The 244,982-nt window shown below is 55.5% G+C and overlaps 6 protein-coding genes and 1 pseudogene across 7 annotated transcripts; 2 read left to right on the top strand and 5 right to left on the bottom strand.

The window, feature by feature from the left end:
- Positions 1–3,633: 3,633 nt before the first annotated feature.
- PEX6 (peroxisomal biogenesis factor 6) lies at positions 3,634–18,626 on the top strand. The gene is made up of 17 exons (XM_062573455.1): positions 3,634–4,443; positions 4,524–4,693; positions 5,306–5,389; positions 6,375–6,477; positions 6,648–6,784; positions 6,869–6,980; positions 9,783–9,991; positions 10,574–10,766; positions 11,204–11,280; positions 11,392–11,524; positions 13,938–14,143; positions 14,235–14,296; positions 14,756–14,864; positions 16,057–16,173; positions 16,513–16,590; positions 17,538–17,677; positions 18,003–18,626. The coding sequence occupies exons 1-17, from the start codon at positions 3,658–3,660 to the stop codon at positions 18,137–18,139; spliced, it is 2,853 nt and encodes a 950-aa protein (XP_062429439.1). The 5' UTR covers positions 3,634–3,657; the 3' UTR covers positions 18,140–18,626.
- A 1,366-nt stretch (positions 18,627–19,992) lies between these two features.
- Positions 19,993–21,693, bottom strand: GNMT (glycine N-methyltransferase). Its single transcript, XM_062571357.1, has 6 exons — positions 21,437–21,693; positions 21,219–21,346; positions 20,999–21,112; positions 20,690–20,832; positions 20,415–20,536; positions 19,993–20,280 (listed from the first exon to the last, which is right to left on the bottom strand). The coding sequence occupies exons 1-6, from the start codon at positions 21,640–21,642 to the stop codon at positions 20,109–20,111; spliced, it is 885 nt and encodes a 294-aa protein (XP_062427341.1). The 5' UTR covers positions 21,643–21,693; the 3' UTR covers positions 19,993–20,108.
- Positions 21,694–22,137: 444 nt separating this feature from the next.
- Positions 22,138–27,369, bottom strand: CNPY3 (canopy FGF signaling regulator 3). The gene is made up of 9 exons (XM_062571194.1): positions 27,300–27,369; positions 26,945–27,205; positions 26,645–26,703; positions 26,029–26,152; positions 24,028–24,151; positions 23,632–23,728; positions 23,075–23,197; positions 22,779–22,896; positions 22,138–22,681 (listed from the first exon to the last, which is right to left on the bottom strand). Exons 1-9 carry the CDS (start codon positions 27,367–27,369, stop codon positions 22,473–22,475), a joined length of 1,185 nt encoding a protein of 394 aa, XP_062427178.1. The 3' UTR covers positions 22,138–22,472.
- An 885-nt stretch (positions 27,370–28,254) lies between these two features.
- On the bottom strand, positions 28,255–45,765 carry POLR1B (RNA polymerase I subunit B). The gene is made up of 15 exons (XM_062571355.1): positions 45,646–45,765; positions 45,026–45,193; positions 42,864–43,010; positions 41,696–41,828; positions 40,540–40,676; positions 38,919–39,142; positions 37,347–37,518; positions 35,996–36,167; positions 34,870–35,151; positions 34,104–34,237; positions 33,442–33,612; positions 32,725–32,881; positions 31,355–31,551; positions 30,698–30,951; positions 28,255–30,108 (listed from the first exon to the last, which is right to left on the bottom strand). The coding sequence occupies exons 2-15, from the start codon at positions 45,113–45,115 to the stop codon at positions 29,226–29,228; spliced, it is 3,153 nt and encodes a 1,050-aa protein (XP_062427339.1). The 5' UTR covers positions 45,116–45,193; positions 45,646–45,765; the 3' UTR covers positions 28,255–29,225.
- A 731-nt stretch (positions 45,766–46,496) lies between these two features.
- On the bottom strand, positions 46,497–59,323 carry TTL (tubulin tyrosine ligase). The gene is made up of 7 exons (XM_062571356.1): positions 59,044–59,323; positions 56,988–57,066; positions 55,003–55,235; positions 52,039–52,174; positions 51,671–51,940; positions 50,257–50,400; positions 46,497–48,081 (listed from the first exon to the last, which is right to left on the bottom strand). Exons 1-7 carry the CDS (start codon positions 59,198–59,200, stop codon positions 47,967–47,969), a joined length of 1,134 nt encoding a protein of 377 aa, XP_062427340.1. The 5' UTR covers positions 59,201–59,323; the 3' UTR covers positions 46,497–47,966.
- Positions 59,324–66,259: 6,936 nt separating this feature from the next.
- SLC22A7 (solute carrier family 22 member 7) lies at positions 66,260–82,033 on the bottom strand. 2 transcript variants are annotated; one of them, XM_062573453.1, is made up of 10 exons: positions 81,656–82,033; positions 79,271–79,374; positions 73,134–73,288; positions 71,819–71,987; positions 70,364–70,481; positions 68,942–69,051; positions 68,640–68,854; positions 68,022–68,130; positions 66,500–66,707; positions 66,260–66,337 (listed from the first exon to the last, which is right to left on the bottom strand). In XM_062573453.1, the coding sequence occupies exons 1-10, from the start codon at positions 82,031–82,033 to the stop codon at positions 66,260–66,262; spliced, it is 1,644 nt and encodes a 547-aa protein (XP_062429437.1). The 2 variants fall into 2 exon arrangements, with proteins under 2 accessions (XP_062429437.1, XP_062429438.1); XM_062573454.1 differs by having other exon boundaries at positions 66,260–66,323; positions 66,501–66,707.
- Positions 82,034–86,817: 4,784 nt separating this feature from the next.
- LOC134138003 (DNA polymerase epsilon catalytic subunit A-like) lies at positions 86,818–104,112 on the top strand (annotated as a pseudogene).
- The last annotated feature ends 140,870 nt before the right edge of the window (positions 104,113–244,982 follow it).

Below are 244,982 nucleotides of genomic sequence, written 5' to 3'. Positions count from 1 at the left end.
CAGAAGCGCGAAGAGCAGCAGCAGGGCGACGGGAGCTGCTCCCGCCCCAAGCACCCAGGCGCAAAAGGGTGCGCGAGCTTCCAGGCGCCTCTTCTGGGGTACTCCCGCCCCCTGCGCAGCACCCAGCCGGCCGCTCCCTCCGCTTTGAATGGGCAACTCCTCCACCTCAAGGAGCAGCAGGGTTTTCCGACCACGGCAGAGCCCGTCCTCCAGCTGGTGCAAGCCTACAGGCATGTCGGCTCCTACCTGCTGGGGGGTTGGCCTGCCAGTGCAGCCTTATCACTGGATTTACACTGTGCAGCTTCCTTAACTCGTGTTTGGGGGAAGGGGTGAAGACACTTTTATTTATGCAATGATTTTGTACGCGCTTGAATGTTACCTGCCATACTATGCATAACAGAACAGACCTTCTCGAAAACCAAGCCATAGTACCCTGGAACAATTAAATAATTTTGCTAACTGACATAGGAGAGTATTTTGTAAGTGTCTGTAAAAGTGTAATGTCAGAGCCGTTTCTTGGTGGTCTTTATTTATGTCATTTATGTCTAAAAGCACTTTAGTGATTTTTTCCCCCCGAATGTGGCTCTTCCTGGTTTGTCCATCACTTATTTATTACACATCCATAAATAAAATTGTGGTGTATCTTTGGTTTTCATGCTCTGCGTTGATCCCTTCCTCCACCAGCCCCCATTTTTTCGGCACACGTCACAGGCATCGCTAGTTTTGGGCAGATCCTGCACAGACTCATACCTGCCTTGGACTCAAGTGCTGCTCTGGGGCAGGGGGCGAAGCAGAGCCCTCACACATCTCCCCAGGGCTGAGATCTAGCCTGGTGGCTTCCACGTGCCAGGAGGCGATGGGCTGCTTTGAGCCGCTTCAGAAGTCTGAGCTACTGCCAATGAGTTAGGAACTGGCCCCAAGCAGAGCAGTTGGCCAACTCGCTCCTAGGGGAAGCCATGGGGGGGGGGAGGTTGTTCCCCTCTCCCAAGGGCTGTCGAAAAACCTCCTTTATATAATTTAAGGGCGAGTTTACAGCTGCTCCCTTGGGTTAGGCGAAGGCAGCGTGGGAGACGTTGCTGGGGGCACCTCTGTCCCCATGGTGGGACAGCCACCCGCAGCAGGCCCGACCGCGTGAGCATCCTCGGGAGGGAGGGGGGGGTCCAAGCCGTGCGAGGGCGCCGGGGCCAGTCTCGTCCTCACCGCCGTGCCAGGCTGGCACGCGGGCGCACTGTGACAGCCAGCCTGGAACACCTCCAGTGCTATCCGCTGGCCAAAACGTAACGGGAAATGATCAAAAAGGTTTTATGAACAGCTGAGTAATTCCAGTTTGGAGAGCTTCCTAATACAGCTTGGTGCGTGCATGGCCATGCAGCAATGCTGCTACCTGTCCCTGCCTTTGCTGCCAGGCCTGAGGCAGCAACCCGCACCCATGCGGATGCACCTTGTGCTCTGCGGGGGGAGAAGAACAGCTGGGAGGTCAGCAGGGAGCGGTGGAGCAAATGAAGCGGCACCTGCAGATTTCCTGCCTTTCTCTGCCTTTCCGCTGGGCAGAGCAACACGCACGCGGCAAATACAAGCTTTGTGGCAGAGAACTGTATGAGCGGGGAGCACGGTTCAGGAAAGGACGAGCCAGGGCTTACTGCAGCAGCAATTATGCTCTGCGAGAGCCGAGACTTAGCACACTGGAGGCCTAATCCTGCCTGAGCAGCATTTGCAAACCATTTATTCGGGCTGCGCCGTGCTGGCACTGGATGGCTGGTATCTTATTTATTTATTTATTTATTTTGCTCTGCCCGCGTGCAGCTGGCCTGGCTCTGCGCTTCACTCCAGATGCAGTGATGTGAGAGCGAACATGTCACTGTCATGTGCGCGTTACTGCAGCTGTGGGAAATGCCACAGCCCCCTGCTCCAGGGATGGCGCGGAGAACTGTCCCGGTACGGAGTGAGCCCAGCCTGGAGGGCTCCCCACTCTTACCTCCTGCTGTGAGTGGGGACACACAGCAGGGGCACCGGCCTGCTGCACGCTTCATGTGGTGGGAAGTCTCTATGGGGTCAAGCCACGTGCGCTGGGGCTAAGAAATGTCCTTACCCCTCCGGTGAACGGGTGAGGATGAGGGCTCAGAGGAGGCCAAAGGAAGGGAGGTGCTGGCAGATGACAGTGACTGCAGGGACCTGCCCAAGATTAAGCTCCTGCTGGCCACGAGAGCCAGATCTGCAGGCAGGGTGGAGTAGGGGCTGTTGGGGGCAATTAGGGCCTCCTTGAGGCAGGCACGCTGCCTGTCAGCTGCCTGCACTCAGCCTACCAGGAAAGCGCCCGCTGTCCTCCACACGTTGCCGTGGTTGGAGCGGCAATAGGAGCAGGGCAAAACATCGCTCTCATCTTCACTTCAGATTTGATCCGTCCCGAGATGAGAGGTAGCCAAACGCAACCACGGCTCCTGCCAGCGCAGTCTCAGGCTGGGGCTGGTCACAACAGCACCACAGAAGCTTGCTCAGCTCTCTGCTGGTGCGCTGAGGCTGCTCACCGAGCCCTGGCACGTGCAGTAAGTACTTCCACAACCTTGCTTTAATTTTTCTAGGCTGCAACCCTCCCCGGCACGTTTGCATCTTCTCACAGAGCTGTACGTATGGCACTAGGCAGGGACTTAGGCAATCTGCTAAGGTCATGAATGAAGGGATGAGGAAAGGGGAAAAGGAATAGGAAGCGATTATTTTGGCTTCTTTCTTGGCTTTTTCAGGATCGGAAGCCGGCTGCCAGGCATGTGTTCGTGGGGGTTGCAAAGAGGGTGCCGCAGGGTGTCCTTGGAGGGGCCTCGGTCAGGCTGCAGGACTGCAGGTGCAGAAGCATCTGCCTTGTGCCATTTCCGAGCAGCTTAGCATAACATTCCTTTGCATCTAGCATTTTTCCTCGACGATCTCCCGGAGCTGCTGGCCAGGTTTGCAGACTGCAAGGTTACGAGGCAAGTTTGAAGGCTTTGCAAATACTCCCTCCTGTGGGCCTCGGCGACAACACATGATGAGCGGCCGGGGAAAACGGAAGCTTGCCCGGAGTAACCAGCGGGAACCAGAAGCCTGATGCCTGCTTGTGCGCCCAGCAGACCCCAGCCCCGCTGCAGGCCAACGGGCCGGGGTGCCTGGCACGCACGACAGAAGGATCCTGCGGGGTTTCGCCCTTTATTCATCACCAGCAGCTACTCAGTGCAAAGAGCAGCAGCCCCTGGGACAAGCCGGGCGCCCCACAGGCTCCGCCAGCACCCGGCCTGCGCGGGCGAGCTGCCGCTCGCTGCGCTCCGGGGCAGCGCGGGGGCCGCCGGCGGCTCCTCACCCGGCCAGCGAGGCCTAACGGGCCGCGGGGCTGTGAAGGGGAGGGGAGGCGAGGCGAGGCGATCTCCGCCCGGAAGCAAGGGGCAGCTCTGGCGCTGCTCCTGCGCGGGGGCCGCAGGAGAGGCAGGGAGGAGCCGCTGTCCCCGCTCCTGGCCCCACATGTCCCCGGCGGGGGCACCCGCCCCCACCACCCTCTCTATGGTTCCCGGCGGCGCGAGGCCGCTCCGCACCAGCACTCTATGGTTGGGCGGGAGTCGCGCCGCGCCTGCGCGCGGCGGCCGCTCTAGCCGGCGGCGCCTCGATGGTAGCGCGGCGGTGGCAGGGGGCGGCTACATGGCGGTGGCGGTCTTGCGGCCGCTGGACGCGCTGCCGGGAGAGCTGGCGCCGGTGACGGCGCTGCTGGAGGCGCCGGGGCCGCTGTGCGCGGCGCTGCGCGGCGGCGGCGGCGGCGGCGGGCTGGTGCTGGCCGTGCGGCCGGCGGGGCGCGGCGGGGCGCAGGCGGTGCTGCTGCGCGCCGCGCTGCTGGAGGAGGAAGGCGGCGGCGGGGCCGCGCTGTGGCTGCGGGGGCCGCTGCTGCGGCGGCTGGGGCTGGCGGCGGGGCGGCGGGTGGCCGTGTGGCCGGTGCGCCGCCCGCCGCCGCTCTCCTGGGTGCTGCTGGCGGGGGAGGCGGCGGCGGGCGGGGGGCCGCGCGTGCTGGCGGCGCACCCGGCGCTCCAGGGGTTGCTGGGCAACGGCACGCGGCTGGCGCGCGCCCCCGCCCCGCCGCCGCACGACGGCGCCCCCTGGCGGCGCCCCCCGCCGCCGCCGCTGGTGTCGCGCTTCGCGGCGGCGCCGGGCCGCGCGGCGCGGCTGCGGGCGGCCCGCGGCTGCGGCGGCGGGGCCGAGGTGTGGGTGAGCCGGCGGGGGCTGCTGGCGCTCGGGCTCTTCCAGGGCGAGTGGGTGCGGGTGCGCGCCGCGGCGGGCGGCCGCGAGCACCTGGCGGCGCTGCGGGCCCGCCCGCCGCCCTGGCGCTGCGCCGCTGCCGCCGCCCTGCTGCCCCCGGACGGCGCCCTGCTGGCGCCCGCGCTGGCCTTCAACCTGGGCTGCGAGCCGGCCGCCGGCGGCCACGTCTACCTGCGGGTGAGCGGCGGCGGCGCGGGGGGCGGCGCGGGGGGCGGCGCGGGGGCCGGCGCTGACGCCGCCCGCGTGCCGCGCCGCAGAGGTACGAGGCGGCGGCCGGCGGCCTCGCCGACGCGCAGGGCAGCCGGACCCCACTGGCTGCGCCGCCCTGGGCCAAGGAGCTGCGCCTCGAGGTTGTCCGCTCACCTCCCGCCTCCAGCGCCGCGGGCGCCTACGACCGCCTGCTCTACAGGCACTTCGAGACCCCTCGGTAAGGCGGCTGGCTCCGTCGGGTGTCCGCGTGCCCACACCATCCGCTCCGTGCGCTTCGAAGCGCCCGCCCGGGGCCCAAGTGCAGCCCGCGCGCGGCCCGCCTCGGCCGGGGCTCCGCACGCCGCCCTCCGGCCGCCGCGGGCCGCACAGCGCTGAGCGTTCCCGGGCGCTGCCCGTCCTGCGCGGGGCTCCCGCACCTGGCGGGCAGCTCGCTCTGCAGCCGAGCGATGGCCCAGCCGCAGGCAGAGGAATCTTCCCTTGCGCCTGGGCTGCTTCAGAGTTACGCTACGCGTGAGGAGATGACACCCTTCCAGAGCAATAGTCTCGGTCTTCTGTATCGTTGGCAACTTCTTCCCAGGAAGTAGTAATATTCCGCTTAATATGCTCCCCACGCGTGCCAGCTGTCACCTGGGACCTGCAAAATCTTTGTGTAGCTATTTATAATTGTGGGATACAGGAAAGGAGCAAAGCACTGCGGATAGCTATGTTCTTCTTTGTGAAAACATGCTAAGCGTGGTGGGTGGAAAGATTTACTGTTTCTTGTTGGTGAAACTCTCTCTCTCTCTCTCTCTTTCCTTTTTTTTTTTTTTTTTTTTTTTTTTTTTGGTAGGCTTGTCCAGGAAGGAGATATCCTGTGTGTTCCAACGTTTGGATGTGCTGAGTTTTTAGAAGCAAATTCAGACAAATTCATTAGGTGAGTGGCAACAAACTGTGGCTTTATCACATGGGTATTAAAAAAGAAAATGTATTTTTCCAGTATTGACCCTCTTGAAATGAGGCAATGAATTCTCTTCTCGCCTGTCCCTGGAGTTCAGAGTTTATTTGCCTCTTCCTTTATGTTGGTGGGAAAAGGGAAGAGTTTTTGTTGGACTGTGGAAGGTTCAGCTCAATTTTGTCAAGGAGGAAACTGTCACAGGTAACTGAGGAGCACGATGTGAATATTTGCCTTGAATTGTTCGTGCAGGGTATGCCAGCCACGTGTTTTAACACTGTTCAGCTTCACTGCGTATTCTAAACTTTAAGGATTTTGGAATGCTACTGTGACAAGTATTCTCCAGGCTGTGTTTCTGAAGGAGGCAGAATCACAGGAGGCAGAAGTCTTCTGTCTGTGCACATATATATTTGCCATATGGCAGGCCAAAGAAGCTAGCAGAGTTAAGGGGGACTAGAGAGCTTCAAACTATTTTAGCATTCAAGTAGGACACTTAGAGGATGGAGAAAACCTCTGCAGGTCCTTTAACAGTCTGTCCTGTGGGATATTGATGGAGGAAGAAGTGTTTTCCCAGGGCAGGATAGTATTAGGTCAGTCATGATACTTGGCAAGTTCTATTCTGCAGCTCATAGGACTCTGCGGTCCGAGGTTTTATATGCTGCAGGCCAACTTCTGTGCGGCCGTAGTGAAGGAGTCGATGGCAGAAGAGGGACTGCACAGGACAAAATGGGAGGGTCAGGACATCAGTACTTGTGAGCTAAAGCCACCAGCAGAAGCTGTAACTGTTGACAGTTGTGTTGGTATCCAGACGGTGCTACAGGATCTGTAAAGGATCTGTGAGGGTCTTGACAGAGAGCAGCAGTGTCTGTACTTACCTGTGCCTTTCAGCTGGCTCCTGGTGGTGGAAGGATTGTTCCTGCTGTCCAGATCTTGAGTCAATGATTTAGACTGCTTACTCTTCCTTTAGATGGCCAGAGCTTCACTTCAAAGTGAGGAAGATTTTAGGCATGGTGGAAAGCGAACAGTCTGAGGGTTACCTGGTGGACACCCAGAACACCTCTCTGTATCTGGTAAGATGTCAGTGGAGAGCAGGATGGGTATACAGGAGGTCTGAGGCTGAGGTTGCACTGTAGTGATGGCAAAGGTGCCTGTGGAGGCTTGTGCCTTCTGCAGCTCAAAAAGGGCGTTTGGGGACACACTTTGTCACTTAGTGTCTTTTCTCCCTTGGTGTTCCTTGCAGGTGGGTTCAACCAACAGTGCTGTCCCATCTTCCCCAGCTTATGGCAGCCATGAGTTCTGGAGCAGTTTATCTCCTGCTGGACTTTCCAGTGTCGTGAAGCAGCTCTGTGGTGCTCTTCGGCCTCACCTGAGCAGTCAGTGAGTTGAAATTCTTTCCAGCAAGCCTCAGGAGAGCTGGGATTCTGCTCTGCAGTCACTGAGAGAATGGCCTCTCTGTTGCAGGGCAAGCACGCTAAATGGAGCAGGCAGCATTCTCCTCTCGGGACCAAGTGGCAGTGGGAAGCTGATGGCTGTCAGAGTTGTGTGTAGCTGCCTTAACCTTCACCTCTTCAAGGTAATTCCTCTTAGAGTCAAGTGATCAACCTCAGTTACAGAAATAAAACCCAAAACCCTGCAACCATAATGTGAGCCTCCCCAGAAGCCATTCCCGTGCAGATGTGCGAATAAAAGGAGTCCAGATCTCCTTTTCTGGGAATCCTCTTGCCTGGGACAGGGACAGATGCTTAGGAAGCAATTATAAGAACGGGGAGCACGGAGAGAGGCTTTCCCTGGACTGTTCCCTCCAATGCTCAGGAGTCAGTAATTTAGAGATTTCTTGGCCTAGAGATTGCATTTGTGTTGTATTAACTCTTGCTATTATTGCTGTCAGTCTGATGTACTTTGCAGATACTGCTATACACAGTCCTGTTTCAGGGACTAACTTCATATTGTTTGATAAGATACTGAGCCCGTGCTACACCCCAGAGAGTGACAGTAAAATACGTTGAGAGAAATCAGAGAGAGAATTAGAGCGGGAATTGCTGTGGCACTAGCTGTGTTCCGTTGTCCCTTGTGTGAGCTGAGCAAATGCCATGTTGGCAAGTGAAGCAGAGATGACGTTGAGATCCTCTCTAGCTGGGTAGGGAGCCTGCAAGAGAATCGCAGTCCTTGGCTTGATAACGACGTGCGTGCCAGATCTGGTTCAAAGTGATGATGTAGAAGAGCAGCCCTGTAACTGTGCTTATGCTCAGCATCCCCACCAGAGCAACAAGGACTGAAAATCTGCCATAGCTGTGCTTTGCTTTGGAAAGCAGAACATCGTCAGAATGAGGTTGCTTAAAAAGAAAGAGTCAGCCAAGAGAAGGAAAAGGCTCTTCTGGAAACTGCGTGGCTGTGGGATGTGAGTGAAGGTCTTGGCACGGATATAGTGTTGACTACCAGGTGGGAACAGGGCAGGGATAATTGGCTGGTCCTCACAATAGACCAGCAGCGGCGTTCTGTAGGTATCTATGCAGGGGCTTGTGCTGGTGAGCATAGTCAGGACCAACCTGGGATAAGGGATGAGCAGTGATGGGATGGTTTGCTGATAATACAAAGTTATTAGAGGTAGGAAAAGTCAGGACAGACTGTCCTTGAACTGGAGGAGATCTTTATGAGACTGAGTGACTGGAAATTAAATTAGGAGATAAAATTCACTGTAGGTAAACAAAACAAAACAATCTGTCCTTTTTTACATAGAAAATGATTTTTTTTTTTAGCTGACTGTCACCAGTCAGGATCAAGAATTCAGTTTTATGTCAATCACTCCATGAAAACTTCACCTCTGTGTTTCATATATGTCCAAAATCAAATCATACGGTAGAAAACAAACTAGAGAGGAGATCATACTGCTGTGCAGATCCATGCTTTGCCACAGTTTGAATCCTGTGTACAGTTCTGGTCTCCCTATCTCAGAAGCATAAAGCTGAACTAGAAAAAACTCAGAGGGCACTGAAGAAGATCAGGGGTCTAGAACAATTTCTGTGCGATGAGCAGCTGATTAAATTCTTAAGCTTCAAAAAGAAACAATTTAGGGAGAATTTGATAGAGATTTTCAAAATCCTGAGTGGCCAGCAGAGAGTGGAGAGCGTTTGACTTTTCCTTGTCTGCACTAGCACAAAGCCTGGGACACAGGTGAAGCTAGTGGGAGCCAGGGGTTGCAGGCAAGCTAAAGGAGGTTGTTCTTTGTGCAGATACAGGTATTTAGAGGAAAAAAAAATCTACTGAATGTTATTAAATAGTGAAACCACATCTGACAGTGGGAATTCTCTTCTGTGAGAATGATAGGTGAGAATGATGTGGCTAAGGTTTTACCTTGTTTTGTAAACTTTGTGGCCAAAATGAGGTCTAGTCTATGCCTCTGTCCAACATTGGAAGTTCTGAGCACCAAAGATGCCTTTAATCAACTTGTTAAAAATGCTGTTTTCCTTCTGTGCGCTCCTTTTCCTCACTCTGAGAGTGCTCAGGATTTTCTCTGAGGCTTCGTGACCCAGTCCGTACCCTTTAGATTAGCTCTTGAGGCTGTGGGGTTCTCCACTTGTGCTTGGCATTCACAAACTGTATGAAAGATAGTCAGTGAGCTCATCAGCTTCGCTCACTGCTAGCTGCCTTTTCTGGGGATGAGGCCCCAGGGAATCCCAGAGAAGCACCTGCCTCTCTCTGCCCTCTGGGATGAGGCTGCAGGGACTCCCAGGGATGGCGTCGCTCTCCCTATGCAACCTCTTGGCACCAGGAGGCAGCACTGCAAGTTGCCAGCAGTACTGCAGCTGCTGTTCAAGGCTCACCAGCTGCCTCTCCCTTCTGAACGGCTCCATCCAGTGTTTGCCTTGTAAACAGTGTCTGGGCCTCTAGCCCTTCTTTTTTTTTTTTTTTTTTTTTTAACCACCTACCTTCCTCCTGCACTCTGAGCCTGCGTGACACAGGATTGAGCAGCTTCCTGAGCCTTCTCCTCTGCTCTTTGCTCTGTTCCTTCAAGACGTCTTGTTCTCGCTGTCTTGGCCTCTTGCGCGGCTCTCCCATCCCTTCTGGCTCGTGTTGCTTGAGCAATTGCATCCACTGTATCAACTACTCCAGTCCCTTGGTCTCACCTCTTTGAGACAAGACCACCCTCACCCCTCATAGGGAAGTAGTCATTTTTCTATGCCAGGTAATCCTGAATCCTTTCATGCCTGTTTTGTGTCTCATCGGCTGTTTCTGACATTACCCGAGTGCCTCTGGGGAATATCCACCTTAGCTCCCCTTTCAGGTGTGCATTACTGATGGAAAACTCTGCCCTCAGCCCCACGGCTGTCCTTGTTGCCAGCCCTGCAGATTATGTGTTATGTGGCCTCTCTTGCAGGTCGATTGCGTTAGTTTGTGTGGTGACACCAGTGGAGCCACGGAGGAGAAAGTACAGATGGCCTTCTCCCGGGCTCAGCAGTATCATCCCTGTGTGCTTCTGCTGAAGGACATAGAGGTGCTTGGTAGAGACCGTGATGGTCTAGGAGAGGACTCCAGGGTCATTGCTACTCTGAGGCAGCTTCTCCTGCACAGAGACCCCACACTGAGGTATGGACGCTGCACATTTGCTGTATGCACCTGAGATGATTGCTTCTGCTGCTCTTGCTGTCGCATGAAAGCTTTCATTGTGCCATGTCCAGTTTTATTTTTAAACCAGAAAAGTCTCTCCCAGACTTGTTTGGCTTATTTCGCAGGGCCCTCGCTCGTGCAGCTTAGGGGCTGCGGGAATCGAGAGGTCTTATCCTCCAAAGTGGGGCTGGTTTCTGACTTTGCTCAGATGAGCACACCTGACATGTTTGCAGTGGGGCATGCCAAGGGCCGTAGGGTGCGTAAGGCCATTCTGCTGGGATTGTGAGGCTAAACCCCAGGAGAGTCCTGAGGCTCATGGCAAACACCAGAGAGGGAGACATCAAGTGAGGAGATGAGATGTCACCTGAGGCAGCAGCACTTGCAAAGCAGTTCAAGAGTAAGCTGGAAGAGAGCGGCTGTATGAGAGAGCTTAACTAGTGTGTGCTTGCCTCTCAGAGGAAAGGCTACGCTTTGGAGAGCAAAGCGGTGAGGGGGATGGCAATGAGGAGAGGGAGGTTTCTGTAGAGCTCTGACCATGCCTGATCTATCCTTTCTCAACAGCCACTCTGTCTTGGTGATTGCCACAACGTGCAAGCCCCGGGATGTTCCTACAGATGTGCAGACTGCTTTCCTTCACGAGGTGAAAATTGAAGCCCCTTCAGAAGAGCATAGGAGGCTTATGCTGAGCGCCCTGACCGCCAACCTTCCTCTGGGCAAAGAAGTGAGCCTAGCCAAGCTGGCCCGCAAGACTGCGGTGAGTGAAGCCATGTGGGCGTGTGCAGATGGGCAGCTCCATGGTTTGGCAGGCCAGGAGTATTTGTCAACCTCCTCTGCCAGGCTGTGGAGAAAGGGAGGAATTCCCACAGCTTGAGCAGCTTCTTTAGTGGTTAACTCCGGTCTTCAGACATCAGGGGTGCTATGCATCAGCTTTAGCTGCGGATTTCCAGTGCCAGAGGACTGGATGTCCTTTGCAGAGATGTTGGTTGATGCTTGTCCCTGTTAGAAGGATACTCATCGTCCTGCAAACAGAGCCAGAGTTTAAATAAATAAATAAATGACACTAAAGACTTGAACAAGGGCACAGAAGATCAAAAATGATTCTACAAGAGGTCTCCCCACATATGCCTTTTATGGCTTAGCTGGAGCAGTGGTCAGGGGCTGAACTGATGCTGTTTGTTTCCTCATTCCCAGGGGTTTGTGCTGGGAGATTTCTGTGCCTTGCTGTCCCATAGCAGCCGTGCTGCCTGTTCCCGCATCCAAGCTCTGAGGTAGCATACGGAGCACGGCAGCAGAGGGAGGGAGCTTGGCTGCAGCAAGTCTGATAATGCTGGGGGTGGGGGGGACAGTGCCTCAGTTTTCCCCTTCTTTTCCCTTGCCAGTTTTCCAGGTGGACTGAGTGAGGAAGTGGAGAGAGATTTTTGCACTGCTGGGTTCCCCATGCTGGAGGAGGATTTCAGCGTGGCACTGGACCAGCTGCATGATGCCCATTCCCAGGCAGTAGGAGCCCCGAAGGTATGCTGCTGGGGCAGGAGGGGGATTTGAGTCTCTAGAGCTGTGTGGTTCCTGATTTCTCCTCTTCACAGGCCTTGCCAGACCTGGGCTGTGCTCTAACATGTTGCCTTCTGCTGTGTCCTCTCACATAACACCCCCAGCCTTGGAAAATAATCCTGCTGTGGTCTTCCCCCAGTAGTGCTTTTTATGCTGTTGGCCTTGAATTTGTGCAGGGAAGCCCTCACTGCTCTAATTGGAGACTGTTTAATTAGCTACTGTGGTAGCAGTGCCAAGCTAGGTGGTGTCTCCCAGTGGGTGGAGGCAACTGGTGGGCTGGCTGCCTTGTACAGGTCAGATCCAGCCGCAGTATAGGAACGGAGAGGCTGGGAGACAAGCTGATGAAGGAGTTTCCCCACATACGTGAGAAACCTTAAATTTGAACCATGGCCTTGGCTGCTGCTAGGGCTGAAGCAGGCTCATCTGACAGCTGGGCAGTTTGAAGAGCTAGGAATTCCTCAGGGAAACGGAAGAAGGGTATGAGAGAGAGCCGGGACGGTCCGCTCCTCAGGAGGGGCATGATCCTCCTCTGGCAGCTGGGCCAGTGAAACAGCATTTGGGCGGGCGGGTTAGTAATTTCTGGTGGGTAACATGGTGCAAGACCAAGCGAGGTGATCAGAACCTCTTCTGCACACCCCCAAGTCCAATCAGCTGAGCTTGGCGCCGGACAGGAAAATGCTGGCCTCGGAGCAGTTATCCTGGCGTCTCCTCAAAAAAAACATTTGCAGTCCTTCCCTGGGAAGGTGTCACCTTCATGGTGCCATCGCCTGGGTGCCTCTCCAGGAACGTTAATTGAATCATTAACTTTTTAGAGACTGAAATGAGCTGTGCTTTGAGGTGTGCGCGCTAAGTTCACGATAATGAAAATAACCGTAGAGCATGCTCTGCAGTGAGCTGGGTGAATGGGAGCTAATTTTGCTTGTATCTCACAATCATTTATCCATTTCTGAGTAATTGGCTGCAGTTCAGAAAGTCCATTAGCAGGTTCCTGGATACTCTCTCATACATAGCTTTGAAATCCCCACTTGCGTTTTCTTGTTAGTCCCACGTTTGTTTGCCATTAAAGGGATGTCAGCTTGAGCGTCCTAGAAAGAAATAATTTCAAACCTCCAGTTGCTAGCAGTATTTCTGATGTAAACTGGACTTCTGATATGCTCTTTTGAAAACAGCTCTTTTGCAATTTTTCCAGCTCCCCTGCTGATGTTTTTAGAGCTTTTTCCGGAGAGGAAGCGTAGCAAGAGTGTGGGGAAGAGAGCATTTATTAGCACTGAGGAAGGAGGGCCTATGGCCTTTTGCTTTAAAAGATACCTTTCTGGAAACGCTTGTCTTGTCTGGCCTGATTTTCCTGGGGAACTTGTTGGACAGCTGAGAAACAGCACTGTAACATCATCTCAAGTAGCAAAGGAATGAGAACCAAATTGGCTGAGGGGGAAGGAATTCTGCTTTGGCCTCTTTTTAAAGTCCTTGGTCATGCTGGCACCTGTTCTCCTCCCGGCCGACAGCTGGGGGGAAGTGGTTTTGGCCTTTGCTTTCTGTGCGTGCTCCCAGGAGAGCTGCTCTTGCTCTCTGGAGAGATGCATCATGCAGACTCTGGTATTCCTGCTATTTCTAAAGCTTTGAGCCAGACGCCAGCATCCTCCAAGAGTGTTTTATTCAGCAGAAAGTAACAAAAGTGGCGTGGCTCCCCCTTTGCAGCTTTGCTGTCTTTCCTTCCTTTGCCATGGCCCCTCACATGTTTGCAGTTGGCCCCATCCCTGTAGGCTTCTTGCTAACATCCTTGGCTTTTGATCCTGCATTGCCTTTTTCAAAAGCAGACAGTTTTCCATCCATGCAGGATGTCTGTCTTCCACGTCCTCTTTCACACGACAGAGGTCCTAGTAGCTCAGGTTTTGTCACTGCAGCATGAATGCCCTTGTGCAGTCTCTCCGCCTGCAGGGACGAGACACCCTGAGCATGAGTAGCTGCTACGTCCAGGTTTCCTTTTTTCCTCCTTCTCGCATGCGCCCCACACTTAGGACTGTGCCCGCCGAAGGGCGCTCTCCCCACAGGGTTGCCGGCAACCTGGGCAGATGTTTTCCCTGGTGTGTGTTTTTCCTGTTTGCTTCGTTGTTCTTGTTTTGGCTGGCAGTCGGTCTGAGAACCCCAGAGAATCCCAGAGAAGCACTGTGAAGTGTGGGAGAAGTTGAATATGGATGCTGTGGGGGGCCCATGATGGGGACGGTTGGGCAGTGCAGTGCAGGGATGACTTGCTGCATGGCTGGATGCAGCTGACAGCCCCTAGGAGCACTGAGACGCTGATGCCCTAATGGAGCAAGAGCTGAACAGGCCTACGCAGGGCTCAGGAAGAAGTGCTGAGGGGGACTCTCTCTTGTGGCAGATCCCCTCTGTATCCTGGCAGGATGTTGGTGGGCTCCAAGAGGTGAAGAAGGAGATCCTGGACACTATCCAGTTGCCACTGGAGCACCCAGAGCTGCTGTCGCTGGGTCTGTGTCGCTCTGGCCTGCTGCTTTATGGCCCTCCGGGGACAGGGAAGACCTTACTGGCAAAAGCTGTGGCGACCACCTGCACCATGACATTCCTCAGGTGAAAAGTAGGGTAGCACACGGCTGGACTGACTTTCTCCTGGCAACTCACAGTTCTGCTCTAACTCTCTTCTTTTCTCCCTGCCCTGTAGTGTGAAAGGGCCAGAGCTCATCAACATGTATGTTGGGCAAAGTGAGGAGAACGTGCGCAACGGTGAGCAGAAGTGGCCTGGTCCTGCATGTGGGGAGATGGGGGCTTTTCCATGGTGCTGGAGGGAAGGAGGTAGCAGCTAATCTCCTCTTCCAAACTCTTACTTGTAGCTGCCAATGAGGGTGCAAACCCAACCGTCTCCCACTCCCAGTCTGTTCTGTGCCTCGCTGCAGCCAGCCCTCCTGCTCTCCCTGCTCCCGCTGCTCTTGTCCTTGCATTGCTGACAAGGCAGCAGCCCCTCTGAGACACAGCCAGGTCTCGGGGCCCGGCACGCTGGGTACTGCCCACGTGGAGGTTCCTGCTTTGGCTGAGCCTCTCAGGCAGAGGCAGTGATTATTGGTAAAGTGCAGTGCAGCTGCTTCCCCTTCACAGCTCCTCTGTGCTGGTGGCCTAGTGGGTCTTGGTGTTCTCAACTGCTGCTGCAGTGCTTTCTCACCTCCTGTGTGCTCTCTCTCCTCTCAGTGTTTGCCAGAGCCAGGGCAGCTGCTCCCTGCATCATTTTCTTTGATGAACTGGATTCCCTGGCCCCAAATCGTGGGCGGAGTGGAGATTCAGGAGGTGTCATGGACAGGTAAGTGAGCACAGTGAATCCTTAAGAGAGCAGGAGTACCTACCTGAGCTGGAGGTGCACCGGATGGCCCAGCAAGGCAGAGTCCATCCGAGCTCTCCTGCTGTCCACCTTCCTTCCCTGCTCCCTTCAGCTCCTCTGCACAGCCTGTCTGCTCTCTGAGGCCATCAGTGCTGCTGTTTGCATTGCTGCACATCCCTGATTGCCCAAGCTTGTTGTACAAACATTTGATTTCTTAATCAAATTTAATCAATTGGCCTCCTCCAATAGCTTCTGTGGCTGTTAACTGCTCCCTTTGGCCTCTGCAAGGTCATCCTTTGCACTCCTGCCTTGCTCTCCTCCCATTAGCTGCTGTTTCCCTGTGGTGGGAAACCTTTCAGCTGCCTCCTGTGGGAGCAAAGTATGTGCAGCTTGGATACACCCAGAAACAGAGCAGAAAACATCTGGAAGAAACTGCCGAGCTGATAGTCCATGTCCCGTTTTTATCTCCATCCAAAAGGAGTTCTGCAGAATGTAGGGTAATTGGAGCAATGCCACATGCCCCCAGTGTCCCTCTTCACACACAAACCAGCATGTTAGGCACATGCCAGCAGGCTCAAAGTGGTCCCAGAGCCTAGCAGAGACATTCCCCTACCAGGAGGTCTGTGTGACACTCTGAAGTGCTGAGTGGTTGGACTAGATCGAGTCCTGCAGCAGCCAGACTGGATCTGCAGTGTGTGCCGGTCGCTGCCCTGAGGACCGGCTGGCAGCATCGCTGGCCTGCCAGCGCGTGCCCAGCGTTGGCTGACAGAGCAGTGCCGCACAGGGAGGAGAGTTAGCGTTAGCCAGCACATCTGCGTGGGGAGTCTGAGCCACGGCCGTACGTGCCTGCCTATGTTTGGTCCATGTTGCAGGTGTCTGTGATAGCAATTGGAAGCATGTGCAGCCACCTTGGAAGGGGTTAGGGCCAAGGAGAGGCCTTTAGGAATATCTTGGCAGTAGGGGTTTGCACACTTTGCAATGAGCCTGCAAGATCACTGACTCCACTCAGAGATGTGAGTGACTGTAGCAGGGTAGTTCAGAGAAGAAAGGTAAGACTTGGAAGTCCAAGGCCTGTGAGTGGCCTTGCTTTTGCCTCCTTCCATTTGGCAGCTGAGTACAATAGCAGGCAATTTGCTGAAGCCTAGTGGTGAGTGTCTTGTCTCATTCCTTGCAGAGTTGTCTCACAGCTCCTGGCTGAGCTTGACGGCCTTCATTCCACCAGAGAGGTGTTCGTCATCGGAGCTACAAACAGGCCCGACCTCCTGGACCCATCGCTGCTCCGGCCGGGGAGGTATGTCACGTGCTACTCTTCTCCCCTCAGGGCAGCTCCGTAGAGCTCTTCAGGCAGCTTTGATGCCTGCAGTTAGTCTGTCCTGAGGCAGTACTTGGTATTTGCCCTTGTTGGACCTCATGAGGTTCCTGTGGGCCCATTTCTCCAGCCTGCTGAGGTGCCTCTGAAGAGCAGCCCTGCCCTCCAGTACATCAACTGCTTCACCCTCGTCTAGTAATCATCCACGAACTTGACAGCAAAAGGAACTGCCCCAGGTCTACCCTTTGGTTTCTAGTGCACAGGGTTGGAGACAAGTTTCTCTTGGGCTTTTTTGACTCTCTCTCTTCTCTTTGCTGACAGATTTGACAAGTTGGTCTATGTGGGCATAAATGAAGACCGGGAGTCACAGCTGCAGGTCCTGACTGCCATCACCAGGAAGTGAGTGACCCTGTCTTGCAGCTGCCTTCCTGGTCCTGCGGTGGGCAGCAGCCTTTCTGGGGCTGACATGTGGGGTGCTCTAGCTTGGCCTCGTGTCTGGGCTCCAGAGGCCTCGTGTCTTGTGGCCAGCAGGAAGGGGAGGACGGGGTAGTTTTTCTGGAAGCAGATAGGGGCTGGCTCCTTGCACAGTGGGAGCAGCTCAGCCCACTGTCCGAGTGGAGGGTGGAGGAGCTGGTAGGGTTCTCCGGTCACCGTGCCCCTGTCTCTTACTTGAGGAGCTCAATCAGATCCTTTCAGTGTGGGGAGGCTGCAGGGCACCAGCACAGCAGGACGTCCCCCATTTGGGGCCCGCAGGGTGTCCGTTAGCACATTTCCTACTGCTTCCAGGACCTAAGGCACAGGTGGTTGTATTCATCTCGCCTCTTCTTCCACAGCAGTGCTGAGGGGAATCTGGTAGGAGATGGCTGCGAGCATCTTTTTGCATCATATGGCTTGGCGGCGTTGCCGTGCAGCACAGTGCTGCTGTTTGTGCTCCAGGAGGCTTACTGTCTGCAGAGTGGCTCTGACGGAATGGTTTGGTGTCAAGGCGGTTTGTACCGTCAGTAATTAAACATGTTCTTGTTCAGCCCTGGCTGCAGGCTGTTCCCAGGTGTGGAGAGCACTTAATTTCCTTGAGTGAGAGTTCAGAGTTGCTTTGATCCTGCTTAGCAGGAGAGGGGACCTTGCTGCGGGGATGTCTCGAACAGAAATGACCATGTTAAAAGAAAAGAAAAACACAGAAAAGAAACAACCCCCCCCAAACGACTCAAGAAAGCCTTTGATTTTTGGAGCATGCAGAGCAACAGCCCAGCATAGGGCATGACCCTGTGGCTCCAATGCCTGCTGTCCAGTCTTTTTTTCTTTTCTTTTTTTTTTTTCCTCTCACCTGTGGTTTTCTTTCTTGGCAGGTTTAAATTGGATCCTTCTGTGAATCTCCCCAGCATCCTAGAAAAATGCCCTGCTCGGCTGACAGGAGCAGACATCTATGCGCTGTGCTCAGATGCCATGATGTGCGCTGTCAAGCGCAAGGTGGAATGGATTGAGGAAGGTGGGAGCCTGACCCCTACCCATCGCACATGCCGAGGCTGCCCCACAGAGGGCACAGTTATCACTGCCAGCAGGAACTAGGCTTGGAAGGAAGAGCCTCAGTGGCTTTGGGACCCGTCTAAATGCCGGGTCGTGTGTTACTGGCAGGCAGTCGCTGCAACCGGGGTCATCTTGCTCGCTGGTGCTTGGCCCCAGGGGAGTGGAGAGAGGGAGAGTCCTGATTCCAGCCCATTAGCAAATAAGAGCAGGCTGGAGGGAGCACTGTCTGGACATGCCAGCTGGCCCTGCTCTTTGCTCTTAGCCTTTTCCTCCTCTCTCTCATGCAGGGCTGGATACAGAGAGCTCTGCGCTGGTCCTGACCATGGAGGACTTCCTGCAGGCTGCTGTGAGGTTACAGCCATCAGTCTCTGAGCAGGAGCTGCTCAGGTACAGACTCATCCAGCAGAAGTTTGCTGCCTGCTAACCCCCAGCGGAGCTAAGAGTGGCAGAGTGAAGGGGATGGTAGGGTAAAGGGCGCAAGGGAACTGAGGCAGAAGCAGTCACCCTCCTGCTTTCCTCCCATCACTCCTAGACCCTTTTCTTTTGCACCCAGATGAGCAAGGGGCCATGCCTTACGATGGTGCTCGGTCTGGTGACCGCTCCTCTATCACTCCCTCACATCCAGGGGAGCACCTTGTGGGTTCCCAGGGTGACCTCCCAGCAGATGGGAAGCTGGGAGTCTCATGGTTGTAGGGAATGTGGGAATATCTCTGGGTGACAGGGAATTTTTGGGAGAGCAAGGCCCAAACTGTACCCAGTTTGGCAGCAGGAAGGGTTTTGGAGGCCGTCCACGTTTGGCCATCAGCCCTCAGTGAGGGAGCGCTGGCCAGAGTGCGGAGGGGCAGCGGGTGAGGCTGCTGTGGCTGGCCTGGGCTTCACAGGGACTTAAATAAATGCAGGTTTCTACTCCAGCTCTTGCCTCTAGATGCTCAGCGTGTAGCTTTGGCCCTCTGCTTACTGCGGGTGTCGGTGACTCAGGAAGGGCTATCTGAACCCTGGAAAGGGCTGGGTTTTGCAGAGAAACCGGTGTCCTGCAGCGAGTGGGGGAATTGAGGATTGTGACCGGAGCAAAGGCTGCCACCATGGTTGGGATAAAGGGATGAGAGCATGATGGTGGATGAGGAGGGAGCAGGGTTTGAGAGCTGGGAGAAGAGAAAGTAAAGGAGAATGTTACTGCTGCCTACAGCTACCTGCTGGGAGGGTACTGATTCTTCCTGGCGGTGCTCAGTGACAGGGCAAGAAGCAAGGGGGACGATTTCCCTCTTAGAAAAAAATTGTTGTAGTGAGAGTAGCTGAGAGCTGCTGTGGGGGCTGCAGCCTTGGAAGTACACAACCCATGGCTGGAACAGCCTGGACTCGACCTTATCTAAGCTGGCATGGAATGAGTGTGAGTTGGACCAGGGACCCACCTCACCAAGGCCTCATCCACCCTCCCCTCAGTCCTCGCTCTGGAAAAACGGCTGCAGGTTCCCGGCAGCCGCTGGCGCCTGCGCCCTGCTGCTTGGCCTTTGCTGAGGAAGCCGAAGCAGGGCCCCTGTTTGAGTGGCGTGCGAGCCTCTGCCTCTGCTTGCAGGGCTTGTGGGCAGCCTGGGGTGAAGCCCCAGCCCCATCGCGTTTTGCTGCGCTGTGAGGTTTTGCGCCGGTGTGACCGGCCCCTAAGAACCGCAGCCACAGCGCGGGGGGGGCATTAAGGACCAAGTCCTCGGCGTGCTCCTCGGCGGAGGGCCGCTCTGCCGGAGCTGCAGGCGGTTACAGGCTGAAGGGCCGGCTCCGCCATCCAAGCGTGTTCAGACGGAGCCGCCCGTGTCCGCGTCTGCATCTGCGGCGCTTGGCTGTCACCTCGCTCCGGGGCGGCGAGAAGCCTCCGTGCCCTGGGAGCACCCATACGGCCGGGGGCAAGCGGGTCCGCGGGGTGCTGGACACCCTGATTCCTGCCCTCCAGAAAGGGACGGGATGGCACTTGGGCTGGGAGACGGCCGTCTGCTGGCGTCCCGCTGCAGTGGGCTCGGCTCGGTGTGCAGCCACCGCCACGCTTGGGCCTCGAAGGGCGCCTGAAAACTGCACCGGCCCGTTTCCCACCCCCCAAACAGCACAGGGTGGTGGTGGTGATGTGGGGGGGGGGCAGTGGGCTGGCTCTGTGCCCATACGGCTGTGGGGCTCCCCACGGGCCTGCCCCCCCCCCAACCTCCAGCATCGCTGTGCCCTGGGCTCCTCTGTCCGCTGCCGCCCCCCAACCCTGCGCGCACACGGACACACGGACCACGGGCTGAGGGGGGCTCACACGTGTGCTCTTAATTAACGAGAAAAGGGGCTCCCGGGGTGGGGGGGACACCCGTGATGCCCCCCCCCCGCCCCAGCGCTGAGCTCTCCACACATCCCCCCCCCGGCTCCCCTCAAGGCGTCTTCTTCACGACGTGGATGAAGTAGCAGGGGATGTGGGCCTGCCCCGGCGTGTAGGGCTGGAAGTCGCCCAGGACGCTGTGCTGGCACTTCCCCTGGAAGGCACCTTTCAGCAGGGCCGAGAAGGTCTCCAGCTGGTGGGGGTAGTATGAGAGCCGAAACTTGCTGCAAGGAGGCACCCGGGTGAGGCTGGGGGCCAGTGGCCGGGCCCCAGCCCCCCTCCCCCCCCCCAAGTAAAAACCTCCCCCTGGTGTTTTTTTTGGGGGGGAGAGTGTCACTGGCCACCGGCACCTGCTCACCTCAGCTCTGGGGACGCCCCGGCCTCGGTGGCAGGGACCTGCACGGTGTAGTCCAGGGTCACCATGTGAGCCTTGTTGTTCACCAGCAGCACCGATGTGGTGATGTCCTTGGTCAAGTCACTCTGGGGAACCGCAGGAGGCCATTTGGGTCCTGTGGGAATGCAACATTCCCCCCTCCCCCCCCCCCAAAAAAAAAAACCCACCCCACATGCCAGGGGACTGGGAAAGGAGCTGGACTAAAGTGGGGCAAGATCCACCTCCCGCTGGCCACCTACCTTGTAGTAGATGTTCTTGCCTGTTGGCGCACAGCCCGTGGCCAGGATGTGGTCATAGTTGCGGTGGTCGATCACTAGGACGCCGCCAGGCCGCACCATGCTGGCGATGTTCCTCAGGGCCAGCTTGTGGTCGCTCTGGTCCCCTGGGGGAGGAAAGTGTGGTGTCCCCAGACCACCACTCCCCCCCCCCCAAAAAAAAAAAAAACAAAACAACCTGCAAGCAGTGGCCCCAGGACCAGCCATGCACCACTCCAGCTTCACCACTTGTGACCCAACTTGTGCATGCCCCCCCCCCAGGGCCCAGCCCACCTTTGAAGTCGGGCAGGTGGGCGAAGGAGTTTCCCAGGCAGATGACAGCGTCGAAGCCGTCTCCAGGCTTCTCCAGGTCCTTCTCCAGCGTCAGCCAGTTGGCCTCCTCGATGACTGCGGTGCGGGAGGGTGGGTGAGAGCGGCACCCTCCTCTCCCCCCGACCCCCGGTGGGTGCTCGGGTGCCCCCCCCACCCCGGCCGCCGACCCCCCCCCCCGCACCCCATCGGTCGAAGGGCTCCTCCTTGCGCCGCTCCCAGCGCTCCTTCAGCGCGTACTTGAGCATCTTGTCGCTGGCGTCCACGCTGGTCACCAGGAAGCCCTCCTCCAGCAGCATGACCGAGTCCACCCTGGGGAGAGCGCCGTGAGACGGGCCGGGCGGTGCCGCCCCGGGCCGGGCCGAGGCCGGGGGCAGCCCCGGTGCGCCGCCGCCGCCTCACCCGGTGCCGCAGGCCACGTCGAGCACGGAACGGCAGCGGTGCTGGCGGAGCAGCGCCACCAGCCAGCTGCGGTACTCGGCCGTGCGGCTCCGCCTGTCGCCGATGTAGAGCTGCCACACGCGCGCCGCCCGCCCGTCCGCGTACTGATCCGGCAGCCCCTCAGCCGCCACCCCCAGCGACCGCGTCCGGTACACGCTGTCCACCATGCTGCTGCCGCTGCCGCCGCCGCCGCTGCTGCTGCTCTCGCCCCGGCGCCAATCCCCGCCGCCGCGCAGCGCACACCCCCGCGCCCCGCCCCCTCACCCGCGCCCCGCCCCTCCACCTCCCTGAGCCCCGCCTCCCTCATCCGAGCCCCGCCCCTCCTCCTCCTCTGCCCCGCCCACGCCCCTCTGCCCTCTCTGCCTCCACGCGCCCCGCCCCTCCGCCCTCGCCCCCTCCACCTCCCTGAGCCCCGCCCCCTCCTCCAAGCCCCGCCCCTCCACCGCCTCCACCTCCTCCGCGCCCCGCCCCTCCTCCGAGCCCCTCCCCTCCTCCACCTCTCCGCCCCTCCGCCCCACCCCGAGCCCCGCCCCCTCCTCCTCTGCCCCTCCACCTCCCCGCGCCCCGCCCCTCCTCCAAGCTCCGCCCCCTCCACCTTCCGCCGCGCCCCCCCCCGCCCCCTCGGTCCGCGGCCCAAAGCAAGGCGCACGGGCCCCTCCTGCCCCGGGGGCGCGGGGAGCCGTCGCCGCCCCCCCCGCGCCAAGATGTCTTTATTTACAGTCCTTGCAGCGGGTGCGGGGAAGAGGAGCAGAAGGGGGAGGAAGGGAAGGCGGGGGGGGGGGTGCAGCGAGGGTCCTCACCCGCCCCCCCCCACGAGCAGGACAGGAACCAGGTCCTGCTGCTCCTCCACCGGGCAGCACCCACGGCGTGAGGGGCCCCAGCCCGGGCCCCCCCGGGGCAGTCACAGCGCAGCCAGCCAGCAGCACCATCCCTCGCGGACCCGGCTGCGCCTCCAGTTGCATCCAGGCCCTTCTCCTCCGGTGCGCGCAAGGAGCGCTCACAGCTCGTCCGCGGGGCTGTGAGCGAGGGGAGCCTCCTCCTGGATCCCGCTCTCCTCTGGTGTCTCCTCAGCACTTGGGAGGCTGCCGGCTCCCTCGCTCCGCTCCTTCCCGGCTTTCTTCTTCTTCCCGCTCTTTTTCTTGTTCTGTTTCTCCCCCACACTCGCCAGGTCACCCTTCTTGCCGGTCCACTTCTCTGCCAAGCAGCCTGGGGAAGACACGGGCAGAGGTGGGGGGCCCTGAGGGAGAGGCCGGGCTCCCCCCGCCCTCGCCCGTAAGCATGCACAGCCCCTGGTGACACTTACTCGCATCCTTCCCTTTTAGCACACGGTCAGCGCAGAGAAACTGGGAGAGGTCTTCCTGCTGGTGGTGCCTGTACCAGTCCTCTATCACATCTTCATACTCCTCCACCAGCACATCGCACTGGTGGAGAAAGGAGAGCCCAGCTCCAGGCAAGCAGGGCCAGGGCAGCAGGCCGTGCCCCAGCGCCCGATCCCCGGGATGCAGCTCAGATCCTCCCCCAAACCCCAGGCTAGCGGCCCCTGCTCGGGCCTGCGAGCCCATGCCACCCATCAAAGGCCAACTGCCCTGGGAACGGTACCTGCTTTTTGAGGTCGGCCACCTCCGCGGAGGTCTCGTTCCACAGCTCGTAAGGGATGTCCATCACCACTTTGACACCCTTGTGCACCAGGTTGTGCAGAGTTTCAAACGTCTCCGACATGCCCTGGGAAAGAAGAGCAGCCCCCATGAAGCAACACCCTGCCCCCCACCCAGCTCCTGCTCTTCTCTCCCAGAATGGGGCCACCCAACGCTGCCCAGGGACTCGAACCCGCACAGGACAGCTGCGGTCAGGGGCCCCACGCTATCCGTGTCATCAGGACAGAGTTTAACTGGCAGCGAGTCGCTCTCCACACTGATCCCCTGATCACAAAGCTCGAAAACACAGGCCAGGCAACACGGCCTCCCCTTGAGGATCCTGAGCGAGTGAGGATTTGGGCCTGCTCCATCACTCCTCAAACAGATCTCAGAGCCACCATGCTGCTTTCAGGGGACACAGATGAGGGGAAGAAACACGGACCCAAGGTTCAGCGTCCTGACAGCGCAGGGACAGGGCTGAGGGACACCCTTGGAAGCACGTAACTGCAGGACAACCCTCACTTTTGCAAATCTGTTACTGCCGCTCCTTTCCTTGTGCAGGTTGTAGTCCAGAAGCCTCTTACAGATGTTCTCCGTCACCTCAATTAACCGGATATCCCTGCACAGAGAAAACGGGAGGGAAAGGGCTCGGCGCTGCTCTGCAGGAACAACTGCAGCACCATGGCAGGCCTCGGAGCAGGCAGCACATGACCGGGGAGCTCTCGCTGACGCTCCCAGGCTCTCCCAAGCAGGAGGAAACACCTCAGGCAGCTCTGCCCACCAGACAGGGCTGGGGCATTCCGGCACTCAGATGCTTAGGGAAGCGGTGTGCAGCTGATCCTGGATGCTCCCCGCTCCAGGGGCCACGTGCAGGGGCGGTGACCTTCCCTTTCGCTGTCCCACAGCCAAGGCACTTACGATTGCGTGTACTTGACAGCTGAGCCCTTCCCATCCAGGAAGCCATACTTCGTGTCGATCACTTCCTTCGTCTTGCCAGTCTCCTCAAAGGCGGATTTCAGCTCCAGCGCCACATACTTGCACACTGCAGGACAGAAGGCACGGGTGGGTCAGCAGGTTTTACCGCTCACGGGCAGAGAGCCCGTGCGATGCAGCTCCCGGGGAACAGAACCACTTTAGAAGCGAGCAGCAGGAGTCACTAGAGCTGCCACCTGCAAAAAAGAGACACCTTTGCTACTGTAAGGAGAAAGAATCAAGCAGGAACACCTCCAACAATTCCAGGGAGAGATCCCGTGAAGCAGGAAGGCCTGAATCAATGCTTCTATACACACCCACCCAAACAGCCAGCTGCTATGTGTGGCAGGGAAGGAAGACCGCAGCTCCTCATAGTTTCACCTGCAGACACCCCTAGACAGCTCCCCTTCCCGGCCACGAAGGGCCTTATCCCTTCGTCCCAGCAGAGGAGGAGCCTTTCCGCAGTGCCAGCCTCACAGAGACTCGCTCGCTGTGCTCTCTACACCAATACATCGCGCCCCATGGCAGCTCCCCCAGCTGCCAGGGCAGGTGGAGATGCAGGGACCGAGGGCAGCGTGCCCTGCCCCAGGGGAGCATGCATGCAGCCCGCATCGGGGATCAGAGCGGCTCGCAGGGCCAGCGGGCAGGGCTGCAAGACAAGGCAGCGGCTGCAGATCGCATTGACGTATATGGGCCTGTCAGCCCCAGCAGCGCCAGGCCAGGCACTACATGCAGCGCTGCAGCACCACTAACTTTGTAACAGTTTGTATTTTCCTTTAAAAAAGAAAGAAAAAGAAAAAAAGCTTTATTTCCTCTGTAATAAACAGTCCAACAGAGTCGTAGAAACTGACAGAAGAGAGAAGCATCTCTGGGCTTTACAAGTTTAGGGGTGGGGATATGGAAGCTGGGTGCTCAGTGGCCCCTCCTCCCCTGAGAGGCCAGGGTCCTGGGAGGCTCCGGAAGGCCTCATCCCCCGCCGCATGCTCTTGTTCCCACAGTCTGCCTTCTTCTTCAGCGCAGCGCCTCCAGCCAACAGCGACAAGCTTGTTCTCCCAGGCGCGTGGACGGAGGCAGAGGTGCTGCAGGCAGGACAGCAGTGAGGCGGTTGCTCCAGCGCTGCGGCACACAGATCTGCCTGTGAGCATTGCCCATGCCGAGGGCTGAGCGCTCCTTCCCGCGGCCCCCTCATGGGCCTCCCTTCTGCGCAACATCTGCTGCTGTGGTCTCCGCGTCTGCCAGGAGCGCTCTCTGCCTGGTCCAGTTATCTAGATACTGCCCACTGCTATTGCTGCTGGCTCATACAGGTCCCAAACCTGGACAGGAAGAGGAGCAACAGAGTCAACGCTCACCACGATGCTTTGCTGAGGTCGTGCAGGTGCCACAGCTCAGCCATCAAAGAGCTTCTTCCCCAGTAGCGAGAGCTTTGCCAAGAGCTCCAGAGTTGCTTGTCTTCCTTTTCTCTTAACCGCAAAGCTTCGCGTGTGCCTACAGCTGTGCTCTAAGAGTCCAAGAACACAACAAAGCCAGAGGAAGCTACAGCAGACAGCGAAGGTCTGTCACGACCTACCCTGAACCATCCACTCTGCCAGGGCAGCTGGTGAATCACGGGAGGAAGCACCGCTGCGGGCAGAGGACACCACCAGTCCCAGCCGCAGGCTGTCAGGCGGCAAAGGAGAGCTAGGAGCAGCGCTGACGGCTGGCACAGCCTTAGCTCCCCCCGCCCAGCGGAGGCCGTCGGGGCTGGGGCGTGGGCAGGCGCAGCGGCTGCCGCAGGGCACCTTCGCGCCTGCCCCGTACCAGCCTGCTGGGAGGGCAAGCGTCTCCAGCCGGGCCAGGCGGAACATGGCAGGCGCGACGGCTCCGCAGCCGCCCCCGCAGCGCCGTCGGGGCTGGGGGGGAGGGTGCACCCCAGACGCCGGCCCGCACCCCCGCCCCGGCCCCGCTCACCCTCGCACTTGCTGGGCAGCCGAACCCAGTCCGCGTCGTCGCCGCTGCCCGCGCCGAGCAGCGCCGCTGCCGTCGCCGCCGCCAGCACCGCCGCCGCCGCCATAGCTCCGCTTCCGGGGCCGTACTTCCGGGAGCGGCCCGACCCGCCGGGTAACCGTGGCAACCGGGCCGCGCCGGCCAATCGGAACGCCGCGCGCGCCACTCCCTCCCCGCCCGCCGCCAGCCAATACGGCCGCTCCAAGCGCCCCCGCGCGCGCCGCTACCGCCCAATCGCTCCCAGGGCGCGCGCGCGGCCCACGTGGCTTCGCGGCGAGAGGGGCACGTCCCCTCCCCCTCCTCCCCGCACGGACCGGGGTCCACCCGCCCCACCCCCCCCGCAGCAGCTCGGGGCCCTCCCTGCCCCCCTCACACCACCCCCAAAATGTGGGGGCGACCCCTGTCCCTCGAGCAGATTGGGGCCCCTCCCCCAACGCGTGGGGGCCCTTCCTCGTGTCCCCCCCCCACCACCACCACCAATACCTTCGGGGCCTCCTGCGGGCTCCGGGCCCGCCCTCGCCCTCGGGCCTCAGGGCGCGGCGAGGAGCGCGGCGGTGAGCAGGGCGTCGAGCAGCAGCACCTTCAGCAGCAGCAGCCGCGCGGCCGCGAGCAGGGCGGCGGCGGCGCGGGCCCGCGCGCCTGCGGCGGACGGAGCCTCAGCGCGGGCCGGGCGGCCTCACAGCCCCCCTCCTCCCCGCCACCGCGGACGCCGACTCACCGGCGGGGCCTGCCGGGCACGGCTCCGCCGCGGCGTCGCCTGCGGGGCGTGGAGAGCAGCTGGCACACGGAGGGGCCGGGCGCCGGGCCCGCCGCGGCCCCCTTCCCGCGGCGTTTCCCCCCGGCCCCGCCGTCCCGGGGGGCGGCGGAGCCGGGGCCGTACCGGCGCGGCGCAGCGGCTCGGAGCTGTGCGCTGGCGTGGCCCGGTCAGGCCCGACGTGGCAGGCGAGCGCGGCCTCGTCGGCGGCAGGGAGGATGGAGACGGCGCTGGCGGCGCCGCGGGACGGCCCGTAGGCGAGGGCAGCGTGGCGGGAGCCCAGCGGCGGGTCGCTCCTTGCGCCGGCCGCCGCCGGCCGCCGCGGCCCGTTCGCCACTGCGGTCAGCGGCGGGGCCAGCGCGGCCAAGGGGCCTGCCGCTGCAATGCCTGGAGGGAGCGGGCCGTCAGGGGGCCCCCGGCTGCCCTCGCCCGCGGCCTCGAAGGGCACCGCGGCCTCGTGCCCCCCGGCCAGGGTACTCACGGGGCGGGGGCGGGAGCAGGGCGCCCGGCAGCAGCAGCAGCGGCAGCAGCAGCAGCCCGGCCGCCCCCATGGCGGCCGCGTAGCGCTGCCGGGGCCGCACCGCAACCGTCGCTCGCACCTGTGTGTCGGCGGGGGCGGGGGCGGCCGCGCTGCGCGGGGGGCCGGGCCCCGGCTTCGCCTGGCGGCCGCGCTGCTCTTCTACAGCGGCCGCGGTACCGACCCCCAACAAAGGCAGGGGCACCCGCCCTCCCCCAACACCAGTGGTACCGCCCTGCCCCCCAAAAGCAGGGGTACCCGCCCTCCCCCAAACACCAGTGGTACCGTCCTGTCTCCCCCAAACACCAGTGGTACTGTCCTGCCCCCCAAACACCAGTGGTACCACCCCTCCCCCAACACCAGTGGTACCGTCCTGTCTCTCACAAACACCAGTGGCACCACCCCTCCCCCATTTTAGTGGTACCATCCTGTCTCCCCCAAACACCAGTGGTACCGTCCCCCCCCAAATACCAGTGGTAGCGCCCTGTCCCCACCCCCCCAAATACCAATGGTACCGCCCGTTCACCTCAACCAGTGGTACGGCCCTGCCTCCCCCGCCCCAGTGGTACCGCCCCGCCCCGCCCCAGCGGCACGACCGCGCCGCCATGGAGCCGGAGTCCCCGGCCGCAGCCTCCGGCCCGGCGCCGCCGCCCGCCGCCTCCCTGGCGGAGGTGCTGCGGCTGGTGCAGAGCGGGCGGGCGCCGCCGGGCGTGCGGCGGCCCCAGGCGGCGCCCACGCGGGCCGCCCCCACCGCCTCCCGCCTGCCGCGGCCGGCCAAGCCCTGGGAGCGTGGCGGCGGCGCCGCGCCAGGCCGCCCCGGAGCCGCGCCTGGCTCCGCTTCCCCCGGCTGAGTCCTGCGCTCGGCCCCCTTCCCCGGGGCACCTTGCCCCTCTCTTTCGGGCGCAGCTCCGACCGCAGCTTTTGGGTTATTTTTTTTTAAGAAACATATAAAACGTCTCTGAACAAGAGGTACAAAACGTCCCTTCCGCGCGCTTGCACCAAGCCCGCAGGCACGGGGCAGCAGCCAGGAGTGCTGCCGGGGAGAGCGGAACAAGGCTGCCAGCCCCGGCCGGCAGCCCCCACGGCCCGCTCGCGCGCCGAGCATTAAGGCAAAGCTTCCGCTGGATGCGATTTCCTGTCCTGGGGCATGGACGCCGGTGCGCGAGCGGCGCCCAAGAGCTGCTGAGAAGGCACCTGCTTTCCTCTTCAGCCCGACATGACGACGACCGCAAAGCAGTGCAACGCTAAGCTTGATGGTGTCAAAATGCGCCTGGGACAGCCTTGGCTCAATGATCTTGGTTTGTCTTACCCTCGATGCTGCAACTTTCGGCACTGCAGCTGAGCACCCTTCTTCTTGAGTTTCAAGGCATATGCAATGAAATAAAAAAAACCACCAACAACAAAAAAAGAAAAACAGGTCCAATCACTTTAGCATGCAACCATCATTAAGGCATACGTTTTGCAAAGTTTTTTTTCCCCCTCTATTTAAAAAGCAACAAAAATATCTTCTTTGGTTCCTTTCCAGCATTCACTTCATGCTGTTTTACGACCTGTTCATCTTCACAGCTGCAGCCAGTGAATGGAGAACCCCCACTGCTTTCAACCCAGCAGCCTCGTGGGAGCAGCGGTACCACTTGGTTTCCATACTCCACATCCCAGTAACCAGTGATCCTTTACCAAGTGCAAACGAACTTCCACAGCGCTGCAGTTCTTTGCAACGCAGCTTAGCAGATTGCCCCATCCCAATACAAATATTAAACTAATCTCACAACTGTCTGAAGAACCTGAGAACCAACTTAACACTTGAAACCCTTAAGGAGAAAACGCAGGATGTGTGTAGCGGGCGCTCCCTCTCTGCCAGCAGTGGAATCACTGTGCCTGACAACGGAGCTACTCCACGTTGAGCGTTGTTTTTATGTTCATGGCTGCCAACTCGGCCACAAAGTAGCGGAAGACGTGCGGCACAGGGACGACCTCGATGGCATCAGCCTCGCTGCAGACAGAACACGAGTATCTTCTGTTGCTTGCCACAGAGGACGAAGGCGGAGGCTGCTCCAGCAGAGGGGATGTCATACTTCCACAGCTTGTGCAGACATAGGCTACGGAGCCATCGGAGCAGTTGAACAGGCGGTCTTGCAGCAAGAAAGATGTGCCGTGAGCTAACAAAGCGTCACGCTCCATCTCACCAAAGCGAATGCCACCTTCCACATTCCTCCCCTTCACAGGCTGGTTGGTGACGCTGTCTCGGGGCCCTGTAGTCCTCACCTGGAATTTATCTGAGACCATGTGGCGCAGGCGTTGGTAGTACACGACTCCCACAAAGATCTCTGCCTCCAGCTCCAGGCCGCTGACTCCGCTGTACATCTTCTCAGTCCCAAAGAAGTTATAACCTGCAGCCAGTAATGTCTCACCGAAGTATTTCAGAGCGGAGTTCTTCTCTGTGAAGGTGAAGGGAGTGGCGTCATAGCAGACCCCATGCAGCGCTGCGGACTTCCCTGCCATGCTCTCGATTAACATCCCAATGGTCATACGGGAGGGAAACCCGTGAGGGTTGAAGAGGATGTCTGGAACCATCCCGTTCTCCGTGAACGGCATGTCCTCAACTGGCCAGAGCTGGCTTAGGATGCCTTTCTGTCCATGGCGGCTGGCAAACTTGTCTCCCACAGTTGGATTTCGGGGAACTCTGACAGTGATGCAAGCCTTCTTGAATTTGCCAGTGCCACGGTCATTACTGCACAGCCTGATGTTGTCTACAATGCCGATTTCTTTATTCCTGTGCGGGTGGGGAAAGAATCACAGCAAAAGCGTCAGGTGAGCTAACAATTTTTAGATAGGAAAAGGAATCGAAGGAAACCAAAACTGCTTTGTAAGTCGCATAAAATGGCTTGGGACTGCTGGGGATCAATGCAGTGCTTGAAAAATACCATTAAGTAGTGAGGGAAATCAGATTGCTAAAAGAATCAGAGCCAGAAAGCAAAACACAGGCATCATGCAAGTACCTTGGTTTGCTGTTTCTAATACTAGAAGCAGAGCTATAAAGCAGAGCTATAACTTTCAGGGGATCAAATAACACGTCATCCACAATCAAAAAAAAAAACTTAAAACCTAGTATATCTGTACAGTACCTGATCCGACAAGCTGAATCTTGATGCCCATTTATTTCAAGGAAGGCTCCCCGTTCTGCCCCAATGTGTTAGACATTGCAACACTAATAAAAATGCTTTGACCCCCAAATCCTGTAACAACTCTGCTTACAATGTTTCTTAGCAAATCTCTGGGGACAGAGAAGCTCATCAGGGCCAACTACTACCAGACTGTTCACAATCACCTGTTTGGAGCCAGGCAGAGCAAGCTAAACTTACTGATAGTACACGGTGAAGGTCTCCCCTGTGCTGAGGTTCATGAAGCTGTAGAACGGATCCCCTGGCTGCAGGATGGAGCCGACAAAAGGTAGTCCATCAGCATCTAACTTCTCTGTAAGGTTCGCGTCACCAGGCTTGATACCAAATACTAAGGTGTCGCCTCCCCTGTTGGCTCTAAGGGAAAGGTCAATGCTCTCCACTTTGATAACGCTTCCATAGGCAAACCCTCTCTCCCAAGAAGATTTGTTCACAATCTAAAAAGCAGAGAGACAAAAAGGTGTGTTAAAGACTTGCTAATAACTTCAGCAAAGAAGTGATTTCCCTTCTGATCTGACACTTTTGTAACATCATCTTCCTAAACTAAACCTCCCAGCAAGTCAGCATTCCTTACAGACCCATACAATTTCCTGAAACTCCTATTTTTTCTCCAATTCTGGAAACCTACTGCCATGCATGAAGGAGCTCTGCTCTGCTCTTAGTACCTGAAAGCACTGCCTGCGGCAGACAATTAATAGTTACATTCATTTATCTGCCTTAATGGAGTGTGTGGACTAGCGGAAATAGGCTCTCAAGCTAGATACTGCCCTTCTTCATAGTCTCCCACACCTAATTGCTCTACATAACAGCACGACTCGGTTTCTCCTGTGGGTGCCTTACCATAGCATCCTCCATGTCGTAGCCACTGTAGGAGATGACAGCCACAATTGAATTGGTACCAATCGGATAGCTGTCCATATCATAGTAATCATACATGCTGGGCCTCACCAGGGGGCTCTGGGGGGTATGAAGGTGGTACAGCTTGTTATCTGAGCGGTCCTTGTAGTTATAAACTGGAAACCCCATGGTTTGCTTTCCTATAAAGCAAGCAAGCAAGCTGGACTTACTCAGGATTCACTCAAAGTTAATCAATGATTCATCCTCCAGGTATCCTGTTAAGAACAAAACTGGAAGTACTAATAGTTTAAGAGGGATTATCAACCCTTAAAATCCTTGGAATTTAACAATTGCCCTATGTCCTGCTACAAAACTGTTTCTGTGAACAACAATATTCAGTTTCCTTCACAGTATTAAATACAGAATACTTGCAGTTCTGTGCTCTTTACTGAAAATTTCTAAATCCCCCAAATCCCTAAATGAGGTTTGTTTAAAGTTTCACATAGTGAAACATACTTCATGTGTTCTCAGTCCAAAGAGCATTTGTTACTGCCAGTATAAATACACTGGCAGGGAAAACAAATTTTGAACATATTCACGTTGCTACTTACAGGAAAAAAGAGGAAAGTGGTAGTGTTTCAAGGCCACTTTTCTGATAATGTTCTGCCAGAAATGCAGTATGTTAGCAACACCATGGAGACAGCAAGAGCTGCTCTCCCACAGTTCAACCTACACTCTTCTCGTAGCCTACCTTTTTTTTTTAAAATAAATATCTTGCACATCACATGCAACTTAGCTGACTGAAACTCCATCTAGGCACTCTACCCAGCTTCCTTCAGACAATCAAATAAGCTGATTTAAGTACTTATCAGATAGCAGAGAAAGTATCTGTTGTCAGACTGTTGTATTAGTATCTGCAACAGATGTTTAAAAATTGTCCTCTCAAAAGCTGCAGTTGAGATAGCACAGTCATTCGCTGAAAATGGACAGTAAAGAAGTCCCACACTACCACAGAGCATCAACTCCAGCAACCAGTCAGAAACAGGTCAACCTGTCTCACTCATGGGGATAACAGGACTGTTGGCAGTACAGTTACCAGATACTAACACCACCGGTCTGTACAGGGTGGTGGTGCCCCCTCCTTGTCTGTGTGGTCAACCACCTTGAACCAACTCCCCCTCCCCCCCAACATCAGTGCAACAGCTTAGAATTGCCCATCAGAAGACTGCTAGGATGATAAACTTGATTTAATTTACTTTGAGACGACTGCTGGGAAGGGCTGTTATTTAGGAGTGTAGGGAGACGCACTGAAACAGACACAGGAGAGATTCCTTCCCTCACTGCTTGCCTGCATTAGCTATTACAGAACTTACCCATCTGGCACTGGTACATGTTTCGCGGACTTTGGTTGTGATCGGAGAAGGGGATGAGGTTGGCCACCACACTCAGGATGCTGTGAGGGAAGAGCTCCTGGTGAGTAGTCACTCCAGGCACAACCTCTGACTCCAGGGTGGCAATGTTCATGGAGATCTGCAAGAATTAAAACAGACACTGCCCCATTTGCTTTGCTCTTTTAAAGGGAAGAAAGCAAAATAAAGCTGCCCCTCACGTCATGCTTGGTTTTAGCTGGGGTGGTTGTCTGCACCTTAGCGTATTAGCAGGCAAGAGAAATATCAGGCACTGTCAAACTACCCATCATATCACAGACTGAGTACAGGAAAGTAATTCTGAAATAGGAAACTTCTAGAACACATTGCCCTTCCTGTCTAACCATTCTGAATTATGAAACCCACAGGCAAGCAACTGCTAGGCTGGCTATGGGGAATCTGGAGAACAAGATGTAACGCAAGATGAGATGCTACACACTTGACACCAATCCAAAAGACACCTACAGTTCACGCATACCAAATGTACAAAAAACGAATCAGCAAGGTATCAGAAAACCCTTTTGCCACCTATTCTAGCTCTTCGACTCAGTTTTGCATGTCCTGTTCCCAGCTCCTTTCACAAGTATTTTGGAAAATTCTACTTTTGATGTAGGATACTTCTGTAATAGACTGCACTTCGTAAAGGAAACACTCACAACCTACCTGTTCCAGGGTACCAATCCATTCTTTCCTTCCATAGAACAGATTTCTGACAGGCCGCACCATCCGGCAAGGAGTAGTAAAAATGAACAACCCAGGGTATAGACTAGGTTTTCCTGTCATGGGGATAAGGACCACTTCTGCCCGTGCAGGAAATCTCTTCTCTTGTGTTATCTGTTCACACAAAGAAATACCCATTTAGAAACGCAGATCTACACTGTTTTAGTTAATCTCCATTCAACAGCCTAGTTTACTCCCACGGTGAAAATACCAATTACAAATGCCGCTACTCATATAAAATGGAGAATAGATTTAAAAAAATATTTCTAGAAAGATTTCTACCAAAAAGATGACAGAATATTTCTTTCTTTTCTTTTTTTTCTTTCTTTCTTTTTTTTTTTTTTTTAAGAAGTCAGGTACTTCTAATAGCAACTGCTTCACAAACTGAGACCAAACATATGGATATAAAAAACTGAAAAGCCCAATCCAATAATACCATCCAACCAAGCATAACTTATAGGGTCAGGTGAAAAAATAAATCATGAACGGAACTTAAAAAATAAAAAGTGGGAAAAAAAAGGAATCAAGAAAAGTTCTAAACGTGAATATTTGTGACCAGTATATATTAAGACTGTTCAGCTACATCACATTTTAAACAAGTCTACCTTGAAACGCCGGAGAGTTTCTGCAATCTGCGGAGCCAGCTCCTGCTCCACCCAGCCCACCACAGAACCGTCCAACACAACTCTGTAACACTCTGCATAAGGCCTGCTTGGAGTCCCATCAATGGGAGTGACACCTGTGAGATAAGGGGAATGGCAGAAGGAACAGCCAAAAAGCAAATGAAACATGGAAGTAATTTCTGCAGGAAGCCTCAATTCACATCAAAAAGCATTTCAAGACATTAAAAACAATTTAGACCACTGTTAAGAAAAAAAAAAAATCAGCAAAGCTGAGGATTACTTAATGGAAAACATCAGACATACAAATAATTTGTAATTCCCATTGTTGTGTAGTCAGACTATTTCTTTCAAAAAAGTAAGGGGCAGGGGGAGTGCCATCCTAAGTTTTGTGATTTAATTTAGTAGTCACCAGCAACATTAAAAAAGTCACTGCTTCATCCATTTTCTTAGAGCTTATACTGTGCCCTTCCTGGGGTTTCTGTGAACATTTCACTCTGCAGGATACAGCTTAGAGGCATGTTTACTATGAACATCACATTCTCTAAAAGGTTTTAACACTTATATAAGCAATATGCTACTTGCCATTAAACAGAAGCACAACAAAAGCAGGTTTACCTTGATTTCACTTTCTGATTTTACTAATTTACAGTGATGGTTCCTGTAGAACATTTCCCAGAAAACAAGTTTATAGGACAGAAAGTTAAAAAGGAAGATTGCTTCATGAAATGATCAAGTCAGTAAAATGTACCTAGGGAACATATCAAAGGTGGAAGGTCTGTCACAGACACCATCTCTGTCACTATTTCGCACACAGCCGTCATGTGGTTCATCAGACCACAGGGCTCTCCATCTGGGGTGTCCACAGGGCACAGGAACCCCCAGGATTCAGGCAGAAGTTTGCGTACAGTCGTAGTTCTCATCTGGGAAAACGCTGACCCCCTGTGTATACAGCGGAAGTGGGAAAGGTAGCGAACAAAATTCAGCTTGTCTCCCACCACACACAGACCGGTGTCCTGCAGCATGCCTAGGCCTTAAGAAAAAAAAAAAAACGAGACTTATGTCAGCATATCATCCAGCTTTGACATGGTAAGTATATTATTACAAGTCATTTTAACATTTTTCACTAAGAAGACCTAAAGATGCTCACACAGGAGCCCACTGTAAGGCACACATGTATTGAAGCAACTCAGTGAACTACAGTGACCAAGACTTTAAATTCCAAGCTGTTGCTTAAAATCCATTTCCTTTTAGAAACAATCAAGTCACTCCCATTTGTTCAATGAAACAACCTGAGGACTTGTACCTGGTATCAAAGACATTTTCGTGAACTTTGAGAGTCAAACGAGTGTTTCTAGTGAACACTCGATTTCATCATCATCATCACTCTAGATAGCTCAGGGAAGCACCATGTAGTCTGAAATACACAGTTTAAATGAAGCAGTTTCTCTCCGTTCAAGCTCACATGGCTGACAGTGCAGTCCTGAGAAACAAAGGCCACCTCTGTCTTAAGCTGCATCTTCTAAGAAGAAGAAATAATCTTTGGGAGAACAAATGAAAACACAGCTGCTGCTTTGGCTGTTGATAAATTTAGGTTCAGTTATTTATCTGGGTAGAGTCACAATTTTAATATGAAATATTACATTGTACCATGCATGAAATCTATGTTTGTGGAAAAATCTCACCTTTTTCCCTCAACTATCCCCTTCCCCAAACCATTGTCTTCATAAATTCATTTACAGAATACAATGCCTGCACATAAGTAGTTATTTTCAGTTAAGAGTTCAGTTTTCTGTACTTTTCTCATTCTACTTTGTAACCAAAAAAAGAAAGAAAGAAAAAAAAAAAAAGCAGGCTTCCTGAGCTTAAAGATTTACCGGTTTTAGATCGCAGGTTACCAGTCGCAAGCAGATATTCAAATGGCTTGGTAAAGTCTGTTGCCAGTCCGAATGCCTTCATTAAGCTGTCTGAGTTTATACTGATGTCTGCCTTTTCTGTTCTCTTCTCCAAAACAAATTTAACAGAATGCAACCAGCCTTCAAGCCTCTCCTACAGTTTAGGGATGAGAGATTTACATTTAAAATAGGAAAATAAAGGATCAAATTTGAACTTCACATTCGTCATGTGCAAGGTTAAGTTTACTGTAGAACAGAAATCCTTTGAAATCAACAGGATGGACAGTTTCTAGTGATTTAGTAGTTTTTGCAGACTTATTTCCTACACGGCCTTCATCCTACCAGAACATTCATGGTATCATGCTAACATAGATCCACCAGCAAAATGCCCACCCGACCTTTCCTGTCTTCTGGTGGCAGTTCCATATAGCACTAAAATGCTTCACAGAACACAGATTTCATTTTATTTCTAAGCGACAGACAAACCTCATGTAGTAGAGAAGTTTTATTAGTCTTTCAACGAAACAATGCTAGAGAAGATTTTAGCTAAAAGGGTGAAAAATATAGTTAAGAATGAGTTAGCTGGCAATTCAGGGAAATATCTTTACTTGGGGATGATTACTACTTCACAATGATTTTCATGGTTTACTCAAGCTTTTCCTGAACAGGAATTCTTTCCAACTGGCATCCTAAAATGAACCCTCCTCATCCCCCAAATAAACTGAATATTGAACTGGAATAGATTGAGAAGCTGCATTTTTACATAGTCAATAATACAACAGAATTTTCTTGAATAAAAAATTGTTAAAGTCAAAAGCATGCTAGGAGGAGGGGGAGAGGAGGAGAAAATGAATCACCATTTTGGAGAGAAAGGGGCAGAGTACTGTCTCGCACATTTACCATGTGAAACAGCAGCCCCACAATGAGGCATATCTGATTGCTTTACCACTAACATATCACTTGATGCAACAGAAGTATGCTGTTCCCAAACCCTCTTCAAAGCTCAGAGGTGCAGGTATTCCTCCTCTCCTAGACTCCCACTCTGTATAGGGCACTTTCATTTGCTCCAGAAGGCTCTGAAGCTTTTTTTTCCAGGATTTGCATGGGCTTTTCTTCAGCAAATTTAGCATGCTATTGCATTATCGCAACAGGCAAGCTTGTCCTTGGCTACACTGCTTCATCGCACTTGATCCAGTGTGCTTGCAGTGTTTTTGGCATACCAGGCTCCCAGCTCTCCTTTCTGGCTCCTGCACTTCTCCTATCCCCACAGTCAGAGTTTAGGCTGGACTGGATGACCACTGGGTTGTCTGGTTTGAATCCCTCAAGATTTTACCTTTAAGAACATAAGGAAAAGCTGTCCTGGGGTAAGCACTTCTTGATTCATCAGACTGTCTGGATTATCTTCCATACACTTCCCTTTGGCAAAGGCATACAGCTTCCGAGTCATCATACAAAGCAGGTAGAACTTTTCAGTTCTGTTTGTCAAGTGTATGCAGATACACTTGCTGGAGGAAGAGAGAGAGAGAGAGGAAAAAAAGGAAAATTAACACCATTTTTTCACATCAGCTGTTTTTCAAGCTTGCCCTAAATAATCTCACGCCAAATTCTTTAGCTAAAAAACAAAACAAGACACAAGCTTTCCCAGTTATCCTTAATACTATGTGAAAATTTCAAGAGAAAACAGAGTTTGATTTGAGAAATGGCCATCTTGTTGTTACATGAGGCTAGTTTTATCAAGAATACACCTGACTGATTACGTGAACTTCAGGGAAGGCTAATTTTAGACATCAGACGCCTTCACATGTACACAGTTTATGCAGGCAGATATGTGAATCAGGCCCACTCAAGAGGTGAGTTTTGTACTTAATTTGACAGCGTGTGTGACACCATTCGTATATGTCCGCATGTCCACGTACATATTTTCCCTCCCTACCCCTCAAAACAAAACAAAAAAAACCCACCAACCATGAGCTGGAAACTAAACAAATCACAAAAATTTCTGCTATCACTATCAGTGTCCTGCAACAAGTTGTTCAAACCTCCATCACTATTAACGCATGCATGGAAAGCTACGGACTGAGTAACATTCTAGTGCAAGCAAAATGTAGGTCATTCCTAATAGCCACTAAAGTAGATCAACTCCAGACTTGCTTTCCAAGACATAATAATATTTAAGTGTCCTTCTGAAGCAGCTGCAGGCTGCCTTGGTATTTCCAGCCATCTGACCACTCTCTATTTACAAATACTCAAAGACTTCTGAATCACAAATGATCCTTTTTAAAAGCTTACTAACCTGTCAAAGAGCAAACACATACTTCACCTGAAAAAAAATATGATTTTGCTGAACACTTGTCACACTAACAGCTTCAAAGTTAGCCTTTCCATTCCTACCTAGATCATTCTATGAAAGAAATGAGATTTTAAAACATCATCTTATTTCTACTATTTTAAAAAATAAACGTAATTCTCCTAATAGTGGCCAATGACTGCACAAAACAGCTGACATGAAGTGCCACAAACTCCGGTATCTCCTTTCAACACTGAGCCTTGAGCAGTCACAGACACAGTTCTGACTACTCTTCTGTTCCTTAATCTGAAATATTTATGGTTTTCATTAAAGACACCATAAAATTGTGTAAATAAGAAAGGGTATGGTCTCCTGAAACCAGGTAGATCCATTTTGTGGATGCTTGTCTCAATCTGTAGAAATTCATACTTCTGAATATCACAAATACAGATTATCATTAATATCACGAAGCCTTAAAAAAAACTGGCCACTGCCTGTCATTTTATAAGCGCATGTGAAAACCGTAACAAATACAGTGTCACACTATATGGCAGTTTTCTTGAAGTTGTCTACAGTCTTAATAAAACTGAAATCACACGCTCCTAAATGCATACACACTTCAAAATGAAATCGGCAGCCTCTTTGTTGCTGTACCACTCAGGAAGGTTAAGTTTTACTCTGAAGCTCTTTCCCAGGTATTCAAGGACATTCTGCTGTGTAAAGCAGCCCGCATCCACTACTGCTCTCATCATTTCAGCAATGCAGTTCACATAAAAGGTGTCACCTTCATTCTCCTTGACCAGCTCCTCAAATATCTGGTAGTCTGAGAAATTAACTAGTGCCTGAAAGACAGAAATGTATCAGATCAGGAAACAGAACAGTTGCAGCAATATCTGGCCCTAAAATAAAGAAACTGAACCAGGCCACCTCATTGATTTAGGTGTTCACTCCTCTAGAAATACCCTTCTACCATGCAAACTGTGGGGCTGAACTGCTTAAAGAGAAACACAGGGATACACATACCCTGATGATGATCGTATGTGCTTCCAACCTATTGAAAGCCCAGAGAGAAACATTTTCCTCAATTAATTTCCTAACTGTTTCTTTAAATCAGGGGCAAGCAACTACATTAACCACTAATGACTTCTGTATCTACTGACAAGATTTACTCATCTTTAAGTAAACTATTTCTCTGTCAGATTTAATTAAGAGTCAAGATTTGGAATGAAAAATTGTAGGCCATATGAAAAGAGACCTGCAGGCGGGTTCCTTTATCACAATCAAAGGCAGCAAAGTAAGCTCAGTACTTATTGGTTCTGCTGCTTGATAATCATCATATGCACAACTTGAGAACCAGTCACAGCACATGCTGCCTTCTGTCATGGGAAAGCACTAGAATAATTACACAGCAGGGAGAAATGAGTTAGAGCCACAGTAAAAGCACAGCAGGTGCCTCAGAGAAGAACCAGGTTGCTGCACTGGGAGCTGGACAGGCCACAGGAAACCAGAACAGAACTGAGACTGAAGCAGGGGGGGGGTGGGGGGGGAAATCTTATAAGGATGCAAATCTACAGAAACTGCTGCAGGTAAAATTTATAGCTTGAGTATCCTGTCACTGCTACTAGAGAAAACATGCTTTTGAAAGACAGAAATTTGAAGACTTGGCTGGGGTCAATAGATCCTTTTGGTTTTTTTTGTCTCCCAATTCTTAATTGCTTACAGTTCCAACATGATTTTTTTATTATTATTTTTTTCCTCAAAAGAGGAGCCAGTTCACCAATTCACATTTAGATGGGACAACCTGACTGAACTGATTAACGCTGTTCATTCACTGAACACTTCAGCCACAACAGTGATCAACTGAACTGTTCCTTATTCTGCATAAGACATTCTTTTTAAGGAGGAAAAAAAGGGGGGAGGGGGATTTTGAAGTCTTTTACATCACGTGGAAAATCCTAAGCTCTTCTAAGAGCTACTCTTATAGAGCATTTAGTAGCCAGAAACCATGAAACCTTTACATAACTCATCCCTCTTTACACTCTACACATTTCCTCTGCTGCAACTGTGTGTTAAATCATATGTGTAGGCTTGGTTTGGACTCTAGTTCTTCAGCCAAGATAGGAAGGATGACTGAAAATACCTCATGTAGAAATTAGTTCAAGTAACTACTCAGAAAATAGATCTTTAGTAAAACTTCTATCTTTGTTCAACGTAGAAAGCACAAGCATAATCTGTTTACCTTCAGAGCAAACCCCAACGGAAGGAAGAACAACTCTTTCTGAAAAATGAAGTTCACCATCACACAACCGTTTTCCAAATAGTGAAGGTTCATATTTATTGCAGTGTGCTCATCCTTAACACAGTGCAGCACTACTCCTGTAAAAGTTAACACAAGCAAAGACCAATATGAGCTGTACAGAACCGACTATGTTCCTGGGACATGTCCAAACACGTATGAGTTACAAAATTCTTTACAAAAATCTAGGCATTTCATAGTTTAGAAGACAAGGCAGATCACTACCTAGAGCATCAGTCTCTCATCTCAAATAAATGTGCCAATTCAAATCAATTTTTAATGGACAAATGCCTACAGGATAGTTGGCACGCTTACTGAGAGGCTCAAAAGATGCATAAAGATTTTAAGAAAGGAAAAGCTCCAAGTCTCAACTGTCCTACCTATAATTTTAGTTTGTAAGATACAACAACAGCAAGCACTTGTCCTAATTTCACTCTGGCTCAAGTTTCATATCTCTGTGGTAGAGTGGTACCTTTGAAGCAGTGTCTCTTGGTTCTACTATGTGCTGTCCACTGCAGGGCTGTGGGAACTGTTTAAACTGGCACTGCCTCTAAACTAAATCCTGTGGAACTACAACATGTTCTGAAGCACCACGGTTCGGTCAAATCAGCAGACGGCAACACCTGAGTGCAAAATTACAACTTTCGTGATTCAGTCGAATTTTAAGCTTGTTTTACTGAGTATATGTGACAAGGTTGTGGGACAGCCAAGAATCTACCTAATCTATTTTATGTAAATAAAACCTGCCAACTTGAAATGCAGAAACCCAAATTCAGTTAAATTACTTCAGTTTACACTGATTTCTACTAAAAATATGGCTTTAGTTGTACCTTCTGCACAAAGGTTTAATTTACTGCAAGGTCCAGAAAACAATTTCCTTGCTCAGTATGGATGGTTCAGACAACTTCCAGAAGGCAAAAAAAACCTGCCTCATGCTTGCACCATCCTTTATTTTTCTGCATAGTAAAATTCACCTCGAAATATATGCATTATGCAAGAGCTGCACCAAAACAAACTATCAAATTATCAGCTATAGTTGGTCACTCCTACATGTACTCAAACAGTTACTTGAAGGTTGCTGCCAGATTGTTCAGCTTACCATACTCTGTGAAACCAGGGCCTCTGTTTTTCCACTTGTGTCTTGTCATTGCAAGAGGGAAATTTCGCCTGGGCATGATCAACATTCTAATAACTTTTTCTAAGCCATTAATTATAAAGTAGCCTCCCATTTCCTGGCAGAAAAAGGAAAATTGCTCGTAACGCATTTAGAAATTCATAACCAGTATTTTATGAAAAAAATCAGCTTGCATTGGACAGTGAGAATAGATTATTTTTAAACTAAGACAGACATAGCTTGATGTATATTTGAACACTGTATTTGGAAAGGCTGCACTCATTACCATTGACTATTAAGTCTAAGTTTAGCATACAGTGCAAGAAAAGTTTGTATGTTCCACAATTTAACGGGAAAAAAAAAAAAAAAAAAATGTGTGACCACCTGAACAACTTCAAAGAGCTGACATAACTTTTTTTTTAATAAATACTCTCAAGTTCTCATTTCAAAATATCAGATCAAGAGGGATCTTCAGCACAGAAAACTTCATTTTAGTTCGAAATAAGCTTATCGCTGATAAGTTTTTGGGGGCTCTAAACATGTAGCACAGGAAAAAAAAAAAAAAAAAAAAAAAAAAAAGAGTTCCAGTATGAAGCTATAGTATGGCTAAAGGCACAAGAGGCATACTAGGGAGCCAGCAATAGTGCACCACTGTAGATTCTTTCATAGTTTGCTTGCTCTTGAATATTTATCTGATCTCCAAACAATCAAAACACTTAAAACAATTACAGTAATAAATAATTTTGTATTCAATTGCCCATACTTGACATGTTATTGAGAGACCTAGAAAAAGTCACAAAAGGGAACCTAGAATAAAAATCTCTTTCTCGGTGCCTGTTTGCCAAATCTTTGCCTCTACAGATGCCCACTATCAGCTACACGACCCCAGTTGGCCTACTGGTAGTAGCAAAGAAATCATATAATGGAACCGCAGGTATTAGTACCAAACAGATCCCTGCATTCAAAATCTTCTGAGATTTTTTAGTTTTTCAAGACGTTGTATGGAACCTCTATAAATGGGGTATATTCAGAGAACTTAAGTCAAATTTGAAGGAGGGGGGAGGGGGAAAGCTAAAGTCCTTTTAAGAAAAGCAGGCTTTACACATTACTCATACAAAGCACAAAATTCCCTGACTCACAAAAATCCAGTTACCTCCTCTTCCTCATGGTGTTGGATGAGCTCTTGTGGAGAAAGATTATAGAGGTTGCACAATTTAGACTTCACCATGATTGGAATATACCCCAGGGGCTGTTTAATGGTCCCTTGTGGAATGCCATTCACCGACCAGCTGATGTCAGCCTAAAATGACACAACATAACACAAAGGGTTAAGCAAATTAAGTTGCCTGTTTTCCTTTCTGCTATATCAACATAGTGAACTTTTTTTTTTTTTTAAACACAATAAGCAAACTTTTTCACTGTAGAAGAAGCATGATAGTAATCATAAAAAGCAGAATTAAGAGATTCAGAGATAAATATTACACTCTGGAAAACAGTTAACATAGGTTTGCAGAGGGAAATCAGATAAATCTAGAATTATGTGAAGAAACTGCTAGTGAGGTGAACAAAGCCGAAACAGCCTACCTAACCTTTCAGATACTACAATAACGCAGCCTGAACAAATAAAGAAGCCACAAGATAGGAAAGGAGACCAACAAAGTTAGCACATCGTTAAAGGAAAAAGTGCAAGAAAACTGTAAATGTTCAGTGGAAGGAGATCAACAGTAGAGGTCTACAGAGATGTGTCTTAAGACTTGTCGATTTAACATACTCATAAGTGATTTGAAAAGTGAGAAGGAAAAGACAGTTTTCTTAGGAAAATAATTTACTTACAATAGTACGATCTGACAAAGGGTTTACAGAAGGATCCCTTGACTGCAAGAAATGAGATGAAAAAGTGCACAGTAGAAAAAAAAAACAATCTTAATTTTATATCAGAATGATGGGCTCTAAAGGAGCTACTGCCACTTAGGAAAGATATCTTGGTGTTACAGTATGAAAATAACAACTCAAAAGAATAAATCAAGTCTTAGGAATTAATAGGAAAGAGAACAGAAATGTTACTGTGCCTCTCTAAATCCATGGTGCACCCTACACCAAATCCTCAGCACAGGTCTAGTCTCAAGCCTAAAGAATGACCAAAATTAGGGCTTCCAATGGTTTCCGTGCGAGGAGCCTCTAAAAAGACTAAGACTCCTTAAGAAAAGTGAGAACATCAAGGAAGGAAGGACATGGAAGGACATGCAATTAAGAGCGGCTCAGAGAAAACAAATAGGGAATGATTATACACTTACACCAACTGCACAAGAGTGCAGAATGGGACAACTAGGTCAAGCACTAGGCAATACTTTCCCACACAAGGCACAGCAAAACTATTGTGCTGTGACTGTAAAACACTTACACAGATTGGAAAAGCAAATAAACAAATAAACTTAGGAAAGAAAGAGTGAAACAATTAAGGCATGAACAATGAAACAAAGAGCAAGAGCCACCGGGAAAATGTTTGCAAAGAATCTTTGTGACTGCCCCGCTTTTAAATTTAGACAAGATACTGCACTTACTGCTGCTTTTACCATAGTAAGTTATAATGCTTCAGAGAAAGAAAGAAAAAAAAAACAGAAACTGCACACAATCATTCTCTTACAAGAGACTCTTGCAAATCTACACTTTGGACAAAGTTACACAATTTTAGTGGCAAACAGCAATGGTCTGCTGCTGCTTTCACAATGCATGGGAAAGTATTTGCTAGGGATGTTCATCAGTTTTCTGTACTGTTCTGAAATTTTAATAGAGAAACATGATATGAACAAGAGAGATTTACAATTCTGGGCTTTTACACTAGAGCAAAACTGATTTTGAAATCGGATTCCTAGAGAAACAAGACGTAGATTATCATGTTTTCTGAGATTAAACAGGTCTCCTTCCAAGATCTTCTGAGGTGGCTAGCTAATTTCTACATAAATTTGACAACAGAATAAAGGAAGATGATTAAGGTCCTATGAAAGAGAAGGACAGAGGGGAAGAGATCTTTTCAGGTTCAAGCTGAAGAAAAGTTTTTGCTGTGAGCTCATACTTCATACTCAAGACTCCATACAGGATACAGTTCTTCAAAATATCTCCAAAGCAGCTAAAAATCATTTTCAGGTTCCAGCTATGTGTAGCTAAAGTACACATAAACTTGTGGAGAAACTAGCTTCAGTTAGTTTTGCTACTGTGGAACTAGTGATGTTACACTACTGTATGTAATACCTATTAGACCCTAGAGAAGGACGGTAGGCTCTCTACGAGCCCTAATGCTTACACCCCAGCACTTACAGTTATTTTCCCCCGATATGTGCTTCGGAGGCCCCTGCACTCTGCTGGGTAAATCTTCATATCCTGACAGATGGTCCCTTTTGGCACCATTGGAGGAGAGATGGAAATTCCAACAATAGCTAGCAAGATGCGATCGCTTTTGAGAGCAAACTCCAGTGGGTAGAGGTCCTGAAACAGAAACACAAGGGTGGTCCTGCTTAAAAAGCAGGTCAGAAGCAGAACTGAGAGGGCTGCCAGAGCGAGATGGGCCGTGAGAAAGGGCACTGGGAGGGCTGCGCTGCAGAAGGAACCCAAGCGCATCCCCATCACAACCGCCTGGTCCCCCCCACCCCCACGCTCCCGTCTTCCGCGGGCCACCCCCGGCTGTCCCTTACGCTGCGTCCGGCCTCGCCCCCGCTCTCCCAAACCGCCTCCCCGGCCTTGCCCCCTCCTCAAGCACCCTCGAAGTCCCCCCCTCCTTGTCCCCGCAACCGCCACACGCCACCCCGCGCACTCCTCAGCCCCCAATTGCTCTCCGCAACTGCCCCTCAACGGCCGCCGCCCAACGGCCGCCCGCAACTGCCCCTCAACGGTTCCCCTCAACCGCCGCCGCCCAACGGCCCCCCTCAGCCGCCCGCCACCTGCACGGCGCGGTAGACGCCCTCGCTGATGGCGTAGTTGAAGGAGTCGAGGTGGGCGCCGGGCAGGTCGCGCCGGGCCTCGCCGCGCGGCCGGTAGCGGGGCCACGGGCGCAGCCGGTGGGGGTCGCCGCCGTCGCCGCCCTGCGCCATGCCCGCCGCCACGCCACGCCGCACCGCGCCGCCACCGCTGCGCAGCCTGCTGGGATACGGCCGGGGGCGGGGCCGGCGCGCGGCCGCCAGGAGGAGTTGCGCGTGCGGGAGGGGGGCGCCGTCGCGCATGCGCCGTGCTGCCGGACCCTGAGTGCTCCCCCCCTCCCCCCCGGCGGAGCGGGGGCTTCGCGCGCAGCGGCCCCGCCCTGAGGGAGCGGCGCCGTGTAACGGCGCTTCGGGGCGGGGTTGGGCGCCAGGGTTGCGCGCCAAGGGCGGCCGGGCGGGGCGGCTGCGGTCCGTGCAGCACCTCGGGGCGCTCGGGCGCTGCTGTTAAACACAGGCAGCCAGCACCTCGTACCCTCCCCGATCTCCTCGTGTTCGTTTGCTTTGGATAACGTGAACCAGGTCTCTCCTAGTTCGTTGCCAACCACCTCTCCTTGCCAGAGGCAGCAGAACATGGCCCTGACCTTGGCAGCGCAGCGTGCTCTCCTGCTGCAATCCATTAAACCCCCCAAAGCTTCAATTTTCCATGATGCTTTCCTATGCAGTGTCGGAGGGAATCGCAGTCAAACAACCCATCTCCTTCCTACCACGTTGGGCAGTAGTTCTGTGTTGCTTGCACGGGCACTTAACCACGTTTAAAAACACGTAACCTCGCATCACATGCAATGTGTGTAAAGAAACTCCAAACTCAGTAGCACTGATGCACAACCCAAATTTTAATGGGGAGCCTGCAAGCACTCGGTTCTTTGCAGACATTGCTGCAGCCTCCTGAGACTTAATCGTTAAACTTTGCACCTCTGTTCGGAAAATTTGGGACACAGCACTGGCCACGCACCACCCAGCAAATCCAGTTGCTGTTAGGAATGCCACTGCGCTCTGCAAAGAGCCCTGGCTTAGGAGGGGCGTGCTCCCTGGGCTTAGGCTAAAAATTCAGGTAAACAGAATATGTCAGGAATTTAGGTTACACTCAAAACAGATGTTAGTTCTGAAATTTAGGGACTGCAAGGAATTTTATCTGCTTCCCCCCAAAAATGCCCATCTGTCCCAGCTGTGTGGCAAACCTACACAGAAGGAGTCTCTTGGTTTACAAAACCCTATACCCCCAGCTGAGACAGAGCACTAGACTCTGTTTGGGGGTAGAAAAGTGCAATATTTGTTGAACAGAGGAGAATAAAATTGGCTGAATCAGAAATAAAAATGGTTGGGTTGAAAGGTTTTACATTTGAGTCTCACATGTATAAAGGTGGAAGCTGAGAGAAAAGTCTATATTCACTGCAGTGCCTCTAAAGAAGTTTTCCGAGGAGACTGGGTTTCTGTCATCTGAAACACTCCCAGCAAGACACTGATGCTGGAAATCCTACAGCTGGCAGGTCAGCATTGAGGGGGTCTCTCTACCTTTTTTAAATGGGATCCAACTGCATTAGACTAGGATGGAACCTGATTCAAATCTCATTAGGAAGAGGGATAACTATAAATAAACAAGATTGCCTTCATTGCTTGGGTTAATTCACCACCTGCAGTTCAGTACCCTTTCATCCAGTCGTTGCCCGGGTGTTCAGCCAGCCAGCTTGGAAAATGACCTAAGGAGACCAAATTCTCAATGTTCCTGTTTTTTATGCATCCCGTGACGCAGGAGAGCTTGTTCCTTTCTACATAATAGAGCAGGAACAAAGGAAAGGAGTCACCTATTTGCAGCTGAGCTAAGGCACTAAGGATATAGTAGGTGAAGAAAGGAGAAATACAGTGGGAGGAGGACAGCTTCCCAGCCATACATCCCAGATGATCATTGTACTCTTTGCTCAATTACCTTAAAAAAACCCAAATTTTTTCTGTATAGAAAAGGATGACCTACTACAGTATTGTCATATCCCTGTTGGGGTTTCATTTTAAGGTAATTTTGCTGTTCTCCCAGAGAGATTTGTTTCAGATATTGAAGTCACATGAGCTGTTTCTAATGCGAATTTTGGTGAATGCAGAGTTGTCTGAGCAGTTTTGGCTCATCCCAGCTCTGCATGGGAACTGTTTTGTTGGTTTTCCCCATGATTTTTTTTTTTAAAAAAAGCCTGTCTCTATCACTTTTTGGCATGATACTGAAATAAGCCATTGAACTGCTCTGACCCTATGGGTGCAGTCTCTCTCTGTACTCAGCAGAGATGTTCCTGTCGTCATCACAGCTTGATAAAGATTGATGGCTGATTCATCTTCTGCCCAGTGTCACTGAGGGGGAAAACGCTAGAGATGGCTACATCCACAATTCCTTGGCAGAGCTCTGCATACAGCTTCCTAAGAGACAAGAGAGAAAGAGAATAAGACGGTAAATCGGCAGAACCCCCATCTCTTTTTTTTTTTTACCCAGATAGGCATTTTTCCAGCAGGAGCTGCAGAGTGACATACAGGAGGTAGCTGGCATCTCCTCAGTATCCTCTCCTCCCACCCCAGGAACTACTGTCTTTTTCAACTAGCCCCCATTTCCAGCATTGCTCCCTGCCAGACAGGATCACAGAAACTAAGTTTACTGTCAGACCAAGCTCCTAAGCAGAGTATCTACCCTCTCCGGCCCCAACCTTGAATCACTATAGGATGCATGGGCATGAGCTGAGTACCCCCTTCACCAGTCTCCCAGCTCAGGGACTCACAAGCATCACACCAGATGCTGTACAGGTGGGGACACCCCCCAGATGGACTGCTCTGAGGCAAGCACAGTCTGAAGAAACACTGCACTGGCTGCACACAATAGCTTGTGGGCCAGGCACAGAGATTCTGCTGGACCCCTCTGGAAGAGCTGGATGTGTTTCTCCATGGCAAGGTTGATGAAAAGGGAGAGGAAAGACAAGGTGTTTGAGAAATGAGTTAATAACAGCTCCATTTTCTGCTGAAGAAAATACATGTGTAATCTCACTGAACACGCTAGCAGCTGGTATTTTTTAAGTACCAAAGCTGTCTGTACTAGGATTAACAGTGTTCTTCACCTTGTGCGGCTGGGGCTACATGACAGCTTTTTTTTTGCTCCTGGGAACGTTACTGATTTCAACAGCCAATTTTTTCTCTTAAATGGGAACTGTGTGATATAGGTGCTATAAATCAGAACAGCTGCGAGAGGTGGAGCTGCAAATAGCCCAAACCTGGAGTAGCTGCTTTCAATTACTTCCAAGTGCCCATGTAGGCACAAAGCAAACAGCACATTGCTGCAACCAAAATCCACATAGCAACTGCCCCTGCAACAATCCTTAAAAAAATTCAAGAAGTATTTCAAAGTCTGTAAGAAAATGGCATAGCAGGGTGAGTCTCCCCATCTTTTTTTGATCCAGGCCGTGTTAAGCTGCAGACTGTTGATGCTAACTAGACCTTGACAGATTTCTGAGGAGTGCTCATGTTATCAAACCACCAGCAATTGCTTTTTCATGTTCTTCGAACCTGAACACTAAGAAAACCATTCAAGGATTTGGACAAATTTCTCTTTAGCCTCAGTTTTCAAAAATTACTTTAACTGGGTGCTGATGCTAACATTATCTATCTGCATATGGAAGTCAAAGAGAATGAACACACAGGTAACAGTGCTAACATTATATAAGGTTATCCTCAAGAAAAAGGAGAGAGAGAGAGAGAGAGGGAGTAGAGGGGGATGGAGCGAGTGAGAGGGTGAGGGAAAAGGAGGAAGGGAAGAGGGACAGAGAGTAAGGAAAGGAGGGAGAGAACGGAATCATCTGTCAAGATCCAGTATCTGCCACCAGAGAGACCAACACCTGGTCAGCAGCTTTGGTAAGTCTGTGTGCAGGATTATTAATTATCAGGGAGACATATCAGACCATGCACAGCCTGTTCTATTTTGCTGGGCTTGTATACAGTATAGATGCTGATTTAGCAAAGATTTCTAGTCTCTGTATCTTCTGCAGTTGCCTCCATCACATAACACAGCAACTCCTGCTGTGCCAGTGCAAGTAAGTTCATGGCCTCTCTGTTGCTGGTGGAGGCTTTGACCCAACATCTGCAGCATCCACAGTATGCTTGGGTCCTGCTCCCTGCAAACTCAGTCATTTGCTTCCAACAACTGTGATTTATGCTATTGATTGTGTTCAGTGAAGCCCACCCACCATTGGCTCCATGAGTGAGATTAAGAAATGACCTGAGCCCCCGGCTGTTAAGTCTGCAACTTACCTTCAGCTCAATAGTGCCAATAAAAAGGACCACAGTTACATTCAAATCCATCTGTCCAGAAACTGAGGATAGGGCTCATCTCATATTGCAAAGAAGCCAGATTCCAAGCAGAGATATAAGAGCAACAAACCTATATTGACCAGCACTTAGAGCAATTTCTGGAATGGGTTAGCCTGGAAAACTCCTCTGCCATTCACTTTTTCCACCTTTTTCACTTGGAGTTGGAACCCACCCACGTTTTTGGTGAGCTGGGTGGCACAGTATTGTTATACTGCGAGTATATTACAGAAGCTAACTACTCACTGGGCACAAGCTGGGGCCCCGTTGACCTCGATCAGCCAGACTTTCAGCTCCTCATCAACCATGAAGTCAAAGCCAAAGAGCTGGAAGCTCTGGTAGTGAAGATGCTTTGTGCTGATTGCAGGCTCTATACACATAAGGCAGCTTCTGCAAAGGGAGAAACAGAAACCCAGGATTAAAAATCCTCCAGCTGTATCAGTCGCACTGCAGCTTCCAACGGCTATGCACAGTGCCCTTAAGTGGAGGGGACCTCTCTTGCCTTGGGACTGGCCGCAACATCAAGTGGAGGGAGCAACGCTCTCTGCAACGGACACATAAACAAGCAGGCAGTGCCCCTCTGCAGCCTCATTAGACTTGGCTTGTGCTGTGAGTCCTCAGCATCTTGGAGAACCTAAGGGACTTTTTCGTTGTAAGCCTTTGTAATAAAGGCATATTTGGAGGACTGATAGTTGCATGTCATTTACTAGCCCCTGAACTACAAGATACATCCAACACATGTCATGATAACCAGGTCCCTGTAAGTGAGATGATGCAACCATCAAAACACGTCGACAGTCCATAAACCCTTAGATACCCCGAGTGAATTTCCAAAGAGCTGGGAAGCAGCATCCACCCTCAATACTGGTTTAGGCAGGTGGAAAAATAGGATGTGCCACTACAACCTGGAGCAGAAGGCAAAGTTGCAAAGGGCTGTACAAGGTCCTGCAGGAAGCTACTGTTCAGAACTCATTTGCCTCTGAGTCCCTCAAAGATTGTCATGTCTTTTCAGTGTAAATGACAGCAGTGGAGCTTTTGCAGAGCAAATTCTGCTATGGAGGATCACACTATCATGACCTGGTTTCTCTGTGGCAGCATGATCTCTAAGAGATCTCTCTCTGGGCTTTCCATTTGTGCTCAGGAAGCAGCTGGTAGTGCTAGCCAGCTCTGTGGACTGAACAGGACAAGAGAACCTGAACCAACCTGTTTCACTGCTGTCTGCTGACAATAGGGGAACAGTGAGATCCTGCAGACTTGGTCCTCTTTCATTTCCCCTATTAAGCCTTATGTCTTTCACCTCAACCTCTGTTTGTCCTGTCTTTCTACTCACTGTCTTCCCCAGCTTCTTGTCCCAGCTGATAAGTCCCATCTCCCTCACAAAGTCATCTGACTGCTGGCAAAACAGAGGCACACTGACATACATGCTTCAGAGCACAGCACCTCTAGAGTCCCTCTTTCTCTGTTTTCATTGAGCAATGATAAATAAAAAAATAAAGCCAGTTGTTTCTGGCTTTATCTTAAATTTATCTCTGGCTCACAATCCATGACACATGCAACTGAAACACTTCCCTTGTCTGTCTGCCTGTTAACCCAGCTGTTTCCATACACATTGCTTACTACCTAAGGCTTATGTTCCCATACACAAAAGGCAGCTAGTTACCTTATTATGTGTTTGATTTGCAGTAAGATGCTATTCTCAAGTGTCGTGTTCAGGGCATCCATCAGGTACTGGTTGAACTCCTCGAAGAACATTTCGTTCCCTTCCTCATACCGCCCGTAGTTTTTGGAATATTCCTTTTGAATGCAGTGATTGGTCAAGTGGCAGGTTTTGTCCTGGAAATTAGCACTGTTATATGGTTCGGAAGAGGTCCGCAGGACACCCTCTTTATAGAGGTAGATATTATATTGATGATCCACAAGAACCCAGCTCCTAGGGGGACAGAAGAACAAGACCAAGTCTCAGTGGCTTAAAAAGAAACTAAACAGAAATGCTAACTCACATTACAAAAGCCATGCAGAAAAGCTCACCTGATGTCGAACTTACGATGCCCTGGCTCCAAAAGTAGAGGCTTCTCTAGATATTTCTGAATCACATGCACTTGTCCCTGCTCATCGATGAAGTCCAGGAGCTCTGCAGCTTCTGAAGAAATCAGGATCCCTTCCCCTGGCACAGAAAGGCAAAGAAAAAATGAGGCAGAGGATCCTCCTGCCTTTGTTGGAGCTTTTCCACAGCCCAAACCAACCACGGCTCTTTCTCCAAAAAAGCCAAGAGACGTGCAAGAACTCACTGCACCAGGGTTGGTCAGTGCAAGAGCGATGCTATGTCTGCATCAGGCAGTATTTCTGCTGAGGGATCTCCCTTTCCCATGCTGCCAGGAGTTTGGCTCCCCAGTGACTGCAGCTAAAGCAGGCAGGAACTGCAGGAATGGCCTGCACAGGCTCCACCTGCAGGGGGGTGGCTATTTCGGTGTGAGCGGGTGCACAAGAGGCAGGGATCTTGACAGGCAGTGAAGCAGCTGCTTAGTTTGGGGGGATTCTTTTTCCCTTTATGCCATGTCTTCTTGCATCAAGGCTTTGTGGGGGGTGGTTTCTTCAGCACTTTTTGAATTGTTTTGTTTTTCCCAGTTTTTCAGCAGTTTGGGGGGCAGGGTTTTTGGAAGTTTGACTGTGGTGTATTTCTTTATTTTGTTTATTTGCGGAAGGGGATTTGATCCTTTATTCAGATTTTCTCCACCTCTCAGCTGCCTGGCTGCTTTCTCTGTCACACACTCACACGTATATAAGTGTGCAAACAATGTTCCCCTGCTAAGGCCATTTAAGTTACTGTTAAAATGATCACTGAATTAGGCAAAGAACTTTTTCAAAATGCTTATCTATATTATCTGTGTTTTTCCGTGCTGTGAAAAACCCTTCAATAAAGAAGTTAGACCCATTTTTCAGATACTGACAGCTTTTGGCTGAAGCTGTCACTGTTCATTTCTTGCAAGTCCAAATAGGAAACCACTATTGCAAAGCAATGAAAACAGAGTATATCCCTTCTGGGAGCTGATAAAGGGATGGCACAGTGATGCAGTAGGGATGAACCAGCTTTGGTAAAATTATCTAACATCTCTCTGGTACTACATCTAGTCTTCAGGCCTTTAGCTGACCTTCTGGGCTAAAACTGATGATTTAATCTTCATTTTGTGCTTACTTTCTGTAGGAAATGCTAAGTGACAAGAGACAAATGCTCTTCAAGGAGGCACCAGTGAGAGACCACTGTTTTGGAGCACACATAGGTTTTGACAGGAGCATCCCATGAGAGTCACAGCTCCTAGCTGGGACTTCTGAAGGTCACGGCTGAGACAGTCCGGCAGGCACTTTCTACACTTGCTGCTCTGTGCTTTGCATACCTGCTAGTATGTACTCCACTGAGCCTCTTTCCTCCTCAGCATCTTCCACCAAAAGGAGGTACTTTCATCGAAGTACTCTTCTCCTCCTCCATTTTTTTATTTTTTGGAAAGATGTTTTTAGTCCCCCGATCACAGCAGAGCCAAGCAAATGCTTGCATTGGTACAACCACAAGGCTATGCGCTGGGAAAAGGAGGGAAGCAACATATTTTTAAACCAGTAGGGCCCACAAAATTTATGGTGGGAAAATCAGCAGGCATCAGTTCTGCCCTGGAAAGATGGTGAATTGAGGAAGGAGGTTAGCTTAACTGTGCACCAACCCAGCGAGGCAGCAAAGTAGCTTATGTGGGGCCACTGCCCTCTTCTCAAAAACCTCTAGCCCCAGTTGAAAATTTCCCAACTTTTAAGTCAGAACATCCAAAACCTATAATTTCCCTTTTACTGATGGACAACTAAGTTTCACTAGAACTGTCCAGCGCCAGAGGCTGTCTGAGCCAAATCTGCCTGAGAAATTAACAGCAACAAGCTTTCTTCTTTGTTGGAAGTAATCCCCAGATGTTTAAAAGTGCCATCTGGAAGATTAGCATGAGGCTCTGCTTTCCAGTTTAATTTCCAATTTGGGTTCTGCGGCACACTGATGAATACAAAGAGTTACTTTGGTTTAATTACAAAAAAGAAGGTGGGATCACACTTTGATTAAAGCCTGTGGAAAGTTTAAACCTCTCCCTGCTGCAACAAACAACAGCAATGGCCTTTTCAATTCTGCAGACTGGTTCTTTGCCAAACAGCTAAACCACACAGACAGATTCTCCGTCAAAGGAGTGATGAGCAGACGCATCTCCTCTTCCTCCTTGATGACACTTCTCAGTAACAGAGCCAGGAGAGCAGAGCAATGGAAGAAGCCTGCACGAAGGCTATATCATGCAGTCTCCTCACAGCCACCCCTGGCTTTCACATTCCCTGTTGATTTCTTTTAAGATTTCATCAAAAATGACTACAAATATGCTTAACATTGCTTGTGTTTGCTCTGGTACCTGTCCCTGAGGCTGGGGTGTAATATGGATGCATTGAGTTCATGTCCGCCCAGTCAGTGACCATAGTAGGTTACTAGGTGCCAGATATTTGGGTTCAGTTGAAAGACGAGCAGTGGTATTCTGCCCAGCAGAAATCAGCCTCAGCTACAGTACAGAGAACTGGGCTCCTCACCCTCGCTGCTGTCTGTGCTGCCCTCCTCCCCGTAGGCTGTTCTGCTCCCCTCTTCTCCTGCTCTCCACATTCCCCTTGCCTATTCCCTGCTCCCTGCTGCCTTCTCCCTGCAGCAAACCTTCCTTTGCGTTGAGATACATCAGGGGAAAAGGGGGTCCTGTCATTGCCATCCACATCCTGGAGAGCACACACATACCACAATGCATGTCAGGGCCCCACGCCACCAAGCAGAGAAAGCTGAGCCCTGTGCTGGCCTGACTGGTATGCAGCTGGTTGGAAAGGCCTTTCGAGACAAGCTAGAGATAAGCTGGACTCAGCCAAACCCCTTGGGACTCTACAGACCAAGAAAAAAGTAAAGAGTAACAAGAAGGGGGCTTGTTTTGCTGCAGAATGAACCTTTGGCACCAGCTGAGGACTTGGCGATCCACACATTGCCTTCTCTGCCTTCCCGCCGCCTGTTGTAAGCTGCCAGGAACACTTCCCGCTCATCTGTCCGTGTGTTGTTTATGAGATGACGAATTCCATTCTGTGCTGGAGCCACAGGAGTCTTCAGGTTTGTTGGGTAAATCACATATGACTCAGGGAACCACGTGCAGGACTCTGATAGTTCAGGGCTCGTCTTGATTAGCCTGGGTAAAAAGAGACAGACCGTTAATCTTCAGTGCATCCCCACCTGCGAGGACAAAATTTACCAAGTATAAATTCCTCATTAACTGGGCCCTTTTTCTTTGTGATGAATAGCAGTTAGCACGGAGTCTGTGATAACTATTGTATTTTTCTTTGCCCCTTGAAATTAGGGTTTTCCTAGAGAGACCATGGCACCCCCAAGCTGCAGCCAAGCCCCGCTCTTTGAACCAGACCTGCACTTTTTCGTTAAACATTTTGTGGGTATTACGGATATCAGGAAACAATCAGGAAAGAAGCTTACATGGAACTAGAGCTTGTGATGGACTCGCCTGAATTGTCTCTGCACAAGGTCACTGGAGATGCTCCGCACTGCTAATGCAGTGTGAAGGTAAGGTATGCTGCAAACTCTAATAGGTCAGGAAGGAAGCTGTAATCACAGCGGGGAGAAGGGAAGCCAGAGCAGTAATGTTCTCTATTCTGGTGCTCAGCTGTTGATGCCATCCCTATTGAAATCAAAACAGGTTTCCCAACTGTGGATCAAGACCACTGAGAACCTACTGAAGGCAAGGACACAGCCACGCATTTCATGCTCTGAGGTCTCTGGGATCCCTCTTGCATCATGCCCTGTTCCCTCTGGCAGATACGCTCTTTTACAGCTCTGTCTAGAGATGCCAGTGAACTCTCATCATTGGAGGCCAGGTCTGTTTTCTCTCAGAGCCAAGGGAGCTCCCTGTCTCTCTGAACGTTCACTCTGTTTCACTTAAGGTCAGAGCAGAACTATCGACTTGCTGACGCTGTCTGTACACTTGTGTCTCTCTGTTGAAACAGCAGTCAGTCAGTGACACCCTGGGATGCCTGTGTCAGAGGAATGCCATTTGTGGTCCTTTGGGGTTCGTAAGAAGCTTGATGTGCTGTTGTGCTCCAGATCACGGGCTGCAGAGAAATACAGGTGGGGAGCTCAGTGAATGTTTGTTTCAAAACACACTGTTAGTTCCTGACAAACACCATCACCACTACGGGAAAAGCACGTGAGGACAGATTCTTTGTAGGGGAAAGAGAGGCCTCGGACCAGCATATGTTGTTTCCAGAAGTCTATCAGCAAGAGGCAGGACAGATGCTAACATGGAATCAAATGCTTGGAGAAGATCAACAGCTCTGACAGGAGGATGGCCTAACAGTCGCAGAACTAGCACATGGGCTGTGGCCATCTATAGTGACAATTCACCTCCATTTTTCCGATGAGACCCTGGCATAGCGGGTCATGCAGAAAAAAATCCCCAAGCCAGCTCTTCCTGGAGATTCTCTGAGCATTCATTTGGCCAATAAATCTGATTAGCTAAAGGCACATTAGTGCCTCATCTCTGTTTGATATAGAGAATAAAAGGAGCAGGTTTTAATTAAGGTTTTAATCTATTTGTAAGGAAAAAGACCAGATACTGTTGTTTTTTTTTTTTTTTTTTTTTTGATTTGGCTCTTTTCTTTTACTCCTCTCTGCCTGATTCAATACACTCTATTTCAAGCAGATGTAATGCAGGGGAAATAGCATTTCCCCTGAAGTTATCCAGAGCTCTTTGTGCATACAGATAGCAGTGGAGACCAGCAGAGGAGTCTGAAGACAGCACAAGCTACCATAATCCCAGGGCAGATTTTGCCAGCTGTTCTCTGCGAATACCCTCAGAATAGATTCAACACTTGACAACGGTTAGAAGAAAAATTCCTGCCAATCCCACCTAACATTTCAGTAACTTTCTTACTTCACCAGAGACGCTTTGCGGCACAGCTTGTCTGCTCCCCTGTAGTAATTCACCAGCTGCACAAGTCCGGGTTCATGGCCTACAAAGGGAGACAGAGTTGAGACAAATTCTCAATTAATGAAGGAAAAACATCAGCTTGGTGCAAACAACCTATGTAGTTGAGAAGTGAGGCCATTTCCTTGCCCAGTGTCACAGACATGAGCTCTAAGCTAATACTGGCTCCTGTATTTTCTTCTTTTTTTTTTTTTTTTTTTTTTTTTAGTTAAGAAAAATCATGCTTTTATTCAAGTCTGTTTTGAACATAAACTCCCATTTTCCATAGGAGAATGACTTATTAATTCACACTGGAAACTGACAGAATCACCCTGCAAATGTTCCCCAATTGCTAGTGGCAGATTTAAAGGTCAGAATTTCAGTTACTCTAAGTGCAGTACAAAGATGCAGGGAAGTGCACGGTGACACAAAGATCACAGCTTAGGAAATGCCCTTGTTTGTCATTTACTGTCAAATCCCCTTCAGGATCAGGTATCATGAAACCTTGGGAAATGTTAAAAGAATCTGAGTCTTGCTTCCCTATGGTAGCACACAGCAAGTCCCCTCCTGAATAGCTGGGGTGGGAGGGGACCTCTGGGGAATCTCTGTTGCTCCAACCTCTGCTTGAAGGTCTTCAGCAGAAGGCCAAGCAGGTCCAAGAATGAAGACCCCACTGTTTTTTTGGGTCTCTGCCTCTGTGTTGGACTGCCATCCTTTGTCCCCCAGACTCTCCTGATGGCCTCTGCTAAAAGTCACTTGATGGCAGCAGTCATCAAAAGAGTAGTGCAAATCTGGGTGACAGTTGTGCAGTCTCTATCACACCACTATGAAGCTGAGCATATATGTGTGGGGGATGAGTGACACAGCAGGCAACACCTAGGTCCCTGGTGACAACATCTGACAAGAGCATCCATAAAGGAAACATGATACAAAAGTGTTCTGGTATAAAATGATACCTGGGACCAGCAGGATCCCCCAAGCACAACAGCATGTGCTGCTTCTTCACCTTCTCTTTTCAAACAAATGCTTGTGGGGGTGATTTAGACCCTGAAATAGTTTTAGTTACCCTCCTTGGTGTCTGCCGGGCAGAAAAGGCCTGGAGGAAACGTTATCTTAAAGTCCAGGAAGCTGCAAGATCACAGATACTGACTATGCATTTCAACCCCTAAATCATGGGCCTGTAGTGAGTCGCTATTTTATTCTCTGATCTTTAAATGCAAGATAGCTGAAAAACCCCTTCTAGCCAAAGATCTGTAACTTCAGGTATTTCTGTGTCCAGTACTGCCAAGCACTAATTTCCTGAAAGAGATTAGTATAAACTGTCAAATTTCTTTCTGTTTCCAGTTTATTGAATTTGGTTGGTTCCCAGGAGAACAGAGGTCCAAGAGGGGAGCCCACTGCTCTGAGTGGCCCATGCCCCACAGTAACCAGCCCCTGTTGTTACCAGTGATGGAGGAACTGGGCCGGTGAAGAAAGGAGGATGGGAGAGGCTGGAGCCTGCTTGGAAACCCCTGCTGTTGGATAAATCCGAGCGGCTTGCAGGCCCACCCCGGGGGTTTGCTGAGCACCTCTGCGGGGTCTGGGTCTGGCACGGCGGGGGCGTCACAGCCGAGAGGGTCCTGCCGGCTGGCAGACGCCTTCTCCCGAACCGCAGGGGCTGCAGTGGGCCCGCTAGGCGCGGGGCGGCGGGAGAGACCTGCCAGGCTCGCGGCGGCGATGACAGCGCGTCCCCGCGCCCCGCCGGGGCCCGCTCGGACCCCTCAGCAGCAGGCTCTCTTCCCTGTGTCCACCCTCAGCGGGGGCAGAAGGGCCTGCGGGGACAGAGCCGCCCAGCGCCGGCCCCGAAGCCTCCCACATCGCCCGGAGCCGACGGCAGGCGGACGCACGGACTGGACAGACGGACACCGGCCTCTGCGGAACCCTCCCCCCCCCCCCCAAAAAAAAAAAAAAAAAAAAAACGGGGAAAGCCGGGGGACAGCAGCTGTCCCCGCCGAGGGCGGGGGCTCCCCGCGCAGCTCCTTACCGAGCCGGCCGAAGGGGAGCCGGTTCCTCTCGCCCAGCATGAGGTTGAAGCGGGGGTTGTCCCTCCTGAGGCGCCGCCAGCGCCCCGTGGCCAGCAGGAGCCGCGACACCTCGGCGTAGACGCTGCTGTTCTCGTCCCGCACCACGAAGGTGTACATGGCGCCGGGGGTCGTGGTAGTGGTGGGGGGGGACACGCGAGACCCGGCCCGGCCTCAGCCCCGCGGCCCCACGGGCTCCTGGCGCCGGCCCGTGGGGCCCCGCCGCGGCCTAGGCAGGGCCCTGCGCCGCCACCGCCCTCGCCCGGGCCCGGCCGGGCTCCGCATGGCCGCGGAGGACCCCCCGCCCTTGCGCGCCGCGCCGCAGCGCTGAGCTCATCGGGGGCGGGACCGGGCGGCGGCGGCAGGCGGGGTGCGGCGGGGCCGTCCTGCCCCCCCGGGCGGGCAGGGGGTGGGGGGAGTCTGCCCCGGAGTGTGTGTGGGGGGGGTGATCCGGCCCCGGGGAGTGTGTGTGGGGCTGCACCTGCACCGCGTGGGGGCTGCACCTGCCCCGTGTGTGGGGCTGTTTCTGCCCCACGTGTGGGGCTGCTCCCGCCTCGTGTGGGGTGATCCTGCCCCACGTGTGGGGCTGCTCCTGCCCCGCGTGTGGGGTGCTCCTGCCCCGTGTATGGGGCTGCTCCTGCCCTGCGCGTGGGGCGCTCCTACCCCCGGGGGTGTGTGTGGGGGGCTGATCTGGCCCCGCCTGTGGGGCGCTCCTACCCCCGTGTGGGTGGTGGGGGGGGAGGGGGCTGCTCCCGCACCGCGTAGGGGGAGGGGGGGGGGGGCTCCTCTCCCGGGGTGCGCGTGCGGAGCCTCCTCCTCCCGCCCCCGAGCCCAGCACTGCCTCGCCCCGGAAGCAGAGCTAATCTCGTCCTCTAGGAAAAGGAAGTGACAAAGCGGAAGCGTCCGGGGGGTGGGGTTCCCTCGCCGTCTCCAGGCGACGCGGCGGTGGCCGCCGCCATTCCCCCCCCCCCCCACACACGCCCCCGGCGAGCCGAGTCTCCGCGCGGGGCGGCCCCGACTCCCCTTTTCAGTGCCCGTCCCGGGCCCCGTGTCCCCATTAGTCCTTGAGCCGCGGCCATCCCTGCCCCTGTGCCACCCGCAGGCGGGGGGGCGGGGGCTGGCCTGGCGACTGCAGTGCGCGTAGCGCTTCGCGGGGGGGAGCATGGCCTCGCTGCAGCCGGCGGCAGCGTCCGCGGGCTCCTGTGCCGCCCCCCTGCTAGCTTGCTTTTGCCCTTAATCTATTAGACTCTCCAAACTCTGTTTCGTTTTTTTTTGTTTTTTTTTGTTTGTTTGTTTGTTTGTTTTTTCCCCTTGGCGTCTTCTGGTGTGTGTTTTTCATCTCTTTCCATGCATTATTATCTAAACTTTTTTCTGCTCATGAATGTTTCTTTTTAACGGTTCCTCCTGTCCTCTTAAACAAGCTTGCACCAAACCAGAGGCATCTTATTTTTGCAAATTCAGGATCTGGAGGGTTTAGACATTTTAATAAACCTTTCAGTAATGAAAACTTGATTACTATCCAGATTTTCCTTGCAGACACTATATGAGAAATATCATCAGCATAGCACTCTATGCTGGTTGCTATAAATCATGACGTATTTCCAAGAAATACGTTTTCCAAGAACATCTTTCTGAAGGAACCACAAAGATGTGGTAGGTTGCTCATGACCTGCCCCCTTAGGTTAACTGCCTTTTCTTCTTTAACAGTAGAAGGTGTGATATGTGCTTCAAAGACAGGAAAAATCTCATTTTAGAAAATATCTGGGATAAATATAAATAATCTGCAAAACCTATTTTCTTTTTTTATATGTTTGGGACAAATGCTTAGCCTTGTCCCATTCAGTGAGATTTCTGCATGTACTTTTTACCAACTTTGAGTGTCAATCTGGAAAAATCTCCAAGCTATCTCCAAACAAAAAATAGCTGTAGCTGCACTTTGTGATTTATCTAGCATCCAGTTAGATTTGAGGTAATTTGTTTTTATCAGATTCACACATGATATTTTTTATGAGTGTATTATGTTCCTGGTAGTTTATAACCCATAGAAGTCCATGCAGTCATCAAAAGGTGCTGCTAGTCCAGCAAGGCCAAAGATTGGAAGAGCTAAGTGCAGGGCCCCTTACCTGTCCAGACTCTTGCATTCTTGCTCCTGGTCATACTCCAAAGTGGGATGAGCTCTCATGATTTCATGTCCACCTGCTTCCCCAGAAGCACAGATCATAGCAGTGACTATCTTTGCAATGTACAGGGCAAACGCAGACCTTGAGCCTTCCAGTGTGCCTGCCAAATAGCCAGGCAGATGTTGTCCTGCAGCAGAAAGATGTGATGCTGTGATGCAAAGGGGTGGAGGGGAAAGCAGAAGTGACTCTGCTCCTTGACTTTTCCCCTCAAACTTCATTCTACTAAACGATCACTGTTCTAGTTTGCACTTCTGGCCAATAGCAACGATGCCTCGGATGCCGCGTAGACAGCAGCAGGCAGTAGCCAGGCTGTAATACAGGCTGGCTGACCCACCTCTCCTCTGAGGACCCTGCTGCATCTCTACATCCTGAGAAAGTGCTGCCTGCAACATTGATAAGACAAACCAAGCAATACCTAGCCAACGTAGGAATCCATCCCATTATCTCTCCCATCCTACACCAACTCCATGTTTGTGTTCTACCATACAGCCAAGGTTGCCTTTCCCCTCGGCATCAGACGTAGGTCTCCTTTCACATGCCTGGGGGCAGCACACTTCCAGGCAGTCACCTGCAACACCAGCTGCATGCACCAGCTGAGATGAGGGTGGCCAGGGCCCACACAGCTGAAAACAAAAGAAAATTGGGTAAGAACAGATCCAGTCCTGCTCACTCCCGTGGCAGAACATCACCTGACACGGAAAATGTCTCTCCTTCCCTGCACCTCTGCACAGGGACAGAAATGTGCATCATTGTCACAAGAAATCCAGCTGCCTGGCAACTGAAAGGGGCTTGTGCACACAATTGATGTGCCCAGGGCCATTAGTGCCCTTAGCCAGAGAAAAGCAGAAACTAGCCCAAAGTTTCCATGTCCGGGTGTCCCCACTAAGCTGTTCCAGCTGTAGCTTTCGACTAGACTAGGGGACAGGCATGTATTACACTTGTGGCCACTACTGCAGAGTCTTACTTTTAATGCCAGGCCCTTGTTCCCCTCTGTGAAGCACCCCTAAAACCAAGCACTGCTGTGATCACCAGACTTCCCCAAAGTCCCAAATGGTTCCAGTCCCAAACTGGAGTGCTGCAGTAATGTTGACCTAGGCAAATGTGGAAAGAGGTGCCTACAGCTGTGATTTCTCTGGGGAAACCCGTTCCACAGGCTTTGTCTGATGGTGAAGGAAGGAGACCTCCCCATGGTGATGCCAACATGCTAGTTTGCAATTTACTCACAGAAGCTTTCAGCCCAGGTGTGGCAATTGCTCCCTGCAGCAGATGGAGGCACTGGTGACAGTTTCACGGACAACGTGAACCACCCAAGAGACTCTCAGATCCCCACAGGACCTTGAACAACCAAACCTTGGTACTAGCTCTGGAGATGCCAGTTCTGTCCCCAGAGACCTGGGCAACAGCACTGCAGATGCTGAGACCAGTCCTGGAAATCCCTGGATACGCATGAGCACTGTGAGAAGGGCTGCAACCACCCCAGAAAAGCTGAGAATGGCCACAGGATCCTAAAAGAGCCCCATAGATCCTGGAGACAGCCCCTCCAGAAGACCACTGGACACCCTTGTCAGAGTCCAGCACTCTGACCAGATTCTTTTAGATATTCCACACATATGGAGAGTGCAGAGTTTAATATAAATCTTTACTTTGAAGATACCTGATGTTACACAGGAGTTTTGATTTGGCAGAGTCATACAGCAATATACTGAAATCACAACTTAAGTGTACGCTTACACAGTTCAATCACAATACCAGTGTGACTGCCATTACCAGTCTCTATAATATGCTCACGGTCATGATGCTGGGTGTCCGAATCACTGAGTTGAAGCTAGCTCAAGCCTGTTGCTCTCTTTGAAATCCCTTTGTTAGTTGTTGAGGTTTTATACTCTGTGTTAAGCTGAGCCACATATTCGCTTTCCCCGTGCTGGTCTGGCTGTCGCAGAGAGACATTCATATTCTTTGGATCAGCTCAGGAAGAAACATTTACACCTGGTCTATGGCTACTTATCTAAAACAAAGTTTGTCCTCCGGCCCCCTTTATGTTGAGATAAAGCCAGTTCTCTGTGCCTGCACCATTCCCAAGCTTCATGGGCACCTTGCCCTGCCCATCTCCTCTGAGCCTTCTTCCATTGTAGGGATTATTGGGTGGTCACAACCCTGAAACTGCTTTGGCGTTGATGGGTGAGTTGTCCTCCCCAGAAGAGAGAAGATCTCTGAAGACCCCTGAAACACTTTCAAGGTGTTTAGGGAAAATCCTAGAGAAATCCCAGAGAAAAGCCTCAGAGATTACAGGAATAGTACTGCAAATGCCAAAGGATGTCCATGGACCCTCAAATGGCCCAAGAGAGCTTGAGAGCAGCCCAATATGACCCTGAATAGTCCCAGAGCGATTGTGTAATCTTCACTCCGGGTCGCTTTGTTCGGACAACTTCTACTGTGTGCAGGGACACTGCAGATGGCACATACATAACAAGCAGTTATTTCTTGGTTAGTACCCACAATAATAAGTGGGATTGAATGAACTCATAGGTTAAACTCTAGTATGTTCAAACTCCTCCTGCCCCCTCCCCACTTAATACAAATCCTAAATAAGGATGAGCAGATTATTTTTTAGGAGTTACAGTTTATAGTTTATTTTTAATCTGTATGTTGTAAACCTTTAAACAACAACCCATTAAACCCTAATCCCTAAACAAGAAACCACAGACCCTGTATAAACTTTGAGCCCTTGGTAATAAACTATATGATAAACCGTCACTGAGAAACCCTCAGCAATAAGCCCTGAGTGACAAACCGTAAGCCCTCAACCTTCAGCAATAGCTTATAAATTGTAAAACTCTCAGCAACAGACTGCACACTGTAAATGATAAACCCACAATCCCATGATATTCCCACAATCCCATGATATTCATCAGACCAATAACTCTCAAGCCTCAACAATAATCTGGACATTGTAAGCCCTAGACTCCAAAACATCAGTGAAAAACCCTGATCTCTCAACGCTAAGCGGTTAAAAAAGCGGGTAAGACCAGGTAAACAATAAATACAAGTTCGATTTTTTTTTACCTAGGACCAGAAAAGTTTCACCTGGAGATTAAACAGAAGTAAAGACAAACATGAGACTACAGAAATGCATCATTGCTCCTGTTCATACATTTAGTTTTATCACCACTCAAACATGACTGTATTTAAGCTTTTAGCCGTAGGATTGTTCTCAATTGTACTTCCACTGGAACAACCTGTTTGATAAGCTGTGCACTACTGCACCTGTAATGTGGACAAAAATATTATATTTACTCTCCTTTGCTTTATAGGCATATGGAGCCAATAACAGCTATTGCTCCAAACCTCCTTTCCTTAAGGAAAATGATACCTGCTGAGAGAAAAAGAAATGTTTGAGTTAACCAGTAGTGCCTCCTGAGCAATAACAGCCTAAACCCCAAAGATGTGGCAGTCATTGATACCAACTAAAAAAAAATCTTCTCCCAAGACCAGTAAATTCCATCATGAAGGCTTGATAAAGAAAAATGCTTTGTAGTAGCCAGGATGAGGGGAAAACCTGCTAGCTGGGGGATTTTATCATTTTGCTATGCTGTAAAATAGACACACACAAGAAGACTATTAACCATATAGTGAACATTCATCATCAAAGCTGCCAAATCGTCTAGACATCGCTGTGGTTCACAGCATTTTACCCTCCAAATGCCCACAGCCAGCGTCAGAGAGACAACCTCTACCTTCTCCACCCCATTAGCTTCCAGACCTCCCCACAGTCACCCTCACCTCCAGCTAAGTCTTGGCTGAGCTTCTACATCTCCAAGCTCACAACTCACTACCTCAACCCTTAACGCACACGCACATGCTGTGCCCCACTGTTTGCTCTCAGCACCCAGCAAGGTAAAGCGCGTGGAGCCTCCTACGTCTGCCATGGACACCAGCTATATATGCACATGTGCAATCTGCATGCATGCCTAAACATCCTCCATGACTTCAGGGGCCCTCTCAAGGCTCAGGTGCACTGATAAGGCTTAGTCTGCCATGCCCCAAATGCCCTTCTCCACCGAAGGAGCTATGTCTGGGTATCTCTGACGAGGAATGTTTTTTTGTATTAACCATGTCCAAAACACCTTCTTGTGCTCCAGGAGTCCACCTCTAGGTCCTCCTAGTACAGTACAGGTTCAGATCTACTAGGCTCTGAACACTGTTTCCCATCCCTAGGTACCAGCTTCATGCTCACTGTGAGGGAAAGCCATGCAAGAGAAGGAAAGCAGAAATACAGACAGAAGTGACGTGTACAGAAGGTTACGCTCAGTAGCATAAGGAGTCAAGAGCAAAAATAATGCCATGAAAATGTGTAAAATGCTCAGAAAAAAACCAGAGAATATGAAGATAGCAACTCAGTAATGTGAGAATCAGCCTATTCCAGGGAGACAGAGAGACCAACACTTCTTCTCCCAGCTGCCAGCTGCAAAGATTTGCTGGGTGCCTGTGTGGAAGCAGTGAGGAAGGGGAGCATGTTAGTCTGAGCTATTGACTGAATGTGTTAGCCCAAGAAGATTGGCTGCTCACTCATAAACTGTGTCTAAACCTGCTGGCAGAGTCTCTGCAGGCAGCAGTAGATGCCAAGGTGAAAGTAACCCAGTGGTTACTGGGTAACCCAGTGCAGAAGCAGTGGGGAATTCAGACAGCCGAGGTCCTTTGGGTGGATATCTGGCTACTGTTGAAGGAGGACAGCAGGAACTGAAGGAGATTCTGACTTGGGCAGACAATTGTGTATGCCATTAGTAGATTGAGCACTACATAGACTTTTGCTGGACTAAAGATCACAACCCAAATAGATGCACCACCACAACCTTGAAAGATGAAGGAACTTGGTGTTATGCATGTTCTCAGCCCCGCTTCTCTGCAGAAAGAGACTACAGGACAGCAAGGACTCTTTTATTGAAAGGTCGGAACATGGCTCAGTTTTGCAGTTGTATCCGTGGCTGTCCCACGCAGGCACTCACTTCAGATGAGACTGTAACGGCTTGCCCTCAGGAGCACTGATTTGTAGTGGCCCTCTCACTCTGGAAGAAGAGAAAGCATGTTGGACCAACGGACGTAAACCCAGGAAGCCTGACAGTCCCCATCCCCGTTGGGCTGCTCCTTAATCTGTTGCCACCCAGGGGCAGAGAACCAGAGTGGGCCATCTCCCTTCCTCACTCAGCAGACACCCCACACGGGGCGGGATGGAGCTGACTCACTGTGTCTTCTCGACATCCTCGATGCCCTCGGGCAGGCGCACGTTCAGTGTCTCTGGCAGCAGGAAGGCCACGGAGCCGCAGCACACCGCCACACCACAGTACGTCACCTCTGGCAGAGACCGCCACACGCTGTCCAGCAAAAACACAAGTGGGGCCAGAGCCCCTCCAAGGCGTGCCACAAAGGAGGTGTATCCCATCCCGTTCTGCCTGGAAAGGGAGGGCACCATGGTGGTGTAGGCCACCACAAGAAAGAAACGGCTGCTTTCTTCATATTAGATCTTGGGGAACTAAGTACAGGCCCTCTGCTCCTTCCCCCTATATTTCTGTATGTGCTAAGACTTCCTCCCACCAGGCTTTTTCCTCGACTAGATTTTTTCTAGGCTTTTTTTTCCTCTTCATATCTTCATACAGTCATGATGCTTCCGAAAGAGCGAGAATAGCTGCTGTGAGAAACAGATTTATTTCGATTATGAGACAGAAGCTCAAATTCTGCACCATAAAATCTGCTGCAAAGTTGTTTCCACTTTAAATGTCTAAAACTCTGTCAGTATTTTCTACTTGTCCCCCTAGCACATCCTCTTGTCTGCTGAGAGCAAACTTATGTCCCTCTATCTCCTAGGTACTTCCAGACAGGCGGCCACCATACAGATTCCTTTGGGCACCCTTGGTCCTGCAGTAGCTATAACCTAGGAGAACTTGGAGAAATGCCCAAAAATAGAACCTGGGACTGATTCCACTCATTAATTTGCAGTGAAAGGATGGCATTTTGCACTTTAAACAAGGATTGCAGGACCTGCTTGTGCATATGCAGAGAAAGTATGGCAGAGAGATAGAGAGAGGGGGAGGAGTTTTGCCTTTACCTGTCAACACATTTCAGTGCATAAAAATACAGACCTATCTGAGAAGAAAAGTAGCAGGACGATGTGCCCAGTCTGGTTTAAATATGCATCATTCCCCACACACAACAGACCAGTGAAGGTTAATTCCCTCCACCATCCTCAGCAGTATCTCAAACCACGCTTCTGCTAAATCTTATGTCACCATTACCTGAAGATCTTTTAAATAACTATTTTCATCCTGAAAGGCTAGAAAATCCCTGCTTTTGTATCATCTATAGGCCAGAAGACTGTCAAACTTGTAGTACATGGCCCTTATAAAACTCAATATTTCAAATGATTTTTCTCTTGCTCTTATAACAGTTTTTGGTGGATTCTCCCAGAGAATTAAGGCTTTGCTAAGCATAGATTCCTTACTGAGTTCAAAAATCTTCCTGCACAAAATACCCATCATCTTTCAATACATCTCCCTTTAGGCATAACCTACCTGACATAACTGAGACCAACAAAGAGTAGCTCTCTTTTTCATGACTATGTGTAGTCCTTAGACCTTGCTACTTCTAGAGGTAAGGTGCCAGCTCTGCAGTCTAGCTAACAGCCTGTCCTGCTGTGCTGATGTCAAAGACCTGAGGGTGACACTCTGCAGAAGGTCTGGTTGTGCGCTCAGGTGAGCGTCATCTCTTACCTCAGTATGGTGGGGTAGAGCTCAGAGGTGTACAAGAAGACAGTAGTGAACGCAGATTCTGAGAAACCTTTGCCCATAATGGCTACTACAGAGCGCACAGAGGTGAAAGCTAGGAGGAAAGAACACACACTTATGCCAGTGGTCAAAAAGTCAAAAAGCTTCTAGAAAGAAGGTTGTTGTGGCCTCAGGTAAAGTAGGGGAGAAGATTCAGAGGTTCTACAGACAAAGTAGAAAGCTATATAGGCCTGGAGCTGCTGCCTCTAAAGGCTGGATGAGTAAATTTGGTGACAAATTATTAGCCCAAGTGGGAGTTGAACTGGTGAAAGGATGGGTCCCAGCATTTTTCATTGGACAGTGTCTGTAATAAGATGGACACTTAATTTGGCCATCTCTGGACCCTGACTAGCTGCCTCACAGTGACTGGAGACCATCTGTTGCCACCAGATGTTCAGACTGGCCCACATTAGCAACCTTGTCCCAGTATTACCCTTGTAGGTAGAAGGCATCTCTGTACAGAGTTGCCTGTGGAGAAGATCTCCCATTCTCCTTCTCTAGCAGTGCACTGAATGGAGGTCTCCATTTTTAGCAAGTACCGCATACAGCAGAGGAGTATCTCACACTTGGGAATGATGATGTTGGCTCCTATGCACAGTCCGGTTAGTATGAGTGTCCACGCCTGACTCTGTTGTCGTCCAAATTGATTCACCAGCACATACATCATCAGCTTAGCTGGAATCTCAATGATGCCAAAAACAAACTGGGAGAGATACATATTGAGTCCAAAACCAGTTAGGTTCATGCTCATGCCATAATAAGAGAAGGCAACGCCAAACCTGCAAGGAGTGTGTGGAGATGGGAATTAGAGAAATCCAGACAGGGAATTGCAGGACAAATCCCCTGTGCAGAGTGTCACTGCTTACCACACAGCACCAGAGCAGAGAGAGATCTTCCTCAGGACTGGCGTCCTGAACAGGCTGATGTAGGAGTAACTCTCTCCTGACTTCTTCTCTGTTGTCATCCTTCTGAGGGCCTGAGAGAGGTGGAAAGAAGGAAATAGCTCAACTGCTGAACTTCTGGGATCCAAACATGGAGCCCTAGATGGGCTGGGGCTCATGCCCATCCCTGCTGCAACACCAGCTGGGGTTTTCTACACGTTCTCATTTCAGAACAATTCTCTGGACATATGTTTTCAGAGGCAAGTCTTCCTATGTGTTTTTATAGATTTTCTCTATATATTTTTAGATCTCTTCCTGTTCTCCTGGCCCCATCTCTTTTCCTACCCAAATATCCCAGATGGCAAAAAGGATCTCAGCAAAATGGTGATCATGGTGTCAGCAAAGTCAATGTCGGTCAGTTCCACCCTCTTACCCACATGGCTGTCTGCCGTTTTGTCAGGTTGTAGTCAGCAGCTAACCATGAACAGCATGCACTGTTCTTTTAAGTATATTTATATAAAGTATGATTGTTAATATGTATGTTTATATAAATACAGTATATAAAAAAGGCAGGCACTGAGAAGTGAAGCTGCCTACAGGGAAGAAGACAGTGTCTATTCATAAAGTCTTTCAGCAATTCTTTTTAAAGTAAGTAACAGGAGAATTTCTACAATTCTGTTGAATGACCAAGACACTCGAGATCCATGCAACCAAAGGTCTGTGATACTGGCAACTATATGTAAGCTAGTAGCCCTAGGCTTACTGTAGAGTTAATGGAGATCTCATTAAAGAAGTCCGTGAGTCATTTTTATCCTAGACAACTACATTTGGTCAGAAGAATCGCATGCTAACCTCCATTGACCCTATTCAATTAGCCTCTGAAAGACTCTACAGACAGCTACACTGTGGACACCCATCCCTGGGAGAGATGAATGCCACTGTGGACAGCATTGCCTCAGCATGTCCAAGAGTCATCAGCAAATGCAGGGTAGGACAGTTAAAACTGACCTTCTGATCAGGTTACAAATCACAGGACAAAAGCTGCATAAGTTGCTCGTGAGCCTTCGCATTCTGCTCTCTGTTAGAGGAGTGATGCCTCTACTTATTTTTCCATGCTGTGCTTTTCTCTCACTGGATATTTAGACCAGCATCCAGTACAGTGAGGCTTCTTGTCATGGCAATAATAAATGGAGAGATCCTTCTACTGAAGGAAGCCTCAATGAGATAAGCTGATGCTTTCTTTTTAGGGATAGTTGTAACTGCTTTCCAGCATGGATCCAGCATGTGGATCACAGCACCCCACAGATCACACAGCAGGCTGAGAGTTGCTTCAGGTATCAAATAGAAATAAAATAGAAAGGGAAAAAGAGAAAAGAAGAACGTGCATCTGAATCTTCAGGTTCTCACCTCTGGTGAGACAGTGAAGTCTTTCATTCCATTCATTCTTGCACATCTAAGCAGATGCCTGTGAGCTTGTTTCACTTTGCCGTTGGCTATGAGCCACCGAGCAGACTCTGGGACCCACCTGGTGTGAGGAGAGAAGACAGCATTCCCATTGGCACTCCGTGTTTTCCAGCCCACATACATGACCCTGGCCAAAGAGAGAGGGTCTTTTCTGTGAGACTTCGACTGGAAATAACTACATTTATATTATCTATATAAATATTTATTATACATATACACACACATATATATAATATGATCCTTGATCAAAGCTTGGATTTTCTGAACTGGTAAGAATTTCCAGTTGTAATAAATTAAAATTGGCTCCAAAGAATTTATATTTTGAGATGCATGCTTTTTGCGACTCTTTAATCTTTAAAATTGTAGGATATAAAAAATGACTGCATAAAAAGGACTTTGTGAGCTCTTTGTGGTTATGTTTCATATTCGTTTTGTTGATTAATAAGATTGTTTGTTTCTTACCATAATGAAAACTTTTTGCACAAGATAGTCAGCTGGCTAGGACCACTAAAGAAGTAGCCGTGCTAATTAGCGAAGGACACGGAGTGCTGTGTTGTTGCAGAGCTAGTTTGCACATCTGAGAGGTCTCCTTAGCAGACCTATGCTAGATGTGGGCCTGTGTCTCTTAATTTTCCATCTGTTCCAGTAAAAGATCAAGCCATCACCATAAATCAGCATTTGCAGCTCCTTAATTTTGGACTTGAGTCCACCCAAGTCTGTCCCCTGAGAGAAAGGGAAAAAGAAGTACTACCACTGTTCCCACGGAGCCTTGCAGTTGAGCAGCCTGCAGAGTTGGTGGGAAGACTGTACCTCTTCTCACTCTGCCTCTCCTGTCACTTCATTTTTGTGGCTCTACATCTAGGCCCTTTGGTTCTGTCAAGACATGACAAGTGCTTATCCTTTCCTGACACGTGGAGATCTTTGATAAGGTGAACCATTAATTGCTTGCAGCAGAGACATCCAACTTCTGCTGCTTTTTGGGGTAGAGTAGGAGTGTGAAGGCAATATGTGTTCCCTAAGCTGCTGCTTGCTCCCCTGGTTGTTGCTTTGCACTTTCCAGGTGAAAACAAATGGATATCTTTTAACATAGAACTTAAAACCTTGAATGAATATACGGTAAGAGTTCTACTGAAGCCATACGTTCGTCAAAATGTTCCATTTGCTTTCAGTACCAAATCTTGTCCCTTCATGGAGCATCCCACTGTCCCCTGAATGCCTGGCCTCAGCCCCACTCCTGCCTCTCCTCATTTGAAAAGCCATGGTGTGTGGTGTGGTGTGGCTCCTTTTCAGGAGGGACGAAACCTGGGCCACTCAGGTTTTCAAGAGCAGCTATGCCTGGAAAATCACAACCTGCTCCCATCCCCACCAGTCCAGCAGGCCACACCTTGATGCACTCACCACAAGCAGACGATGCTCAGGAGGCAAGGTGAAGTCACGGCCACTAACAGCCAGCGCCAGTCCCGCACCAAGTATGCTATCAGGGCCAGCAGCATGTTCCCGATGCTCCAGAAGATGCTAGTCAGGATCCCTGAGAGGGTGCGATGCTGCACGTCCACCCATTCCATCCCTGCAATAGGAAGGCAACATTCAGCCGGGACACAGGACTTCTCCAGGAAAAGGTGTGCAGGGCCTTGTAACAAGGGCAAAGCGACACAAGTTCCCTGGTACCTTTTTCTCCGGGAAAGTTCCACCACTTGGTTGATGTTTGCCACATTTAAAAAGTTCATCCAAAAAGGTTAGCCTCTGGCAAAGTTGTAAGCAACTAAAGTATACCCTTGAAAGAAGAAATACTGGACAAAATAATAAGAATCACAGTGCTCCACTTTGCCTCGTAGCCCTGTGGCCCACTGTGCCACCTGCTAGAAATAGACTTCAACCTTTACAATAATAATCAGCCATAGCAGGCATTGGGATTTGTCGGGCCTGGCGTGGACTTGTTCAGTCTTGAGCCCCTTTTACCTTGATTCTGACTATATCTGCAAAAATTCTGGAAATTTTTGCCGCACCTGTAAGTCGTTCTAGGATCTGATGATTCTTGCCTAGTGTGTCCTAACTGTATCAGCAAAATCATCCAATGTTCCAGTGTGTGTTGGGTACCCTGAGCTTTGGAACTTCTTTTAGTTATATTATTAATTAGTTTTTTTAGCTTTGGTTTTCCTTAGCTTTGCATGATTTTTGTGGTGCTGACCCCCCCCCCTTTGAAAAATACAGATTTGGAGCATATAAAAACAACTCCAAGCAAAGCCAAGACGGAGAAGGAAAAAACACCCCAGAAGTGACACACCATCCTCCTTCTGCTGAAGACCTGGGCATCCTGATGAACAGCCTCAACAATGTGCTTGAACGGTGAGAACTCGATATTAGAGGAAAGAGGTAAATACTTTCGTCTATGTTTTTATTTTAATACTAACGATCCTTAAGTGAAATTGGGTAATATGGTTCATAAGTGTTAATGTTGCAGCAGAACTAATAAAAACCAGTTGATTATATGTTGCTTAGACTGTGAAGCATTAATGAGACTAACAGTAAATGCCCATTTTGGGATCCTTGTATAAGGGCTTCTTATTCTCTTGGTTGCCCATAGTGAAATAGCCTACGTAACAATTTCCAAACTCCTGTTCCTACTTGTTTTGCCCCAACTGGTACAGATGTCCCCACCTAAGCTTTCACTGCCTGCCGAACATCTCCCTGTGCAACCCTCACACTTACTTACCCAAAGGCAATATGATAAGGGAGATGCCGCTCAGGGCCACGCCGGTGAGGGTCCGTGTGACAGCCAGCATGCTGTAGGAGGTGGAGGCGGCACTCAGCATCCCGAATATGACCGAGCACACCAGTGACACCAGGAGCATAGTTTTCCGGCCATACCTGCCACAAGCACAGGCTGCGTTGCAGCAGCTGGAAACCTGTCCCAGGAGCAGGGTTTGAAATGGGGCAAAGCAGAGACCTGAGGAGGCCAATAAAAATATCACCTGCTTTGTGAAAAGCAAAAGATGCAGTGCAATGGCCTAGAGAGGAGGAAACGGCTCTGGATGCAGCCTGTGCCACAGTGGCACAACCTCATTCAGAGGGGCAACCTGCACCGTGAGCATCAGCCATGAGACTCTCCAGAGGAAGCAGCAGTATTGATCAAAAAGCTGACACACTGGGCTGTCCCATCAATGCCACAATCAAATGCATGATGTCAGCTTGAAAACTCATGCTGCTGTTATACCCTAATCCCTCCAACAGCTTCTCAGCTCAACATCTTTTCCTCTTGTGGCTCCCTCGGGACCAGTCACCATCTCTGCTCCCAAGGAAGAAGAGGAGAAAAACACATGACACTTGCGCTAGACCCCAAAACAAAAACAATGATCCTGAAGGAAAAGAGAAGGAAACGATTTGTCAGCCCCCATGTGCAAATAGCCCCTATCTCCAAAGGAACCAATGAGAAACCCTCCAGGAGGTCCTTTACTAAGGGTTTTGGAAGTGATACGACCACTTGGCCCCTGATGTCCCTTTCAGATGTAGTGTGGAGAAATACAGAAAATCAAATACACACTATAAATACATATTTTTATACACATGCACAGAAATGTGTGTATGTGCTTCTACCCAACCCATGAAAATCTAAAACTAAAATGGAGCATAGTATTGAGGTTTCAGTGAAGATATTAACAAAAACAAAACCATCAGGGTCTTTGTGGAAGGGCAGTCAGAGGAATGCCATTATACCCAGAAATCATCCAAGAATAGAGAGGGTCTGCTGATGAGCATAAGCACTGCATATGAAGAAAGTTTATGTTCAAAGCGGACTAGTAAATCAATCCAGTCAGTAGGTAATGTTCAGTCTTTGGGAACTGCAATTGTGACCCAGTTCTGGCTTTAGAGCTCTTTTCATAAGTATCACAGTCTGTAAATTTGCCAGAGAGTTGTACGGCCAACAAACAAGCTGCGAAAGGCCTGTTTGGAAAAGAGCAGGCAATAGCAAAAAAAAAAAAAAAAAAAAAGTATATATATATTTTTCAGAGATACATGTTCACAGTGAAGACTCTTGGAGAGGTTACGAGGGTAAAATTTGTTGGAAGATCTGTTCTCTAATCCACACATTTGTAGAAGAAGTTTAGAACAAATAACAAGATGAACTGTAACAAAATGCCATGATCGGATGGTTTTCACTCCAGGGCACTAGAGAATTAAAGGATGAAGTATTTGAATTACTACCGTCTCAGTGAAGTGGGACCTCTGAGTGCTTCTCTATGAGAGAAAAGGAAGGTTGCTAATGGGACATGAACTTATAGGAAGTCTTAGGGGAGATGTGAGGCACATTTGAGATTTAATTTTAACCTTTTTTTTGTCTGGCATTGATTCTGATAAAACGGGTAAAAAGCATGTTAAGAATTAGAATTCATACATACATGAATAAACAGATAGTGGAGGAATCAGCTTCTGTAGGAATTACCCATATCCTTGGGTAAACCTAGGACTTGAGGGGGCCAACACAGGTAAAACCAAAGGCAGATGAGTGAAGACTATGAAGAGCAAGCATAGAGAGGAAAGAATAAACATGGGATCTGCGTGGGTGCTGGAGGTCGTGGGTGGCAGTGGCAGTTGACTGCCTCTGGAGTGTTGTGGCAAACTAACACAACATGCTTGACCTGCTTGTTATGGTTTACCTGCTGTAACTCAACTTGCTTTCTGAAGACTTTCCCATTCCTACCACACATCTTCTCTGCCACCGTTGAAGCAAATGCTGCACTTACCCTTCCACCCCATGTCCCTAGCAAAGCATCTTAGGAGAGAGGGGAAATCAAGCACAAACATACATAAATGTGGGGCTTGTAGGAGTTCTGGCTTAAATCCCAAATCACGAGTCCACAGAGGAAACAGATGAAAATATAAACAAAAGAAAAACCCTTCCTGCTTAATACAGGAAAAAGAATTTGCCAAATTTATCCTCTGTGCATTGCTCCTGCTGCTGTTAGGAGGCTGCAAGTCTCTCCTCGTGTGATCTGCTCTCCCTTGGGCACTGCGACTAAGTAGCTTGCCTGGTCAGTGCCCAGTCAGCTCTGCTCCGGGTTGCTCCCGAGGGCACAGATGGCTATCAAACCGTTTTTAGCAGACCGAAGGGTCCTGGTCTATCTAATTGGTAGATTGAGAACGATCAGTGAGGTGGATTGAAAATTGGCTGAAAGGCAGAGCTCAGAGGGTTGTCATCAGTGGTGTGGAGTCTAGTTGGAGGCCTGTGGCTAGTGGCGTCCCCCAGGGCTCAGGACTGGGTCCCATCCTGTTCAACTTTTTCATCAATGACCTGGATGAGGGGATGGAGTGCCTCCTCAGCACATTTGCTGATGATACACAACTGGGAGGAGTGGCTGAGACACCTGAGGGCTGTGCTGCCATTCAGAGAGACCTGGACAGGCTGGAGTGTTGGGCGGAGAGGAACCTCCTGAGGTCCAACAAGGGCAAGTGCAGTCCTACACCTAGGGAAAAATAACGCTAGGCACTAGCACAGGCTGGGGGCTGACCTTGTGGAGAGCAGCTCTGCAGAGAAGGACCTGGCAGTGCTGGTGGATGACAGATTGCCCATGAGGCAGCAATGTGCCCTTGTGGCCAAGAAGGCCAATGGTGTCCTAGACTGCATTAGGAAGACTGTTGCCAGCAGGTCGAGGGAGGTGATCCTGCCCCTCTACTCAGCCCTGGGGAGGCCTCATCTCGAGTACTGCGTCCAGATCTGGGCTCCCCAGTACATGGAGCTACTGCAGAGAGTCCAGCGTAGGGCTACAAAGACGATGAGAGGGCTGGAGCACCTGCCCTCTGAGGCTGCGAGAGCTGGGCCTCTTCAGCCTGGGGAAGAGAAGACTGAGGGGGGATCTTATCAATGTGTATAAATACCTGAAGGGAGGGTGTCAAGGGGATGGGGACAAACTCTTTTCAGCTGTCCCGTGTGTCAGGACAAGAGGCAACGGGCACAAACTGAAGCACAGGAAGTTCCACCTGACCGTGAGGGGGAATTTCTTCCCTGTGAGAGTGACGGAGCACTGGAAGAGGTTGCCCAGAGAGGTTGTGGAGTCTCCTTCTCTGGAGATCTTCAAGGCCCGTCTGGATGCAACCCTGTCTACCATGCTCTAGGTGACCCTGCTGAGCAGGGAGGTTGGACTAAATGATCTCCAGAGGTCCCTTCCAACCTTACTGATTTTGTGATTTTATGATTCTAAGCCATGGCATAATCTGGTCGTCTTTATTAGCTTCTCCAAATTTTCTCCAGTTCTACTATATGCTTTTGAGATCAGGAGGAGGAAGAAGGGGAACCAAAACTGCACACCATATTTGCGATGTGGGGCCACCATGGATTTACATACTGTGACTCAGGGATGCTCCCTTCAATTTTCTCTTCCTTTCCTAGCAATTCTTGGGGTTTTTTTATTTGCTTGCCCAGTCACTACTCATTTCTGAGCTGATAGTTGCCTGGAACTGTATGTCATAATCCCAAATCCTGAGCAGTTACAGTCAGTTCAGAAATCTTTATTTTAAACATGAAGTTGTTTGTTTACATTCATCTACCCTGAAATTTTGTCTTCTATTTCCCACCTAGTCACAGAACCTGATAAGGTCTTTCTGCAGCTCTCCACACTCAGACCTCATCTTCACAAGTCTAGATAACTCTAAACATCTCCAAACAACATCAGCTCCTCATTCACTCCTTCTCCAGATCAGGTAAGAATATGCTGAACAGCACACATACTCAAGCAGATTCCCACAAACTCTCCACTAGTGACTTCTTCTGTTGTAACAACTTATACCTCCCACTTTTTTCTCTGATTTTTAATCAATTATTTAGCCATGCGGTGACCTTCCTTCTTATCTTAGGGCAGCTTAGCTTCTTTAAGAGGCTTTGGTAAGAAAAATTCTTGAAATCCAAGTAGATGTGCCTCCTCTGTTCACATGCCTGTTAGCACCTTCAAATCCAAAGTATTTTTAAGGCATTGGTCTTTTACCAGCATATCATATCTGTCCATATGCCCACTGATTCTGTTTTTCAGAACAGTTTCTACTGATTTGCCCAGTACAGATAGATTTCACGGTGCCTGGCTGATAGTTCCCTAGATCTCTCTTGGAACCAATTTAAAAAAAGATTGGATGTGTGATACCTTCCCAGTCCTCTGCCACCAGTATTCCAGCTCTTTCTTCCTGAAGTCTCTGTAGGATTCCATGACAACTACTTCCTGACCTTGGAAGTTTACTGTTAGTCACTCTATTTTCTCCAAGCCTTCTTCAACCAGCACATTTCAAGATGGATCTTCTAATGAGAAGGTTCCAACTCAAACACCCACCCCGACACATTTCCCCACTGTGAAATTGTGTGAGCACAAATGCAGGAAATTTGTGTCCTCCTCTATAGCCTTATTATTTCCCTGGTGCTCCTTTTAAGCTGTGATCATTTACTCTCCATCATATAGACTTTGAAAAGCAATTTATTCTTCATTTCTATACCTTTTGCTCTAGCAGAGACATTCTCTTCTGCCTTATTTTATCCTGCTGCTTTTCCTGACTCTGAATTTCTTTCCTTCTAACTGTGCTGTAAAACCTTTATAGATACATAGCCGAGGCTCATAGTTCAAAAACCAGCCAGGTGTCTGAGGTGCTTGTACAAGAATACCGATACGTGCAGAGACATGGATATAACAGCTTCCATCTTCAGGACTAAGTTGCTGGGGTGCACATATCGTGAGGCTGGTTCGCTTCTGTGACGTGGTGGTTTTGCAGTCTGCTCTACACAAATGTTCTTCTGAGGAACCAAGTAGTTGCCTTTGCAGGAAACTCAGATACTGAGTAAGGAACAGGGCAGAGTGAACAGCACATCCTGACCGTATGTTTGCATTACGTATTTTCTAGTACCTTTCCTAGTTCTGCTGTTGGGAGGAAAAATAAGAAAAAAACCCAAACCTAAAACCCAAAACAACAACCAATTTCTTAATTTGTACCCTTTCTGAGTTGTTTGACTCTTTTCTGGCTTATCCTATAACATTTTAACGTTCAACCACAGAATCATGGAATGATTGAGGTTGGAAGGGACCTCTGGAGATCATCTAGTCCAACCCCCTGCTCAAGCAGGGTCACCTAAAGCATGTTAGACAGGATCACATCCAGATGCGTTTTGAATATCTCCAGAGAAGGAGACTCCAGACCAGTAGGATTTATTCCTGTTTTCCTCAGGAATACCTGAGGAAATTACCTGAGCTCTTCCTAGAGGAATGCCACCTTGCTTATAACTTCCTTGACTCTGCTTCTCTAGGAACTACAGTCAGTTTTTGCTTTCTTGAGACTCTCTTTTCAGACATGGCTTGCATTTGCTCCAAGCCCCTTATTTGAGTGTCCTAAACTGATTTCCATGTATCTTTCAAAGACTTAACTCTTTCAGCAGTTTGTTTTGGCTTTGCTTTAAAGAACTTTCTCCATTTTAGAGATTTTAGGAGAAAAGGAGATTTCAGGTCTCCTTTTCTGAATTCTGTCTCAAAGACAGTGGATTTTTTTGCTTTTACTACAGTGCTGACAACAACAATGTTGTCGCTGCTGCAGTGCATCTTACTACAAACTGAGGCCAGAATTACTTCTCTGGTGGGCTCCCAATGGGCTGCTCTACAAAGCAGGTAGGGCCTGCACCTACTGTTCAGTCTCTATGTTGCTTCTCAATATGACTTTAATCAGTTTTCACTGGAGGGTCTGAATTCTCCCTTCACAACTGTGTTTTCTGCTTTCTCTGCCTCTCTAATTGTCTTCTGCAGGTCACCAGTTTGTGAAGGTTTTGTCACGAAACCGAAGCCCGGGGCTGGAGAGAGAGGAAGGGGAAGAGTCTGAAAAGGGTCAAACCTGTCTGAAAGGTATCCAAAGATCACAGCCCCCACTGTAACACCGATGAAGAAGAATGTTGCAGTCGCTTGGTTCAGTCCGCGCTGCTCACACACCAGGTCCCACTAAAACACAAGGCCAAAATGACTATTAGTGCCCAGTTCAGCCTCTGTCACCTTCTCATTCCCCTTCCCACCAGCAATCTGTCATGGGGTCTTGCAGCTTATATCAGTGAAACTTGACTGAGTGAAAAGTAGGACGCTATACTAAACTTCACATAGGACATTGCCAGAGCCTCATAAAACTCAGAGGCCTCCCAGATACTTAGCCCCACCATGACAGTCTCTCTGTGGACACTTGCTGGGTATCAGAAAACTTTCTTGGGGACCACTCATCATGAAGAGGTCCCTTTTCCCTCTGCTGACCCCCATGGCATCTGCTCTCAGCTTGCCCTGCCTCACTTCACTGGTTTTTTCTTGTGCTCTAGATGCTCCAGGGCTTGGCCTGGTGAGATGGGCTTTTGTGGGGTGCCATGTTGCAGTGAGCTGTGTCACAGCCTTTGGTAGGGGACACCTTGTTGATAGCCAGTTACTGTTCTTTTACCAATTTCCTTTGAAGCTGTCTGTGTCGAGAGGGAGGAGGACAGAGGAAGAGTTGGGCCAAATAGTTGTCCTGACATGCACTTACTGATTTTTTTCTGAGACGGTAGTCTAGACATTTTTCTTCAATAAATTAATGATCATCATCTTACTTTCTTGGAGATGCAAATGTCGTTAATCATTGTAGTGCTCCCTGGTCAAGTTGCAGTGTTAATTTTCTATATCTGCGTAACTTGGCAAAACTTAAGCTAATCATCCACCCAGTGTCATAATCTCTGTGAAAATGAGCCAGTATTTGAGCTTTTTTTTTGCTGCACAAGCAAAAGTCTCCAGAGAAAGGAGAAAGTCCCTTTGTCTGACTAAATTGTCCTTTTCCCCAAGATCCCCTCTGCGCTGGGCCATCTTCCAAGGAAGGAAAGTTACAGCCTGTCAGTAAAGTATTAACATCCAGAGGTATCACTGTCAGACAGCCCTAGCTTGGTGGTTAATGTTTGACAGGCGGGCACCTGGGGTAGGCTCAAGGTTATGACTAGCCAGTACGCCGGGTCTCAGAGAGGAGCCCCTGGACAGTGCGTTTTTTGGCTGATGGCAGGAACCTCTTGTAACTGGATTGACAGTCTCCTAAATCGGGGAAACATCTTTCAGGAGGATGAGGGAACCATGATTTGGGGCTTTGCACAAATGGTCCTGATGCAGCAAAACTCTCATTCTGCTCTGGCTCGCTAGACAGCACCTAATGGGCTTGATAAGCACCTGCTGCTAGGCTTCACTGTCTCTGCTTATTCACGCCAGCTCCATACAGACTCTTGCCATGGGACCTGCCGCATGGCTGCTGAACACTCCTCTGCTGGCTGGCATAATGCATGAGGATGGAGCTGGCACTTGTCAGGGTGATGCCCACAGTGTCTCCAGGGTGCTTGTCCCCATTCTGGAGGGTAGCCTTCAGCAGCCGCTTCTTCCCCACCTCCTTGGAAGCATCGTCTTCACCTTGCCATTATCAGTGGCCTAAGCCTACTTCTTTTAGTCTGTGGTCCAGGAGCCTTGTTTTTGACCTCTTGCATCCTACTTTCTGTGTCCACCCTCCTTGATGTCCCCCTCCCACCTCTCTGCAGTCAGTGCCATTCTTCCCTTTCCATTTTGCCTCCCTGCTGGTCCAGTGCCCACTGGCTGCCTCATCCCCAGGGCTCCCCTACAAGCACCAGTGTTTTCTAAGCAGCAATGGGATAGCGCTGTGAGCAAATGCTGTTCCCTGTCACAGGGGAACCCACTTACCCCTCTGCCTTGCTTGTCGTCCTAGCCATGGACATAACCAGACAAACGGGAAACATTGAAACTATGCCAAGGGAACAGAGAAAAAGCAAAGTGGAAGATAGGCATGGCAATCCTAGGAAGAAGAGGGGAAATCCAGGACCAGATGTGGCCAAGGGAATAGGAGTTATAAAAGTCTTTGGAAAATCAGAAAAGTCATGAGTCATGGGCTCAGATGAAATCCTTACAAGGTACAACCACATGCAAATGCCATGTGGTCCAAGACAGAAAATCCCATGGCACCCTCTGTCTCACTATCTCTCCATCTCCATCTCACTGGAAAAACTGAGATGCTCATAATGATAAATGTTGAGTTCTAATTCTCAGCTTCAGAGAGTTTTCCCATCCCAGGTCATCTTCTCTAAACAGATCATTTCAAATGATGATTAAAATAAAACGTTTCCCTTCTGATTCTGTACACCTAGGAGATAGTTCTCCATCTGCTCCTCAACACACTGAGCTAATTTCATTTTCATCTAGATCAAATGCAAGGGATTACCTGAGTGGCTATGGTGGAGGTAAACTGTGAGTGGTCATAGACCCATCCGTGCTTGCAGTCCTCAATAATCGAGTCATTTTCTGGCTGCAGTGAGGAATTGAGCAGCAGGTAGAACTGAGGCTGCGAGAACATCTCACAGGACCTGAAGGTGCCATCAGGTTCCCGGGGGATGCTGATGAGTAGAAGCTCCTCTGTGGTGAGGTTCTCAAATGCCTTCTGATGTGGAATAGCACAGTGATGAGAGGGAGTACCAGCAAGAAAATTGTGCAGCAGGAAATGCATGGGAAGGTTGATTCTTGGGAAGCAGAGGAGAAACAAAATCAAGATTTGGAATCGGCTAAAGCCACCAGTTTCTAGCAAGAGATCCTCAAATTTCATCTTTTCTATGGAGTTTGCCATTCAAAGCAGCTAAGTACCAAGGAGCAGCGACATGAGCTTGAAGAATGGTCTCCGTTCCTGGAGCTCAACTTCATGTGGCTTTTCATGCAGCCACTTCCTTGGACTTTGAGACCTCGCTGAAAGGTTGATATCCCGATAGTGACACTCTCCTTTTGGGGTAGAGCCAAAGAAATCATCCTGCATGCACAAAGCATATCCATTTCAAGTGGACTCAGCACAAGACACCTTCTCCTTTTAGAGACCTTTTTAGAGCCCTCCTGTTTTGTTTTTTTGAGAGGGAAACTCACATTAGGAAAGAAAGCTGTGGGAAGGGCACTGTCCAAGCACTATCATTTCTGGTGTGGGGTTGCCATACATCACTCACAGCTCAGGTGCTGTGACGAACTTTGTATCAGATGAGCTGATCACCAGCTGCCTGAGATGGACCATGAAATGAGCCCACAGGAGAGTGACAGAGACCCATTGCGTAAGGATGCCCAGGGGGACCAAAACATGGTTGCTATGCTTTAACTGTGTGTTTCTTGAGGTTTTAGGATGGGCTGTGTCAAATCATGACCTGGGAACAGGGAGTCTGGAGAAGGTGAGAGAGTGCCCAGAAGAGGTAGATGGGAGAGATGAGTTTCTGGAAGCAGATGTGCTCTGTGGACTAATAGGACAGCCCAAGGAGTGAGGGATCTGCAGTCCTGGCTGAACCAAAGTGCTGCTACCACCACTGCCACACAGGCCTTGCATCCTGGTTCTTCCACTGCCTGTTTCAGGAAATGAGTTCCAGGAGGAGATGGGCCTTTAATTCGAGCTTCCACTTGTCTTGTGTTATTAACCAAGGAAATGGGCTCTTTATTCAGCCAAGACCACTGCAGAACAGGATTGGGTTGTGTGTCTGAGAGACTGACAGGTAGTTGGAGAAGGCTGTCACCTAAGGAGGAGGCTGATGAACAGTATCTGCCACATGTGACAGTTTTATTTACATCAGACAACCACAGGGCAAAAAATTTTAATACTAGTGGAGCAAGGAGCAGGAAAAATGTCGGATTTTTTAACAGGAATTGCAGAAAGAATGCCTGAAAAATGGCAGCAGCTGGGGAGATAGGGCATCAGAGCTTACATAGGCATGAACAACACACTTCAGGGAAGAAAAATCTCCAGTCCATGTGCCTGGAACAAAAATCAGTGAAGTGGCAGCTCCAGATACCCCAGGCCTGTTAAAATTGCTGGGAGCTGCACAACCTCTTTCATACCCAGCAGAGACCTTGCTGAGGGATCATAAACACTTCAGGACAAGACAGACGACTCCCTACCCCACACCGGGCAAGCTTACAAAGAGGAATGAGATCAGGGCAGGCTAAACTGGGAGCGGTGGGATAGAAGGCTCTACCCTGACTCTGTCGGGAGCCTGCAGGACTTGAGGTCCCTTTCTGAACACATACACCACATCCAGATGCAAGACATGGGTAAACTTCTCCTACAGCAAGTGCTCTAGATAGGCTGAACCCATTGGACAGCCCCTGGGAATAACACTCCCGAGACCATCGCATCCCGTCTTTGTCTGGGGAGCAGAACAACATGCAGCAAGCAGGGGCAGCACGTTGTTGTCCACCTACAGGCTATATAAGCTCTTTGCAGGGTGCATGCAAAGTAGCACAATAGAGACGAAGATGACCAAGAAAGGCTTTCTAAGGACCTCTTGCTGCAGCAGAATGGCTAGGATGAGCATCACTTAGATATCAAATGCTGTGAGGGTGGAAAGTAGCATTTGCTTTCTCTCTGAGCAGGAGGCCACCATACGCTTGTGCTTACAAGCAGTGGAAGCCACACTGTGACCTTAGGAGATCTTTGCTCTTTTCAGCTGTCTGTGTTTAACTAACATGTTGCCTCAGTCTTTGCTATGAATATTTGCCAGTGCTCATCTTATGATGAGTGGAGGTGAAGGAAATAGGACTTTGAGGGGGCATCAGACAACACAGTGCTTCCAGTGTTATAATTTAAGCTGAAGTTGAACGAAAGGGCAAATTGTTTTTTTCACCACTACTCTTCTAGGAGCAAGGAATAAAAATGCTCATTGATTCTCCTTCGCATATTTAAGCTGCAAAGTAGTTCTAGCCTACTTGTCAAAAATGTGGTTGTATTTCACTGCCCGGCAACTCCTGGGGCTGCAATTCATACTGCAACTGCTCAAAAATATATGTTAGCTGATTGCAATATTTCTCCAAGCCAGATGTATTCATTTAACTAGTTTAACAAATTTAGATTGGTTTAACACATTCATTTAACTAGTTAACAGATTTAGTTAATGACCAACGTGTGCAGTGTGACTCTCTGTGCCCTAGCACTTGGCTAATCGGGCTCAGGACCTGACTCAAACTGCTTTGACTTGCCTGGCTATGGCAACAGCGGGCTGACTCCCTGGCTGCTATTTTCACATACAAAACCATAAAGAATTGACTTTTTACTTCACATACGTAGAATTTTCTCCTGCAGTCTTTCTTTCTTCCCCTTTTCAGAATACCAGCTGTTGTTAAGGAAGGAGATTACTAAATGACTCAATCATTAATGTGTTGTTTCTGGCTGTAGTTTTATAACATCTTGTTCACAGAGCTGTCCTAGCTTGGATAACTGAAGTAGTTGATTTACTCTTGTAGCAGGTAGAGCCGCACCACGTGCACCTTGCATGATCCTCACTAGCTTTTCTAGTTGACATCGGTAACCTGCCTGGGAAGAGTTCTGTTCCTCTTCCAGACTTTTAATTGCTAATTGATCCTTAATTCTCCATAGCTTCTCGAGAAACCTATTTATTGTCTTTGGCACACTTCCTTCAGTTACTTGGTGTAGACTATCTATACAGCGTCTGCAGAAGCTGCAGAGATTATTTCATCTATATTCCCCACACATTTTAGCCCTTTTGCCAGTAACAGAGGGTGATTTTACAGAAAAAAAAGTTTTAACTCTAATTTTCCTAGACATCTTAGAAGAGCATCACTAAATAAAAATCCTGACTGTCCTATGTCACACAAAGGTCACACAGGGGATGTGAGAGACAAAGATAATCCTAATCTGACCGGTGCGATTCCAGGCTGAGGAGAGAAATTGGGATTCTCAGAGGTTATGGAGAGGAAGAATATTGAACATTATATATCTAGAGCTGGAACAGGAACCACTCGTATCAGCTAGAGAGCTGTCACTGCAGAATATCTGCAGGTCAGACTAGTGTGTTGCAGGTTGGCGCATAAACTTCATTTTTCTCCTATGGAAAAGCAGCATATTCTGAAATTCTTTCTCCTTTCAGTTTTGCCTGAGTGCCATGAAAATACATTCCCTTGCTCTCAGAGGGCAGATATGTCCCCTTCTAATTCCAGCTCATTGCAGGCTGATTTGTGCTATGAGAAGTCGAATGCATCCTGTGCTGAGAGTTTCCTTTTTTTTCTCTCTCTCACTCTTATTTGCTGTTTGAACAGTGAGATCCTACTAAGTTGGCCAAAGTCAAATGAGAGGAACTCTCCTCAGCATGCCCACAGGATCAGTTTAGGGTGCGCCATAGAGCAGCGGTGTGTCCAAACACTCTCAGCAAGATGCATACATGCAAAGATTTCTAGCTCAGCTGGAGGAAGCCCAGGAGGGGCCAGCAGAGAACTTCAGGGACTCAGTAACTTCATTCTCCTGAAGATCTTTGTCTGGGGTTAGAAGAAAGAGACTTGGCACCATTCTTCCTACTCTATTTATTTTAGTTCTCCTGTGTGCAGATGTTTTGATTGATCAGGCAAACGATTAACAACTAGTTTGCAAGTAATCTGCTTTTTTTGCCAAAGCGTCTTTTCTCAGCTATCAGCAATACTAACATTCTTCCTGCTTTAACAGGAAGCTATGTGAGCAAGCCACTTTCGCATCTTCTGCCATGTTTGACCGTGGGTCTGCAGCCAGGGCTCCCATCTCCTCCCTAGACAGACCCAGCAGATCCCTTTCATTACCCTTTCTACAGTCATTTATGGAAGCGTTTTCCTCTCTTTTCATCTCAGTGATGCTATTGGGAAGGGCTGCTCTATCAAGGCAATGGTTCAGCCCAGACTATTGTACACAAGGAGAAATCTATTTCCCTGGGGTTTATTAGAGAAGGGCAAACTCAAACTTCTCCTTTACTCAGGGAAAGGAAGATATAACAGGAAAGGGGAGTTCAGGCAAGAGCAAATGTTCTCAGGGATGGGAAACTCCACAACTAGATCACTGGCATTTGAAGAGGTTAATCCTGTGTGAAGCAAAATTTTGCTGCAGTTTAAAACACTCAGCCCATGAGGTCAGGGAGCAGATGAGCAGGGCAGCTCCATGGTGTGAGGGGATGAGCCGGGAGCCAAAGTGGACGCCACAGTACTCACATCCTCACCAACAGACATAGTCTCATAGGGTCCAAACACAGTTGGCAGAACCAGGTGCTGGCAACAGGGTCCATTGACAGCCCCCCAAAGCCATGTCATACCGCTTGGGGAGCTTGGAGCAGGTCAAGGGGGCTTTAGTACTGCCCAGAACACTATTTTTGGAAAGCATACACAGATAGCAGAGGTGTGGATGTGAAAGTAGGTACACCCACACGCTTTCTTCCCCTGAAGTAGGGGATAGAAGTGACTGGTTGCTGAGGGTGATTTGTCACCCTGAGGGTTACTGTCATGGAGCAACTCTTCAACAGGACCAGGTCATGCAAACTGCTCAGGGATTGGTCTGCTTCTTCCAACAGGGTACTTTTATTTTCACCAGTTCAGTGGTGTCCTGCTCACAAGATGTCCCCCTTCAGCAGTCACCAGTGCTTGGGCAGGGAAGACAGCGAGCGGCCTGTACCATGTGTGGCCTACCCATCTGCAGATGTGCTCACTGACAACACCCCTACCTATAACCAGCCTTTATCTGAACTGACAGTTGGTGCTTTAGTCTGCACCTCATCCAGCTGACCTTTTTCATCATTTGCTGTTGAAACTAGAACTTGGTAGCCTTTCCTCGCTCGGACAGACTCACCTGGGCCTTGCCAGTCCACACATCCACAGCACTTGTGGTGCCGAGTCCCATGGTGATGGCTCTGCTTTGGCCAGTGTCCTCACTGCCAGCAGTGGGACAGTCCTTGGAAGGGTTGCTTGGTTGGTTTCTTTCCAGCGTAGCATGAACTCCTCAGCCACTATCGTGCCCTGCACTTTTATAGAATCATAAAATCATGGAATCACAGAATCAGTAAGGTTGGAAGGGACCTGTGGAGATCATCTAGTCCAACCTCCCTATCTTCAAGCACTGTTTGCATTGCATATCATAAATAGGCTAATTATTGCTTATTGATAGTAATTGCTTATTATAGTAATAGTAAATAAAATATATATTCTGCTCCAGCACATAGCCTTTTTCACAGGATGCTCAAGAAATTTCCTGAGCTAGCAATGGTTGGAGATTAAGAGTGTTGTGGCAGAGGGAAATATTATACATTTACTCTTTCTTGGGTGTGTACTGATGATTGCACTTGGAAACAGACAACAGGTCAAGATGGCCCTTGATGTGAACCGGCATAGCTTTTATGTTCTTCGCTGGCTTACATGCTTGCTAGCATCTCTTCTCACTCCTTGTCTTTCCATCCAATTACTACCTCTTCTTTGGCCGGTTCTTCCATGTGTGTCAGTATAATTTGCCTTCCCAACGCTTTGTTACTGTTAGCAGTCTTCCCCTTTCCCTCATTACTCTTTTCCACTCTTAGCTGGCACTGTCTTGTTGCTTTGTAGACAAATCACTTGGTGGGTCTTAAGCGGAACTACATTAAGTTATCCTTCCACACAGTGGATGACTTGGTGAAGGTGCAGAAAGAGATCTCTCCCACTGTGAGGAAGAACAGAGAGCGAGACCAAGCGAGCAATGTCTATACATCTATGCTGTCAAGGTAAGAGGTCTCCTTAGGAAGGTTGGTGCATGGGCTTGCTAGGATTCCCCTAGTCACACAGACTAAAAAGTACAAATGAGAATTCCAATCTTCTCTTTGGTTTCCTACACCTGATGTCTGATTTCAGTTGAACCATTTCAAAGGAAGAGGAATCTAGTGAAGTGAGCACTCCCTGCCCAACTGAGAGGTGTACATTTTTTGTTCCAGGTGATTCCTGGGGCGCCCAACTATTCTTAAACTCGTTGTTATGCTTTATAAATCCAATGCCATAAGAAACCTTTATTATAAAGGCATAGAGGTAATAAGTGTTTTTTGCCTGCGCAACATTTCTTCACGTGCTGTCAATCCTGATGACTCTCTTTCTCGAAGGGGGTTGTTGCATTAAAGAGAAGCTTTTGTTATTCTGTTCTCTCCTGTTAATGAATTTTGCTGTTTGGTTATCAATGGGTACCACTGTTGCTACATTGTCTCCTACAGTCAAGCCTGCTAGGTCTGAGATGTGTATAAACATATTTACGTAAATTGGTTGGTTTCCTCTGCTCCCCGTAGTGCTCTTGCTGAAGGCAGCCTGACCACAGATGATGAAGGACCCTCAAAAAGGGTTGCCAACCAAATGGACAACATTGTGGATATGCGGGAGTATGATGTACCCTACCATATTCGCCTGTCTGTTGACCTGAAGATCCATGTGGTAAGTAAGGAATATGGAAGCTAGGAGGAGCTTAAGGCGTTCATTTTGTGCTACTGTATTCTTGAAGTGCAGGCATACTGGCAATTTTCTTTCCAGCACCTGCGTAAAGGCGTCCATGACAACGAGTTAATGTGTGAAATCTAGTCCGTTACTGGTGGGCTTTCTTTTTTTTTTCTTTTTTTCTTTTTTTTTTCAGTTACTGACACACAGGAAAGTTAAATAGTCTACTGCATAACTACAGTCTTTCCTCCTCAAGAATTCATTGTAATTCAGTTCTGTCCCCAGCATGTGAACAAAAGTATCACCAGGAGCAGGTCTCCCATTACGCGCTTCCTGCAGTTCTCCCTTGCTGTGATAGGCTCATTGGTACAACGTGCGATACCGGGGCAGCACTTACCCTCCTGAAATCACCCGCCGAGATGACCTTGTAGAGCGACCGGTGAGCATTTGTCAGGCAGGAGTCAGTCTGTGCCTCTTCATGGCTCGTTTGTTTTCTGCTAGCAGCTCACTTTGAGCAGTGCAATGGCATTACTTTCCAGTGCATACCTGGAATTATATCACAGTGTTCATGGAGCAAATTTTGCTTGTGGGCTTGGGTGGTGATTTTGCTTTGGATTAATAAGGCACATTGTAAAATGATTACCAAGGAAGGTATGACTGACTGACTGTGCTAGCATTGAGCCTAGTAAATCTAATGAGAAATGCTCGTTAAATCATATTCTAACGCTGATTTGAGTTTAATGTATTTGGTCATATTCAGGATCCGGTTGTTCTCGCCTTTGACATTGAAACTACCAAACTCCCTCTGAAGTTTCCTGATGCAAAGACAGGCCAGATCATGATGATCTCCTACATGATTGATGGGCAGGTAATGGAACAACAGTTCTTTTCTTCCTGCTTCGGAGCAAAATGCTAGACAGCAAACGAGCATGTCACCTTTGGCCATCTCATTCCTGGCTTACTTTGTTACTAGTTGCTTGGTCTATATGTAATGGCTGTGGAAATAAAATTGAAGTCTGAATGATACATAAGGATTTCCTCGTTTTGTATGTTGGAGAACCCAGCTAAGGCTACTGGTGCCCCTTTTGAGGGGCAGTAGTAATTCGGAGAGTGTAGTCCTCAAGTTGTCTCCCTTTTGGCATCCTTACTTGATTGTAAGCAATTGTTCAGAAGTTGACCTCCAAAGAGTCGCTCCCGCTTGACGAAAGCTCTACCTATCAAGCTGTGCAAGGATTATCGCATCAATGGAAGACTATTTCATCCTTTGGGCAGTATGTTCTGGTTGTTCAGGAACGTGTCCCTGGTGTAGCAGGGATCTGAGTCCTCAGTAACTCTTCCTTTGTCAACTTTCTAGGGCTATCTGATCACAAACAGGGAAATTGTCTCCGAGGATATTGAAGACTTTGGATTTGCTCCCAAGCCGGAGTATGAGGGTTCATTCTGTGTCTTTAATGAACCAGATGAAGTAAGTAGGTTCTGTTTGGGAAATAAGGCTGCTTTTTATCTGCTTTGGTCTCTTGTAGGCCAAAGAGAGCTTATCACCCAATAGACTGTATCTTTGGGGAGCACAGCAGACAGTCGCAGTGCTGGTGATGCTTTCATTTCATGGTGTAATGATGAAACAGGCTAGGTCAAGAGCAGAGCGGAAGGACTGCATCGATTGTATTATGTCCAGTGCCTGCCTGCAGGAGGTGAAGTTGCTGAGTGTATGTGTTTGTGGGGGAGATGTTTTTTGTTTTGGTTTTTTTTTAATTCTCTGTTGCATACTAGGCTCATTTAATCCAGAGGTGGTTTGAACATGTCCAGGAGACCAAACCTACTATCATTGTCACATACAATGGAGACTTCTTTGACTGGTAAGATCGGGAATGAAAACTGACCTGGTTTCTAAAAGGAAATGTTGTCTAGGCCATGGGGTGAGACTGGATATCAGCCTGTATGTCCTTTGTCTGGAGGTCACATAGTGGCCACATGCGTTCTTATCTATGCAGACTATCCAACCAATTTGGGAACCTGTTTGCATCCTGATTATGTGCTCTTTATCCAGAGTGCTGGGCTGAGTCTTGGGTCCCCAGCCTGCAGAGGACTGTCGAAGAGGGGGAGGTGGAATTCAGAACTTTTTTTTTTTTTCCTGAGCAGAGCTGTGTTTATTGGCTTTGAAATATGAACTTCTATAGAGTCCCATCAGTTGGTCCTGGGATTGCTGAGCTACTTCTAGATTGTTGTTGATTTGGCAATGTTTGTACACTGATGACCTCAGTAACTGGAGAACAGGCAAAGTGTCAAAAGAGAGCTGCAGAATAATAGGGAGACGAGAGCAGCCAAGCCTTCGGGGAGCAAGGGAAACTCGATCATAATGTTCTGCCTCCTGGTATAGGATGTAAGCAAGCAGTTTCCTTCATGCAGTAGCTCTGCCCTACAGGAAGTTTTCACTGTGGCCAGCTCTCACGGGTAAGGTCTGGAGCACAGGAGACTTCATAAGAAAAATTCCTCATTAAGTAGCTTATAAGAAAGCAATTCTGAAACCATTGGGGAGGGGATGAGGTGGAGGAAAGGGACTGCTTTGTTTCTTCTCTCCTGCATTGTCTTTCTCCTCAGGCCTTTTGTGGAAGCAGGAGCAGCAGCTCATGGAATTAATATGTATCAGGAGATTGGGTTTCTGAAGGACAGCCAGGTAGAGTACAAAGCACCAAATGCATCCACATGGATTATCTGAGGTACCGAGTGCTGCCTCTGTACTGTATAACTGCATCTTTATCTGTTAAATTTGTATAAAATGCCTACAGTTGATGTTTTTGAATACTGTCCTTTTTCCATCTCTGTGCACTGTTATCATGTGTTTCATCTTATTAGGAAAGGACTAGCACCCCCATCTTTGGCTGTGCTGCTTCTACTTGGTACTCCGTTGTGTGCCATTAGCTACAGAAGTTACGTCTTGCCCACACTAGCCTGAATGACTAACTCTGTTTATACAATCTGCTGGTGGCTGTTATTGGGGGTTTGAGAACAGTCCTGGATAGCAGTTAAAAGGACAGGATAAGACCAAACCGTTGTAGTGGGCACATGGCCATATTCTAACCCAACAGCCTGCCTAGCACAGAGAGGAAAAGAAAGGATGCATGTGTGCGTGTGTGCAGGAGAGGGCTGTCTGTCTTGGCAGTTGTGACTTTAATGCTTTGTCACATTGGACCAGCATCCAGACTCTGGAAAACAACTCTCTTTGCAGTCCTGCTGATACCTCCTCCTGTGTTTAAATGTTTATCTTTGAAGTCTCTGAAGTATGAGGGTTGAGAAAAATCTGAGCAATAGAAATGGTTTGAATAGCTGAATTTGTACAAGTCAGGATTTAAGAACATGGGTAGATATGCAGACTGTCTAAAGCTGTGCAGCTTCTTATTCCACTGCACTTGGATGTTCTGCTCTCACCTTTCCCTGTTATAGTAATCCAGATCTTTTTTGTATGTACCAGCCCTTTCTGAAGTGCAGGGCTGTCTCTTCATAGACTGGCATTTTCATTATTCTGTCTAGGTGGGTGAAGAGAGAGAGTTACCTGCCAGTGGGAAGTCACAACCTGAAAGCAGCAGCAAAAGCAAAACTGGGTTATGATGCGGTGGAGCTAGACCCTGAAGAGATGTGCCGGACGGCTACAGAGGAGCCTCAGGTATTCCCACCCTGTGCTGTATCTCTGGGCGTCTGCAATATTAGTGAACCTTTGAGTCAGAGCTTTATGAAATACTTTAAGTTAATGCAGTGTCTTTGAGAAGTTGCCAGTGTATCTTGCTGAATTTCAGACACCTGAAAGAACTTAAGCTTAGGGAAGAATATAATTTCTTTGATGTGTTTCTGGCATTGGCATTGCACCGTATATTTGTGTTATTTACACTCCTGCAAAACAGTAGTACTCGGGGCATTGCAACGGAGCAGTACTTTAAGGTGTCTCATGGACACTAGCAATGAGGTTTCTGCTGAAGCCCTGGAGATCTCTGTAGGCCAAGAGTGGCCTCCTGACCACTCAGGAGTGGCATCTGTGCAGATATGTGGCAGTGAGCTCATCTTCCCCATTTCTGCTAATTCGGAGCTGGCTTAGGTAATTCGAGTTAAAGCAGAATGTAGTCTTAAGCCAACTGATAACTCTTTACATGCTGGGATGTTTGTATGCAGAAATATACCTTTTGCATCTTCCTACTGATTTTAACCTTTCATTGTTTCCCGTTGTACGTGTTAACTGCTGTATTAAATATGACTGGGATTGATTTGTCTTTCTCCTCAACAGACTCTGGCCACCTATTCAGTGTCTGATGCAGTTGCTACCTATTGCTTCATATACATGTATGTGCACCCTTTCATTTTCGCGTTGTGCACCATCATTCCCATGGAGCCTGATGAGGTGAGTGCATGCCTGAAACAACTTCTTTTCTGGACAAAAAGGGCTGCATCCTTCATGCAACAGTGACACAATGGCAATAGAACTAATTTCTACTGTTTGGATAGTTTTTCACAAGGAAAGGAGGGAAAGTAGTCTCCAAATGCACTTTCTTTCTGCAGTATAGCAGTCATAGCTGTTTTCCCATAGACCAGTTATGGGTAGCCTAAGTGAAGGAGTTGGTTTTGTTTCCTTACTGTGCTCCTTCTTGCCTTGGGCTTCAGTGCTGCCTGAATAAACACATCATGTTGGACACCAAATCAAACATTTAAGTTCAATGATGCGGTGATAAGGCCAGCCTAATTCCAGCAGCACCCTTTACAGCGCTTCTTTCTAAGTCCAGTTTTTGATGTCTGTCTTTTACAGGTGTTAAGAAAAGGTTCTGGGACACTGTGTGAGGCATTGCTGAAGGTTTAGGCCTATCACAGCAACATCATCTTCCGCAACAAGCAGGAGCAGGAGTTCAACAAACTTACAGATGATGGCCATGTGCTGGACTCGGAGACGTATGTAGGAGGCCACGTGGAAGCTCTGGAATCTGAGGTTTTTTGCAGTGACATCCCTTGCCGCTTTAAAATGGTAAGGACACAACAAAGGTTTTGCAACAGAGGCTTTAAAATGGTAATGCAATGATGCTCTTTCTCTTCTTTCTGGAGAACATGGCAGTAGGGAATAACCCTCCAACTGGAATTACCATCCTCTGTTCTTTTGGGGGATAACCAATAGCAATACCTATTATAAAACTTTGATACCTAATTTATGGCTTGAGTGCATGAACCTGCTTAGAGTTTAGGTGGGAAGGGTTGGAGAAGTTGCTCCTCATGACCTCAGACTGGCTATTGGGTAAAGACAGTGTTACAGCAAGGAGAGTGGTTCATTGCTTTTGTATGGGTTTGTTTATTGGTTGGTTGAGGGGTTTTGGGGGGGAGGTTTTGGTTTTCTTTGAGCTGGTGGTTGTTGGCAGAGATGGCTCTGTTTTTGTCTCATCAGGATTATATCTTTGACCTTCTCCCACTCAAGCCAAGCTTCTTTTGGCCTCTTCATTTGGCCTCTTTTACCTGTTTCTGGTTAGTGCTACTGTCTAGATTGTAAGTTTTTAGAGGCAACTCCTCTCTTTGCTGTGTGATACACCACACCTCAGTGCTGTTTATTTTAGTGGCCTTAATCTAGTAAATGATCTTAAGGGAACATGCACTGTGAATTTAGAAGGATCTTAAATCTAAATCCTTGGCCCCTTAGAGCAGTGAGATGTGTGAGCAGCTGACTGCTAGGTCAGCCCTGCCTGATAAGTGTTGCGCTATGGAACATACATGCAATCTTCTCTTCTTGTTAGCTGCCCTATATAGCCTCCTTTGCAGGAGAACTCCAAGGGCAGGGGAGCAGCCACCATCTCTTCTCTGCTTTGTGTTTGGCCCTAGTGCCAGTGGTGTAGACTTTTGTGAGTTGTAGGATTCTTAGCAGAAAGCCACCCTCCTTCAGTTCTAGAGAGCTCAAGTTGGATATGGAGGTCAGGCCAGCTAATTGACCAATGTTTTCTGCCTACTCACATCGGAGCTGATCAGTGAACGAAGGGGCATTTCAAGATGCCATTCAGCTGACCTGTTTCAGACATCTACCCTTCAGATGAGATGAACTGCTCTCTACCCATACTGAGACATGCTCTGCTAAGTAGCGAGTCCATTTTCAAAGATCCCCGAAGCTATGCTGGAGCATGGATGATCTTGAAGAAGCTGTCACACACACACACACACACCCTTCCTTGGGCAGAGTGTGAGGATGAGTGTCAGGGCTAGCAGAGGTCTCAGTATCATTCCTGTATCCTTGCAGAATCCTGCTGCCTTTGACTTCCTGGTGCAGCATGTGGAGAAGATGCTCCGGCATGCTGTTGAAGAGGAAGAAGGTTTGCCATTGGATCAAGTCACCAACTTCCAGGAGGTATGTTGTCCTGCCTCAGCCTGTAGGGTCAGAGGCATGACTGGGCTTTCCAGGGAGAGCAGAACTGTGAGGATGGAGTTGTGGCACATTTCTTTAAGCAAGCCTGGGTCCTGTGCACATATGTCGGTATTGTATAACAACTTTTTTCAACTTTGAGTTCTGCTGCATGTACATCTGTGCCTTATTTCCCATATTAATAAAGAACTGGCATAGGATGCAGGCAAGGCTGATTTTTCTCATCTAGAATATGTCTGGTGAGACAACACAGGTTAAAGATGCCTGTTTAGACTCATTTTATACTCCATGGAGAGAGACAGGAAAAACTTATCTGTAGACATTTTCAGTGTAGATGAAACCTACCTTGGAGGTCCAAAAGAAAACCTTAAACAGTGGTGGCTAAAGAAGACTCACAGCTGCCACTCTTCTTAATCCTATTCCTTTAGTTCTTCATACTCTTCCTGTGTTCCCCAGAATCAGTGGCAGGTGTCTCTGTGCATGTTGGAAGTAAAGGACCAAATATAGTGCATATGTGACTGCATCATTAATTCCTTCTTGTTTGAATTTTACTTCTTTACATCTCCCCGCAGGCTTGTGATGAAATCAAAATGAAGCTGAATTCCTTGAAGGATGTTCCTAACGGAATTGAATGCCCCCCTTATCTACCATTTAGATGTCGGGGCCATGTACCCCAACATCATTCTGACAAACAGGTTGCAGCTGGGTAACCTCAGGCCAGTCAGGAAGGAGTCTTCTGTTTTATCTTGCAGATGGTCTAGGTAGTCCCTCCGATTTGTTCCCCTTAATGGCAAACAATAAACTTTCTGCTCTGGACAGGGGGATAAAATAAGGCTCGGTTTGAAATCCAGTCATGCTGTTATAGTTGCCAGGTGTACAGAGCCGAAAGGTCTGTGCAAGGTAGAGCAATAGCTTTAGCTGGCTTTCTTCCAAAGAATAGTCATTGTTTTTGCTGTAACTTGTGTTCTAAAAAGCTTCTAGAAAGGAGAACTCTGTGATGTTCACATTTGTGTTCTTCTGCTACCCAACATCTGTTCATTCTGGCATATGTCACTGGAGACAGGTCTGTTTTCTCTAACATCAGTGTGTCTGACCTGTGTCCAGCCCTCAGCAATGGTGGATGAGGCCACGTGTGCTGCCTGTGACTTCAACAAGCCAGGTGCTAATTGTTGGTGCCGGATGACTTGGCAGTGGAGAGGAGAATTCAGTAAGTGTAAATCTGCTGTCTGCTTTTGCAAGTTCCCTGTTGCATGGCAGCATGGATAGAGCTTGCAGTGTGATCTGAAGACACAGAGACCACTTCCTGTTCCTCCCCTGGAAAGCTCCTAGTTGCTGTTCCTTTGCAGTGCCCGCAAGCTGCAGCGAGTTTCACCGCATCCAGCAACGACTGGAGTCTGCGAAGTTTCCTCCTCTGTATCCAGATGGAGCGCCCTGTGCATTCCACGAGCTTTCCCGTGAAGAACAGGCCAAGTATGAGAAGAAGCGACTGGCAGGTGAAGATAAATGCCATTCTCTGGAGCAGGTTTTTGCTGCCTAGACTATAAACACATCATTAATTACTTCTCTCTCAGGTCTGAAGCTACTTAGTTCATGCTGACTCAGACTGAATTTGTTCTCAGTTTTGTGCTGCAACAGTTTTTCCCTAGGATCCCAACCAATTCCTGTATGTTTTTTGAGGAGGAGGCAAGTGCTGGTTTTTGTCTCAGTGTTTCTCTTTTCTCACTGAGAGCCATGTATTTGAGCTGAGACACATGAAAGGTGGTTTTTGTTTGTTTGCTTTTGTTGTTGTTCTTTAATGAGCGCTAATTAAAGCATGTCAGTGAAACACATGCATCAATAACCTTTCACTTTTTGCTCCTAAAGTGATACTGCTCAGCAGAAGCATCTAGCTAGTGGGGGCTCTGAGCAGAGCCTGAATTTGAGGATAAGCCATCATGGCCAATTTATTTCCCACACACACCTTTGCATCCCTTTAGGGAGGTGCTGTTTCTCCCCTTATTAGTATCTTCCTCCCCTTGCCTGTGTAGCAAGTCTGCTTCCTTGCTTTCCTAGGTATGGTGTTTATTTGCATTGATGGAATTTTTCTCAGACTTGAAAGCTTCAGATCTGTGGATCTGTGTGGTTTGCCCTGATGCCATTGTGTTCATCCTTCCCATCCATAGTGTGGCGCTGATCTCTGAGAAAGCTTTCTCTATTTATTCCCTTTACTAGATGATTGCTGCAAGGCTTATGAGAAGATCCATGTCACCAAGGTGGAGGAGTGTGTCACCACCATCTGCCAGCGAGAGAACTCTTTCTATGTAGACACTGTTCGAGCTTTCAGAGACCGTTGCTGTGAGTTCAAGGGGCTGCATAAGGTGCTGGGCTTGAATTTCTGTTTTATTTGTGCTGCCAAAGCTAGAAGGTCCTCACCTCTCACTGAAAACTTGAACCCTAAAGGATCATTTTGCTCAATCTATATGGTCAATAAGAAATATTAGCTTTCCTGACAGCTCTGGTGCAAGTGCAGGTTTTTCCCCTGCTGAATCCTAAACAGCTGCTGCCACAGTGGTTCCTAGCTCTCTGATGCAATCACTTTCAGTACTAGGAAACAAAACAGCTGGGGGTTTTTTGGCTTTTACTGGATTTAGAAAATCCTCAGCTCAACTATTTTGTGATCTGGTTTGTGTTCAGTGTAGGGTACTTTTCAAACAGAAGGATGAGACAAGCAGAGAAACAATCTTGATCTTAGGTTAAAAAATGATTGATTCTAGGAGAAAGAAGCAGCATGTTCTAGTTCTCAAATGTTTGGAGTCTTGTGGCAGAGGGAGGAGACTGAAATGTAATTCCTAATATATTGAAAGAAATGACAAGACCCTGGGACTCTGTCTCTGGAAGAGTTTAATAAAGAGCCATTTGCTTTGCAGTTATTGCTAGTTCTGTCATGAATCACGGAGGTGGCTGGGAGGCCTTTTCTGCTGAAACGGTTCTGCCGTTAGTCTCGATATAATCTCTTGCTGCAAGCATTTAGTTCTTGCCAGCACAATACATGGTGTGACAGAGTTGATGTAGGATGGCAGTTCTGCTGGGATTAGGTAATTCTAACTATGGCTGTGAGTTACAGTTGATGCTGCAAGACTCTTTCTTAATATAGCATAATGCCTATGCCCAATGCTTCCCCCTCAAATGCAGAAGGAAGAGCAGAAAGAAAGAAGAATTATCTTAATAACTGATACTGTTCTAGGATCACAATGTCATATTAGGATTGAGGTGGGGGGAATATCTGTATATTGATGCTGCCTGTAGTGGAACGTAGGGTTGTCCTGACTCTGCCTCTTGCCATCAGGTGTGAAAGAAAAAGCTGTCTGCGGCTGTGGAGACAGGCGATGCCTCTGAAGTGAAGCACTGTAAGAATATGGAAATCCTCTATGACTCCCTGCAGCTGGCACACAAGTGTATCCTTGATTCTTTCTATGGCTATGTCATGCGTAAAGGGTGAGTCTCACCTGCGGTCATTGATGGAGTCCTCCAGCAAGGAGCCTTGTAAACCAGAGCTGTTCTAGGGAGGCTCTCACCTTCTTAACTTGCTTCCGAAGTACAAGGGGGATGATAGGTGATCCCTGTAACACTTTTTTTTTTGTTCCTACTAATGACTTCTTATTTATTAGTCCCCTTAGCAGGGACTTTTGCTAAACAAGGCCCTGTAGCATTGGCAATGAATGGCAGGGTTTGCATATAGGTGATTCTTCAGGGTGTGCGGTTTCCTGAAGTATCACAGGGAAGGAAAGGAAAAAGATCTCTCCTGAGGGCTGTTGTGATTGTCTTTTTTGCCCTGAGACTTTATTTTCTGTACGACCTGATGCCCTTCCCCGCAGCTGTACTTAAGAGGTAGCACTGCATACTTTTGACTGTCCCTCCTCCATTCACAGAGCTCGCTGGTACTCCATGGAAATGGCTGGGATTGTGTGCTTCACTGGAGCAAATATTATCACACAGGCTAGGGAGCTGATTGAGCAGATTGGGTGAGTATGTGCTGAGCTGAGGAAGAAAGGTTTTCCTGTATGTCGTGTGAGCAAATGGGTAAGGGCAGAATTTGACTGGCAGAGAAGAGGAGCAGTGGGACAGATGTGGGATTAATCACTGGAAGCTCTGTTGTTCTGGAGATTCAGATTTCTGACATTGCCATGGCTTATTAATGCAACTGCTGTTGTATGACTAGGACTTCCTTTGCAGAAAGGACACTGCCTCTGCCTGAATTGTGGACAGAGAACAGTTCTTTGGCATATTTTCCAATCTCTTCCTGATGGTGACTTTTTTTCTTCCATTTTTAGGAGACCTCTAGAACTGGATGCAGATGGGATTTGGTGTGTCCTTCCCAACAGGTTCCCGGAAAACTTTGTCATCAAGTCAACCAATGCAAAGAAACCCAAGGTGACAATCTCCTACCCAGGTGCCATGCTGAGCATCCTCGTGAAGGTGAGCCTGGCATCTGTACCAACCAGCTCTACAGTCTGGTAAAAACAGTGAAAGGGAAGAAAATGTTTTAGCCTTCCGTAGGCGTGCAAGCCAATCAGGCAGTTCTTGCGAATGGAGTAGCTCTACTGGCAGTGGAGTATGCATCTTTGTTCTCGGAGTTGGCTTCAGCCCAGAGGACAGCCTCTCTTTTGTCTCTGGTCCCCTGTGTAATGAGCAGGATGTTGGGGCTGACAGCTTTGCTTGCTACACAGCTACTCTCTGCCCTCTACAGCCCATACCTCAAACTGGCATTTGAGTGGAAGGAGAGACTCTGGTATAGCGGAGAGGGTATAGTGTAAGAGACCAGGGTTGGTGTGTGCTTCTGTACATAGACTGCCAGAAGCAGCAGGAGTCAAGAGAAGAGCAGGTCCCATGCTCTGCTTGCTCAGACATTTATGGCTATAAGCCAAAAGAAGCGACTTTAGAGTCTCCTGCACTTTTCTTCAGGTCCCATGTTTGAGTCCTACCTGCTAAATTGTTCTGTAGCTTTCCAAAGAGTTGCTTGGTCAGAAGGAATCAGACTAACTTACCCTATCTTAGCAGAGAATAAAGTCTGTTCCCTCAGGAGAGCAGGGATTGATCTTTCCCATCATCCGGAAGGAACAAAGGCCGTCAGTGATCCCTTCAGACAGGATGATGTATCTGGGGGCTATCTGCTCGTATAATCAGCCGAGCTGTTGAGTGAGGCTATTCTGTTGGGGCTGTGCCTGCCGGAAGGCTTCACAAATGATGAGTACCAGGAGCTGGAGGGCCCAGCCTCTCTCACCTATGTCACATGCTCAGAGAACAGCATCTTCTTTGAAGTGGATGGGCCATACTTGGCCATGATCCTCCCAGCATCCAAGGAGGAGGGCAAGAAGCTGAAGAAAAGGTAAGAGTTCAAAGCCTGAAAAATCACCACTTCCCCAAGGTAAGGGATTGACGGTCCTTTTCCTTGACTACATTTGAGGTGTGTTAGTCCTTACCCCATGTTACCAGTCCTCTGGAGCTGGCAGCATGTTTGGTTTGCTTGTTGCTGCATACCACTGAGATCATGCTGTCTTTAAATGGCAAGTTCCTTGCATGAGATCAGTCTTTGAATCCAGCTGTGCCCTGGTCTTAATTGACACACTCTGACAGTAAATTTCTGAAGATAACAGTAAAACAGTACTTCTCAAACTTTCTGACTAGTCACGGTCTCCCTGTTTGGTTCTGAGATGCACAGGCAAACTTTGATTTTTCTTTCTATCTTTTCTCTTTAAATTCGCTAATCTGTCTGTCCCTCTCTCAAGTTTACAGACCTCTAGTAACACTTTTCCCAGAGGTTTCCGCTTTAATCCCCATCTAGGGGAAGGAATGGATCTTGCCATTGCCATCATGTTAAAGAAAAGCAATTGCACTTGACTTCACTGATTTTCTCATGCAGCCTTAAATACGAGCACGAGCAATCATGAGAGGACTGCCCACAGACCTGGGTCTGGGTGCAGAAAATACTGTCACTGTCCTCCAGCACTCTCTGTTCTTACAGGACTATGTTTGTTTCTGCTTGAATGTCTCTGTTGGATGAACTGCAGCATCCACTGTGAGTGCCTTTGCATGCCAAGGAGTCTGTCGCTGAAGTCAAGATGATGTCAAGCACTGAATGAACTCTGCTCATAGGAGTCTTATCTCCGGGGCCCTTGATTTTTTCTGTGATTTCTGGGGTGTCAGCAAGTGCACTTATTTCTTGCTCACTCTCAAAGTGGAAAGAGCAGTAGTGTGGAGCTGGCTGGCAGGTACCACTGCCAGCTGAGGAGAAAAGGCTGCCTGGAGGAGGGGTGACAAAGCAATGTACGCTTGAGTCTCACCTCTATTCCACTGAAGCTTCCTGTGATGGTTGTATTGAGCCATACAAATAATTGGCAGGCATATGAAGTCCAAGAAACACGACAGAAAAAAAGAGGACAGTGTGTTGTTATAGTTGTTTGAATAGCTATGTCCAGTTTCCTCTGAATCCATTTTGCCAGCATCCCCTCCTATTTTCCAAACAAAACTTCATTCTCCTGTATAAGGCTTTTCCTAGTATTTCGCTCCATTTCTATACTCCTCTAACCCTGACTCTCACTTTTTGCCCTTTATTTGTGTGCATTTAAGAACATTTTGACAGTTAGTATTAGCAAGTTGGGGGCAGAGCCTGATGTGCTTTTGCAGCTGGAGTTGAAGTAGTTCATAATGTTATTGTCTCTAGCTGTGTAAATATGCCTAGATCATGCTAGTACAGAGCCCCACAGCTTGGATTAACTTACCTGGTGGCTGCCTGGTTTGGCAGTACTAGAAGTACTTTGGCAGGAGGGTAGTAAGCAGCATCCTGGGAGATATGTTCCTTGGCATAGACCAGGTTTTGCACGAGCTCTATGTCCTAGGTATGCAGTATTCAATGAAGATGGATCCTTGGCTGAACTGAAAGGGTTTGAGGTGAGGCGACGGGGAGAGCTGCAGTTGGTGAAGGTATTCCAGTCTTCTGTATTTGAGGCCTTTCTGAAAGGCACCACACTGGAGGAGGTCTCTGCCTCTGTAGCCAAGGTGGCTGATTACTGGTTGGATATACTGTAGAGCAAGGTGAGTGTAGGGTTTGCAGGATATGCATCCCCTGCATGTTTGTCTTCCCAGGCTGGGGCCAGAAAAGAGATGTCAAAGCTACCCTGACACTGTAGGGAGGATGGACTTTGTCTGAAGAGAATGGTTGGTCCGTTGTGCCTCTGATGGCTGTTTGTGTGTAATTTCTGCCTCTTTGATTCTCTAGGGCTGCTCTTTAGGGTCTTTTAGCACCAGGCCTGTTATTACAGCACTTTTGTCAGCTGTTACTGCTTAATTGTGGATAAGCGTTGTCCTCCAGTCACCTCTTTCACAGAGGTAGCCTGGTGGCCCTCTTCCACCAAGGACTTTCTCTAGAGCCACTCATTGAGACAGAGGATGGCAGAGCCATTTGCCTGCAGAATGTTTTCTGAGGAGCCCAGAAGAGATTAACTTTAAAATAACCAGCAAGAGCAAGAGCAGAGACAATGCCAGAAAACAGAGCCTCAAACCGGGGAGCAGGAGAGATGAGAAGCCGAAGCGACTGCTCTACTTGGGAGTTTATTGGGAGCACTTCCCCTTTTGTATTTTGCATCTGGCACTACAGAGCTGGGCCCACTGAGAGTTTGCCATACAACATCACTTCAAAGCATTGCATTCACAGCACAAGTTCTGATGCAGACCTCATGTCCATGATCTCTGTATTCCATAGGTCGTGTTGGCAACTGGAGCAGAGATTGTTCACAAACTCCTCATAAAGACAGCCATATCAATCAGTTTAAATGTTCTATGTATATAATAGCAACGAGATTTGATCATTAGGTTCCTGATAGTGGTTTTTTTTCCTTGCTTCTTTTTTCAGGCTGCCAACATACCTGATTGAGAGCTGTTTGAGCTGATCTCAGAGAACCGTTCCATGTCTCACAAGCTAGAAGACTCCGGGGAGCAGAAATCCATTTGCATCAGCACTGCCAAGCATCTGGCAGAATTCTTGGGAGTCCAGATGGTGAAGGATGCAGGGCTAAGCTGCCAGTTTATCATTTCTAAGAAAGCAGAAGGGTCTCCGGTCACAGAGAGGTAAACCTGTCTTGAGGGGCCAGGACTTTTGGGAGGATGTGAAGGGAATGGCAGGGTGAATTGATGTGGCATGACCAAGTGATTGCTGGTGTACTGGCTTAGACCATAAAAGAGACCGTAGTGGTGAGTAATGTTGTGCGATTGCCTGCTGTTTGGTGGCATAGCAGAGGGGTGAGAGGAGAAGCCCAGAGAGGTGTGTGCAGGCTGGGAAGATGGGGTGCTGTGCTGCCAGTGAGCTTGCTCCTGGTTGGTGCTTCCCTGTCTTCTCCAGGGCCATCTCACTTGCCATCTTCCAAGCAGAGCCCAGTGTATGGAAGCACTACCTCCAGAAATGGCTGAAGAGCCCCTCACTGCAGGACTTCAGCATCCGGGCGGTGAGTTGAACACCCCTATGGAGCAGCACAGATTCTCCAGCACTAGCCTGCAGCTCCTCCCTCGGGAGGCACTATGTGGGCAGCAGTTACTTGTTCTCACAAAGTGAAGTGCTGTGGAGAGTGCTGCAAGCAAGGACAAATGCTGGTCCGTGCATCACCCAGCAGAACCCAAAGCAACACTGTTGGAGGCGGGCTTGTGGAATCATAAGACGACTCAATATGAGCTAGCAATATGATCCGTTTATTTCAGCAACTTAGCCTGCTTATATACTGTCATAGCTGTTCACACGCTCAAGCATCCTGCTGGCTATATCTAATTGGCTTACTACTATAGTTCACGCCGCAAAGCTCTCTGTTATTGGCTATTCACATATTTGCTGTCCCGTCTTGCTAATCTCGTCATCCTGTTTTTACATAGCATTCATACTTTCTCCCCCATTACTTGCCCATCAAGGTGTCTCCAAGGTTACTCCACATCAACAAGTCAGGGTTGCTCATTTGCACGGTCTGATATTCATGCTCGTCCAGCCAATTCTCTACACAACACCTTTCTACTCCATCTCCTTCACTGTCTACTATTGTGTGTCTTGCCCAGATTCTGAACTGGGACTACTATATTGAGAGACTAGGCAGCACCATCCAGAAAATCATCACTCTTGCTGCAGCACTGCAGCAGGTATGGAGGTGGGAAAGGGCAGGAGGGCTGCAGGTCTGTGGTGATGGGAAGAAAGGCAGAGGGCATTGGCTCTGGGGACTGTTTATGTGTGATTTGACAATATTCCTCGGGTAAAGAACCCTGTCCCACGGGTCCAGCATCCCGACTGGCTGCACAAGAAACTCCTAGAGAAGAATGATGTGTACAAACAAAAGAAAATTAATGAGCTCTTCACTTCTGAAGGCAAGAGACAGGTAATAAGAGTGAGAGAAAGGAGCTGGCTGCGCTGATGGGCATCTCTTGCTGATACTGTGGCCTCAGCACCCAAATCTTCCTGCTGTCATTTCTCTCAGGTCCTTGCTAACCAGCACCAGGGGGGGAACACCCAGCTCCCAGATTGGAGATGTAGAGGATTTGGGGGCTGCTAAGCCCCTTCAGCCATTGGTTCCACTCACAAATAAACGGAAGCGGGTCCCTATGGCAGAGGAAAGCCAGCAGATGTCCCAGTATCTGGCCAGTCCTGGCGACAGATCCTGAGCACACCTCCTGCCATGGGCACTACTAAGGTAAGTGAAGTAGGCTGGGCAGGAGGAATCCAGGAAACATCCTAGGAGTATGATCATCTGCCTAGCCAACTAGGGAACAGGGCGTAGCAAGCTGCATGTTTATTGAAACCCTCTGTGCTTCTATGACTCAAAACTGCAAAGGGAAATGTTACCGGGAGAGTCCCACTAGCAGAGAAAGTCAGGCCAATGGCAACTTCACAGCTATGCCAGTGACATGATCAGGATCTGAAGGTGGAAGGGCTTGGCTTTATGGTGCTTGATCCTCGTGTATAGGAGATGTGTGCTAATTTCTATGGTTCCTGTTCATGTGTACTCCCTCTGATTAGGAAGAACAACTGGTCTGGCTGCACTACCACAAGAAGAAATGGGAGCTGCAGGCTTGGCAGCACCAGGAGCGTCAGAAGAAGCGGTGCCTGGAGGATGGTGGAGTGATGACAGGCGGAGGCATAATCCGTGATACCCTCTCCAAAGGACTGAGCAGCTACCTGTGCAGGACAACATGCAGCATCCTGGACTCGCCCTGGCAGATTGTGCAGGTACCAGGCAGCAAGGCAGGCCCACTCTTAAGCCCTCACAGAGGCAAATTCAGCGCCCTGTGCCTCATGTTTGCAATACCTGCAGTCGAACCTTGAACTTCAGGGACAGCTAACCTCAATCCTACTTTAGTTTTACCTCCTTGAAGATCATGTGGGACTGCATAACCTCAGGCTCAGAGGGGCTTTATAAGGAAATGAGGTCCTCAAATGATCGTACATGATTGAAAATCTGGGACTTCTTTGTAGACCCTGTGTGGGGCAAGCTCAGCTGAGGACCTGGGCAACTGTGCCTTGAATCCCAGATTTAGTCAATGCGAGCATGAAGAAGTTGATGGTACAATCCAAGCATTTTCTTAAATTCTTGTTACGCTTGGTTGCCTCTGCTATCTGAGACCCAGCCTCTTGTTGTGACACTTCTCATCTTCCAGAAAAGTCTTGTTTGGTTTAAGGTCACGTGCAGCCTTTGACTCTGTGTGTAACCATGAGCTGGAGATAGGACACCTAATCCAGCATGTGCTCATGCTTTGGCCAGAGTCAGACAATGGCATGAATTTGTTGGCTAATGCTAGCCCAAAGCTAAGAGATGTGTTTGAACCTTTACCAGGTATCCTCTTCCCTTCAGAAGCCACAATGCAATGTGCTGCCTGCAGATCAGTCAGAGCTGTCTTTGTTCATGCTCTTTCCTCTGACAGGACAATTTTTTTCACCATACCTGTAGGACAATAGCAGGATGAGAAGATGCCGGAGCTGAGAGCAATGAATCTTTGGGTCCACTGCTGTCTTTGTGGTCACCAATTGCTCCTTATTAGGAGAACAAAGACAAAGGTAGTACAGCCTTTGAAGATCCTAGAAGTGCTCCATGGCCTGTATGTAAGAGCTAAGAATGGGTTGCATCTCTCCAGCAAAGCTAACTTAAATCACCCTGTCCTGCAGATTGCTGAGAGCAGCCAGCCTGGCTTGTTCAGGCTGTGGGCAGTGATCGGAAGTGACCTGCATTGTATCAAGCTGAGCATCCCAAGAGTGTTCTATGTCAATCAGCGCGTTGCAAAACCTGAGGAGGGAGCTGTCTACAGGAAGGTGGGGGTCATGTTTTTGACCCTGCTGCTTCTACAAGGGAAAACAGCTGGTTGAATTCATATAAGTTGTTCTAGCCACTGCGGGCAGATATTACGGACAGTTTACCTCACAAGACCTCCCTGTCCAGCCCTGCTAATGCACCTTAATGCAGTCCCTTTTGCCTGCTGCTAACCTCAGCCTGACCAGAAAGCAGGTTGACAGTTACTGCAATGTGGACAAAGCATAAATCCCGCTAACTGCCTTAGGAATGACCAGCACCAGCAGCTGCATTGCTTCCTGAGTCAGCATGTTTCTGGAAACATAAGGCTGGCTCAAACTACAACTCCTTACTGCCCTTTAAGATTCCCCTGCTGTTGGGAGGAGCACGGCCTGAAGCAAGGTGCCCTGCTAAGTGTGTCTGTTTTCCTGGCAGGTGAACTGAATCTTGCTCAAACTTAGTTTACAATCTCTACGACTACTCAGTCCCTGAAGACATGTACCAAGAGCACGTCAATGAAATCAGTGCAGATTTGTCTGCTCCAGACGTTGAGGGTGTGTATGAGACTCAGGTAACCCTTCCAGGTGCTCGTTTTCCTTCCTCATCCTTTAAGGAGTGCTGAGTGGTAGCTGACTGGTCTGTGTACCAATCCCACAGGTAGAGGCATGGGAGCTCAAAATGAAACAAGTTAGTAAGATGCTAAAATGAAAGACCCTCTCGAGTAGCATTCTCAGAAATATGCCCAGTTTTATATGAGCAAAGATACTTGTTTGGTTTACAACGCCTTAGGGGAAGAAGGTTTAGATTTATTTGCAATTAGAAGACTCTGGAAAAGACAACACTTGAACAAGAAGAGTGAGTTTCCTCTAAACAAAACCAAAACCGTCTTGCTAGCAGTTGAACTGCAAAGGTATGGGAGTTCTTTAGAGTAAAGATGGGGAAAACCCCAGCATGTGGCAGGTTCATAGGCCAGGGTGCAGTTCTAAAACCTCTGTATTCCAGAAAGAAGGATAGGATAACACTTTTTAGAGTTCAGAAAGAGCAAAGAAGAACCTAAACTGTATTCAGTAGCAGACATATGAAAGCAGAGAGAGACTTTGCTTAAGAGGCAGGGAAGAGGCTCTGTGTATTCCCTCGGCAGGCAGATTCACTCCTGGGGTGCCCAGAGCGCTCGCCTTAGCGCCCTCCTTTCTTTGGAGGCTGGTTGCGTGCAGCAGCACACACAGCGGGAAGCTGCGCGCTGGCCAGCTCCAAGTCTCGGCAGACAGAAGCGCAAGTGAGGCACCTGCTCTCGGTTTGCCCTGGGCATGCGAGCAAGCACGCTGCGTGCCCAGAACACATCCCGCACTATCCTGCCTGCCTTGGGGCTGCTTCTGAGCATGCAGGCACACCTAAAAGCAATCTGAGAGGAGACTTTGCCTAAGAGGCAGGGAAGAGGCTGTGTGTATTCCCTCGGCAGGCAGAATCACTCCTGGGGTGCCCAGGGTGCTCGCCTTAGCGCCCTGCTTTCTTTGGAGGCTGGTTGCGTACAGCAGCACGCACGGCGGGAAGCTTCCTGCTTGTCCGCCTCTAAGTCTCGGCAGACAGAAGCGCGAGTGAGGCACCTGCTCTCGGTTTGCCCCGGGCATGGGAAGCAGCACTCCGCGTGCCCAGAATGCTTCCCGCTGTATCCTGCCTCATGCCGGGTGGCTTCTTAGCACGGACGGGTGTCCAACAACAAACTGAGAGGAGACTTTGCCTAAGAGGCAGGGAAGTGGCTGCGTGTCTTTCCTCGGCAGGCAGAATTACTCCCGGGGTGCCCAGAGCGCTCGCCTTAGCGCCCTGCTTTCTTTGGAGGCTGGTTGCGTACAGCAGCACACACAGCAGGAAGCTGCGCGCGGGCCAGCTCTAAGTCTCGGCAGACAGAAGCGCAAGTGAGGCACCTGCTCTCGGTTTGCCCTGGGCATGCAAGCAAGCACGCTGCGTGCCCAGAATGTATCCCGCACTATCCTGCCTGCCTTGGGGCTGCTTCTGAGCACGGAGGCACGCCTAGAAGCAAGCTGGGACGGGCTTTGCCTAAGAGTCAGGGAAGTGGAGGGCGGACCGAGGGATGTGCTGCCCGTCCTCCCTCGGCAGGCAGATCCACTCCTGGTGCAGCCGGGATGGTTGCCTAAGTGCCCTGCTTAGGAGGCTCTTTGAGCACAGCAGCACACACAGCGGGAAGCTGCGCGATGGTCGCCTCTAAGCATCGGCAGCTAGAAGCGCAAGTGAGGCGCTTGCTCTCGGTTTTGCCCTGGCCCTGGAAAGAAGCACTCTGTGTGCCCAGAATACACCCCGCCGTATCCTGCCTGATGCGGGGTGGCTTCTGAGCATGGAGGCACGCCTAAAAGCAAACTGAGAGGAGCCTTTGCCCAAGAGTCAGGGAAGCGGCGAGAGGAGCAAGGGATGGGCTGCATGTGCTCCCTCGGCAGGCAGATTCACTCCTGGGGTGCCCAGAGCGCTCGCCTTAGCGCCCTGCTTTCTTTGGAGGCTTGTTGCGTACAGCAGCATGCACGGCGGGAAGCTTCCTGCTTGTCCGCCTCTAAGTCTCGGCAGACAGAAGCGCGAGTGAGGCACCTGCTCTCGGTTTGCCCCGGGCATGGGAAGCAGCACTCCGCGTGCCCAGAATGCTTCCCGCTGTATCCTGCCTCATGCCGGGTGGCTACTTAGCACGGACGGGTGTCCAACGACAAACTGAGAGGAGACTTTGCCTAAGAGGCAGGGAAGAGGCTGCGTGTCTTTCCTCGGCAGGCAGAATCACTCCTGGGGTGCCCAGAGCGCTTGCCTTAGCGCCCTCCTTTCTTTGGAGGCTGGTTGCGTACAGCAGCACACACAGCAGGAAGCTGCGCGCGGGCCAGCTCTAAGTCTCGGCAGACAGAAGCGCAAGTGAGGCACCTGCTCTCGGTTTGCCCTGGGCATGCAAGCAAGCACGCTGCGTGCCCAGATTGTATCCCGCACTATCCTGCCTGCCTTGGGGCTGCTTCTGAGCACGGAGGCACGCCTAGAAGAAAGCTGGGACGGGCTTTGCCTAAGAGGCAGGGAAGAGGCTGCGTGTCTTTCTTCGGCAGGCAGAATCACTCCTGGGGTGCCCAGAGCGCTCGCCTTAGCGCCCTGCTTTCTTTGGAGGCTGGTTGCGTGCAGCAGCATGCACGGCGGGAAGCTTCCTGCTTGTCCTCCTCTAAGTCTCGGCAGACAGAAGCGCGAGTGAGGCACCTGCTCTCGGTTTGCCTCGAGCATGCGAAGCAGCACGCTGCGTGCCCAGAATGCATCGCGCTGTGTCCTGCCTGCCGTGGGGCGGCTTCTGAGCACGGAGGCACGCCTAGAAGCAAGCTGGGACGGGCTTTGCCTAAGAGGCAGGGAAGTGGAGCGCGGACCGAGGGATGTGCTGCCCGTCCTCCCTCGGCAGGCAGATCCACTCCTGGTGCAGCCGGGATGGTTGCCTAAGTGCCCTGCTTAGGAGGCTCTTTGAGCACAGCAGCACACACAGCGGGAAGCTGCGCGATGGTCGCCTCTAAGCATCGGCAGCTAGAAGCGCAAGTGAGGCGCTTGCTCTCGGTTTTGCCCTGGCCCTGGAAAGAAGCACTCTGTGTGCCCAGAATACACCCCGCCGTATCCTGCCTGATGCGGGGTGGCTTCTGAGCATGGAGGCACGCCTAAAAGCAAACTGAGAGGAGCCTTTGCCCAAGAGTCAGGGAAGCGGCGAGAGGAACAAGGGATGGGCTGCATGTGCTCCCTCGGCAGGCAGATTCACTCCTGGGGTGCCCAGAGCGCTCGCCTTAGCGCCCTGCTTTCTTTGGAGGCTTGTTGCGTACAGCAGCATGCACGGCGGGAAGCTTCCTGCTTGTCCGCCTCTAAGTCTCGGCAGACAGAAGCGCGAGTGAGGCACCTGCTCTCGGTTTGCCCCGGGCATGGGAAGCAGCACTCCGCGTGCCCAGAATGCTTCCCGCTGTATCCTGCCTCATGCCGGGTGGCTACTTAGCACGGACGGGTGTCCAACGACAAACTGAGAGGAGACTTTGCCTAAGAGGCAGGGAAGAGGCTGCGTGTCTTTCCTCGGCAGGCAGAATCACTCCTGGGGTGCCCAGAGCGCTTGCCTTAGCGCCCTCCTTTCTTTGGAGGCTGGTTGCGTACAGCAGCACACACAGCAGGAAGCTGCGCGCTGGCCAGCTCTAAGTCTCGGCAGACAGAAGCGCAAGTGAGGCACCTGCTCTCGGTTTGCCCTGGGCATGCGAGCAAGCACGCTGCGTGCCCAGATTGTATCCCGCACTATCCTGCCTGCCTTGGGGCTGCTTCTGAGCACGGAGGCACGCCTAGAAGAAAGCTGGGACGGGCTTTGCCTAAGAGGCAGGGAAGAGGCTGCGTGTCTTTCTTCGGCAGGCAGAATCACTCCTGGGGTGCCCAGAGCGCTCGCCTTAGCGCCCTGCTTTCTTTGGAGGCTGGTTGCGTGCAGCAGCATGCACGGCGGGAAGCTTCCTGCTTGTCCTCCTCTAAGTCTCGGCAGACAGAAGCGCGAGTGAGGCACCTGCTCTCGGTTTGCCTCGAGCATGCGAAGCAGCACGCTGCGTGCCCAGAATGCATCGCGCTGTGTCCTGCCTGCCGTGGGGCGGCTTCTGAGCACGGAGGCACGCCTAGAAGCAAGCTGGGACGGGCTTTGCCTAAGAGGCAGGGAAGTGGAGCGCGGACCGAGGGATGTGCTGCCCGTCCTCCCTCGGCAGGCAGATCCACTCCTGGTGCAGCCGGGATGGTTGCCTAAGTGCCCTGCTTAGGAGGCTCTTTGAGCACAGCAGCACACACAGCGGGAAGCTGCGCGATGGTCGCCTCTAAGCATCGGCAGCTAGAAGCGCAAGTGAGGCGCTTGCTCTCGGTTTTGCCCTGGCCCTGGAAAGAAGCACTCTGTGTGCCCAGAATACACCCCGCCGTATCCTGCCTGATGCGGGGTGGCTTCTGAGCATGGAGGCACGCCTAAAAGCAAACTAAGAGGAGCCTTTGCCCAAAAGTCAGGGAAGCGGCGAGAGGAACAAGGGATGGGCTGCATGTGCTCCCTCGGCAGGCAGATTCACTCCTGGGGTGCCCAGAGCGCTCGCCTTAGCGCCCTGCTTTCTTTGGAGGCTTGTTGCGTACAGCAGCATGCACGGCGGGAAGCTTCCTGCTTGTCCGCCTCTAAGTCTCGGCAGACAGAAGCGCGAGTGAGGCACCTGCTCTCGGTTTGCCCCGGGCATGGGAAGCTGCACTCCGCGTGCCCAGAATGCTTCCCGCTGTATCCTGCCTCATGCCGGGTGGCTACTTAGCACGGACGGGTGTCCAACGACAAACTGAGAGGAGACTTTGCCTAAGAGGCAGGGAAGAGGCTGCGTGTCTTTCCTCGGCAGGCAGAATCACTCCTGGGGTGCCCAGAGCGCTTGCCTTAGCGCCCTCCTTTCTTTGGAGGCTGGTTGCGTACAGCAGCACACACAGCGGGAAGCTGCTCCCGGGCCAGCTCTAAGTCTCGGCAGACAGACGCGCAAGTGAGGCACCTGCTCCCGGTTTGCCCTGGGCATGCAAGCAAGCACGCTGCGTGCCCAGATTGTATCCCGCACTATCCTGCCTGCCTTGGGGCTGCTTCTGAGCACGGAGGCACGCCTAGAAGAAAGCTGGGACGGGCTTTGCCTAAGAGGCAGGGAAGAGGCTGCGTGTCTTTCCTCGGCAGGCAGAATCACTCCTGGGGTGCCCAGAGCGCTTGCCTTAGCGCCCTCCTTTCTTTGGAGGCTGGTTGCGTACAGCAGCACACACAGCGGGAAGCTGCTCCCGGGCCAGCTCTAAGTCTCGGCAGACAGACGCGCAAGTGAGGCACCTGCTCTCGGTTTGCCCTGGGCATGCAAGCAAGCACGCTGCGTGCCCAGATTGTATCCCGCACTATCCTGCCTGCCTTGGGGCTGCTTCTGAGCACGGAGGCACGCCTAGAAGAAAGCTGGGACGGGCTTTGCCTAAGAGGCAGGGAAGAGGCTGCGTGTCTTTCTTCGGCAGGCAGAATCACTCCTGGGGTGCCCAGAGCGCTCGCCTTAGCGCCCTGCTTTCTTTGGAGGCTGGTTGCGTGCAGCAGCATGCACGGCGGGAAGCTTCCTGCTTGTCCTCCTCTAAGTCTCGGCAGACAGAAGCGCGAGTGAGGCACCTGCTCTCGGTTTGCCTCGAGCATGCGAAGCAGCACGCTGCGTGCCCAGAATGCATCGCGCTGTGTCCTGCCTGCCGTGGGGCGGCTTCTGAGCACGGAGGCACGCCTAGAAGCAAGCTGGGACGGGCTTTGCCTAAGAGGCAGGGAAGTGGAGCGCGGACCGAGGGATGTGCTGCCCGTCCTCCCTCGGCAGGCAGATCCACTCCTGGTGCAGCCGGGATGGTTGCCTAAGTGCCCTGCTTAGGAGGCTCTTTGAGCACAGCAGCACACACAGCGGGAAGCTGCGCGATGGTCGCCTCTAAGCATCGGCAGCTAGAAGCGCAAGTGAGGCGCTTGCTCTCGGTTTTGCCCTGGCCCTGGAAAGAAGCACTCTGTGTGCCCAGAATACACCCCGCCGTATCCTGCCTGATGCGGGGTGGCTTCTGAGCATGGAGGCACGCCTAAAAGCAAACTGAGAGGAGCCTTTGCCCAAGAGTCAGGGAAGCGGCGAGAGGAACAAGGGATGGGCTGCATGTGCTCCCTCGGCAGGCAGATTCACTCCTGGGGTGCCCAGAGCGCTCGCCTTAGCGCCCTGCTTTCTTTGGAGGCTTGTTGCGTACAGCAGCATGCACGGCGGGAAGCTTCCTGCTTGTCCGCCTCTAAGTCTCGGCAGACAGAAGCGCGAGTGAGGCACCTGCTCTCGGTTTGCCCCGGGCATGGGAAGCTGCACTCCGCGTGCCCAGAATGCTTCCCGCTGTATCCTGCCTCATGCCGGGTGGCTACTTAGCACGGACGGGTGTCCAACGACAAACTGAGAGGAGACTTTGCCTAAGAGGCAGGGAAGAGGCTGCGTGTCTTTCCTCGGCAGGCAGAATCACTCCTGGGGTGCCCAGAGCGCTTGCCTTAGCGCCCTCCTTTCTTTGGAGGCTGGTTGCGTACAGCAGCACACACAGCGGGAAGCTGCTCCCGGGCCAGCTCTAAGTCTCGGCAGACAGACGCGCAAGTGAGGCACCTGCTCCCGGTTTGCCCTGGGCATGCAAGCAAGCACGCTGCGTGCCCAGATTGTATCCCGCACTATCCTGCCTGCCTTGGGGCTGCTTCTGAGCACGGAGGCACGCCTAGAAGAAAGCTGGGACGGGCTTTGCCTAAGAGGCAGGGAAGAGGCTGCGTGTCTTTCCTCGGCAGGCAGAATCACTCCTGGGGTGCCCAGAGCGCTTGCCTTAGCGCCCTCCTTTCTTTGGAGGCTGGTTGCGTACAGCAGCACACACAGCGGGAAGCTGCTCCCGGGCCAGCTCTAAGTCTCGGCAGACAGACGCGCAAGTGAGGCACCTGCTCTCGGTTTGCCCTGGGCATGCAAGCAAGCACGCTGCGTGCCCAGATTGTATCCCGCACTATCCTGCCTGCCTTGGGGCTGCTTCTGAGCACGGAGGCACGCCTAGAAGAAAGCTGGGACGGGCTTTGCCTAAGAGGCAGGGAAGAGGCTGCGTGTCTTTCTTCGGCAGGCAGAATCACTCCTGGGGTGCCCAGAGCGCTCGCCTTAGCGCCCTGCTTTCTTTGGAGGCTGGTTGCGTGCAGCAGCATGCACGGCGGGAAGCTTCCTGCTTGTCCTCCTCTAAGTCTCGGCAGACAGAAGCGCGAGTGAGGCACCTGCTCTCGGTTTGCCTCGAGCATGCGAAGCAGCACGCTGCGTGCCCAGAATGCATCGCGCTGTGTCCTGCCTGCCGTGGGGCGGCTTCTGAGCACGGAGGCACGCCTAGAAGCAAGCTGGGACGGGCTTTGCCTAAGAGGCAGGGAAGTGGAGCGCGGACCGAGGGATGTGCTGCCCGTCCTCCCTCGGCAGGCAGATCCACTCCTGGTGCAGCCGGGATGGTTGCCTAAGTGCCCTGCTTAGGAGGCTCTTTGAGCACAGCAGCACACACAGCGGGAAGCTGCGCGATGGTCGCCTCTAAGCATCGGCAGCTAGAAGCGCAAGTGAGGCGCTTGCTCTCGGTTTTGCCCTGGCCCTGGAAAGAAGCACTCTGTGTGCCCAGAATACACCCCGCCGTATCCTGCCTGATGCGGGGTGGCTTCTGAGCATGGAGGCACGCCTAAAAGCAAACTGAGAGGAGCCTTTGCCCAAGAGTCAGGGAAGCGGCGAGAGGAACAAGGGATGGGCTGCATGTGCTCCCTCGGCAGGCAGATTCACTCCTGGGGTGCCCAGAGCGCTCGCCTTAGCGCCCTGCTTTCTTTGGAGGCTTGTTGCGTACAGCAGCATGCACGGCGGGAAGCTTCCTGCTTGTCCGCCTCTAAGTCTCGGCAGACAGAAGCGCGAGTGAGGCACCTGCTCTCGGTTTGCCCCGGGCATGGGAAGCAGCACTCCGCGTGCCCAGAATGCTTCCCGCTGTATCCTGCCTCATGCCGGGTGGCTACTTAGCACGGACGGGTGTCCAACGACAAACTGAGAGGAGACTTTGCCTAAGAGGCAGGGAAGAGGCTGCGTGTCTTTCCTCGGCAGGCAGAATCACTCCTGGGGTGCCCAGAGCGCTTGCCTTAGCGCCCTCCTTTCTTTGGAGGCTGGTTGCGTACAGCAGCACACACAGCAGGAAGCTGCGCGCTGGCCAGCTCTAAGTCTCGGCAGACAGAAGCGCAAGTGAGGCACCTGCTCTCGGTTTGCCCTGGGCATGCGAGCAAGCACGCTGCGTGCCCAGAACACATCCCGCACTATCCTGCCTGCCTTGGGGCTGCTTCTGGGCACGGAGGCACGCCTAGAAGAAAGCTGGGACGGGCTTTGCCTAAGAGGCAGGGAAGAGGCTGCGTGTCTTTCTTCGGCAGGCAGAATCACTCCTGGGGTGCCCAGAGCGCTCGCCTTAGCGCCCTGCTTTCTTTGGAGGCTGGTTGCGTGCAGCAGCATGCACGGCGGGAAGCTTCCTGCTTGTCCTCCTCTAAGTCTCGGCAGACAGAAGCGCCAGCGAGGCACCTGCTCTCGGTTTGCCTCGAGCATGCGAAGCAGCACGCTGCGTGCCCAGAATGCATCGCGCTGTGTCCTGCCTGCCGTGGGGCGGCTTCTGAGCACGGAGGCATGCCTAGAAGCAAGCTGGGACGGGCTTTGCCTAAGAGGCAGGGAAGTGGAGCGCGGACCGAGGGATGTGCTGCCCGTCCTCCCTCGGCAGGCAGATCCACTCCTGGTGCAGCCGGGATGGTTGCCTAAGTGCCCTGCTTAGGAGGCTCTTTGAGCACAGCAGCACACACAGCGGGAAGCTGCGCGATGGTCGCCTCTAAGCATCGGCAGCTAGAAGCGCAAGTGAGGCGCTTGCTCTCGGTTTTGCCCTGGCCCTGGAAAGAAGCACTCTGTGTGCCCAGAATACACCCCGCCGTATCCTGCCTGATGCGGGGTGGCTTCTGAGCATGGAGGCACGCCTAAAAGCAAACTGAGAGGAGCCTTTGCCCAAGAGTCAGGGAAGCGGCGAGAGGAACAAGGGATGGGCTGCATGTGCTCCCTCGGCAGGCAGATTCACTCCTGGGGTGCCCAGAGCGCTCGCCTTAGCGCCCTGCTTTCTTTGGAGGCTTGTTGCGTACAGCAGCATGCACGGCGGGAAGCTTCCTGCTTGTCCGCCTCTAAGTCTCGGCAGACAGAAGCGCGAGTGAGGCACCTGCTCTCGGTTTGCCCCGGGCATGGGAAGCAGCACTCCGCGTGCCCAGAATGCTTCCCGCTGTATCCTGCCTCATGCCGGGTGGCTACTTAGCACGGACGGGTGTCCAACGACAAACTGAGAGGAGACTTTGCCTAAGAGGCAGGGAAGAGGCTGCGTGTCTTTCCTCGGCAGGCAGAATCACTCCTGGGGTGCCCAGAGCGCTTGCCTTAGCGCCCTCCTTTCTTTGGAGGCTGGTTGCGTACAGCAGCACACACAGCAGGAAGCTGCGCGCTGGCCAGCTCTAAGTCTCGGCAGACAGAAGCGCAAGTGAGGCACCTGCTCTCGGTTTGCCCTGGGCATGCGAGCAAGCACGCTGCGTGCCCAGATTGTATCCCGCACTATCCTGCCTGCCTTGGGGCTGCTTCTGAGCACGGAGGCACGCCTAGAAGAAAGCTGGGACGGGCTTTGCCTAAGAGGCAGGGAAGAGGCTGCGTGTCTTTCTTCGGCAGGCAGAATCACTCCTGGGGTGCCCAGAGCGCTCGCCTTAGCGCCCTGCTTTCTTTGGAGGCTGGTTGCGTGCAGCAGCATGCACGGCGGGAAGCTTCCTGCTTGTCCTCCTCTAAGTCTCGGCAGACAGAAGCGCGAGTGAGGCACCTGCTCTCGGTTTGCCTCGAGCATGCGAAGCAGCACGCTGCGTGCCCAGAATGCATCGCGCTGTGTCCTGCCTGCCGTGGGGCGGCTTCTGAGCACGGAGGCACGCCTAGAAGCAAGCTGGGACGGGCTTTGCCTAAGAGGCAGGGAAGTGGAGCGCGGACCGAGGGATGTGCTGCCCGTCCTCCCTCGGCAGGCAGATCCACTCCTGGTGCAGCCGGGATGGTTGCCTAAGTGCCCTGCTTAGGAGGCTCTTTGAGCACAGCAGCACACACAGCGGGAAGCTGCGCGATGGTCGCCTCTAAGCATCGGCAGCTAGAAGCGCAAGTGAGGCGCTTGCTCTCGGTTTTGCCCTGGCCCTGGAAAGAAGCACTCTGTGTGCCCAGAATACACCCCGCCGTATCCTGCCTGATGCGGGGTGGCTTCTGAGCATGGAGGCACGCCTAAAAGCAAACTGAGAGGAGCCTTTGCCCAAAAGTCAGGGAAGCGGCGAGAGGAACAAGGGATGGGCTGCATGTGCTCCCTCGGCAGGCAGATTCACTCCTGGGGTGCCCAGAGCGCTCGCCTTAGCGCCCTGCTTTCTTTGGAGGCTTGTTGCGTACAGCAGCATGCACGGCGGGAAGCTTCCTGCTTGTCCGCCTCTAAGTCTCGGCAGACAGAAGCGCGAGTGAGGCACCTGCTCTCGGTTTGCCCCGGGCATGGGAAGCAGCACTCCGCGTGCCCAGAATGCTTCCCGCTGTATCCTGCCTCATGCCGGGTGGCTACTTAGCACGGACGGGTGTCCAACGACAAACTGAGAGGAGACTTTGCCTAAGAGGCAGGGAAGAGGCTGCGTGTCTTTCCTCGGCAGGCAGAATCACTCCTGGGGTGCCCAGAGCGCTTGCCTTAGCGCCCTCCTTTCTTTGGAGGCTGGTTGCGTACAGCAGCACACACAGCGGGAAGCTGCTCCCGGGCCAGCTCTAAGTCTCGGCAGACAGACGCGCAAGTGAGGCACCTGCTCTCGGTTTGCCCTGGGCATGCAAGCAAGCACGCTGCGTGCCCAGATTGTATCCCGCACTATCCTGCCTGCCTTGGGGCTGCTTCTGAGCACGGAGGCACGCCTAGAAGAAAGCTGGGACGGGCTTTGCCTAAGAGGCAGGGAAGAGGCTGCGTGTCTTTCTTCGGCAGGCAGAATCACTCCTGGGGTGCCCAGAGCGCTCGCCTTAGCGCCCTGCTTTCTTTGGAGGCTGGTTGCGTGCAGCAGCATGCACGGCGGGAAGCTTCCTGCTTGTCCGCCTCTAAGTCTCGGCAGACAGAAGCGCGAGTGAGGCACCTGCTCTCGTTTTGCCTCGAGCATGCGAAGCAGCACGCTGCGTGCCCAGAATGCATCGCGCTGTGTCCTGCCTGCCGTGGGGCGGCTTCTGAGCACGGAGGCACGCCTAGAAGCAAGCTGGGACGGGCTTTGCCTAAGAGGCAGGGAAGTGGAGCGCGGACCGAGGGATGTGCTGCCCGTCCTCCCTCGGCAGGCAGATCCACTCCTGGTGCAGCCGGGATGGTTGCCTAAGTGCCCTGCTTAGGAGGCTCTTTGAGCACAGCAGCACACACAGCGGGAAGCTGCGCGATGGTCGCCTCTAAGCATCGGCAGCTAGAAGCGCAAGTGAGGCGCTTGCTCTCGGTTTTGCCCTGGCCCTGGAAAGAAGCACTCTGTGTGCCCAGAATACACCCCGCCGTATCCTGCCTGATGCGGGGTGGCTTCTGAGCATGGAGGCACGCCTAAAAGCAAACTGAGAGGAGCCTTTGCCCAAGAGTCAGGGAAGCGGCGAGAGGAACAAGGGATGGGCTGCATGTGCTCCCTCGGCAGGCAGATTCACTCCTGGGGTGCCCAGAGCGCTCGCCTTAGCGCCCTGCTTTCTTTGGAGGCTTGTTGCGTACAGCAGCATGCACGGCGGGAAGCTTCCTGCTTGTCCGCCTCTAAGTCTCGGCAGACAGAAGCGCGAGTGAGGCACCTGCTCTCGGTTTGCCCCGGGCATGGGAAGCAGCACTCCGCGTGCCCAGAATGCTTCCCGCTGTATCCTGCCTCATGCCGGGTGGCTACTTAGCACGGACGGGTGTCCAACGACAAACTGAGAGGAGACTTTGCCTAAGAGGCAGGGAAGAGGCTGCGTGTCTTTCCTCGGCAGGCAGAATCACTCCTGGGGTGCCCAGAGCGCTTGCCTTAGCGCCCTCCTTTCTTTGGAGGCTGGTTGCGTACAGCAGCACACACAGCAGGAAGCTGCGCGCTGGCCAGCTCTAAGTCTCGGCAGACAGAAGCGCAAGTGAGGCACCTGCTCTCGGTTTGCCCTGGGCATGCGAGCAAGCACGCTGCGTGCCCAGAACACATCCCGCACTATCCTGCCTGCCTTGGGGCTGCTTCTGGGCACGGAGGCACGCCTAGAAGAAAGCTGGGACGGGCTTTGCCTAAGAGGCAGGGAAGAGGCTGCGTGTCTTTCTTCGGCAGGCAGAATCACTCCTGGGGTGCCCAGAGCGCTCGCCTTAGCGCCCTGCTTTCTTTGGAGGCTGGTTGCGTGCAGCAGCATGCACGGCGGGAAGCTTCCTGCTTGTCCTCCTCTAAGTCTCGGCAGACAGAAGCGCCAGCGAGGCACCTGCTCTCGGTTTGCCTCGAGCATGCGAAGCAGCACGCTGCGTGCCCAGAATGCATCGCGCTGTGTCCTGCCTGCCGTGGGGCGGCTTCTGAGCACGGAGGCATGCCTAGAAGCAAGCTGGGACGGGCTTTGCCTAAGAGGCAGGGAAGTGGAGCGCGGACCGAGGGATGTGCTGCCCGTCCTCCCTCGGCAGGCAGATCCACTCCTGGTGCAGCCGGGATGGTTGCCTAAGTGCCCTGCTTAGGAGGCTCTTTGAGCACAGCAGCACACACAGCGGGAAGCTGCGCGATGGTCGCCTCTAAGCATCGGCAGCTAGAAGCGCAAGTGAGGCGCTTGCTCTCGGTTTTGCCCTGGCCCTGGAAAGAAGCACTCTGTGTGCCCAGAATACACCCCGCCGTATCCTGCCTGATGCGGGGTGGCTTCTGAGCATGGAGGCACGCCTAAAAGCAAACTGAGAGGAGCCTTTGCCCAAGAGTCAGGGAAGCGGCGAGAGGAACAAGGGATGGGCTGCATGTGCTCCCTCGGCAGGCAGATTCACTCCTGGGGTGCCCAGAGCGCTCGCCTTAGCGCCCTGCTTTCTTTGGAGGCTTGTTGCGTACAGCAGCATGCACGGCGGGAAGCTTCCTGCTTGTCCGCCTCTAAGTCTCGGCAGACAGAAGCGCGAGTGAGGCACCTGCTCTCGGTTTGCCCCGGGCATGGGAAGCAGCACTCCGCGTGCCCAGAATGCTTCCCGCTGTATCCTGCCTCATGCCGGGTGGCTACTTAGCACGGACGGGTGTCCAACGACAAACTGAGAGGAGACTTTGCCTAAGAGGCAGGGAAGAGGCTGCGTGTCTTTCCTCGGCAGGCAGAATCACTCCTGGGGTGCCCAGAGCGCTTGCCTTAGCGCCCTCCTTTCTTTGGAGGCTGGTTGCGTACAGCAGCACACACAGCAGGAAGCTGCGCGCTGGCCAGCTCTAAGTCTCGGCAGACAGAAGCGCAAGTGAGGCACCTGCTCTCGGTTTGCCCTGGGCATGCGAGCAAGCACGCTGCGTGCCCAGATTGTATCCCGCACTATCCTGCCTGCCTTGGGGCTGCTTCTGAGCACGGAGGCACGCCTAGAAGAAAGCTGGGACGGGCTTTGCCTAAGAGGCAGGGAAGAGGCTGCGTGTCTTTCTTCGGCAGGCAGAATCACTCCTGGGGTGCCCAGAGCGCTCGCCTTAGCGCCCTGCTTTCTTTGGAGGCTGGTTGCGTGCAGCAGCATGCACGGCGGGAAGCTTCCTGCTTGTCCTCCTCTAAGTCTCGGCAGACAGAAGCGCGAGTGAGGCACCTGCTCTCGGTTTGCCTCGAGCATGCGAAGCAGCACGCTGCGTGCCCAGAATGCATCGCGCTGTGTCCTGCCTGCCGTGGGGCGGCTTCTGAGCACGGAGGCACGCCTAGAAGCAAGCTGGGACGGGCTTTGCCTAAGAGGCAGGGAAGTGGAGCGCGGACCGAGGGATGTGCTGCCCGTCCTCCCTCGGCAGGCAGATCCACTCCTGGTGCAGCCGGGATGGTTGCCTAAGTGCCCTGCTTAGGAGGCTCTTTGAGCACAGCAGCACACACAGCGGGAAGCTGCGCGATGGTCGCCTCTAAGCATCGGCAGCTAGAAGCGCAAGTGAGGCGCTTGCTCTCGGTTTTGCCCTGGCCCTGGAAAGAAGCACTCTGTGTGCCCAGAATACACCCCGCCGTATCCTGCCTGATGCGGGGTGGCTTCTGAGCATGGAGGCACGCCTAAAAGCAAACTGAGAGGAGCCTTTGCCCAAAAGTCAGGGAAGCGGCGAGAGGAACAAGGGATGGGCTGCATGTGCTCCCTCGGCAGGCAGATTCACTCCTGGGGTGCCCAGAGCGCTCGCCTTAGCGCCCTGCTTTCTTTGGAGGCTTGTTGCGTACAGCAGCATGCACGGCGGGAAGCTTCCTGCTTGTCCGCCTCTAAGTCTCGGCAGACAGAAGCGCGAGTGAGGCACCTGCTCTCGGTTTGCCCCGGGCATGGGAAGCAGCACTCCGCGTGCCCAGAATGCTTCCCGCTGTATCCTGCCTCATGCCGGGTGGCTACTTAGCACGGACGGGTGTCCAACGACAAACTGAGAGGAGACTTTGCCTAAGAGGCAGGGAAGAGGCTGCGTGTCTTTCCTCGGCAGGCAGAATCACTCCTGGGGTGCCCAGAGCGCTTGCCTTAGCGCCCTCCTTTCTTTGGAGGCTGGTTGCGTACAGCAGCACACACAGCGGGAAGCTGCTCCCGGGCGAGCTCTAAGTCTCGGCAGACAGAAGCGCAAGTGAGGCACCTGCTCTCGGTTTGCCCTGGGCATGCGAGCAAGCACGCTGCGTGCCCAGATTGTATCCCGCACTATCCTGCCTGCCTTGGGGCTGCTTCTGAGCACGGAGGCACGCCTAGAAGAAAGCTGGGACGGGCTTTGCCTAAGAGGCAGGGAAGAGGCTGCGTGTCTTTCTTCGGCAGGCAGAATCACTCCTGGGGTGCCCAGAGCGCTCGCCTTAGCGCCCTGCTTTCTTTGGAGGCTGGTTGCGTGCAGCAGCATGCACGACGGGAAGCTTCCTGCTTGTCCTCCTCTAAGTCTCGGCAGACAGAAGCGCGAGTGAGGCACCTGCTCTCGTTTTGCCTCGAGCATGCGAAGCAGCACGCTGCGTGCCCAGAATGCATCGCGCTGTGTCCTGCCTGCCGTGGGGCGGCTTCTGAGCACGGAGGCACGCCTAGAAGCAAGCTGGGACGGGCTTTGCCTAAGAGGCAGGGAAGTGGAGCGCGGACCGAGGGATGTGCTGCCCGTCCTCCCTCGGCAGGCAGATCCACTCCTGGTGCAGCCGGGATGGTTGCCTAAGTGCCCTGCTTAGGAGGCTCTTTGAGCACAGCAGCACACACAGCGGGAAGCTGCGCGATGGTCGCCTCTAAGCATCGGCAGCTAGAAGCGCAAGTGAGGCGCTTGCTCTCGGTTTTGCCCTGGCCCTGGAAAGAAGCACTCTGTGTGCCCAGAATACACCCCGCCGTATCCTGCCTGATGCGGGGTGGCTTCTGAGCATGGAGGCACGCCTAAAAGCAAACTGAGAGGAGCCTTTGCCCAAGAGTCAGGGAAGCGGCGAGAGGAACAAGGGATGGGCTGCATGTGCTCCCTCGGCAGGCAGATTCACTCCTGGGGTGCCCAGAGCGCTCGCCTTAGCGCCCTGCTTTCTTTGGAGGCTTGTTGCGTACAGCAGCATGCACGGCGGGAAGCTTCCTGCTTGTCCTCCTCTAAGTCTCGGCAGACAGAAGCGCAAGTGAGGCACCTGCTCTCGGTTTTGCCCTGGCCCTGGAAAGAAGCACTCTGTGTGCCCAGAATACATCCCTCCGTATCCTACCTGATGCGGGGTGGCTTCTGAGCATGGAGGCACGCCTAAAAGCAAACTGAGAGGAGCCTTTGCCCAAGAGTCAGGGAAGCGGCGAGAGGAACAAGGGATGAGCTGCATGTGCTCCCTCGGCAGGCAGATTCACTCCTGGTGCACTTCGTACTCTTGCCTTAGCGCCCTGCTTTGTTTGGGGCTGTTTGAGTACAGAGGCACGCACAGTGGGAATTTGTTCGCTGGCCAGCGAGTCTCTAAGTCTCGGCAGACAGAAGCGCAAGTGAGGCACCTGCTCTCGGTGTGCCCTGGGCATGCAAGCAAGCACGCTGCGTGCCCAGAACACATCCCGCACTAACCTGCCTGCCTTGGGGCCGCTTCTGAGCATGCAGGCACACCTAAAATCAAACAGAGGAGACTTTGCCTAAGAGGCAGGGAAGAGGCTGCGTGTCTTTCTTCGGCAGGCAGAATCACACCTGGGGTGCCCAGAGCGCTCGCCTTAGCGCCCTGCTTTCTTTGGAGGCTGGTTGCGTGCAGCAGCACACACGGCGGGAAGCTTCCTGCTTGTCCGCCTCTAAGTCTCGGCAGACAGAAGCGCAAGTGAGGCACCTGCTCTCGGTTTTGCCCTGGCCCTGGAAAGAAGCACTCTGTGTGCCCAGAATACACCCCGCCGTATCCTGCCTGATGCGGGGTGGCTTCTGAGCATGGAGGCACGCCTAAAAGCAAACTGAGAGGAGCCTTTGCCCAAGAGTCAGGGAAGCGGCGAGAGGAACAAGGGATGAGCTGCATGTGCTCCCTCGGCAGGCAGATTCACTCCTGGGGTGCCCAGAGCGCTCGCCTTAGCGCCCTGCTTTCTTTGGAGGCTGGTTGCGTGCAGCAGCACACACGGCGGGAAGCTGCGCGCAGGCCAGCTCTAAGTCTCGGCAGACAGAAGCGCAAGTGAGGCACCTGCTCTCGGTTTGCCCTGGGCATGCAAGCAAGCACGCTGCGTGCCCAGAATGTATCCCGCACTATCCTGCCTGCCTTGGGGCTGCTTCTGAGCACGGAGGCACGCCTAGAAGCAAGCTGGGACGGGCTTTGCCTAAGAGGCAGGGAAGAGGCTGCGTGTCTTTCTTCGGCAGGCAGAATCACTCCTGGGGTGCCCAGAGCGCTCGCCTTAGCGCCCTGCTTTCTTTGGAGGCTGGTTGCGTGCAGCAGCACACACGGCGGGAAGCTTCCTGCTTGTCCGCCTCTAAGTCTCGGCAGACAGAAGCGCAAGTGAGGCACCTGCTCTCGGTTTTGCCCTGGCCCTGGAAAGAAGCACTCTGTGTGCCCAGAATACACCCCGCCGTATCCTGCCTGATGCGGGGTGGCTTCTGAGCATGGAGGCACGCCTAAAAGCAAACTGAGAGGAGCCTTTGCCCAAGACTCAGGGAAGCGGCGAGAGGAACAAGGGATGAGCTGCATGTGCTCCCTCGGCAGGCAGATTCACTCCTGGTGCACTTCGTACTCTTGCCTTAGCGCCCTGCTTTGTTTGGGGCTGTTTGAGCACAGAGGCACGCACAGTGGGAATCTGTTCGCTGGCCAGCGAGTCTCTAAGTCTCGGCAGACAGAAGCGCAAGTGAGGCACCTGCTCTCGGTTTGCCCTGGGCATGCAAGCAAGCACGCTGCGTGCCCAGAACACATCCCGCACTAACCTGCCTGCCTTGGGGCCGCTTCTGAGCATGCAGGCACACCTAAAATCAAACAGAGGAGACTTTGCCTAAGAGGCAGGGAAGAGGCTGCGTGTCTTTCTTCGGCAGGCAGAATCACACCTGGGGTGCCCAGAGCGCTCGCCTTAGCGCCCTCCTTTCTTTGGAGGCTAGTTGCGTGCAGCAGCATGCACGGCGGGAAGCTTCCTGCTTGTCCTCCTCTAAGTCTCGGCAGACAGAAGCGCGAGTGAGGCACCTGCTCTCGGTTTGCCCCGGGCATGGGAAGCAGCACTCCGCGTGCCCAGAATGCTTCCCGCTGTATCCTGCCTCATGCCGGGTGGCTTCTTAGCACGGACGGGTGTCCAACAACAAACTGAGAGGAGACTTAGCCTAAGAGGCAGGGAAGAGGCTGCGTGTCTTTCTTCGGCGGGCAGAATCACTCCTGGGGTGCCCAGAGCGCTCACCTTAGCGCCCTGCTTTCTTTGGAGGCTGGTTGCGTGCAGCAGCACGCATGGCGGGAAGCTTCCTGCTTGTCCGCCTCTAGGTCTCGGCAGACAGAAGCGCCAGCGAGGCACCTGCTCTCGGTTTGCCTCGAGCATGCGAAGCAGCACGCTGCGTGCCCAGAATGCATCGCGCTGTGTCCTGCCTGCCGTGGGGCGGCTTCTGAGCACGGAGGCACGCCTAGAAGCAAGCTGGGACGGGCTTTGCCTAAGAGGCAGGGAAGTGGAGCGCGGACCGAGGGATGTGCTGCCCGTCCTCCCTCGGCAGGCAGATCCACTCCTGGTGCAGCCGGATGATTGCCTAAGTGCCCTGCTTAGGAGGCTCTTTGAGCACAGCAGCACACACAGCGGGAAGCTGCGCGATGGTCGCCTCTAAGCATCGGCAGCTAGAAGCGCAAGTGAGGCGCTTGCTCTCGGTTTTGCCCTGGCCCTGGAAAGAAGCACTCTGTGTGTCCAGAATACACCCCGCCGTATCCTGCCTGATGCGGGGTGGCTTCTGAGCATGGAGGCACGCCTAAAAGCAAACTGAGAGGAGCCTTTGCCCAAAAGTCAGGGAAGCGGCGAGAGGAACAAGGGATGGGCTGCATGTGCTCCCTCGGCAGGCAGATTCACTCCTGGGGTGCCCAGAGCGCTCGCCTTAGCGCCCTGCTTTCTTTGGAGGCTTGTTGCGTACAGCAGCATGCACGGCGGGAAGCTTCCTGCTTGTCCGCCTCTAAGTCTCGGCAGACAGAAGCGCAAGTGAGGCACCTGCTCTCGGTTTTGCCCTGGCCCTGGAAAGAAGCACTCTGTGTGCCCAGAATACATCCCGCCGTATCCTGCCTGATGCGGGGTGGCTTCTGAGCATGGAGGCACGCCTAAAAGCAAACTGAGAGGAGCCTTTGCCCAAGAGTCAGGGAAGCGGCGAGAGGAACAAGGGATGGGCTGCATGTGCTCCCTCGGCAGGCAGATTCACTCCTGGTGCACTTCGTACTCTTGCCTTAGCGCCCTGCTTTGTTTGGGGCTGTTTGAGTACAGAGGCACGCACAGTGGGAATTTGTTCGCTGGCCAGCGAGTCTCTAAGTCTCGGCAGACAGAAGCGCAAGTGAGGCACCTGCTCTCGGTTTGCCCTGGGCATGCAAGCAAGCACGCTGCGTGCCCAGAACACATCCCGCACTAACCTGCCTGCCTTGGGGCCGCTTCTGAGCATGCAGGCACACCTAAAATCAAACAGAGGAGACTTTGCCTAAGAGACAGGGAAGAGGCTGCGTGTCTTTCTTCGGCAGGCAGAATCACTCCTGGGGTGCCCAGAGCGCTCGCCTTAGCGCCCTGCTTTCTTTGGAGGCTGGTTGCGTGCAGCAGCACGCACGGCGGGAAGCTTCCTGCTTGTCCGCCTCTAAGTCTCGGCAGACAGAAGCGCAAGTGAGGCACCTGCTCTCGGTTTTGCCCTGGCCCTGGAAAGAAGCACTCTGTGTGCCCAGAATACATCCCGCCGTATCCTGCCTGATGCGGGGTGGCTTCTGAGCATGGAGGCACGCCTAAAAGCAAACTGAGAGGAGCCTTTGCCCAAGAGTCAGGGAAGCGGCGAGAGGAACAAGGGATGAGCTGCATGTGCTCCCTCGGCAGGCAGATTCACTCCTGGTGCACTTCGTACTCTTGCCTTAGCGCCCTGCTTTGTTTGGGGCTGTTTGAGCACAGAGGCACGCACAGTGGGAATCTGTTCGCTGGCCAGCGAGTCTCTAAGTCTCGGCAGACAGAAGCGCAAGTGAGGCACCTGCTCTCGGTTTGCCCTGGGCATGGGAAGCAAGCACGCTGCGTGCCCAGAACACATCCCGCACTAACCTGCCTGCCTTGGGGCCGCTTCTGAGCATGCAGGCACACCTAAAATCAAACAGAGGAGACTTTGCCTAAGAGGCAGGGAAGAAGCTGCGTGTCTTTCTTCGGCAGGCAGAATCACACCTGGGGTGCCCAGAGCGCTCGCCTTAGCGCCCTGCTTTCTTTGGAGGCTGGTTGCGTGCAGCAGCACGCATGGCGGGAAGCTTCCTGCTTGTCCGCCTCTAGGTCTCGGCAGACAGAAGCGCCAGCGAGGCACCTGCTCTCGGTTTGCCCTCGAGCATGCGAAGCAGCACGCTGCGTGCCCAGAATGCATCGCGCTGTGTCCTGCCTGCCGTGGGGCGGCTTCTGAGCACGGAGGCACGCCTAGAAGCAAGCTGGGACGGGCTTTGCCTAAGATTCAGGGAAGTGGAGCGCGGACCGAGGGATGTGCTGCCCGTCCTCCCTCGGCAGGCAGATCCACTCCTGGTGCAGCCGGGATGGTTGTCTAAGTGCCCTGCTTTGGAGGCTCTTTGAGCACAGCAGCACACACAGCGGGAAGCTGCGCGATGGTCGCCTCTAAGCATCGGCAGCTAGAAGCGCAAGTGAGGCGCTTGCTCTCGGTTTTGCCCTGGCCCTGGAAAGAAGCACTCTGTGTGCCCAGAATACACCCCGCCGTATCCTGCCTGATGCGGGGTGGCTTCTGAGCATGGAGGCACGCCTAGAAGCAAGCTGGGACGGGCTTTGCCTAAGAGGCAGGGAAGCGGCGAGAGGAACAAGGGATGGGCTGCATGTGCTCCCTCGGCAGGCAGATTCACTCCTGGGGTGCCCAGAGCGCTCGCCTTAGCGCCCTGCTTTCTTTGGAGGCTTGTTGCGTACAGCAGCATGCACGGCGGGAAGCTTCCTGCTTGTCCTCCTCTAAGTCTCGGCAGACAGAAGCGCAAGTGAGGCACCTGCTCTCGGTTTTGCCCTGGCCCTGGAAAGAAGCACTCTGTGTGCCCAGAATACATCCCGCCGTATCCTGCCTGATGCGGGGTGGCTTCTGAGCATGGAGGCACACCTAAAAGCAAACTGAGAGGAGCCTTTGCCCAAGAGTCAGGGAAGCGGCGAGAGGAACAAGGGATGGGCTGCATGTGCTCCCTCGGCAGGCAGATTCACTCCTGGTGCACTTCGTACTCTTGCCTTAGCGCCCTGCTTTGTTTGGGGCTGTTTGAGCACAGAGGCACGCACAGTGGGAATCTGTTCGCTGGCCAGCGAGTCTCTAAGTCTCGGCAGACAGAAGCGCAAGTGAGGCACCTGCTCTCGGTTTGCCCTGGGCATGGGAAGCAAGCACGCTGCGTGCCCAGAACACATCCCGCACTAACCTGCCTGCCTTGGGGCCGCTTCTGAGCATGCAGGCACACCTAAAATCAAACAGAGGAGACTTTGCCTAAGAGACAGGGAAGAGGCTGCGTGTCTTTCTTCGGCAGGCAGAATCACTCCTGGGGTGCCCAGAGCGCTCGCCTTAGCGCCCTGCTTTCTTTGGAGGCTGGTTGCGTGCAGCAGCACGCACGGCGGGAAGCTTCCTGCTTGTCCGCCTCTAAGTCTCGGCAGACAGAAGCGCAAGTGAGGCACCTGCTCTCGGTTTTGCCCTGGCCCTGGAAAGAAGCACTCTGTGTGCCCAGAATACATCCCGCCGTATCCTGCCTGATGCGGGGTGGCTTCTGAGCATGGAGGCACGCCTAAAAGCAAACTGAGAGGAGCCTTTGCCCAAGAGTCAGGGAAGCGGCGAGAGGAACAAGGGATGAGCTGCATGTGCTCCCTCGGCAGGCAGATTCACTCCTGGTGCACTTCGTACTCTTGCCTTAGCGCCCTGCTTTGTTTGGGGCTGTTTGAGCACAGAGGCACGCACAGTGGGAATCTGTTCGCTGGCCAGCGAGTCTCTAAGTCTCGGCAGACAGAAGCGCAAGTGAGGCACCTGCTCTCGGTTTGCCCTGGGCATGGGAAGCAAGCACGCTGCGTGCCCAGAACACATCCCGCACTAACCTGCCTGCCTTGGGGCCGCTTCTGAGCATGCAGGCACACCTAAAATCAAACAGAGGAGACTTTGCCTAAGAGGCAGGGAAGAAGCTGCGTGTCTTTCTTCGGCAGGCAGAATCACACCTGGGGTGCCCAGAGCGCTCGCCTTAGCGCCCTGCTTTCTTTGGAGGCTGGTTGCGTGCAGCAGCACGCATGGCGGGAAGCTTCCTGCTTGTCCGCCTCTAGGTCTCGGCAGACAGAAGCGCCAGCGAGGCACCTGCTCTCGGTTTGCCTCGAGCATGCGAAGCAGCACGCTGCGTGCCCAGAATGCATCGCGCTGTGTCCTGCCTGCCGTGGGGCGGCTTCTGAGCACGGAGGCACGCCTAGAAGCAAGCTGGGACGGGCTTTGCCTAAGAGGCAGGGAAGTGGAGCGCGGACCGAGGGATGCGCTGCCCGTCCTCCATCGGCAGGCAGATCCACTCCTGGTGCAGCCGGGATGGTTGTCTAAGTGCCCTGCTTTGGAGGCTCTTTGAGCACAGCAGCACACACAGCGGGAAGCTGCGCGATGGTCGCCTCTAAGCATCGGCAGCTAGAAGCGCAAGTGAGGCGCTTGCTCTCGGTTTTGCCCTGGCCCTGGAAAGAAGCACTCTGTGTGCCCAGAATACATCCCGCCGTATCCTGCCTGATGCGGGGTGGCTTCTGAGCATGGAGGCACACCTAAAAGCAAACTGAGAGGAGCCTTTGCCCAAGAGTCAGGGAAGCGGCGAGAGGAACAAGGGATGAGCTGCATGTGCTCCCTCGGCAGGCAGATTCACTCCTGGTGCACTTCGTACTCTTGCCTTAGCGCCCTGCTTTGTTTGGGGCTGTTTGAGCACAGAGGCACGCACAGTGGGAATCTGTTCGCTGGCCAGCGAGCCTCTAAGTCTCGGCAGACAGAAGCGCAAGTGAGGCACCTGCTCTCGGTTTGCCCTGGGCATGGGAAGCAAGCACGCTGCGTGCCCAGAACACATCCCGCACTAACCTGCCTGCCTTGGGGCCGCTTCTGAGCATGCAGGCACACCTAAAATCAAACAGAGGAGACTTTGCCTAAGAGGCAGGGAAGAGGCTGCGTGTCTTTCTTCGGCAGGCAGAATCACACCTGGGGTGCCCAGAGCGCTCGCCTTAGCGCCCTGCTTTCTTTGGAGGCTGGTTCCGTGCAGCAGCACGCATGGCGGGAAGCTTCCTGCTTGTCCGCCTCTAGGTCTCGGCAGACAGAAGCGCCAGCGAGGCACCTGCTCTCGGTTTGCCTCGAGCATGCGAAGCAGCACGCTGCGTGCCCAGAATGCATCGCGCTGTGTCCTGCCTGCCGTGGGGCGGCTTCTGAGCACGGAGGCATGCCTAGAAGCAAGCTGGGACGGGCTTTGCCTAAGAGGCAGGGAAGTGGAGCGCGGACCGAGGGATGTGCTGCCCGTCCTCCCTCGGCAGGCAGATCCACTCCTGGTGCAGCCGGATGATTGCCTAAGTGCCCTGCTTAGGAGGCTCTTTGAGCACAGCAGCACACACAGCGGGAAGCTGCGCGATGGTCGCCTCTAAGCATCGGCAGCTAGAAGCGCAAGTGAGGCGCTTGCTCTCGGTTTTGCCCTGGCCCTGGAAAGAAGCACTCTGTGTGTCCAGAATACACCCCGCCGTATCCTGCCTGATGCGGGGTGGCTTCTGAGCATGGAGGCACGCCTAGAAGCAAGCTGGGACGGGCTTTGCCTAAGAGGCAGGGAAGCGGCGAGAGGAACAAGGGATGGGCTGCATGTGCTCCCTCGGCAGGCAGATTCACTCCTGGGGTGCCCAGAGCGCTCGCCTTAGCGCCCTGCTTTCTTTGGAGGCTTGTTGCGTACAGCAGCATGCACGGCGGGAAGCTTCCTGCTTGTCCTCCTCTAAGTCTCGGCAGACAGAAGCGCAAGTGAGGCACCTGCTCTCGGTTTTGCCCTGGCCCTGGAAAGAAGCACTCTGTGTGCCCAGAATACATCCCGCCGTATCCTGCCTGATGCGGGGTGGCTTCTGAGCATGGAGGCACACCTAAAAGCAAACTGAGAGGAGCCTTTGCCCAAGAGTCAGGGAAGCGGCGAGAGGAACAAGGGATGGGCTGCATGTGCTCCCTCGGCAGGCAGATTCACTCCTGGTGCACTTCGTACTCTTGCCTTAGCGCCCTGCTTTGTTTGGGGCTGTTTGAGCACAGAGGCACGCACAGTGGGAATCTGTTCGCTGGCCAGCGAGTCTCTAAGTCTCGGCAGACAGAAGCGCAAGTGAGGCACCTGCTCTCGGTTTGCCCTGGGCATGGGAAGCAAGCACGCTGCGTGCCCAGAACACATCCCGCACTAACCTGCCTTCCTTGGGGCCGCTTCTGAGCATGCAGGCACACCTAAAATCAAACAGAGGAGACTTTGCCTAAGAGACAGGGAAGAGGCTGCGTGTCTTTCTTCGGCAGGCAGAATCACTCCTGGGGTGCCCAGAGCGCTCGCCTTAGCGCCCTGCTTTCTTTGGAGGCTGGTTGCGTGCAGCAGCACGCACGGCGGGAAGCTTCCTGCTTGTCCGCCTCTAAGTCTCGGCAGACAGAAGCGCAAGTGAGGCACCTGCTCTCGGTTTTGCCCTGGCCCTGGAAAGAAGCACTCTGTGTGCCCAGAATACATCCCGCCGTATCCTGCCTGATGCGGGGTGGCTTCTGAGCATGGAGGCACGCCTAAAAGCAAACTGAGAGGAGCCTTTGCCCAAGAGTCAGGGAAGCGGCGAGAGGAACAAGGGATGAGCTGCATGTGCTCCCTCGGCAGGCAGATTCACTCCTGGTGCACTTCGTACTCTTGCCTTAGCGCCCTGCTTTGTTTGGGGCTGTTTGAGCACAGAGGCACGCACAGTGGGAATCTGTTCGCTGGCCAGCGAGTCTCTAAGTCTCGGCAGACAGAAGCGCAAGTGAGGCACCTGCTCTCGGTTTGCCCTGGGCATGGGAAGCAAGCACGCTGCGTGCCCAGAACACATCCCGCACTAACCTGCCTGCCTTGGGGCCGCTTCTGAGCATGCAGGCACACCTAAAATCAAACAGAGGAGACTTTGCCTAAGAGGCAGGGAAGAAGCTGCGTGTCTTTCTTCGGCAGGCAGAATCACACCTGGGGTGCCCAGAGCGCTCGCCTTAGCGCCCTGCTTTCTTTGGAGGCTGGTTGCGTGCAGCAGCACGCATGGCGGGAAGCTTCCTGCTTGTCCGCCTCTAGGTCTCGGCAGACAGAAGCGCCAGCGAGGCACCTGCTCTCGGTTTGCCTCGAGCATGCGAAGCAGCACGCTGCGTGCCCAGAATGCATCGCGCTGTGTCCTGCCTGCCGTGGGGCGGCTTCTGAGCACGGAGGCACGCCTAGAAGCAAGCTGGGACGGGCTTTGCCTAAGATTCAGGGAAGTGGAGCGCGGACCGAGGGATGTGCTGCCCGTCCTCCCTCGGCAGGCAGATCCACTCCTGGTGCAGCCGGGATGGTTGTCTAAGTGCCCTGCTTTGGAGGCTCTTTGAGCACAGCAGCACACACAGCGGGAAGCTGCGCGATGGTCGCCTCTAAGCATCGGCAGCTAGAAGCGCAAGTGAGGCGCTTGCTCTCGGTTTTGCCCTGGCCCTGGAAAGAAGCACTCTGTGTGCCCAGAATACACCCCGCCGTATCCTGCCTGATGCGGGGTGGCTTCTGAGCATGGAGGCACGCCTAGAAGCAAGCTGGGACGGGCTTTGCCTAAGAGGCAGGGAAGCGGCGAGAGGAACAAGGGATGGGCTGCATGTGCTCCCTCGGCAGGCAGATTCACTCCTGGGGTGCCCAGAGCGCTCGCCTTAGCGCCCTGCTTTCTTTGGAGGCTTGTTGCGTACAGCAGCATGCACGGCGGGAAGCTTCCTGCTTGTCCTCCTCTAAGTCTCGGCAGACAGAAGCGCAAGTGAGGCACCTGCTCTCGGTTTTGCCCTGGCCCTGGAAAGAAGCACTCTGTGTGCCCAGAATACATCCCGCCGTATCCTGCCTGATGCGGGGTGGCTTCTGAGCATGGAGGCACACCTAAAAGCAAACTGAGAGGAGCCTTTGCCCAAGAGTCAGGGAAGCGGCGAGAGGAACAAGGGATGGGCTGCATGTGCTCCCTCGGCAGGCAGATTCACTCCTGGTGCACTTCGTACTCTTGCCTTAGCGCCCTGCTTTGTTTGGGGCTGTTTGAGCACAGAGGCACGCACAGTGGGAATCTGTTCGCTGGCCAGCGAGTCTCTAAGTCTCGGCAGACAGAAGCGCAAGTGAGGCACCTGCTCTCGGTTTGCCCTGGGCATGGGAAGCAAGCACGCTGCGTGCCCAGAACACATCCCGCACTAACCTGCCTGCCTTGGGGCCGCTTCTGAGCATGCAGGCACACCTAAAATCAAACAGAGGAGACTTTGCCTAAGAGACAGGGAAGAGGCTGCGTGTCTTTCTTCGGCAGGCAGAATCACTCCTGGGGTGCCCAGAGCGCTCGCCTTAGCGCCCTGCTTTCTTTGGAGGCTGGTTGCGTGCAGCAGCACGCACGGCGGGAAGCTTCCTGCTTGTCCGCCTCTAAGTCTCGGCAGACAGAAGCGCAAGTGAGGCACCTGCTCTCGGTTTTGCCCTGGCCCTGGAAAGAAGCACTCTGTGTGCCCAGAATACATCCCGCCGTATCCTGCCTGATGCGGGGTGGCTTCTGAGCATGGAGGCACGCCTAAAAGCAAACTGAGAGGAGCCTTTGCCCAAGAGTCAGGGAAGCGGCGAGAGGAACAAGGGATGAGCTGCATGTGCTCCCTCGGCAGGCAGATTCACTCCTGGTGCACTTCGTACTCTTGCCTTAGCGCCCTGCTTTGTTTGGGGCTGTTTGAGCACAGAGGCACGCACAGTGGGAATCTGTTCGCTGGCCAGCGAGTCTCTAAGTCTCGGCAGACAGAAGCGCAAGTGAGGCACCTGCTCTCGGTTTGCCCTGGGCATGGGAAGCAAGCACGCTGCGTGCCCAGAACACATCCCGCACTAACCTGCCTGCCTTGGGGCCGCTTCTGAGCATGCAGGCACACCTAAAATCAAACAGAGGAGACTTTGCCTAAGAGGCAGGGAAGAAGCTGCGTGTCTTTCTTCGGCAGGCAGAATCACACCTGGGGTGCCCAGAGCGCTCGCCTTAGCGCCCTGCTTTCTTTGGAGGCTGGTTGCGTGCAGCAGCACGCATGGCGGGAAGCTTCCTGCTTGTCCGCCTCTAGGTCTCGGCAGACAGAAGCGCCAGCGAGGCACCTGCTCTCGGTTTGCCTCGAGCATGCGAAGCAGCACGCTGCGTGCCCAGAATGCATCGCGCTGTGTCCTGCCTGCCGTGGGGCGGCTTCTGAGCACGGAGGCACGCCTAGAAGCAAGCTGGGACGGGCTTTGCCTAAGAGGCAGGGAAGTGGAGCGCGGACCGAGGGATGCGCTGCCCGTCCTCCATCGGCAGGCAGATCCACTCCTGGTGCAGCCGGGATGGTTGTCTAAGTGCCCTGCTTTGGAGGCTCTTTGAGCACAGCAGCACACACAGCGGGAAGCTGCGCGATGGTCGCCTCTAAGCATCGGCAGCTAGAAGCGCAAGTGAGGCGCTTGCTCTCGGTTTTGCCCTGGCCCTGGAAAGAAGCACTCTGTGTGCCCAGAATACATCCCGCCGTATCCTGCCTGATGCGGGGTGGCTTCTGAGCATGGAGGCACACCTAAAAGCAAACTGAGAGGAGCCTTTGCCCAAGAGTCAGGGAAGCGGCGAGAGGAACAAGGGATGGGCTGCATGTGCTCCCTCGGCAGGCAGATTCACTCCTGGTGCACTTCGTACTCTTGCCTTAGCGCCCTGCTTTGTTTGGGGCTGTTTGAGCACAGAGGCACGCACAGTGGGAATCTGTTCGCTGGCCAGCGAGTCTCTAAGTCTCGGCAGACAGAAGCGCAAGTGAGGCACCTGCTCTCGGTTTGCCCTGGGCATGGGAAGCAAGCACGCTGCGTGCCCAGAACACATCCCGCACTAACCTGCCTGCCTTGGGGCCGCTTCTGAGCATGCAGGCACACCTAAAATCAAACAGAGGAGACTTTGCCTAAGAGACAGGGAAGAGGCTGCGTGTCTTTCTTCGGCAGGCAGAATCACTCCTGGGGTGCCCAGAGCGCTCGCCTTAGCGCCCTGCTTTCTTTGGAGGCTGGTTGCGTGCAGCAGCACGCACGGCGGGAAGCTTCCTGCTTGTCCGCCTCTAAGTCTCGGCAGACAGAAGCGCAAGTGAGGCACCTGCTCTCGGTTTTGCCCTGGCCCTGGAAAGAAGCACTCTGTGTGCCCAGAATACATCCCGCCGTATCCTGCCTGATGCGGGGTGGCTTCTGAGCATGGAGGCACGCCTAAAAGCAAACTGAGAGGAGCCTTTGCCCAAGAGTCAGGGAAGCGGCGAGAGGAACAAGGGATGAGCTGCATGTGCTCCCTCGGCAGGCAGATTAACTCCTGGTGCACTTCGTACTCTTGCCTTAGCGCCCTGCTTTGTTTGGGGCTGTTTGAGCACAGAGGCACGCACAGTGGGAATCTGTTCGCTGGCCAGCGAGTCTCTAAGTCTCGGCAGACAGAAGCGCAAGTGAGGCACCTGCTCTCGGTTTGCCCTGGGCATGGGAAGCAAGCACGCTGCGTGCCCAGAACACATCCCGCACTAACCTGCCTGCCTTGGGGCCGCTTCTGAGCATGCAGGCACACCTAAAATCAAACAGAGGAGACTTTGCCTAAGAGGCAGGGAAGAGGCTGCGTGTCTTTCTTCGGCAGGCAGAATCACACCTGGGGTGCCCAGAGCGCTCGCCTTAGCGCCCTGCTTTCTTTGGAGGCTGGTTCCGTGCAGCAGCACGCATGGCGGGAAGCTTCCTGCTTGTCCGCCTCTAGGTCTCGGCAGACAGAAGCGCCAGCGAGGCACCTGCTCTCGGTTTGCCTCGAGCATGCGAAGCAGCACGCTGCGTGCCCAGAATGCATCGCGCTGTGTCCTGCCTGCCGTGGGGCGGCTTCTGAGCACGGAGGCATGCCTAGAAGCAAGCTGGGACGGGCTTTGCCTAAGAGGCAGGGAAGTGGAGCGCGGACCGAGGGATGTGCTGCCCGTCCTCCCTCGGCAGGCAGATCCACTCCTGGTGCAGCCGGATGATTGCCTAAGTGCCCTGCTTAGGAGGCTCTTTGAGCACAGCAGCACACACAGCGGGAAGCTGCGCGATGGTCGCCTCTAAGCATCGGCAGCTAGAAGCGCAAGTGAGGCGCTTGCTCTCGGTTTTGCCCTGGCCCTGGAAAGAAGCACTCTGTGTGTCCAGAATACACCCCGCCGTATCCTGCCTGATGCGGGGTGGCTTCTGAGCATGGAGGCACGCCTAGAAGCAAGCTGGGACGGGCTTTGCCTAAGAGGCAGGGAAGCGGCGAGAGGAACAAGGGATGGGCTGCATGTGCTCCCTCGGCAGGCAGATTCACTCCTGGGGTGCCCAGAGCGCTCGCCTTAGCGCCCTGCTTTCTTTGGAGGCTTGTTGCGTACAGCAGCATGCACGGCGGGAAGCTTCCTGCTTGTCCTCCTCTAAGTCTCGGCAGACAGAAGCGCAAGTGAGGCACCTGCTCTCGGTTTTGCCCTGGCCCTGGAAAGAAGCACTCTGTGTGCCCAGAATACATCCCGCCGTATCCTGCCTGATGCGGGGTGGCTTCTGAGCATGGAGGCACACCTAAAAGCAAACTGAGAGGAGCCTTTGCCCAAGAGTCAGGGAAGCGGCGAGAGGAACAAGGGATGGGCTGCATGTGCTCCCTCGGCAGGCAGATTCACTCCTGGTGCACTTCGTACTCTTGCCTTAGCGCCCTGCTTTGTTTGGGGCTGTTTGAGCACAGAGGCACGCACAGTGGGAATCTGTTCGCTGGCCAGCGAGTCTCTAAGTCTCGGCAGACAGAAGCGCAAGTGAGGCACCTGCTCTCGGTTTGCCCTGGGCATGGGAAGCAAGCACGCTGCGTGCCCAGAACACATCCCGCACTAACCTGCCTTCCTTGGGGCCGCTTCTGAGCATGCAGGCACACCTAAAATCAAACAGAGGAGACTTTGCCTAAGAGACAGGGAAGAGGCTGCGTGTCTTTCTTCGGCAGGCAGAATCACTCCTGGGGTGCCCAGAGCGCTCGCCTTAGCGCCCTGCTTTCTTTGGAGGCTGGTTGCGTGCAGCAGCACGCACGGCGGGAAGCTTCCTGCTTGTCCGCCTCTAAGTCTCGGCAGACAGAAGCGCAAGTGAGGCACCTGCTCTCGGTTTTGCCCTGGCCCTGGAAAGAAGCACTCTGTGTGCCCAGAATACATCCCGCCGTATCCTGCCTGATGCGGGGTGGCTTCTGAGCATGGAGGCACGCCTAAAAGCAAACTGAGAGGAGCCTTTGCCCAAGAGTCAGGGAAGCGGCGAGAGGAACAAGGGATGAGCTGCATGTGCTCCCTCGGCAGGCAGATTCACTCCTGGTGCACTTCGTACTCTTGCCTTAGCGCCCTGCTTTGTTTGGGGCTGTTTGAGCACAGAGGCACGCACAGTGGGAATCTGTTCGCTGGCCAGCGAGTCTCTAAGTCTCGGCAGACAGAAGCGCAAGTGAGGCACCTGCTCTCGGTTTGCCCTGGGCATGGGAAGCAAGCACGCTGCGTGCCCAGAACACATCCCGCACTAACCTGCCTGCCTTGGGGCCGCTTCTGAGCATGCAGGCACACCTAAAATCAAACAGAGGAGACTTTGCCTAAGAGGCAGGGAAGAAGCTGCGTGTCTTTCTTCGGCAGGCAGAATCACACCTGGGGTGCCCAGAGCGCTCGCCTTAGCGCCCTGCTTTCTTTGGAGGCTGGTTGCGTGCAGCAGCACGCATGGCGGGAAGCTTCCTGCTTGTCCGCCTCTAGGTCTCGGCAGACAGAAGCGCCAGCGAGGCACCTGCTCTCGGTTTGCCTCGAGCATGCGAAGCAGCACGCTGCGTGCCCAGAATGCATCGCGCTGTGTCCTGCCTGCCGTGGGGCGGCTTCTGAGCACGGAGGCACGCCTAGAAGCAAGCTGGGACGGGCTTTGCCTAAGATTCAGGGAAGTGGAGCGCGGACCGAGGGATGTGCTGCCCGTCCTCCCTCGGCAGGCAGATCCACTCCTGGTGCAGCCGGGATGGTTGTCTAAGTGCCCTGCTTTGGAGGCTCTTTGAGCACAGCAGCACACACAGCGGGAAGCTGCGCGATGGTCGCCTCTAAGCATCGGCAGCTAGAAGCGCAAGTGAGGCGCTTGCTCTCGGTTTTGCCCTGGCCCTGGAAAGAAGCACTCTGTGTGCCCAGAATACACCCCGCCGTATCCTGCCTGATGCGGGGTGGCTTCTGAGCATGGAGGCACGCCTAGAAGCAAGCTGGGACGGGCTTTGCCTAAGAGGCAGGGAAGCGGCGAGAGGAACAAGGGATGGGCTGCATGTGCTCCCTCGGCAGGCAGATTCACTCCTGGGGTGCCCAGAGCGCTCGCCTTAGCGCCCTGCTTTCTTTGGAGGCTTGTTGCGTACAGCAGCATGCACGGCGGGAAGCTTCCTGCTTGTCCTCCTCTAAGTCTCGGCAGACAGAAGCGCAAGTGAGGCACCTGCTCTCGGTTTTGCCCTGGCCCTGGAAAGAAGCACTCTGTGTGCCCAGAATACATCCCGCCGTATCCTGCCTGATGCGGGGTGGCTTCTGAGCATGGAGGCACACCTAAAAGCAAACTGAGAGGAGCCTTTGCCCAAGAGTCAGGGAAGCGGCGAGAGGAACAAGGGATGGGCTGCATGTGCTCCCTCGGCAGGCAGATTCACTCCTGGTGCACTTCGTACTCTTGCCTTAGCGCCCTGCTTTGTTTGGGGCTGTTTGAGCACAGAGGCACGCACAGTGGGAATCTGTTCGCTGGCCAGCGAGTCTCTAAGTCTCGGCAGACAGAAGCGCAAGTGAGGCACCTGCTCTCGGTTTGCCCTGGGCATGGGAAGCAAGCACGCTGCGTGCCCAGAACACATCCCGCACTAACCTGCCTGCCTTGGGGCCGCTTCTGAGCATGCAGGCACACCTAAAATCAAACAGAGGAGACTTTGCCTAAGAGACAGGGAAGAGGCTGCGTGTCTTTCTTCGGCAGGCAGAATCACTCCTGGGGTGCCCAGAGCGCTCGCCTTAGCGCCCTGCTTTCTTTGGAGGCTGGTTGCGTGCAGCAGCACGCACGGCGGGAAGCTTCCTGCTTGTCCGCCTCTAAGTCTCGGCAGACAGAAGCGCAAGTGAGGCACCTGCTCTCGGTTTTGCCCTGGCCCTGGAAAGAAGCACTCTGTGTGCCCAGAATACATCCCGCCGTATCCTGCCTGATGCGGGGTGGCTTCTGAGCATGGAGGCACGCCTAAAAGCAAACTGAGAGGAGCCTTTGCCCAAGAGTCAGGGAAGCGGCGAGAGGAACAAGGGATGAGCTGCATGTGCTCCCTCGGCAGGCAGATTCACTCCTGGTGCACTTCGTACTCTTGCCTTAGCGCCCTGCTTTGTTTGGGGCTGTTTGAGCACAGAGGCACGCACAGTGGGAATCTGTTCGCTGGCCAGCGAGTCTCTAAGTCTCGGCAGACAGAAGCGCAAGTGAGGCACCTGCTCTCGGTTTGCCCTGGGCATGGGAAGCAAGCACGCTGCGTGCCCAGAACACATCCCGCACTAACCTGCCTGCCTTGGGGCCGCTTCTGAGCATGCAGGCACACCTAAAATCAAACAGAGGAGACTTTGCCTAAGAGGCAGGGAAGAAGCTGCGTGTCTTTCTTCGGCAGGCAGAATCACACCTGGGGTGCCCAGAGCGCTCGCCTTAGCGCCCTGCTTTCTTTGGAGGCTGGTTGCGTGCAGCAGCACGCATGGCGGGAAGCTTCCTGCTTGTCCGCCTCTAGGTCTCGGCAGACAGAAGCGCCAGCGAGGCACCTGCTCTCGGTTTGCCTCGAGCATGCGAAGCAGCACGCTGCGTGCCCAGAATGCATCGCGCTGTGTCCTGCCTGCCGTGGGGCGGCTTCTGAGCACGGAGGCACGCCTAGAAGCAAGCTGGGACGGGCTTTGCCTAAGATTCAGGGAAGTGGAGCGCGGACCGAGGGATGTGCTGCCCGTCCTCCCTCGGCAGGCAGATCCACTCCTGGTGCAGCCGGGATGGTTGTCTAAGTGCCCTGCTTTGGAGGCTCTTTGAGCACAGCAGCACACACAGCGGGAAGCTGCGCGATGGTCGCCTCTAAGCATCGGCAGCTAGAAGCGCAAGTGAGGCGCTTGCTCTCGGTTTTGCCCTGGCCCTGGAAAGAAGCACTCTGTGTGCCCAGAATACACCCCGCCGTATCCTGCCTGATGCGGGGTGGCTTCTGAGCATGGAGGCACGCCTAGAAGCAAGCTGGGACGGGCTTTGCCTAAGAGGCAGGGAAGCGGCGAGAGGAACAAGGGATGGGCTGCATGTGCTCCCTCGGCAGGCAGATTCACTCCTGGGGTGCCCAGAGCGCTCGCCTTAGCGCCCTGCTTTCTTTGGAGGCTTGTTGCGTACAGCAGCATGCACGGCGGGAAGCTTCCTGCTTGTCCTCCTCTAAGTCTCGGCAGACAGAAGCGCAAGTGAGGCACCTGCTCTCGGTTTTGCCCTGGCCCTGGAAAGAAGCACTCTGTGTGCCCAGAATACATCCCGCCGTATCCTGCCTGATGCGGGGTGGCTTCTGAGCATGGAGGCACACCTAAAAGCAAACTGAGAGGAGCCTTTGCCCAAGAGTCAGGGAAGCGGCGAGAGGAACAAGGGATGGGCTGCATGTGCTCCCTCGGCAGGCAGATTCACTCCTGGTGCACTTCGTACTCTTGCCTTAGCGCCCTGCTTTGTTTGGGGCTGTTTGAGCACAGAGGCACGCACAGTGGGAATCTGTTCGCTGGCCAGCGAGTCTCTAAGTCTCGGCAGACAGAAGCGCAAGTGAGGCACCTGCTCTCGGTTTGCCCTGGGCATGGGAAGCAAGCACGCTGCGTGCCCAGAACACATCCCGCACTAACCTGCCTGCCTTGGGGCCGCTTCTGAGCATGCAGGCACACCTAAAATCAAACAGAGGAGACTTTGCCTAAGAGACAGGGAAGAGGCTGCGTGTCTTTCTTCGGCAGGCAGAATCACTCCTGGGGTGCCCAGAGCGCTCGCCTTAGCGCCCTGCTTTCTTTGGAGGCTGGTTGCGTGCAGCAGCACGCACGGCGGGAAGCTTCCTGCTTGTCCGCCTCTAAGTCTCGGCAGACAGAAGCGCAAGTGAGGCACCTGCTCTCGGTTTTGCCCTGGCCCTGGAAAGAAGCACTCTGTGTGCCCAGAATACATCCCGCCGTATCCTGCCTGATGCGGGGTGGCTTCTGAGCATGGAGGCACGCCTAAAAGCAAACTGAGAGGAGCCTTTGCCCAAGAGTCAGGGAAGCGGCGAGAGGAACAAGGGATGAGCTGCATGTGCTCCCTCGGCAGGCAGATTCACTCCTGGTGCACTTCGTACTCTTGCCTTAGCGCCCTGCTTTGTTTGGGGCTGTTTGAGCACAGAGGCACGCACAGTGGGAATCTGTTCGCTGGCCAGCGAGTCTCTAAGTCTCGGCAGACAGAAGCGCAAGTGAGGCACCTGCTCTCGGTTTGCCCTGGGCATGGGAAGCAAGCACGCTGCGTGCCCAGAACACATCCCGCACTAACCTGCCTGCCTTGGGGCCGCTTCTGAGCATGCAGGCACACCTAAAATCAAACAGAGGAGACTTTGCCTAAGAGGCAGGGAAGAAGCTGCGTGTCTTTCTTCGGCAGGCAGAATCACACCTGGGGTGCCCAGAGCGCTCGCCTTAGCGCCCTGCTTTCTTTGGAGGCTGGTTGCGTGCAGCAGCACGCATGGCGGGAAGCTTCCTGCTTGTCCGCCTCTAGGTCTCGGCAGACAGAAGCGCCAGCGAGGCACCTGCTCTCGGTTTGCCTCGAGCATGCGAAGCAGCACGCTGCGTGCCCAGAATGCATCGCGCTGTGTCCTGCCTGCCGTGGGGCGGCTTCTGAGCACGGAGGCACGCCTAGAAGCAAGCTGGGACGGGCTTTGCCTAAGAGGCAGGGAAGTGGAGCGCGGACCGAGGGATGCGCTGCCCGTCCTCCATCGGCAGGCAGATCCACTCCTGGTGCAGCCGGGATGGTTGTCTAAGTGCCCTGCTTTGGAGGCTCTTTGAGCACAGCAGCACACACAGCGGGAAGCTGCGCGATGGTCGCCTCTAAGCATCGGCAGCTAGAAGCGCAAGTGAGGCGCTTGCTCTCGGTTTTGCCCTGGCCCTGGAAAGAAGCACTCTGTGTGCCCAGAATACATCCCGCCGTATCCTGCCTGATGCGGGGTGGCTTCTGAGCATGGAGGCACACCTAAAAGCAAACTGAGAGGAGCCTTTGCCCAAGAGTCAGGGAAGCGGCGAGAGGAACAAGGGATGGGCTGCATGTGCTCCCTCGGCAGGCAGATTCACTCCTGGTGCACTTCGTACTCTTGCCTTAGCGCCCTGCTTTGTTTGGGGCTGTTTGAGCACAGAGGCACGCACAGTGGGAATCTGTTCGCTGGCCAGCGAGTCTCTAAGTCTCGGCAGACAGAAGCGCAAGTGAGGCACCTGCTCTCGGTTTGCCCTGGGCATGGGAAGCAAGCACGCTGCGTGCCCAGAACACATCCCGCACTAACCTGCCTGCCTTGGGGCCGCTTCTGAGCATGCAGGCACACCTAAAATCAAACAGAGGAGACTTTGCCTAAGAGACAGGGAAGAGGCTGCGTGTCTTTCTTCGGCAGGCAGAATCACTCCTGGGGTGCCCAGAGCGCTCGCCTTAGCGCCCTGCTTTCTTTGGAGGCTGGTTGCGTGCAGCAGCACGCACGGCGGGAAGCTTCCTGCTTGTCCGCCTCTAAGTCTCGGCAGACAGAAGCGCAAGTGAGGCACCTGCTCTCGGTTTTGCCCTGGCCCTGGAAAGAAGCACTCTGTGTGCCCAGAATACATCCCTCCGTATCCTGCCTGATGCGGGGTGGCTTCTGAGCATGGAGGCACGCCTAAAAGCAAACTGAGAGGAGCCTTTGCCCAAGAGTCAGGGAAGCGGCGAGAGGAACAAGGGATGAGCTGCATGTGCTCCCTCGGCAGGCAGATTAACTCCTGGTGCACTTCGTACTCTTGCCTTAGCGCCCTGCTTTGTTTGGGGCTGTTTGAGCACAGAGGCACGCACAGTGGGAATCTGTTCGCTGGCCAGCGAGTCTCTAAGTCTCGGCAGACAGAAGCGCAAGTGAGGCACCTGCTCTCGGTTTGCCCTGGGCATGGGAAGCAAGCACGCTGCGTGCCCAGAACACATCCCGCACTAACCTGCCTGCCTTGGGGCCGCTTCTGAGCATGCAGGCACACCTAAAATCAAACAGAGGAGACTTTGCCTAAGAGGCAGGGAAGAGGCTGCGTGTCTTTCTTCGGCAGGCAGAATCACACCTGGGGTGCCCAGAGCGCTCGCCTTAGCGCCCTGCTTTCTTTGGAGGCTGGTTCCGTGCAGCAGCACGCATGGCGGGAAGCTTCCTGCTTGTCCGCCTCTAGGTCTCGGCAGACAGAAGCGCCAGCGAGGCACCTGCTCTCGGTTTGCCTCGAGCATGCGAAGCAGCACGCTGCGTGCCCAGAATGCATCGCGCTGTGTCCTGCCTGCCGTGGGGCGGCTTCTGAGCACGGAGGCATGCCTAGAAGCAAGCTGGGACGGGCTTTGCCTAAGAGGCAGGGAAGTGGAGCGCGGACCGAGGGATGTGCTGCCCGTCCTCCCTCGGCAGGCAGATCCACTCCTGGTGCAGCCGGATGATTGCCTAAGTGCCCTGCTTAGGAGGCTCTTTGAGCACAGCAGCACACACAGCGGGAAGCTGCGCGATGGTCGCCTCTAAGCATCGGCAGCTAGAAGCGCAAGTGAGGCGCTTGCTCTCGGTTTTGCCCTGGCCCTGGAAAGAAGCACTCTGTGTGTCCAGAATACACCCCGCCGTATCCTGCCTGATGCGGGGTGGCTTCTGAGCATGGAGGCACGCCTAGAAGCAAGCTGGGACGGGCTTTGCCTAAGAGGCAGGGAAGCGGCGAGAGGAACAAGGGATGGGCTGCATGTGCTCCCTCGGCAGGCAGATTCACTCCTGGGGTGCCCAGAGCGCTCGCCTTAGCGCCCTGCTTTCTTTGGAGGCTTGTTGCGTACAGCAGCATGCACGGCGGGAAGCTTCCTGCTTGTCCTCCTCTAAGTCTCGGCAGACAGAAGCGCAAGTGAGGCACCTGCTCTCGGTTTTGCCCTGGCCCTGGAAAGAAGCACTCTGTGTGCCCAGAATACATCCCGCCGTATCCTGCCTGATGCGGGGTGGCTTCTGAGCATGGAGGCACACCTAAAAGCAAACTGAGAGGAGCCTTTGCCCAAGAGTCAGGGAAGCGGCGAGAGGAACAAGGGATGGGCTGCATGTGCTCCCTCGGCAGGCAGATTCACTCCTGGTGCACTTCGTACTCTTGCCTTAGCGCCCTGCTTTGTTTGGGGCTGTTTGAGCACAGAGGCACGCACAGTGGGAATCTGTTCGCTGGCCAGCGAGTCTCTAAGTCTCGGCAGACAGAAGCGCAAGTGAGGCACCTGCTCTCGGTTTGCCCTGGGCATGGGAAGCAAGCACGCTGCGTGCCCAGAACACATCCCGCACTAACCTGCCTGCCTTGGGGCCGCTTCTGAGCATGCAGGCACACCTAAAATCAAACAGAGGAGACTTTGCCTAAGAGACAGGGAAGAGGCTGCGTGTCTTTCTTCGGCAGGCAGAATCACTCCTGGGGTGCCCAGAGCGCTCGCCTTAGCGCCCTGCTTTCTTTGGAGGCTGGTTGCGTGCAGCAGCACGCACGGCGGGAAGCTTCCTGCTTGTCCGCCTCTAAGTCTCGGCAGACAGAAGCGCAAGTGAGGCACCTGCTCTCGGTTTTGCCCTGGCCCTGGAAAGAAGCACTCTGTGTGCCCAGAATACATCCCGCCGTATCCTGCCTGATGCGGGGTGGCTTCTGAGCATGGAGGCACGCCTAAAAGCAAACTGAGAGGAGCCTTTGCCCAAGAGTCAGGGAAGCGGCGAGAGGAACAAGGGATGAGCTGCATGTGCTCCCTCGGCAGGCAGATTCACTCCTGGTGCACTTCGTACTCTTGCCTTAGCGCCCTGCTTTGTTTGGGGCTGTTTGAGCACAGAGGCACGCACAGTGGGAATCTGTTCGCTGGCCAGCGAGTCTCTAAGTCTCGGCAGACAGAAGCGCAAGTGAGGCACCTGCTCTCGGTTTGCCCTGGGCATGGGAAGCAAGCACGCTGCGTGCCCAGAACACATCCCGCACTAACCTGCCTGCCTTGGGGCCGCTTCTGAGCATGCAGGCACACCTAAAATCAAACAGAGGAGACTTTGCCTAAGAGGCAGGGAAGAAGCTGCGTGTCTTTCTTCGGCAGGCAGAATCACACCTGGGGTGCCCAGAGCGCTCGCCTTAGCGCCCTGCTTTCTTTGGAGGCTGGTTGCGTGCAGCAGCACGCATGGCGGGAAGCTTCCTGCTTGTCCGCCTCTAGGTCTCGGCAGACAGAAGCGCCAGCGAGGCACCTGCTCTCGGTTTGCCTCGAGCATGCGAAGCAGCACGCTGCGTGCCCAGAATGCATCGCGCTGTGTCCTGCCTGCCGTGGGGCGGCTTCTGAGCACGGAGGCACGCCTAGAAGCAAGCTGGGACGGGCTTTGCCTAAGATTCAGGGAAGTGGAGCGCGGACCGAGGGATGTGCTGCCCGTCCTCCCTCGGCAGGCAGATCCACTCCTGGTGCAGCCGGGATGGTTGTCTAAGTGCCCTGCTTTGGAGGCTCTTTGAGCACAGCAGCACACACAGCGGGAAGCTGCGCGATGGTCGCCTCTAAGCATCGGCAGCTAGAAGCGCAAGTGAGGCGCTTGCTCTCGGTTTTGCCCTGGCCCTGGAAAGAAGCACTCTGTGTGCCCAGAATACACCCCGCCGTATCCTGCCTGATGCGGGGTGGCTTCTGAGCATGGAGGCACGCCTAGAAGCAAGCTGGGACGGGCTTTGCCTAAGAGGCAGGGAAGCGGCGAGAGGAACAAGGGATGGGCTGCATGTGCTCCCTCGGCAGGCAGATTCACTCCTGGGGTGCCCAGAGCGCTCGCCTTAGCGCCCTGCTTTCTTTGGAGGCTTGTTGCGTACAGCAGCATGCACGGCGGGAAGCTTCCTGCTTGTCCTCCTCTAAGTCTCGGCAGACAGAAGCGCAAGTGAGGCACCTGCTCTCGGTTTTGCCCTGGCCCTGGAAAGAAGCACTCTGTGTGCCCAGAATACATCCCGCCGTATCCTGCCTGATGCGGGGTGGCTTCTGAGCATGGAGGCACACCTAAAAGCAAACTGAGAGGAGCCTTTGCCCAAGAGTCAGGGAAGCGGCGAGAGGAACAAGGGATGGGCTGCATGTGCTCCCTCGGCAGGCAGATTCACTCCTGGTGCACTTCGTACTCTTGCCTTAGCGCCCTGCTTTGTTTGGGGCTGTTTGAGCACAGAGGCACGCACAGTGGGAATCTGTTCGCTGGCCAGCGAGTCTCTAAGTCTCGGCAGACAGAAGCGCAAGTGAGGCACCTGCTCTCGGTTTGCCCTGGGCATGGGAAGCAAGCACGCTGCGTGCCCAGAACACATCCCGCACTAACCTGCCTGCCTTGGGGCCGCTTCTGAGCATGCAGGCACACCTAAAATCAAACAGAGGAGACTTTGCCTAAGAGACAGGGAAGAGGCTGCGTGTCTTTCTTCGGCAGGCAGAATCACTCCTGGGGTGCCCAGAGCGCTCGCCTTAGCGCCCTGCTTTCTTTGGAGGCTGGTTGCGTGCAGCAGCACGCACGGCGGGAAGCTTCCTGCTTGTCCGCCTCTAAGTCTCGGCAGACAGAAGCGCAAGTGAGGCACCTGCTCTCGGTTTTGCCCTGGCCCTGGAAAGAAGCACTCTGTGTGCCCAGAATACATCCCGCCGTATCCTGCCTGATGCGGGGTGGCTTCTGAGCATGGAGGCACGCCTAAAAGCAAACTGAGAGGAGCCTTTGCCCAAGAGTCAGGGAAGCGGCGAGAGGAACAAGGGATGAGCTGCATGTGCTCCCTCGGCAGGCAGATTCACTCCTGGTGCACTTCGTACTCTTGCCTTAGCGCCCTGCTTTGTTTGGGGCTGTTTGAGCACAGAGGCACGCACAGTGGGAATCTGTTCGCTGGCCAGCGAGTCTCTAAGTCTCGGCAGACAGAAGCGCAAGTGAGGCACCTGCTCTCGGTTTGCCCTGGGCATGGGAAGCAAGCACGCTGCGTGCCCAGAACACATCCCGCACTAACCTGCCTGCCTTGGGGCCGCTTCTGAGCATGCAGGCACACCTAAAATCAAACAGAGGAGACTTTGCCTAAGAGGCAGGGAAGAAGCTGCGTGTCTTTCTTCGGCAGGCAGAATCACACCTGGGGTGCCCAGAGCGCTCGCCTTAGCGCCCTGCTTTCTTTGGAGGCTGGTTGCGTGCAGCAGCACGCATGGCGGGAAGCTTCCTGCTTGTCCGCCTCTAGGTCTCGGCAGACAGAAGCGCCAGCGAGGCACCTGCTCTCGGTTTGCCTCGAGCATGCGAAGCAGCACGCTGCGTGCCCAGAATGCATCGCGCTGTGTCCTGCCTGCCGTGGGGCGGCTTCTGAGCACGGAGGCACGCCTAGAAGCAAGCTGGGACGGGCTTTGCCTAAGATTCAGGGAAGTGGAGCGCGGACCGAGGGATGTGCTGCCCGTCCTCCCTCGGCAGGCAGATCCACTCCTGGTGCAGCCGGGATGGTTGTCTAAGTGCCCTGCTTTGGAGGCTCTTTGAGCACAGCAGCACACACAGCGGGAAGCTGCGCGATGGTCGCCTCTAAGCATCGGCAGCTAGAAGCGCAAGTGAGGCGCTTGCTCTCGGTTTTGCCCTGGCCCTGGAAAGAAGCACTCTGTGTGCCCAGAATACATCCCGCCGTATCCTGCCTGATGCGGGGTGGCTTCTGAGCATGGAGGCACACCTAAAAGCAAACTGAGAGGAGCCTTTGCCCAAGAGTCAGGGAAGCGGCGAGAGGAACAAGGGATGGGCTGCATGTGCTCCCTCGGCAGGCAGATTCACTCCTGGTGCACTTCGTACTCTTGCCTTAGCGCCCTGCTTTGTTTGGGGCTGTTTGAGCACAGAGGCACGCACAGTGGGAATCTGTTCGCTGGCCAGCGAGTCTCTAAGTCTCGGCAGACAGAAGCGCAAGTGAGGCACCTGCTCTCGGTTTGCCCTGGGCATGGGAAGCAAGCACGCTGCGTGCCCAGAACACATCCCGCACTAACCTGCCTGCCTTGGGGCCGCTTCTGAGCATGCAGGCACACCTAAAATCAAACAGAGGAGACTTTGCCTAAGAGGCAGGGAAGAGGCTGCGTGTCTTTCTTCGGCAGGCAGAATCACACCTGGGGTGCCCAGAGCGCTCGCCTTAGCGCCCTGCTTTCTTTGGAGGCTGGTTGCGTGCAGCAGCACGCATGGCGGGAAGCTTCCTGCTTGTCCGCCTCTAGGTCTCGGCAGACAGAAGCGCCAGCGAGGCACCTGCTCTCGGTTTGCCTCGAGCATGCGAAGCAGCACGCTGCGTGCCCAGAATGCATCGCGCTGTGTCCTGCCTGCCGTGGGGCGGCTTCTGAGCACGGAGGCATGCCTAGAAGCAAGCTGGGACGGGCTTTGCCTAAGAGGCAGGGAAGTGGAGCGCGGACCGAGGGATGTGCTGCCCGTCCTCCCTCGGCAGGCAGATCCACTCCTGGTGCAGCCGGATGATTGCCTAAGTGCCCTGCTTAGGAGGCTCTTTGAGCACAGCAGCACACACAGCGGGAAGCTGCGCGATGGTCGCCTCTAAGCATCGGCAGCTAGAAGCGCAAGTGAGGCGCTTGCTCTCGGTTTTGCCCTGGCCCTGGAAAGAAGCACTCTGTGTGCCCAGAATACACCCCGCCGTATCCTGCCTGATGCGGGGTGGCTTCTGAGCATGGAGGCACGCCTAGAAGCAAGCTGGGACGGGCTTTGCCTAAGAGGCAGGGAAGCGGCGAGAGGAACAAGGGATGGGCTGCATGTGCTCCCTCGGCAGGCAGATCCACTCCTGGGGTGCCCAGAGCGCTCGCCTTAGCGCCCTGCTTTCTTTGGAGGCTTGTTGCGTACAGCAGCATGCACGGCGGGAAGCTTCCTGCTTGTCCTCCTCTAAGTCTCGGCAGACAGAAGCGCAAGTGAGGCACCTGCTCTCGGTTTTGCCCTGGCCCTGGAAAGAAGCACTCTGTGTGCCCAGAATACATCCCGCCGTATCCTGCCTGATGCGGGGTGGCTTCTGAGCATGGAGGCACACCTAAAAGCAAACTGAGAGGAGCCTTTGCCCAAGAGTCAGGGAAGCGGCGAGAGGAACAAGGGATGGGCTGCATGTGCTCCCTCGGCAGGCAGATTCACTCCTGGTGCACTTCGTACTCTTGCCTTAGCGCCCTGCTTTGTTTGGGGCTGTTTGAGCACAGAGGCACGCACAGTGGGAATCTGTTCGCTGGCCAGCGAGTCTCTAAGTCTCGGCAGACAGAAGCGCAAGTGAGGCACCTGCTCTCGGTTTGCCCTGGGCATGGGAAGCAAGCACGCTGCGTGCCCAGAACACATCCCGCACTAACCTGCCTGCCTTGGGGCCGCTTCTGAGCATGCAGGCACACCTAAAATCAAACAGAGGAGACTTTGCCTAAGAGACAGGGAAGAGGCTGCGTGTCTTTCTTCGGCAGGCAGAATCACTCCTGGGGTGCCCAGAGCGCTCGCCTTAGCGCCCTGCTTTCTTTGGAGGCTGGTTGCGTGCAGCAGCACGCACGGCGGGAAGCTTCCTGCTTGTCCGCCTCTAAGTCTCGGCAGACAGAAGCGCAAGTGAGGCACCTGCTCTCGGTTTTGCCCTGGCCCTGGAAAGAAGCACTCTGTGTGCCCAGAATACATCCCGCCGTATCCTGCCTGATGCGGGGTGGCTTCTGAGCATGGAGGCACGCCTAAAAGCAAACTGAGAGGAGCCTTTGCCCAAGAGTCAGGGAAGCGGCGAGAGGAACAAGGGATGAGCTGCATGTGCTCCCTCGGCAGGCAGATTCACTCCTGGTGCACTTCGTACTCTTGCCTTAGCGCCCTGCTTTGTTTGGGGCTGTTTGAGCACAGAGGCACGCACAGTGGGAATCTGTTCGCTGGCCAGCGAGTCTCTAAGTCTCGGCAGACAGAAGCGCAAGTGAGGCACCTGCTCTCGGTTTGCCCTGGGCATGGGAAGCAAGCACGCTGCGTGCCCAGAACACATCCCGCACTAACCTGCCTGCCTTGGGGCCGCTTCTGAGCATGCAGGCACACCTAAAATCAAACAGAGGAGACTTTGCCTAAGAGGCAGGGAAGAAGCTGCGTGTCTTTCTTCGGCAGGCAGAATCACACCTGGGGTGCCCAGAGCGCTCGCCTTAGCGCCCTGCTTTCTTTGGAGGCTGGTTGCGTGCAGCAGCACGCATGGCGGGAAGCTTCCTGCTTGTCCGCCTCTAGGTCTCGGCAGACAGAAGCGCCAGCGAGGCACCTGCTCTCGGTTTGCCTCGAGCATGCGAAGCAGCACGCTGCGTGCCCAGAATGCATCGCGCTGTGTCCTGCCTGCCGTGGGGCGGCTTCTGAGCACGGAGGCACGCCTAGAAGCAAGCTGGGACGGGCTTTGCCTAAGAGGCAGGGAAGTGGAGCGCGGACCGAGGGATGTGCTGCCCGTCCTCCCTCGGCAGGCAGATCCACTCCTGGTGCAGCCGGGATGGTTGTCTAAGTGCCCTGCTTTGGAGGCTCTTTGAGCACAGCAGCACACACAGCGGGAAGCTGCGCGATGGTCGCCTCTAAGCATCGGCAGCTAGAAGCGCAAGTGAGGCGCTTGCTCTCGGTTTTGCCCTGGCCCTGGAAAGAAGCACTCTGTGTGCCCAGAATACATCCCGCCGTATCCTGCCTGATGCGGGGTGGCTTCTGAGCATGGAGGCACACCTAAAAGCAAACTGAGAGGAGCCTTTGCCCAAGAGTCAGGGAAGCGGCGAGAGGAACAAGGGATGGGCTGCATGTGCTCCCTCGGCAGGCAGATTCACTCCTGGTGCACTTCGTACTCTTGCCTTAGCGCCCTGCTTTGTTTGGGGCTGTTTGAGCACAGAGGCACGCACAGTGGGAATCTGTTCGCTGGCCAGCGAGTCTCTAAGTCTCGGCAGACAGAAGCGCAAGTGAGGCACCTGCTCTCGGTTTGCCCTGGGCATGGGAAGCAAGCACGCTGCGTGCCCAGAACACATCCCGCACTAACCTGCCTGCCTTGGGGCCGCTTCTGAGCATGCAGGCACACCTAAAATCAAACAGAGGAGACTTTGCCTAAGAGGCAGGGAAGAGGCTGCGTGTCTTTCTTCGGCAGGCAGAATCACACCTGGGGTGCCCAGAGCGCTCGCCTTAGCGCCCTGCTTTCTTTGGAGGCTGGTTCCGTGCAGCAGCACGCATGGCGGGAAGCTTCCTGCTTGTCCGCCTCTAGGTCTCGGCAGACAGAAGCGCCAGCGAGGCACCTGCTCTCGGTTTGCCTCGAGCATGCGAAGCAGCACGCTGCGTGCCCAGAATGCATCGCGCTGTGTCCTGCCTGCCGTGGGGCGGCTTCTGAGCACGGAGGCATGCCTAGAAGCAAGCTGGGACGGGCTTTGCCTAAGAGGCAGGGAAGTGGAGCGCGGACCGAGGGATGTGCTGCCCGTCCTCCCTCGGCAGGCAGATCCACTCCTGGTGCAGCCGGATGATTGCCTAAGTGCCCTGCTTAGGAGGCTCTTTGAGCACAGCAGCACACACAGCGGGAAGCTGCGCGATGGTCGCCTCTAAGCATCGGCAGCTAGAAGCGCAAGTGAGGCGCTTGCTCTCGGTTTTGCCCTGGCCCTGGAAAGAAGCACTCTGTGTGCCCAGAATACACCCCGCCGTATCCTGCCTGATGCGGGGTGGCTTCTGAGCATGGAGGCACGCCTAGAAGCAAGCTGGGACGGGCTTTGCCTAAGAGGCAGGGAAGCGGCGAGAGGAACAAGGGATGGGCTGCATGTGCTCCCTCGGCAGGCAGATTCACTCCTGGGGTGCCCAGAGCGCTCGCCTTAGCGCCCTGCTTTCTTTGGAGGCTTGTTGCGTACAGCAGCATGCACGGCGGGAAGCTTCCTGCTTGTCCTCCTCTAAGTCTCGGCAGACAGAAGCGCAAGTGAGGCACCTGCTCTCGGTTTTGCCCTGGCCCTGGAAAGAAGCACTCTGTGTGCCCAGAATACATCCCGCCGTATCCTGCCTGATGCGGGGTGGCTTCTGAGCATGGAGGCACACCTAAAAGCAAACTGAGAGGAGCCTTTGCCCAAGAGTCAGGGAAGCGGCGAGAGGAACAAGGGATGGGCTGCATGTGCTCCCTCGGCAGGCAGATTCACTCCTGGTGCACTTCGTACTCTTGCCTTAGCGCCCTGCTTTGTTTGGGGCTGTTTGAGCACAGAGGCACGCACAGTGGGAATCTGTTCGCTGGCCAGCGAGTCTCTAAGTCTCGGCAGACAGAAGCGCAAGTGAGGCACCTGCTCTCGGTTTGCCCTGGGCATGGGAAGCAAGCACGCTGCGTGCCCAGAACACATCCCGCACTAACCTGCCTGCCTTGGGGCCGCTTCTGAGCATGCAGGCACACCTAAAATCAAACAGAGGAGACTTTGCCTAAGAGACAGGGAAGAGGCTGCGTGTCTTTCTTCGGCAGGCAGAATCACTCCTGGGGTGCCCAGAGCGCTCGCCTTAGCGCCCTGCTTTCTTTGGAGGCTGGTTGCGTGCAGCAGCACGCATGGCGGGAAGCTTCCTGCTTGTCCGCCTCTAAGTCTCGGCAGACAGAAGCGCAAGTGAGGCACCTGCTCTCGGTTTTGCCCTGGCCCTGGAAAGAAGCACTCTGTGTGCCCAGAATACATCCCGCCGTATCCTGCCTGATGCGGGGTGGCTTCTGAGCATGGAGGCACGCCTAAAAGCAAACTGAGAGGAGCCTTTGCCCAAGAGTCAGGGAAGCGGCGAGAGGAACAAGGGATGAGCTGCATGTGCTCCCTCGGCAGGCAGATTCACTCCTGGTGCACTTCGTACTCTTGCCTTAGCGCCCTGCTTTGTTTGGGGCTGTTTGAGCACAGAGGCACGCACAGTGGGAATCTGTTCGCTGGCCAGCGAGTCTCTAAGTCTCGGCAGACAGAAGCGCAAGTGAGGCACCTGCTCTCGGTTTGCCCTGGGCATGGGAAGCAAGCACGCTGCGTGCCCAGAACACATCCCGCACTAACCTGCCTGCCTTGGGGCCGCTTCTGAGCATGCAGGCACACCTAAAATCAAACAGAGGAGACTTTGCCTAAGAGGCAGGGAAGAAGCTGCGTGTCTTTCTTCGGCAGGCAGAATCACACCTGGGGTGCCCAGAGCGCTCGCCTTAGCGCCCTGCTTTCTTTGGAGGCTGGTTGCGTGCAGCAGCACGCATGGCGGGAAGCTTCCTGCTTGTCCGCCTCTAGGTCTCGGCAGACAGAAGCGCCAGCGAGGCACCTGCTCTCGGTTTGCCTCGAGCATGCGAAGCAGCACGCTGCGTGCCCAGAATGCATCGCGCTGTGTCCTGCCTGCCGTGGGGCGGCTTCTGAGCACGGAGGCACGCCTAGAAGCAAGCTGGGACGGGCTTTGCCTAAGATTCAGGGAAGTGGAGCGCGGACCGAGGGATGTGCTGCCCGTCCTCCATCGGCAGGCAGATCCACTCCTGGTGCAGCCGGGATGGTTGTCTAAGTGCCCTGCTTTGGAGGCTCTTTGAGCACAGCAGCACACACAGCGGGAAGCTGCGCGATGGTCGCCTCTAAGCATCGGCAGCTAGAAGCGCAAGTGAGGCGCTTGCTCTCGGTTTTGCCCTGGCCCTGGAAAGAAGCACTCTGTGTGCCCAGAATACATCCCGCCGTATCCTGCCTGATGCGGGGTGGCTTCTGAGCATGGAGGCACACCTAAAAGCAAACTGAGAGGAGCCTTTGCCCAAGAGTCAGGGAAGCGGCGAGAGGAACAAGGGATGGGCTGCATGTGCTCCCTCGGCAGGCAGATTCACTCCTGGTGCACTTCGTACTCTTGCCTTAGCGCCCTGCTTTGTTTGGGGCTGTTTGAGCACAGAGGCACGCACAGTGGGAATCTTTTCGCTGGCCAGCGAGTCTCTAAGTCTCGGCAGACAGAAGCGCAAGTGAGGCACCTGCTCTCGGTTTGCCCTGGGCATGGGAAGCAAGCACGCTGCGTGCCCAGAACACATCCCGCACTAACCTGCCTGCCTTGGGGCCGCTTCTGAGCATGCAGGCACACCTAAAATCAAACAGAGGAGACTTTGCCTAAGAGACAGGGAAGAGGCTGCGTGTCTTTCTTCGGCAGGCAGAATCACTCCTGGGGTGCCCAGAGCGCTCGCCTTAGCGCCCTGCTTTCTTTGGAGGCTGGTTGCGTGCAGCAGCACGCACGGCGGGAAGCTTCCTGCTTGTCCGCCTCTAAGTCTCGGCAGACAGAAGCGCAAGTGAGGCACCTGCTCTCGGTTTTGCCCTGGCCCTGGAAAGAAGCACTCTGTGTGCCCAGAATACATCCCTCCGTATCCTGCCTGATGCGGGGTGGCTTCTGAGCATGGAGGCACGCCTAAAAGCAAACTGAGAGGAGCCTTTGCCCAAGAGTCAGGGAAGCGGCGAGAGGAACAAGGGATGAGCTGCATGTGCTCCCTCGGCAGGCAGATTAACTCCTGGTGCACTTCGTACTCTTGCCTTAGCGCCCTGCTTTGTTTGGGGCTGTTTGAGCACAGAGGCACGCACAGTGGGAATCTGTTCGCTGGCCAGCGAGTCTCTAAGTCTCGGCAGACAGAAGCGCAAGTGAGGCACCTGCTCTCGGTTTGCCCTGGGCATGGGAAGCAAGCACGCTGCGTGCCCAGAACACATCCCGCACTAACCTGCCTGCCTTGGGGCCGCTTCTGAGCATGCAGGCACACCTAAAATCAAACAGAGGAGACTTTGCCTAAGAGGCAGGGAAGAAGCTGCGTGTCTTTCTTCGGCAGGCAGAATCACACCTGGGGTGCCCAGAGCGCTCGCCTTAGCGCCCTGCTTTCTTTGGAGGCTGGTTGCGTGCAGCAGCACGCATGGCGGGAAGCTTCCTGCTTGTCCGCCTCTAGGTCTCGGCAGACAGAAGCGCCAGCGAGGCACCTGCTCTCGGTTTGCCTCGAGCATGCGAAGCAGCACGCTGCGTGCCCAGAATGCATCGCGCTGTGTCCTGCCTGCCGTGGGGCGGCTTCTGAGCACGGAGGCACGCCTAGAAGCAAGCTGGGACGGGCTTTGCCTAAGAGGCAGGGAAGTGGAGCGCGGACCGAGGGATGTGCTGCCCGTCCTCCCTCGGCAGGCAGATCCACTCCTGGTGCAGCCGGGATGGTTGTCTAAGTGCCCTGCTTTGGAGGCTCTTTGAGCACAGCAGCACACACAGCGGGAAGCTGCGCGATGGTCGCCTCTAAGCATCGGCAGCTAGAAGCGCAAGTGAGGCGCTTGCTCTCGGTTTTGCCCTGGCCCTGGAAAGAAGCACTCTGTGTGCCCAGAATACATCCCGCCGTATCCTGCCTGATGCGGGGTGGCTTCTGAGCATGGAGGCACACCTAAAAGCAAACTGAGAGGAGCCTTTGCCCAAGAGTCAGGGAAGCGGCGAGAGGAACAAGGGATGGGCTGCATGTGCTCCCTCGGCAGGCAGATTCACTCCTGGTGCACTTCGTACTCTTGCCTTAGCGCCCTGCTTTGTTTGGGGCTGTTTGAGCACAGAGGCACGCACAGTGGGAATCTGTTCGCTGGCCAGCGAGTCTCTAAGTCTCGGCAGACAGAAGCGCAAGTGAGGCACCTGCTCTCGGTTTGCCCTGGGCATGGGAAGCAAGCACGCTGCGTGCCCAGAACACATCCCGCACTAACCTGCCTGCCTTGGGGCCGCTTCTGAGCATGCAGGCACACCTAAAATCAAACAGAGGAGACTTTGCCTAAGAGGCAGGGAAGAGGCTGCGTGTCTTTCTTCGGCAGGCAGAATCACACCTGGGGTGCCCAGAGCGCTCGCCTTAGCGCCCTGCTTTCTTTGGAGGCTGGTTGCGTGCAGCAGCACGCATGGCGGGAAGCTTCCTGCTTGTCCGCCTCTAGGTCTCGGCAGACAGAAGCGCCAGCGAGGCACCTGCTCTCGGTTTGCCTCGAGCATGCGAAGCAGCACGCTGCGTGCCCAGAATGCATCGCGCTGTGTCCTGCCTGCCGTGGGGCGGCTTCTGAGCACGGAGGCATGCCTAGAAGCAAGCTGGGACGGGCTTTGCCTAAGAGGCAGGGAAGTGGAGCGCGGACCGAGGGATGTGCTGCCCGTCCTCCCTCGGCAGGCAGATCCACTCCTGGTGCAGCCGGATGATTGCCTAAGTGCCCTGCTTAGGAGGCTCTTTGAGCACAGCAGCACACACAGCGGGAAGCTGCGCGATGGTCGCCTCTAAGCATCGGCAGCTAGAAGCGCAAGTGAGGCGCTTGCTCTCGGTTTTGCCCTGGCCCTGGAAAGAAGCACTCTGTGTGCCCAGAATACACCCCGCCGTATCCTGCCTGATGCGGGGTGGCTTCTGAGCATGGAGGCACGCCTAGAAGCAAGCTGGGACGGGCTTTGCCTAAGAGGCAGGGAAGCGGCGAGAGGAACAAGGGATGGGCTGCATGTGCTCCCTCGGCAGGCAGATCCACTCCTGGGGTGCCCAGAGCGCTCGCCTTAGCGCCCTGCTTTCTTTGGAGGCTTGTTGCGTACAGCAGCATGCACGGCGGGAAGCTTCCTGCTTGTCCTCCTCTAAGTCTCGGCAGACAGAAGCGCAAGTGAGGCACCTGCTCTCGGTTTTGCCCTGGCCCTGGAAAGAAGCACTCTGTGTGCCCAGAATACATCCCGCCGTATCCTGCCTGATGCGGGGTGGCTTCTGAGCATGGAGGCACACCTAAAAGCAAACTGAGAGGAGCCTTTGCCCAAGAGTCAGGGAAGCGGCGAGAGGAACAAGGGATGGGCTGCATGTGCTCCCTCGGCAGGCAGATTCACTCCTGGTGCACTTCGTACTCTTGCCTTAGCGCCCTGCTTTGTTTGGGGCTGTTTGAGCACAGAGGCACGCACAGTGGGAATCTGTTCGCTGGCCAGCGAGTCTCTAAGTCTCGGCAGACAGAAGCGCAAGTGAGGCACCTGCTCTCGGTTTGCCCTGGGCATGGGAAGCAAGCACGCTGCGTGCCCAGAACACATCCCGCACTAACCTGCCTGCCTTGGGGCCGCTTCTGAGCATGCAGGCACACCTAAAATCAAACAGAGGAGACTTTGCCTAAGAGACAGGGAAGAGGCTGCGTGTCTTTCTTCGGCAGGCAGAATCACTCCTGGGGTGCCCAGAGCGCTCGCCTTAGCGCCCTGCTTTCTTTGGAGGCTGGTTGCGTGCAGCAGCACGCACGGCGGGAAGCTTCCTGCTTGTCCGCCTCTAAGTCTCGGCAGACAGAAGCGCAAGTGAGGCACCTGCTCTCGGTTTTGCCCTGGCCCTGGAAAGAAGCACTCTGTGTGCCCAGAATACATCCCGCCGTATCCTGCCTGATGCGGGGTGGCTTCTGAGCATGGAGGCACGCCTAAAAGCAAACTGAGAGGAGCCTTTGCCCAAGAGTCAGGGAAGCGGCGAGAGGAACAAGGGATGAGCTGCATGTGCTCCCTCGGCAGGCAGATTCACTCCTGGTGCACTTCGTACTCTTGCCTTAGCGCCCTGCTTTGTTTGGGGCTGTTTGAGCACAGAGGCACGCACAGTGGGAATCTGTTCGCTGGCCAGCGAGTCTCTAAGTCTCGGCAGACAGAAGCGCAAGTGAGGCACCTGCTCTCGGTTTGCCCTGGGCATGGGAAGCAAGCACGCTGCGTGCCCAGAACACATCCCGCACTAACCTGCCTGCCTTGGGGCCGCTTCTGAGCATGCAGGCACACCTAAAATCAAACAGAGGAGACTTTGCCTAAGAGGCAGGGAAGAAGCTGCGTGTCTTTCTTCGGCAGGCAGAATCACACCTGGGGTGCCCAGAGCGCTCGCCTTAGCGCCCTGCTTTCTTTGGAGGCTGGTTGCGTGCAGCAGCACGCATGGCGGGAAGCTTCCTGCTTGTCCGCCTCTAGGTCTCGGCAGACAGAAGCGCCAGCGAGGCACCTGCTCTCGGTTTGCCTCGAGCATGCGAAGCAGCACGCTGCGTGCCCAGAATGCATCGCGCTGTGTCCTGCCTGCCGTGGGGCGGCTTCTGAGCACGGAGGCACGCCTAGAAGCAAGCTGGGACGGGCTTTGCCTAAGAGGCAGGGAAGTGGAGCGCGGACCGAGGGATGTGCTGCCCGTCCTCCCTCGGCAGGCAGATCCACTCCTGGTGCAGCCGGGATGGTTGTCTAAGTGCCCTGCTTTGGAGGCTCTTTGAGCACAGCAGCACACACAGCGGGAAGCTGCGCGATGGTCGCCTCTAAGCATCGGCAGCTAGAAGCGCAAGTGAGGCGCTTGCTCTCGGTTTTGCCCTGGCCCTGGAAAGAAGCACTCTGTGTGCCCAGAATACATCCCGCCGTATCCTGCCTGATGCGGGGTGGCTTCTGAGCATGGAGGCACACCTAAAAGCAAACTGAGAGGAGCCTTTGCCCAAGAGTCAGGGAAGCGGCGAGAGGAACAAGGGATGGGCTGCATGTGCTCCCTCGGCAGGCAGATTCACTCCTGGTGCACTTCGTACTCTTGCCTTAGCGCCCTGCTTTGTTTGGGGCTGTTTGAGCACAGAGGCACGCACAGTGGGAATCTGTTCGCTGGCCAGCGAGTCTCTAAGTCTCGGCAGACAGAAGCGCAAGTGAGGCACCTGCTCTCGGTTTGCCCTGGGCATGGGAAGCAAGCACGCTGCGTGCCCAGAACACATCCCGCACTAACCTGCCTGCCTTGGGGCCGCTTCTGAGCATGCAGGCACACCTAAAATCAAACAGAGGAGACTTTGCCTAAGAGGCAGGGAAGAGGCTGCGTGTCTTTCTTCGGCAGGCAGAATCACACCTGGGGTGCCCAGAGCGCTCGCCTTAGCGCCCTGCTTTCTTTGGAGGCTGGTTCCGTGCAGCAGCACGCATGGCGGGAAGCTTCCTGCTTGTCCGCCTCTAGGTCTCGGCAGACAGAAGCGCCAGCGAGGCACCTGCTCTCGGTTTGCCTCGAGCATGCGAAGCAGCACGCTGCGTGCCCAGAATGCATCGCGCTGTGTCCTGCCTGCCGTGGGGCGGCTTCTGAGCACGGAGGCATGCCTAGAAGCAAGCTGGGACGGGCTTTGCCTAAGAGGCAGGGAAGTGGAGCGCGGACCGAGGGATGTGCTGCCCGTCCTCCCTCGGCAGGCAGATCCACTCCTGGTGCAGCCGGATGATTGCCTAAGTGCCCTGCTTAGGAGGCTCTTTGAGCACAGCAGCACACACAGCGGGAAGCTGCGCGATGGTCGCCTCTAAGCATCGGCAGCTAGAAGCGCAAGTGAGGCGCTTGCTCTCGGTTTTGCCCTGGCCCTGGAAAGAAGCACTCTGTGTGCCCAGAATACACCCCGCCGTATCCTGCCTGATGCGGGGTGGCTTCTGAGCATGGAGGCACGCCTAGAAGCAAGCTGGGACGGGCTTTGCCTAAGAGGCAGGGAAGCGGCGAGAGGAACAAGGGATGGGCTGCATGTGCTCCCTCGGCAGGCAGATTCACTCCTGGGGTGCCCAGAGCGCTCGCCTTAGCGCCCTGCTTTCTTTGGAGGCTTGTTGCGTACAGCAGCATGCACGGCGGGAAGCTTCCTGCTTGTCCTCCTCTAAGTCTCGGCAGACAGAAGCGCAAGTGAGGCACCTGCTCTCGGTTTTGCCCTGGCCCTGGAAAGAAGCACTCTGTGTGCCCAGAATACATCCCGCCGTATCCTGCCTGATGCGGGGTGGCTTCTGAGCATGGAGGCACACCTAAAAGCAAACTGAGAGGAGCCTTTGCCCAAGAGTCAGGGAAGCGGCGAGAGGAACAAGGGATGGGCTGCATGTGCTCCCTCGGCAGGCAGATTCACTCCTGGTGCACTTCGTACTCTTGCCTTAGCGCCCTGCTTTGTTTGGGGCTGTTTGAGCACAGAGGCACGCACAGTGGGAATCTTTTCGCTGGCCAGCGAGTCTCTAAGTCTCGGCAGACAGAAGCGCAAGTGAGGCACCTGCTCTCGGTTTGCCCTGGGCATGGGAAGCAAGCACGCTGCGTGCCCAGAACACATCCCGCACTAACCTGCCTGCCTTGGGGCCGCTTCTGAGCATGCAGGCACACCTAAAATCAAACAGAGGAGACTTTGCCTAAGAGACAGGGAAGAGGCTGCGTGTCTTTCTTCGGCAGGCAGAATCACTCCTGGGGTGCCCAGAGCGCTCGCCTTAGCGCCCTGCTTTCTTTGGAGGCTGGTTGCGTGCAGCAGCACGCACGGCGGGAAGCTTCCTGCTTGTCCGCCTCTAAGTCTCGGCAGACAGAAGCGCAAGTGAGGCACCTGCTCTCGGTTTTGCCCTGGCCCTGGAAAGAAGCACTCTGTGTGCCCAGAATACATCCCTCCGTATCCTGCCTGATGCGGGGTGGCTTCTGAGCATGGAGGCACGCCTAAAAGCAAACTGAGAGGAGCCTTTGCCCAAGAGTCAGGGAAGCGGCGAGAGGAACAAGGGATGAGCTGCATGTGCTCCCTCGGCAGGCAGATTAACTCCTGGTGCACTTCGTACTCTTGCCTTAGCGCCCTGCTTTGTTTGGGGCTGTTTGAGCACAGAGGCACGCACAGTGGGAATCTGTTCGCTGGCCAGCGAGTCTCTAAGTCTCGGCAGACAGAAGCGCAAGTGAGGCACCTGCTCTCGGTTTGCCCTGGGCATGGGAAGCAAGCACGCTGCGTGCCCAGAACACATCCCGCACTAACCTGCCTGCCTTGGGGCCGCTTCTGAGCATGCAGGCACACCTAAAATCAAACAGAGGAGACTTTGCCTAAGAGGCAGGGAAGAGGCTGCGTGTCTTTCTTCGGCAGGCAGAATCACACCTGGGGTGCCCAGAGCGCTCGCCTTAGCGCCCTGCTTTCTTTGGAGGCTGGTTCCGTGCAGCAGCACGCATGGCGGGAAGCTTCCTGCTTGTCCGCCTCTAGGTCTCGGCAGACAGAAGCGCCAGCGAGGCACCTGCTCTCGGTTTGCCTCGAGCATGCGAAGCAGCACGCTGCGTGCCCAGAATGCATCGCGCTGTGTCCTGCCTGCCGTGGGGCGGCTTCTGAGCACGGAGGCATGCCTAGAAGCAAGCTGGGACGGGCTTTGCCTAAGAGGCAGGGAAGTGGAGCGCGGACCGAGGGATGTGCTGCCCGTCCTCCCTCGGCAGGCAGATCCACTCCTGGTGCAGCCGGATGATTGCCTAAGTGCCCTGCTTAGGAGGCTCTTTGAGCACAGCAGCACACACAGCGGGAAGCTGCGCGATGGTCGCCTCTAAGCATCGGCAGCTAGAAGCGCAAGTGAGGCGCTTGCTCTCGGTTTTGCCCTGGCCCTGGAAAGAAGCACTCTGTGTGTCCAGAATACACCCCGCCGTATCCTGCCTGATGCGGGGTGGCTTCTGAGCATGGAGGCACGCCTAGAAGCAAGCTGGGACGGGCTTTGCCTAAGAGGCAGGGAAGCGGCGAGAGGAACAAGGGATGGGCTGCATGTGCTCCCTCGGCAGGCAGATTCACTCCTGGGGTGCCCAGAGCGCTCGCCTTAGCGCCCTGCTTTCTTTGGAGGCTTGTTGCGTACAGCAGCATGCACGGCGGGAAGCTTCCTGCTTGTCCTCCTCTAAGTCTCGGCAGACAGAAGCGCAAGTGAGGCACCTGCTCTCGGTTTTGCCCTGGCCCTGGAAAGAAGCACTCTGTGTGCCCAGAATACATCCCGCCGTATCCTGCCTGATGCGGGGTGGCTTCTGAGCATGGAGGCACACCTAAAAGCAAACTGAGAGGAGCCTTTGCCCAAGAGTCAGGGAAGCGGCGAGAGGAACAAGGGATGGGCTGCATGTGCTCCCTCGGCAGGCAGATTCACTCCTGGTGCACTTCGTACTCTTGCCTTAGCGCCCTGCTTTGTTTGGGGCTGTTTGAGCACAGAGGCACGCACAGTGGGAATCTGTTCGCTGGCCAGCGAGTCTCTAAGTCTCGGCAGACAGAAGCGCAAGTGAGGCACCTGCTCTCGGTTTGCCCTGGGCATGGGAAGCAAGCACGCTGCGTGCCCAGAACACATCCCGCACTAACCTGCCTGCCTTGGGGCCGCTTCTGAGCATGCAGGCACACCTAAAATCAAACAGAGGAGACTTTGCCTAAGAGACAGGGAAGAGGCTGCGTGTCTTTCTTCGGCAGGCAGAATCACTCCTGGGGTGCCCAGAGCTCTCGCCTTAGCGCCCTGCTTTCTTTGGAGGCTGGTTGCGTGCAGCAGCACGCACGGCGGGAAGCTTCCTGCTTGTCCGCCTCTAAGTCTCGGCAGACAGAAGCGCAAGTGAGGCACCTGCTCTCGGTTTTGCCCTGGCCCTGGAAAGAAGCACTCTGTGTGCCCAGAATACATCCCGCCGTATCCTGCCTGATGCGGGGTGGCTTCTGAGCATGGAGGCACGCCTAAAAGCAAACTGAGAGGAGCCTTTGCCCAAGAGTCAGGGAAGCGGCGAGAGGAACAAGGGATGAGCTGCATGTGCTCCCTCGGCAGGCAGATTCACTCCTGGTGCACTTCGTACTCTTGCCTTAGCGCCCTGCTTTGTTTGGGGCTGTTTGAGCACAGAGGCACGCACAGTGGGAATCTGTTCGCTGGCCAGCGAGTCTCTAAGTCTCGGCAGACAGAAGCGCAAGTGAGGCACCTGCTCTCGGTTTGCCCTGGGCATGGGAAGCAAGCACGCTGCGTGCCCAGAACACATCCCGCACTAACCTGCCTGCCTTGGGGCCGCTTCTGAGCATGCAGGCACACCTAAAATCAAACAGAGGAGACTTTGCCTAAGAGGCAGGGAAGAGGCTGCGTGTCTTTCTTCGGCAGGCAGAATCACACCTGGGGTGCCCAGAGCGCTCGCCTTAGCGCCCTGCTTTCTTTGGAGGCTGGTTCCGTGCAGCAGCACGCATGGCGGGAAGCTTCCTGCTTGTCCGCCTCTAGGTCTCGGCAGACAGAAGCGCCAGCGAGGCACCTGCTCTCGGTTTGCCTCGAGCATGCGAAGCAGCACGCTGCGTGCCCAGAATGCATCGCGCTGTGTCCTGCCTGCCGTGGGGCGGCTTCTGAGCACGGAGGCATGCCTAGAAGCAAGCTGGGACGGGCTTTGCCTAAGAGGCAGGGAAGTGGAGCGCGGACCGAGGGATGTGCTGCCCGTCCTCCCTCGGCAGGCAGATCCACTCCTGGTGCAGCCGGATGATTGCCTAAGTGCCCTGCTTAGGAGGCTCTTTGAGCACAGCAGCACACACAGCGGGAAGCTGCGCGATGGTCGCCTCTAAGCATCGGCAGCTAGAAGCGCAAGTGAGGCGCTTGCTCTCGGTTTTGCCCTGGCCCTGGAAAGAAGCACTCTGTGTGCCCAGAATACACCCCGCCGTATCCTGCCTGATGCGGGGTGGCTTCTGAGCATGGAGGCACGCCTAGAAGCAAGCTGGGACGGGCTTTGCCTAAGAGGCAGGGAAGCGGCGAGAGGAACAAGGGATGGGCTGCATGTGCTCCCTCGGCAGGCAGATTCACTCCTGGGGTGCCCAGAGCGCTCGCCTTAGCGCCCTGCTTTCTTTGGAGGCTTGTTGCGTACAGCAGCATGCAATGCGGGAAGCTTCCTGCTTGTCCTCCTCTAAGTCTCGGCAGACAGAAGCGCAAGTGAGGCACCTGCTCTCGGTTTTGCCCTGGCCCTGGAAAGAAGCACTCTGTGTGCCCAGAATACATCCCGCCGTATCCTGCCTGATGCGGGGTGGCTTCTGAGCATGGAGGCACACCTAAAAGCAAACTGAGAGGAGCCTTTGCCCAAGAGTCAGGGAAGCGGCGAGAGGAACAAGGGATGGGCTGCATGTGCTCCCTCGGCAGGCAGATTCACTCCTGGTGCACTTCGTACTCTTGCCTTAGCGCCCTGCTTTGTTTGGGGCTGTTTGAGCACAGAGGCACGCACAGTGGGAATCTGTTCGCTGGCCAGCGAGTCTCTAAGTCTCGGCAGACAGAAGCGCAAGTGAGGCACCTGCTCTCGGTTTGCCCTGGGCATGGGAAGCAAGCACGCTGCGTGCCCAGAACACATCCCGCACTAACCTGCCTGCCTTGGGGCCGCTTCTGAGCATGCAGGCACACCTAAAATCAAACAGAGGAGACTTTGCCTAAGAGACAGGGAAGAGGCTGCGTGTCTTTCTTCGGCAGGCAGAATCACTCCTGGGGTGCCCAGAGCGCTCGCCTTAGCGCCCTGCTTTCTTTGGAGGCTGGTTGCGTGCAGCAGCACGCACGGCGGGAAGCTTCCTGCTTGTCCGCCTCTAAGTCTCGGCAGACAGAAGCGCAAGTGAGGCACCTGCTCTCGGTTTTGCCCTGGCCCTGGAAAGAAGCACTCTGTGTGCCCAGAATACATCCCGCCGTATCCTGCCTGATGCGGGGTGGCTTCTGAGCATGGAGGCACGCCTAAAAGCAAACTGAGAGGAGCCTTTGCCCAAGAGTCAGGGAAGCGGCGAGAGGAACAAGGGATGAGCTGCATGTGCTCCCTCGGCAGGCAGATTCACTCCTGGTGCACTTCGTACTCTTGCCTTAGCGCCCTGCTTTGTTTGGGGCTGTTTGAGCACAGAGGCACGCACAGTGGGAATCTGTTCGCTGGCCAGCGAGTCTCTAAGTCTCGGCAGACAGAAGCGCAAGTGAGGCACCTGCTCTCGGTTTGCCCTGGGCATGGGAAGCAAGCACGCTGCGTGCCCAGAACACATCCCGCACTAACCTGCCTGCCTTGGGGCCGCTTCTGAGCATGCAGGCACACCTAAAATCAAACAGAGGAGACTTTGCCTAAGAGGCAGGGAAGAAGCTGCGTGTCTTTCTTCGGCAGGCAGAATCACACCTGGGGTGCCCAGAGCGCTCGCCTTAGCGCCCTGCTTTCTTTGGAGGCTGGTTGCGTGCAGCAGCACGCATGGCGGGAAGCTTCCTGCTTGTCCGCCTCTAGGTCTCGGCAGACAGAAGCGCCAGCGAGGCACCTGCTCTCGGTTTGCCTCGAGCATGCGAAGCAGCACGCTGCGTGCCCAGAATGCATCGCGCTGTGTCCTGCCTGCCGTGGGGCGGCTTCTGAGCACGGAGGCACGCCTAGAAGCAAGCTGGGACGGGCTTTGCCTAAGATTCAGGGAAGTGGAGCGCGGACCGAGGGATGTGCTGCCCGTCCTCCATCGGCAGGCAGATCCACTCCTGGTGCAGCCGGGATGGTTGTCTAAGTGCCCTGCTTTGGAGGCTCTTTGAGCACAGCAGCACACACAGCGGGAAGCTGCGCGATGGTCGCCTCTAAGCATCGGCAGCTAGAAGCGCAAGTGAGGCACCTGCTCTCGGTTTTGCCCTGCCCCTGGAAAGAAGCACTCTGTGTGCCCAGAATACATCCCGCCGTATCCTGCCTGATGCGGGGTGGCTTCTGAGCATGGAGGCACACCTAAAAGCAAACTGAGAGGAGCCTTTGCCCAAGAGTCAGGGAAGCGGCGAGAGGAACAAGGGATGGGCTGCATGTGCTCCCTCGGCAGGCAGATTCACTCCTGGTGCACTTCGTACTCTTGCCTTAGCGCCCTGCTTTGTTTGGGGCTGTTTGAGCACAGAGGCACGCACAGTGGGAATCTTTTCGCTGGCCAGCGAGTCTCTAAGTCTCGGCAGACAGAAGCGCAAGTGAGGCACCTGCTCTCGGTTTGCCCTGGGCATGGGAAGCAAGCACGCTGCGTGCCCAGAACACATCCCGCACTAACCTGCCTGCCTTGGGGCCGCTTCTGAGCATGCAGGCACACCTAAAATCAAACAGAGGAGACTTTGCCTAAGAGACAGGGAAGAGGCTGCGTGTCTTTCTTCGGCAGGCAGAATCACTCCTGGGGTGCCCAGAGCGCTCGCCTTAGCGCCCTGCTTTCTTTGGAGGCTGGTTGCGTGCAGCAGCACGCACGGCGGGAAGCTTCCTGCTTGTCCGCCTCTAAGTCTCGGCAGACAGAAGCGCAAGTGAGGCACCTGCTCTCGGTTTTGCCCTGGCCCTGGAAAGAAGCACTCTGTGTGCCCAGAATACATCCCTCCGTATCCTGCCTGATGCGGGGTGGCTTCTGAGCATGGAGGCACGCCTAAAAGCAAACTGAGAGGAGCCTTTGCCCAAGAGTCAGGGAAGCGGCGAGAGGAACAAGGGATGAGCTGCATGTGCTCCCTCGGCAGGCAGATTAACTCCTGGTGCACTTCGTACTCTTGCCTTAGCGCCCTGCTTTGTTTGGGGCTGTTTGAGCACAGAGGCACGCACAGTGGGAATCTGTTCGCTGGCCAGCGAGTCTCTAAGTCTCGGCAGACAGAAGCGCAAGTGAGGCACCTGCTCTCGGTTTGCCCTGGGCATGGGAAGCAAGCACGCTGCGTGCCCAGAACACATCCCGCACTAACCTGCCTGCCTTGGGGCCGCTTCTGAGCATGCAGGCACACCTAAAATCAAACAGAGGAGACTTTGCCTAAGAGGCAGGGAAGAGGCTGCGTGTCTTTCTTCGGCAGGCAGAATCACACCTGGGGTGCCCAGAGCGCTCGCCTTAGCGCCCTGCTTTCTTTGGAGGCTGGTTCCGTGCAGCAGCACGCATGGCGGGAAGCTTCCTGCTTGTCCGCCTCTAGGTCTCGGCAGACAGAAGCGCCAGCGAGGCACCTGCTCTCGGTTTGCCTCGAGCATGCGAAGCAGCACGCTGCGTGCCCAGAATGCATCGCGCTGTGTCCTGCCTGCCGTGGGGCGGCTTCTGAGCACGGAGGCATGCCTAGAAGCAAGCTGGGACGGGCTTTGCCTAAGAGGCAGGGAAGTGGAGCGCGGACCGAGGGATGTGCTGCCCGTCCTCCCTCGGCAGGCAGATCCACTCCTGGTGCAGCCGGATGATTGCCTAAGTGCCCTGCTTAGGAGGCTCTTTGAGCACAGCAGCACACACAGCGGGAAGCTGCGCGATGGTCGCCTCTAAGCATCGGCAGCTAGAAGCGCAAGTGAGGCGCTTGCTCTCGGTTTTGCCCTGGCCCTGGAAAGAAGCACTCTGTGTGTCCAGAATACACCCCGCCGTATCCTGCCTGATGCGGGGTGGCTTCTGAGCATGGAGGCACGCCTAGAAGCAAGCTGGGACGGGCTTTGCCTAAGAGGCAGGGAAGCGGCGAGAGGAACAAGGGATGGGCTGCATGTGCTCCCTCGGCAGGCAGATTCACTCCTGGGGTGCCCAGAGCGCTCGCCTTAGCGCCCTGCTTTCTTTGGAGGCTTGTTGCGTACAGCAGCATGCACGGCGGGAAGCTTCCTGCTTGTCCTCCTCTAAGTCTCGGCAGACAGAAGCGCAAGTGAGGCACCTGCTCTCGGTTTTGCCCTGGCCCTGGAAAGAAGCACTCTGTGTGCCCAGAATACATCCCGCCGTATCCTGCCTGATGCGGGGTGGCTTCTGAGCATGGAGGCACACCTAAAAGCAAACTGAGAGGAGCCTTTGCCCAAGAGTCAGGGAAGCGGCGAGAGGAACAAGGGATGGGCTGCATGTGCTCCCTCGGCAGGCAGATTCACTCCTGGTGCACTTCGTACTCTTGCCTTAGCGCCCTGCTTTGTTTGGGGCTGTTTGAGCACAGAGGCACGCACAGTGGGAATCTGTTCGCTGGCCAGCGAGTCTCTAAGTCTCGGCAGACAGAAGCGCAAGTGAGGCACCTGCTCTCGGTTTGCCCTGGGCATGGGAAGCAAGCACGCTGCGTGCCCAGAACACATCCCGCACTAACCTGCCTGCCTTGGGGCCGCTTCTGAGCATGCAGGCACACCTAAAATCAAACAGAGGAGACTTTGCCTAAGAGACAGGGAAGAGGCTGCGTGTCTTTCTTCGGCAGGCAGAATCACTCCTGGGGTGCCCAGAGCGCTCGCCTTAGCGCCCTGCTTTCTTTGGAGGCTGGTTGCGTGCAGCAGCACGCACGGCGGGAAGCTTCCTGCTTGTCCGCCTCTAAGTCTCGGCAGACAGAAGCGCAAGTGAGGCACCTGCTCTCGGTTTTGCCCTGGCCCTGGAAAGAAGCACTCTGTGTGCCCAGAATACATCCCGCCGTATCCTGCCTGATGCGGGGTGGCTTCTGAGCATGGAGGCACGCCTAAAAGCAAACTGAGAGGAGCCTTTGCCCAAGAGTCAGGGAAGCGGCGAGAGGAACAAGGGATGAGCTGCATGTGCTCCCTCGGCAGGCAGATTCACTCCTGGTGCACTTCGTACTCTTGCCTTAGCGCCCTGCTTTGTTTGGGGCTGTTTGAGCACAGAGGCACGCACAGTGGGAATCTGTTCGCTGGCCAGCGAGTCTCTAAGTCTCGGCAGACAGAAGCGCAAGTGAGGCACCTGCTCTCGGTTTGCCCTGGGCATGGGAAGCAAGCACGCTGCGTGCCCAGAACACATCCCGCACTAACCTGCCTGCCTTGGGGCCGCTTCTGAGCATGCAGGCACACCTAAAATCAAACAGAGGAGACTTTGCCTAAGAGGCAGGGAAGAAGCTGCGTGTCTTTCTTCGGCAGGCAGAATCACACCTGGGGTGCCCAGAGCGCTCGCCTTAGCGCCCTGCTTTCTTTGGAGGCTGGTTGCGTGCAGCAGCACGCATGGCGGGAAGCTTCCTGCTTGTCCGCCTCTAGGTCTCGGCAGACAGAAGCGCCAGCGAGGCACCTGCTCTCGGTTTGCCTCGAGCATGCGAAGCAGCACGCTGCGTGCCCAGAATGCATCGCGCTGTGTCCTGCCTGCCGTGGGGCGGCTTCTGAGCACGGAGGCACGCCTAGAAGCAAGCTGGGACGGGCTTTGCCTAAGATTCAGGGAAGTGGAGCGCGGACCGAGGGATGTGCTGCCCGTCCTCCCTCGGCAGGCAGATCCACTCCTGGTGCAGCCGGGATGGTTGTCTAAGTGCCCTGCTTTGGAGGCTCTTTGAGCACAGCAGCACACACAGCGGGAAGCTGCGCGATGGTCGCCTCTAAGCATCGGCAGCTAGAAGCGCAAGTGAGGCGCTTGCTCTCGGTTTTGCCCTGGCCCTGGAAAGAAGCACTCTGTGTGCCCAGAATACATCCCGCCGTATCCTGCCTGATGCGGGGTGGCTTCTGAGCATGGAGGCACACCTAAAAGCAAACTGAGAGGAGCCTTTGCCCAAGAGTCAGGGAAGCGGCGAGAGGAACAAGGGATGGGCTGCATGTGCTCCCTCGGCAGGCAGATTCACTCCTGGTGCACTTCGTACTCTTGCCTTAGCGCCCTGCTTTGTTTGGGGCTGTTTGAGCACAGAGGCACGCACAGTGGGAATCTGTTCGCTGGCCAGCGAGTCTCTAAGTCTCGGCAGACAGAAGCGCAAGTGAGGCACCTGCTCTCGGTTTGCCCTGGGCATGGGAAGCAAGCACGCTGCGTGCCCAGAACACATCCCGCACTAACCTGCCTGCCTTGGGGCCGCTTCTGAGCATGCAGGCACACCTAAAATCAAACAGAGGAGACTTTGCCTAAGAGACAGGGAAGAGGCTGCGTGTCTTTCTTCGGCAGGCAGAATCACTCCTGGGGTGCCCAGAGCTCTCGCCTTAGCGCCCTGCTTTCTTTGGAGGCTGGTTGCGTGCAGCAGCACGCACGGCGGGAAGCTTCCTGCTTGTCCGCCTCTAAGTCTCGGCAGACAGAAGCGCAAGTGAGGCACCTGCTCTCGGTTTTGCCCTGGCCCTGGAAAGAAGCACTCTGTGTGCCCAGAATACATCCCGCCGTATCCTGCCTGATGCGGGGTGGCTTCTGAGCATGGAGGCACGCCTAAAAGCAAACTGAGAGGAGCCTTTGCCCAAGAGTCAGGGAAGCGGCGAGAGGAACAAGGGATGAGCTGCATGTGCTCCCTCGGCAGGCAGATTAACTCCTGGTGCACTTCGTACTCTTGCCTTAGCGCCCTGCTTTGTTTGGGGCTGTTTGAGCACAGAGGCACGCACAGTGGGAATCTGTTCGCTGGCCAGCGAGTCTCTAAGTCTCGGCAGACAGAAGCGCAAGTGAGGCACCTGCTCTCGGTTTGCCCTGGGCATGGGAAGCAAGCACGCTGCGTGCCCAGAACACATCCCGCACTAACCTGCCTGCCTTGGGGCCGCTTCTGAGCATGCAGGCACACCTAAAATCAAACAGAGGAGACTTTGCCTAAGAGGCAGGGAAGAAGCTGCGTGTCTTTCTTCGGCAGGCAGAATCACACCTGGGGTGCCCAGAGCGCTCGCCTTAGCGCCCTGCTTTCTTTGGAGGCTGGTTGCGTGCAGCAGCACGCATGGCGGGAAGCTTCCTGCTTGTCCGCCTCTAGGTCTCGGCAGACAGAAGCGCCAGCGAGGCACCTGCTCTCGGTTTGCCTCGAGCATGCGAAGCAGCACGCTGCGTGCCCAGAATGCATCGCGCTGTGTCCTGCCTGCCGTGGGGCGGCTTCTGAGCACGGAGGCACGCCTAGAAGCAAGCTGGGACGGGCTTTGCCTAAGATTCAGGGAAGTGGAGCGCGGACCGAGGGATGTGCTGCCCGTCCTCCATCGGCAGGCAGATCCACTCCTGGTGCAGCCGGGATGGTTGTCTAAGTGCCCTGCTTTGGAGGCTCTTTGAGCACAGCAGCACACACAGCGGGAAGCTGCGCGATGGTCGCCTCTAAGCATCGGCAGCTAGAAGCGCAAGTGAGGCGCTTGCTCTCGGTTTTGCCCTGGCCCTGGAAAGAAGCACTCTGTGTGTCCAGAATACACCCCGCCGTATCCTGCCTGATGCGGGGTGGCTTCTGAGCATGGAGGCACGCCTAGAAGCAAGCTGGGACGGGCTTTGCCTAAGAGGCAGGGAAGCGGCGAGAGGAACAAGGGATGGGCTGCATGTGCTCCCTCGGCAGGCAGATTCACTCCTGGGGTGCCCAGAGCGCTCGCCTTAGCGCCCTGCTTTCTTTGGAGGCTTGTTGCGTACAGCAGCATGCAATGCGGGAAGCTTCCTGCTTGTCCTCCTCTAAGTCTCGGCAGACAGAAGCGCAAGTGAGGCACCTGCTCTCGGTTTTGCCCTGGCCCTGGAAAGAAGCACTCTGTGTGCCCAGAATACATCCCGCCGTATCCTGCCTGATGCGGGGTGGCTTCTGAGCATGGAGGCACACCTAAAAGCAAACTGAGAGGAGCCTTTGCCCAAGAGTCAGGGAAGCGGCGAGAGGAACAAGGGATGGGCTGCATGTGCTCCCTCGGCAGGCAGATTCACTCCTGGTGCACTTCGTACTCTTGCCTTAGCGCCCTGCTTTGTTTGGGGCTGTTTGAGCACAGAGGCACGCACAGTGGGAATCTGTTCGCTGGCCAGCGAGTCTCTAAGTCTCGGCAGACAGAAGCGCAAGTGAGGCACCTGCTCTCGGTTTGCCCTGGGCATGGGAAGCAAGCACGCTGCGTGCCCAGAACACATCCCGCACTAACCTGCCTGCCTTGGGGCCGCTTCTGAGCATGCAGGCACACCTAAAATCAAACAGAGGAGACTTTGCCTAAGAGACAGGGAAGAGGCTGCGTGTCTTTCTTCGGCAGGCAGAATCACTCCTGGGGTGCCCAGAGCTCTCGCCTTAGCGCCCTGCTTTCTTTGGAGGCTGGTTGCGTGCAGCAGCACGCACGGCGGGAAGCTTCCTGCTTGTCCGCCTCTAAGTCTCGGCAGACAGAAGCGCAAGTGAGGCACCTGCTCTCGGTTTTGCCCTGGCCCTGGAAAGAAGCACTCTGTGTGCCCAGAATACATCCCGCCGTATCCTGCCTGATGCGGGGTGGCTTCTGAGCATGGAGGCACGCCTAAAAGCAAACTGAGAGGAGCCTTTGCCCAAGAGTCAGGGAAGCGGCGAGAGGAACAAGGGATGAGCTGCATGTGCTCCCTCGGCAGGCAGATTCACTCCTGGTGCACTTCGTACTCTTGCCTTAGCGCCCTGCTTTGTTTGGGGCTGTTTGAGCACAGAGGCACGCACAGTGGGAATCTGTTCGCTGGCCAGCGAGTCTCTAAGTCTCGGCAGACAGAAGCGCAAGTGAGGCACCTGCTCTCGGTTTGCCCTGGGCATGGGAAGCAAGCACGCTGCGTGCCCAGAACACATCCCGCACTAACCTGCCTGCCTTGGGGCCGCTTCTGAGCATGCAGGCACACCTAAAATCAAACAGAGGAGACTTTGCCTAAGAGGCAGGGAAGAGGCTGCGTGTCTTTCTTCGGCAGGCAGAATCACACCTGGGGTGCCCAGAGCGCTCGCCTTAGCGCCCTGCTTTCTTTGGAGGCTGGTTCCGTGCAGCAGCACGCATGGCGGGAAGCTTCCTGCTTGTCCGCCTCTAGGTCTCGGCAGACAGAAGCGCCAGCGAGGCACCTGCTCTCGGTTTGCCTCGAGCATGCGAAGCAGCACGCTGCGTGCCCAGAATGCATCGCGCTGTGTCCTGCCTGCCGTGGGGCGGCTTCTGAGCACGGAGGCATGCCTAGAAGCAAGCTGGGACGGGCTTTGCCTAAGAGGCAGGGAAGTGGAGCGCGGACCGAGGGATGTGCTGCCCGTCCTCCCTCGGCAGGCAGATCCACTCCTGGTGCAGCCGGATGATTGCCTAAGTGCCCTGCTTAGGAGGCTCTTTGAGCACAGCAGCACACACAGCGGGAAGCTGCGCGATGGTCGCCTCTAAGCATCGGCAGCTAGAAGCGCAAGTGAGGCGCTTGCTCTCGGTTTTGCCCTGGCCCTGGAAAGAAGCACTCTGTGTGCCCAGAATACACCCCGCCGTATCCTGCCTGATGCGGGGTGGCTTCTGAGCATGGAGGCACGCCTAGAAGCAAGCTGGGACGGGCTTTGCCTAAGAGGCAGGGAAGCGGCGAGAGGAACAAGGGATGGGCTGCATGTGCTCCCTCGGCAGGCAGATTCACTCCTGGGGTGCCCAGAGCGCTCGCCTTAGCGCCCTGCTTTCTTTGGAGGCTTGTTGCGTACAGCAGCATGCAATGCGGGAAGCTTCCTGCTTGTCCTCCTCTAAGTCTCGGCAGACAGAAGCGCAAGTGAGGCACCTGCTCTCGGTTTTGCCCTGGCCCTGGAAAGAAGCACTCTGTGTGCCCAGAATACATCCCGCCGTATCCTGCCTGATGCGGGGTGGCTTCTGAGCATGGAGGCACACCTAAAAGCAAACTGAGAGGAGCCTTTGCCCAAGAGTCAGGGAAGCGGCGAGAGGAACAAGGGATGGGCTGCATGTGCTCCCTCGGCAGGCAGATTCACTCCTGGTGCACTTCGTACTCTTGCCTTAGCGCCCTGCTTTGTTTGGGGCTGTTTGAGCACAGAGGCACGCACAGTGGGAATCTGTTCGCTGGCCAGCGAGTCTCTAAGTCTCGGCAGACAGAAGCGCAAGTGAGGCACCTGCTCTCGGTTTGCCCTGGGCATGGGAAGCAAGCACGCTGCGTGCCCAGAACACATCCCGCACTAACCTGCCTGCCTTGGGGCCGCTTCTGAGCATGCAGGCACACCTAAAATCAAACAGAGGAGACTTTGCCTAAGAGACAGGGAAGAGGCTGCGTGTCTTTCTTCGGCAGGCAGAATCACTCCTGGGGTGCCCAGAGCGCTCGCCTTAGCGCCCTGCTTTCTTTGGAGGCTGGTTGCGTGCAGCAGCACGCACGGCGGGAAGCTTCCTGCTTGTCCGCCTCTAAGTCTCGGCAGACAGAAGCGCAAGTGAGGCACCTGCTCTCGGTTTTGCCCTGGCCCTGGAAAGAAGCACTCTGTGTGCCCAGAATACATCCCGCCGTATCCTGCCTGATGCGGGGTGGCTTCTGAGCATGGAGGCACGCCTAAAAGCAAACTGAGAGGAGCCTTTGCCCAAGAGTCAGGGAAGCGGCGAGAGGAACAAGGGATGAGCTGCATGTGCTCCCTCGGCAGGCAGATTCACTCCTGGTGCACTTCGTACTCTTGCCTTAGCGCCCTGCTTTGTTTGGGGCTGTTTGAGCACAGAGGCACGCACAGTGGGAATCTGTTCGCTGGCCAGCGAGTCTCTAAGTCTCGGCAGACAGAAGCGCAAGTGAGGCACCTGCTCTCGGTTTGCCCTGGGCATGGGAAGCAAGCACGCTGCGTGCCCAGAACACATCCCGCACTAACCTGCCTGCCTTGGGGCCGCTTCTGAGCATGCAGGCACACCTAAAATCAAACAGAGGAGACTTTGCCTAAGAGGCAGGGAAGAAGCTGCGTGTCTTTCTTCGGCAGGCAGAATCACACCTGGGGTGCCCAGAGCGCTCGCCTTAGCGCCCTGCTTTCTTTGGAGGCTGGTTGCGTGCAGCAGCACGCATGGCGGGAAGCTTCCTGCTTGTCCGCCTCTAGGTCTCGGCAGACAGAAGCGCCAGCGAGGCACCTGCTCTCGGTTTGCCTCGAGCATGCGAAGCAGCACGCTGCGTGCCCAGAATGCATCGCGCTGTGTCCTGCCTGCCGTGGGGCGGCTTCTGAGCACGGAGGCACGCCTAGAAGCAAGCTGGGACGGGCTTTGCCTAAGATTCAGGGAAGTGGAGCGCGGACCGAGGGATGTGCTGCCCGTCCTCCATCGGCAGGCAGATCCACTCCTGGTGCAGCCGGGATGGTTGTCTAAGTGCCCTGCTTTGGAGGCTCTTTGAGCACAGCAGCACACACAGCGGGAAGCTGCGCGATGGTCGCCTCTAAGCATCGGCAGCTAGAAGCGCAAGTGAGGCACCTGCTCTCGGTTTTGCCCTGCCCCTGGAAAGAAGCACTCTGTGTGCCCAGAATACATCCCGCCGTATCCTGCCTGATGCGGGGTGGCTTCTGAGCATGGAGGCACACCTAAAAGCAAACTGAGAGGAGCCTTTGCCCAAGAGTCAGGGAAGCGGCGAGAGGAACAAGGGATGGGCTGCATGTGCTCCCTCGGCAGGCAGATTCACTCCTGGTGCACTTCGTACTCTTGCCTTAGCGCCCTGCTTTGTTTGGGGCTGTTTGAGCACAGAGGCACGCACAGTGGGAATCTTTTCGCTGGCCAGCGAGTCTCTAAGTCTCGGCAGACAGAAGCGCAAGTGAGGCACCTGCTCTCGGTTTGCCCTGGGCATGGGAAGCAAGCACGCTGCGTGCCCAGAACACATCCCGCACTAACCTGCCTGCCTTGGGGCCGCTTCTGAGCATGCAGGCACACCTAAAATCAAACAGAGGAGACTTTGCCTAAGAGACAGGGAAGAGGCTGCGTGTCTTTCTTCGGCAGGCAGAATCACTCCTGGGGTGCCCAGAGCGCTCGCCTTAGCGCCCTGCTTTCTTTGGAGGCTGGTTGCGTGCAGCAGCACGCACGGCGGGAAGCTTCCTGCTTGTCCGCCTCTAAGTCTCGGCAGACAGAAGCGCAAGTGAGGCACCTGCTCTCGGTTTTGCCCTGGCCCTGGAAAGAAGCACTCTGTGTGCCCAGAATACATCCCTCCGTATCCTGCCTGATGCGGGGTGGCTTCTGAGCATGGAGGCACGCCTAAAAGCAAACTGAGAGGAGCCTTTGCCCAAGAGTCAGGGAAGCGGCGAGAGGAACAAGGGATGAGCTGCATGTGCTCCCTCGGCAGGCAGATTAACTCCTGGTGCACTTCGTACTCTTGCCTTAGCGCCCTGCTTTGTTTGGGGCTGTTTGAGCACAGAGGCACGCACAGTGGGAATCTGTTCGCTGGCCAGCGAGTCTCTAAGTCTCGGCAGACAGAAGCGCAAGTGAGGCACCTGCTCTCGGTTTGCCCTGGGCATGGGAAGCAAGCACGCTGCGTGCCCAGAACACATCCCGCACTAACCTGCCTGCCTTGGGGCCGCTTCTGAGCATGCAGGCACACCTAAAATCAAACAGAGGAGACTTTGCCTAAGAGGCAGGGAAGAGGCTGCGTGTCTTTCTTCGGCAGGCAGAATCACACCTGGGGTGCCCAGAGCGCTCGCCTTAGCGCCCTGCTTTCTTTGGAGGCTGGTTCCGTGCAGCAGCACGCATGGCGGGAAGCTTCCTGCTTGTCCGCCTCTAGGTCTCGGCAGACAGAAGCGCCAGCGAGGCACCTGCTCTCGGTTTGCCTCGAGCATGCGAAGCAGCACGCTGCGTGCCCAGAATGCATCGCGCTGTGTCCTGCCTGCCGTGGGGCGGCTTCTGAGCACGGAGGCATGCCTAGAAGCAAGCTGGGACGGGCTTTGCCTAAGAGGCAGGGAAGTGGAGCGCGGACCGAGGGATGTGCTGCCCGTCCTCCCTCGGCAGGCAGATCCACTCCTGGTGCAGCCGGATGATTGCCTAAGTGCCCTGCTTAGGAGGCTCTTTGAGCACAGCAGCACACACAGCGGGAAGCTGCGCGATGGTCGCCTCTAAGCATCGGCAGCTAGAAGCGCAAGTGAGGCGCTTGCTCTCGGTTTTGCCCTGGCCCTGGAAAGAAGCACTCTGTGTGTCCAGAATACACCCCGCCGTATCCTGCCTGATGCGGGGTGGCTTCTGAGCATGGAGGCACGCCTAGAAGCAAGCTGGGACGGGCTTTGCCTAAGAGGCAGGGAAGCGGCGAGAGGAACAAGGGATGGGCTGCATGTGCTCCCTCGGCAGGCAGATTCACTCCTGGGGTGCCCAGAGCGCTCGCCTTAGCGCCCTGCTTTCTTTGGAGGCTTGTTGCGTACAGCAGCATGCACGGCGGGAAGCTTCCTGCTTGTCCTCCTCTAAGTCTCGGCAGACAGAAGCGCAAGTGAGGCACCTGCTCTCGGTTTTGCCCTGGCCCTGGAAAGAAGCACTCTGTGTGCCCAGAATACATCCCGCCGTATCCTGCCTGATGCGGGGTGGCTTCTGAGCATGGAGGCACACCTAAAAGCAAACTGAGAGGAGCCTTTGCCCAAGAGTCAGGGAAGCGGCGAGAGGAACAAGGGATGGGCTGCATGTGCTCCCTCGGCAGGCAGATTCACTCCTGGTGCACTTCGTACTCTTGCCTTAGCGCCCTGCTTTGTTTGGGGCTGTTTGAGCACAGAGGCACGCACAGTGGGAATCTGTTCGCTGGCCAGCGAGTCTCTAAGTCTCGGCAGACAGAAGCGCAAGTGAGGCACCTGCTCTCGGTTTGCCCTGGGCATGGGAAGCAAGCACGCTGCGTGCCCAGAACACATCCCGCACTAACCTGCCTTCCTTGGGGCCGCTTCTGAGCATGCAGGCACACCTAAAATCAAACAGAGGAGACTTTGCCTAAGAGACAGGGAAGAGGCTGCGTGTCTTTCTTCGGCAGGCAGAATCACTCCTGGGGTGCCCAGAGCGCTCGCCTTAGCGCCCTGCTTTCTTTGGAGGCTGGTTGCGTGCAGCAGCACGCACGGCGGGAAGCTTCCTGCTTGTCCGCCTCTAAGTCTCGGCAGACAGAAGCGCAAGTGAGGCACCTGCTCTCGGTTTTGCCCTGGCCCTGGAAAGAAGCACTCTGTGTGCCCAGAATACATCCCGCCGTATCCTGCCTGATGCGGGGTGGCTTCTGAGCATGGAGGCACGCCTAAAAGCAAACTGAGAGGAGCCTTTGCCCAAGAGTCAGGGAAGCGGCGAGAGGAACAAGGGATGAGCTGCATGTGCTCCCTCGGCAGGCAGATTCACTCCTGGTGCACTTCGTACTCTTGCCTTAGCGCCCTGCTTTGTTTGGGGCTGTTTGAGCACAGAGGCACGCACAGTGGGAATCTGTTCGCTGGCCAGCGAGTCTCTAAGTCTCGGCAGACAGAAGCGCAAGTGAGGCACCTGCTCTCGGTTTGCCCTGGGCATGGGAAGCAAGCACGCTGCGTGCCCAGAACACATCCCGCACTAACCTGCCTGCCTTGGGGCCGCTTCTGAGCATGCAGGCACACCTAAAATCAAACAGAGGAGACTTTGCCTAAGAGGCAGGGAAGAAGCTGCGTGTCTTTCTTCGGCAGGCAGAATCACACCTGGGGTGCCCAGAGCGCTCGCCTTAGCGCCCTGCTTTCTTTGGAGGCTGGTTGCGTGCAGCAGCACGCATGGCGGGAAGCTTCCTGCTTGTCCGCCTCTAGGTCTCGGCAGACAGAAGCGCCAGCGAGGCACCTGCTCTCGGTTTGCCTCGAGCATGCGAAGCAGCACGCTGCGTGCCCAGAATGCATCGCGCTGTGTCCTGCCTGCCGTGGGGCGGCTTCTGAGCACGGAGGCACGCCTAGAAGCAAGCTGGGACGGGCTTTGCCTAAGATTCAGGGAAGTGGAGCGCGGACCGAGGGATGTGCTGCCCGTCCTCCCTCGGCAGGCAGATCCACTCCTGGTGCAGCCGGGATGGTTGTCTAAGTGCCCTGCTTTGGAGGCTCTTTGAGCACAGCAGCACACACAGCGGGAAGCTGCGCGATGGTCGCCTCTAAGCATCGGCAGCTAGAAGCGCAAGTGAGGCGCTTGCTCTCGGTTTTGCCCTGGCCCTGGAAAGAAGCACTCTGTGTGCCCAGAATACATCCCGCCGTATCCTGCCTGATGCGGGGTGGCTTCTGAGCATGGAGGCACACCTAAAAGCAAACTGAGAGGAGCCTTTGCCCAAGAGTCAGGGAAGCGGCGAGAGGAACAAGGGATGGGCTGCATGTGCTCCCTCGGCAGGCAGATTCACTCCTGGTGCACTTCGTACTCTTGCCTTAGCGCCCTGCTTTGTTTGGGGCTGTTTGAGCACAGAGGCACGCACAGTGGGAATCTGTTCGCTGGCCAGCGAGTCTCTAAGTCTCGGCAGACAGAAGCGCAAGTGAGGCACCTGCTCTCGGTTTGCCCTGGGCATGGGAAGCAAGCACGCTGCGTGCCCAGAACACATCCCGCACTAACCTGCCTGCCTTGGGGCCGCTTCTGAGCATGCAGGCACACCTAAAATCAAACAGAGGAGACTTTGCCTAAGAGACAGGGAAGAGGCTGCGTGTCTTTCTTCGGCAGGCAGAATCACTCCTGGGGTGCCCAGAGCTCTCGCCTTAGCGCCCTGCTTTCTTTGGAGGCTGGTTGCGTGCAGCAGCACGCACGGCGGGAAGCTTCCTGCTTGTCCGCCTCTAAGTCTCGGCAGACAGAAGCGCAAGTGAGGCACCTGCTCTCGGTTTTGCCCTGGCCCTGGAAAGAAGCACTCTGTGTGCCCAGAATACATCCCGCCGTATCCTGCCTGATGCGGGGTGGCTTCTGAGCATGGAGGCACGCCTAAAAGCAAACTGAGAGGAGCCTTTGCCCAAGAGTCAGGGAAGCGGCGAGAGGAACAAGGGATGAGCTGCATGTGCTCCCTCGGCAGGCAGATTAACTCCTGGTGCACTTCGTACTCTTGCCTTAGCGCCCTGCTTTGTTTGGGGCTGTTTGAGCACAGAGGCACGCACAGTGGGAATCTGTTCGCTGGCCAGCGAGTCTCTAAGTCTCGGCAGACAGAAGCGCAAGTGAGGCACCTGCTCTCGGTTTGCCCTGGGCATGGGAAGCAAGCACGCTGCGTGCCCAGAACACATCCCGCACTAACCTGCCTGCCTTGGGGCCGCTTCTGAGCATGCAGGCACACCTAAAATCAAACAGAGGAGACTTTGCCTAAGAGGCAGGGAAGAGGCTGCGTGTCTTTCTTCGGCAGGCAGAATCACACCTGGGGTGCCCAGAGCGCTCGCCTTAGCGCCCTGCTTTCTTTGGAGGCTGGTTCCGTGCAGCAGCACGCATGGCGGGAAGCTTCCTGCTTGTCCGCCTCTAGGTCTCGGCAGACAGAAGCGCCAGCGAGGCACCTGCTCTCGGTTTGCCTCGAGCATGCGAAGCAGCACGCTGCGTGCCCAGAATGCATCGCGCTGTGTCCTGCCTGCCGTGGGGCGGCTTCTGAGCACGGAGGCATGCCTAGAAGCAAGCTGGGACGGGCTTTGCCTAAGAGGCAGGGAAGTGGAGCGCGGACCGAGGGATGTGCTGCCCGTCCTCCCTCGGCAGGCAGATCCACTCCTGGTGCAGCCGGATGATTGCCTAAGTGCCCTGCTTAGGAGGCTCTTTGAGCACAGCAGCACACACAGCGGGAAGCTGCGCGATGGTCGCCTCTAAGCATCGGCAGCTAGAAGCGCAAGTGAGGCGCTTGCTCTCGGTTTTGCCCTGGCCCTGGAAAGAAGCACTCTGTGTGCCCAGAATACACCCCGCCGTATCCTGCCTGATGCGGGGTGGCTTCTGAGCATGGAGGCACGCCTAGAAGCAAGCTGGGACGGGCTTTGCCTAAGAGGCAGGGAAGCGGCGAGAGGAACAAGGGATGGGCTGCATGTGCTCCCTCGGCAGGCAGATTCACTCCTGGGGTGCCCAGAGCGCTCGCCTTAGCGCCCTGCTTTCTTTGGAGGCTTGTTGCGTACAGCAGCATGCACGGCGGGAAGCTTCCTGCTTGTCCTCCTCTAAGTCTCGGCAGACAGAAGCGCAAGTGAGGCACCTGCTCTCGGTTTTGCCCTGGCCCTGGAAAGAAGCACTCTGTGTGCCCAGAATACATCCCGCCGTATCCTGCCTGATGCGGGGTGGCTTCTGAGCATGGAGGCACACCTAAAAGCAAACTGAGAGGAGCCTTTGCCCAAGAGTCAGGGAAGCGGCGAGAGGAACAAGGGATGGGCTGCATGTGCTCCCTCGGCAGGCAGATTCACTCCTGGTGCACTTCGTACTCTTGCCTTAGCGCCCTGCTTTGTTTGGGGCTGTTTGAGCACAGAGGCACGCACAGTGGGAATCTGTTCGCTGGCCAGCGAGTCTCTAAGTCTCGGCAGACAGAAGCGCAAGTGAGGCACCTGCTCTCGGTTTGCCCTGGGCATGGGAAGCAAGCACGCTGCGTGCCCAGAACACATCCCGCACTAACCTGCCTGCCTTGGGGCCGCTTCTGAGCATGCAGGCACACCTAAAATCAAACAGAGGAGACTTTGCCTAAGAGACAGGGAAGAGGCTGCGTGTCTTTCTTCGGCAGGCAGAATCACTCCTGGGGTGCCCAGAGCGCTCGCCTTAGCGCCCTGCTTTCTTTGGAGGCTGGTTGCGTGCAGCAGCACGCATGGCGGGAAGCTTCCTGCTTGTCCGCCTCTAGGTCTCGGCAGACAGAAGCGCCAGCGAGGCACCTGCTCTCGGTTTGCCTCGAGCATGCGAAGCAGCACGCTGCGTGCCCAGAATGCATCGCGCTGTGTCCTGCCTGCCGTGGGGCGGCTTCTGAGCACGGAGGCACGCCTAGAAGCAAGCTGGGACGGGCTTTGCCTAAGATTCAGGGAAGTGGAGCGCGGACCGAGGGATGTGCTGCCCGTCCTCCCTCGGCAGGCAGATCCACTCCTGGTGCAGCCGGGATGGTTGTCTAAGTGCCCTGCTTTGGTTCTCTTTGAGCACAGCAGCACACACAGCGGGAAGCTGCGCGATGGTCGCCTCTAAGCATCGGCAGCTAGAAGCGCAAGTGAGGCGCTTGCTCTCGGTTTTGCCCTGGCCCTGGAAAGAAGCACTCTGTGTGCCCAGAATACATCCCGCCGTATCCTGCCTGATGCGGGGTGGCTTCTGAGCATGGAGGCACACCTAAAAGCAAACTGAGAGGAGCCTTTGCCCAAGAGTCAGGGAAGCGGCGAGAGGAACAAGGGATGGGCTGCATGTGCTCCCTCGGCAGGCAGATTCACTCCTGGTGCACTTCGTACTCTTGCCTTAGCGCCCTGCTTTGTTTGGGGCTGTTTGAGCACAGAGGCACGCACAGTGGGAATCTGTTCGCTGGCCAGCGAGTCTCTAAGTCTCGGCAGACAGAAGCGCAAGTGAGGCACCTGCTCTCGGTTTGCCCTGGGCATGGGAAGCAAGCACGCTGCGTGCCCAGAACACATCCCGCACTAACCTGCCTGCCTTGGGGCCGCTTCTGAGCATGCAGGCACACCTAAAATCAAACAGAGGAGACTTTGCCTAAGAGACAGGGAAGAGGCTGCGTGTCTTTCTTCGGCAGGCAGAATCACTCCTGGGGTGCCCAGAGCTCTCGCCTTAGCGCCCTGCTTTCTTTGGAGGCTGGTTGCGTGCAGCAGCACGCACGGCGGGAAGCTTCCTGCTTGTCCGCCTCTAAGTCTCGGCAGACAGAAGCGCAAGTGAGGCACCTGCTCTCGGTTTTGCCCTGGCCCTGGAAAGAAGCACTCTGTGTGCCCAGAATACATCCCGCCGTATCCTGCCTGATGCGGGGTGGCTTCTGAGCATGGAGGCACGCCTAAAAGCAAACTGAGAGGAGCCTTTGCCCAAGAGTCAGGGAAGCGGCGAGAGGAACAAGGGATGAGCTGCATGTGCTCCCTCGGCAGGCAGATTAACTCCTGGTGCACTTCGTACTCTTGCCTTAGCGCCCTGCTTTGTTTGGGGCTGTTTGAGCACAGAGGCACGCACAGTGGGAATCTGTTCGCTGGCCAGCGAGTCTCTAAGTCTCGGCAGACAGAAGCGCAAGTGAGGCACCTGCTCTCGGTTTGCCCTGGGCATGGGAAGCAAGCACGCTGCGTGCCCAGAACACATCCCGCACTAACCTGCCTGCCTTGGGGCCGCTTCTGAGCATGCAGGCACACCTAAAATCAAACAGAGGAGACTTTGCCTAAGAGGCAGGGAAGAGGCTGCGTGTCTTTCTTCGGCAGGCAGAATCACACCTGGGGTGCCCAGAGCGCTCGCCTTAGCGCCCTGCTTTCTTTGGAGGCTGGTTCCGTGCAGCAGCACGCATGGCGGGAAGCTTCCTGCTTGTCCGCCTCTAGGTCTCGGCAGACAGAAGCGCCAGCGAGGCACCTGCTCTCGGTTTGCCTCGAGCATGCGAAGCAGCACGCTGCGTGCCCAGAATGCATCGCGCTGTGTCCTGCCTGCCGTGGGGCGGCTTCTGAGCACGGAGGCATGCCTAGAAGCAAGCTGGGACGGGCTTTGCCTAAGAGGCAGGGAAGTGGAGCGCGGACCGAGGGATGTGCTGCCCGTCCTCCCTCGGCAGGCAGATCCACTCCTGGTGCAGCCGGATGATTGCCTAAGTGCCCTGCTTAGGAGGCTCTTTGAGCACAGCAGCACACACAGCGGGAAGCTGCGCGATGGTCGCCTCTAAGCATCGGCAGCTAGAAGCGCAAGTGAGGCGCTTGCTCTCGGTTTTGCCCTGGCCCTGGAAAGAAGCACTCTGTGTGCCCAGAATACACCCCGCCGTATCCTGCCTGATGCGGGGTGGCTTCTGAGCATGGAGGCACGCCTAGAAGCAAGCTGGGACGGGCTTTGCCTAAGAGGCAGGGAAGCGGCGAGAGGAACAAGGGATGGGCTGCATGTGCTCCCTCGGCAGGCAGATTCACTCCTGGGGTGCCCAGAGCGCTCGCCTTAGCGCCCTGCTTTCTTTGGAGGCTTGTTGCGTACAGCAGCATGCACGGCGGGAAGCTTCCTGCTTGTCCTCCTCTAAGTCTCGGCAGACAGAAGCGCAAGTGAGGCACCTGCTCTCGGTTTTGCCCTGGCCCTGGAAAGAAGCACTCTGTGTGCCCAGAATACATCCCGCCGTATCCTGCCTGATGCGGGGTGGCTTCTGAGCATGGAGGCACACCTAAAAGCAAACTGAGAGGAGCCTTTGCCCAAGAGTCAGGGAAGCGGCGAGAGGAACAAGGGATGGGCTGCATGTGCTCCCTCGGCAGGCAGATTCACTCCTGGTGCACTTCGTACTCTTGCCTTAGCGCCCTGCTTTGTTTGGGGCTGTTTGAGCACAGAGGCACGCACAGTGGGAATCTGTTCGCTGGCCAGCGAGTCTCTAAGTCTCGGCAGACAGAAGCGCAAGTGAGGCACCTGCTCTCGGTTTGCCCTGGGCATGGGAAGCAAGCACGCTGCGTGCCCAGAACACATCCCGCACTAACCTGCCTGCCTTGGGGCCGCTTCTGAGCATGCAGGCACACCTAAAATCAAACAGAGGAGACTTTGCCTAAGAGACAGGGAAGAGGCTGCGTGTCTTTCTTCGGCAGGCAGAATCACTCCTGGGGTGCCCAGAGCGCTCGCCTTAGCGCCCTGCTTTCTTTGGAGGCTGGTTGCGTGCAGCAGCACGCATGGCGGGAAGCTTCCTGCTTGTCCGCCTCTAAGTCTCGGCAGACAGAAGCGCAAGTGAGGCACCTGCTCTCGGTTTTGCCCTGGCCCTGGAAAGAAGCACTCTGTGTGCCCAGAATACATCCCGCCGTATCCTGCCTGATGCGGGGTGGCTTCTGAGCATGGAGGCACGCCTAAAAGCAAACTGAGAGGAGCCTTTGCCCAAGAGTCAGGGAAGCGGCGAGAGGAACAAGGGATGAGCTGCATGTGCTCCCTCGGCAGGCAGATTCACTCCTGGTGCACTTCGTACTCTTGCCTTAGCGCCCTGCTTTGTTTGGGGCTGTTTGAGCACAGAGGCACGCACAGTGGGAATCTGTTCGCTGGCCAGCGAGTCTCTAAGTCTCGGCAGACAGAAGCGCAAGTGAGGCACCTGCTCTCGGTTTGCCCTGGGCATGGGAAGCAAGCACGCTGCGTGCCCAGAACACATCCCGCACTAACCTGCCTGCCTTGGGGCCGCTTCTGAGCATGCAGGCACACCTAAAATCAAACAGAGGAGACTTTGCCTAAGAGGCAGGGAAGAGGCTGCGTGTCTTTCTTCGGCGGGCAGAATCACTCCTGGGGTGCCCAGAGCGCTCGCCTTAGCGCCCTGCTTTCTTTGGAGGCTGGTTGCGTGCAGCAGCACGCATGGCGGGAAGCTTCCTGCTTGTCCGCCTCTAGGTCTCGGCAGACAGAAGCGCCAGCGAGGCACCTGCTCTCGGTTTGCCTCGAGCATGCGAAGCAGCACGCTGCGTGCCCAGAATGCATCGCGCTGTGTCCTGCCTGCCGTGGGGCGGCTTCTGAGCACGGAGGCACGCCTAGAAGCAAGCTGGGACGGGCTTTGCCTAAGATTCAGGGAAGTGGAGCGCGGACCGAGGGATGTGCTGCCCGTCCTCCCTCGGCAGGCAGATCCACTCCTGGTGCAGCCGGGATGGTTGTCTAAGTGCCCTGCTTTGGAGGCTCTTTGAGCACAGCAGCACACACAGCGGGAAGCTGCGCGATGGTCGCCTCTAAGCATCGGCAGCTAGAAGCGCAAGTGAGGCGCTTGCTCTCGGTTTTGCCCTGGCCCTGGAAAGAAGCACTCTGTGTGCCCAGAATACATCCCGCCGTATCCTGCCTGATGCGGGGTGGCTTCTGAGCATGGAGGCACACCTAAAAGCAAACTGAGAGGAGCCTTTGCCCAAGAGTCAGGGAAGCGGCGAGAGGAACAAGGGATGGGCTGCATGTGCTCCCTCGGCAGGCAGATTCACTCCTGGTGCACTTCGTACTCTTGCCTTAGCGCCCTGCTTTGTTTGGGGCTGTTTGAGCACAGAGGCACGCACAGTGGGAATCTTTTCGCTGGCCAGCGAGTCTCTAAGTCTCGGCAGACAGAAGCGCAAGTGAGGCACCTGCTCTCGGTTTGCCCTGGGCATGGGAAGCAAGCACGCTGCGTGCCCAGAACACATCCCGCACTAACCTGCCTGCCTTGGGGCCGCTTCTGAGCATGCAGGCACACCTAAAATCAAACAGAGGAGACTTTGCCTAAGAGACAGGGAAGAGGCTGCGTGTCTTTCTTCGGCAGGCAGAATCACTCCTGGGGTGCCCAGAGCGCTCGCCTTAGCGCCCTGCTTTCTTTGGAGGCTGGTTGCGTGCAGCAGCACGCACGGCGGGAAGCTTCCTGCTTGTCCGCCTCTAAGTCTCGGCAGACAGAAGCGCAAGTGAGGCACCTGCTCTCGGTTTTGCCCTGGCCCTGGAAAGAAGCACTCTGTGTGCCCAGAATACATCCCTCCGTATCCTGCCTGATGCGGGGTGGCTTCTGAGCATGGAGGCACGCCTAAAAGCAAACTGAGAGGAGCCTTTGCCCAAGAGTCAGGGAAGCGGCGAGAGGAACAAGGGATGAGCTGCATGTGCTCCCTCGGCAGGCAGATTAACTCCTGGTGCACTTCGTACTCTTGCCTTAGCGCCCTGCTTTGTTTGGGGCTGTTTGAGCACAGAGGCACGCACAGTGGGAATCTGTTCGCTGGCCAGCGAGTCTCTAAGTCTCGGCAGACAGAAGCGCAAGTGAGGCACCTGCTCTCGGTTTGCCCTGGGCATGGGAAGCAAGCACGCTGCGTGCCCAGAACACATCCCGCACTAACCTGCCTGCCTTGGGGCCGCTTCTGAGCATGCAGGCACACCTAAAATCAAACAGAGGAGACTTTGCCTAAGAGGCAGGGAAGAGGCTGCGTGTCTTTCTTCGGCAGGCAGAATCACACCTGGGGTGCCCAGAGCGCTCGCCTTAGCGCCCTGCTTTCTTTGGAGGCTGGTTCCGTGCAGCAGCACGCATGGCGGGAAGCTTCCTGCTTGTCCGCCTCTAGGTCTCGGCAGACAGAAGCGCCAGCGAGGCACCTGCTCTCGGTTTGCCTCGAGCATGCGAAGCAGCACGCTGCGTGCCCAGAATGCATCGCGCTGTGTCCTGCCTGCCGTGGGGCGGCTTCTGAGCACGGAGGCATGCCTAGAAGCAAGCTGGGACGGGCTTTGCCTAAGAGGCAGGGAAGTGGAGCGCGGACCGAGGGATGTGCTGCCCGTCCTCCCTCGGCAGGCAGATCCACTCCTGGTGCAGCCGGATGATTGCCTAAGTGCCCTGCTTAGGAGGCTCTTTGAGCACAGCAGCACACACAGCGGGAAGCTGCGCGATGGTCGCCTCTAAGCATCGGCAGCTAGAAGCGCAAGTGAGGCACTTGCTCTCGGTTTTGCCCTGGCCCTGGAAAGAAGCACTCTGTGTGTCCAGAATACACCCCGCCGTATCCTGCCTGATGCGGGGTGGCTTCTGAGCATGGAGGCACGCCTAGAAGCAAGCTGGGACGGGCTTTGCCTAAGAGGCAGGGAAGCGGCGAGAGGAACAAGGGATGGGCTGCATGTGCTCCCTCGGCAGGCAGATTCACTCCTGGGGTGCCCAGAGCGCTCGCCTTAGCGCCCTGCTTTCTTTGGAGGCTTGTTGCGTACAGCAGCATGCACGGCGGGAAGCTTCCTGCTTGTCCTCCTCTAAGTCTCGGCAGACAGAAGCGCAAGTGAGGCACCTGCTCTCGGTTTTGCCCTGGCCCTGGAAAGAAGCACTCTGTGTGCCCAGAATACATCCCGCCGTATCCTGCCTGATGCGGGGTGGCTTCTGAGCATGGAGGCACACCTAAAAGCAAACTGAGAGGAGCCTTTGCCCAAGAGTCAGGGAAGCGGCGAGAGGAACAAGGGATGGGCTGCATGTGCTCCCTCGGCAGGCAGATTCACTCCTGGTGCACTTCGTACTCTTGCCTTAGCGCCCTGCTTTGTTTGGGGCTGTTTGAGCACAGAGGCACGCACAGTGGGAATCTGTTCGCTGGCCAGCGAGTCTCTAAGTCTCGGCAGACAGAAGCGCAAGTGAGGCACCTGCTCTCGGTTTGCCCTGGGCATGGGAAGCAAGCACGCTGCGTGCCCAGAACACATCCCGCACTAACCTGCCTTCCTTGGGGCCGCTTCTGAGCATGCAGGCACACCTAAAATCAAACAGAGGAGACTTTGCCTAAGAGACAGGGAAGAGGCTGCGTGTCTTTCTTCGGCAGGCAGAATCACTCCTGGGGTGCCCAGAGCGCTCGCCTTAGCGCCCTGCTTTCTTTGGAGGCTGGTTGCGTGCAGCAGCACGCACGGCGGGAAGCTTCCTGCTTGTCCGCCTCTAAGTCTCGGCAGACAGAAGCGCAAGTGAGGCACCTGCTCTCGGTTTTGCCCTGGCCCTGGAAAGAAGCACTCTGTGTGCCCAGAATACATCCCGCCGTATCCTGCCTGATGCGGGGTGGCTTCTGAGCATGGAGGCACGCCTAAAAGCAAACTGAGAGGAGCCTTTGCCCAAGAGTCAGGGAAGCGGCGAGAGGAACAAGGGATGAGCTGCATGTGCTCCCTCGGCAGGCAGATTCACTCCTGGTGCACTTCGTACTCTTGCCTTAGCGCCCTGCTTTGTTTGGGGCTGTTTGAGCACAGAGGCACGCACAGTGGGAATCTGTTCGCTGGCCAGCGAGTCTCTAAGTCTCGGCAGACAGAAGCGCAAGTGAGGCACCTGCTCTCGGTTTGCCCTGGGCATGGGAAGCAAGCACGCTGCGTGCCCAGAACACATCCCGCACTAACCTGCCTGCCTTGGGGCCGCTTCTGAGCATGCAGGCACACCTAAAATCAAACAGAGGAGACTTTGCCTAAGAGGCAGGGAAGAAGCTGCGTGTCTTTCTTCGGCAGGCAGAATCACACCTGGGGTGCCCAGAGCGCTCGCCTTAGCGCCCTGCTTTCTTTGGAGGCTGGTTCCGTGCAGCAGCACGCATGGCGGGAAGCTTCCTGCTTGTCCGCCTCTAGGTCTCGGCAGACAGAAGCGCCAGCGAGGCACCTGCTCTCGGTTTGCCTCGAGCATGCGAAGCAGCACGCTGCGTGCCCAGAATGCATCGCGCTGTGTCCTGCCTGCCGTGGGGCGGCTTCTGAGCACGGAGGCACGCCTAGAAGCAAGCTGGGACGGGCTTTGCCTAAGATTCAGGGAAGTGGAGCGCGGACCGAGGGATGTGCTGCCCGTCCTCCCTCGGCAGGCAGATCCACTCCTGGTGCAGCCGGGATGGTTGTCTAAGTGCCCTGCTTTGGAGGCTCTTTGAGCACAGCAGCACACACAGCGGGAAGCTGCGCGATGGTCGCCTCTAAGCATCGGCAGCTAGAAGCGCAAGTGAGGCGCTTGCTCTCGGTTTTGCCCTGGCCCTGGAAAGAAGCACTCTGTGTGCCCAGAATACATCCCGCCGTATCCTGCCTGATGCGGGGTGGCTTCTGAGCATGGAGGCACACCTAAAAGCAAACTGAGAGGAGCCTTTGCCCAAGAGTCAGGGAAGCGGCGAGAGGAACAAGGGATGGGCTGCATGTGCTCCCTCGGCAGGCAGATTCACTCCTGGTGCACTTCGTACTCTTGCCTTAGCGCCCTGCTTTGTTTGGGGCTGTTTGAGCACAGAGGCACGCACAGTGGGAATCTGTTCGCTGGCCAGCGAGTCTCTAAGTCTCGGCAGACAGAAGCGCAAGTGAGGCACCTGCTCTCGGTTTGCCCTGGGCATGGGAAGCAAGCACGCTGCGTGCCCAGAACACATCCCGCACTAACCTGCCTGCCTTGGGGCCGCTTCTGAGCATGCAGGCACACCTAAAATCAAACAGAGGAGACTTTGCCTAAGAGACAGGGAAGAGGCTGCGTGTCTTTCTTCGGCAGGCAGAATCACTCCTGGGGTGCCCAGAGCGCTCGCCTTAGCGCCCTGCTTTCTTTGGAGGCTGGTTGCGTGCAGCAGCACGCACGGCGGGAAGCTTCCTGCTTGTCCGCCTCTAAGTCTCGGCAGACAGAAGCGCAAGTGAGGCACCTGCTCTCGGTTTTGCCCTGGCCCTGGAAAGAAGCACTCTGTGTGCCCAGAATACATCCCTCCGTATCCTGCCTGATGCGGGGTGGCTTCTGAGCATGGAGGCACGCCTAAAAGCAAACTGAGAGGAGCCTTTGCCCAAGAGTCAGGGAAGCGGCGAGAGGAACAAGGGATGAGCTGCATGTGCTCCCTCGGCAGGCAGATTCACTCCTGGTGCACTTCGTACTCTTGCCTTAGCGCCCTGCTTTGTTTGGGGCTGTTTGAGCACAGAGGCACGCACAGTGGGAATCTGTTCGCTGGCCAGCGAGTCTCTAAGTCTCGGCAGACAGAAGCGCAAGTGAGGCACCTGCTCTCGGTTTGCCCTGGGCATGGGAAGCAAGCACGCTGCGTGCCCAGAACACATCCCGCACTAACCTGCCTGCCTTGGGGCCGCTTCTGAGCATGCAGGCACACCTAAAATCAAACAGAGGAGACTTTGCCTAAGAGGCAGGGAAGAGGCTGCGTGTCTTTCTTCGGCAGGCAGAATCACACCTGGGGTGCCCAGAGCGCTCGCCTTAGCGCCCTGCTTTCTTTGGAGGCTGGTTCCGTGCAGCAGCACGCATGGCGGGAAGCTTCCTGCTTGTCCGCCTCTAGGTCTCGGCAGACAGAAGCGCCAGCGAGGCACCTGCTCTCGGTTTGCCTCGAGCATGCGAAGCAGCACGCTGCGTGCCCAGAATGCATCGCGCTGTGTCCTGCCTGCCGTGGGGCGGCTTCTGAGCACGGAGGCATGCCTAGAAGCAAGCTGGGACGGGCTTTGCCTAAGAGGCAGGGAAGTGGAGCGCGGACCGAGGGATGTGCTGCCCGTCCTCCCTCGGCAGGCAGATCCACTCCTGGTGCAGCCGGATGATTGCCTAAGTGCCCTGCTTAGGAGGCTCTTTGAGCACAGCAGCACACACAGCGGGAAGCTGCGCGATGGTCGCCTCTAAGCATCGGCAGCTAGAAGCGCAAGTGAGGCGCTTGCTCTCGGTTTTGCCCTGGCCCTGGAAAGAAGCACTCTGTGTGTCCAGAATACACCCCGCCGTATCCTGCCTGATGCGGGGTGGCTTCTGAGCATGGAGGCACGCCTAGAAGCAAGCTGGGACGGGCTTTGCCTAAGAGGCAGGGAAGCGGCGAGAGGAACAAGGGATGGGCTGCATGTGCTCCCTCGGCAGGCAGATTCACTCCTGGGGTGCCCAGAGCGCTCGCCTTAGCGCCCTGCTTTCTTTGGAGGCTTGTTGCGTACAGCAGCATGCACGGCGGGAAGCTTCCTGCTTGTCCTCCTCTAAGTCTCGGCAGACAGAAGCGCAAGTGAGGCGCTTGCTCTCGGTTTTGCCCTGGCCCTGGAAAGAAGCACTCTGTGTGCCCAGAATACATCCCGCCGTATCCTGCCTGATGCGGGGTGGCTTCTGAGCATGGAGGCACACCTAAAAGCAAACTGAGAGGAGCCTTTGCCCAAGAGTCAGGGAAGCGGCGAGAGGAACAAGGGATGGGCTGCATGTGCTCCCTCGGCAGGCAGATTCACTCCTGGTGCACTTCGTACTCTTGCCTTAGCGCCCTGCTTTGTTTGGGGCTGTTTGAGCACAGAGGCACGCACAGTGGGAATCTGTTCGCTGGCCAGCGAGTCTCTAAGTCTCGGCAGACAGAAGCGCAAGTGAGGCACCTGCTCTCGGTTTGCCCTGGGCATGGGAAGCAAGCACGCTGCGTGCCCAGAACACATCCCGCACTAAACTGCCTGCCTTGGGGCCGCTTCTGAGCATGCAGGCACACCTAAAATCAAACAGAGGAGACTTTGCCTAAGAGACAGGGAAGAGGCTGCGTGTCTTTCTTCGGCAGGCAGAATCACTCCTGGGGTGCCCAGAGCGCTCGCCTTAGCGCCCTGCTTTCTTTGGAGGCTGGTTGCGTGCAGCAGCACGCACGGCGGGAAGCTTCCTGCTTGTCCGCCTCTAAGTCTCGGCAGACAGAAGCGCAAGTGAGGCACCTGCTCTCGGTTTTGCCCTGGCCCTGGAAAGAAGCACTCTGTGTGCCCAGAATACATCCCTCCGTATCCTGCCTGATGCGGGGTGGCTTCTGAGCATGGAGGCACGCCTAAAAGCAAACTGAGAGGAGCCTTTGCCCAAGAGTCAGGGAAGCGGCGAGAGGAACAAGGGATGAGCTGCATGTGCTCCCTCGGCAGGCAGATTAACTCCTGGTGCACTTCGTACTCTTGCCTTAGCGCCCTGCTTTGTTTGGGGCTGTTTGAGCACAGAGGCACGCACAGTGGGAATCTGTTCGCTGGCCAGCGAGTCTCTAAGTCTCGGCAGACAGAAGCGCAAGTGAGGCACCTGCTCTCGGTTTGCCCTGGGCATGGGAAGCAAGCACGCTGCGTGCCCAGAACACATCCCGCACTAACCTGCCTGCCTTGGGGCCGCTTCTGAGCATGCAGGCACACCTAAAATCAAACAGAGGAGACTTTGCCTAAGAGGCAGGGAAGAGGCTGCGTGTCTTTCTTCGGCAGGCAGAATCACACCTGGGGTGCCCAGAGCGCTCGCCTTAGCGCCCTGCTTTCTTTGGAGGCTGGTTCCGTGCCGCAGCACGCATGGCGGGAAGCTTCCTGCTTGTCCGCCTCTAGGTCTCGGCAGACAGAAGCGCCAGCGAGGCACCTGCTCTCGGTTTGCCTCGAGCATGCGAAGCAGCACGCTGCGTGCCCAGAATGCATCGCGCTGTGTCCTGCCTGCCGTGGGGCGGCTTCTGAGCACGGAGGCATGCCTAGAAGCAAGCTGGGACGGGCTTTGCCTAAGAGGCAGGGAAGTGGAGCGCGGACCGAGGGATGTGCTGCCCGTCCTCCCTCGGCAGGCAGATCCACTCCTGGTGCAGCCGGATGATTGCCTAAGTGCCCTGCTTAGGAGGCTCTTTGAGCACAGCAGCACACACAGCGGGAAGCTGCGCGATGGTCGCCTCTAAGCATCGGCAGCTAGAAGCGCAAGTGAGGCGCTTGCTCTCGGTTTTGCCCTGGCCCTGGAAAGAAGCACTCTGTGTGTCCAGAATACACCCCGCCGTATCCTGCCTGATGCGGGGTGGCTTCTGAGCATGGAGGCACGCCTAGAAGCAAGCTGGGACGGGCTTTGCCTAAGAGGCAGGGAAGCGGCGAGAGGAACAAGGGATGGGCTGCATGTGCTCCCTCGGCAGGCAGATTCACTCCTGGGGTGCCCAGAGCGCTCGCCTTAGCGCCCTGCTTTCTTTGGAGGCTTGTTGCGTACAGCAGCATGCACGGCGGGAAGCTTCCTGCTTGTCCTCCTCTAAGTCTCGGCAGACAGAAGCGCAAGTGAGGCGCCTGCTCTCGGTTTTGCCCTGGCCCTGGAAAGAAGCACTCTGTGTGCCCAGAATACATCCCGCCGTATCCTGCCTGATGCGGGGTGGCTTCTGAGCATGGAGGCACACCTAAAAGCAAACTGAGAGGAGCCTTTGCCCAAGAGTCAGGGAAGCGGCGAGAGGAACAAGGGATGGGCTGCATGTGCTCCCTCGGCAGGCAGATTCACTCCTGGTGCACTTCGTACTCTTGCCTTAGCGCCCTGCTTTGTTTGGGGCTGTTTGAGCACAGAGGCACGCACAGTGGGAATCTGTTCGCTGGCCAGCGAGTCTCTAAGTCTCGGCAGACAGAAGCGCAAGTGAGGCACCTGCTCTCGGTTTGCCCTGGGCATGGGAAGCAAGCACGCTGCGTGCCCAGAACACATCCCGCACTAACCTGCCTGCCTTGGGGCCGCTTCTGAGCATGCAGGCACACCTAAAATCAAACAGAGGAGACTTTGCCTAAGAGACAGGGAAGAGGCTGCGTGTCTTTCTTCGGCAGGCAGAATCACTCCTGGGGTGCCCAGAGCGCTCGCCTTAGCGCCCTGCTTTCTTTGGAGGCTTGTTGCGTACAGCAGCACGCACGGCGGGAAGCTTCCTGCTTGTCCGCCTCTAAGTCTCGGCAGACAGAAGCGCAAGTGAGGCACCTGCTCTCGGTTTTGCCCTGGCCCTGGAAAGAAGCACTCTGTGTGCCCAGAATACATCCCTCCGTATCCTGCCTGATGCGGGGTGGCTTCTGAGCATGGAGGCACACCTAAAAGCAAACTGAGAGGAGCCTTTGCCCAAGAGTCAGGGAAGCGGCGAGAGGAACAAGGGATGAGCTGCATGTGCTCCCTCGGCAGGCAGATTCACTCCTGGTGCACTTCGTACTCTTGCCTTAGCGCCCTGCTTTGTTTGGGGCTGTTTGAGCACAGAGGCACGCACAGTGGGAATCTGTTCGCTGGCCAGCGAGTCTCTAAGTCTCGGCAGACAGAAGCGCAAGTGAGGCACCTGCTCTCGGTTTGCCCTGGGCATGGGAAGCAAGCACGCTGCGTGCCCAGAACACATCCCGCACTAACCTGCCTGCCTTGGGGCCGCTTCTGAGCATGCAGGCACACCTAAAATCAAACAGAGGAGACTTTGCCTAAGAGGCAGGGAAGAGGCTGCGTGTCTTTCTTCGGCAGGCAGAATCACACCTGGGGTGCCCAGAGCGCTCGCCTTAGCGCCCTGCTTTCTTTGGAGGCTGGTTCCGTGCAGCAGCACGCATGGCGGGAAGCTTCCTGCTTGTCCGCCTCTAGGTCTCGGCAGACAGAAGCGCCAGCGAGGCACCTGCTCTCGGTTTGCCTCGAGCATGCGAAGCAGCACGCTGCGTGCCCAGAATGCATCGCGCTGTGTCCTGCCTGCCGTGGGGCGGCTTCTGAGCACGGAGGCATGCCTAGAAGCAAGCTGGGACGGGCTTTGCCTAAGAGGCAGGGAAGTGGAGCGCGGACCGAGGGATTTGCTGCCCGTCCTCCCTCGGCAGGCAGATCCACTCCTGGTGCAGCCGGATGATTGCCTAAGTGCCCTGCTTAGGAGGCTCTTTGAGCACAGCAGCACACACAGCGGGAAGCTGCGCGATGGTCGCCTCTAAGCATCGGCAGCTAGAAGCGCAAGTGAGGCGCTTGCTCTCGGTTTTGCCCTGGCCCTGGAAAGAAGCACTCTGTGTGCCCAGAATACACCCCGCCGTATCCTGCCTGATGCGGGGTGGCTTCTGAGCATGGAGGCACGCCTAGAAGCAAGCTGGGACGGGCTTTGCCTAAGAGGCAGGGAAGCGGCGAGAGGAACAAGGGATGAGCTGCATGTGCTCCCTCGGCAGGCAGATTCACTCCTGGTGCACTTCGTACTCTTGCCTTAGCGCCCTGCTTTGTTTGGGGCTGTTTGAGCACAGAGGCACGCACAGTGGGAATCTGTTCGCTGGCCAGCGAGTCTCTAAGTCTCGGCAGACAGAAGCGCAAGTGAGGCACCTGCTCTCGGTTTGCCCTGGGCATGGGAAGCAAGCACGCTGCGTGCCCAGAACACATCCCGCACTAACCTGCCTGCCTTGGGGCCGCTTCTGAGCATGCAGGCACACCTAAAATCAAACAGAGGAGACTTTGCCTAAGAGACAGGGAAGAGGCTGCGTGTCTTTCTTCGGCAGGCAGAATAACTCCTGGGGTGCCCAGAGCGCTCGCCTTAGCGCCCTGCTTTCTTTGGAGGCTGGTTGCGTGCAGCAGCACGCACGGCGGGAAGCTTCCTGCTTGTCCGCCTCTAAGTCTCGGCAGACAGAAGCGCAAGTGAGGCACCTGCTCTCGGTTTTGCCCTGGCCCTGGAAAGAAGCACTCTGTGTGCCCAGAATACATCCCTCCGTATCCTGCCTGATGCGGGGTGGCTTCTGAGCATGGAGGCACGCCTAAAAGCAAACTGAGAGGAGCCTTTGCCCAAGAGTCAGGGAAGCGGCGAGAGGAACAAGGGATGAGCTGCATGTGCTCCCTCGGCAGGCAGATTCACTCCTGGTGCACTTCGTACTCTTGCCTTAGCGCCCTGCTTTGTTTGGGGCTGTTTGAGTACAGAGGCACGCACAGTGGGAATTTGTTCGCTGGCCAGCGAGTCTCTAAGTCTCGGCAGACAGAAGCGCAAGTGAGGCACCTGCTCTCGGTTTGCCCTGGGCATGCAAGCAAGCACGCTGCGTGCCCAGAACACATCCCGCACTAACCTGCCTGCCTTGGGGCCGCTTCTGAGCATGCAGGCACACCTAAAATCAAACAGAGGAGACTTTGCCTAAGAGGCAGGGAAGAGGCTGCGTGTCTTTCTTCGGCAGGCAGAATCACTCCTGGGGTGCCCAGAGCGCTCGCCTTAGCGCCCTGCTTTCTTTGGAGGCTAGTTGCGTACAGCAGCACACACAGCAGGAAGCTGCGCGCGGGCCAGCTCTAAGTCTCGGCAGACAGAAGCGCAAGTGAGGCACCTGCTCTCGGTTTGCCCTGGGCATGCAAGCAAGCACGCTGCGTGCCCAGAATATATCCCGCACTATCCTGCCTGCCTTGGGGCTGCTTCTGAGCACGGAGGCACGCCTAGAAGCAAGCTGGGACGGGCTTTGCCTAAGAGGCAGGGAAGAGGCTGCGTGTCTTTCTTCGGCAGGCAGAATCACTCCTGGGGTGCCCAGAGCGCTCGCCTTAGCGCCCTGCTTTCTTTGGATTCTGGTTGCGTGCAGCAGCACGCACGGCGGGAAGCTTCCTGCTTGTCCGCCTCTAAGTCTCGGCAGACAGAAGCGCAAGTGAGGCACCTGCTCTCGGTTTTGCCCTGGCCCTGGAAAGAAGCACTCTGTGTGCCCAGAATACATCCCTCCGTATCCTGCCTGATGCGGGGTGGCTTCTGAGCATGGAGGCACGCCTAAAAGCAAACTGAGAGGAGCCTTTGCCCAAGAGTCAGGGAAGCGGCGAGAGGAACAAGGGATGAGCTGCATGTGCTCCCTCGGCAGGCAGATTCACTCCTGGTGCACTTCGTACTCTTGCCTTAGCGCCCTGCTTTGTTTGGGGCTGTTTGAGCACAGAGGCACGCACAGTGGGAATCTGTTCGCTGGCCAGCGAGTCTCTAAGTCTCGGCAGACAGAAGCGCAAGTGAGGCACCTGCTCTCGGTTTGCCCTGGGCATGGGAAGCAAGCACGCTGCGTGCCCAGAACACATCCCGCACTAACCTGCCTGCCTTGGGGCCGCTTCTGAGCATGCAGGCACACCTAAAATCAAACAGAGGAGACTTTGCCTAAGAGGCAGGGAAGAGGCTGCGTGTCTTTCTTCGGCAGGCAGAATCACTCCTGGGGTGCCCAGAGCGCTCGCCTTAGCGCCCTGCTTTCTTTGGAGGCTGGTTGCGTGCAGCAGCACGCACGGCGGGAAGCTTCCTGCTTGTCCGCCTCTAAGTCTCGGCAGACAGAAGCGCAAGTGAGGCACCTGCTCTCGGTTTTGCCCTGGCCCTGGAAAGAAGCACTCTGTGTGCCCAGAATACACCCCGCCGTATCCTGCCTGATGCGGGGTGGCTTCTGAGCATGGAGGCACACCTAAAAGCAAACTGAGAGGAGCCTTTGCCCAAGAGTCAGGGAAGCGGCGAGAGGAACAAGGGATGGGCTGCATGTGCTCCCTCGGCAGGCAGATTCACTCCTGGTGCACTTCGTACTCTTGCCTTAGCGCCCTGCTTTGTTTGGGGCTGTTTGAGCACAGAGGCACGCACAGTGGGAATTTGTTCGCTGGCCAGCGAGTCTCTAAGTCTCGGCAGACAGAAGCGCAAGTGAGGCACCTGCTCTCGGTTTGCCCTGGGCATGGGAAGCAAGCACGCTGCGTGCCCAGAACACATCCCGCACTAACCTGCCTGCCTTGGGGCCGCTTCTGAGCATGCAGGCACACCTAAAATCAAACAGAGGAGACTTTGCCTAAGAGACAGGGAAGAGGCTGCGTGTCTTTCTTCGGCAGGCAGAATCACTCCTGGGGTGCCCAGAGCGCTCGCCTTAGCGCCCTGCTTTCTTTGGAGGCTAGTTGCGTACAGCAGCACACACAGCAGGAAGCTGCGCGCGGGCCAGCTCTAAGTCTCGGCAGACAGAAGCGCAAGTGAGGCACCTGCTCTCGGTTTGCCCTGGGCATGCAAGCAAGCACGCTGCGTGCCCAGAATATATCCCGCACTATCCTGCCTGCCTTGGGGCTGCTTCTGAGCACGGAGGCACGCCTAGAAGCAAGCTGGGACGGGCTTTGCCTAAGAGGCAGGGAAGAGGCTGCGTGTCTTTCTTCGGCAGGCAGAATCACTCCTGGGGTGCCCAGAGCGCTCGCCTTAGCGCCCTGCTTTCTTTGGAGGCTGGTTGCGTGCAGCAGCACGCACGGCGGGAAGCTTCCTGCTTGTCCGCCTCTAAGTCTCGGCAGACAGAAGCGCAAGTGAGGCACCTGCTCTCGGTTTTGCCCTGGCCCTGGAAAGAAGCACTCTGTGTGCCCAGAATACATCCCTCCGTATCCTGCCTGATGCGGGGTGGCTTCTGAGCATGGAGGCACGCCTAAAAGCAAACTGAGAGGAGCCTTTGCCCAAGAGTCAGGGAAGCGGCGAGAGGAACAAGGGATGAGCTGCATGTGCTCCCTCGGCAGGCAGATTCACTCCTGGTGCACTTCGTACTCTTGCCTTAGCGCCCTGCTTTGTTTGGGGCTGTTTGAGCACAGAGGCACGCACAGTGGGAATCTGTTCGCTGGCCAGCGAGTCTCTAAGTCTCGGCAGACAGAAGCGCAAGTGAGGCACCTGCTCTCGGTTTGCCCTGGGCATGGGAAGCAAGCACGCTGCGTGCCCAGAACACATCCCGCACTAACCTGCCTGCCTTGGGGCCGCTTCTGAGCATGCAGGCACACCTAAAATCAAACAGAGGAGACTTTGCCTAAGAGACAGGGAAGAGGCTGCGTGTCTTTCTTCGGCAGGCAGAATCACTCCTGGGGTGCCCAGAGCGCTCGCCTTAGCGCCCTGCTTTCTTTGGAGGCTGGTTGCGTGCAGCAGCACGCATGGCGGGAAGCTTCCTGCTTGTCCGCCTCTAGGTCTCGGCAGACAGAAGCGCCAGCGAGGCACCTGCTCTCGGTTTGCCTCGAGCATGCGAAGCAGCACGCTGCGTGCCCAGAATGCATCGCGCTGTGTCCTGCCTGCCGTGGGGCGGCTTCTGAGCACGGAGGCATGCCTAGAAGCAAGCTGGGACGGGCTTTGCATAAGAGGCAGGGAAGTGGAGCGCGGACCGAGGGATGTGCTGCCCGTCCTCCCTCGGCAGGCAGATCCACTCCTGGTGCAGCCGGATGATTGCCTAAGTGCCCTGCTTAGGAGGCTCTTTGAGCACAGCAGCACACACAGCGGGAAGCTGCGCGATGGTCGCCTCTAAGCATCGGCAGCTAGAAGCGCAAGTGAGGCGCTTGCTCTCGGTTTTGCCCTGGCCCTGGAAAGAAGCACTCTGTGTGCCCAGAATACACCCCGCCGTATCCTGCCTGATGCGGGGTGGCTTCTGAGCATGGAGGCACGCCTAGAAGCAAGCTGGGACGGGCTTTGCCTAAGAGGCAGGGAAGCGGCGAGAGGAACAAGGGATGGGCTGCATGTGCTCCCTCGGCAGGCAGATTCACTCCTGGGGTGCCCAGAGCGCTCGCCTTAGCGCCCTGCTTTCTTTGGAGGCTTGTTGCGTACAGCAGCATGCACGGCGGGAAGCTTCCTGCTTGTCCTCCTCTAAGTCTCGGCAGACAGAAGCGCAAGTGAGGCACCTGCTCTCGGTTTTGCCCTGGCCCTGGAAAGAAGTACTCTGTGTGCCCAGAATACATCCCGCCGTATCCTGCCTGATGCGGGGTGGCTTCTGAGCATGGAGGCACGCCTAAAAGCAAACTGAGAGGAGCCTTTGCCCAAGAGTCAGGGAAGCGGCGAGAGGAACAAGGGATGAGCTGCATGTGCTCCCTCGGCAGGCAGATTCACTCCTGGTGCACTTCGTACTCTTGCCTTAGCGCCCTGCTTTGTTTGGGGCTGTTTGAGTACAGAGGCACGCACAGTGGGAATTTGTTCGCTGGCCAGCGAGTCTCTAAGTCTCGGCAGACAGAAGCGCAAGTGAGGCACCTGCTCTCGGTTTGCCCTGGGCATGCAAGCAAGCACGCTGCGTGCCCAGAACACATCCCGCACTAACCTGCCTGCCTTGGGGCCGCTTCTGAGCATGCAGGCACACCTAAAATCAAACAGAGGAGACTTTGCCTAAGAGGCAGGGAAGAGGCTGCGTGTCTTTCTTCGGCAGGCAGAATCACTCCTGGGGTGCCCAGAGCGCTCGCCTTAGCGCCCTGCTTTCTTTGGAGCCTAGTTGCGTACAGCAGCACACACAGCAGGAAGCTGCGCGCGGGCCAGCTCTAAGTCTCGGCAGACAGAAGCGCAAGTGAGGCACCTGCTCTCGGTTTGCCCTGGGCATGCAAGCAAGCACGCTGCGTGCCCAGAATATATCCCGCACTATCCTGCCTGCCTTGGGGCTGCTTCTGAGCACGGAGGCACGCCTAGAAGCAAGCTGGGACGGGCTTTGCCTAAGAGGCAGGGAAGAGGCTGCGTGTCTTTCTTCGGCAGGCAGAATCACTCCTGGGGTGCCCAGAGCGCTCGCCTTAGCGCCCTGCTTTCTTTGGAGGCTGGTTGCGTGCAGCAGCACACACGGCGGGAAGCTTCCTGCTTGTCCGCCTCTAAGTCTCGGCAGACAGAAGCGCAAGTGAGGCACCTGCTCTCGGTTTTGCCCTGGCCCTGGAAAGAAGCACTCTGTGTGCCCAGAATACATCCCGCCGTATCCTGCCTGATGCGGGGTGGCTTCTGAGCATGGAGGCACACCTAAAAGCAAACTGAGAGGAGCCTTTGCCCAAGAGTCAGGGAAGCGGCGAGAGGAACAAGGGATGGGCTGCATGTGCTCCCTCGGCAGGCAGATTCACTCCTGGTGCACTTCGTACTCTTGCCTTAGCGCCCTGCTTTGTTTGGGGCTGTTTGAGCACAGAGGCACGCACAGTGGGAATCTGTTCGCTGGCCAGCGAGTCTCTAAGTCTCGGCAGACAGAAGCGCAAGTGAGGCACCTGCTCTCGGTTTGCCCTGGGCATGGGAAGCAAGCACGCTGCGTGCCCAGAACACATCCCGCACTAACCTGCCTGCCTTGGGGCCGCTTCTGAGCATGCAGGCACACCTAAAATCAAACAGAGGAGACTTTGCCTAAGAGGCAGGGAAGAGGCTGCGTGTCTTTCTTCGGCAGGCAGAATCACACCTGGGGTGCCCAGAGCGCTCGCCTTAGCGCCCTGCTTTCTTTGGAGGCTGGTTGCGTGCAGCAGCACGCATGGCGGGAAGCTTCCTGCTTGTCCGCCTCTAGGTCTCGGCAGACAGAAGCGCCAGCGAGGCACCTGCTCTCGGTTTGCCTCGAGCATGCGAAGCAGCACGCTGCGTGCCCAGAATGCATCGCGCTGTGTCCTGCCTGCCGTGGGGCGGCTTCTGAGCACGGAGGCATGCCTAGAAGCAAGCTGGGACGGGCTTTGCATAAGAGGCAGGGAAGTGGAGCGCGGACCGAGGGATGTGCTGCCCGTCCTCCCTCGGCAGGCAGATCCACTCCTGGTGCAGCCGGATGATTGCCTAAGTGCCCTGCTTAGGAGGCTCTTTGAGCACAGCAGCACACACAGCGGGAAGCTGCGCGATGGTCGCCTCTAAGCATCGGCAGCTAGAAGCGCAAGTGAGGCGCTTGCTCTCGGTTTTGCCCTGGCCCTGGAAAGAAGCACTCTGTGTGCCCAGAATACACCCCGCCGTATCCTGCCTGATGCGGGGTGGCTTCTGAGCATGGAGGCACGCCTAGAAGCAAGCTGGGACGGGCTTTGCCTAAGAGGCAGGGAAGCGGCGAGAGGAACAAGGGATGGGCTGCATGTGCTCCCTCGGCAGGCAGATTCACTCCTGGGGTGCCCAGAGCGCTCGCCTTAGCGCCCTGCTTTCTTTGGAGGCTTGTTGCGTACAGCAGCATGCACGGCGGGAAGCTTCCTGCTTGTCCTCCTCTAAGTCTCGGCAGACAGAAGCGCAAGTGAGGCACCTGCTCTCGGTTTTGCCCTGGCCCTGGAAAGAAGCACTCTGTGTGCCCAGAATACATCCCGCCGTATCCTGCCTGATGCGGGGTGGCTTCTGAGCATGGAGGCACGCCTAAAAGCAAACTGAGAGGAGCCTTTGCCCAAGAGTCAGGGAAGCGGCGAGAGGAACAAGGGATGAGCTGCATGTGCTCCCTCGGCAGGCAGATTCACTCCTGGTGCACTTCGTACTCTTGCCTTAGCGCCCTGCTTTGTTTGGGGCTGTTTGAGTACAGAGGCACGCACAGTGGGAATTTGTTCGCTGGCCAGCGAGTCTCTAAGTCTCGGCAGACAGAAGCGCAAGTGAGGCACCTGCTCTCGGTTTGCCCTGGGCATGCAAGCAAGCACGCTGCGTGCCCAGAACACATCCCGCACTAACCTGCCTGCCTTGGGGCCGCTTCTGAGCATGCAGGCACACCTAAAATCAAACAGAGGAGACTTTGCCTAAGAGGCAGGGAAGAGGCTGCGTGTCTTTCTTCGGCAGGCAGAATCACTCCTGGGGTGCCCAGAGCGCTCGCCTTAGCGCCCTGCTTTCTTTGGAGGCTAGTTGCGTACAGCAGCACACACAGCAGGAAGCTGCGCGCGGGCCAGCTCTAAGTCTCGGCAGACAGAAGCGCAAGTGGGGCACCTGCTCTCGGTTTGCCCTGGGCATGCAAGCAAGCACGCTGCGTGCCCAGATTGTATCCCGCGCTATCCTGCCTGCCTTGGGGCTGCTTCTGAGCACGGAGGCACGCCTAGAAGCAAGCTGGGACGGGCTTTGCCTAAGAGGCAGGGAAGAGGCTGCGTGTCTTTCTTCGGCAGGCAGAATCACTCCTGGGGTGCCCAGAGCGCTCGCCTTAGCGCCCTGCTTTCTTTGGAGGCTAGTTGCGTGCAGCAGTATGCACGGCGGGAAGCTTCCTGCTTGTCCTCCTCTAAGTCTCGGCAGACAGAAGCGCGAGTGAGGCACCTGCTCTCGGTTTGCCCCGGGCATGGGAAGCAGCACTCCGCGTGCCCAGAATGCTTCCCGCTGTATCCTGCCTCATGCCGGGTGGCTTCTTAGCACGGACGGGTGTCCAACAACAAACTGAGAGGAGACTTTGCCTAAGAGGCAGGGAAGTGGCTGCGTGTCCTTCCTCGGCAGGCAGAATTACTCCCGGGGTGCCCAGAGCGCTCGCCTTAGCGCCCTGCTTTCTTTGGAGGCTGGTTGCGTACAGCAGCACACACAGCAGGAAGCTGCGCGCGGGCCAGCTCTAAGTCTCGGCAGACAGAAGCGCAAGTGAGGCACCTGCTCTCGGTTTGCCCTGGGCATGCAAGCAAGCACGCTCCGTGCCCAGATTGTATCCCGCGCTATCCTGCCTGCCTTGGGGCTGCTTCTGAGCACGGAGGCACGCCTAGAAGCAAGCTGGGACGGGCTTTGCCTAAGAGGCAGGGAAGAGGCTGCGTGTCTTTCCTCGGCAGGCAGAATCACTCCTGGGGTGCCCAGAGCGCTCGCCTTAGCGCCCTGCTTTCTTTGGAGGCTGGTTGCGTGCAGCAGCACGCACGGCGGGAAGCTTCCTGCTTGTCCGCCTCTAAGTCTCGGCAGACAGAAGCGCAAGTGAGGCACCTGCTCTCGGTTTTGCCCTGGCCCTGGAAAGAAGCACTCTGTGTGCCCAGAATACATCCCGCCGTATCCTGCCTGATGCGGGGTGGCTTCTGAGCATGGAGGCACGCCTAAAAGCAAACTGAGAGGAGCCTTTGCCCAAGAGTCAGGGAAGCGGCGAGAGGAACAAGGGATGGGCTGCATGTGCTCCCTCGGCAGGCAGATTCACTCCTGGTGCACTTCGTACTCTTGCCTTAGCGCCCTGCTTTGTTTGGGGCTGTTTGAGTACAGAGGCACGCACAGTGGGAATCTGTTCGCTGGCCAGCGAGTCTCTAAGTCTCGGCAGACAGAAGCGCAAGTGAGGCACCTGCTCTCGGTTTGCCCTGGGCATGCAAGCAAGCACGCTGCGTGCCCAGAACACATCCCGCACTAACCTGCCTGCCTTGGGGCCGCTTCTGAGCATGCAGGCACACCTAAAATCAAACAGAGGAGACTTTGCCTAAGAGGCAGGGAAGAGGCTGCGTGTCTTTCTTCGGCAGGCAGAATCACTCCTGGGGTGCCCAGAGCGCTCGCCTTAGCGCCCTGCTTTCTTTGGAGGCTAGTTGCGTACAGCAGCACACACAGCAGGAAGCTGCGCGCGGGCCAGCTCTAAGTCTCGGCAGACAGAAGCGCAAGTGAGGCACCTGCTCTCGGTTTGCCCTGGGCATGCAAGCAAGCACGCTCCGTGCCCAGATTGTATCCCGCACTATCCTGCCTGCCTTGGGGCTGCTTCTGAGCACGGAGGCACGCCTAGAAGCAAGCTGGGACGGGCTTTGCCTAAGAGGCAGGGAAGAGGCTGCGTGTCTTTCTTCGGCAGGCAGAATCACTCCTGGGGTGCCCAGAGCGCTCGCCTTAGCGCCCTGCTTTCTTTGGAGGCTGGTTGCGTGCAGCAGCACGCACGGCGGGAAGCTTCCTGCTTGTCCGCCTCTAAGTCTCGGCAGACAGAAGCGCAAGTGAGGCGCCTGCTCTCGGTTTTGCCCTGGCCCTGGAAAGAAGCACTCTGTGTGCCCAGAATACACCCCGCCGTATCCTGCCTGATGCGGGGTGGCTTCTGAGCATGGAGGCACGCCTAGAAGCAAACTGAGAGGAGCCTTTGCCCAAGAGTCAGGGAAGCGGCGAGAGGAACAAGGGATGGGCTGCATGTGCTCCCTCGGCAGGCAGATTCACTCCTGGTGCACTTCGTACTCTTGCCTTAGCGCCCTGCTTTGTTTGGGGCTGTTTGAGCACAGAGGCACGCACAGTGGGAATTTGTTCGCTGGCCAGCGAGTCTCTAAGTCTCGGCAGACAGAAGCGCAAGTGAGGCACCTGCTCTCGGTTTGCCCTGGGCATGGGAAGCAAGCACGCTGCGTGCCCAGAACACATCCCGCACTAACCTGCCTGCCTTGGGGCCGCTTCTGAGCATGCAGGCACACCTAAAATCAAACAGAGGAGACTTTGCCTAAGAGACAGGGAAGAGGCTGCGTGTCTTTCTTCGGCAGGCAGAATCACTCCTGGGGTGCCCAGAGCGCTCGCCTTAGCGCCCTGCTTTCTTTGGAGGCTGGTTGCGTGCAGCAGCACGCACGGCGGGAAGCTTCCTGCTTGTCCGCCTCTAAGTCTCGGCAGACAGAAGCGCAAGTGAGGCACCTGCTCTCGGTTTTGCCCTGGCCCTGGAAAGAAGCACTCTGTGTGCCCAGAATACACCCCGCCGTATCCTGCCTGATGCGGGGTGGCTTCTGAGCATGGAGGCACGCCTAGAAGCAAGCTGGGACGGGCTTTGCCTAAGAGGCAGGGAAGCGGCGAGAGGAACAAGGGATGGGCTGCATGTGCTCCCTCGGCAGGCAGAATCACTCCTGGGGGTGCCCAGACCGCTCGCCTTAGCGCCCTGCTTTCTTTGGAGGCTAGTTGCGTACAGCAGCACACACAGCAGGAAGCTGCGCGCGGGCCAGCTCTAAGTCTCGGCAGACAGAAGCGCAAGTGAGGCACCTGCTCTCGGTTTGCCCTGGGCATGCAAGCAAGCACGCTGCGTGCCCAGAATATATCCCGCACTATCCTGCCTGCCTTGGGGCTGCTTCTGAGCACGGAGGCACGCCTAGAAGCAAGCTGGGACGGGCTTTGCCTAAGAGGCAGGGAAGAGGCTGCGTGTCTTTCTTCGGCAGGCAGAATCACTCCTGGGGTGCCCAGAGCGCTCGCCTTAGCGCCCTGCTTTCTTTGGAGGCTGGTTGCGTGCAGCAGCACACACGGCGGGAAGCTTCCTGCTTGTCCGCCTCTAAGTCTCGGCAGACAGAAGCGCAAGTGAGGCACCTGCTCTCGGTTTTGCCCTGGCCCTGGAAAGAAGCACTCTGTGTGCCCAGAATACATCCCGCCGTATCCTGCCTGATGCGGGGTGGCTTCTGAGCATGGAGGCACGCCTAAAAGCAAACTGAGAGGAGCCTTTGCCCAAGAGTCAGGGAAGCGACGAGAGGAACAAGGGATGGGCTGCATGTGCTCCCTCGGCAGGCAGATTCACTCCTGGTGCACTTCGTACTCTTGCCTTAGCGCCCTGCTTTGTTTGGGGCTGCTTGAGCACAGAGGCACGCACAGTGGGAATCTGTTCGCTGGCCAGCGAGTCTCTAAGTCTCGGCAGACAGAAGCGCAAGTGAGGCACCTGCTCTCGGTTTGCCCTGGGCATGGGAAGCAAGCACGCTGCGTGCCCAGAACACATCCCGCACTAACCTGCCTGCCTTGGGGCCGCTTCTGAGCATGCAGGCACACCTAAAATCAAACAGAGGAGACTTTGCCTAAGAGACAGGGAAGAGGCTGCGTGTCTTTCTTCGGCAGGCAGAATCACTCCTGGGGTGCCCAGAGCGCTCGCCTTAGCGCCCTGCTTTCTTTGGAGGCTAGTTGCGTGCAGCAGTATGCACGGCGGGAAGCTTCCTGCTTGTCCTCCTCTAAGTCTCGGCAGACAGAAGCGCGAGTGAGGCACCTGCTCTCGGTTTGCCCCGGGCATGGGAAGCAGCACTCCGCGTGCCCAGAATGCTTCCCGCTGTATCCTGCCTCATGCCGGGTGGCTTCTTAGCACGGACGGGTGTCCAACAACAAACTGAGAGGAGACTTTGCCTAAGAGGCAGGGAAGTGGCTGCGTGTCCTTCCTCGGCAGGCAGAATTACTCCCGGGGTGCCCAGAGCGCTCGCCTTAGCGCCCTGCTTTCTTTGGAGGCTGGTTGCGTACAGCAGCACACACAGCAGGAAGCTGCGCGCGGGCCAGCTCTAAGTCTCGGCAGACAGAAGCGCAAGTGAGGCACCTGCTCTCGGTTTGCCCTGGGCATGCAAGCAAGCACGCTCCGTGCCCAGATTGTATCCCGCGCTATCCTGCCTGCCTTGGGGCTGCTTCTGAGCACGGAGGCACGCCTAGAAGCAAGCTGGGACGGGCTTTGCCTAAGAGGCAGGGAAGAGGCTGCGTGTCTTTCCTCGGCAGGCAGAATCACTCCTGGGGTGCCCAGAGCGCTCGCCTTAGCGCCCTGCTTTCTTTGGAGGCTGGTTGCGTGCAGCAGCACGCACGGCGGGAAGCTTCCTGCTTGTCCTCCTCTAAGTCTCGGCAGACAGAAGCGCAAGTGAGGCACCTGCTCTCGGTTTTGCCCTGGCCCTGGAAAGAAGTACTCTGTGTGCCCAGAATACATCCCGCCGTATCCTGCCTGATGCGGGGTGGCTTCTGAGCATGGAGGCACGCCTAAAAGCAAACTGAGAGGAGCCTTTGCCCAAGAGTCAGGGAAGCGGCGAGAGGAACAAGGGATGAGCTGCATGTGCTCCCTCGGCAGGCAGATTCACTCCTGGTGCACTTCGTACTCTTGCCTTAGCGCCCTGCTTTGTTTGGGGCTGTTTGAGTACAGAGGCACGCACAGTGGGAATTTGTTCGCTGGCCAGCGAGTCTCTAAGTCTCGGCAGACAGAAGCGCAAGTGAGGCACCTGCTCTCGGTTTGCCCTGGGCATGCAAGCAAGCACGCTGCGTGCCCAGAACACATCCCGCACTAACCTGCCTGCCTTGGGGCCGCTTCTGAGCATGCAGGCACACCTAAAATCAAACAGAGGAGACTTTGCCTAAGAGGCAGGGAAGAGGCTGCGTGTCTTTCTTCGGCAGGCAGAATCACTCCTGGGGTGCCCAGAGCGCTCGCCTTAGCGCCCTGCTTTCTTTGGAGCCTAGTTGCGTACAGCAGCACACACAGCAGGAAGCTGCGCGCGGGCCAGCTCTAAGTCTCGGCAGACAGAAGCGCAAGTGAGGCACCTGCTCTCGGTTTGCCCTGGGCATGCAAGCAAGCACGCTGCGTGCCCAGAATATATCCCGCACTATCCTGCCTGCCTTGGGGCTGCTTCTGAGCACGGAGGCACGCCTAGAAGCAAGCTGGGACGGGCTTTGCCTAAGAGGCAGGGAAGAGGCTGCGTGTCTTTCTTCGGCAGGCAGAATCACTCCTGGGGTGCCCAGAGCGCTCGCCTTAGCGCCCTGCTTTCTTTGGAGGCTGGTTGCGTGCAGCAGCACACACGGCGGGAAGCTTCCTGCTTGTCCGCCTCTAAGTCTCGGCAGACAGAAGCGCAAGTGAGGCACCTGCTCTCGGTTTTGCCCTGGCCCTGGAAAGAAGCACTCTGTGTGCCCAGAATACATCCCGCCGTATCCTGCCTGATGCGGGGTGGCTTCTGAGCATGGAGGCACACCTAAAAGCAAACTGAGAGGAGCCTTTGCCCAAGAGTCAGGGAAGCGGCGAGAGGAACAAGGGATGGGCTGCATGTGCTCCCTCGGCAGGCAGATTCACTCCTGGTGCACTTCGTACTCTTGCCTTAGCGCCCTGCTTTGTTTGGGGCTGTTTGAGCACAGAGGCACGCACAGTGGGAATCTGTTCGCTGGCCAGCGAGTCTCTAAGTCTCGGCAGACAGAAGCGCAAGTGAGGCACCTGCTCTCGGTTTGCCCTGGGCATGGGAAGCAAGCACGCTGCGTGCCCAGAACACATCCCGCACTAACCTGCCTGCCTTGGGGCCGCTTCTGAGCATGCAGGCACACCTAAAATCAAACAGAGGAGACTTTGCCTAAGAGGCAGGGAAGAGGCTGCGTGTCTTTCTTCGGCAGGCAGAATCACACCTGGGGTGCCCAGAGCGCTCGCCTTAGCGCCCTGCTTTCTTTGGAGGCTGGTTGCGTGCAGCAGCACGCATGGCGGGAAGCTTCCTGCTTGTCCGCCTCTAGGTCTCGGCAGACAGAAGCGCCAGCGAGGCACCTGCTCTCGGTTTGCCTCGAGCATGCGAAGCAGCACGCTGCGTGCCCAGAATGCATCGCGCTGTGTCCTGCCTGCCGTGGGGCGGCTTCTGAGCACGGAGGCATGCCTAGAAGCAAGCTGGGACGGGCTTTGCATAAGAGGCAGGGAAGTGGAGCGCGGACCGAGGGATGTGCTGCCCGTCCTCCCTCGGCAGGCAGATCCACTCCTGGTGCAGCCGGATGATTGCCTAAGTGCCCTGCTTAGGAGGCTCTTTGAGCACAGCAGCACACACAGCGGGAAGCTGCGCGATGGTCGCCTCTAAGCATCGGCAGCTAGAAGCGCAAGTGAGGCGCTTGCTCTCGGTTTTGCCCTGGCCCTGGAAAGAAGCACTCTGTGTGCCCAGAATACACCCCGCCGTATCCTGCCTGATGCGGGGTGGCTTCTGAGCATGGAGGCACGCCTAGAAGCAAGCTGGGACGGGCTTTGCCTAAGAGGCAGGGAAGCGGCGAGAGGAACAAGGGATGGGCTGCATGTGCTCCCTCGGCAGGCAGATTCACTCCTGGGGTGCCCAGAGCGCTCGCCTTAGCGCCCTGCTTTCTTTGGAGGCTTGTTGCGTACAGCAGCATGCACGGCGGGAAGCTTCCTGCTTGTCCTCCTCTAAGTCTCGGCAGACAGAAGCGCAAGTGAGGCACCTGCTCTCGGTTTTGCCCTGGCCCTGGAAAGAAGCACTCTGTGTGCCCAGAATACATCCCGCCGTATCCTGCCTGATGCGGGGTGGCTTCTGAGCATGGAGGCACGCCTAAAAGCAAACTGAGAGGAGCCTTTGCCCAAGAGTCAGGGAAGCGGCGAGAGGAACAAGGGATGAGCTGCATGTGCTCCCTCGGCAGGCAGATTCACTCCTGGTGCACTTCGTACTCTTGCCTTAGCGCCCTGCTTTGTTTGGGGCTGTTTGAGTACAGAGGCACGCACAGTGGGAATTTGTTCGCTGGCCAGCGAGTCTCTAAGTCTCGGCAGACAGAAGCGCAAGTGAGGCACCTGCTCTCGGTTTGCCCTGGGCATGCAAGCAAGCACGCTGCGTGCCCAGAACACATCCCGCACTAACCTGCCTGCCTTGGGGCCGCTTCTGAGCATGCAGGCACACCTAAAATCAAACAGAGGAGACTTTGCCTAAGAGGCAGGGAAGAGGCTGCGTGTCTTTCTTCGGCAGGCAGAATCACTCCTGGGGTGCCCAGAGCGCTCGCCTTAGCGCCCTGCTTTCTTTGGAGGCTGGTTGCGTACAGCAGCACACACAGCAGGAAGCTGCGCGCGGGCCAGCTCTAAGTCTCGGCAGACAGAAGCGCAAGTGAGGCACCTGCTCTCGGTTTGCCCTGGGCATGCAAGCAAGCACGCTCCGTGCCCAGATTGTATCCCGCGCTATCCTGCCTGCCTTGGGGCTGCTTCTGAGCACGGAGGCACGCCTAGAAGCAAGCTGGGACGGGCTTTGCCTAAGAGGCAGGGAAGAGGCTGCGTGTCTTTCCTCGGCAGGCAGAATCACTCCTGGGGTGCCCAGAGCGCTCGCCTTAGCGCCCTGCTTTCTTTGGAGGCTGGTTGCGTGCAGCAGCACGCACGGCGGGAAGCTTCCTGCTTGTCCGCCTCTAAGTCTCGGCAGACAGAAGCGCAAGTGAGGCACCTGCTCTCGGTTTTGCCCTGGCCCTGGAAAGAAGCACTCTGTGTGCCCAGAATACATCCCGCCGTATCCTGCCTGATGCGGGGTGGCTTCTGAGCATGGAGGCACGCCTAAAAGCAAACTGAGAGGAGCCTTTGCCCAAGAGTCAGGGAAGCGGCGAGAGGAACAAGGGATGGGCTGCATGTGCTCCCTCGGCAGGCAGATTCACTCCTGGTGCACTTCGTACTCTTGCCTTAGCGCCCTGCTTTGTTTGGGGCTGTTTGAGCACAGAGGCACGCACAGTGGGAATCTGTTCGCTGGCCAGCGAGTCTCTAAGTCTCGGCAGACAGAAGCGCAAGTGAGGCACCTGCTCTCGGTTTGCCCTGGGCATGCAAGCAAGCACGCTGCGTGCCCAGAACACATCCCGCACTAACCTGCCTGCCTTGGGGCCGCTTCTGAGCATGCAGGCACACCTAAAATCAAACAGAGGAGACTTTGCCTAAGAGGCAGGGAAGAGGCTGCGTGTCTTTCTTCGGCAGGCAGAATCACTCCTGGGGTCCCAGAGCGCTCGCCTTAGCGCCCTGCTTTCTTTGGAGGCTAGTTGCGTGCAGCAGTATGCACGGCGGGAAGCTTCCTGCTTGTCCTCCTCTAAGTCTCGGCAGACAGAAGCGCGAGTGAGGCACCTGCTCTCGGTTTGCCCCGGGCATGGGAAGCAGCACTCCGCGTGCCCAGAATGCTTCCCGCTGTATCCTGCCTCATGCCGGGTGGCTTCTTAGCACGGACGGGTGTCCAACAACAAACTGAGAGGAGACTTTGCCTAAGAGGCAGGGAAGTGGCTGCGTGTCCTTCCTCGGCAGGCAGAATTACTCCCGGGGTGCCCAGAGCGCTCGCCTTAGCGCCCTGCTTTCTTTGGAGGCTGGTTGCGTACAGCAGCACACACAGCAGGAAGCTGCGCGCGGGCCAGCTCTAAGTCTCGGCAGACAGAAGCGCAAGTGAGGCACCTGCTCTCGGTTTGCCCTGGGCATGCAAGCAAGCACGCTCCGTGCCCAGATTGTATCCCGCGCTATCCTGCCTGCCTTGGGGCTGCTTCTGAGCACGGAGGCACGCCTAGAAGCAAGCTGGGACGGGCTTTGCCTAAGAGGCAGGGAAGAGGCTGCGTGTCTTTCCTCGGCAGGCAGAATCACTCCTGGGGTGCCCAGAGCGCTCGCCTTAGCGCCCTGCTTTCTTTGGAGTCTGGTTGCGTGCAGCAGCACGCACGGCGGGAAGCTTCCTGCTTGTCCGCCTCTAAGTCTCGGCAGACAGAAGCGCGAGTGAGGCACCTGCTCTCGGTTTTGCCCTGGCCCTGGAAAGAAGCACTCTGTGTGCCCAGAATACATCCCGCCGTATCCTGCCTGATGCGGGGTGGCTTCTGAGCATGGAGGCACGCCTAAAAGCAAACTGAGAGGAGCCTTTGCCCAAGAGTCAGGGAAGCGGCGAGAGGAACAAGGGATGAGCTGCATGTGCTCCCTCGGCAGGCAGATTCACTCCTGGTGCACTTCGTACTCTTGCCTTAGCGCCCTGCTTTGTTTGGGGCTGTTTGAGCACAGAGGCACGCACAGTGGGAATCTGTTCGCTGGCCAGCGAGTCTCTAAGTCTCGGCAGACAGAAGCGCAAGTGAGGCACCTGCTCTCGGTTTGCCCTGGGCATGGGAAGCAAGCACGCTGCGTGCCCAGAACACATCCCGCACTAACCTGCCTGCCTTGGGGCCGCTTCTGAGCATGCAGGCACACCTAAAATCAAACAGAGGAGACTTTGCCTAAGAGGCAGGGAAGAGGCTGCGTGTCTTTCTTCGGCGGGCAGAATCACTCCTGGGGTGCCCAGAGCGCTCGCCTTAGCGCCCTGCTTTCTTTGGAGGCTGGTTGCGTGCAGCAGCACGCATGGCGGGAAGCTTCCTGCTTGTCCGCCTCTAGGTCTCGGCAGACAGAAGCGCCAGCGAGGCACCTGCTCTCGGTTTGCCTCGAGCATGCGAAGCAGCACGCTGCGTGCCCAGAATGCATCGCGCTGTGTCCTGCCTGCCGTGGGGCGGCTTCTGAGCACGGAGGCACGCCTAGAAGCGAGCTGGGACGGGCTTTGCCTAAGAGGCAGGGAAGTGGAGCGCGGACCGAGGGATGTGCTGCCCGTCCTCCCTCGGCAGGCAGATCCACTCCTGGTGCAGCCGGATGATTGCCTAAGTGCCCTGCTTAGGAGGCTCTTTGAGCACAGCAGCACACACAGCGGGAAGCTGCGCGATGGTCGCCTCTAAGCAGCGGCAGCTAGAAGCGCAAGTGAGGCGCTTGCTCTCGGTTTTGCCCTGGCCCTGGAAAGAAGCACTCTGTGTGCCCAGAATACATCCCGCCGTATCCTGCCTGATGCGGGGTGGCTTCTGAGCATGGAGGCACGCCTAAAAGCAAACTGAGAGGAGCCTTTGCCCAAGAGTCAGGGAAGCGGCGAGAGGAACAAGGGATGAGCTGCATGTGCTCCCTCGGCAGGCAGATTCACTCCTGGTGCACTTCGTACTCTTGCCTTAGCGCCCTGCTTTGTTTGGGGCTGTTTGAGCACAGCGGCACGCAAAGTGGGAATCTGTTCGCTGGCCAGGTCTGAGTCTCGGCAGACAGAAGCGCAAGTGAGGCACCTGCTCTCGGTTTGCCCCGGGCATGGGAAGCAGCACTCCGCGTGCCCAGAATGCTTCCCGCTGTATCCTGCCTCATGCCGGTGGCTTCTTAGCACGGACGGGTGTCCAACAACAAACTGAGAGGAGACTTTGCCTAAGAGGCAGGGAAGTGGCTGCGTGTCTTTCTTCGGCAGGCAGAATCACTCCTGGGGTGCCCAGAGCGCTTGCCTTAGCGCCCTCCTTTCTTTGGAGGCTGGTTGCGTGCAGCAGCACACACAGCGGGAAGCTGCGCGCTGGCCAGCTCCAAGTCTCGGCAGACAGAAGCGCAAGTGAGGCACCTGCTCTCGGTTTGCCCTGGGCATGCAAGCAAGCACGCTGCGTGCCCAGAATGTATCCCGCACTATCCTGCCTGCCTTGGTGCTGCTTCTGAGCATGCAGGCACACCTAAAAGCAATCTGAGAGGAGACTTTGCCTAAGAGGCAGGGAAGAGGCTGCGTGTATTCCCTCGGCAGGCAGAATCACTCCTGGGGTGCCCAGAGCGCTCGCCTTAGCGCCCTGCTTTCTTTGGAGGCTGGTTGCGTACAGCAGCACACACAGCAGGAAGCTGCTCGCGGGCCAGCTCTAAGTCTCGGCAGACAGAAGCGCAAGTGAGGCACCTGCTCTCGGTTTTGCCCTGGCCCTGGAAAGAAGCACTCTGTGTGCCCAGAATACATCCCGCCGTATCCTGCCTGATGCGGGGTGGCTTCTGAGCATGGAGGCACGCCTAAAAGCAATCTGAGAGGAGCCTTTGCCCAAGAGTCAGGGAAGCGGCGAGAGGAACAAGGGATGAGCTGCATGTGCTCCCTCGGCAGGCAGATTCACTCCTGGTGCACTTCGTACTCTTGCCTTAGCGCCCTGCTTTGTTTGGGGCTGTTTGAGCACAGAGGCACGCACAGTGGGGATCTGTTCGCTGGCCAGCGAGTCTCTAAGTCTCGGCAGACAGAAGCGCAAGTGAGGCACCTGCTCTCGGTTTGCCCTGGGCATGCAAGCAAGCACGCTGCGTGCCCAGAACACATCCCGCACTAACCTGCCTGCCTTGGGGCCGCTTCTGAGCATGCAGGCACACCTAAAATCAAACAGAGGAGACTTTGCCTAAGAGGCAGGGAAGAGGCTGCGTGTCTTTCTTCGGCAGGCAGAATCACTCCTGGGGTGCCCAGAGCGCTCGCCTTAGCGCCCTGCTTTCTTTGGAGGCTAGTTGCGTGCAGCAGTATGCACGGCGGGAAGCTTCCTGCTTGTCCTCCTCTAAGTCTCGGCAGACAGAAGCGCGAGTGAGGCACCTGCTCTCGGTTTGCCCCGGGCATGGGAAGCAGCACTCCGCGTGCCCAGAATGCTTCCCGCTGTATCCTGCCTCATGCCGGGTGGCTTCTTAGCACGGACGGGTGTCCAACAACAAACTGAGAGGAGACTTTGCCTAAGAGGCAGGGAAGTGGCTGCGTGTCCTTCCTCGGCAGGCAGAATTACTCCCGGGGTGCCCAGAGCGCTCGCCTTAGCGCCCTGCTTTCTTTGGAGGCTGGTTGCGTACAGCAGCACACACAGCAGGAAGCTGCGCGCGGGCCAGCTCTAAGTCTCGGCAGACAGAAGCGCAAGTGAGGCACCTGCTCTCGGTTTGCCCTGGGCATGCAAGCAAGCACGCTCCGTGCCCAGATTGTATCCCGCGCTATCCTGCCTGCCTTGGGGCTGCTTCTGAGCACGGAGGCACGCCTAGAAGCAAGCTGGGACGGGCTTTGCCTAAGAGGCAGGGAAGAGGCTGCGTGTCTTTCCTCGGCAGGCAGAATCACTCCTGGGGTGCCCAGAGCGCTCGCCTTAGCGCCCTGCTTTCTTTGGAGGCTGGTTGCGTGCAGCAGCACGCACGGCGGGAAGCTTCCTGCTTGTCCGCCTCTAAGTCTCGGCAGACAGAAGCGCAAGTGAGGCACCTGCTCTCGGTTTTGCCCTGGCCCTGGAAAGAAGCACTCTGTGTGCCCAGAATACATCCCGCCGTATCCTGCCTGATGCGGGGTGGCTTCTGAGCATGGAGGCACGCCTAAAAGCAAACTGAGAGGAGCCTTTGCCCAAGAGTCAGGGAAGCGGCGAGAGGAACAAGGGATGGGCTGCATGTGCTCCCTCGGCAGGCAGATTCACTCCTGGTGCACTTCGTACTCTTGCCTTAGCGCCCTGCTTTGTTTGGGGCTGTTTGAGCACAGAGGCACGCACAGTGGGAATCTGTTCGCTGGCCAGCGAGTCTCTAAGTCTCGGCAGACAGAAGCGCAAGTGAGGCACCTGCTCTCGGTTTGCCCTGGGCATGCAAGCAAGCACGCTGCGTGCCCAGAACACATCCCGCACTAACCTGCCTGCCTTGGGGCCGCTTCTGAGCATGCAGGCACACCTAAAATCAAACAGAGGAGACTTTGCCTAAGAGGCAGGGAAGAGGCTGCGTGTCTTTCTTCGGCAGGCAGAATCACTCCTGGGGTGCCCAGAGCGCTCGCCTTAGCGCCCTGCTTTCTTTGGAGGCTAGTTGCGTGCAGCAGTATGCACGGCGGGAAGCTTCCTGCTTGTCCTCCTCTAAGTCTCGGCAGACAGAAGCGCGAGTGAGGCACCTGCTCTCGGTTTGCCCCGGGCATGGGAAGCAGCACTCCGCGTGCCCAGAATGCTTCCCGCTGTATCCTGCCTCATGCCGGGTGGCTTCTTAGCACGGACGGGTGTCCAACAACAAACTGAGAGGAGACTTTGCCTAAGAGGCAGGGAAGTGGCTGCGTGTCCTTCCTCGGCAGGCAGAATTACTCCCGGGGTGCCCAGAGCGCTCGCCTTAGCGCCCTGCTTTCTTTGGAGGCTGGTTGCGTACAGCAGCACACACAGCAGGAAGCTGCGCGCGGGCCAGCTCTAAGTCTCGGCAGACAGAAGCGCAAGTGAGGCACCTGCTCTCGGTTTGCCCTGGGCATGCAAGCAAGCACGCTCCGTGCCCAGATTGTATCCCGCGCTATCCTGCCTGCCTTGGGGCTGCTTCTGAGCACGGAGGCACGCCTAGAAGCAAGCTGGGACGGGCTTTGCCTAAGAGGCAGGGAAGAGGCTGCGTGTCTTTCCTCGGCAGGCAGAATCACTCCTGGGGTGCCCAGAGCGCTCGCCTTAGCGCCCTGCTTTCTTTGGAGTCTGGTTGCGTGCAGCAGCACGCACGGCGGGAAGCTTCCTGCTTGTCCGCCTCTAAGTCTCGGCAGACAGAAGCGCAAGTGAGGCACCTGCTCTCGGTTTTGCCCTGGCCCTGGAAAGAAGCACTCTGTGTGCCCAGAATACATCCCGCCGTATCCTGCCTGATGCGGGGTGGCTTCTGAGCATGGAGGCACGCCTAAAAGCAATCTGAGAGGAGCCTTTGCCCAAGAGTCAGGGAAGCGGCGAGAGGAACAAGGGATGAGCTGCATGTGCTCCCTCGGCAGGCAGATTCACTCCTGGTGCACTTCGTACTCTTGCCTTAGCGCCCTGCTTTGTTTGGGGCTGTTTGAGCACAGAGGCACGCACAGTGGGAATCTGTTCGCTGGCCAGCGAGTCTCTAAGTCTCGGCAGACAGAAGCGCAAGTGAGGCACCTGCTCTCGGTTTGCCCTGGGCATGGGAAGCAAGCACGCTGCGTGCCCAGAACACATCCCGCACTAACCTGCCTGCCTTGGGGCCGCTTCTGAGCATGCAGGCACACCTAAAATCAAACAGAGGAGACTTTGCCTAAGAGGCAGGGAAGAGGCTGCGTGTCTTTCTTCGGCGGGCAGAATCACTCCTGGGGTGCCCAGAGCGCTCGCCTTAGCGCCCTGCTTTCTTTGGAGGCTGGTTGCGTGCAGCAGCACGCATGGCGGGAAGCTTCCTGCTTGTCCGCCTCTAGGTCTCGGCAGACAGAAGCGCCAGCGAGGCACCTGCTCTCGGTTTGCCTCGAGCATGCGAAGCAGCACGCTGCGTGCCCAGAATGCATCGCGCTGTGTCCTGCCTGCCGTGGGGCGGCTTCTGAGCACGGAGGCACGCCTAGAAGCGAGCTGGGACGGGCTTTGCCTAAGAGGCAGGGAAGTGGAGCGCGGACCGAGGGATGTGCTGCCCGTCCTCCCTCGGCAGGCAGATCCACTCCTGGTGCAGCCGGATGATTGCCTAAGTGCCCTGCTTAGGAGGCTCTTTGAGCACAGCAGCACACACAGCGGGAAGCTGCGCGATGGTCGCCTCTAAGCAGCGGCAGCTAGAAGCGCAAGTGAGGCGCTTGCTCTCGGTTTTGCCCTGGCCCTGGAAAGAAGCACTCTGTGTGCCCAGAATACATCCCGCCGTATCCTGCCTGATGCGGGGTGGCTTCTGAGCATGGAGGCACGCCTAAAAGCAAACTGAGAGGAGCCTTTGCCCAAGAGTCAGGGAAGCGGCGAGAGGAACAAGGGATGAGCTGCATGTGCTCCCTCGGCAGGCAGATTCACTCCTGGTGCACTTCGTACTCTTGCCTTAGCGCCCTGCTTTGTTTGGGGCTGTTTGAGCACAGCGGCACGCAAAGTGGGAATCTGTTCGCTGGCCAGGTCTGAGTCTCGGCAGACAGAAGCGCAAGTGAGGCACCTGCTCTCGGTTTGCCCCGGGCATGGGAAGCAGCACTCCGCGTGCCCAGAATGCTTCCCGCTGTATCCTGCCTCATGCCGGTGGCTTCTTAGCACGGACGGGTGTCCAACAACAAACTGAGAGGAGACTTTGCCTAAGAGGCAGGGAAGTGGCTGCGTGTCTTTCTTCGGCAGGCAGAATCACTCCTGGGGTGCCCAGAGCGCTTGCCTTAGCGCCCTCCTTTCTTTGGAGGCTGGTTGCGTGCAGCAGCACACACAGCGGGAAGCTGCGCGCTGGCCAGCTCCAAGTCTCGGCAGACAGAAGCGCAAGTGAGGCACCTGCTCTCGGTTTGCCCTGGGCATGCAAGCAAGCACGCTGCGTGCCCAGATTGTATCCCGCGCTATCCTGCCTGCCTTGGGGCTGCTTCTGAGCACGGAGGCACGCCTAGAAGCAAGCTGGGACGGGCTTTGCCTAAGAGGCAGGGAAGAGGCTGCGTGTCTTTCCTCGGCAGGCAGAATCACTCCTGGGGTGCCCAGAGCGCTCGCCTTAGCGCCCTGCTTTCTTTGGAGGCTGGTTGCGTGCAGCAGCACGCACGGCGGGAAGCTTCCTGCTTGTCCGCCTCTAAGTCTCGGCAGACAGAAGCGCAAGTGAGGCACCTGCTCTCGGTTTTGCCCTGGCCCTGGAAAGAAGCACTCTGTGTGCCCAGAATACATCCCGCCGTATCCTGCCTGATGCGGGGTGGCTTCTGAGCATGGAGGCACGCCTAAAAGCAAACTGAGAGGAGCCTTTGCCCAAGAGTCAGGGAAGCGGCGAGAGGAACAAGGGATGGGCTGCATGTGCTCCCTCGGCAGGCAGATTCACTCCTGGTGCACTTCGTACTCTTGCCTTAGCGCCCTGCTTTGTTTGGGGCTGTTTGAGCACAGAGGCACGCACAGTGGGAATCTGTTCGCTGGCCAGCGAGTCTCTAAGTCTCGGCAGACAGAAGCGCAAGTGAGGCACCTGCTCTCGGTTTGCCCTGGGCATGCAAGCAAGCACGCTGCGTGCCCAGAACACATCCCGCACTAACCTGCCTGCCTTGGGGCCGCTTCTGAGCATGCAGGCACACCTAAAATCAAACAGAGGAGACTTTGCCTAAGAGGCAGGGAAGAGGCTGCGTGTCTTTCTTCGGCAGGCAGAATCACTCCTGGGGTGCCCAGAGCGCTCGCCTTAGCGCCCTGCTTTCTTTGGAGGCTAGTTGCGTGCAGCAGTATGCACGGCGGGAAGCTTCCTGCTTGTCCTCCTCTAAGTCTCGGCAGACAGAAGCGCGAGTGAGGCACCTGCTCTCGGTTTGCCCCGGGCATGGGAAGCAGCACTCCGCGTGCCCAGAATGCTTCCCGCTGTATCCTGCCTCATGCCGGGTGGCTTCTTAGCACGGACGGGTGTCCAACAACAAACTGAGAGGAGACTTTGCCTAAGAGGCAGGGAAGTGGCTGCGTGTCCTTCCTCGGCAGGCAGAATTACTCCCGGGGTGCCCAGAGCGCTCGCCTTAGCGCCCTGCTTTCTTTGGAGGCTGGTTGCGTACAGCAGCACACACAGCAGGAAGCTGCGCGCGGGCCAGCTCTAAGTCTCGGCAGACAGAAGCGCAAGTGAGGCACCTGCTCTCGGTTTGCCCTGGGCATGCAAGCAAGCACGCTCCGTGCCCAGATTGTATCCCGCGCTATCCTGCCTGCCTTGGGGCTGCTTCTGAGCACGGAGGCACGCCTAGAAGCAAGCTGGGACGGGCTTTGCCTAAGAGGCAGGGAAGAGGCTGCGTGTCTTTCCTCGGCAGGCAGAATCACTCCTGGGGTGCCCAGAGCGCTCGCCTTAGCGCCCTGCTTTCTTTGGAGTCTGGTTGCGTGCAGCAGCACGCACGGCGGGAAGCTTCCTGCTTGTCCGCCTCTAAGTCTCGGCAGACAGAAGCGCGAGTGAGGCACCTGCTCTCGGTTTTGCCCTGGCCCTGGAAAGAAGCACTCTGTGTGCCCAGAATACATCCCGCCGTATCCTGCCTGATGCGGGGTGGCTTCTGAGCATGGAGGCACGCCTAAAAGCAAACTGAGAGGAGCCTTTGCCCAAGAGTCAGGGAAGCGGCGAGAGGAACAAGGGATGAGCTGCATGTGCTCCCTCGGCAGGCAGATTCACTCCTGGTGCACTTCGTACTCTTGCCTTAGCGCCCTGCTTTGTTTGGGGCTGTTTGAGCACAGAGGCACGCACAGTGGGAATCTGTTCGCTGGCCAGCGAGTCTCTAAGTCTCGGCAGACAGAAGCGCAAGTGAGGCACCTGCTCTCGGTTTGCCCTGGGCATGGGAAGCAAGCACGCTGCGTGCCCAGAACACATCCCGCACTAACCTGCCTGCCTTGGGGCCGCTTCTGAGCATGCAGGCACACCTAAAATCAAACAGAGGAGACTTTGCCTAAGAGGCAGGGAAGAGGCTGCGTGTCTTTCTTCGGCAGGCAGAATCACACCTGGGGTGCCCAGAGCGCTCGCCTTAGCGCCCTGCTTTCTTTGGAGGCTGGTTGCGTGCAGCAGCACGCATGGCGGGAAGCTTCCTGCTTGTCCGCCTCTAGGTCTCGGCAGACAGAAGCGCCAGCGAGGCACCTGCTCTCGGTTTGCCTCGAGCATGCGAAGCAGCACGCTGCGTGCCCAGAATGCATCGCGCTGTGTCCTGCCTGCCGTGGGGCGGCTTCTGAGCACGGAGGCATGCCTAGAAGCAAGCTGGGACGGGCTTTGCATAAGAGGCAGGGAAGTGGAGCGCGGACCGAGGGATGTGCTGCCCGTCCTCCCTCGGCAGGCAGATCCACTCCTGGTGCAGCCGGATGATTGCCTAAGTGCCCTGCTTAGGAGGCTCTTTGAGCACAGCAGCACACACAGCGGGAAGCTGCGCGATGGTCGCCTCTAAGCATCGGCAGCTAGAAGCGCAAGTGAGGCGCTTGCTCTCGGTTTTGCCCTGGCCCTGGAAAGAAGCACTCTGTGTGCCCAGAATACACCCCGCCGTATCCTGCCTGATGCGGGGTGGCTTCTGAGCATGGAGGCACGCCTAGAAGCAAGCTGGGACGGGCTTTGCCTAAGAGGCAGGGAAGCGGCGAGAGGAACAAGGGATGGGCTGCATGTGCTCCCTCGGCAGGCAGATTCACTCCTGGGGTGCCCAGAGCGCTCGCCTTAGCGCCCTGCTTTCTTTGGAGGCTTGTTGCGTACAGCAGCATGCACGGCGGGAAGCTTCCTGCTTGTCCTCCTCTAAGTCTCGGCAGACAGAAGCGCAAGTGAGGCACCTGCTCTCGGTTTTGCCCTGGCCCTGGAAAGAAGCACTCTGTGTGCCCAGAATACATCCCGCCGTATCCTGCCTGATGCGGGGTGGCTTCTGAGCATGGAGGCACGCCTAAAAGCAAACTGAGAGGAGCCTTTGCCCAAGAGTCAGGGAAGCGGCGAGAGGAACAAGGGATGAGCTGCATGTGCTCCCTCGGCAGGCAGATTCACTCCTGGTGCACTTCGTACTCTTGCCTTAGCGCCCTGCTTTGTTTGGGGCTGTTTGAGTACAGAGGCACGCACAGTGGGAATTTGTTCGCTGGCCAGCGAGTCTCTAAGTCTCGGCAGACAGAAGCGCAAGTGAGGCACCTGCTCTCGGTTTGCCCTGGGCATGCAAGCAAGCACGCTGCGTGCCCAGAACACATCCCGCACTAACCTGCCTGCCTTGGGGCCGCTTCTGAGCATACAGGCACACCTAAAATCAAACAGAGGAGACTTTGCCTAAGAGGCAGGGAAGAGGCTGCGTGTCTTTCTTCGGCAGGCAGAATCACTCCTGGGGTGCCCAGAGCGCTCGCCTTAGCGCCCTGCTTTCTTTGGAGGCTAGTTGCGTACAGCAGCACACACAGCAGGAAGCTGCGCGCGGGCCAGCTCTAAGTCTCGGCAGACAGAAGCGCAAGTGGGGCACCTGCTCTCGGTTTGCCCTGGGCATGCAAGCAAGCACGCTGCGTGCCCAGATTGTATCCCGCGCTATCCTGCCTGCCTTGGGGCTGCTTCTGAGCACGGAGGCACGCCTAGAAGCAAGCTGGGACGGGCTTTGCCTAAGAGGCAGGGAAGAGGCTGCGTGTCTTTCTTCGGCAGGCAGAATCACTCCTGGGGTGCCCAGAGCGCTCGCCTTAGCGCCCTGCTTTCTTTGGAGGCTAGTTGCGTGCAGCAGTATGCACGGCGGGAAGCTTCCTGCTTGTCCTCCTCTAAGTCTCGGCAGACAGAAGCGCGAGTGAGGCACCTGCTCTCGGTTTGCCCCGGGCATGGGAAGCAGCACTCCGCGTGCCCAGAATGCTTCCCGCTGTATCCTGCCTCATGCCGGGTGGCTTCTTAGCACGGACGGGTGTCCAACAACAAACTGAGAGGAGACTTTGCCTAAGAGGCAGGGAAGTGGCTGCGTGTCCTTCCTCGGCAGGCAGAATTACTCCCGGGGTGCCCAGAGCGCTCGCCTTAGCGCCCTGCTTTCTTTGGAGGCTGGTTGCGTACAGCAGCACACACAGCAGGAAGCTGCGCGCGGGCCAGCTCTAAGTCTCGGCAGACAGAAGCGCAAGTGAGGCACCTGCTCTCGGTTTGCCCTGGGCATGCAAGCAAGCACGCTCCGTGCCCAGATTGTATCCCGCGCTATCCTGCCTGCCTTGGGGCTGCTTCTGAGCACGGAGGCACGCCTAGAAGCAAGCTGGGACGGGCTTTGCCTAAGAGGCAGGGAAGAGGCTGCGTGTCTTTCCTCGGCAGGCAGAATCACTCCTGGGGTGCCCAGAGCGCTCGCCTTAGCGCCCTGCTTTCTTTGGAGGCTGGTTGCGTGCAGCAGCACGCACGGCGGGAAGCTTCCTGCTTGTCCGCCTCTAAGTCTCGGCAGACAGAAGCGCGAGTGAGGCACCTGCTCTCGGTTTTGCCCTGGCCCTGGAAAGAAGCACTCTGTGTGCCCAGAATACATCCCGCCGTATCCTGCCTGATGCGGGGTGGCTTCTGAGCATGGAGGCACGCCTAAAAGCAAACTGAGAGGAGCCTTTGCCCAAGAGTCAGGGAAGCGGCGAGAGGAACAAGGGATGGGCTGCATGTGCTCCCTCGGCAGGCAGATTCACTCCTGGTGCACTTCGTACTCTTGCCTTAGCGCCCTGCTTTGTTTGGGGCTGTTTGAGTACAGAGGCACGCACAGTGGGAATCTGTTCGCTGGCCAGCGAGTCTCTAAGTCTCGGCAGACAGAAGCGCAAGTGAGGCACCTGCTCTCGGTTTGCCCTGGGCATGCAAGCAAGCACGCTGCGTGCCCAGAACACATCCCGCACTAACCTGCCTGCCTTGGGGCCGCTTCTGAGCATGCAGGCACACCTAAAATCAAACAGAGGAGACTTTGCCTAAGAGGCAGGGAAGAGGCTGCGTGTCTTTCTTCGGCAGGCAGAATCACTCCTGGGGTGCCCAGAGCGCTCGCCTTAGCGCCCTGCTTTCTTTGGAGGCTAGTTGCGTACAGCAGCACACACAGCAGGAAGCTGCGCGCGGGCCAGCTCTAAGTCTCGGCAGACAGAAGCGCAAGTGAGGCACCTGCTCTCGGTTTGCCCTGGGCATGCAAGCAAGCACGCTGCGTGCCCAGATTGTATCCCGCACTATCCTGCCTGCCTTGGGGCTGCTTCTGAGCACGGAGGCACGCCTAGAAGCAAGCTGGGACGGGCTTTGCCTAAGAGGCAGGGAAGAGGCTGCGTGTCTTTCTTCGGCAGGCAGAATCACTCCTGGGGTGCCCAGAGCGCTCGCCTTAGCGCCCTGCTTTCTTTGGAGGCTGGTTGCGTGCAGCAGCACACACGGCGGGAAGCTTCCTGCTTGTCCGCCTCTAAGTCTCGGCAGACAGAAGCGCAAGTGAGGCACCTGCTCTCGGTTTTGCCCTGGCCCTGGAAAGAAGCACTCTGTGTGCCCAGAATACATCCCGCCGTATCCTGCCTGATGCGGGGTGGCTTCTGAGCATGGAGGCACGCCTAAAAGCAAACTGAGAGGAGCCTTTGCCCAAGAGTCAGGGAAGCGGCGAGAGGAACAAGGGATGGGCTGCATGTGCTCCCTCGGCAGGCAGATTCACTCCTGGTGCACTTCGTACTCTTGCCTTAGCGCCCTGCTTTGTTTGGGGCTGTTTGAGCACAGAGGCACGCACAGTGGGAATCTGTTCGCTGGCCAGCGAGTCTCTAAGTCTCGGCAGACAGAAGCGCAAGTGAGGCACCTGCTCTCGGTTTGCCCTGGGCATGCAAGCAAGCACGCTGCGTGCCCAGAACACATCCCGCACTAACCTGCCTGCCTTGGGGCCGCTTCTGAGCATGCAGGCACACCTAAAATCAAACAGAGGAGACTTTGCCTAAGAGGCAGGGAAGAGGCTGCGTGTCTTTCTTCGGCAGGCAGAATCACTCCTGGGGTGCCCAGAGCGCTCGCCTTAGCGCCCTGCTTTCTTTGGAGGCTAGTTGCGTGCAGCAGTATGCACGGCGGGAAGCTTCCTGCTTGTCCTCCTCTAAGTCTCGGCAGACAGAAGCGCGAGTGAGGCACCTGCTCTCGGTTTGCCCCGGGCATGGGAAGCAGCACTCCGCGTGCCCAGAATGCTTCCCGCTGTATCCTGCCTCATGCCGGGTGGCTTCTTAGCACGGACGGGTGTCCAACAACAAACTGAGAGGAGACTTTGCCTAAGAGGCAGGGAAGTGGCTGCGTGTCCTTCCTCGGCAGGCAGAATTACTCCCGGGGTGCCCAGAGCGCTCGCCTTAGCGCCCTGCTTTCTTTGGAGGCTGGTTGCGTACAGCAGCACACACAGCAGGAAGCTGCGCGCGGGCCAGCTCTAAGTCTCGGCAGACAGAAGCGCAAGTGAGGCACCTGCTCTCGGTTTGCCCTGGGCATGCAAGCAAGCACGCTCCGTGCCCAGATTGTATCCCGCGCTATCCTGCCTGCCTTGGGGCTGCTTCTGAGCACGGAGGCACGCCTAGAAGCAAGCTGGGACGGGCTTTGCCTAAGAGGCAGGGAAGAGGCTGCGTGTCTTTCCTCGGCAGGCAGAATCACTCCTGGGGTGCCCAGAGCGCTCGCCTTAGCGCCCTGCTTTCTTTGGAGGCTGGTTGCGTGCAGCAGCACGCACGGCGGGAAGCTTCCTGCTTGTCCGCCTCTAAGTCTCGGCAGACAGAAGCGCAAGTGAGGCACCTGCTCTCGGTTTTGCCCTGGCCCTGGAAAGAAGCACTCTGTGTGCCCAGAATACATCCCGCCGTATCCTGCCTGATGCGGGGTGGCTTCTGAGCATGGAGGCACGCCTAAAAGCAAACTGAGAGGAGCCTTTGCCCAAGAGTCAGGGAAGCGGCGAGAGGAACAAGGGATGGGCTGCATGTGCTCCCTCGGCAGGCAGATTCACTCCTGGTGCACTTCGTACTCTTGCCTTAGCGCCCTGCTTTGTTTGGGGCTGTTTGAGCACAGAGGCACGCACAGTGGGAATCTGTTCGCTGGCCAGCGAGTCTCTAAGTCTCGGCAGACAGAAGCGCAAGTGAGGCACCTGCTCTCGGTTTGCCCTGGGCATGCAAGCAAGCACGCTGCGTGCCCAGAACACATCCCGCACTAACCTGCCTGCCTTGGGGCCGCTTCTGAGCATGCAGGCACACCTAAAATCAAACAGAGGAGACTTTGCCTAAGAGGCAGGGAAGAGGCTGCGTGTCTTTCTTCGGCAGGCAGAATCACTCCTGGGGTCCCAGAGCGCTCGCCTTAGCGCCCTGCTTTCTTTGGAGGCTAGTTGCGTGCAGCAGTATGCACGGCGGGAAGCTTCCTGCTTGTCCTCCTCTAAGTCTCGGCAGACAGAAGCGCGAGTGAGGCACCTGCTCTCGGTTTGCCCCGGGCATGGGAAGCAGCACTCCGCGTGCCCAGAATGCTTCCCGCTGTATCCTGCCTCATGCCGGGTGGCTTCTTAGCACGGACGGGTGTCCAACAACAAACTGAGAGGAGACTTTGCCTAAGAGGCAGGGAAGTGGCTGCGTGTCCTTCCTCGGCAGGCAGAATTACTCCCGGGGTGCCCAGAGCGCTCGCCTTAGCGCCCTGCTTTCTTTGGAGGCTGGTTGCGTACAGCAGCACACACAGCAGGAAGCTGCGCGCGGGCCAGCTCTAAGTCTCGGCAGACAGAAGCGCAAGTGAGGCACCTGCTCTCGGTTTGCCCTGGGCATGCAAGCAAGCACGCTCCGTGCCCAGATTGTATCCCGCGCTATCCTGCCTGCCTTGGGGCTGCTTCTGAGCACGGAGGCACGCCTAGAAGCAAGCTGGGACGGGCTTTGCCTAAGAGGCAGGGAAGAGGCTGCGTGTCTTTCCTCGGCAGGCAGAATCACTCCTGGGGTGCCCAGAGCGCTCGCCTTAGCGCCCTGCTTTCTTTGGAGTCTGGTTGCGTGCAGCAGCACGCACGGCGGGAAGCTTCCTGCTTGTCCGCCTCTAAGTCTCGGCAGACAGAAGCGCGAGTGAGGCACCTGCTCTCGGTTTTGCCCTGGCCCTGGAAAGAAGCACTCTGTGTGCCCAGAATACATCCCGCCGTATCCTGCCTGATGCGGGGTGGCTTCTGAGCATGGAGGCACGCCTAAAAGCAAACTGAGAGGAGCCTTTGCCCAAGAGTCAGGGAAGCGGCGAGAGGAACAAGGGATGAGCTGCATGTGCTCCCTCGGCAGGCAGATTCACTCCTGGTGCACTTCGTACTCTTGCCTTAGCGCCCTGCTTTGTTTGGGGCTGTTTGAGCACAGAGGCACGCACAGTGGGAATCTGTTCGCTGGCCAGCGAGTCTCTAAGTCTCGGCAGACAGAAGCGCAAGTGAGGCACCTGCTCTCGGTTTGCCCTGGGCATGGGAAGCAAGCACGCTGCGTGCCCAGAACACATCCCGCACTAACCTGCCTGCCTTGGGGCCGCTTCTGAGCATGCAGGCACACCTAAAATCAAACAGAGGAGACTTTGCCTAAGAGGCAGGGAAGAGGCTGCGTGTCTTTCTTCGGCGGGCAGAATCACTCCTGGGGTGCCCAGAGCGCTCGCCTTAGCGCCCTGCTTTCTTTGGAGGCTGGTTGCGTGCAGCAGCACGCATGGCGGGAAGCTTCCTGCTTGTCCGCCTCTAGGTCTCGGCAGACAGAAGCGCCAGCGAGGCACCTGCTCTCGGTTTGCCTCGAGCATGCGAAGCAGCACGCTGCGTGCCCAGAATGCATCGCGCTGTGTCCTGCCTGCCGTGGGGCGGCTTCTGAGCACGGAGGCACGCCTAGAAGCGAGCTGGGACGGGCTTTGCCTAAGAGGCAGGGAAGTGGAGCGCGGACCGAGGGATGTGCTGCCCGTCCTCCCTCGGCAGGCAGATCCACTCCTGGTGCAGCCGGATGATTGCCTAAGTGCCCTGCTTAGGAGGCTCTTTGAGCACAGCAGCACACACAGCGGGAAGCTGCGCGATGGTCGCCTCTAAGCAGCGGCAGCTAGAAGCGCAAGTGAGGCGCTTGCTCTCGGTTTTGCCCTGGCCCTGGAAAGAAGCACTCTGTGTGCCCAGAATACATCCCGCCGTATCCTGCCTGATGCGGGGTGGCTTCTGAGCATGGAGGCACGCCTAAAAGCAAACTGAGAGGAGCCTTTGCCCAAGAGTCAGGGAAGCGGCGAGAGGAACAAGGGATGAGCTGCATGTGCTCCCTCGGCAGGCAGATTCACTCCTGGTGCACTTCGTACTCTTGCCTTAGCGCCCTGCTTTGTTTGGGGCTGTTTGAGCACAGCGGCACGCAAAGTGGGAATCTGTTCGCTGGCCAGGTCTGAGTCTCGGCAGACAGAAGCGCAAGTGAGGCACCTGCTCTCGGTTTGCCCCGGGCATGGGAAGCAGCACTCCGCGTGCCCAGAATGCTTCCCGCTGTATCCTGCCTCATGCCGGTGGCTTCTTAGCACGGACGGGTGTCCAACAACAAACTGAGAGGAGACTTTGCCTAAGAGGCAGGGAAGTGGCTGCGTGTCTTTCTTCGGCAGGCAGAATCACTCCTGGGGTGCCCAGAGCGCTTGCCTTAGCGCCCTCCTTTCTTTGGAGGCTGGTTGCGTGCAGCAGCACACACAGCGGGAAGCTGCGCGCTGGCCAGCTCCAAGTCTCGGCAGACAGAAGCGCAAGTGAGGCACCTGCTCTCGGTTTGCCCTGGGCATGCAAGCAAGCACGCTGCGTGCCCAGAATGTATCCCGCACTATCCTGCCTGCCTTGGTGCTGCTTCTGAGCATGCAGGCACACCTAAAAGCAATCTGAGAGGAGACTTTGCCTAAGAGGCAGGGAAGAGGCTGTGTGTATTCCCTCGGCAGGCAGAATCACTCCTGGGGTGCCCAGAGCGCTCGCCTTAGCGCCCTGCTTTCTTTGGAGGCTGGTTGCGTACAGCAGCACACACAGCAGGAAGCTGCTCGCGGGCCAGCTCTAAGTCTCGGCAGACAGAAGCGCAAGTGAGGCACCTGCTCTCGGTTTTGCCCTGGCCCTGGAAAGAAGCACTCTGTGTGCCCAGAATACATCCCGCCGTATCCTGCCTGATGCGGGGTGGCTTCTGAGCATGGAGGCACGCCTAAAAGCAATCTGAGAGGAGCCTTTGCCCAAGAGTCAGGGAAGCGGCGAGAGGAACAAGGGATGAGCTGCATGTGCTCCCTCGGCAGGCAGATTCACTCCTGGTGCACTTCGTACTCTTGCCTTAGCGCCCTGCTTTGCTTGGGGGCTCTTTGAGCACAGCGGCACGCACAGTGGGGATCTGCGCGCTGGCCAGCTCTAAGTCTCGGCAGACAGAAGCGCAAGTGAGGCACCTGCTCTCTGTTTGCCCCGGGCATGGGAAGCAGCACGCCGCGTACCCAGAATGCTTCCCGCTGTATCCTGCCTCATGCCGGGTGGCTTCTTAGCACGGACGGGTGTCCAACAACAAACTGAGAGGAGACTTTGCCTAAGAGGCAGGGAAGAGGCTGCGTGTCTTTCTTCGGCAGGCAGAATCACTCCTGGGGTGCCCAGAGCGCTCGCCTTAGCGCCCTGCTTTCTTTGGAGCCTAGTTGCGTACAGCAGCACACACAGCAGGAAGCTGCGCGCGGGCCAGCTCTAAGTCTCGGCAGACAGAAGCGCAAGTGAGGCACCTGCTCTCGGTTTGCCCTGGGCATGCAAGCAAGCACGCTGCGTGCCCAGATTGTATCCCGCACTATCCTGCCTGCCTTGGGGCTGCTTCTGAGCACGGAGGCACGCCTAGAAGCAAGCTGGGACGGGCTTTGCCTAAGAGGCAGGGAAGAGGCTGCGTGTCTTTCTTCGGCAGGCAGAATCACTCCTGGGGTGCCCAGAGCGCTCGCCTTAGTGCCCTGCTTTCTTTGGAGGCTGGTTGCGTGCAGCAGCACACACGGCGGGAAGCTTCCTGCTTGTCCGCCTCTAAGTCTCGGCAGACAGAAGCGCAAGTGAGGCACCTGCTCTCGGTTTTGCCCTGGCCCTGGAAAGAAGCACTCTGTGTGCCCAGAATACATCCCGCCGTATCCTGCCTGATGCGGGGTGGCTTCTGAGCATGGAGGCACGCCTAAAAGCAAACTGAGAGGAGCCTTTGCCCAAGAGTCAGGGAAGCGGCGAGAGGAACAAGGGATGGGCTGCATGTGCTCCCTCGGCAGGCAGATTCACTCCTGGTGCACTTCGTACTCTTGCCTTAGCGCCCTGCTTTGTTTGGGGCTGTTTGAGCACAGAGGCACGCACAGTGGGAATCTGTTCGCTGGCCAGCGAGTCTCTAAGTCTCGGCAGACAGAAGCGCAAGTGAGGCACCTGCTCTCGGTTTGCCCTGGGCATGCAAGCAAGCACGCTGCGTGCCCAGAACACATCCCGCACTAACCTGCCTGCCTTGGGGCCGCTTCTGAGCATGCAGGCACACCTAAAATCAAACAGAGGAGACTTTGCCTAAGAGGCAGGGAAGAGGCTGCGTGTCTTTCTTCGGCAGGCAGAATCACTCCTGGGGTGCCCAGAGCGCTCGCCTTAGCGCCCTGCTTTCTTTGGAGGCTAGTTGCGTGCAGCAGTATGCACGGCGGGAAGCTTCCTGCTTGTCCTCCTCTAAGTCTCGGCAGACAGAAGCGCGAGTGAGGCACCTGCTCTCGGTTTGCCCCGGGCATGGGAAGCAGCACTCCGCGTGCCCAGAATGCTTCCCGCTGTATCCTGCCTCATGCCGGGTGGCTTCTTAGCACGGACGGGTGTCCAACAACAAACTGAGAGGAGACTTTGCCTAAGAGGCAGGGAAGTGGCTGCGTGTCCTTCCTCGGCAGGCAGAATTACTCCCGGGGTGCCCAGAGCGCTCGCCTTAGCGCCCTGCTTTCTTTGGAGGCTGGTTGCGTACAGCAGCACACACAGCAGGAAGCTGCGCGCGGGCCAGCTCTAAGTCTCGGCAGACAGAAGCGCAAGTGAGGCACCTGCTCTCGGTTTGCCCTGGGCATGCAAGCAAGCACGCTCCGTGCCCAGATTGTATCCCGCGCTATCCTGCCTGCCTTGGGGCTGCTTCTGAGCACGGAGGCACGCCTAGAAGCAAGCTGGGACGGGCTTTGCCTAAGAGGCAGGGAAGAGGCTGCGTGTCTTTCCTCGGCAGGCAGAATCACTCCTGGGGTGCCCAGAGCGCTCGCCTTAGCGCCCTGCTTTCTTTGGAGGCTGGTTGCGTGCAGCAGCACGCACGGCGGGAAGCTTCCTGCTTGTCCGCCTCTAAGTCTCGGCAGACAGAAGCGCAAGTGAGGCACCTGCTCTCGGTTTTGCCCTGGCCCTGGAAAGAAGCACTCTGTGTGCCCAGAATACATCCCGCCGTATCCTGCCTGATGCGGGGTGGCTTCTGAGCATGGAGGCACGCCTAAAAGCAAACTGAGAGGAGCCTTTGCCCAAGAGTCAGGGAAGCGGCGAGAGGAACAAGGGATGGGCTGCATGTGCTCCCTCGGCAGGCAGATTCACTCCTGGTGCACTTCGTACTCTTGCCTTAGCGCCCTGCTTTGTTTGGGGCTGTTTGAGCACAGAGGCACGCACAGTGGGAATCTGTTCGCTGGCCAGCGAGTCTCTAAGTCTCGGCAGACAGAAGCGCAAGTGAGGCACCTGCTCTCGGTTTGCCCTGGGCATGCAAGCAAGCACGCTGCGTGCCCAGAACACATCCCGCACTAACCTGCCTGCCTTGGGGCCGCTTCTGAGCATGCAGGCACACCTAAAATCAAACAGAGGAGACTTTGCCTAAGAGGCAGGGAAGAGGCTGCGTGTCTTTCTTCGGCAGGCAGAATCACTCCTGGGGTGCCCAGAGCGCTCGCCTTAGCGCCCTGCTTTCTTTGGAGGCTGGTTGCGTGCAGCAGTATGCACGGCGGGAAGCTTCCTGCTTGTCCTCCTCTAAGTCTCGGCAGACAGAAGCGCGAGTGAGGCACCTGCTCTCGGTTTGCCCCGGGCATGGGAAGCAGCACTCCGCGTGCCCAGAATGCTTCCCGCTGTATCCTGCCTCATGCCGGGTGGCTTCTTAGCACGGACGGGTGTCCAACAACAAACTGAGAGGAGACTTTGCCTAAGAGGCAGGGAAGTGGCTGCGTGTCCTTCCTCGGCAGGCAGAATTACTCCCGGGGTGCCCAGAGCGCTCGCCTTAGCGCCCTGCTTTCTTTGGAGGCTGGTTGCGTACAGCAGCACACACAGCAGGAAGCTGCGCGCGGGCCAGCTCTAAGTCTCGGCAGACAGAAGCGCAAGTGAGGCACCTGCTCTCGGTTTGCCCTGGGCATGCAAGCAAGCACGCTCCGTGCCCAGATTGTATCCCGCGCTATCCTGCCTGCCTTGGGGCTGCTTCTGAGCACGGAGGCACGCCTAGAAGCAAGCTGGGACGGGCTTTGCCTAAGAGGCAGGGAAGAGGCTGCGTGTCTTTCCTCGGCAGGCAGAATCACTCCTGGGGTGCCCAGAGCGCTCGCCTTAGCGCCCTGCTTTCTTTGGAGTCTGGTTGCGTGCAGCAGCACGCACGGCGGGAAGCTTCCTGCTTGTCCGCCTCTAAGTCTCGGCAGACAGAAGCGCAAGTGAGGCACCTGCTCTCGGTTTTGCCCTGGCCCTGGAAAGAAGCACTCTGTGTGCCCAGAATACATCCCGCCGTATCCTGCCTGATGCGGGGTGGCTTCTGAGCATGGAGGCACGCCTAAAAGCAAACTGAGAGGAGCCTTTGCCCAAGAGTCAGGGAAGCGGCGAGAGGAACAAGGGATGAGCTGCATGTGCTCCCTCGGCAGGCAGATTCACTCCTGGTGCACTTCGTACTCTTGCCTTAGCGCCCTGCTTTGTTTGGGGCTGTTTGAGCACAGAGGCACGCACAGTGGGAATCTGTTCGCTGGCCAGCGAGTCTCTAAGTCTCGGCAGACAGAAGCGCAAGTGAGGCACCTGCTCTCGGTTTGCCCTGGGCATGGGAAGCAAGCACGCTGCGTGCCCAGAACACATCCCGCACTAACCTGCCTGCCTTGGGGCCGCTTCTGAGCATGCAGGCACACCTAAAATCAAACAGAGGAGACTTTGCCTAAGAGGCAGGGAAGAGGCTGCGTGTCTTTCTTCGGCGGGCAGAATCACTCCTGGGGTGCCCAGAGCGCTCGCCTTAGCGCCCTGCTTTCTTTGGAGGCTGGTTGCGTGCAGCAGCACGCATGGCGGGAAGCTTCCTGCTTGTCCGCCTCTAGGTCTCGGCAGACAGAAGCGCCAGCGAGGCACCTGCTCTCGGTTTGCCTCGAGCATGCGAAGCAGCACGCTGCGTGCCCAGAATGCATCGCGCTGTGTCCTGCCTGCCGTGGGGCGGCTTCTGAGCACGGAGGCACGCCTAGAAGCGAGCTGGGACGGGCTTTGCCTAAGAGGCAGGGAAGTGGAGCGCGGACCGAGGGATGTGCTGCCCGTCCTCCCTCGGCAGGCAGATCCACTCCTGGTGCAGCCGGATGATTGCCTAAGTGCCCTGCTTAGGAGGCTCTTTGAGCACAGCAGCACACACAGCGGGAAGCTGCGCGATGGTCGCCTCTAAGCAGCGGCAGCTAGAAGCGCAAGTGAGGCGCTTGCTCTCGGTTTTGCCCTGGCCCTGGAAAGAAGCACTCTGTGTGCCCAGAATACATCCCGCCGTATCCTGCCTGATGCGGGGTGGCTTCTGAGCATGGAGGCACGCCTAAAAGCAAACTGAGAGGAGCCTTTGCCCAAGAGTCAGGGAAGCGGCGAGAGGAACAAGGGATGAGCTGCATGTGCTCCCTCGGCAGGCAGATTCACTCCTGGTGCACTTCGTACTCTTGCCTTAGCGCCCTGCTTTGTTTGGGGCTGTTTGAGCACAGCGGCACGCAAAGTGGGAATCTGTTCGCTGGCCAGGTCTGAGTCTCGGCAGACAGAAGCGCAAGTGAGGCACCTGCTCTCGGTTTGCCCCGGGCATGGGAAGCAGCACTCCGCGTGCCCAGAATGCTTCCCGCTGTATCCTGCCTCATGCCGGTGGCTTCTTAGCACGGACGGGTGTCCAACAACAAACTGAGAGGAGACTTTGCCTAAGAGGCAGGGAAGTGGCTGCGTGTCTTTCTTCGGCAGGCAGAATCACTCCTGGGGTGCCCAGAGCGCTTGCCTTAGCGCCCTCCTTTCTTTGGAGGCTGGTTGCGTGCAGCAGCACACACAGCGGGAAGCTGCGCGCTGGCCAGCTCCAAGTCTCGGCAGACAGAAGCGCAAGTGAGGCACCTGCTCTCGGTTTGCCCTGGGCATGCAAGCAAGCACGCTGCGTGCCCAGATTGTATCCCGCGCTATCCTGCCTGCCTTGGGGCTGCTTCTGAGCACGGAGGCACGCCTAGAAGCAAGCTGGGACGGGCTTTGCCTAAGAGGCAGGGAAGAGGCTGCGTGTCTTTCCTCGGCAGGCAGAATCACTCCTGGGGTGCCCAGAGCGCTCGCCTTAGCGCCCTGCTTTCTTTGGAGGCTGGTTGCGTGCAGCAGCACGCACGGCGGGAAGCTTCCTGCTTGTCCGCCTCTAAGTCTCGGCAGACAGAAGCGCAAGTGAGGCACCTGCTCTCGGTTTTGCCCTGGCCCTGGAAAGAAGCACTCTGTGTGCCCAGAATACATCCCGCCGTATCCTGCCTGATGCGGGGTGGCTTCTGAGCATGGAGGCACGCCTAAAAGCAAACTGAGAGGAGCCTTTGCCCAAGAGTCAGGGAAGCGGCGAGAGGAACAAGGGATGGGCTGCATGTGCTCCCTCGGCAGGCAGATTCACTCCTGGTGCACTTCGTACTCTTGCCTTAGCGCCCTGCTTTGTTTGGGGCTGTTTGAGCACAGAGGCACGCACAGTGGGAATCTGTTCGCTGGCCAGCGAGTCTCTAAGTCTCGGCAGACAGAAGCGCAAGTGAGGCACCTGCTCTCGGTTTGCCCTGGGCATGCAAGCAAGCACGCTGCGTGCCCAGAACACATCCCGCACTAACCTGCCTGCCTTGGGGCCGCTTCTGAGCATGCAGGCACACCTAAAATCAAACAGAGGAGACTTTGCCTAAGAGGCAGGGAAGAGGCTGCGTGTCTTTCTTCGGCAGGCAGAATCACTCCTGGGGTGCCCAGAGCGCTCGCCTTAGCGCCCTGCTTTCTTTGGAGGCTAGTTGCGTGCAGCAGTATGCACGGCGGGAAGCTTCCTGCTTGTCCTCCTCTAAGTCTCGGCAGACAGAAGCGCGAGTGAGGCACCTGCTCTCGGTTTGCCCCGGGCATGGGAAGCAGCACTCCGCGTGCCCAGAATGCTTCCCGCTGTATCCTGCCTCATGCCGGGTGGCTTCTTAGCACGGACGGGTGTCCAACAACAAACTGAGAGGAGACTTTGCCTAAGAGGCAGGGAAGTGGCTGCGTGTCCTTCCTCGGCAGGCAGAATTACTCCCGGGGTGCCCAGAGCGCTCGCCTTAGCGCCCTGCTTTCTTTGGAGGCTGGTTGCGTACAGCAGCACACACAGCAGGAAGCTGCGCGCGGGCCAGCTCTAAGTCTCGGCAGACAGAAGCGCAAGTGAGGCACCTGCTCTCGGTTTGCCCTGGGCATGCAAGCAAGCACGCTCCGTGCCCAGATTGTATCCCGCGCTATCCTGCCTGCCTTGGGGCTGCTTCTGAGCACGGAGGCACGCCTAGAAGCAAGCTGGGACGGGCTTTGCCTAAGAGGCAGGGAAGAGGCTGCGTGTCTTTCCTCGGCAGGCAGAATCACTCCTGGGGTGCCCAGAGCGCTCGCCTTAGCGCCCTGCTTTCTTTGGAGTCTGGTTGCGTGCAGCAGCACGCACGGCGGGAAGCTTCCTGCTTGTCCGCCTCTAAGTCTCGGCAGACAGAAGCGCGAGTGAGGCACCTGCTCTCGGTTTTGCCCTGGCCCTGGAAAGAAGCACTCTGTGTGCCCAGAATACATCCCGCCGTATCCTGCCTGATGCGGGGTGGCTTCTGAGCATGGAGGCACGCCTAAAAGCAAACTGAGAGGAGCCTTTGCCCAAGAGTCAGGGAAGCGGCGAGAGGAACAAGGGATGAGCTGCATGTGCTCCCTCGGCAGGCAGATTCACTCCTGGTGCACTTCGTACTCTTGCCTTAGCGCCCTGCTTTGTTTGGGGCTGTTTGAGCACAGAGGCACGCACAGTGGGAATCTGTTCGCTGGCCAGCGAGTCTCTAAGTCTCGGCAGACAGAAGCGCAAGTGAGGCACCTGCTCTCGGTTTGCCCTGGGCATGGGAAGCAAGCACGCTGCGTGCCCAGAACACATCCCGCACTAACCTGCCTGCCTTGGGGCCGCTTCTGAGCATGCAGGCACACCTAAAATCAAACAGAGGAGACTTTGCCTAAGAGGCAGGGAAGAGGCTGCGTGTCTTTCTTCGGCGGGCAGAATCACTCCTGGGGTGCCCAGAGCGCTCGCCTTAGCGCCCTGCTTTCTTTGGAGGCTGGTTGCGTGCAGCAGCACGCATGGCGGGAAGCTTCCTGCTTGTCCGCCTCTAGGTCTCGGCAGACAGAAGCGCCAGCGAGGCACCTGCTCTCGGTTTGCCTCGAGCATGCGAAGCAGCACGCTGCGTGCCCAGAATGCATCGCGCTGTGTCCTGCCTGCCGTGGGGCGGCTTCTGAGCACGGAGGCACGCCTAGAAGCGAGCTGGGACGGGCTTTGCCTAAGAGGCAGGGAAGTGGAGCGCGGACCGAGGGATGTGCTGCCCGTCCTCCCTCGGCAGGCAGATCCACTCCTGGTGCAGCCGGATGATTGCCTAAGTGCCCTGCTTAGGAGGCTCTTTGAGCACAGCAGCACACACAGCGGGAAGCTGCGCGATGGTCGCCTCTAAGCAGCGGCAGCTAGAAGCGCAAGTGAGGCGCTTGCTCTCGGTTTTGCCCTGGCCCTGGAAAGAAGCACTCTGTGTGCCCAGAATACATCCCGCCGTATCCTGCCTGATGCGGGGTGGCTTCTGAGCATGGAGGCACGCCTAAAAGCAAACTGAGAGGAGCCTTTGCCCAAGAGTCAGGGAAGCGGCGAGAGGAACAAGGGATGAGCTGCATGTGCTCCCTCGGCAGGCAGATTCACTCCTGGTGCACTTCGTACTCTTGCCTTAGCGCCCTGCTTTGTTTGGGGCTGTTTGAGCACAGCGGCACGCAAAGTGGGAATCTGTTCGCTGGCCAGGTCTGAGTCTCGGCAGACAGAAGCGCAAGTGAGGCACCTGCTCTCGGTTTGCCCCGGGCATGGGAAGCAGCACTCCGCGTGCCCAGAATGCTTCCCGCTGTATCCTGCCTCATGCCGGTGGCTTCTTAGCACGGACGGGTGTCCAACAACAAACTGAGAGGAGACTTTGCCTAAGAGGCAGGGAAGTGGCTGCGTGTCTTTCTTCGGCAGGCAGAATCACTCCTGGGGTGCCCAGAGCGCTTGCCTTAGCGCCCTCCTTTCTTTGGAGGCTGGTTGCGTGCAGCAGCACACACAGCGGGAAGCTGCGCGCTGGCCAGCTCCAAGTCTCGGCAGACAGAAGCGCAAGTGAGGCACCTGCTCTCGGTTTGCCCTGGGCATGCAAGCAAGCACGCTGCGTGCCCAGATTGTATCCCGCGCTATCCTGCCTGCCTTGGGGCTGCTTCTGAGCACGGAGGCACGCCTAGAAGCAAGCTGGGACGGGCTTTGCCTAAGAGGCAGGGAAGAGGCTGCGTGTCTTTCCTCGGCAGGCAGAATCACTCCTGGGGTGCCCAGAGCGCTCGCCTTAGCGCCCTGCTTTCTTTGGAGGCTGGTTGCGTGCAGCAGCACGCACGGCGGGAAGCTTCCTGCTTGTCCGCCTCTAAGTCTCGGCAGACAGAAGCGCAAGTGAGGCACCTGCTCTCGGTTTTGCCCTGGCCCTGGAAAGAAGCACTCTGTGTGCCCAGAATACATCCCGCCGTATCCTGCCTGATGCGGGGTGGCTTCTGAGCATGGAGGCACGCCTAAAAGCAAACTGAGAGGAGCCTTTGCCCAAGAGTCAGGGAAGCGGCGAGAGGAACAAGGGATGGGCTGCATGTGCTCCCTCGGCAGGCAGATTCACTCCTGGTGCACTTCGTACTCTTGCCTTAGCGCCCTGCTTTGTTTGGGGCTGTTTGAGCACAGAGGCACGCACAGTGGGAATCTGTTCGCTGGCCAGCGAGTCTCTAAGTCTCGGCAGACAGAAGCGCAAGTGAGGCACCTGCTCTCGGTTTGCCCTGGGCATGCAAGCAAGCACGCTGCGTGCCCAGAACACATCCCGCACTAACCTGCCTGCCTTGGGGCCGCTTCTGAGCATGCAGGCACACCTAAAATCAAACAGAGGAGACTTTGCCTAAGAGGCAGGGAAGAGGCTGCGTGTCTTTCTTCGGCAGGCAGAATCACTCCTGGGGTGCCCAGAGCGCTCGCCTTAGCGCCCTGCTTTCTTTGGAGGCTAGTTGCGTGCAGCAGTATGCACGGCGGGAAGCTTCCTGCTTGTCCTCCTCTAAGTCTCGGCAGACAGAAGCGCGAGTGAGGCACCTGCTCTCGGTTTGCCCCGGGCATGGGAAGCAGCACTCCGCGTGCCCAGAATGCTTCCCGCTGTATCCTGCCTCATGCCGGGTGGCTTCTTAGCACGGACGGGTGTCCAACAACAAACTGAGAGGAGACTTTGCCTAAGAGGCAGGGAAGTGGCTGCGTGTCCTTCCTCGGCAGGCAGAATTACTCCCGGGGTGCCCAGAGCGCTCGCCTTAGCGCCCTGCTTTCTTTGGAGGCTGGTTGCGTACAGCAGCACACACAGCAGGAAGCTGCGCGCGGGCCAGCTCTAAGTCTCGGCAGACAGAAGCGCAAGTGAGGCACCTGCTCTCGGTTTGCCCTGGGCATGCAAGCAAGCACGCTCCGTGCCCAGATTGTATCCCGCGCTATCCTGCCTGCCTTGGGGCTGCTTCTGAGCACGGAGGCACGCCTAGAAGCAAGCTGGGACGGGCTTTGCCTAAGAGGCAGGGAAGAGGCTGCGTGTCTTTCCTCGGCAGGCAGAATCACTCCTGGGGTGCCCAGAGCGCTCGCCTTAGCGCCCTGCTTTCTTTGGAGTCTGGTTGCGTGCAGCAGCACGCACGGCGGGAAGCTTCCTGCTTGTCCGCCTCTAAGTCTCGGCAGACAGAAGCGCGAGTGAGGCACCTGCTCTCGGTTTTGCCCTGGCCCTGGAAAGAAGCACTCTGTGTGCCCAGAATACATCCCGCCGTATCCTGCCTGATGCGGGGTGGCTTCTGAGCATGGAGGCACGCCTAAAAGCAAACTGAGAGGAGCCTTTGCCCAAGAGTCAGGGAAGCGGCGAGAGGAACAAGGGATGAGCTGCATGTGCTCCCTCGGCAGGCAGATTCACTCCTGGTGCACTTCGTACTCTTGCCTTAGCGCCCTGCTTTGTTTGGGGCTGTTTGAGCACAGAGGCACGCACAGTGGGAATCTGTTCGCTGGCCAGCGAGTCTCTAAGTCTCGGCAGACAGAAGCGCAAGTGAGGCACCTGCTCTCGGTTTGCCCTGGGCATGGGAAGCAAGCACGCTGCGTGCCCAGAACACATCCCGCACTAACCTGCCTGCCTTGGGGCCGCTTCTGAGCATGCAGGCACACCTAAAATCAAACAGAGGAGACTTTGCCTAAGAGGCAGGGAAGAGGCTGCGTGTCTTTCTTCGGCGGGCAGAATCACTCCTGGGGTGCCCAGAGCGCTCGCCTTAGCGCCCTGCTTTCTTTGGAGGCTGGTTGCGTGCAGCAGCACGCATGGCGGGAAGCTTCCTGCTTGTCCGCCTCTAGGTCTCGGCAGACAGAAGCGCCAGCGAGGCACCTGCTCTCGGTTTGCCTCGAGCATGCGAAGCAGCACGCTGCGTGCCCAGAATGCATCGCGCTGTGTCCTGCCTGCCGTGGGGCGGCTTCTGAGCACGGAGGCACGCCTAGAAGCGAGCTGGGACGGGCTTTGCCTAAGAGGCAGGGAAGTGGAGCGCGGACCGAGGGATGTGCTGCCCGTCCTCCCTCGGCAGGCAGATCCACTCCTGGTGCAGCCGGATGATTGCCTAAGTGCCCTGCTTAGGAGGCTCTTTGAGCACAGCAGCACACACAGCGGGAAGCTGCGCGATGGTCGCCTCTAAGCAGCGGCAGCTAGAAGCGCAAGTGAGGCGCTTGCTCTCGGTTTTGCCCTGGCCCTGGAAAGAAGCACTCTGTGTGCCCAGAATACATCCCGCCGTATCCTGCCTGATGCGGGGTGGCTTCTGAGCATGGAGGCACGCCTAAAAGCAAACTGAGAGGAGCCTTTGCCCAAGAGTCAGGGAAGCGGCGAGAGGAACAAGGGATGAGCTGCATGTGCTCCCTCGGCAGGCAGATTCACTCCTGGTGCACTTCGTACTCTTGCCTTAGCGCCCTGCTTTGTTTGGGGCTGTTTGAGCACAGCGGCACGCAAAGTGGGAATCTGTTCGCTGGCCAGGTCTGAGTCTCGGCAGACAGAAGCGCAAGTGAGGCACCTGCTCTCGGTTTGCCCCGGGCATGGGAAGCAGCACTCCGCGTGCCCAGAATGCTTCCCGCTGTATCCTGCCTCATGCCGGTGGCTTCTTAGCACGGACGGGTGTCCAACAACAAACTGAGAGGAGACTTTGCCTAAGAGGCAGGGAAGTGGCTGCGTGTCTTTCTTCGGCGGGCAGAATCACTCCTGGGGTGCCCAGAGCGCTTGCCTTAGCGCCCTCCTTTCTTTGGAGGCTGGTTGCGTGCAGCAGCACACACAGCGGGAAGCTGCGCGCTGGCCAGCTCCAAGTCTCGGCAGACAGAAGCGCAAGTGAGGCACCTGCTCTCGGTTTGCCCTGGGCATGCAAGCAAGCACGCTGCGTGCCCAGATTGTATCCCGCGCTATCCTGCCTGCCTTGGGGCTGCTTCTGAGCACGGAGGCACGCCTAGAAGCAAGCTGGGACGGGCTTTGCCTAAGAGGCAGGGAAGAGGCTGCGTGTCTTTCCTCGGCAGGCAGAATCACTCCTGGGGTGCCCAGAGCGCTCGCCTTAGCGCCCTGCTTTCTTTGGAGGCTGGTTGCGTGCAGCAGCACGCACGGCGGGAAGCTTCCTGCTTGTCCGCCTCTAAGTCTCGGCAGACAGAAGCGCAAGTGAGGCACCTGCTCTCGGTTTTGCCCTGGCCCTGGAAAGAAGCACTCTGTGTGCCCAGAATACATCCCGCCGTATCCTGCCTGATGCGGGGTGGCTTCTGAGCATGGAGGCACGCCTAAAAGCAAACTGAGAGGAGCCTTTGCCCAAGAGTCAGGGAAGCGGCGAGAGGAACAAGGGATGGGCTGCATGTGCTCCCTCGGCAGGCAGATTCACTCCTGGTGCACTTCGTACTCTTGCCTTAGCGCCCTGCTTTGTTTGGGGCTGTTTGAGCACAGAGGCACGCACAGTGGGAATCTGTTCGCTGGCCAGCGAGTCTCTAAGTCTCGGCAGACAGAAGCGCAAGTGAGGCACCTGCTCTCGGTTTGCCCTGGGCATGCAAGCAAGCACGCTGCGTGCCCAGAACACATCCCGCACTAACCTGCCTGCCTTGGGGCCGCTTCTGAGCATGCAGGCACACCTAAAATCAAACAGAGGAGACTTTGCCTAAGAGGCAGGGAAGAGGCTGCGTGTCTTTCTTCGGCAGGCAGAATCACTCCTGGGGTGCCCAGAGCGCTCGCCTTAGCGCCCTGCTTTCTTTGGAGGCTAGTTGCGTGCAGCAGTATGCACGGCGGGAAGCTTCCTGCTTGTCCTCCTCTAAGTCTCGGCAGACAGAAGCGCGAGTGAGGCACCTGCTCTCGGTTTGCCCCGGGCATGGGAAGCAGCACTCCGCGTGCCCAGAATGCTTCCCGCTGTATCCTGCCTCATGCCGGGTGGCTTCTTAGCACGGACGGGTGTCCAACAACAAACTGAGAGGAGACTTTGCCTAAGAGGCAGGGAAGTGGCTGCGTGTCCTTCCTCGGCAGGCAGAATTACTCCCGGGGTGCCCAGAGCGCTCGCCTTAGCGCCCTGCTTTCTTTGGAGGCTGGTTGCGTACAGCAGCACACACAGCAGGAAGCTGCGCGCGGGCCAGCTCTAAGTCTCGGCAGACAGAAGCGCAAGTGAGGCACCTGCTCTCGGTTTGCCCTGGGCATGCAAGCAAGCACGCTCCGTGCCCAGATTGTATCCCGCGCTATCCTGCCTGCCTTGGGGCTGCTTCTGAGCACGGAGGCACGCCTAGAAGCAAGCTGGGACGGGCTTTGCCTAAGAGGCAGGGAAGAGGCTGCGTGTCTTTCCTCGGCAGGCAGAATCACTCCTGGGGTGCCCAGAGCGCTCGCCTTAGCGCCCTGCTTTCTTTGGAGTCTGGTTGCGTGCAGCAGCACGCACGGCGGGAAGCTTCCTGCTTGTCTGCCTCTAAGTCTCGGCAGACAGAAGCGCGAGTGAGGCACCTGCTCTCGGTTTTGCCCTGGCCCTGGAAAGAAGCACTCTGTGTGCCCAGAATACATCCCGCCGTATCCTGCCTGATGCGGGGTGGCTTCTGAGCATGGAGGCACGCCTAAAAGCAAACTGAGAGGAGCCTTTGCCCAAGAGTCAGGGAAGCGGCGAGAGGAACAAGGGATGAGCTGCATGTGCTCCCTCGGCAGGCAGATTCACTCCTGGTGCACTTCGTACTCTTGCCTTAGCGCCCTGCTTTGTTTGGGGCTGTTTGAGCACAGAGGCACGCACAGTGGGAATCTGTTCGCTGGCCAGCGAGTCTCTAAGTCTCGGCAGACAGAAGCGCAAGTGAGGCACCTGCTCTCGGTTTGCCCTGGGCATGGGAAGCAAGCACGCTGCGTGCCCAGAACACATCCCGCACTAACCTGCCTGCCTTGGGGCCGCTTCTGAGCATGCAGGCACACCTAAAATCAAACAGAGGAGACTTTGCCTAAGAGGCAGGGAAGAGGCTGCGTGTCTTTCTTCGGCGGGCAGAATCACTCCTGGGGTGCCCAGAGCGCTCGCCTTAGCGCCCTGCTTTCTTTGGAGGCTGGTTGCGTGCAGCAGCACGCATGGCGGGAAGCTTCCTGCTTGTCCGCCTCTAGGTCTCGGCAGACAGAAGCGCCAGCGAGGCACCTGCTCTCGGTTTGCCTCGAGCATGCGAAGCAGCACGCTGCGTGCCCAGAATGCATCGCGCTGTGTCCTGCCTGCCGTGGGGCGGCTTCTGAGCACGGAGGCACGCCTAGAAGCGAGCTGGGACGGGCTTTGCCTAAGAGGCAGGGAAGTGGAGCGCGGACCGAGGGATGTGCTGCCCGTCCTCCCTCGGCAGGCAGATCCACTCCTGGTGCAGCCGGATGATTGCCTAAGTGCCCTGCTTAGGAGGCTCTTTGAGCACAGCAGCACACACAGCGGGAAGCTGCGCGATGGTCGCCTCTAAGCAGCGGCAGCTAGAAGCGCAAGTGAGGCGCTTGCTCTCGGTTTTGCCCTGGCCCTGGAAAGAAGCACTCTGTGTGCCCAGAATACATCCCGCCGTATCCTGCCTGATGCGGGGTGGCTTCTGAGCATGGAGGCACGCCTAAAAGCAAACTGAGAGGAGCCTTTGCCCAAGAGTCAGGGAAGCGGCGAGAGGAACAAGGGATGAGCTGCATGTGCTCCCTCGGCAGGCAGATTCACTCCTGGTGCACTTCGTACTCTTGCCTTAGCGCCCTGCTTTGTTTGGGGCTGTTTGAGCACAGCGGCACGCAAAGTGGGAATCTGTTCGCTGGCCAGGTCTGAGTCTCGGCAGACAGAAGCGCAAGTGAGGCACCTGCTCTCGGTTTGCCCCGGGCATGGGAAGCAGCACTCCGCGTGCCCAGAATGCTTCCCGCTGTATCCTGCCTCATGCCGGTGGCTTCTTAGCACGGACGGGTGTCCAACAACAAACTGAGAGGAGACTTTGCCTAAGAGGCAGGGAAGTGGCTGCGTGTCTTTCTTCGGCAGGCAGAATCACTCCTGGGGTGCCCAGAGCGCTTGCCTTAGCGCCCTCCTTTCTTTGGAGGCTGGTTGCGTGCAGCAGCACACACAGCGGGAAGCTGCGCGCTGGCCAGCTCCAAGTCTCGGCAGACAGAAGCGCAAGTGAGGCACCTGCTCTCGGTTTGCCCTGGGCATGCAAGCAAGCACGCTGCGTGCCCAGATTGTATCCCGCGCTATCCTGCCTGCCTTGGGGCTGCTTCTGAGCACGGAGGCACGCCTAGAAGCAAGCTGGGACGGGCTTTGCCTAAGAGGCAGGGAAGAGGCTGCGTGTCTTTCCTCGGCAGGCAGAATCACTCCTGGGGTGCCCAGAGCGCTCGCCTTAGCGCCCTGCTTTCTTTGGAGGCTGGTTGCGTGCAGCAGCACGCACGGCGGGAAGCTTCCTGCTTGTCCGCCTCTAAGTCTCGGCAGACAGAAGCGCAAGTGAGGCACCTGCTCTCGGTTTTGCCCTGGCCCTGGAAAGAAGCACTCTGTGTGCCCAGAATACATCCCGCCGTATCCTGCCTGATGCGGGGTGGCTTCTGAGCATGGAGGCACGCCTAAAAGCAAACTGAGAGGAGCCTTTGCCCAAGAGTCAGGGAAGCGGCGAGAGGAACAAGGGATGGGCTGCATGTGCTCCCTCGGCAGGCAGATTCACTCCTGGTGCACTTCGTACTCTTGCCTTAGCGCCCTGCTTTGCTTGGGGGCTCTTTGAGCACAGCGGCACGCACAGTGGGGATCTGCGCGCTGGCCAGCTCTAAGTCTCGGCAGACAGAAGCGCAAGTGAGGCACCTGCTCTCTGTTTGCCCCGGGCATGGGAAGCAGCACGCCGCGTACCCAGAATGCTTCCCGCTGTATCCTGCCTCATGCCGGGTGGCTTCTTAGCACGGACGGGTGTCCAACAACAAACTGAGAGGAGACTTTGCCTAAGAGGCAGGGAAGTGGCTGCGTGTCTTTCCTCGGCAGGCAGAATCACTCGTGGGGTGCCCAGAGCGCTTGCCCTCCTTTCTTTGGAGGCTGTTTGCTTGCAGCAGCACACACAGCAGGAAGCTGCGCGCTGGCCAGCTCCAAGTCTCGGCAGACAGAAGCGCAAGTGAGGCACCTGCTCTCGGTTTGCCCTGGGCATGCAAGCAAGCACGCTGCGTGCCCAGAATGTATCCCGCACTATCCTGCCTGCCGTGGGGCGGCTTCTGAGCACGGAGGCACGCCTAGAAGCAAGCTGGGACGGGCTTTGCCTAAGAGGCAGGGAAGTGGAGCGCGGACCGAGGGATGTGCTGCCCGTCCTCCCTCGGCAGGCAGATTCACTCCTGGTGCACTTCGTACTCTTGCCTTAGCGCCCTGCTTTGTTTTGGGGCTGTTTGAGCACAGCGGCACACACAGTGGGAATCTGCGCGCTGGCCAGCTCTAAGTCTCGGCAGACAGAAACGCGAGTGAGGCACCTGCTCTCGGTTTGCCCCGGGCATGGGAAGCAGCACTCCGCGTGCCCAGAATGCTTCCCGCTGTATCCTGCCTCATGCCGGGTGGCTTCTTAGCACGGACGGGTGTCCAACAACAAACTGAGAGGAGACTTAGCCTAAGAGGCAGGGAAGTAGCTGCGTGTCTTTCCTCGGCAGGCAGAATCACTCCTGGGGTGCCCAGAGCGCTTGCCTTAGCGCCCTGCTTTCTTTGGAGGCTGGTTGCGTGCAGCAGCACACACAGCGGGAAGCTGCGCGCTGGCCAGCTCCAAGTCTCGGCAGACAGAAGCGCAAGTGAGGCACCTGCTCTCGGTTTGCCCCGGGCATGCGAGCAAGCACGCTGCGTGCCCAGAACACATCCCGCACTATCCTGCCTGCCTTGGGGCTGCTTCTGAGCATGCAGGCACACCTAAAAGCAATCTGAGAGGAGACTTTGCCTAAGAGTCAGGGAAGAGGCTGTGTGTATTCCCTCGGCAGGCAGAATCACTCCTGGGGTGCCCAGAGCGCTCGCCTTAGCGCCCTGCTTTCTTTGGAGGCTGGTTGCGTACAGCAGCACACACAGCAGGAAGCTGCTCGCGGGCCAGCTCTAAGTCTCGGCAGACAGAAGCGCAAGTGAGGCACCTGCTCTCGGTTTTGCCCTGGCCCTGGAAAGAAGCACTCTGTGTGCCCAGAATACATCCCGCCGTATCCTGCCTGATGCGGGGTGGCTTCTGAGCATGGAGGCACGCCTAAAAGCAATCTGAGAGGAGCCTTTGCCCAAGAGTCAGGGAAGCGGCGAGAGGAACAAGGGATGAGCTGCATGTGCTCCCTCGGCAGGCAGATTCACTCCTGGTGCACTTCGTACTCTTGCCTTAGCGCCCTGCTTTGCTTGGGGGCTCTTTGAGCACAGCGGCACACACAGTGGGAATCTGCGCGCTGGCCAGCTCTAAGTCTCGGCAGACAGAAACGCGAGTGAGGCACCTGCTCTCGGTTTGCCCCGGGCATGGGAAGCAGCACTCCGCGTGCCCAGAATGCTTCCCACTGTATCCTGCCTCATGCCGGGTGGCTTCTTAGCACGGACGGGTGTCCAACAACAAACTGAGAGGAGACTTAGCCTAAGAGGCAGGGAAGTGGCTGCGTGTCTTTCCTCGGCAGGCAGAATCACTCCTGGGGTGCCCAGAGCGCTTGCCTTAGCGCCCTCCTTTCTTTGGAGGCTGGTTGCGTGCAGCAGCACACACAGCGGGAAGCTGCGCGCTGGCCAGCTCCAAGTCTCGGCAGACAGAAGCGCAAGTGAGGCACCTGCTCTCGGTTTGCCCCGGGCATGCGAGCAAGCACGCTGCGTGCCCAGAACACATCCCGCACTATCCTGCCTGCCTTGGGGCTGCTTCTGAGCATGCAGGCACACCTAAAAGCAATCTGAGAGGAGACTTTGCTAAGAGACAGGGAAGAGGCTGTGTGTATTCCCTCGGCAGGCAGAATTACTCCCGGGGTGCCCAGAGCGCTCGCCTTAGCGCCCTGCTTTCTTTGGAGGCTGGTTGCGTGCAGCAGCATGCACGGCGTGAAGCTTCCTGCTTGTCCGCCTCTAAGTCTCGGCAGACAGAAGCGCAAGTGAGGCACCTGCTCTCGGTTTGCCCTGGGCATGCAAGCAAGCACGCTGCGTGCCCAGAACACATCCCGCACTATCCTGCCTGCCTTGGGGCTGCTTCTGAGCACGGAGGCACACCTAAAAGCAAAC

This window comes from Rhea pennata, chromosome 3 (assembly GCF_028389875.1).
Source record: "Rhea pennata isolate bPtePen1 chromosome 3, bPtePen1.pri, whole genome shotgun sequence".
Taxonomy (NCBI): Eukaryota; Metazoa; Chordata; class Aves; order Rheiformes; family Rheidae; genus Rhea; species Rhea pennata.
Note: the sequence above shows the minus strand (reverse complement) of the source record. Positions and strands in the feature narration are given on the sequence as shown.

What these genes read in the sequence shown, in the direction of transcription:
- GNMT (XM_062571357.1), bottom strand. Translation starts at nt 21,642, where the DNA reads ATGGTGGACAGCGTGTACCGGACGCGGTCGCTGGGGGTGGCGGCTGAG. An exon ending in GACGTGGCCTGCGGCACCGG is followed by an intron (nt 21,347 to 21,436) that starts GTGAGGCGGCGG and finishes CGCTCTCCCCAG; the next exon opens with GGTGGACTCGGTCATGCTGC. An exon ending in GCAAGAACATCTACTACAAG is followed by an intron (nt 20,537 to 20,689) that starts GTAGGTGGCCAG and finishes GCGGTTCCCCAG; the next exon opens with AGTGACTTGACCAAGGACAT.
- CNPY3 (XM_062571194.1), bottom strand. Translation starts at nt 27,369, where the DNA reads ATGGGGGCGGCCGGGCTGCTGCTGCTGCCGCTGCTGCTGCTGCCGGGC. An exon ending in CGCGGCTGCTGCTGCTGAAG is followed by an intron (nt 26,153 to 26,644) that starts GTGCTGCTGCTC and finishes CGCTCCCGGAAG; the next exon opens with TACGGCCCCGGAAGCGGAGC. An exon ending in GCTAAAAGGGAAGGATGCGA is followed by an intron (nt 22,682 to 22,778) that starts GTAAGTGTCACC and finishes TGTCTTCCCCAG; the next exon opens with GCTGCTTGGCAGAGAAGTGG.
- POLR1B (XM_062571355.1), bottom strand. Translation starts at nt 45,115, where the DNA reads ATGGTGCCAAAAGGGACCATCTGTCAGGATATGAAGATTTACCCAGCA. An exon ending in CATATCGGGGGAAAATAACT is followed by an intron (nt 43,011 to 45,025) that starts GTAAGTGCTGGG and finishes GTGTCATTTTAG; the next exon opens with GCTGACATCAGCTGGTCGGT. An exon ending in CCCTGGTTTCACAGAGTATG is followed by an intron (nt 40,677 to 41,695) that starts GTAAGCTGAACA and finishes TAACTTTTACAG; the next exon opens with GAGTAGTGCTGCACTGTGTT.
- SLC22A7 (XM_062573453.1), bottom strand. Translation starts at nt 82,033, where the DNA reads ATGAAATTTGAGGATCTCTTGCTAGAAACTGGTGGCTTTAGCCGATTC. An exon ending in CCTTATCATATTGCCTTTGG is followed by an intron (nt 71,988 to 73,133) that starts GTAAGTAAGTGT and finishes TTCCTATTGCAG; the next exon opens with GGATGGAATGGGTGGACGTG. An exon ending in CTCTGCTCTGGTGCTGTGTG is followed by an intron (nt 68,855 to 68,941) that starts GTAAGCAGTGAC and finishes CACTCCTTGCAG; the next exon opens with GTTTGGCGTTGCCTTCTCTT.
- TTL (XM_062571356.1), bottom strand. Translation starts at nt 59,200, where the DNA reads ATGTACACCTTCGTGGTGCGGGACGAGAACAGCAGCGTCTACGCCGAG. An exon ending in CGCAAAGCGTCTCTGGTGAA is followed by an intron (nt 55,236 to 56,987) that starts GTAAGAAAGTTA and finishes CTTTTTACCCAG; the next exon opens with GCTAATCAAGACGAGCCCTG. An exon ending in GTCCTCAGCTGGTGCCAAAG is followed by an intron (nt 52,175 to 55,002) that starts GTTCATTCTGCA and finishes TTTCTGTGCCAG; the next exon opens with GGGAAGGGATCCTGATTTCT.
- PEX6 (XM_062573455.1), top strand. Translation starts at nt 3,658, where the DNA reads ATGGCGGTGGCGGTCTTGCGGCCGCTGGACGCGCTGCCGGGAGAGCTG. An exon ending in AGCTGGCCCGCAAGACTGCG is followed by an intron (nt 10,767 to 11,203) that starts GTGAGTGAAGCC and finishes CCTCATTCCCAG; the next exon opens with GGGTTTGTGCTGGGAGATTT. An exon ending in GGTGGAATGGATTGAGGAAG is followed by an intron (nt 17,678 to 18,002) that starts GTGGGAGCCTGA and finishes TCTCTCATGCAG; the next exon opens with GGCTGGATACAGAGAGCTCT.